At 36.3% G+C, this 226990-nt stretch overlaps 23 protein-coding genes and 2 long non-coding RNA genes across 57 annotated transcripts; 9 read left to right on the top strand and 16 right to left on the bottom strand.

Moving 5' to 3' along the window:
• Positions 1-4675: 4675 nt before the first annotated feature.
• On the bottom strand, positions 4676-5331 carry LOC143461792 (uncharacterized). The gene is made up of 2 exons (XR_013118081.1): positions 5248-5331; positions 4676-5158 (listed from the first exon to the last, which is right to left on the bottom strand). It is a non-coding gene; the product is annotated as an uncharacterized LOC143461792 (long non-coding RNA).
• Positions 5332-11030: 5699 nt separating this feature from the next.
• LOC143461640 (ubiquinone/menaquinone biosynthesis C-methyltransferase UbiE-like) lies at positions 11031-22113 on the top strand. 7 transcript variants are annotated; one of them, XM_076959428.1, is made up of 5 exons: positions 11031-11558; positions 11707-11918; positions 11986-12103; positions 12267-12387; positions 21900-22113. In XM_076959428.1, the coding sequence occupies exons 1-5, from the start codon at positions 11524-11526 to the stop codon at positions 22107-22109; spliced, it is 696 nt and encodes a 231-aa protein (XP_076815543.1). In that variant the 5' UTR covers positions 11031-11523; the 3' UTR covers positions 22110-22113. The 7 variants fall into 7 exon arrangements, with proteins under 7 accessions (XP_076815543.1, XP_076815542.1, XP_076815548.1 ...); XM_076959427.1 differs by lacking the exon at positions 21900-22113 and adding an exon at positions 12464-12748; XM_076959433.1 differs by lacking the exons at positions 11031-11558; positions 11707-11918; positions 11986-12103; positions 12267-12387 and adding exons at positions 20806-21064; positions 21142-21352; positions 21423-21540; positions 21703-21823.
• On the bottom strand, positions 18497-33198 carry LOC143461641 (uncharacterized). 8 transcript variants are annotated; one of them, XR_013118064.1, is made up of 6 exons: positions 31453-32212; positions 30031-30244; positions 29846-29963; positions 29561-29681; positions 28223-29484; positions 25839-25907 (listed from the first exon to the last, which is right to left on the bottom strand). XR_013118064.1 is itself a non-coding variant. In XM_076959436.1 (5 exons), exons 2-5 carry the CDS (start codon positions 30224-30226, stop codon positions 29275-29277), a joined length of 645 nt encoding a protein of 214 aa, XP_076815551.1. In that variant the 5' UTR covers positions 30227-30241; positions 31453-32218; the 3' UTR covers positions 27981-29274. The 8 variants fall into 8 exon arrangements, 7 of the variants coding, with proteins under 7 accessions (XP_076815553.1, XP_076815554.1, XP_076815556.1 ...); XM_076959436.1 differs by lacking the exon at positions 25839-25907 and having other exon boundaries at positions 27981-29484; positions 30031-30241; positions 31453-32218; XM_076959435.1 differs by lacking the exon at positions 25839-25907 and having other exon boundaries at positions 27981-29484.
• Positions 33199-40657: 7459 nt separating this feature from the next.
• On the bottom strand, positions 40658-43062 carry LOC143463453 (uncharacterized). 4 transcript variants are annotated; one of them, XR_013118313.1, is made up of 6 exons: positions 42951-43062; positions 42665-42844; positions 42226-42405; positions 42045-42137; positions 41531-41759; positions 40658-41286 (listed from the first exon to the last, which is right to left on the bottom strand). It is a non-coding gene; the product is annotated as an uncharacterized LOC143463453 (long non-coding RNA). The 4 variants fall into 4 exon arrangements; XR_013118312.1 differs by having other exon boundaries at positions 40659-41286; positions 41531-41718; XR_013118311.1 differs by lacking the exon at positions 42045-42137 and having other exon boundaries at positions 40660-41286.
• A 560-nt stretch (positions 43063-43622) lies between these two features.
• LOC143462052 (echinoderm microtubule-associated protein-like 1) lies at positions 43623-55412 on the bottom strand. 6 transcript variants are annotated; one of them, XM_076960064.1, is made up of 20 exons: positions 55086-55412; positions 52867-53025; positions 52457-52601; positions 51190-51252; positions 50920-51081; positions 50544-50693; positions 50412-50481; positions 50213-50239; positions 49120-49224; positions 48869-48964; positions 48365-48499; positions 47426-47560; positions 47051-47170; positions 46779-46904; positions 46496-46618; positions 46173-46341; positions 45736-45921; positions 45397-45492; positions 45037-45167; positions 43623-44293 (listed from the first exon to the last, which is right to left on the bottom strand). In XM_076960064.1, the coding sequence occupies exons 1-20, from the start codon at positions 55117-55119 to the stop codon at positions 44168-44170; spliced, it is 2358 nt and encodes a 785-aa protein (XP_076816179.1). In that variant the 5' UTR covers positions 55120-55412; the 3' UTR covers positions 43623-44167. The 6 variants fall into 6 exon arrangements, with proteins under 6 accessions (XP_076816179.1, XP_076816177.1, XP_076816178.1 ...); XM_076960062.1 differs by lacking the exon at positions 55086-55412 and adding an exon at positions 53242-53393; XM_076960063.1 differs by lacking the exon at positions 55086-55412 and adding an exon at positions 53242-53393 and having other exon boundaries at positions 50920-51078.
• A 3831-nt stretch (positions 55413-59243) lies between these two features.
• LOC143463391 (cytochrome P450 10-like) lies at positions 59244-66270 on the top strand. The gene is made up of 13 exons (XM_076961859.1): positions 59244-59378; positions 61015-61232; positions 61356-61517; positions 62848-63017; positions 63235-63360; positions 63434-63509; positions 63640-63769; positions 63894-64015; positions 64274-64277; positions 64394-64556; positions 64648-64774; positions 65031-65145; positions 65245-66270. The coding sequence occupies exons 2-13, from the start codon at positions 61139-61141 to the stop codon at positions 65447-65449; spliced, it is 1494 nt and encodes a 497-aa protein (XP_076817974.1). The 5' UTR covers positions 59244-59378; positions 61015-61138; the 3' UTR covers positions 65450-66270.
• A 291-nt stretch (positions 66271-66561) lies between these two features.
• LOC143461639 (lysophosphatidylcholine acyltransferase 2-like) lies at positions 66562-69573 on the bottom strand. The gene has a single exon (XM_076959426.1). The coding sequence runs from the start codon at positions 69567-69569 to the stop codon at positions 68064-68066; it is 1506 nt and encodes a 501-aa protein (XP_076815541.1). The 5' UTR covers positions 69570-69573; the 3' UTR covers positions 66562-68063.
• Positions 69574-69627: 54 nt separating this feature from the next.
• Positions 69628-73026, bottom strand: LOC143461638 (lysophosphatidylcholine acyltransferase 2-like). Its single transcript, XM_076959425.1, has one exon. It carries the CDS (start codon positions 73022-73024, stop codon positions 71423-71425), a length of 1602 nt encoding a protein of 533 aa, XP_076815540.1. The 5' UTR covers positions 73025-73026; the 3' UTR covers positions 69628-71422.
• Positions 73027-73090: 64 nt separating this feature from the next.
• On the bottom strand, positions 73091-75858 carry LOC143461637 (nucleolar protein 56-like). The gene has a single exon (XM_076959424.1). The coding sequence runs from the start codon at positions 75794-75796 to the stop codon at positions 73685-73687; it is 2112 nt and encodes a 703-aa protein (XP_076815539.1). The 5' UTR covers positions 75797-75858; the 3' UTR covers positions 73091-73684.
• A 3804-nt stretch (positions 75859-79662) lies between these two features.
• On the top strand, positions 79663-81116 carry LOC143462930 (uncharacterized). Its single transcript, XM_076961245.1, has 4 exons — positions 79663-80220; positions 80377-80554; positions 80675-80799; positions 80934-81116. Exons 1-4 carry the CDS (start codon positions 79691-79693, stop codon positions 81013-81015), a joined length of 915 nt encoding a protein of 304 aa, XP_076817360.1. The 5' UTR covers positions 79663-79690; the 3' UTR covers positions 81016-81116.
• Positions 81117-84233: 3117 nt separating this feature from the next.
• LOC143462189 (heterogeneous nuclear ribonucleoprotein L-like) lies at positions 84234-96103 on the top strand. The gene is made up of 15 exons (XM_076960250.1): positions 84234-84401; positions 91704-91738; positions 91912-91981; positions 92172-92259; positions 92397-92491; positions 92581-92641; positions 94039-94134; positions 94211-94320; positions 94540-94686; positions 94765-94886; positions 94954-95052; positions 95226-95331; positions 95405-95462; positions 95533-95628; positions 95712-96103. The coding sequence occupies exons 1-15, from the start codon at positions 84330-84332 to the stop codon at positions 95774-95776; spliced, it is 1320 nt and encodes a 439-aa protein (XP_076816365.1). The 5' UTR covers positions 84234-84329; the 3' UTR covers positions 95777-96103.
• On the bottom strand, positions 87284-90679 carry LOC143462192 (uncharacterized). 2 transcript variants are annotated; one of them, XR_013118142.1, is made up of 3 exons: positions 89678-90661; positions 88747-88988; positions 87284-87422 (listed from the first exon to the last, which is right to left on the bottom strand). XR_013118142.1 is itself a non-coding variant. In XM_076960253.1 (2 exons), exons 1-2 carry the CDS (start codon positions 90508-90510, stop codon positions 88982-88984), a joined length of 840 nt encoding a protein of 279 aa, XP_076816368.1. In that variant the 5' UTR covers positions 90511-90679; the 3' UTR covers positions 88277-88981. The 2 variants fall into 2 exon arrangements, 1 of the variants encoding a protein (XP_076816368.1); XM_076960253.1 differs by lacking the exon at positions 87284-87422 and having other exon boundaries at positions 88277-88988; positions 89678-90679.
• Positions 96039-103208, bottom strand: LOC143462193 (uncharacterized). Of its 2 annotated transcripts, XM_076960254.1 has the most exons (8): positions 102708-103208; positions 97838-97946; positions 97318-97427; positions 97107-97193; positions 96868-97022; positions 96643-96781; positions 96431-96576; positions 96039-96255 (listed from the first exon to the last, which is right to left on the bottom strand). In XM_076960254.1, exons 2-7 carry the CDS (start codon positions 97915-97917, stop codon positions 96437-96439), a joined length of 711 nt encoding a protein of 236 aa, XP_076816369.1. In that variant the 5' UTR covers positions 97918-97946; positions 102708-103208; the 3' UTR covers positions 96039-96255; positions 96431-96436. The 2 variants fall into 2 exon arrangements, with proteins under 2 accessions (XP_076816369.1, XP_076816370.1); XM_076960255.1 differs by lacking the exon at positions 96431-96576 and having other exon boundaries at positions 102708-103184.
• LOC143462194 (ras-related protein Rab-5C-like) lies at positions 97941-101681 on the top strand. The gene is made up of 5 exons (XM_076960257.1): positions 97941-98635; positions 98857-99008; positions 99161-99283; positions 100661-100754; positions 100926-101681. Exons 1-5 carry the CDS (start codon positions 98497-98499, stop codon positions 101021-101023), a joined length of 606 nt encoding a protein of 201 aa, XP_076816372.1. The 5' UTR covers positions 97941-98496; the 3' UTR covers positions 101024-101681.
• Positions 103209-103732: 524 nt separating the features above from the next.
• On the bottom strand, positions 103733-107989 carry LOC143462190 (histone-lysine N-methyltransferase SMYD3-like). Of its 2 annotated transcripts, none has more exons than XM_076960252.1 (12): positions 107672-107989; positions 107375-107438; positions 106857-106964; positions 106654-106711; positions 106433-106566; positions 106277-106347; positions 105503-105605; positions 105146-105256; positions 104707-104889; positions 104523-104611; positions 104244-104352; positions 103733-104130 (listed from the first exon to the last, which is right to left on the bottom strand). In XM_076960252.1, the coding sequence occupies exons 1-12, from the start codon at positions 107821-107823 to the stop codon at positions 104017-104019; spliced, it is 1296 nt and encodes a 431-aa protein (XP_076816367.1). In that variant the 5' UTR covers positions 107824-107989; the 3' UTR covers positions 103733-104016. The 2 variants fall into 2 exon arrangements, with proteins under 2 accessions (XP_076816367.1, XP_076816366.1); XM_076960251.1 differs by having other exon boundaries at positions 106654-106714; positions 107672-107987.
• Positions 107990-108306: 317 nt separating this feature from the next.
• On the top strand, positions 108307-111978 carry LOC143462188 (spermatogenesis-defective protein 39 homolog). The gene is made up of 12 exons (XM_076960249.1): positions 108307-108708; positions 108833-108981; positions 109230-109447; positions 109523-109665; positions 109737-109872; positions 109978-110191; positions 110287-110512; positions 110582-110679; positions 110751-110874; positions 110951-111040; positions 111273-111380; positions 111458-111978. The coding sequence occupies exons 1-12, from the start codon at positions 108688-108690 to the stop codon at positions 111476-111478; spliced, it is 1548 nt and encodes a 515-aa protein (XP_076816364.1). The 5' UTR covers positions 108307-108687; the 3' UTR covers positions 111479-111978.
• Positions 111781-115859, bottom strand: LOC143462186 (uncharacterized). The gene is made up of 8 exons (XM_076960240.1): positions 115608-115859; positions 115341-115384; positions 113942-114253; positions 113639-113804; positions 113315-113465; positions 113015-113137; positions 112724-112934; positions 111781-112612 (listed from the first exon to the last, which is right to left on the bottom strand). The coding sequence occupies exons 1-8, from the start codon at positions 115730-115732 to the stop codon at positions 112119-112121; spliced, it is 1626 nt and encodes a 541-aa protein (XP_076816355.1). The 5' UTR covers positions 115733-115859; the 3' UTR covers positions 111781-112118.
• A 135-nt stretch (positions 115860-115994) lies between these two features.
• On the bottom strand, positions 115995-120381 carry LOC143462187 (pseudouridylate synthase RPUSD2-like). Of its 7 annotated transcripts, XM_076960242.1 has the most exons (9): positions 119615-120381; positions 119326-119373; positions 119102-119169; positions 118660-118941; positions 118434-118593; positions 118049-118199; positions 117754-117876; positions 117262-117471; positions 115995-117145 (listed from the first exon to the last, which is right to left on the bottom strand). In XM_076960242.1, exons 2-9 carry the CDS (start codon positions 119370-119372, stop codon positions 116582-116584), a joined length of 1605 nt encoding a protein of 534 aa, XP_076816357.1. In that variant the 5' UTR covers position 119373; positions 119615-120381; the 3' UTR covers positions 115995-116581. The 7 variants fall into 7 exon arrangements, with proteins under 7 accessions (XP_076816357.1, XP_076816361.1, XP_076816356.1 ...); XM_076960246.1 differs by having other exon boundaries at positions 118660-119206; XM_076960241.1 differs by lacking the exon at positions 119615-120381 and having other exon boundaries at positions 119326-119596.
• A 2243-nt stretch (positions 120382-122624) lies between these two features.
• On the bottom strand, positions 122625-123796 carry LOC143462594 (uncharacterized). Its single transcript, XM_076960820.1, has 4 exons — positions 123636-123796; positions 123255-123377; positions 122952-123095; positions 122625-122793 (listed from the first exon to the last, which is right to left on the bottom strand). The coding sequence occupies exons 1-4, from the start codon at positions 123721-123723 to the stop codon at positions 122750-122752; spliced, it is 399 nt and encodes a 132-aa protein (XP_076816935.1). The 5' UTR covers positions 123724-123796; the 3' UTR covers positions 122625-122749.
• Positions 123797-126157: 2361 nt separating this feature from the next.
• On the top strand, positions 126158-134794 carry LOC143461819 (uncharacterized). 3 transcript variants are annotated; one of them, XM_076959709.1, is made up of 7 exons: positions 126158-129554; positions 129884-130035; positions 130273-130341; positions 130729-130772; positions 130846-130962; positions 131875-131916; positions 133025-134794. In XM_076959709.1, the coding sequence occupies exons 1-7, from the start codon at positions 126181-126183 to the stop codon at positions 133085-133087; spliced, it is 3861 nt and encodes a 1286-aa protein (XP_076815824.1). In that variant the 5' UTR covers positions 126158-126180; the 3' UTR covers positions 133088-134794. The 3 variants fall into 3 exon arrangements, with proteins under 3 accessions (XP_076815824.1, XP_076815823.1, XP_076815822.1); XM_076959708.1 differs by having other exon boundaries at positions 129884-130077; positions 130276-130341; XM_076959707.1 differs by having other exon boundaries at positions 129884-130077.
• Positions 134795-136073: 1279 nt separating this feature from the next.
• Positions 136074-170492, top strand: LOC143463555 (uncharacterized). The gene is made up of 37 exons (XM_076962076.1): positions 136074-136214; positions 140799-140966; positions 141183-141259; positions 141551-141661; positions 155388-155624; positions 155809-155853; positions 156967-157068; positions 157444-157611; positions 157740-157920; positions 159407-159611; positions 159825-160074; positions 160234-160362; positions 160476-160595; positions 160772-160847; positions 161414-161516; positions 161600-161738; positions 161824-164077; positions 164179-164247; positions 164345-164505; positions 164654-164831; positions 164987-165066; positions 165156-165401; positions 165571-165789; positions 165932-166078; positions 166153-166251; positions 166395-166502; positions 166639-166725; positions 166817-166942; positions 167086-167283; positions 167416-167595; positions 167744-167843; positions 168551-168632; positions 168736-168835; positions 168968-169102; positions 169311-169440; positions 169554-169670; positions 169827-170492. The coding sequence occupies exons 2-37, from the start codon at positions 140843-140845 to the stop codon at positions 169964-169966; spliced, it is 7023 nt and encodes a 2340-aa protein (XP_076818191.1). The 5' UTR covers positions 136074-136214; positions 140799-140842; the 3' UTR covers positions 169967-170492.
• Positions 170493-172480: 1988 nt separating this feature from the next.
• Positions 172481-177422, bottom strand: LOC143462997 (pumilio homolog 3-like). The gene is made up of 13 exons (XM_076961340.1): positions 176704-177422; positions 176428-176575; positions 176156-176303; positions 175874-176043; positions 175547-175721; positions 175194-175376; positions 174971-175078; positions 174715-174840; positions 174382-174524; positions 173929-174157; positions 173253-173343; positions 172988-173081; positions 172481-172792 (listed from the first exon to the last, which is right to left on the bottom strand). The coding sequence occupies exons 1-13, from the start codon at positions 176765-176767 to the stop codon at positions 172666-172668; spliced, it is 1806 nt and encodes a 601-aa protein (XP_076817455.1). The 5' UTR covers positions 176768-177422; the 3' UTR covers positions 172481-172665.
• Positions 177423-182074: 4652 nt separating this feature from the next.
• On the bottom strand, positions 182075-194362 carry LOC143462504 (molybdenum cofactor biosynthesis protein 1-like). The gene is made up of 10 exons (XM_076960699.1): positions 194197-194362; positions 193859-194018; positions 193405-193572; positions 192942-193195; positions 191214-191325; positions 190783-190895; positions 188376-188486; positions 183979-184099; positions 183752-183799; positions 182075-183517 (listed from the first exon to the last, which is right to left on the bottom strand). Exons 1-10 carry the CDS (start codon positions 194293-194295, stop codon positions 182589-182591), a joined length of 2115 nt encoding a protein of 704 aa, XP_076816814.1. The 5' UTR covers positions 194296-194362; the 3' UTR covers positions 182075-182588.
• Positions 194363-199863: 5501 nt separating this feature from the next.
• LOC143462446 (integrator complex subunit 1-like) lies at positions 199864-216029 on the bottom strand. The gene is made up of 40 exons (XM_076960620.1): positions 215841-216029; positions 215531-215748; positions 214820-215003; positions 214628-214714; positions 214348-214513; positions 213904-214159; positions 213638-213766; positions 213331-213478; positions 212931-213107; positions 212448-212545; positions 212186-212353; positions 210603-210802; positions 210276-210526; positions 210009-210115; positions 209073-209314; positions 208850-208976; positions 208673-208759; positions 208449-208582; positions 208088-208315; positions 207692-207899; positions 206891-207097; positions 206568-206762; positions 206259-206429; positions 205860-206004; positions 205567-205692; positions 205309-205430; positions 204894-205142; positions 204535-204646; positions 204336-204448; positions 204052-204188; positions 203766-203835; positions 203282-203496; positions 202916-203100; positions 202596-202738; positions 202060-202161; positions 201674-201853; positions 201386-201526; positions 201043-201267; positions 200525-200737; positions 199864-200370 (listed from the first exon to the last, which is right to left on the bottom strand). Exons 1-40 carry the CDS (start codon positions 215977-215979, stop codon positions 200020-200022), a joined length of 6756 nt encoding a protein of 2251 aa, XP_076816735.1. The 5' UTR covers positions 215980-216029; the 3' UTR covers positions 199864-200019.
• Positions 216030-218713: 2684 nt separating this feature from the next.
• Positions 218714-219526, top strand: LOC143463389 (uncharacterized). Its single transcript, XM_076961858.1, has one exon. It carries the CDS (start codon positions 218714-218716, stop codon positions 219524-219526), a length of 813 nt encoding a protein of 270 aa, XP_076817973.1.
• Positions 219527-226990: the final 7464 nt, after the last annotated feature.

Below are 226990 nucleotides of genomic sequence, written 5' to 3'. Positions count from 1 at the left end.
AAATTCATTACAGAGCAGTATGAGTAGGGTGTAGCAAATTTTGAAAAACTTTAGATGTTTTTGGTTCACAAAAAAACATATTTTTCCTTTTTGTTTCACTTGTCTTGAAGTATGAACTGACTTTACTTTCGTCTTATTTGTGAAAGAATTCGACTCGAGTCAGTTCTTCAAAAAAATTTGATTTGAATCTTATAAGGATCTAATCATAACAGATATAATCTTGCAACTTGAGCTTGACGACTTTTTAGGAGTCTGTTTGAACTTGGGAACATTGGAAATATAGCAGGTAAAAAAGGGGGCAAGAATTTTGTTAAAAAGTATTGGGTCCAACAACATTTTACTGTCTTAACTTAAGCTGGCATAATGCATCTTATTCGAAAAACAAACATTGTAAATAGAAAGATTTGGGTTCGAGATCAAATAAAAACTAGATACACAGTATTACACTAAATTCAATTTGTTTTGAACCGGATACTTTCCAAAGTAAGTTCTTACCTTCTTTTGCCACCTGATATCTGGTAGGCTATGTTATACCTGATACCTGGTAGGTTTTGTCCTCTCAAGGACAGAATCGAAATTTGTTTTGTGATATTTATACCGAATTTAGAACTGTCCACCACATCCTCTGAACAGGAGCAAGTGTCGTTAATGCCATGCCAAAGTGTATTACAACGGTAGTGCCACTGGGTATCAAACACGAGCCGCATTATAGCAAGGCCAGCCCTCGAACAACTCGGCTACCAAGCCGACCAATTATTATATTGATGTTGGCCTTTACTATTTTGACGATGAGCATAAATATTCGGTGGATGAAGTTTGCCAATTTCACTTTGGCATAGAAGTTACAGCATTTTGACCACAGACAGAACATGTCCAAACACCTTTTAGCCTAAATCCAATATTATCAGACTTACTAGGTGAACTAACTGTTTTCGGGGAGGAATTTGTTGCGCCAGTTTCAAAGACAAAAAATTGACAATGATGCACTTTTTCGAAAAAAATAACTTTGTTTTTTTACCATTTCTTGAACTAAGTGATTGTATTACCGATGCCCATTTATCAAAGTTAAGAAATCATAATATGGTAACCAGCAGATTTCAAGGTTGGCAAGCAAGGTTGTCCGTCAGGTAGTGGTAGGTGATGAGGCTAGTATGCAGGTTTGCAACCTGCCATCAGTGTTTAACTTTTTTGTATAAATTAACTTTCGAGATAATGTATTCATGAGAGGCGAGAGTTTTGGTTTAAGTGGATTAGCTTTAGATTAATTTAGAGCAGTGTTTCTCAACCTTTTTAGCCCACGGACTATTTTCCTATTAGCATAAGTATTCGCGGAGTCAGGTAATAGGAACAAAAAATTAGTTAATTCAACACTAATACAGTAAGATAAAAAAGCAGAAGCGGTTTGTTTGTTGGGCACATATGCACTATAAATCTTGTTCTTGAAGTTGTTTCACAAGTTTGTCGAAATCAGGAATTATGGTCGTCAATGCACATCTGATATCATCTTTCGGTTGAACTTGGTTCCGGTACTTGGTTTTAACCATAGCCAATGTTGAAAATCCAGTTTCACACAAGTATGTAGTCGGAAAGGGCAAAAAAGCTACTGTTGCTTGTTTGCAAAGGTCAGAAAGATTAAGTTCCTCCGACAGAACATTCGCCCAAAATTGAGTCAGAGAAACAATTTTGAACTTGTCTCTCCACATCTGTCGACTTTGCAGTTCAATCAACTGTTCAGCAATGCAGTCTATTTCTGAATGAACCTCTAACGCTAACACCTTAACAGGAATTCGTACCCAGTTGTCTTGTTATAATTGTGGGAAGGAATATATCGATCCAGCTCAGAAACAAATGTATTGAGGTGCTCAAGAAAGATTTGACGAATACCGCGCAAATAAATTTTTTCTCCTTAACAAATAAGTTCAACGCTGGAAAAGCAGCCATCTTCCCACTTTCCACTTACCTTTGAACGCATCAATGCTTTCTGTTACATCTAAAATATTTTTGTCTTTTCCCTGCATATAGCCATTCAATTGGTTCACATGGCTGAAAAATTGAGCTAAGAAAAGCAATTTGGCAACCCATTTGTCATCGCTAAAGCGATCAACAAATTCATGCTTCTGTTCTTTCAAAAAGGTGCTGATTTCATCACGTAAGTTAGCCATACTTTCCAGTACCTTTCCTCGCAATAACCAACGAACATTTGAAAGGAACAGAAGCCCATTGTGTTCTGCCCTCATTTCATCAAATAACATACGAAATAAACGTGTGTGCAAGGGACGAGATTTAATAAAATTGACCACAGAAACAACTTCTTTGAAAACTATGGCAAGGTCTTCTTGTTTCTCTTTTGCTGCCAGATTTTCTCGGTGGAGAAAATAATGAACAACTGAAATGTTTTTGTTTTCCTTTTTCACGAAACTCATAAAACCCGTTTTACTTCCCATCATGGACGGAGGAGCGCCATCAGCGCAAACAGACACACAGTCAGACCACTCAAGCTGATGTTCTTTAAAGAACGAATCCACTTTCTTAAATATTTGCTCCCCAGTGGTATTTTTGACAAGTGCACGGCAAAACAAAAACTGATCCTCATAGTCATTTGTGTCAACATATCGCACAAACACCATGAGCTGTCCATCATTCCCGATATCTGGAAAGAAAAAAAAAAGCGCTGACTCCTTTTAAAAAAGAGAAAAAAGAAGCTGACTCGAGCGACAGGAGTTGGAAGGAGAAGAGAACAAAAGAATTAAGGATTTGGATTGCCACCAGCGTAACAAGAGAAATAAGCAAGGCTCTCAGATTATTCTAAATTATCCAACACACCAAGGTATCTCTTGCGACCCCTACTTTTTGAGGCGAAAAGCCGTCGCGAAAATTATGACCTATGCCTAATTACATACGGTAATTAATGGGCTTTCGGACTCACAAAAACCTTATGCGGACTCAAATGAGTCCGCGGACTCGGGGTTGAGAAACACTGATTTAGAGCTAGCAAAAATACTGCTCTAAAATGGACTCTGCCAATAGTCCTGTAATTTAGTCATGGGATGAAACGTGAGTTTAGGTCAAAAGGGAAGCCTCTCATATAGCCTAGATGCTGTCTTTCTTTAATAGTAAGGTAAAACTTTTTTCGAATACCGATAACTTCCTGTTTGAAAAGTTATGGCCTAAAAATGTTTCTGCCATTTGGCTCTATAAGCCTAGCGATACAATCATTGTGGGCTCAAGATGGGGTTTCTTTTACGGTGGGTTGTTTCCCATCCTCTGATGTACAGCATTGAAGCAATTTTATTCATCAGTTGCTTTAACACACTACCTGCTCGTCTGCTTAATTCTTGCTTTTTCAACTTATGCTTTATGGATTTAACTAATTATAGGTTTAGTGGCCGTGCTAGTTGTTACAAGCAAATATCAAGATTATTTCATTTGACCACGTTTCAAGCCTTTTCGGCTTTGTCAATTTTTCCTGTTTATTGGCGCGTGTTAGTAAGAACTGGCTTGATTTTTCGTCCCCACCACGCTTTTGGCAAAAAATAAAATGAGTGATTGATATCACGCTGTAATGATTATAAATTTTTTTTTGTTATCTTACATATAATGACAAAAAATAAACAATACAATAGCGAACAATACCGACAGACCGTTTTGCCCGTTAATCCGTTAGGCCTAGGTTATAGCCTATAGCCCAGTGGAAAATGTGGCACCTGCACGCAGGAGAGTTTGTTAACTTCCGTTAAATTTATAATAAATAAACATAGAACTGTGGCTTCAGTGCACGCCATCACTTGCCACGCACGATTTTTTGACGAAAACTGCTGTAGCCTAAATCCAGTGTATAGGATACAACCTATAGTGTTCTAGAGCCTAGACTGACATCTACAAATCGAACGATAAAAGCTAGGCTAGTGTGAAGCTAACCAACAACACACGTTTAAAATTCCTTTTTACTCATTGATATTAGATTACCTCAGTCATAAGCTAAGTAACTGCGTCTAGGTCCTACCGTACAGTCCTATGACAACAGAATCACTGAAACCTCAGATGCTTTGCGAAACAGCTGTCCCTGTCATAGATATCTCATAAACAAGATGTAGTCAAAGACATCCAAAATATAAACACTAGATGCCTAACGAGATTGGGTTGCTAAAAGAAAAATTGAACAAAGCATGTGATTGACAAAAAAGCCCAATAAGGCGCGAAAATGCATGGGCGTAAAAGGGCGTAAAAGGGCGTAAGGAAAGATTGCTATACCCCACGAAAATCGCTCTACAGCAAACAATCCCATGCTTCACGCTCATTTACTCACAGGAACATAATTCGACATGCAGTTACTGAAATATGGGGAACTTCCCATAAAAGACGAATCGTATGTTTTGTAAACTATGACATCATCAACGTCTGTATATGACTGAGTGAGGTCATTTAACCTTTGTCCTACTGCATGGGTACAATTGTAACCTTTCCAATTTTAAATTAAGGTAGTCTTTTTTCTAGAAACCTGAGGGACCTGAGATTTCCTGACATCTCTACATCTTTGTGTTAGATTATGCAGAGTAAATTTCGGCAAAAAATCTTTACACGTTACCGAGATAGAGGATCGAGTTGTTTTTACACCCTTAAGAGGCGGCATGGGTACGATTGTACCCTTACACATTTTGTATCGAAATGACGCCGGATTACATAACACAAAGACAATTTTTCGAATGTTGAGTGAAACAGATTACAGAAATGATTTATTTGGTACAGAAATATGAAAGAAAACTTAATCGAGGTGGTTTTAGTCCGTTTCACAAGTAATGCACTTTGTTTTTGTTACTGAGTGTTCGTCGCAAACAGGCTGAACGCAAACCACGCAGCTTTTCCTGGTTTTTCGTCGTTTTCGTTTCCGGTGTCTGCCACATAGCAATTTCCAACAATCGGTGTAGCTCCATTACTTCCATGGGGTTCTTTGGAGTTAGTTGCTGGAGTTAGTTCGCCTTCTGGCGGTGTCGCAGTGTGCCGTTCTAAAACCATTTCCACTGCAGCTCGAAGGAAACGGTTTCTCATCACCATCCGGTTGGCAGAGCGAGCTTCCCGTGAAGGCATACATAGCTGTTTCGCAAGATCTTTCAGAAACTCTCTCCGTTGGTCCTTTTTCTAGAACTCTTGGTTGTGCTCCCTGTAGATGATAAACGACGCTAAGCCAGTGAAGTCGATCATAAAAACGCCAATGGCCAACGCAATGTCCGTCGTTTACACTTCACTCACCCAGCATTTTGTCCATCGTGTCCAACCCACCTTTGGTTTTGACATAAAACTTGATTATCTCTGGTTTGCTTAATTGCGTCCCTTCGACTTCTCCAGTCATGTGCATGGATGATAGAAGAGCACGACCGATTTTTTTTCTTTGGCACATATGAACAGACTCTTGCATCTTGATGGTAGACGAAATTGGTCGAGTAAACAGCCCTTTCCTTAGCAGGCTGCATATTGCTAGGCAAAAACCTTTTGTTTTTTCTGACTGTTCCTACTAAAGTCATGTCCCATGTGATCATTACATAGCTAGCTGTGCCTGTAAAGAAAGTATCGGTGGTGACATTTCTTCCAGAGCCTTTATACAAACAAGCCAGGTTCGGAACTGCTCGCTCACCAATATTTACTTGTCTGGGACCATCTACTGGTTTACCAGTATAAATCTGACCATGTAGCGGGTGGGAGTTTGATGCATCATGAGACCAGAAATCCTTGATGCCATATTTAGCCGGTTTTGATGGTATATAATTATATACTGTGTAAATTTAGTATGTCATCGATATGGAAACAATTGTTCATCTATGGTGATGCATTCATGTGGTTTGTAGGCTCTCTCCAAATTTTTATTCAGCATGAGCCAAATATCTCGTATTGGTGCAGCTTTATCTTTTTACACACGCTCTGCACAGGTATTTTCGTTGTCAAATCTAATAAATCTGAGCATCATCTTGAAGAGATCTCTAAACATAGCTGCACGTACAAAAGGCAAAGCATCTATTTTCCACATATCTTCCAGATTATCTTTGTTATTTCTGCGTACACCAGCAACAATAAGGATGCCAATAAATGCTAAAGAATCTATGCTAAATTTCGAATCGGTGAAATGCCATGCAATATCAGCGGAAATTTATGGGAGTTGAAGACAGGGGCATAATGAGCTGTTTTTCTGAGTATAATCGAGGTCACAAAGATAACATATCATATAACGTTGTTCAATGTCTACGTGGCCTAACAACACGTGTGATACTTCTGTAGAGCACAGTATTTAAACATTCGGACCATTAAATACGGCACACCGTAGAAAAAGTATAACTAATTTGGGAATTTCAATTTAAAATGTATGTGGGTACAATTGTACCCATACCGCCTTTTAGTGGTGTAAAATTATGCAGTAGGACAAAGGTTAAAAACAAAAAGCGCGCGGCAAATCAAAGGTTATCGAATTAAAAAAGTGGAAAATGAGTTAATCATGAGAATTATTGTTTCTTAACGGATACATTGATGACGAGGACGTGAAAACACTATTCTTCTGTTGCGGCCTGGGTGGTATTTTTAATACCATTATATCATTTCTTGGAAAAGTGTTTTCTAGTAACTGATTGAAGTTTATGAACTTGTTTTTTTGATAACACTTCAACTGTCGTTTGATATTTGGAAACTTGCTCTAAATAACTTCATGTGAAAACTCCTTTAGTATGTTCCCAGGTTGTTTCCAGCACCTGTGCTGATAAGAAATCTTTATTGCAAATGCCCGCTTCTTAAACTTTATACTGATAATTTATGTACGTTTCAGCTTGAACTACATGTAACTCCCATTGCCAACACATTGTTTTCCTCGCTGCACATGTTCTGAAATGCTGCGTTTTTCTTGTCGAATATTTTCACTCCCATCGCTTCACGTTTTATAAGCTCGCACTTTTACCGGCGAGCAGACACAGACGGAGAGACACAGAGAGAGGCAGATGAGCTTTCTGCGCTAGTCATTTTGATTGCAACTCTATAGACATCTTATAAGCAGTGGTATTACTATGTTTTTGATTATGCGTAATATTGAGAAAGTGTACAGCACCTACAATAAAAACCCTTTCTTGTAAACTATTTCTGTTGTAATATTAAAAGCTTTCGGCTGACAAGAGGTTAGAGCATTCTAACCGCACGCAACAATAGAGTCAGATAATTAATGCAACAGGTAAATTAAGTTAACATAACATAAGTTAAGACAGATAAGCTCTGCATCTGCATTAATAACCTCTGCACTTCTATAAGACAAGTAGTTTTGCTCTACAACAGTATGAAATTTCAGTATCGATTCGGCACTGAGATATAGGAGGGTAGGTACCAAAACAGGGTAAATCGAATAGGGTTAAATGGTGCACACAAAAATTCCGTATAAGTACCTTGATACCTCTTAGCCCCAGACCTATCACGGTTTTAATCCGGCTCTACTAATGCCTTATAAACCAACTACAAAACAGATTTGAGCTTGAAAAGTTCCCGCGGTTCCAGCATCAAACCTACCGCCGCTTGATTTTTCAAACCCGGATGTACCCCGCATGTTGTTTCAATCATAGGAACATAATTCGACGCGCAGTCAGTGAAAGTGAGGAGCTTCGGAAACGGTGCAATATTATATGACTGTTACAATTACTTTATCAGAAGAATACAATATATGCTATTACGGCTTAACTACTATTGGTTGGTGTACAAACATTAGTGTCTGAGAAACGCTGTCGTCATAGGGCAATTGAATTGAATTGCCTTATGACGACAGCGCTGAGTCTACGCTGAAAATTGCGCTTGGTAAGATTTAATTATTAACCAAGATAAATAATTCTTGGCTGCACTAATACAAAAATTTTTTTTTATATTTTGATGTTTTTTATTTTCTAATTTTTCTTTGACTTGGCTTTGTTGTCAAATTTTTTTTGGTTCTACCATTTCGCAGATATTGCTATTGTTGGATTACACATTGCTATGAGTAAATAACGAAGGATGAATATATCTACTAGTGTTGTAATGACTCGAGTCACGTTTTTAAATTACTTCATTTGACTCTAGTCATTGCTTGAAATGACTTGACTTGACACGAGTCGCGGGAAAATAACTTGAAGCAAGTCAATAAATCTTAGTTGTTAATTTATTGACCAACTGAATTACAAACATTTGATTTCTTTGCGAACGATCGATTAAACGTATATTCACCGATACTTCTATATGTGGTGCCATCTCATTAAGGGTGTTTGTTGTTTATGTTTTATTTTTTTTGCAAACAAACTATGCGGTAATGACGCACATCCTACATTCGTGTGTGGTTGCAATGCTGGAGCTTGTAAAAGATGAGATGGCAATGTTGCAGTCATTTTATCAGTAGTACGGTGTGGATGGTCTATGACACGTTGGATATACTTTCATTCATTCATTCATTCATTCATAGATATAGGGGGTTAGGTTAGTATAGGTGAGGGAAGCGGACCTGCTAAAAGTTGATTTTAGTCATTTAGGGTTTAATTAAACTGACTTTTAGATTACAAGGTATAGATTTAGGTTTTTGTATTATAACGTTTACGTTAGGTTAAGAAGAAACTGTGAAATTAACTGTGAACTGTTGTTGAAATAGGCTTAAATCAGTTGTTTTACAAAAATAGGGTTTTAGGATAAGCTTAATGGATAAGGATTAGATTTAGGATGGGTTTGTGTGGTATGTGCATATTTACGTCTGTCGTCCTCTGCATTATGTCACTACTCACTAGTTTCATTAATGGAATAAAGAGTTGTTTAATGATGCGCTTGACGCTTGATTTAGGATGGGTTTGTGTGGTATGTGCATATTTACGTCTGTCGTCCTCTGCATTATGTCACTACTCACTAGTTTCATTAATGGAATAAAGAGTTGTTTAATGATGCGCTTGACGCTTGACGCTTGACGCTTGACGCTTGACGCTTGACGCTTGATGTGTTTTTAATCGTAATCTAGTTTGATGTAGTTTCAACGAGTAAACATGGGTTTTGTCACTGTTGAGTAAAGTTTCAGAAGCATATCTGAAGTTGAGTGGAGTCTTTGCTGTTAGATCTTGTTATAGTGGATGTTGTAGGATATTTTAAATTATGTAATTATATCGTGAAATATGCATGACAGACGGTAATCTTGCCTTCTCTTCTGTACGACTTCAATTGACTTGCATTATATTTTAGCATGACTTGACTTGAGCAAATTAATAATTTATCTCGACTTGACTTAAGTCAACTTCCCAAACGACTTGACTCGACTCGAGTCTTAAAAAATGACCTAGTTAGCCTACAGCACTGATATCTACTAACTTATACCTAGCTCAGTCTACATACACCAATTTTCCGGGCCTATGTTCTCCACTGTGACCTTTTCTGCCCTGGTAGCTGCGCTACTTATTCGACAACCGTCCCTTTCCCTTAGCGGGAAGTTGGCGCAGGTCAGCAGAAATCCCCGAAAACAGTTCGCAGCGTTTTCGAAGAAATCACAGATGATTGCAAACGACCAGAAATTGCAGAGCACGTAACAAGCCGTATCCGAGGATGGCCGACCTTTCCAATTTCGACAAACTACCAGTTGCGTTAAACGTAAAAACTCCCCGAAAGCCCGATACCCCATCCAAGGCTGCTTTTAACACCATAATACGCTTTGAGAGAAATGCAAAAGGTATTTGCGAAACCTCATGTCGCAGTCTTTTGCAGCATTTCCTCAGTTTGCTTCCCTTTCTCGATCAACAGTGGCAGGACGACGCACCCTGGCTAAAAACTGAGATTTTATTACTTTTTCTGAAATTTTATACAAGCCATCCGACTTTGCGTTTTCTATTTTGTGAAATATTAGCATATTTATATCAAAATGCTGCTTATTACCTTCTATGTTGACCTAGTTTTAATTATTCGCTTATTAGTATTTCGATAAGGCTGTTAAGGTTATGATTGCCGCTAGCTTTCGCGAGAGAGAAGATGGACTTTTTCTATTCATCGCAGTTCACACAAAAGGCCATTTTCTCTCTCCTGCTGAGTAGTTGTGTGCTGCCCCATTGCGTTGGTCTAATTTCTGGCTTTTCCATCCCAGATTATATGCCGCGCGTAATGTACATGACATGCAAAACAGCCAGAGCGCGGCAAGTCAAAAAAGTTTTGTAACTTTTTAGACGTTAATAAATAGTTAGGGTTTAATTGAAGTTAAATTTAGTTTAAAATGAATATTTTTAGATTAGGCTTAGGTTGATAACATTTAAGATATGGATTAACAAGAAACTGTGAAAATATCTTTGAACGTATACGATTTTTTCGGTGCAATAATTACAGCAGCCTATAGATTAACTATAATCCTAAGGCTATGCGATTGACGATTCTTTAATCTTGCACCCCAGTTAGCTGGTTGGCAACGTTGACTTTTAGACTGAACTGAAACAGTGATTATTAACCTTTTTTGTACAGCGCTCCTTTTTAGATCTCTAAAATTAATGCCGCCTCCTATTACTGTGCGTAGGGGACTAGGTGATGGAACTTGTAATGTCATTGTCAGCACATTGCAGCCGACATCTGGCAGTGCAAGGGGTTGTACCAATACTTGGCAATCGTTTACTTGTTGAAACTAACCATGCTTAAATTGGGATAGCTTAGTGGTTCCAACTTTTATAACAAATTACGCACGGAAAAGCAAAAGTTGTCTGGTGCTCTTAATTATGATGTAAGGCATTTATCAGCTTAGCGGAAAGAAATCTTTAGTTTTCACAGTGACTTATATTTGTGACCGACGATTAGAATTATGACATAATCGAAATGCGCAATCTCAAGCAAACACAAGTTCAAGATGTTCGTTAGAAAATGGTATCTAACGACTAAGTTTATTCGTTGTGACGGCCGGATACGTTACGGTATAATGACATGAACAACGTTTTCATAAACTCGGACCGGATTCTTAAAAACGTTTTCTGAGAGACCATCTTTTGATGTGTGTAGTTCTTTGTAGGTGTCTTTTTGTCGTTGGACTAGGCTTTTACCGAGGCTTGGATTATTCGGTATAGGCTATTACGTCTTTTCGTTTTTTAGACTTTCAAAACTCGCTTAAGAATTGCTGCAGCCGGTGCTTTTGATTTTGTTGTTCTTCTCTCTCATAACTGTATAATGTATGCATATGTAGGACGTTTGCTATGTTCAACAACGTTCGCTATTTCACGCCATCGAGGTTAATATAAGAATAGAGCATGGCCCTGTGCAAACATGCATGCATATGGCCGAGGTAAACTTAGACTCTTGACCATAGCAGCAGCAATAAACGCAATTTCGTGCTGTTTTAAAAAGCATGTTGAAAGTCGCGAAAATTCGTTTTGCTGACTTGTTGTTGTTTAAGGGTAATCATCGCATAATATATACTGGTGGTGATTGGTTCTCAGATTGTGAAGACTGAATTTTACCGTGAGAGTTTTGTTTATCTTTATAGTATTTTTGCAAGAGGTATTTTTCAGTCATTTTGTGTTGTTTTTATTTTGTGAAACCATGATAGGTGTTTCCTGGAACCCGGCACGTATCGGGTAATTCTTTGAATCTATATTTGCCCATTCATTTGTTTCCTGCATACTACGTAAATTGATAAATAGCTCAGTATAGCACTAAATTAAATGTAAACAAATGCGAACAGCACATATTATTCATAGCGTTTAAAACCTCCTCGTTGTTTAGCAAAAAAGCGCATAAAATGGAAACGTGTTTCGATAAAGCAAAGAAAGCGATATTTTGCCGATCTCCGGAAGAATCGCAGAAAAATTATTCAGAGTGGAGTTCAACTTATGACAATAGTTTAAGTGGGACCTATGTCTTTGGCGTATTGAAATCCTATGAAAACTGTGGCAAATATGCCAAGGAAGTATCCTCAATTTTGGATGTGGGAGCAGGTCAGACAAATTTATGACTCGTTTTTATTTTATATCAAGTTCGTTGAACTCAAAGAACTTTTTATAGGTACGGGAAGGCTTGGTGGGCATTTGCGAAACCATCATGGATATGAAGGCACTCTTGACATCCTGGACGCAAACATGGATCTGCTAATGCAAGCAGAAAAGAAGGGCCTCAACATTAGGTGAACGGCTAACTATTGAAAAATGAAATATATATGGTAGCATTTATTTACGATAAAGATAATATAGGACAACGAAAAATGAAGTTAACTTATTCTGTAAAAGTTTAGTTGAAAAACCTAAAAAAGCGTTTATAAATTATTCTTCAAGCTGTTTCACTCACAGAAACATAATTCGACATGCAGTTACTGAAAGTGGGGAGCTTCCCGTACAAGACGAATCGTATGATATGATCACGTGTATTGGTGCATTTCTACCAAATCACATTCCGGCGACTGCATTACCAGTAAGAATTTGCACAAGCAAGTAAAAGTCTTCCCTTGTTATATGCATCAAACAAAAACTATCATTGTTTTGCACAGGGCATAATCAAAGCGGTCAAACGTGGAGGGCTGATAGTTGTTGAAATGAGGAAGACGACGATCGACGAATACCGCGCAATCTTTGATGCCAATCTTCAGATGTTGCTTGACCAAAGTGAACTGAGAATAATTTATGAAGAAGATTATTTCCCGTATAAAAATTTCGACACATCGCCAATTTTTACTGCGTTTGTATTTAAACGTTTGTAAACGATTTCATCTTATAAAATCATTCTATTATAATTCAGTCAATAATTTTAAATTTTTTAACTCACCCTCTTGGAATTTTCTTATGTTTTATTAAGTGAGAGCCATAGGTGTTTAATGAAGATTGGTTTTCATTCCATCGAAATCCATCAATTAGCTTTCGAGATATCGCTGCTTATATTTTAGCTACTAAGGGCGCTGTTTTTGTAAAATGTATTAGAAAAATTGCATAAAACCTTAATTTTTGAGAGTATAGAAATTAACAAAATATATATTCTTATAGTTTTTTGGGAAAAAATAGAGGAAAACACTGAAATTTATAATTATAAATTTTTACGTTAAGTATTTTAAGCAACTAATATCTCAGAAGGGCAAGAAAAATTTTCATGATATACATGCTAAAATGTTAAAAAAGGTGTATTGTTATACTTCTGAAATTTTGACAGATATGTTATGCTCTAAACTTCTATAATTGAAATCCAAACATTACCATGAATTGCACACGAAACACAAATTTCGCTTCAGCAAGTTTGAGACAAAATTGGTACGTAGAAATTTTTTTGGATTTGAAATGTATGCTCTGCAAAGAGTCAGATTTTAAAATCTTCTAGCTAGCTGATAGAAAGCAAGGAACTGAAATTATTTTGAATAGTGAAAAGTTAACACACTCATGATAAGATGATTCGAAGTAAAGTTTGAACAAATATATATTGTTACACTTTGCATTAATTTTTTTACAAGTCAAACTTTGACAAAAATCAATAACAACTTAACTACGGCTAACTGTCGTGCAATTCCTTTTAAATAGTTACTCTGTTGCACAAGCAAAGCACAAAATTTTCTTTGACAAGACATTCATTCTACTATAGGTCTCAGTTTAATTACCTATTACACATATTACAAAAATGTTTTGCAATAGCAACTGAGATACAAGCGAAGCTGCAACAAACATATTGTAAACAACAAATAATTTTCCCTATCAAAATACAAAAAAGCTTGAGATAATGATGTAAACTCTTTGTCGGTAATTTGGTTGACCAGACCTGCTGATGTTTGGTGGCGAAATTTTCATTGTGACATTTGTTTTCGGAACAGATATAACGTCATCTTGTTTTGGCAGTGGAAAGTCTGTCGTGGACTGTGGGGATGCTTAAATTTGATTACAAGCTCATCTTCAGGCATTACATCTTCCAGGATTGTTCCGATCCACCACCATCACCACCAATGTTCCCTCTAAGCTGCGCGCGTGCGCAAATGCGCACTGCCTACACGGTCTCCGCGCACGGAAAATCTGTGCTGCGCACAAGAAAAAAATCCAACCTGAATTAAAAATAGAATAAACGCATAATAATGGCCACAGTGCGCACGTGGCACGTCTGATGTTGCTCACAGTGGTCCAAGGGACCGCTCAGGGAGTTAGTGTGTTTGCTCAGACTCGTGAAAAATTAGAGGGAACGTTGATCACCACCATATTTAGCTACAATGTAATCCCCTACATTGAAGTTTTTTCCGTGGGCCAGATAGTCAAAAAATTTGTAACATCCTGCATATCTTTAATCCTGAGTTGTTATTTCAAATTTGACTTTTCCAACACACTTGGGAGTAAAATCGTGGTAGCTTTTAGTGCTTGGTATTGTATGGCCATTTATATATAGGCTATTTAAAGTTTGGCGAACATCCATCAAATTACCTTTGGAAAGAAAATGTAGCGTGGGCATGGTTGTTTTACAACAATTATATGCATCTTCGGCAGTTAATATTTGGTTTTTGATTGGTTTTGCCAAGCTTTGGTGTACAATTTTCTGTTTCATAGCACTACCAAGCCCATTGCATGAGGATTTACTATGGCTTGCTGCAAAAAAATTGCAGGTTGTTGATAGGTTAAAATTGTGTTGGTGGTAAGTTAGATTAAGGAAATTTTCGAAGTTTTTGTATTGTCCAGCATTACCATCTGAAAAGTATGCAATTTTTTGATGAGTAGATAATTTTCTTTCAGATACGTTGTCAATTCTTGCTGCATTGTGAAACAAAAAACTTGTTTCGTGATTAAGATCTTCAAAAAAAGTCGTGCTTTGTTGGAAATGAGGTGTAGACTGAATCTGGCTTGATAAATATAACACTAATGGATGTAAGGTACACTGGGGTTTGTGAAAATGAAAACTTTGAATCTCATCTTGCACTGTCATGGTATATTTCTGTGGAAAATCAGCTAGCGCTATGCAAAAAATTTCCTTCTGACCGAGATTAATTTTAAGCTGTTTTAGATACCTTGCTTGACATTTGCTAATCTAAGAATTAACTTGTCAATACTTGGCAAGAAATTAAAAAAATCAAAAGCTTCCATTTCAATATGTTCCAACTCACTTCTGTCAGTGGACCTCCATTGTTGAAAGACAATTTAATCATTATTTCCCAAATGCGGAAAGCTATTTTTAAGATAATGTAAAAGTGCGTCCTTACCAGGACTGAATTCACATTTATGTACCATGCATATTCTGTTTTCAGTATCGCATACTACCCTGTCCAATAAATGTTTGTAATCAAGTTCAAGAGCCAAAACTGCACTTTGGTGTTTTTTGGCACACACATACATTACAGCTTCCTGGTGATCCAATAATTTTACACCATTTAGGTAAAATTAAACAGAACTTTGGGAAATAACTTTTCACAGCTGGATGATCTTTTTTAAATACATTGTATAGTTCTGAAAGATTTCCAAAAAGAAGTCGTTTCTGCAATTGTTGTTTTTTCCATTAATATTTACAGTAACAAATTCTTTCCTGCCTGGTAAAGGTCTTGCAAATTCATCATCATCAAATTGGTAACACACTGCAAGTCTTCAGTACTGATCCCCTTCCTTATGGAACTCATAAGCAATGACAAATTTCCTTCTTCTTTTTTAAAAGATATTGCTTTTTGCACAGAGTGTTTGGTTGTGTTCAAAAATTTTTCTGGTTTTTCAATTGTCCAAGACTTTGACTTCATCGTGAGAATTTGAATTTTTTGTTGACGATTGGATGTTTGAAATTTAGATTTCAGTTCATGCATTAAAGTGTTGAGATCCGAATCATCACAGCTTTTGGGGTCGTCTATTCCTGATTGAGAAATTATTTTAAAAGGTGATAAGTCTATGCCAGCTGTAGAAAAAGAAGCTTGCAAGTTTTGTGCTACTTTGGTTACTTTTTGTTTAGCAAGCTTGACTTTGATGAGGTGGTTGACTGTGGAGCTTTGCTGGTGATAGATTATGCGAGAGGAGACTGGTATTGATGTCTTTAATTGTATGTTTATTATCATCTATTGAAAATTCTGATGCATCAGATTCAGAACCAGAAGTACAGGATGGAGGCTGTCCCTTGTTTTCTCTGCTTACAATTTAGAAACGACTCTGTTTTTGCCTGCTTCTAGCAAGTGGCACATAATTTTAATCCTGGTATAACTGCATTGTATTTCTTAAATAATACTCTAACCTTGTGCAAAGTGATATACTGACGTGCTTTAGGTAATTTAATTCCCAAATGTAGCTGAAAAATATTCCAGCATCCACTTAGTCTTTTTTCAAATCGTTTGATGTATGCAAGATAATGATGAAAACATAACTTTGCATTTGAGTCATATTTGCTTTTGCTTAATTTTACTCCGGATCACCACTCTACTAGCTCTAGTTCGTGTTTCTTTAAGTTTCTGACTGTCAGCAACTTTTGTTGTTTCGTATACTGTGACATCCATCATCTTCTTTCGATCTTCAAATCAAGCACTTTCCCGGTCCCATTTAAGATCTTATTTCTGAAATGCTATAGTGCTAAATAAACCAAACTTTACTAGGTGTATATATTTCCTAGTATAGTTATAACATCAACTTTATTATTTAGACAATAGAATTACAATAGATGAATTTCTTGCAGATCCTTTTTCTAAATCTAACTATAGACTGCGTGACCAACTTACTATGAAATAAACTAAAATTATATTTCTGTCTTTCATCTGAACTATAATAAGAAAAACACTACTCTATCTTTAGGCACTATATTCATTGATGTAATCCACTGGATTTGAGCTGCTGCAAATGAATGCCTCTTAAGTAACCACATTCAAAATATCCATGATATTCTACTTGTTAGTTTAAATGGTTTATGAGGTCATAATATTCAAATACTGTATAATAACAATTATAATTGATTTTTTATGAAATGGTTGAGAAAGGTTTTGACATTTGACTCTTTGCAGAGCATACATTTCAAATACAGAAAAACTTTGTTACGTACCAGCTCTGGCTAAAACTTAATAAGTTAACCCGTATAAATCTTGAATTGAATCTGTGATTGGTGTGCAAATTATGGAAATAGTTGAATTTCAATAATAGGAGTTTAGAACAAATTAAATCTTTTAAAATTTCACAAGTAGCCTATAACCATACACCTATTTTAAAATTTTACCATCTATCTCATGAAAAACATTTTTTTGCCCTTCTGAGATATCAGTTTTTGAAAACTCGTATTCCACAAACTTCTAATTGTAAATTTCAGTGGTTTCCACTACTTTTTCCAAAAAAGAACAGGATTTTTGAAATCCTTGCCAAATAATCAAGCTACATCTGAAGATTGGCATCATAGTCTGGCTTTTGACAGCTTAAGCCTTGCACGAATATACCCCATCAAATTCGGAGATAGTTACTGTATCTTAGTTTAGCTCCAGGAAAGCTTCAAGTAGTACAGTATTTGTAACAATCCCGGAAAAAAGTCAGTCGAAAAAGTCATGGGAAGTAAGTCACAGGAAACAAAGTCAAAGCACAAACGTGAACATAAAAAGCCACAAAACGAAGCATAAAAAGTTGTACTGAAATATTTGCCAAAGCCAGCAGTTTTTATCTGTACCAGTTTTGATTACTTTTTATCAATCCCAACAGAAAATTCAACTAATATTTAAACGTTTAGCCTACGTCATAAGATGATTTTATAAGATGAAATTGGAAGACGCTGTTTCCATTGTCTGCCAAGTTGTGACATTATAATTATATTTCTGCTATTTACCGCGCTATTATTACATAACGTCAAACTTGCCGTAAGTTCATTTTCAGTTCACGACATAATTGTTAACCTATCGAAGAATAGTTGATTGACAATCTGTTCCATAAACATGTTATCTACCTTGCACTTTTGAACTCATTGTACTAAGAGAACCCCACAATTGTCATTTTACTTTGCAAACATGTTATCTACATTGCATTATGAACTCGCCGAATTCGAAATAACTCCTGTGTGATTGACAGCTTTATTAGTAAACATGTTTATCTGCACGATTGACATCGTAATAACCGCATTGTCATTCTAAAAAAAAGTCAATGTTGATTGACATTTATTTTTTCATTGAAAATTCTCTTGTTACAACTAACACCTAACTTGTAAACCTTCGTGTCTAAATGTCCAAATCATTTCCTGTTATTGATAAGCGCATTGCGCCTCAAGTCGGAATTCTGTTTCTTTGATTCTTCCCTTTTAGTGTATATGTACCGTTGCATGCTATGATTTCAGTAGGCCTATTAAGTTTTTCCCGTATCCAGTTTAGAGTTTCGAGAGGTAGATAGTTCGTAATAACTCTGTGAACAATTTCCTTAACTGATCGTGAAATGTAGAGTGATGCGCTTACATTGCTAATGGGTTCCTAAAATCCTTTTTTTGTGAACAGTAAAATTGTTGTAACTTTTCGGGTTGGTTTAAAAGTAATAACGACGAGCATCAAAAGTGAAATTAATCAGATTCTCAAAATTTAATATTATAATTTATTCAACTGAAGTTTAGGAATTTCTAGACAGAATTTGCAACCTTCTAATTGTTCTTAAGAGGCAGATAGCAATTTATTAAAATAATTGTGGTATACACCGAAATTAAAACCAAAATCGTTTACAAACGTTTAAATACAAACGCAGTAAATATTGGCGATGAGTCGAAATTTTTATACGGGGTATAATCTTCTTCATAAATTTTTCTCAGTTCGCCTTGGTCAAGCAACATCTGAAAATTGGCATCAAAGATTGCGCGATATGCGTCTATCGTCGTCTTCCTTATTCCAACAACAATCAGCCCTCCACGTTTGACTGCTTTGATTATGCCCTGTGCAAAACAATGATAGTTTTTGTTTGATGCATATAACAAGGGAAGACTTTTACTTGCTTGTGCAAATGCTGACTGGTAATGCAGTCGCCGGAATGTTATTTGGAACAAATGCACCAACACACGTGATCATATCATACGATTCGTCTTGTACGGGAAGCTCACTATTTTCAGTAACTGCAAGTCGAATTATGTTTCTGTGAGTGAAAAATCGTGAAGAATAGTTAATTCATAAACGCTTATTTAGGTTTTTCAACTAAGTTGAAAAAGGAATAACTTCATTTTTCGTTATCTTACATCACCTTTGTTGTACATATGCTACCATATATATTTCATTTTACAATAGTTAGCCGTTCACCTAATGTTGAGGCCTTTCTTTTCTGCTTGCATCAGCAGATCCATGTTTGCACCCAGGATGTCAAGAGTGCCTTCATAACCATGATGGTTTCGCAAATGCCCACCAAGCCTTCCCGTACCTACGAAAACTGTCTTGACTATAGGCTACGAAATTGATTTAAAACAACAGAGTGTCTGACCTGCTCCTACATCCAAAATTGAGGATACTTCCTTGGCATATTTGCCACAGGTTTCAAAGGATTCCATTACGCTAACTATTTTGATCCCACTAAAACTATTTTCATAACTTGAACTCCATTCTGAATAATGTTTCTGCGAGTCTTCAGGAGATCGGCAAAATATCGTTTTGTTTGATTTATCAAAACAAGTTTCCAATTTTTTCACTTCGTTATCTGCTAAAACGATGTTTGAAAAGATAAGTTTGATTTTACAGTACGAGACGACTAAAACTGGCAGGAAAATGCCCTTACCGATGTAAAACTGCTATATATAAAGATCAAACTAACTGAATGATCTCTTTTTACTTCAGTCTTTGCCACATGAAAGTTAATCACACCAGTATTTAACAGGTGTTTATTGCCGCTGCATTAGTTAAGAAGCCTATGCCTGCTTTCCTCATAAGCGTTGGCACAAGACCATGCACTGTTCTTATCTTAAGTAATGCACCGCGGCCCCGCAACAAACGCATCAGAACTCTTGCCTCTGGTCTTGCAATAACGCAAACCGGTTTTGATAATTAGCAGGTGCCTACTACTGCTGCAATGCCCATGGGCAAGGCACGAACGACATTTACTTCTGCTTAATTGTGGTTTTGGTGAAGAGTTCCAAGTTCGTACATCGCGGTCGAAAACTACAAACAAAAAATCTTTTCATCTTTTAGAACTTTCGTAGGACTTGATAAAATTATTGCTGAGTTTGAGTAGTGCAAAGACTCAGTTCGAAGATGAAACAGACATAAACATCTAACTCATAACCGTATAAAAAAAAAACAAGAAAAGTTAAAATCGGTGAAGTCACTTTGATGAAGTGGCGGAGTTAAGTTGGATTTAATTGTCGTTGTACTGCGACATAGTGCCCAGTAGCGGATTAAGTCGGGGCTGATAGGGCTGCAGCCCCAGGCCCACCGTAAAATTTACGCCTCTATACAATCAAAATTAGCATGTTTACCATAAAAGTCTTTAGCTACGTGGTTTGTTTGTCAAATCTTTATAGAATATAATATAATCAAGAAAAGAATTTACAAAAACCGAGTAATACGTTTGAGCCGTACGTTTTCCGGTGGGGCTGGGGCTGCAGCCCTATTAGCCCCCAACTTAATCCGCTACTTGTAAATATCTCGCAGTACATCGAAAATTAAAAACAATTCAATCCCGGCACTTCATCAAAGTGACTTCATTGATTTTAACTTTTTTGTTTTTTTTATGCGGTTACAAGTTGGATGTTTATGTCTGTTTCATCGTCGAACTGAGTCTTTGCACTACTCAAACTCAGCAATAATTTTATCAAGTCCTACGAAAGTTCTAAAAGATGAAAAGATTTTTTGTTTGTAGTTTTCGACCGCGATGTACGAACTTGGAACTCTTCACCAAAACCACAATTAAGCAGAAGTAAATGTCGTTCGTGCCTTGCCCATGGGCATTGCAGCAGTAGTAGGCACCTGCTAATTATCAAAACCGGTTTGCGTTATTGCAAGGCCAGAGGCAAGAGTTCTGATGCGTTTGTTGCGGGGCCGCGGTGCATTACTTAAGATAAGAACAGCGCATGGTCTTGTGCCAACGCTTATGAGGAAAGCAGGCCTAGGCTCTTTAATTAATGTAGCGGAAATAAACACCTGTTAAATACTGGTGTGATTAACTCTCATGTTGCAAAGACTGAAGTAAAAAGAGATCATTTAGGTAGTTTGATCTTTATATATAGCAGTTTTACATCGGTAAGGGCATTTTCCTGCCAGTTTTAGTCGTCACGTACTGTAAAACCAAACATCTCTTTCCAAACATGTTTTAGCAGAACGAATTGAAGAAAATGGAAACTTGTTCTAAGAAAGCAAACAAAGCCATATTTTGCCGATCTCTTGAGGAATCGCAGAAACATTATTCAGAGTGGAGTTCAAGTTATGACAATAGTTATAGTGGCATCAATATCGTTAGCGTAATGAAATCCTTTGAAACCTGTGGCAAATATGCCAAGGAAGTATCCTCAATTTTGGATGTAGGAGCAGGTCAGACAAACTACGACTCTTTGTTATTTTACATCAAATTCGTAGCCTATAGTCAAGAAAGTTTTCGTAGGTACGGGAAGGCTTGGTGGGCATTTGCGAAACCATCATGGTTATGAAGGCACTCTTGACATCCTGGACGCAAATATGGATCTGCTGATGCAAGCAGAAAAGAAAGGCCTCAACATTAGGTGAACGGCTAAATATTGTAAAATGAAATATATATGGTAGCATTTATGTACGATAAAGGTGATAAAGGATAACAAAAAATGAAGTAACTTATTCTGTAAAAGTTTAGTTGAAAAACCTAAAAAGGTGTTTGTAAATTAGTCTTCACACTGTTTCACTTACAGAAACATAATTCGACATGCAGTAACTGAAAGTGGTGAGCTTCCCGTACAAGACGAATCGTATGATATGATCACGTGTGTTGGTGCATTTGTTCCAAATCACATTCCGGCGACTGCATTACCAGTAGGTATTTGTACAAGCAAGTAAAAGTCTTCGCTTGCTATATGCATCAAACAAAAACTATCAATGTTTTGCACAGGGCATAATCAAAGCAGTCAAACGTGGAGGGCTGATAGTTGTTGGAATAAGAAAGACGACGATAGACGAATATCGCGCAATCTTTGATGCCAATCTTCAGATGTTGCTTGACCAAGGAGAACTGAGAAAAATTTATGAAGAAGATTATACCCCGTATAAAAATTTCGATTCATCGCCAATATTTACTGCGTTTGTATTTAAACGTCTGTAAACGATTTTGGTTTACAATTTCGGTGTATAGTGCAGTGTTTCTCAACCCCGAGTCCACGGACTCATTTGAGTCCGCGTAAGATTTTTGTGAGTCCGCAAGCCCAGTAATTTACCGTATATAATTAAATTAGGCATAGGTCATAATTTTCGCGATGGCTTTTCGCCTCAAAAAGTAGGGGTCGCAAGAGATACTTTTTTCTCTTTTTCAAAAGAGTTCGCAAGTGTCAGCGCCTTTTTTGTTTCTTTCCTTCTCCCGCAATGCGATTTCACTTGCGCACGTCACACCAGGTTATGCTCGCAAATGTCTGTGCATAGTAGGCCAGATTAGGTATTGTTGGTGGCGAAAAGTTGAAATATTTTAAAACTTAATGTAACATCTAGTCATGGCAAAACGAAAGCAGGTGTTTGCATATAATGATGATTAATTGACGCTTGGATTTACTTCGGTCGAGGTAAATGGTGAAGTTAGGCCACAGTGTGTGTTGTGCTTAAAAGTCTTAGCACACAGCTGAAGCAAAACTTCGTCGACACCTAGAAGCAAACCATGAAAAATTCGTCAACAAACCTCTTGATATATTTAAAGAAAAATAATATCAGGTAAAGAGAAGTCGCATTGATCACCCAACCGCTTGGGGAAGATTAGTTTACTCTCACAACAAAGCAGTGCGCACTTCTTTCTCTGCTGCTTGGATAATTAATTGCTCGAGAAGTCGACAAGCGCTTCTGTGCGAAGGCAGACAAGACTGCATGCAAATGCAAATCAAGCGTAAAACAACGTAACATAATCTTGTGTGAAGCTGGATTTTCAACATTGGCTATGGTTAAAACCAAGTACCGGAATGAACTTTAACCAGCAGACGATATCAGATGTGCGTTGACGACCATAATTCCTGATTCCGACAAACTTGTGAAACAAGTTCAAGGACAAGGTTCTCACTGAGACAGGTTGAGCAAAGGTCGTAATTTTCAAGGTTCTCATTGAGATTTACATTGTAAATGTGCCCAATAAAAAAACTGTTTCTGCTTTTTTGTGTTGTGTTACTGTTTAAGTGTTGAACTAACTTATTTTTTTTCCTATTACCTGAGTCCGCGAATACTTATGCTAATGGAAAATAGTCCGTGGGCTAAAAAGGTTGAGAAACACTGATAGTGTATACCACAATTAATTTAATAAATTGCTATCTGACTCTTAAGAACAATTAGAAGGTTGCCAATTCTGTCTAGAAATTCCTAAACTTCAGTTGAATAAATTATAATACTAAATACTGAGAATCTGATTAATTTCATTTTAATGCTCTACAATATTACTTTTCAACAAACACGAAAAGTTACAACAATTTTACTGTTCACAAAAAAAGGATTTTAGGAACCCATTAGCAATGTAAGCGCATCACTCTACATTTCACGATCAGTTAAGGAAATTGTTCACAGAGTTATTACGATCTATCTACCTCTCGAAACTCTAAACTGGATACGGGAAAAACTTAATACTGAAATCATAGCATGCAACGGTACATATACACTAAAAGGAAAAAATCAAAGAAACAGAATTCCAACTTGAGGCGCAATGCGCTTATCAATAACAGGAAATTATTTGGACATTTAGACTCGAAGGTTTACACTTTACAAGTTAGGTGTTTGTTGTAGCAAGAGAATTTTCATTAAAGAAATAAATGGCAATCAACATTGTCTATTTTTAGAATGACAATGCGGTCAATTACGATGTCAATCATGCAGATAAACATGTTTAACAATTAAATTGTCAATCACACAGGGGTTATTTCGAATTCGGAGAGTTCATAATGCAATGTAGATAACATGTTTACAAAATAGGATGACAATTATGGGGTTCTCTTAGTACAAAGACTTCAAAAGTGCAAGGTATAGGCCTATAACATGTTTATGGAACAGATTGTCATCAATCAACTATTCTTCGATAGGTTTTTAATGGAATGGTTGGTTTATGGTTGTTGAACTCGACTGGTTCAGCCACTCCAATGCAATGTTTGATTGTCTAATTGTTTATTGCGTTCGATGATGTATGAGTTTCATAATGTCGTTGTCTGCTTTATCAACCTTAGACTTAATTGTTCAGCTAAAAGCTAATTGTCTTGTGAAGCTGACAACAAAGTTGTCTAACTTGACATTGTGCTTCTTTTAAATTGAACTCATCAGTAGTTTGCACAAGAATGATAATTAATTGTTTAAACTGATTATATTGATTCTTCTTTGAACGATTACATATGAACAGAACATTGGCACATCAACAGCATAAAGACTTTTTGCTTATTATTGGCAACTGCATAACATTACTGGTACAGTACTGGTTACTGGTTAGCGCTACTGAGAACGAAACACATGCAAGAAAGGCAAACGCGCCGCTACGTCACAACTGTAAAACAATACTCGGGAAGTTTCATGACGCAGGGAAGTTTTGTGCTTTGTTTTGTGGCTTTTTATGTTCAAGTTTGTGCAGTGACTTTGTTTCCTGTTACTTACTTCACATGATTTTTTCGACTGACTTTTTTCCGGGATTTTTACAAATACTGTACTTGAAGCTTTCCTAGAGCTAAACTAAGATACAGTAACTACTTTCGAATTTGATGCGGTATATTCGTGCAAGGCTTAAGCTATCAAACGCCAACCTATGATGCCAATCTTCAGATGTTGCTTGATTATTGGGCAAGGATTTCAAAAATCCAGTTCTTTTTTAGAAAAAGTAGTGGAAACCACTGAAATTTACAATTAGAAATTTGTGGAGTACGACTCTTCAACGACTAATATCTCAAAAGGGCAAAAAAAAGTTTTCATGAGATAGATGGTAAAATGTTAAAAACAGGTGTATTGTTATACTTGTGAAATTTTAAAAGATTTATTTTGTGCTGAACTCCTATTAATTATTGAAATCCAATTATTTCCATGATTTGCACACCAAACACAGATTCAGTTCAAGATTTATATGGGTTAACTTATTCAGTTTTAGACAGAGCTGGTACGTAACAAAGTTTTTCTGTATTTGAAATGTATGCTCTGCAAAAAGTGAAATGTCAAAAGCTTTACCAACCATTTCATAAAACAATGAATTAAATTATAATTGTTATTATACAGTATTTGAATATTATTATGACCTAAGAGAGTATAGACCATTTAAACTAACAAGTAGAATATCAGGGATATTTTAAATGTGGTTAATTAAGAGGCATTCATTTGCAGCAACTCAAATCCAGTGGATTACATCTGTGATAATATAATAGTTAATGTAACATGTGGCGTTAAATAACATTTAGAAATTTAGCATTTTCGTCTTTAAATATCGAATCAGCGAAGCATAACACTACGTGACGTAATCGATTACTTCCTGGTTATTGTATGTGCATTTTGAGTTATTTAGTTTTTCTTGCTATTACGTTCAACGCCGCAATATGCAAGTCTTTATGCCGTTGCTGTACCAATGTTTTATCTAGATGTATTCGTTCAAAGAAGCTTCAATATAATCAGAATATACAGTTGTCAAGGTGAATAATTAATTCTAAGATTAAGAAAAGCATACAACAACCTTCGAAGACTCATATAACATCGAGAGCAATAAACAATTCTATTAACAAACATTGTAGTGAAGTGGTCAACCTTACAGGCTAAGGTACGATAAACAACCATTTCATTACATATCAATGAATATAGTGCCTAAGATAGAATAACGTTTTTCTTATTATAGTTCAGATGAAAGACAGAAACATAAATTTAGTTTATTTCATAGTAAGTTGGTCACGCAGTCCATAGTTAGATTTGGAAAAAGGATCTGCAAGAAAAATTCAGAGTTAAGTTGATGTTACAATTATGTTAGGAAATATATACCCCTAGTAAGGTTTGTTCAGATTAATAACTGACAACGTTTTGGTTTATTTAGCACTTTAGCATTTAAGAAATAAGATCTTAAATGGGACCGGGAAAGGGCTTGATTGGAGATCGAAAGAAGATGATGGATGTCACAGTATACAAAGCAGCAAAAGTTACTGGCAGTCAAAAACTTACAGAAACACGAACTAGAGCTAGTAGAGTGGTGATCCGGAGTAAAATTAAGCAAAAGCAAATATGAGTCAAATGCAAAGTTATGTCTTCATCATTATATTGCATACAGCAACCGATTTGAAAAAAGACAAAGTGGATGCTGGAATATTTTTCAGTTACATTTGGGAATTAAATTACCTAAAGCACGTCAGTATATCACTTTGCACAAGGTTAGAGTATTATTTAAGAAATACAATGCAGTTATACCAGGATTAAAATTATGTGCCACTTGCTAGAAGCAAGAAAAAACAGTCGTTTCTAAATTGTAAGCAGAGAAAACAAGGGACAGCCTCCTCCATGTACTTCTGGTTCTAAATCTGATGCATCAGAATTTTCAATAGATGATTATAAACATACAATTAAAGACATCAATACCAGTCTCCTCTCGCATAATCTATCACCAACAAAGCTCCACAGTCAACCACCTCATCAAAGTCAAGCTTGCTAAACAAAAAGTAACCAAAGTAGCACAAAACTTGCAAGCTTCTTTTTCTGCAGCTGGCATAGACTTGTCACCTATTAAAATCATTTCTCAATCAGGAATAGACGACCCCAAAAGCTGTGATGATTCGGATCTTAACACTTTAATGCATGAACTGAAATCTAAATTTCAAACTTCCAATCGTCAACAAAAAATTCAAATTCTAACGATGAAGCCAAAGTCTTGCACAATTGAAAAACTTGCAAAGTTTTTGAATACAACCAAACACTCTGTGCAAAAAGCAATATCTTTTAAAAAAGAAGAAGAAATTTGTCATTGCCTATGAGGTCCAAAAGGAAGGGGATCAGTACTGAAGACTTGCAGTGTGTTACCAATTTTTTTCATGATGATGAATTTTCAAGACTTTTACCAGGCAGGAAAGATTTTGTTACAGAAAATATTAATGGAAAAAACAACAATTGCAGAAACGACTTCATTTTGGAAATATTTCAGAACTATACAATGCATGTAAAAAAGATCATCCAGCTGTGAAAATTTGTTTCGCAAAGTTCTGTTTAATTTCACCTAAATGGTGTAAAATTATTGGATCACCAGGAAGCCGTAATGTATGTGTGTGCCAAAAAAACACCAAATGCAGTTTTAGCTTTTCATCTTGATTACAAAAATTTATTGAATAGGGCAGTATGTGATACTGAAAACAGAATTTGCATGGTACATAAATGTGAATTCAGTCGTGGTAAGGATGCACTTTTATATTATCTTAAAAATAGCTTTTCGCATTTGGGGAATGATGATAAAATTGTCTTTCAACAATGGAGGTCCACTGACAGAAGTGAGTTGGAACATATTGCAATGGAACATTTTGATTTTTTGAATTTCTTGCCAACAGTATTGGCAAGTTAACTGTTCATTCTTACATTAGCAAATGCCAAGCAAGGTATCTAAAACAGCTTAAACTTAATCTCGGTCAGAAGGAATTTTTTTGCATTGTGCTAGCAGATTTTCCCCAGAAATATACCATGACAGTGCAAGATGAGATTCAAAGTTTTCATTTTCACAAACCCCACTGTACCTTACATCCATTAGTGCAGGGGTCCTTAACCTTTTTATAGTTGTGGCCCACTTTTGTTTTGAAAATATTCCGTGGCCCACTTCTTAAAGTTCTGCTTAAATTGGTTATAATCAACTGTCTTACAAAACCAAGAAATGTGTAACAAAATGTGAATTAAAAAGAATAACATTTTAATAATAACCCACACATAGCGCTTACCTAACTTAATCTTAATTTAATAAGCGCTTAATCTAACTTACCACCAACACTATTTTAACCTATCAGCAACCTGCAATTTTTTTGCAACAAGCCATAGTAAATCCTCATGTAATGGGCTTAGTGGTGCTATCAAACAGAAAATTGTACACCAAAGCTTGGCAAAACCAATCAAAAACCAAATATTAACTGCCAAAGATGCATATAATTCCTGTAAAACAACCATGCCCACGATACATTTTCTTTCCAAAGGTAATTTGATGGATGTTCGCCAAACGTTATATAATTGATATATAAATGGGCAAATGGCCATACAATACCAAGCACTAGAAGCTACCACGATTTTACTCCCAAGTGTGTTGGAACAATCCTGGAAGATGTAATGCCTGAAGATGAGCTTGTAATCAAATTCATGCATCCCCACAGTCCACTGCAGACTTTCCACAGCCAAAACAAGATGACGTTATATACGTTCTGAAAACAGATGTCACAATGATCTTTGTAATATCTGTAAAAGGTATTTAAACTGAGACCTATAGTAGAATATCTTTTAAAAGAAAACTGCTTTGCTTGTGCAACAAATTAACTGTTTAGAGGGAATTGCATGGCAGTTAGCTGTAATTAAGTTGTTATTGATTTTTGTCAAAGTTTGACTTGAAAAAAATTAATGTAAAATGTAACAATATATATTTGTTCAAACTTTACTTCGAATCATCTTATCATGAGTGTGTTAACTTTTCACTATTCAAAATAATTTCAGTTCCTTGCTTTCTATCAGCTAGCTAGAAGATTTTAAAATTTGACTCTTTGCAGAGCATACATTTCAAATGCAAAAAAAAAATTTCTATGTACCAATTTTGTCTCAAACTTGCTGAAGCGAAATTTGTGTTTCGTGTGCAATTCATGGCAATATTATTATAGAAGTTTAGAGCATAACATAACTGTCAAAATTTCACAAATATAACAATACACCTTTTTTAACATTTTAGCATCTATATCATGAAAAACGGTTTTGCTCTTTTCAGATATTAGTTGTTGAAAATACATAACGTAAAAGTTTCTAATCATAAATTTCAGTGGTTTCCTCTATTTTTTCCAAAAAAATTATAGGAATACATATTTTGTTAATTTCTATACTCTCAAAAATTAAGGTTTTATGCATTTTTTCTAATACATTTTACAAAATCAATGCCCTTAGTAGCTAAAATATAAGCAGCGATATCTCGAAAGCTAATTGATGGATTTCGATGGAATGAAAGCCAACCATCATTAAACACCTATGGTTCTCACATAATAAAACATAAAAAAATTATAAGTGGGTGAGTTAAAAGATTTAAAATTAAGCTATTGACAAAATTATAATAAAATGATTGTATAAGATGAAATCGTTTACAAACGTTTAAATACAAACGCAGTAAAAACTGGCGATGTGTCGAAATTTTTATACGGGAAATAATCTTCTTCATAAATTTTTCTCAGTTCACTTTGGTCAAGCAACATCTGAAGATTGGCATCAAAGATTGCGCGATATGCGTCTATCGTCGTCTTCCTTATTTCAACAACTATCAGCCCTCCATGTTTGACCGCTTTGATTATGCCCTGTGCAAAACAATCGTAGTTTTTGTTTGATGCATATAGCAAGGGAAGACTTTTACTTGCTTGTGCAAATTCTTACTGGTAATGCAGTCGCTGGAATGTGATTTGGAACAAATGCACCAACACACGTGATCATATCATACGATTCGTCTTGTACGGGAAGCTCCCCACTTTCAGTAACTGCATGTCGAATTATGTTTCTGTGAGTGAAACAGTGTGGAAGACTAATTTAAAAACACCTTTTTAGGTTTTTGAACTAAACTTTTACGGAATAAGTTAACTTCATTTTTCGTTATCCTACATCACCTTTGTTGTACATATATGCTATCATATATACTTGATTTTACAATAGTTAGCCGTTCACCTAATGTTGAGGCCCTTCTTTTCTGCTTGCATCAGCAGATCCATGTTTGCATCCAGGATGTCAAGAGTGCCTTCATATCCATGATGGTTTCGCAAATGCCCACCAAGCCTTGCCGTACCTATAAAAAATTCTTTGACTACGACAAACTTGATATAACATAACAAAGAGTCATAAGTTCGTCTGACCTGCTCCTACATCCAAAATTGAGGATACTTCCTTGGCATATTTGCCACAGGTTTCGAAGGATTTCAATACGCCAAAGACATAGATCCCACTAAAACTATTGTCATAAGTTGAACTCCACTCTGAATAATTTTTCTGCGATTCTTCAGGAGATTGGCAAAATATTACATTGTTTGCTTTATTAGAACAAGCTTCCATTTTCTTCACTTCGTTCTGCTAAAACGATATTTGAAAAGAGATGTTTGATTTTACAATACGAGACGACCAAAACTGGCAGGAAAATGCCCTTACCGATGTAGAACTGCTATATATTAAGATTAAACTATCTGAATGAGCTCTTACGGTAAAATTCAGTCTTTGCAACATGAGAGTTAATCACACCAGTATTTAACAGGTGTTTATTGCCGCTGCTTTAGTTAGAAAGCTTTGGCCTGCTTTGCCCATAAGCATTGGCACAAGACCATGCGCTGTTCTTGTCTTAAGTAATGCACCGCGGCTTCGCAACGAATGCATGAGAACTCTGACCTCTGGCCTTGCAATAATGCGAACCGGTTTTGATAATTAGCAGGTGCCTACTACTGCTGCAATGCCCATGGGCAAGGCACGAACGACATTTGCTTCTGCTTAATTGTGGTTTTGGTGAAGAGTTCCTAGTTCTTACATCGTGGTCGAAAACTACAAACAAAAAATCTTTGCATCTTTTAGAACTTGCGCACAACTCTAAATAAATCATCGCTGAGTTTAAGTAGTGCAAAGACTCAGTCCGAAGATGAAACAGACATAAACATCCAACTTGTAACCGTATAAAAAAACAAGAAAAAGCTAAAATCAATGAAGTAGCGAGATAAGGTTGATTTTAATTGCCGTTGTACTGCGAGATATTGACAAGTGGCGGGTTAAGTCGGGGGCTGATGGGGCTGCAGCCACTGTTCCACTGATAAAAAATAGCCCCAACGGAAAACGTACGCCTCTATAAAAAAAAAGTAAGCATGTTTACTACAAAAGTCTGTAGGTACGGGGTTTTTGTGAAATCTTTACTTGATTGATATACTGTCAGGCAAATACTGTATGGCGAAATGCAAATAAAACATGAAATTTACAGTGGAAATATTCAGTAGTATAGGATAAAAGTATAGAAGTAGGATAACAGATAGCACCTTAAAGGTTAACTTTAATTTATTTTTATCAACTTCTGCAAGCTTGATTTTGCTTCTTCATCATATTTTTGTCTTACTCGAAGTTATTGTTTTTCACAATAATTGACATTATTGTACATTCCATGCTTTGTCAATTGATTTTTATTCGCACCTTAACAGGAAACTGTTCCGCAACCCTGAGAATACAACTAATAGCACAACAACAACTTTTCAAAATGAATATTGCAAATAAATGTCAAAGCGGTGTCTTCATATACCTAAACTTACTTTTCAAAAGCTTTTTCCCCCAAGCAAAAATGGACATTTGTTTGCTGAATCTTTTAATTCCTCGTATGCTGTGGCTTCCATTGACTGAACTCACTTGTTCTATTACAGGCCTAGGCCTGCAACGGTTACGTTAACCTAGTTGTCAAACGATTGCTCACGACTGAAGAAACCACAATTTTTAACGCTTTAGAGTAGCGACATTAATTTCGTAACAAAATTGAAGATCGCCGCACTTAAAACTTTTTAAACTTTACAGTGGTAAATTTTGTACTGATATTGGGATGTCTATGATTTATTTATTCCTGCCTGCATACCTTTGTCATGAATGTATATGTAGGCACAATAAAAAAATGCTAAGCCTATAAGAACGCGTATCAAAAACACAGTTTAAAGAAGTTAAACGATTTTTTTGCAATTTTGGCTGAGTTGTTACTCCATTGTTTGGCAACTAACATTTCCTAACTAATTCCAGACGTAGATGCTAATTAGCATCAAAAACAAAACTAAAAAACAAGAAAGGCAACCATTTGATGACGAAAAGCTCTGTGTATGATAAACCTATAATTATTTAATAATTTTAAAGTGTATCAGCTTGGATTTTGACAGCTTAAGCCTTGCACGGATACCGCATCAATGTCGAAAGTAGTTACTGTATCTCAGTTTAGCTCCAAGAAAGCTTCAAGTACAGTATTTGTAAGAATCTCGAAAGAAAGCCAGTGGAAAAGGTCATGGGAAGTAAGTAACAGGAAACAAAGCCATTGCAAAATCGTGAACATAGAAAGCCACAAAACAAAGCATAAAAAGTTGCAGTAAAATACTTGCCTATACAGCCAAAGCCAGCAGTTTTTTATCTGTACCAGTTTTCATTACTATTTCTCAATGCCAACAGAAAATACAACTAATATTTAGACAGAACGTTTACGTCAGCATAAGATGATTTTATAAGATGAAATCGTTTACAAACGTTTGAATACAAACGCATTAAAAATTGGCGATGAGTCGAAACTTTTATACGGGGTATAAGTTACTCTTCTTCATAAAGTTTTTTTAGTTCGCCTTGGTCAAGCAACATCTGAAGATTGGCATCAAAGATTGCGCGATATGCGTCTATCGTCGTCTTCCTTATTCCAACAACAATCAGCCCTCCATGTTTGACCGCTTTGATTATGCCCTGTGCAAAACAAAGATGGTTTTTGCTTGACGCATATAGCAAGGGAAGACTTTTACTTGCTTGTGCAAATGCTTACTGGTAATGAAGTCGCCGGCATGTTATTTGGTAGAAATGCACAAACACACGTGATCAGATCATACGATTCTTCTTTTACAGATGTAAAATAACAACGAGTCGTAGTTTGTCTGACCTGCTCCTACATCCAAAATTGAGGATACTTCCTTGGCATATTTGCCACAGGTTTCAAAGGATTTCATTACGCTAACGATATTGATCCCACTGTAACTATTGTCATAACTTGAACTCCACTCTGAATAATATTTTTGCGATTCTTCCGGAGATCGGCAAAATATCGTTTTGTTTGCTTCATCAAAACAAGCTTCCATTTTCTTCACTTTTTTGCAAAATAACGAGGACGTTTTAAACGTTATGAATAATATGTGTTGTTCACATTTGTATACATTCAATTAAGTGGTATACTGTGCTAATTATCATAATACGTGATATGCAGGAAACAAATGAATGGGAAAATATAGATTCAAAGAATTACCCGATACTTACCTGGTTCGAGGAAACACCTATCATGGTTTCACAAAATAAAGACAACACAAAATGACAGAAAAATGCCTCTTGCAAAAATACTATAAAGATAAAAAAAACTCTCACGGTAAAATTCAGTCTTCACAATCTGAGAACCAATCACCACCAGTATATATTATGCGATGATTACCCTTAAACAACAACAAGTCAGCAAAACGACTTTCCGCGACTTTCAACATAGCCTACTTTATAAAATAGCACCAAATTGCGTTTATTGCTGCTGCTATGGTCAAAAGTCAAAGTTTACCTCGGACATATGCATACATGTTTGCACAGGGTCATGCTCTATTCTTATATTAACCTCGATGGCGTGAAATAGCGAACGTTGATAAACATAGCAATCGTCCTACATACGTATACGTTATACGGTTAGAGTCAAATGCTATGATACAAAATAATAATAATTACTGCTATGAGAGGGAAGAACAACAAAATCAAAAGCACCGGTTGCAACAATTCTCAAACGAGTTTCAATAGTCTTAAAAACGAAAAGACGGAACACCGAATAATCTGTAATGGAAAGTGGGTTTATGGTACCTGAACTTGAGATGTTGACCCACTTCACTACAATAAGTACTTGTTGAAATGTTTATTGCGGGTGATAACATATGAGTCTCATGAGGTCGTTGACTGTTTTTCTCACCCACAGATTTAATTGTTCACTTTGACGGCTTATTGTCTGATGACTATCTTCAATTAGCAGTATTATAATGACTGATCAATATTGTAATGACTTGTTTTCCACTGCTATTTTATAGGACCAAAATCCTTGTTACCTTGTGAAGATGACAATAAAGTTGTCTATCTTAACACTGAACTTATCCAAATAAAATTCAACAATGGTTGCATACGAATGACAACTGTATATACTGATTATATTGGGGTTTCTTTGAACAATTTCATTTAGACAAAACATCAGCACAGCAACAGCATAAAGACGTCCATGTTATAGGGTTCATCTTAGTAGAATGAATGCATTGAACAGCTGTGCATAACTCACGCAAGATAGGCAGGCGCGATATTTAAGTCACGACTTTAACCCTATCCATACCGGGCTCGCGACTTTACTATTTTAACTAGGTGTAGCCGACACTGCACACACATTTTCAATCGTTAGTTACTCGAAAACTATACGTCGTAAACTGATCGGATTTTTACAGGTTAGTTAGTAACATTTTGTAGGAAAAGTCACCAAATTTCAAGTTTCTACAGCAAACAATGCAACTGTACGCCACTTTTTGCTGTGACTGTGTGCAGGAGAGGCCACACCTAATGAAAATAGAGTTAAACGGAAAACAGAAAGTTATCGGTACGCAATGTTATCTATCATTGACGTCATGTTTCGTAAAGCAGACGTCTGAAAATAAGAATTCTATATTCTATTCGATTTGTATATTATAATATCTCTTTATTATCACAAATCCAAGCCTCGGTACAGAGTTCAACGACAAAAAGACACCTACAAAGAACTAGACACAACATCAAAAGAGGGTCTCTCAGAAAACGTTTTTAAGAATCCGGTCCGAGTTTATGAAAACGTTTTTCATGTCATTATACCGTAACGTATCCGGCCGTCGCAACGAATAAACTTAGTCGTTAGATACCCTTTTCTAACGAACATCTTGAACTTGTGTTTGCTTGAGATTGCGCATTTCGATTATGTCATAATTCTAATCGCCTGTTACAAATATAAGTCACTGTGAAAACTAGAGATTTCTTTCCACTAAGCTGATAAATACCTTACATCATAATTAAGAGCACCAGACAACTTTTGCTTTTCTATGCGTAGTTTATTATAAAATTTGGAACCACTAAGCTATCCCAATTTAAGCATGGTTAGTTTCAACAAGTAAACGATTGCAAGGTGTTGGTACAACCCTTGCACTGCCAGAAGTCGGCTGCAATGTGCTGACAATGACATTACAACTTGCTTTACCTACTCCCCGATCCACAGTAAAAAGGGGTGGCATTATTTTTAGAGATCTAAAAAGGAGCGCTGTACAAAAAAGATTAATAACTACTGTTTCAGTTCAGCCTAAAACTCAACGCTGCCAACCAGCTAACTGAGGTGTAAGATTAAAGAATCGCCGACCGCGCATAGCCCTAAGGTTATAGTTAATGTATAGGCTGCTGTCATTATTGCACCGAAAAAATCGTATACGTTCAAAGATATTTTTCTCAGTTTCTTATTAATCAATATCTTAAATGTTATCAACTTAAGCCTAATCTAAAAATATTCATTTTAATCTAAATTTAACTTCTATTAAACCCTAATTATTTATTAACGTCTAAAAGGTTACAAAACTTTTTCCAAAAGTTCTTTTCTAACTTTATGTTTTTGGCTAAAGACTAAGAAACGATTCAGTTGCTTTAAAAAAAATTTAGCCAATACCCGACTTTGAGCCGGATGAATTTTCCAGCCTAAAACGGAAACCTTAAAAAACCCTTTTGGAAAGAAAAGAGAAATTTTTGATCAACTTTTGCTCTTTCTTCACCCGGCGTTGCTTGACTCAGTCACGCATTGTGTAAATCGGCCAACATTATTTCTACCATGTCCACCGTGTCGATCATAGGCACAAGTGTGTTGCAGATAGGGATGTGACGCGATCTTCCTCGAGGAAGATAATTCGGTTTCTTGCGAATATCATGAAGGTGGACACGAACGAATCCCGAATCTATTCGTATTAGAACCAAACAATAAAATTTCATCGAAAAGTTGTCAAGTCTTGCTTGTAAAATCATGTAATCGATATCCCAAGTTGCTGCTACACCACTGGTTGTAAGGTAACTGTACCGAATAAGGCCCGGTCCCTAATGAGGCCCATTGCTCATATTTCGCAAACCCGTGCAAATAAATGAAAGATTTTGTCCCTACATAAAAACTAATATAAATTCATGATGGTTTACCAGATTTCATCCTTGTCACGTGATCAACCGATTCGCTAGAGCACAACAAAAATTTGATATTTGCAGTTAAGGTGGTTTCGTTAATTTAGAAAAAAAGGAAGTGAGAATTTGGCCGGTTAAATGAACTGTTGTCAGCCGGCTGAAGTTTTCATGTAACAACCAACTTAGTATTGAAAAGGATAATGCACTTTTTTTTGCTAAAATTTTTCTGATGATAAAAATGTGACATTTGTTTCGTGGATGCCACATGCACCTAATAAATCCCATACAAGATGCTTGGCTAATTGATGTCTAGACTTCAAGAGTGGTTCCAGTCATCAGTTGGCAAATTGTTGCAGTTACTTTGATGCGCCTAGTGGAATCTTTTTAAATGTTTGTACAACTTAAAATGTGAAATTTCTAATAATGTTATATGTTGTCTATTACTATGTTTTGAATCAAAATACTCACAAAATTGATGGGCCTTCATAGGAGCCTATGCTCTTAATAAGGCCCATTTTTTGGAATTTTTAATTTCTTTATAAACATTTTTTGGGGGGTTGTCAGGTATTGTGGTTTTAATATGTTGTAGTCATATACCCTCACTAATAGAATACGATTTTTCAGTCTATTCTCATTTATGGTTCTTGAGTTACTTTCAAAAAAGTGTTAGGTGGGCCTTATTCGGTACAGGTACCTTAGTGCATGTTACTTGAAAACTACACGTCGTAGAACAACCAGGTTTTCACGAGTTAAAAGAAAAACTCTTTGGATTCTGGTCCGTTGCATGATACTAACGTTGTGGAAAGCCTGCTTGGTGCAAAACACCAAACTTTATATAGTGTCCAATATTTCACACTTTGAAATTTATTACAGTATCGATTTGTATGGTCGCAATTAGTTAGTGATTTCAATGGCATGGTTGTTATTCGTAGGTTTGTTTTCTTCCTTAATTTTGAGGTTTGTTGATGTGATAGTAATATTGAATAGTAATTATGAGAAGAATATCATGTTTATTGTTATATGTGTCAGTGGTCTGATAATAAGGTTTTTTAAATTTCCCTTCCTCCTTGTCTCTGTATGACGTTAATTTGTTACCGTTACGTTAATAAGAGTTGCAGTTCACAATACAAGATTTCAGAGTATTCGAATCCTTGACTTGAGCCTACACCTGAACACTTATGTGCGTTGCAAGTTTACACTTTATACCCAGCTCAGTTTTTCCTTTATTCCTTTGACTTGCTGCGCTACCGCTGTTTTACATTTCATGTACATTACGCGCGGCATTAAATCTGGGAAAGAGAAGCGAGAAATTAGACCAACGCGATGGGGCGGTACACAACTGCCCAGCAGGAGAGAGAAAATGGCCTTTTGTGTGAACTGCGATGAATAGAAAAAAGCCATGTCCTCTCTCGCGAAAGCTAGCGGCAATCATAAGTTTTGACAGCCTTATCCAAATATTAATAAGCGAATAATTAAAACTAGGTCAACAAAGAAGGTAGTAAGCAGCATTTTCATATAAATGTGCTAATATCTCATAAACACAAAACGCAAAGTCGGATGTAAAATTTCAGAAAAAGTAATAAAATCTCAGCTTTTTTAGCCAGGATGCGTCGTCCTGGCACTGTTGGTCGAGAAGGGGAAGCAAACTGAGGCGATGCTGTAAAAGACTGCGACATGAGGTTTCGCAAATACTGTTGCATTTCTCTTAAAAGCATACTATGGTGTTAAAAGCTGCCTTGAATGAGGTATCGGGCTTTCGGGGAGTTTTTCTACTTTTGCCCAATTTTATTCCATGAATCGTTTACAAACGTTTGACACCAATGCAACAGGTAGCTTGTCGAAAATGGAAAGGTCGGCCATCCTCGGATACGGCTCGTTACACGCTCTACAATTTTTGGTCGTTTGCAATCATCTGTGATTTCTTCGAAAACGCTGCGAACTGTTTTCCAGGGATTTCTGCTGATCTGCGCCAACTTCCCGCTAAGGGAAAGGGACGGTTGTCGAATAAGTAGCGCAGCTACCAGGGTTGAAAAGGTCACAGTGGAGGACATTGGCCCAGAAACCTGGTATATTTAGACTGAGCTGCTAGATATAAGTTAGTAGATATATTCATCATTTGTTATTTTCTCATAGCAATGTGTAATCCAACAATAGCAAAATCTGCCAAGTGGTGGAATCAAAAAAGAAATTGACAACAAAGCGAAGTCAAAGAAAAATTAGAAAATATAAAAACATAAAAAATACTTTTTTATTATTGCAACCAACAATTATTTATCCCGAACAATATTCTTACCAAGCGCAATTTTGAGCGTAGACTGAGCGTTGTCGTCATAGTTTACATAAAGTTGTCGCTTTTCTTTACAGCGCTGGAGTGTGGCGAGCGCAGACTAATTTTTTTTGAATTTCAGTGTACTTTATTCGTAAATTATTATGATTTGTCTTTGGAAAATACACGAAAGCACAATTAGAAAGTTTATTTATTAATTATCAGAAACAGCTGATAGGAATAAAAATTTCTCTGTTGAAAGATTTGGAGCTTCACAAACTTTTTTCCCATATTTACATAAAGCTGCCGCTTTTCCCCACAGCGCGAGAGTGCTGACTCATTGTTTACGAAATGCTGCCTCAACTGCATTGTGGCAACACCATGTGGCCAACTTTATACAGTGCAATGTGTTGTGTCATTACAGTGGGATTATTAACCGATCATCATAGCGGATAAAATTTAGAGAATAAGGCTAATAATATTACGTAATAATCTATTGGGTATAAGTTAGTAGGTTTGATATTGCAGTATTCGTTCTATTAGATTGCCGTTGGATCATGTCCAATCTATACGCTGAAGTACTAATTCGGTGTTTCAATCATTCAATTAATCTTCAATCGTTTGAGTTCAAGTCGAGTTGTGTGCGTGATAATATAAGGTATATTATATTTGTTTTATGTTGAATAGCCTATATTATGTTACACGGAGGTTATTGTAGTGATGTGTTATTACTTATTAGCGACTAGCTATGGCCTAAATATATGAGGGCAATTTTCAGACACCAATGTTTGTACAGCAACCAATAGTAGTTAATCCTTAGTAGCATATATTGTATTCTTCTGATAAAGTAATTGTAACAGTCAAATAATATTGCACCGTTGCAAGTATCACATATATCATATATCCCTTCATAGTACATATCCATAATATATTGCAGGATTAAATTTTACCTTCCAAGGCTAACTTTTAAGCATGTCAAAAAAAACGAATTGCAAAATGCAATGTCTGTCAAACAGGTAAGAACATATCTAAAGACAAAGAGATCTTCTGGAAACCGCTTATTAAATTTGACACTATCCCTCGCAAATGGTCGGAGTTTGAGCTAATTTTGGACGCCATGTACTCCAACCCTGACCATTTTCGTCAACGCAACTGTGTTTGCAATATGGAGTGAAACGGTTTGAAGGCACTGTGGGGAATTACACTTATCACACGGACCTATGTTGATCAAAATACGAAAGTTATCGAAAGTATTGAAATCTTGAAGAATGAAAACTTTGCTTAAGAAAACATACGGCATTTGTCTTGCACTATAAATTTCAACCTCAAAGTTTGGATTTGGACGTAAAAAGATTTTTTTAACATTAAGAATGGTATGAGTTTCGCTCAGTATGGCCATATATAATGTAGAGTAGGCCTGCATCTTGATTTTTACCAAAGACATCTAATTTAATCGATATCGTGTTAAATTTTTGTTGGATTGTTTAAGTAAACTATTTTGCTTGTGGCAATTTTTGAACAACTTCACTTTATTGTTTGTTTGAGTATAATATAGTCTAATAAACAGATGTGATTCAAATTTGATTTTATTCCAGAACGCCAGCAAACTAAAATATTATTTGTAAAGTACCATTTTTGGAATTTTGCCCCCTTAGCCAGTTCTCCTCAATTTTTCAACAGCGAACTTGGTGGACGCACATTTTTCAGACATAGACAAGTAGCTTACCCCGATAAACTAAGCACGTAGTGTACCAAACTGGTGCTTCCCAAGAGTGATATTTAGGAAGCGTCAAACATCAAAAAATGCCATTAAATCCTTGTTTGTTTTATTATACAGTGAATTTACTAAAAGACTGATTACTCGAAAAATAATCCATGGGGCTCTCTGAAATTTTGCATGACAATTTAGTATGCTTTGGACTACCATTCCACAAAATGCCATCAAAAAACCATGAATCAAACTTTTTTAACAGAGGCGCAAAATCGACACAAGCATTTTTGGCCTAAAAAACCTAACTATAGCTATTTTCAGCCTAATTCTGCACGTGACCTGGGACATTGAAGTACGCCAACTGCTAACGTAATTCCAGGCTAGAAAACAACACCAACCATGAGGCCTTCTGATTGATATAAATAGGATTTTTAAAGCCCTACGTAAGAATCCAAAAAAATCAGAGATCTTAGTTTTAAGTGTTTGATGCCTCCTTTATATGCTAACGGCTGATGAAAGCTAAATAAATACTGCATCTGCCTAAATACAGTCGACTATAGAGTTTGAAATTTGATCTTATTTTTATGGGCACTAATAGCGAATAACCTGCAACTATGATTTTGCTTACGCACAAATAAATTGCTCGTAGGCCTATGATTAAATTATAAAATTTTTCCAAAATATACGCAACTAACTACATCTTACGTCTTTGCGATGGGTCTAACTACGGATTTTGCCCTAGTGAAAGAACCAGTTTGTGAACTTATTTAACTTTGTTTCAAGGTCAAAATATAAAAACGAGGCTCCAAACCAAGATATATACAGCATAAGCAAACTGAAAAATATTTACACTAAATTTTAACATGTAACTTTTGTTACATGTTTCAAAGCAAAGTGGGAAAGGGCTAGGTATATAAGTTTAGGGCACGGAAAATGGAAAGAACACGCCAGGTATTTAGTCAGGTCAGGGTTTGTACAATAGCTTAGTGATGAAGGGCACAATGGTCAGTCAAACTTTACAAACTGCCATGAACCTCTGGAATTATGGGGGTTATGCAGGTGATAGAATTTTCATTACATCTTGCATGGACTTCTTCCATACTCGTGAATAACTTTGCTTTAAGGTGGCACTAAACATTATCATTTGCTTTTCATGAGAAATTCACCAAAATATGTCTTCAACATCTTGACACGTAACTACAAAACAAAAAGTTGATAAGCTATTAACATTTTTTACTGTTGTATTGTACGATTTTCTTTATACACTGACATTATCCTAGTGTAGAAAACGTAGTGACCATGCGGATAGATGTATGCACATGATGGATAAGTTTCCTCTATTTCTCTTTGAGGCATTAAGCACACAGCAGCTACAAACGCAGTCTCCATGTGACTCTAGCCTCAGTAAGTACAGCATGCAGTAAATAAAATATATAATTACCACGTTGTCCTAACATTTTATGACATTCATCTAAAAAAAAGTGTTTGCTGTTCTTCAGATTCAGTAATTTTAATCTGATTAATTAAAGTAATTGATCAGGAGTTCCAACAACATTATGAGGGCAATTAATTATTCTTCACTGCACTTTAATCTTTCGGAATTTACAAGCCACCAACAAATACAGCAATCTGCAAATAATGTCAAACAAGCCACCAACAAATACAGCAATCTGCAAATAATGTCAAACGTTAAAATATGAAAAATAAATACTTTGATCAACTTTAGTCAAAGGATGTAATGTTGTTTAAGCAAGCATCATTGTCACACAGCGGGACTTTCTTTTATGATGTAAAGAATAAGATCAACTTTCATTTATGTCTCTTTTTGCAATAATTTTTTAACTATTAAACTAGTTTTCAAATTCTTTTATAGTTTATCCAATGAGTAATGTTATTTGATACAAGTTCACCCTGTTTTTGAAGCCAGTTCAGAAAAGTAATCATTTGAAATTTACCGTAGTCAATGGCATGTACTTTGAAAATCTTTTATACACTTTGGTGATTTAAACAACTTTTCTAGTGTGGTACCGGAAGTCCAAAACAGAAACCTGTTTGTAAAGTTAAGCAATACCACATGCAAAAATTGATATTGGGAATTGTTAAATGTGTTTTTTTAAAAATACATTATTAAATTACCTGCCCGTCCACTAGTTTAAATTGCTGTAATGCTGCAAGAACAAAATTGGCAGTTTTACCAATGCCAGATTTGCTTGGCGTAAAACATCCATTCCAAGTACAAGAATCAATCATCAACTATTATCACTTTCTGTTTATGAGGAGTAGGCAGAAATATGTCTTGGATGTTTCAACGCATATCTAGATGATAAATCAAAATGTGAATAGCATTAAGCGAAGAAAAACGTTACCATTCCGTTCTCTTGTAGGATTTTCTTTATACACTGACATTATCCTAGTGTAGAAAACGTAGTGACCATGCGGATAGATGTATGCACATGATGGATAAGTTTCCTCTATTTCTCTTTGAGGCATTAAGCACACAGCAGCTACAAACGCAGTCTCCATGTGACTCTAGCCTCAGTAAGTACAGCATGCAGTAAATAAAATATATAATTACCACGTTGTCCCAACATTTTATCACATTCATCTGAAAGTGTTTGCTGTTCTTCAGATTCAGCGATTTTAATCTGATTAATTAAAGTAATTGATCATGAGTTCCAACAACATTATGAGGGCAGCTTTTATTCAGTGCACTTTGATCTTTGGGAATTTACAAACCACCAACAAATATAGCAATCTGCAAATAATGTTAAACGTTAGAATATGAAAAACAAATATTCCTACTTTGATCAACTTTAGTCACATCTGAAAACCTTTTATTCAACTTTAGTCATTGCATTTACCTGCGCATTTATCCGTCGCACCAAAACTTTCCAGTAGTGCTAATTTACGACTGACTACTGAATACTGATTCACTTTTCATTGTTAATACGAACCCACGCCACATGGTATTTGGGACACTCATAGATACTATATAAACACATGTTTATATAATGTCTATGGGGACAGCCCACATCATAAAAACATAAAAATTCCAAATAGGCTATATAAAAACTTGGCATGAATGATGATGCAGTGCTTTTTGATTATCCAGTCTAGTTGAGAAAATTATTTTTGTAAGTTGAGCAGATAAGCCGGATAATTGAAAACTTGTTTTGTGTTTATATTTAACCTTTGTAGACGATTCATGAAATAATAGAATTTTCGGCTTCGTCACTTTTTCCTGTTCATTGGCGCGAGTTAGTAACAACCGGCTTGATTTTTCGTCACCACCGCGCTTTTGACGAAAAATAAAGTGATTGATTGCAGTTAAAACTAGAACTACTTTCATTACAACCCAAGTGAATATTAGCTAACCTAATCAGCCATGTAAAGGGCAACAGACATTCTGCAATGTCAGTTATTAATCGTGCTGCGAAATTAATCAACCGCACGATTACGCGTCTCAGCGCATGCCGAATGCGGCTGCATCTCTGCTCCAAGAATAGCTGTTATAAAAAGACAGCCAACAACTCTTTAACAGTGTTCTTTTATTATTTCTTTTTATTATGGTTCTACAATTTAAACTCACCCAAATTTTCAAACAAAAAATAGGTAAGTGGGAACTTTTCGACACTGAATTTTTTTGAAACAAAACAATTGTGAAAACTATTTCTACTAGTTCTGAATAGTGATGAACTTTAACATTATGACATTGTTTTCTAGATTATGTTTAGCAGCTAGGGCGTTCTACAAACACGTGTACTAGTTCATACAACTTGGTTGACCTGGATTTGCATGTTTTATCGCAGCTATGAAAATAACTCACAGTTTTCAGATAGGCAAAACACAAATTAGCATACATTGTTATCAGTTATCACATATATACTTACTACGCTATCGACATGCAATGGCCACTGCAGATTTTGAAGGTAAGTTAGTTAATTTCTTAATTGGCTATTTTTACAAATGATCATAATGTATACCAAGTGCAAATTATAAGCCAGCAGCATTGCACTACTGAAACGTTGCTATGCTGTCGTCTCAGTGGAGTGACATAATAATTTTATTTGTGACGACATTAGACAACTGCCCACTGCATGGCGCTGCAGTCTTGACCACCAACAGACAAAAGCTTCTTGTCGTCGTTAAGGAACTGAACGGAAGTGACGTGACTGCTATGACCAGAGTAGGAATGGCTGGCACCCTGCAAGTACAAACAAATAGAGTTTTCTCAATCGAAGAACGTACAAAATGGATTGTTGTAAGAATGGCTTGAACGCCAATAACAGGCTGAATGCACGAGAGTATGAGTCGGGTCGTGCAAGGGCAAAATTCCTTTAAGTGTAAAATGACACCTGCCAATGAACTTTTTACTGAGGCCCCGAGATCAGTTTACGTCACACAATTTGAAATAAGTAGCCTACGAAAGGGTGTATAGTCCAGTCAGCGAACACGTTTTTTGTATAATTATTATTTCTCTATACCGGACAGAAATATTGTGTAGTGGACGAACTTTTTTTGGTAACCGAAGCCTTTAAAAAAATTTTCAAGTCTGTGGATCTCCTCTAAAATGATTCCAAAAACTTATTTTGCCGCGTTTTTACTAGTCCTAGAACAGAATCATTTGTAAAGTACAACAAATCTTTCCCTATATCGTAATAGACTTAAGCACGATGACCAGCCTGCGCCCAAAAATAAGACAGTTTTTTATCTTAATGGCATTGTGTCAGATATCATTTACAGTGAGCGCCATCCTTCTACATGCCCCCCCTCCCCCCGGGAGAATTTGGGTTTACAACGTGATGTCATAATACATATGACGTTACCATCATCGTTCTCGTTAACTTCTTAAAGTTGTCATGATATCCACGAACCCCAGAACAACCACTGCCATAATATCTATTTTTACTGACAGCAAATGTAAGAATCAGTGCTATGATTTATCACCTGCAACTGCGCAGCAGGGTATCTGAACAAGTTGACTTTCCCAAAGTCGTCACCAGACGCGAGTAGCTTGTTGTCATTTGACCTTCCCACGCTGTTGATATCTGTTCCATCTGCACCCTCAGGCCAGATACCTGGAAAATCACTTAGTGAATTGTAGCATAGCAACAACTGCAACATGTTTGTCAATGGTCGTATTTAGTTTAAATTGTTTGACAAAATTGTTAAAATTAAATGATTTTCAAAGGATACCAATGTAATAAACAAACTGACTTTTCTCCTAAAAGTAATTAAAAAATTGGCAGCATAGCAAAGCAGAAATTTGTCACCAACAAGAAGTTACGCAGAATTAGTTGGTTTTACCAAGAACGGAGAAGCCGAGCGTACAAGACTGTGTGTGCCATTCTACATCTCGTAGAGATGCTGCTGCTGTAATCTGTTTGCTTGTTTCCACGTCCCCTGCGATATAAAATTATTCAAATTTGCTCTAAATCCTCCTCACCAAAAGTTTAACAGAACAAGAATAAAAATGCTGTAGAGAATGTATGGAAACACAGACAACACCATCTACAAGCCATAAAATTTTCAGTGTGAAATTAAAGTAATGTCAGATCAATGTTCAGGCAGTACAACTAACACTTTAGACTCGACATTTTCTTGCAAAGAGCCAACTCTAGCCTAAATCAATTCAGCTTTACTCACAGTAAAGCAGCTCATAGTCGCCTGAGTTGGATTGCAAATACTTTGAATCTTTTGACCAGTCAAAGTGTGTGATGAAACTGCTATGACCGGAACATCTTCCGTGTTTTGAATATTTTCTTCCATCTTCACTCACGTTGTAGATGTAAATGAAATTGTCGTGAGAGCCAATGGCTAGGTAATTTCCATCTGCAATGGTGTGGCAAATGTTAGCAGTTAGATGCTGTTGCATCGTTTGTAATCAAACTGCAGTGTAGTTTTATGCCATATTATTTATTTATGCTATGCAGTTGACCACTTGTCATAAAAATTACAGATAGTTTTACTGCGGCATTAAAAATCCTACAAGACCCTGCTAACATTAACACAAACGTCGAAATAAAACACTAGACACTCAACAATCTAGTTTCATGACAAACATTATAAACTAATTTTTTTACCAGGGGAGAACCTTATGACGTCATGTTGTTCACTCCCGTCTGTGTGGACTGTAACTAATTCAAGACTATCAGAATCGATAACAACCCAGCGACCAGTCGCCATGCCAACAGCTATGATTTGGGCGTTAGTTGGATGGAAATCAGCTGACTGGACAGCGTCATTGAAATTCTGGTACAACCATAATGATCATAAAAATAAACCTATCGGTAGATACATGTAACGTTTATGCAAAATAACAAACTTTATACAAAACTTAATTATCAAAATTCTTACCCGAGCCAAGTATAAAAGTCTAATTCATAACATAGCAAAAAATCAATACCTTGATCCAAAGAGGTGCATGGGTGGCAGTATCCCACAATATTAGCTGCTTGTCATAAGCCCCGGTAAGAAATTGGGCTTCTACAGGGTGGATCGCCAGACCCCATAACTCTTCAGTATGACCCTACAAAAATATACGCTTGTGAGACTTTTTAAACAGAAAAAGTTAAACTCATTAAACGCTAAAAACAACAATGTACGCTAATGTATCATTTAATGCTCGGTTACAATTCTATGAATTAGCAAACAGCAAGATGGTTGATCAGTATCATCATATTACATACGTGGACCAATGTATCAAAATCTTGGTCAAAGCTTCCATATAAAATCCGATTTCCTTTGGTTCCGACCAACATATTGCCCTGGTCATTGTAGCTGATGGTTCGAACACTCCCAGCATTTTCTGGTATCTATGGCAACAACGGTAACCGCGAATAAGCAACAAAAATGAAGACATTTCATATAAAGTACTGCAAATACACCATTCTCGAACCGAAGCCTGAACTAAAAAAGCGATGTAAGAATGTGTTAGTTGGGATTGCGAATGCAAGCTTACTGAAGTTTGTTGGGCAAGCTTAAATGATTCATTCCATCTTTTAAGTTGACCATCTTTTCCACCAGATATAAAGGAATCTCTCGTGGCACAAATTGAAAAGATCGGTCCCTCATGTGCACCCTGAAAGAAAAGACAAGTAATATGAAATAAATTCTTTATTCAAACTAAAATGACTCAGTCAAAACAGCTGCAAACATTTTAATTTAAAGTTGGCAATGAACAGTTCCTAAAATCATTTTCACAGGCTGAAACTGAATTTCAGAGTTTGCACATGAAGCAACACAACACAAGCTCACAGTAACTGGGTACAACATGAAAGTATTTGGCAAATTGATATGTTTGCAAAGAAGAGAAGCTAATTTAATAAACTCTTACAGCAATAAAATGAGAAATTTTTCTTGTGGCAACCCCTTTGCTCCAAACTTCAATGTTGCCGTTGGAATCTCCAGATAAAGTTTCACCAGTGTTTGTGAAAGCCAGGCACAAGATATATTTTGGTTTATCATGTCTCTGTGAAAACATTGGGCTAAAATTCCAGACATTTGTGAAATATAAAGTGAAACAGAGCTGAAACAGTAGGTTATGACTCATGCCCTAATTTTGTAGGATCTAAAAACACTCATAAACTACTCAATATTCAGTTGGACTTGATTGTACTACATTGGTATTTGTTTATCGAGTTATTTGGGAAAATTGCAAATTGATATTTCTCAAATATCCAAGTTTATCGAGCATGAAGCTTGAAACATGAGCAATTCAGTATATTTATAACCAATTCTCTATTCACAATTTTTTATTGACCCCATGATTTTTCATATAATCTTTGGGTTTAAATCTATATAGTTCACACATAGCACCCTATATATTATAATAGCGTTTTTAGTACAATGTATAAGAATGTAAGGTTATACAAGATATGAATGTGACATTCTCTGATACACTACTTCTGTAGTTACTATTCTGTAACAATGATAAATCAAAGTACTCGAGTGCCGATGTCGAGTACTTAGTACTTGCCGCCAGGTCTAGCCATGTAGGCCTACTCAAACTTGTACTTGAATATTTCGAGAAACTAAGTACGTGCTTGTATACAGGCCTTAAATAAAAGCTCGCCAACTTAAAGCTGAAAAAAATGATTAACTATGAGTAATCCAAATTTTGATTTCTCCGACGTCAGTATTATTGATTTTACTGTAAAGTCATTTTGCCGCAACCAATTAGATTACTTTTCAGTTATCAGAAACCTACAGTTGGTTGAGTGAACAAAGTTCCAATGTGTATATTAAGCAGGGATAGAGTTCCATGCAATCTTACTTCAAATAAACCTTGTTTCTTCACAAGTTGACCAGACTCAAGTGACCAAAAGTTAATGTGGCTTTTCCCACAGCTCACAATACTGCCGTCTATGTGAGAGTTGAATTCGCAGACAAGCACCTGGTCTTTCGATGACTGTCAAAAGAGGTTTGATTAATGGCACATCTCACGCTTGAATTTAAAACGCCTCGAATAGGGTATTGTATGGCAACGCTTAAGTGCTTTTAAGTGTAAACAAAAAGGGAGAGCTCTGCTTTAGAACTAAATACTAGAACTAGAATAGAACTAAACCACATAAATTTTTGTGTCAAATGCAATCAAGAAGACTTAGATATGTCACGAGTGATGTTTGTCCAGTAACAATGTAAATCTTTGTTCTTCACACTGCGTTTGAAATCATAATTTGGCACAATCTGACATGTCTGTTTGTGTAATTAACTAACGAGCATGAAAACATACTCCTTAAAATAGCAGCCAACACAGCATAAATAATTGAACACTTACTTTTGCTTCAGCTATTTTTGTCTGTTTCTGCCAGTTCCAAACAGTTAAAACATGATCATTTGACTCATCTATGGCACAAAGCAATGCACCACCATCCTAATGAAAAATACACCGTAATTATTTGTCAAACATAAAAATCTGAAACATCGGCAGCAGTCTTATTATATTTTTGTGCCCAATGTAATGGGAAATTCTTGTAGAAAACAACAACCACAGGCACTGTCACAAATTTATTACAAAAAAAATCTTACTGCTTTCGAAAAACTGATTGAAGCCACTGCTCGCTCGAAAGACTCGATCACGTGAAGCGTTGTGAGGCTAACAGCATCCCAAATACGGACACAAGGAACCCGAAGCTAAAGAGAACAAATTAATTAAAATCTAAGGGATGTGTTTTGTTAACAATAAAAAAATGCAATAGGCCTGTAAGTGATATGTGACAGTAATAGATTTCGATTTTTAAAAGGTATAATTTGCTTCTGCAGAAAATACACAAAAAGATTAGTTAAGTGATTTTCAACAATGCTGCACAAATAATATATGCACCAGCTGAGTATAACTGAAATCATTATCACGCTTTGTGTATTACTGAAGCGAACATGTAAAATCAGCACAGCACATTGCTGGAATGTAGTTTTTGACCAAGCACCAGGAATAAACAGCACATTGCTGGAATGTAGTTTTTTACTACAAAAATTTATTACAAGCTTTTTACAAAAACCATAACGCACATGCAAACAGTTTACAGAAAAGGTGAATACAGTACACTGTTCCCTTCAAAATGCAGCAATTTATTTTTCAATAATTGATGACTAACAAAGAGCAGATGGTGTCTTAATTATGATCACATAATGGCATTAGAAAAAACACATAATACTTAATTAAGTGCTTCCCGCTGTTTTTCTAAAGACTGTAAACCATTATGGTACCACAAGTACATAATGGACATTAAACAGTGTAAAAACAGCCAACAGTTTGACTGACAGCGCAGTGTTCAATACATTGGTACCCAACAACAGTACCTAACAGTTAAAATATATTTCTTTATAATTTTGAATAAACCAAAATTGTAGTATTCACTGACACAGTCTAAATCTGAAAACATCGATATAATATAAAAGTTTAGAAGCTTAAGTAGCACATGGAAGTATTCACGGAATTTAGTGTTAATTCATCGTTATTCACACAAAATACATAGTGTGTCAACTGCATAGTCTTGCATGCAGATGATGTTACACTTAACCCATGACCATGACAGCACCACATCAAAATACCAGTTGTTAGTAAAAATCATTACCATGTAAAGACACATAATAGCTATTACATGCTTGAATAAAAAAGTACCTTTTTGCTTGAAGGGCCTTTGGGTACCTTTGATGGTTAGAATTGGTTGGCATTACTGGGGTTTGGTAACAACTTATAATAATTTAAATTAAAGGTACATGTTGGTTCAGTGCCCTCGATGGTTATTATGTATTGTAGAAGCAAACTTTTGATATGAAACAACTTATATTGTGACAAAATTATAAAGCAAAACTCTTACCGTTCCATCTAAATCATGGCCAGCAACTTGTCCGGTAGCTATTTTTAGCTTGTCTGGGTGCATTGCAAGGCTAAAGTAAAATAGTTTTAACATGAATAAAAAAAATATGAGATAGCTTAGAGATGGACTTACCACTTCACGTCATCGTTGTGTCCAAGATAATGTCGCTGGTAGCCATCCTTAGGATCGTAGAGCACTACTACAGCAGCCACAAAGTATACGATTTCACCAGTTGGAAGGAAGTAGACATTTGAGCGACAATCTTTTCCACGGTAACCGTATCTATTTCAAAATATAAAAAATACAAACTAGTATACTGTCTATGTAAGTTATTTTTATATTATTACACCACTTGAAACAACTGAACATTTCCAATTTCAAAGCTAAAACAAATTTATGTAAGATCTGTAAGTGTAAGCTTTGCGAAATTGAGAAGTCGAAAAAAAAATTACCCAAAAAGTGAACTTCAAACATTAGGTTATATGGAACTTCGCTAGTTGAAACTTACACCCATTCAAGCTTCAGGCTATTTTCTGGGAGTTGAGAAGGAGCTTTGATGTTGTAAGCAGATTCAAGTTCTGTTGGCCGATACAGGATTAAAGGGCGGCCACGAAGGTGCATTTTCACCACACCATCTTGTTCATTATAGGTGGCTGGCTTTTGAGAGCTACTGCACAAGTAAACAACAAACTAAGCCATGGAGATCATGAAAACAATGAAACAAGATGTGGTATTAATCAGAAATATTCTATAAAATTTCTGCTCCTATATAGAAAACCTCAGTCTTCTTGTTCTTGTACTAGATCGTTTTGCATCACGTTGAAAGTTCTCTGTGGAAGCCCTGATAAAAATTAATACAAGGAACTAGGTTTACTCACCGAGTGTATCTTTTAGGTGGCATAGCAATTAGCCTTACAGAAGCAGTTTAATACAGAAGCAGTTTAATACAGAAACTAGAACTAATAACAAATAATTTGTTGAGATATTTGCTGATAAATTACTCAGTGTAGTTCACACTAAAAACTTATTCATCACCCTTCAGAAGGAAAAAGTATAAAGTACAAGACGATAATAATTAACAGCGACTCTTAATCGTTAACTAAAGTCATGACTGCTGGCTGGTATCTTGCTTCACTCTCCACGTTTACTGTCAGTTATGCCTTTATATGTAGATGCTATATCTTAAAAATAAATGATACACTTTACTAAAGTGCTGGGAAAAATAAAGCGCTTCTAAGTACCATAATTTTACACCATAATATATAAGCCTGTGTTAGCTTGATGGCAGTTTTAGTTTCATGGGCTTGAACGTTTGAACCTTATTTTATGTGCAATGGCAAAAATCACAATCAAGCAAATACTAGTAAGCTAAAGAAACAAAACCAAATTGCTGCACTAAAAACTGGTCTAAGCCAAAAACACAAAATGGCTTCACAACATATCAATCCTGAGTGAAGTATTCTATACACACAGGAAGCTGTCTGCAATAAAATATTCATATGTTTAAATGCAGCGCATTGGGCAGACATGAATAATGCAATCTTCTCTTTTTCTGTATCTGTCTTTCTGACTTCTGCCAGCTAATTGCTGTGGCATATTATGGGAGCTGCCGCTAATTAAAACTGCCAATTTACCTGCATGTCAACTGAATACTTAAGTCAAATGGGGTCAGATAGAAAGAATGCTCTAAGAACAGCAGCAAACCACTTATAATTTACAAGGTAATAGAAGGCAGAGAGAAAGGATCAGCGTAACCAATACAAATTTGATAATAACAAGTAACGAAAAGTGAACAATGATATTTATGATATAAAACAGCCAGTTAAAGTTTCTGATTCTGTTGTTATGTATACTATTACTAGTATTGATTATTATGAACATAGTGTTTATAGAAAATGAGAAAAGGTGTCAGTACTGTCAGTCATTACTTGAGGCAGGATAAGCGAAGTATCATATAAAAGCTTTTCAAACTTATCTTTTGCTTTCTTTTCGCTTATTTATTTCATCAAGTATAAATATTAATACGATACAAAATGTGAAAATACCTGACATCACCCCTTCCATTCAATCGGGAAGTGTCTTTGGCTGACGTTATTCTATTTTTAAGACTCGGAGATGGAGGACGAACTCGCATCTTCGACGAACCTCCATGATCCATGACAGGTCTTGAGGGCAGAGGTTGAAAGGCGTCTAAATGAACAATAATATAAGTGATCTGACATTTATTTAATTTTCATTTTATTTCTTTTGATCCATTAAATACTAGTCTTACTATTACATAAGTATTTGTTACTTAAAATAATTATAAACCAAGCAAGATTTCCATGGCCTGTGGTATAAAAATTTATATATATACATATGCACCGTATCATCTAAGATCAGTTCTGTAATTTAACAATATCATAAATGGTACCAAGAAGATAGAAGATATTTTTAACGTCAATGCACAGCGTACTTTTAATGGGAGAAGGTTTCCTCACAATATGAGGAGGATTTCCTTCTACTTCCTTCAGTCTCCTGAGAACATCAGCCAATGAGGACTTGAGCACCGCTATCTCTTCCTCCTGCAGTTCAACTCGTTGTTCGAGTGCTCGAACGCGGCCATCTGTTATACCTAAAATAAATTGTATCATGGAATTACAAGATGTTAATGGAATGCGAAAGAATTTCTGAAGGTCCAAAACCCAAGTTTCTGAGTAAACTTGAATAAGTATACCTTGCCATCAGTTTAAATGAAATTTCCAAAATGAAAATGCCTTTTATATTTGCATTGTAATTATGATGGGAAAGTGAAGCTTGCTGCTAAATTAAACCTGTTTACCTAACTTACCCTCTAACTGCCCAGCGTTGATATTTTCACATTGGTCATCCATAATTTAAAAGAATATCTATCTACCAGTTGTGCTTACAGACAACAAAATGTGCAGTTAGTTAACTACTTGAATAACGTACCAAACTGTTTGCTTTACCAAAAGATGTGAAGTCTTTTTGTGACAAAGTTATACAAATATCATTGTACAAGAACATTCAGAAGAGCTATAAAAACAAGGCCATGCAAAATTCCTTTACTGTCACTTGTTCTTACTGTCAACTAGCAATGTAAGCAAGTTATAGTTTATTTAACTATGTAAGCCTGACACAATGGACTTAAATCTTATTTAACTGTTGAGAGTAAATATTGCCTCATTTTTACTTTTGTACTAATTTCTCCTTTCCTATGTTATGACTGTGTTTTGAGTTTTTTGTGCATAAAATTATTTATAAATTGCTTGAAAAAATTTTATAGTTTAACATCAAAAAACTTCAAACAATTGAATTTGGTAGAGAAGTAGAAGTAACAGGATCATAATGATATTTGAAAAAAACTTTGCAAACAAACATCACACAATAATAGCCTTTAACTGCACATTGAAATACTGCAGTAAACTAATAAGTAATGTAGCAGCTCATACTAGCAGCCATTGTGCTGCAACTAAAGAACACTTGAGGGAAGATATTCAATCCGTCCTTATACACACAAAGTAGTTTACATATCACAAACCAAATAAGCCCACATGTTGAATTGAAAGAGAGAACGGGGTACTTTGTTTGCAGTGGGGTTGAGCAAACCTTGGCAGCTTTTCACTAAAGCTGTCACAATTTGTGTTTGGCAAGCCAGCTTTTTAAATGTTAGTTTTGACTCCGATAAACTTAGTTCGACTAAAATACTTAAGCCAAAGAGACACTATTTAATTACATTGAAATGAAAGTAATTTTAGGAGTATCCAGCACTGGCACTTTCTTTTTAGGGTGTAATCTAGTGATCCATAGAAGCTATAAACACCTGTTTAAGTTGTGGTAACCAATTATTAAATCTATGTTTATAGCGCTTTCTTTACAATTGATAAAAAAAATTAAAATTTATAATAGCCTACCATAATTTATGCCAAACAGAAAACACATTATAACGTACTGAGAAATATTATTTTTCTTTATATTATGTACATAATATGTAGTCTACTATATAAGAATAATCACTATTTTAAGATAATGGGAAACACCAATCAACCCTTCACTATGTAAAGTCAGAAAAATTCACAGCTAGAAAATCGTCTTACCATTTCTATAGCTATGGTAAGCTATCTTACATTGCACTGCATAGAGATATTGCAGTTGATACACTACTCAGGAAGTAATTCAACGCAAACGAAGAAAATTTTGAACACCAGACCATGTCGACATACTATGCCGGGGAGAAAAACAACGTAACAAATTGTTCATTGAACTCTTATGCTTGGTCCTTCCTGCAGCTTAATCAAATCTAATGCTAAATAAGACATCCATCTGTCTATACAGATAAGTTATACCCTAGAGATTCAATACAATAGGCAAATATTGCCAATGCGTTCCTCCAGTTATGAGGATTGAACTTAACCATACACGAAAGGAAATCCTTTGAAAACAAAGCTAATGGTCTTGCTATTTTTGGTCATGTTAAGATGTACAACAAACAGCTAAGTTTATGACATTGGAATGCCTTTCCTCTAATAATGTAATGTCACAAGGTCGTGTTTATCTTACTTTGAAGTTAGCACAGTAGAATAACAAAATATCATACCTAAGTTAAAATATATTTAACAAAGACTATGTATCAAAGCGACGTGCCACCACACTGCATAGTACACTATATATTACCTTCAAACAGATCAAAATGGTTACTTCCATTCATTGCAGAGACGACGAAAAGCAAGGATGCTCAGAAAAGCTTCATGAATGGCCAACAACTATTGCCTGTTTCCTTATGCTTCGCTATTAATTGTGCTCACAATATTTTCTAAACGTTAGGTAAAGGCGAACAAATTACAAATCACTAGCGGCCAACAATCAACACCAAACGCGTAACAATCGTGGTTGTCTGGGGCATTGCCTTCAGCGCCCTGCGTTATTAAGTAAATATGAGTAGATGTAAATCACACTTTCGTGGTTATCTGGTACCAATAGCGATACTAATATCGCGAAACAAAACGGCCATCATGACAACAAATGATATAATTATCTCTGTCTCGCACTTTAAATTAAATCAGTATTTTTCAATCTTTTTTTGGTTACAGACTCACAGTCTCCTAAAAAAATTCCAAAGTCTGTGGAATCCAAAAAGAAGATTTCTGAAACTTATGTACAGTAATTAATAATTTTTTGCCTATCGTATGATAGGCTGTTGTATACAGTTCTTACAGTAGTTTCTTTTGGCTGCTACAGCAAATTTTCTGCCAAAATCATAATAGACTTTTTTATCTTTCACGATGGTGCTTTATTTTTGCAAGACGATATCACTAACTTCTTTCACATTTACTTACATACTCCATTCCGCAACGCAATAATAGGTTTTGTTAACATGTATTATGATGTCATAATCAAAACCAGGTGATGGCTTAGAAATCAATTTAAAAATCTTGCCGTTTTTAACCACTAGGCCTCTGTAATTGTACAAAAAATCAAATCAAGAAAAAACAAAATAAATGAGCTTCTTTAGTTATGACTATAGGACAAGTCTTTCAATAGAGTCAATTTTTCGGAAGTAAAAGAAAATGGCGAGAAAACCGTAAATACAAAGCTTCATGGCAGTAGCACCAGCTTCAACGAAGTCACTAAAATGTGATTTTTATTATATTAGTAATTTTTGCTATATTAAACACGATTAGTCTTAATCCTGGTAAGAAAGATTTGTTTCGTATCGCAATCTTTGCCGAGTACAGATTGCTAACTCGTGTCAGTGATCATTAAAAACGATTGTAGTGCAGTTAATTATATGACATGTCGTAAATAATAATCAAACAAAGTTAGACAAAATTAGGTACGAGTAGGACGGTCCTGCAATGGAATAATATTGACTAATAGCATATACTATATCAATGAATCGTACCATTCCGCAAAAAATGTGAAGGGGGGGAGGACTTTAATTATCGTTTCAACTGTATGCAGTTTTTTTATTATTTACTAAATCATGTATAACTTATATGTTATGTAGACTGTCCCTTTCTTGATTTATTTGTTATAATGTTATAGTGTCTGTTTTAATGAAAATACGCAAGAAACATTAAATTATTTTGTCAAGTTTTTGTTAGGTCCTCATAGCAATTTTTTGGAAGTTTAAAGTCAATTTTTTTAAATATCCAAATCAATAAAAACTTGCCCTACTAATGACATAGGCCTACTTTCTGAAGTTCATTATGACAATCGTGGACCCCCTAAAAGCTATCTACAAACTTCAGGGTACGAACCACTGCGAGTTAATTTAATTCATTTGACGCCACGCGTTAGTTTCACTGGTTTAATCGATTTGTTTGTTTTTTCTTATATTTTTTGGCGCGGTTTTTTAATCTGGCTCATTCACTACCCTTGGACGAGCAGAACACAGCTTTTTGGTTATTTCTCTACAGTTTTACTTTACTGGTTTATCAATTTTAGTTTTTATATCTTCGGTTATGATCCTGTTGTTATGTTATTTAATTTATTCCGGAAGTCTGCTAGTGCTTGTGCAGGTATAGAGGCCAGGTGAAATAGACTTCTGTTTCAACCGTAGAAAAGATTCGATTGAAACACTTCAACTACGGTATGGTACGGCATTGTAAACTTTGCCCTCATACTAAGAAAAGCTTGTCCAGGAACATTACAACGGTAACGTCACTGAGTATCGAACACGGCCCGCAATCTTGCGAGCAGTGTTCCCTCTAACAAAATTTTACGCTGAGCAAATATTTGATTTAGTGAGCATGAGCATTTTAATGCTGAGTTAAAATGAATTACCAACTTTGTGAACCGAGTTTGGGAACCACTGGTCTAAAAGAAGTTTAATAAAAAGCGAACAAATTACACATTTACTTCAAATAGTTTCTTCGTGGTTTTGCCTTTTGTTTTGCGATTTGCCTTTTCCAAAATCACTATTAGGTGCCACTCCATGACAAATTTTGCGGATTATCATGTTGGTTGACGGAGAATAGTCACAGATTTTGGACAGTTTAGCGGTTTGCTGTTTAGCGTATGATTTCCGGTATCATCATTGTAATTTAGTGTCACACACTCTACTGCTGTATTTAAGAAAATGTAATTACTGTAAATAGTAAAACTAGTCTTCAGAGTCGAAACTTGAAAATAGGTTATCTTTTGCACGCTAAGGAATAAAGTTAGTTGCATCCACGAGTGTGGAGTGTTTGTGAAGCAAAGACAAAGGATTGTGATGTAACAAAAGGGTAGTGTATGCTCATGTGCATCAGCACACGGTATAAATGCGATAAGCGTACTGTCCAAAAATAATGTTGACGATTATTTTACTTTTAAATTTGGAAATTGCAAGTGCGCAAGAATGAGATTTTACTGCGCAAATAGTCTGGTGGTACTGCGCATTTGCTCAGTTGCGCACCTTAGTTGCGAGCCCAGCGTTTTAACCTCTCGGTTACCGAGGCGAAAAATGTTTGACGAATACAGTAAACCTTGCATGTAAAACATAAAGTAAATCAAAAACATAGTTTGCCACCAAGCCAAATTAATTGCCTTAGTTAACATACGTGAGTATTTTTCAACTATATTTCATTAAAAGTACCGAACTATATTTTTCAAAATTTTTTTAAAATTTTAACAAACATGTTTTCAAAAATATATGTTAATTAATCCTTAATACTAATTTTACGATTTGTTGATCTTTTTTAATCAGGAAATGTCAAGTAAAATTGCAAGCGATTAACGTCACATATGTTTTGAACTGGAGTAATCTTTACTGGGGACATAATTGTGGTAAACATTGCATTTGAAACAGCATCTTTTGCATAAAAAGTACCGGTACCGAGTACCGAACTACTTTTTTGAAATAGTGCCAAATACGGGAACCGTCGGTACATTTTTTGCCAAGTACCGGTACCGTTACTGACGGTACTTTCAAAGTACCAAAGTTTAGCTAATCCTAAACCAAGGAACCAAGAAAAAACATGAACCATTGTTTAAAGTTAAGTCTTAAGTGAGTTTCTCGTTAGAACACAAATGTGGTTATTTTTTCTCTGACTGCTTTGTTAGAGATGCAAGAAAAGCGATGCAATTAGTTAATTTTTATCAAAAGTGTTAGGCTGTTAATTGACGAGTAACAACCAACAAAATATTTTTTAAAACTGACTACTGTATACAATTTGTATTAATAAAATCAACGCACGTTAGTCGCTTCCATCTGAGGATTGAGGAGGATTCTATTCTCGAGTTAGGCTTTTGCTGTTACTTGTAGCGACAGCAACACCAAGCGCCAATAAGAAGCAACAAAAAATCACGAAAAAAGTCATTTTGGAGCCAATCTTGCCTTTCGCGCCTGCAACATCGTGCTGTAATCATTGCTAGCGGCCAGCAAACAAACGACTGCAGAGGGAGTGCCGTGCTAGCGTCTGGCTAATGTTTAACTTTAACTTTGTGCTATATTGGTATCTCTTATCTTTACCCGTCTGTTTAGCGTTTACCTTTCTTTCTTTTATATAGGCCCCGGAGATTCACAAACTGGGGTCCGTGATGACTGCAGAGGGTGTCATGACTTGCCGTAGAGTCTGACTACGAGTTTGCTTGTCACAAATTGCTCCTAGAATTGATCAATTGTGTAGTAAAAAGCATCTTCATCCATCACATTGATGTTGTCAGTGTTGTTAATAAACATGATTTAGTGTTAATTATTGTTGGGTTTGTATTTAATTATCATTCCTCGTTGATTAAGCAGAAAAATTGATGCGACGTAAGATTGGAGTCTGAGAAAAAAAAGACTTACAACTGGGCTCCGTAGCCCAAAAAGTTTGGGAAACCCTGACATAGACTATCACTTCTATAGTAAGCTGGCTTAGGTGAGTTTATTGATTACGATCATTTTTTCCCAGAAAAGCTCTTGCGGAAGTAAACTGTTTTCGGGTCAAGGTTGTACAGAAGTGTACAACCAAATGACGTCACGATTTCAGTAGCCGGGGCCTAACATAGGGTTACCATATTTTCGTGGCCTAAAATCCGGACACTCTTTAGTGCCCACTAGCGGTTTTTAAAATGAACACATTGTCTGTCAATATGACGTCACAATAGCAATGCTTTGCCTATCCATTGTATAACCGAGTGGATTTTTGAACATAGTGTCGTGAATTCACTAGGCTTTTGGGCCATCTCTGATTTGACCTCTGGTCAGGCATACTATATTTTTGTGCTTAAAAAACGGGAAGCTTCAGAGCAACGAGCCTTATCAGACAAATGTGGTTCATATTTTACTAGGAGTGTGAAACTATTTTGGATTCCTATCGTCAGGGACAACTAAAGTAGTAAGACACCAAGAAAAACTAAAATAATGAATTATAAAACTTATTTTTATTTATTAAACAAAACTTTTCAGAACAGCATCAATAGAATATTGCGCAAGTACGCTAGTAACAACTTTTTCTGTTTTTGTGCGGCCACTACTAAACTTCTTCGCTATATTAGAATCAGGGAAAATATTTTTAAGTAAAACAGATGTACAGTCCATGGACAAAAAGCTATGATGATGCTTAACAGCGTGAAATACAAGAGTGCCTTCTGCGGCAGTGATTTCATCTTCGCATTTGCTTCCTGCTGTAACAAAATAATTTGTCATTTTCGTTGATGCAACAGCCCCTCTTACTGCTTTGCGATGTTTTTCCGATTCCAGATGTGTGTTTAAATCACCATTACCTTTGTGCACGACAGATATATAGGTTCCTGACGTGCAAACCAAGCATTCTGCCTCATAATCATTCCTGCCTTTTCTAAAACATGGATGTTTTTTTTGCATTTCGTTAGTGAATGCGCACTTTCGTTTAGAATTAGCCATTTGAAATAATATCTTTTTTTATTAACAATAAATACAACCCAACTAAAAATGCATAATCTAAAAAACAAAGTAGGCTAATTAGCCACCAGAATAACTGAACCAAATGGTTCCTGACATTTTAAGTAAATCACTAGGCTTCCTCCTCTTTGACATTTTAAGTAAATCTCTGATTATATGTGCGAAATCGCCTGCTTTTATAGACTGTTGGAATGTTCTAGTAATTTTCGCAGCATGTGATCTATATCTAACCAATTCTGATTCAGCACAACGGTCAATAAGTTCAAGAAAGTTCCAAAGCTCCAGAAAGTTCTAAGTGATAAACATCATTGATAAGGAAAACTCTCTGTTACATCATAATTCCGTACAACCTCGTAGTAAAAAAAATGCACACGGTACGAAATAACAATGTTCTGGATTGGCAGTGTGCACAGTACGATTGCAGATGCAGTAAAATGATACCAGCAAAGATAACGTCCAAGGCATTAATATCAAAGTAGTAAGTGAGATAATAGCCCATGGAACACCAAAAGACATGTACAATGTTTAAAGTTAAACATAATTTACAGCAGGTGTGTCCAACTCAGACACGTCGCGTGCCACGTGTTGGACACCCCTGATTTCAGGATTATTCCCGCAATTCTAATTCCCCCAAAACGCCCATCATAAAATTCCGGACATTTGAGCATTTTTTTAAATTCCTCCCGGACGCAAAATTTAACCCTACATTCCGGACATGTCCGGAATTTTCCGGACGGTATGGCAACCCTACGCCTAACATACAAATGCAACTAGTGGTTTGTGCACTTATTTACTAGACCTCTGTTTTCTTATAATCTGTGGTGAACTTGACGTTTAGAATTTACCGTTTTGGAAGAACTTAGCCAGGCTTTTAGTGATGCATAGAATTGTAAATCAGTTAGGCAAGGGCTCGTATAACGGAATAAATCGATTACCCGTGAGACGTGGGCAAACGGCGACTCATATCCAAGGTTAGTCTGAGTTTCATATTTATTTCTAATAACCTGATATCCTAGTATGGACCACTGGCGAAATCATATTTTAGTCTTACCTTAACAAAGTAACAGGTTGTTCAAATTGTACATTAAATGCAGATTTGGAACCAAAACCGTTTTCAGCCATTCCTGAGCCAAGGAAACTTCCTTTATTAGGAACAGCCTTTGATTATCGTAAATTTGAACCGAAGCAGTTTCACAAACGTGTTTTGAAGAGGCACCAAGAGCTAGGCCCCATCTACAAGGAAACTGTACTCCCTGGTAATTGAAGGTTTTTTCCACACCTTTCAAGTTATTGCAACAGTATTGTTGCAATGTATATTTTGTCTTTATATCCCAGTGAAATGTAACGCTTTGAATTCCCTCGAGATAGTTCGATATGGAGGAAAATGGCTTGGTTACAACCCTGGTACAATGTGATGTGATGCAGTGTGTCAAGAGCTTGTGATAATATTATAAAGTAATATACAGATTGTGTATGATTTACAATTCTCATCTTTGAATATCGAATCAGCGAAGCGTAACACTGCGTCATGATAACTTCCCGTTATAACTTGTGCTATCAAATTTCGTGTTGCCTTTTTCTTATGTATGCGTTAAGCTTGCATTAGAAACCTTTCAGTAGCTCTTATCAGTGATCAGTAACCAGTACCAGTAATATCATACAGTTGAAAATAGCAAAAGTCTACAAAGCTCAATGCTGTAAAATGAACTGTTGAATAGAATGCTGTTGATGTGCCAATGTTCTGTTCAAGTGTAATCGCTCAAAGAAGAATCAATATAATCAGTTTATACAATTATCATTCTTGTGCAAACTACTGTTGAATTCAATTATAAGAAGCACAGTGTCAAGTTAGACAACTTTGTTGTCAGCTTCACAAGACAATTAGCTTTTAGCTGAACAATTAAGTCTAAGGTTGATAAAGCCGACAACGACCTTATGAGACTCATATATCATAGAGCGCAATAAACAATTCAACAACCGAATATTGTAGTGAATTGGGTAAACCTTACAGGTTAGGGTACCATATACACCCATTCCATTACAAGCGTGAACCCCAATCTTCTGATTACGTTTGTAATGGAATGGGTGTATATGGTAAGCTTAACGCATACAAAAGAAAAAGGCAACACGAAATTTGATAGCGCAAGTTATAATGGGAAGTTATCATGACGCAGTGTTACGCTTTGCTGATTCGATATTCAAAGATGGGAATTGCAAATCTTACACAATCTGTATATTACTCTATAATATTATCACAAGCTTGTATATAATTTTTGTGTTTATTTATTACACATCGGTGTGTTCAGGGAAAGCAAATGACTACTTATTGGCCGTTAATAGTTGTGTTGAATTTTCACAAGTAAGTTTGCAGCTCAATAACAAACATGTGCATGTGCCGTTATGAATTCTCCTATAAGTGTATTATTTCAGTCTTGTTTGCATGCGTCATAAAATTCTTGGTCTCAAGCTACAATTTTATCATAACAGACTTTAGCAGGCCCTGTACTGTTACCAGGCACAGCGCTGTTAGCAACTCATTTTAATTTGGCCATTGTTAAAAATATGATAAAGTGTAATTGTTAATAGGTATGACACCAACAATCGTATTCACCAGTTCTTCAGATGATTTGCAAAAAATGTTAAAAATCCATGCTTCAATGCCTCAACGTGGTGAAATGAAATTTTTGAAGAAAGCTCGTGAAAGTTTTGGTTTCCATGGCGGGGTTGCTTCTGTTAATGGTGAAGAATGGTACAAGGTATCAGGAGATTTCTGGTTTTGATGTATACTGCCGATAAACTGAAAATTTATACCTACAGTGAATTTGTTGTAATAAAGCTTTCTTTGGGAGCAGCCAAATTTGGATTTTATCAATTGCAGACTGACAGCTGTTTATAACAATATACCATGGAAAAACTTTTGATTTTATATTCATTCGGTAAAAATTAATCAACACTTTTTTGCCTTAAACCTAGATGAGGAAACAGATTAATGAACATTTCCTCAACACCGAATCTGTCTGGACATATGCAAAGGAACACTATGAAGTCAGCAAAGACTTTGCAGATTTCATTCAAAACAACTTGAATGAGGAAAATGAGGTTTCATGCGGCTTATTGTTGGACACTTCAGCTTAATGTATTGTTTCTTGTACCGTTAATTTTTTTCGTGCAGGTTCCTGACTTTAGGTTGGCAATGCAACGATGGGCATTTGAAGCTGCCTGTGTTTTTGTTTTGGAGACTCGATGTGGTCAGTAATATTTAAGTAAACTTTGAATCCTATTATAGTGAGAATGTGAGTTTTGCTAGTCATTGACTGATGCTTAATATATACGTGACTTTTTAGGCTAAGCATTAAACAATTTCTGAATTATAATTAGGTACATTGTCTGGTGAAGTTACTGAAAACGTAAAAGTAATTATTGATTCAACATCTGATATTCTTGTTGGATTTGTACCTTTGTTTTTTGGTTTACCACTTTGGAAGTATTTTCCACCAAAGATTTTAAGGTACGATGGTTTATAACATGTGTATTATTCATTTACATTACATGAATGCAAAATAACACGAACATTACTTCAGATAGATATGGCAATCGTTGTAATGAGCCTTAACTGTCATCTTATTTTCAAGGCTTTCCAAAAGGCAATATCTTATCAAATGCTTGCTCTTCGAAGACATCGAGAAAACTTGCTCAATGAAAAGAACGCCAGTGATCTACCAAGGCTGGCGAAAGCTTTGCATGAAAGTCCCCTAACAGCAGAGTAAATGCTATCTAATAACAACAATAAATTTGTGTTGGGTTGATTAATCAGCATGAAAAATCGAAAGCATTGTTAATTTTGGCATTAGCATTGTTAAGATATCTTTCAAGATCTAAATACATGTTTATTCCGTTATTACACCAAGCCCTTTATAATTTGTTGGTATGAGTAGAATGTAAAAGGCTAGTATTTGTTTATAACAGAATTTGTAAACAAAGTCTTATAGTTTTATTAATCATAATTTTTTAGTGTTGTCGGCAACAGATTTTGTAGAAACTTTTAAATCGTCTTAACACTAACATAAATACTGTATTACCATACTACATAACATTAAGGCAAAGTCATCTGTTTTCAAATTTTCATTTGCAGACAGCAAGAATCAATTCTTGCAGATTTTTTGGGTGGTGGCATTGTGACAACACAGCATGCTGCTGCTTTTGCACTGTATTGTCTCGCTAACAATCCAGAAAAGCAAGAAGTTCTCCGAAAAGAAATTAAGGAATTTAAAAAAAAAGACAATATTAGTGGGAAGGTAGTTTTAATTCTAAGGTTGTCAGCCAATTTCTTATTTTTTCAATGCTTATAATCTGTGACAAGGTTATTTATTGTCAACTTTTTAATAGACACTGCAAGGACTCAAATATCTTCATGCTTGCGTTCGGGAAACACAAAGGTTATTTCCTTTAACCTTAGGCTTCAGTAGAATTATTCCTAAGGATCTTATATTATCTGGATACCTTGTGCCAAAAGGTTAGACTTTTATGTAAGAACAACTTCTAAATTTAACACCATCGATATTTAAAAAAGTTTCTCTAAATTACAATATATAATCACAAGTTAAATTAACATATTTTAACACCTGTATCACAGTCGTAACAACACAAACGAAATTAACACACTGTAATTGTTAACTGTAACTTATAAAAAGATTTGAACGCAATTAAATCTTCCAAGTATTGAATATGCTTACACAAGCTGCTTAATTGCGTTAGTTCATAAATTGCAGATACTTTGGTACTTAATGTTGGAAATATCATGAACAATCGTGATGAGCGATTTTTCAAAGATCCGGATGAATTTCTCCCAGAGAGGTGGTTAACTTCACGAGAGCCGAGTTCCAGGTAAATATTAAATTGAGTCAAGTTGCAATTTCCCAAAAATTCCTTTCAAAACTCAAATTATTGAGTTCAAAGATTTTCAAATCTACTGCATTTGATCAGATTTGCAATGAGTGGGTCATTTGGGCAGGGTCCCAGAATGTGTCCTGGGCGTCGTTTTGCAATGCAAGAGCTCAACTGTCTTTTGGTCGCGTTGCTTGACAAATTTCACATTGAATATCATCATAAACCATTCGAACTGGAATTTCAAGCATTGTTTGCGCCATCTGAAGACCCACAGTTCACTTTTATTCCATTGGAGAAGTGATTTTTCAAAGCTTGCATGTATGTAGGCTACATTAGAAATGTAAGTTATGTGAATTTACTTAATTATCTAAATTTTTTGTTTACTTTTAACAATCTTCAAACGGTTTTAATGTAAGATTTTTCCTTTTTCAAGTTTTACTACGCTGACAGTATTACGCAATAATTATTTTTTCCAACGATGCAAACATTTTTGGCACGTATAATAATAATCTCGGCAATCTACAAATGTTGTTGTTCTAGTTTTGCAAGTTGGCAGTGTACATTTCATTTAGCACTTGTTAGTTTTCCTAGTTTTTCAAGCACTTTTATTCCAATGGAGAAGTGAGTTTTCAAAGCTTGCGTGTATGAAGGCTTCATCAGAAATGTAAATGTGTAAAGTAAAATATTTACAAATTTTCTTGGTTTACTTTTAATGTACGAATTTTCTTTTTTCAAGTTTTACTATGCTGACAGAATTATGCAAGGTGTTTAGTTTTGTTAATTATTCCAAAGATGCAAACTTTTTTGTCATTTACTTATAATAATCTCAGTAATATAAAAATATTGTTGTGCTAGTTTTGCAAGTTGTACTTGTTTGCAAATATAAATTGTTGTTATGCATTAGGGTGACTATACTTTGGCACTTGTTTTAAATGTTTTTACTTTTTTTGATAGAATATGCTACTTTCTGTAAACTGATTTGAATTGCTTGATCTTTGCATTTTGTCGCATCAAAAATGGGTAATGAACGTAATCAGTTTGCAAGTCGGGAATTAGAAACAAAACAAAGGGATCCATTTAATTACATAGTGATGATACTTGTAAATACAATATGGATGACAACTTCAGTGTTTCTTTTTGCACGGTCGGTCAACGACTACGGACATAAAACGCAGTGGCTTTAATGTTTTTAACAATTAAGAGCTGCCTTTAGCAATTGCTTGTAAAAAAGTGTCTGCAATCTTGTTGGTATTCTTTGCCGAAATCTGTGTACATGCACCACTTGGGCAGCTCAGAATCGATTTCTAACATAACAAGCTAAAACTGTTTACTAAGAATGTGCAGGATAAAATAGTTTGTTATCATACTGGGAGTCTTGTCATTTCCTGTGACGTCATTATACTATACATAACACTTCATAATGTTCTCAGTGTATTAGTCTATGGTTATCATTTCGTGATGAATACCATCCATCAGGTAAAAAAACAATGACAAAATACGACAAAGAATAAGGTATCATAAGGTAACAAATAAAAAATGCATAATATTACTATTGCAAGAAACATCACAAAAGCTGGACACAGCAACGTGGTATAGCCAACACATAAAGACATACAGTGCGCTAAAAAATGCTTGATAAACATTAATAAATTAATAAGTAACTGTATGTGATTAATAATGAGACAAATTGTACAATGAGGTTATTTGTATAATGCATAACTGAAACTAATAATCAAAAAAATTTGCTTAAACTGTTGTTACCAAGAAAAATTGAGTTATCTTACACGTGTTATAATAACATGATACTAAATTTTCCTGTGCAGTAATATGTCAACCTATACACAAAAATTTAAAAATTTTTTTAACAAGTCATAATAGCTTTATTATGTCATTGATAGAAGTAAAACTTCTTTAGGCCCCTTGAAAAGTAAATAAAATCTATAGTATATCAAAAAACAAAGCACTGTATGAAGGCAAATAAAACTTTACGATTGAAACATATATTTAAAATACAATAAAATCATTGAAATATAGAATTGTTAAATGACTACCATTTCAAAATCAACTCAAAAATCAGTATGCAAGATAATCATAAGATAAAAGTGTATGCTTCTTAACTGTAAAGAGTTAAAGAACGAATAATTCCCACCTTACCAAGTAGCAAAAATGTATGTAGGCGTTTACCTTACAGCAAAATATTTTGAATCCTTGATTACTTTAATCTCTCTAGCAAGAATTAGACAATGCAAAAAGTGTAACTGGATACGCTATTTTTGAAGAAAGATAATAATAAAACATCAGTAACCAAAAAAAAAAATTAGAAAAGCACAAAACACTGATGGAAATCAACGCATAAACTGATAATACAGTAGAAGCCAGTTAGCGAACTCACGGATAATAAAACTCGCTGTCTATTACACCGGTACCATGGGATGAAATTTTTATACGAAATTATGCCGGTTGTTAAATCTTAATTCCACTTTAAAATCTACTTGTATTCTAACATGAAGAAACAATTGCATTTTTAACATACAATGACAGCAGCATATACCAATCTCATGTTTTGTTTATATTTCACTTAGATCAAACTTGTCTATAAACATGCCATAAATAATTTTTACAAAGCCATGTCACTATGCTGTTTCTTTATTATAAATCATAAAGTTGATAATGATAGAAATTGCAATTCTACCCATTTTTTGTTTTGTATTTTCTGTGTGTTTGCTTATTAAAGTTAAAATCAACTTGGATTAATTAGGCGAAATCTACTGTATCAAAAAGCTATATTTGCATAACTTTGAAAGAAACTATACAAAAAAGAAAAAAATGTTTCAAAAATAAATTTTCAAAATAAGCTTGTTCTATAACTAAGCATACCAGCATGTATGTAGTGTGTCGATATGTACCTTAAACACTTATTGTAAGCTAAGCTGCAAGTTATTACCAGCAACTAGCTTTTTTCTCTGATAAAGCAGGAAGAGAAATAGATACATCGGGTTTTCTTGCAAAAATTGAAAAAAGGTTTCTTTTGGAACTGCTACATCATCCATATTAAGCTGTTGACAAACTTTCTGTGACAAAATTAGAAGCTCTTCACCAAAATCATGCTTGTCACCACCGTGGTCAGTTGAAGTGACCAGTAATTTGTTGAGCAAAGTGTGGCAAGATTCCAAATTTTGGTTGCTAGCTAGTTTCTCACGAATAGAAGCACTGCCAATGACAAATTCACGAAAACTCAGTATTCCTTTTTGATTTACATCAAGTTCACTAAAAAGAGCATTCACGATTTGTTCATTACAACTAAAATACTTGTTGAAGTCATCTGCGTCAGCAAATCCATCTTGACGAGGCAGAGAAATCTGCGAAAACTCTTCTAATCTCTTCATGGCTTCGTCAAGGTTCAGTTTGTATTTAGTTTTAACATAATGAAATTGTACGATGGCCGCTTCCATGGGAAAATGAAGTTTCTTTGCTTTTCTCATTAGCAATCTGTCTTCATATGTATGGTCGGAACAGGGCACTCTAAGCTTTTTGGCCAGTTGATCTCGTACATTGTTGGCATAAAGCTTCGGGTCTTTGATTTCTTCAGCTGTTGGCTTATAAACAGGAAGATATTCAACCTCCATATGGCTTTGGAATTGGCATAACGTTAACCAGATTAAGTAAAATGCAGTTGGGCCACACTCAGTCCATGTAAAGCTGTCAAGGCTGCTTTTGTATCGAATAATCATCGGCTGTACAGGTGTCCCGGCTAAAAAAGCGCCCAGCTTAAAGCGTATCATATGTTTCTTGTTTGAGCAGGTGCCTTCCGGAAAGACAGTAAGCTGAGGCCATTTCTTGCCCTCCTTGGCACGTTTGAGAATAATGTCGACTGTTTGTTGAGTTGACATAGCTTCATTTCTATGAACTAGAACTGGCTGAATCGCCCTCAACAACGTACGAAATATTGGTATTTTGAAATTTTCATATTTAGACAAAGCGCTGGGAAAAGGAGACGTGGCAAACAGAACAAGTATGTCCCAAAGTGATGAATGTGGTGTTGCTATGAGCACAGGGGCTTCTTCAACGCTGGCTCGTTTACCTTTCACAGTAAAACTAAAACCAATCAAAAATATAATCAATTTTCCACAATATTGCAGAAACTGGTATAAAGCACGTCGAACTGGGCCAGCAGGTGATGAAGTATTCGGTGATGTACCGACTGTGAAAAGTAACGCCAAAAACCAACTGAAAAAGAAGACTGATAAACCCAGAACCAACCGAACGGGAAAAATGGTTAATGTCATAAAAAAAATCTGACATTTCTGTGCTTTAGTAAGTTGAAGTCTGTGAACAAAGGGATTGCATTCCTTAACAGATTCATTTACAGACTTCTTGCCATTGTTTTGATTAACAGATGATCCATTTAAATGTGTTGACATGTCACACAAAAAGTCTTTACAGTGATCAAGGAACTTATTAAATTCTTAACTAATTCAACTAAATTTTATTTGGCAAACAAAAATTGTTAAACTGCCGTCATTGCCAGCAAATGTAAATATATACTTAATTAACAAATAATCATGAATACACAAAACATATCCCTGACCCCTATGAATGTAGATACACCTTTTGTATTCACTACATACGCTAGCTGCTGGAGTGTCAGCTCACTAGTATCTGATGAAACCACATTTTTGAATTTCAAATAAACATGTTTCCATAAAATAGAATCATAAAATATGCCACTAGTTAGCACACAAAATAAGGAGTTACTTGACAATATACAATTATACATGTTGTCATTATCTAATGCTTTCATAGACTGATTAAAGTTTCTAGCAAGTGCTCATGTTCTCAAGTATTAGACATTACCTACATTATAAAACAATTTCAAAAGTGCATGCGAAACCTAATACAAACACATTCAGGCAAAAATATTTGAAAAGAACGTCAGATAAAATTCTTCCTGCAGGCACCCTAGACATTTAATAACTACCCATATTTTTTCCTTGGAAAATTACCTCAAGGCAGATATTGATTCGACAGAAACAATTTATATAAAACACAGCCAAGAAATTCTATTCTAATTTTACCTAAATTATTTTACACTGTTATTTTTAGGTTGTATGTACATCACTTTCAAAGCAAATCACTAAATCATGGATAAAACAACTTCATTGGCCTAATACAGAGTTTATTTTTCTTAACCTACACAATGTAGTTTATAAACTCAGCACAGTATACTGCAACTGCAAAAGCTTAATTGCAGTTTTGCTGAATATAAACAGAAATCAGCATACCCAGCACTTAAACCTTCTTGTCAGCAGAATGTTGGCGCTTATTCAAGTGCATCACACATGCTGGCACCAGAGAAATGTATGCAAAGAACACGTTGCAACAGTTCAATTTACGATAACTGATCCAGTTACAGTGGCGTTAACCAAACATGTTACATAGGAGAGTTATATAACCCACTATACAAACACGTGGCCAAGGCAAGTGAGTGTTACACAACATGACACATGGCATGTTTACACCGAATGGAATACATGGCAATAAAACTTTTAGGTACAGTATATACGAAACATGAAGAACCCTCAAACAACATTTAAACAATTACTACAAATAACAATAATCACACCAATATAGCAATAACACGTAAGGTTAAAATTACAGATAATTTCATACTGCAAACATATCTAAATATATTTAAATACATGAAACTATAAGATTTTACTATTGCCGCCTATTTTTGTGTGACATGGTGCTGTTTATTTACTGAGCAAATGGCATTATTACAAGATAAGCATGAGGTTTCAATAACTGTACCAACGCAGAAATTTAAGGTGGGAACAATCTGTGAAGCCAGACAGGCAGAAAACAAGATGCTACGTCTTGTGCAGAATCAGAACTTGTGCAAGAAAAAATCTGTGCATATTGAGTGTCAATTTTGAATTTATCAATGAATAAATTGTTCAAATTTTCATTCTAACTTTTGTCATTTATAAAAATCATATCATGGTTAAAACTTGTGTAAAGTATGAAAAACTTTAGAAACGTTAAGAACTTAGGCAATATGATAAAATATACAGCAAGATGAATACTTGAATGAAATCAAAACTACAATCAAATAACAAAAAAAGTCAATAAAATTCTTTGTCCTTAGTATATTAATGAATAAAATTAAAACGCAAAATATTCTTATAAACAAAATTTTCTAAGACTCAAGTAAAAATATTTAGATTTTATGTACCCTGAGCCAGATAAAAGCAAAACCCAGAGTTGACGTATTTTAATCAACCAAACTATCATCAACTTTATTTGACTTCTGAAGACGATTTCGTGGTGAATTCACATGTTGATTAGTTGTAGAAGATAACATGTTGTCGGAAATTTCATTCTCTATCTTATCTTCGCCCATATCTTTGTACCAGACAAACAACTTTGCATACTCAGGCCTTGCTTTAACAAAAGCATAAAACTCTTCATAAGCAACCCTGTCAGGGCATGACTTTTTGATATCGTTGAATATGTCTTTACCATTTATTTCATCTCCGAAAGTAGAGAACAGAACGTGGTTAAATTCTTCCTTAGAGATGGTGCCGTTTTGATCACTATCGAAGACCTTAAACGCCAATCGGACTGTGTCTTCAGTAACAGCAGGTTGTGACACCAATGACAGACCAATTACATATTCACGAAAGTCAATGACACCTGACTGGTTACGGTCATACAAGTCAAACATTTCCTGCAATGCTGGAGTGATAGGTACGTTGAGAAACCTGGCAAAATCATCAATAGATATCCTACCATCTGAACGCTCACAAGCAATTTGTGCAAATTCGGCGAGCCTGTTCTGAACACTGTCAATGTCCATCCCAAGTTTCCTGCTTAGTTTACTAAACTCCACCAAACCAGATTCCATCGGTAGATTTAAGTGGGCTGCATGTCGCATTAGTCTGCAATCTTCAAACGTATGATCAGTGCAAGGTACATTAAGTACTTCGGCCATCACTCTTTTGACATTGTTGGCGTAAAGCTTGGGATTCTCTTTCTCTGTCCGGTTGGGAACGTAAACTGGCAAATAAGTGACCCGGACCTTTAGCTGAAACTGACACAGTGTCAACCAGAGAAGAGTGAAACCTCCAGGACCAGACATCGTCCACGTCACTGTGTCAATATCATTCAAGTACTCAATAGCAACTGGTTGCACAGGAACAGCCGGTATAAAAGACCCTGCTTTAAATGTGATCAGCGATTTTCTGTTAGTACAAGTGCCTTCAGGAAAAACTAAAACTTGCGGCCATTTTCCCTTGACGCTTGATCGGCGTTTCAATTCGTCGATGGCTTTCCTCCTTGAATCAGGGTCTTTTCTTGAAACATAGACAGGTTGCATTGTTTGGATTAGCCTTCCAAACAAGGGCGTTTCATAGTTTTCAATCCGTGACACAGAAGATGGCAGCGGTTCGGTAACAAAAGCAATGAAAACATCAAAAAATGTAGAATGAGGAGCAACGACCATAATAGGTGCCTCCTCTGCCATTGCCCTTTTACCCCTTACTTCTATGTTATGCAATCCGACAAAAAACAGCCCTATTCTCCCCATAAGTCGAAGACTATTGCACAAGGCGGCACGAACTTGTCCAACTGGCTCTGATACATGGACTTTCATTCCAATTGTAATTATTCGTGCAAATATCCACATGATAAATAGGGAGAAAAAAAACATAAAAATTCGAATCGGTGCAATTGTAACAGACATTATAGCAACTTGTATTTTTTGTGCTGTTGTTAGTTTTATTTTGTGTATGAATGGATTGACATCGGGTTCCATAAACGACTTCTGCCTTGGAAAGTCTTTCATTCTTACTTGCTGCTCAGATTCATCAGACATAGTCAAGGGCTTGGTGGAGCTTATGCTTAACCAAGTAAAGTTTAGTTTTATTACAACCCTATGCCCCTGTATCGAATATGACACAAGAAGCGATTAGCATGTTTAAAAATTCACCATAAAATAGCACCAGTGTATGAAATACTTCACACAAAATATTCAGCTGCAACCTTTTTAAGACATACATACCGGTAATTTACAGGTCAAAAGAATCATATACCAATCAAAAATTATTCAGGAAACAAATATGACATGATGGCAGTATGAACACTTCATATATTGTCATTAAATTTAACAGAAATCCTACACACTAGATTGGAAAACTTGTGTTGGCAAAAGAGTACAGAAAGTAACAACACGCTTGTTAAATGGCGCAGTGTAAGTAAAAATTTTCATACATACTTGATCTACAATTTACTTATCAACTTGAAATTTAAAACACTTTTTAAGGGTCCAATCCAATCTAAGGTTATACAAACTAAGCAGCTACGCATCACTCATAAAATTATGAAACATTCAAGTAAATAAGCAGCCTTATTATCAGAATTGCAGTCGAAATCATCACTATGTTCAGTATTTGCAAAGTACATTGGCAGTGTAGTTTTCTTAAGTTTCAATAATCCAATGCTATCTTAATGTCAAATGGTTTTGATAAATTTAAGTTTAGGCAACAATCTTTTTTTTCTTCTTTGTTTTTACAGCATTCACATTTTCTTCCGCTCCTTTTTCGGACACTGCAGATTCATTCAAGGACTTCCTCTTCTTCTTCTTTTTGGCTTTGGTCTCAACATCACCATTTTCATTAATAACCGATGTATTGATGTCTTCTTCCTTTGGTTTCTTCTCCTCATTATTCACATCATCATTCCCAGCGGCCTGCGAGGCATCATTTTTCTTCTTTTTCTTCTTCTTTGTAGCACTTGCTTCCACTTCAAGCTGTTCAGCATTTTCACTCAGGATGGATTTATCTTTTTTCTTCTTCTTTTTTGGTGTTTCCGTAGTTACAGGAGTACTTTCTGGTTCAGCAACAGACTCATTTATTTCCTCTGATTGCTGATCTTTCTTTTTTTTCTTCTTTTTCTTTTCAGATTTCGGCTCTTCACTTTGAATGATTGATGATTGTTTTTCTCCAGAAATAACCATCTTTTCTTCTTCCAGCTCAGCTTCAGCACTACCATCTCCTACCGCATCACTGACTATAGACTTCTTTTTTTTCTTCTTCTTTTCGGATTTTGGCGCATCATCTTCCATTACAACTTCAGACTGATTCAGAGAAACTTCTCTTTTTTTCTTCTTCTTTTTATCACTCTTTGGAGTCTTGGTTTCCACTGGTGCCGCTTCCTCGTCCGCTTTTGTTTTTTTCACTTCTGGTTCGTCATTCAACACTTCTGGTTCTGTCTTACGTTTCTTCTTCTTTTTCTTTTTCATCGATTCGTCTAAATTTATAGCATCGTGCTCTTCCTTCTGAGCTTCAACAAATGCACTCGCTTCCAGGACTGCCTCCTTCATGACATCAGCATTTTTCCTGGGAGCTTCTCCACTTTCGTAAAACTTCAGTCGTTCTTCAACTTGATCTCGAAGTTTTTGTCCAAACACCGTATTCGGATGTTCAGTGAAGCAGTCAATGCGAGATGCAATTGAACATTTGTTGGCCAGATATCTAGATATTCTACCTTTGTTTTTGGATCCTGCTCTGCCGATAAACGTAGAGTGAAATATCAGCCCATATTTTGGAGTATTGCCACGAGACTTAAGAGCTCTAAACAAAGCTTTTTCAGCACCGAGAATCTGAACTGTGGAAGCAGGATATTTGGCTAAGCTTGTAAGACTTCCAGCATGAGAAATCAGTCTTGCTCCCACCACATCGCCAATGAGGGTAGAAAGATTTGGTGCAACTGATTGCATTCTTTTGTGAAGATACTCTACCAAACTCTTTCTGTAATCGGTCAATGAAATCACGCGACTGCAGAAAGATTCAATATTGATCAGATCAATGGGAGAGACATCCATACCCATGGACATTTTAGAAGCAGACAAAATAGCTTGAGCCTTTGATGAATCCATTATTACTTCTTCCAGTTTTGCCTCAATATCTTCCGGCAAACTTTTGCGATTACCCAAAAGCTTTGCCAGCTTACAGTACATGTAGTTGTCACTGCATACTTTGGAAAGCTCTGGAAAGTGGTAGGAATACCATTCCTTCACTCTCATGGAAAATGTGTTGATGTCTTTGTCAAGCTGATCCAAAAGAGCAATGCTTTGGATAATCATGTTATCAGCTCTGTTGACGTTAAACTTCACCTTTGCACGTGAATAGCTGTGACTTAAACCCAATTGTGCTTTTGCTTCAGCCTGCATTGTCAAACCTTTTACCATGTTTGGAAAATGAACACGAAGCCCTCTCAAGATTTCAGCAACTACTTCAATATTTGAGCATTTTATACCCGTTTCTTCTTGGATGGTCGCCGAAATGCGTGTGTCTCCGATTCCAAGCTGCACATTACCTTTCTTGTTTTTGGGCACATTTGTTTGCAAAAATAATTTCAAATCATCATGCAAAATTCCCTCAGACACAGCGTTGATGTTATCCAATGCATTTGTGGATGACTTGAATGGTGAAAATGCAACCAATTTCACTGTACTGGCAAACAATGAGAAATCAGTTATTGCCTTTTCAACAGTAGGCAAGAGAGCTCCAATATCTTCAACTTCTTGAACGTGAAAAAGTGCATATCCAGAAGCATGTTCATAAAGAACATACAGTTGAGATGTCATACTAAACTATGGTCTTAATCACCCTCAAAACTCTGCAAAAAATTAAACATAAAGCATAGGCCATTATAATAAAACAAAAAACAACAGCAGTTGGCAAATGAACAAAAATGGTGGGTCTCTTATCTTTCTGCGCTGAAGGCCCAAATAGGAAGGCACTATAAGGTAATAGGAATTATATACGTATAAGACTTGTCAATGTGCATACAGAATTTCATACGCAAGCTAAATTACACTGATGAAACAAGGTTAATTTAGCTGCTTGTGTCATAGGAATATTTTCACGGACCTGTTTCGGAACCAACACATTTTAATTTTGCGTCACCAAATTTTTACATCACTTGTTTACGGTGTGAGTTGTTACTTGTTCTAGATAGACTGCATTTTAATTACCCAATTACACACTGTTTGTTCACACCGCTTTTGTAGGTTAATTTAGTCCAATGTGTGTGTCAACTTCTGTTTTTATTCGCGCTGTGCATTGTCTTATTCGTAAGTATGCTCGTCAGGTTTTCTTATGTTTGCTCACGTACTGCCGCATTTCATTACCTATTTACATGTGCATATATTCTTAGTCTATTTCTTATGACGTCTTACATCGCTACCCCTAGGGCCTAATTGGTAATTAGCGTCCCACCATTATTTTTTCATTGCGTGGCAAAGATGGAATCTGTGTTTTTTGTGTTGCGTTTGGTTGGGAAGTGCTAAGCTGAGTTGATTCATTCTAGGTTGTGATTTAATGGAAGACGGTTATATTTATCGAAGAGATGCGAATAACTTTGTTTTCTTTTGGCTCACGCAGAAGTCAAGAAAAGGAATGCTCATAAAAGTTAGAAGAGATAAGTTGGCTAAGTGACTAGCCGTCAAAAGCAGGAAGTTTCCTGGCTAAAGAAAATCTTGGTTACATTTGAACCATTATTTTTTTAACACAAATAAAAAACCAAGCTTAAATTATTGTTTCTGAACAATTTCTTCCTGAAATATACCTTGATTTCTATTCTGGCTGATACATTGCCTAGTTTGATAGGTAAGTATATTATGCAGCAGAACAACCGATTAAAAATTGGCTGTTTGTTTGGGAGAAGTCACCCACGCAATTAGATGAAGATTAGTTCTACATGCACAAAATTCATTTGTTTAAAGAAAAAAGGTATTCACAAAATTTCACGGGTAATATTTTTTCTAATCGTTGTAATAAGTAAGATTACAAATGTTGCCAGATTTATTTCGAAACTATAGTACCAGTATGCTGTATGCACATAAATGGTCTACGTTTGGAAACCAGGTTGCTAGTTTGAGTCCCTGTATGGAAAGTTTGTATATGATGCACTGAAGATCTCCGATGTGGCAGAGGATCAAATATCGTTACGCCGCTGGCGTAAATACCAGCTTTGAGCCTTGCTGGTATGGTGTCAAAAAATCACACAAGAAACAAGCATACAAAGATTAAAAGTGCAAGCCAACAGCTTTCGAATCGGCTCCATTCATTGAACTAATCATTAAACTAAGCCTAATTGCAGCTCAAACTAATTAAAGTATTACCGTTGGCGTGGCATAAAACATAAACCATTAAATTTTCTTGGCATTGACCTCCTTATGCTAAAATGCAAGCTTTCCATACAGGACATTAAAACCAGACTGGCCTAACTGGAAATTACAACAACTTTTAACAAGAAATCATGCATGCAGAGATGGAAATTTAAGCGTAATGGCGAACACTGAAGCCTTAATTCATTGTTTATTTATTATAAATTGGCGTTTCAATACCCAGCTTTTGTTTGTTTGTTATAAATCGGTGTGAAGATAAAAAAATTTAACATACACTTTGATGAATCTTGTGTGTGCAGCTACCACGCTTCCCACTATGGTCAGCCTGCCTGCCTACTGCAGTACTGGAAGATTTTAATGATGCACTGTATAAAGTTGACTTCTGCTTTAGTTTTCTGGCGCATAAATGCCATTTTTCCCAATATTTGCGAGGCATGGCGCATATTTCGGCATTACATTTATTGGCGCACTGAAAACAAACTTTCCAATAGGGAGACCTGAAACTGGATGACTGGGCTTGCCTAACCCATTTTGGGGCATGTTTCTTCACTCGCACCTCTTGTGTTAATAATAACCATCGTACGGCCATTAATAAAACGCTTACCTTGGCTTATTTTATTGCAGTGAAAACAAACAACGTTCCAAACTTCAGATCGAGCAGTCTTCAACAACCCGACCCAACACGTGCCCGATAAATTCTGCCGAAAATAATAAATGTCCAAGTACAGGGATTTTTTAAATGGCGGCTGCGTGCCATTGCGGATAAACTCAAATTTCAATACAGTAAATTATTTTGCTTTCAAAACAATACTGGAACGCCCATTTCAAAAGGGTACTTGTTATGTTTAATAATGTGAACAATAGTTGTAAAACTCAAAGTGTACTAGATTAATGAAAATAATTGTTTTTCTGTTAATTTGCGTAAAACTTTGTCAATGAGTGGTGAATCAGGAAGTGCCTCCATGTGTGACCGAAAATGAATGAAAGAAAGAAAAAGAATGTTTCAAAAACGCCTAAAACTTACTCGCTTGCCGCTACAACATAAAACTTCAACATGCATCACAAGTTATTGCAGTGATAATTTTTTATCGTAATCTGTAACTTATCATACGAACTAAAATGGAAGAAAGTTTAGCAAAGTTTTGTTATCGGATCAACCTGAAAGTTGTTGTTTTAGAAACATATATTTTACACTACAAGGCATCTTCAGTTTTTATAAAAGATAAACAGTAAAATGTTATTACCGCTATACTATTTTAATTTTAAAATGTAATGAAGTACTTTTTCAGGATTTCCATGTAGTCAAACTGGAATTGGTGATTCATATACTAGTATTCTCTAAAAAATTAGCAAAATTTTCAAATCAATCATAAATAATGTTCTTTTATATTTTTTTTTCTGATTTTTGTGACAATGTTAACCTGCTATCTTATAGCGCAGTTGTATAATCAACATCTCGCATCTTTTATGTTAAGCTATAAGGTTGTGTAACTTTTACTTATATATAGGATGTCTATGCTAACCTAATATTTTTTATTCCACGCAACTAATGGTGAAAAATAATCGATGCGATATGTTAGCGAATGAGTGACTACAAAAGCGAGTAACACACAGAGATTTCACTCGAGCAAATTTAATGGTTGTTTGATTTAATAAAAGTTCGTTTAGAGACCCCCTTCATTTTGTTGAACAAATGTAAACCCGCTTCACCTACTCTTTGTATGTTATAGCCTATTCAGCCTAACTTAAAAATGGCTGATCAACATAAAAAGCGTAATCTATCAATTGCAGCTTAGCCTTAAAATAACCTTTGCTCTGGAATTTAGGCTAACGTTTTAATAGATTTAAATTGTTTTCAAAATCTGGTAGGAAGCACCACAATAAAATAGTTATGAAATATCCTTGTACCAGTAAGTTATAGTTTCATTACAAGCTGCGTAAAGGGCTTGGTAATAGTTGAAATTAAGCAGAACGTTAAGGAATGTTTGTGATTTATTGATTTTTAAACCACTTCTGATTTAGTTTAAATTCTAAGTAGAAAATAAATAAATGCATTTACCAAATTGTATTAGAAACTTTAATTTCAAGCCTTAAGTAACGCTTTTTCGGGCATTTTAAGAAGATTTTAATGGTTTTCATTTAATTAAAATTAAGTGACTTAAAGCAGTTAAATTTGTTTCAAAACAAATTTGTTTTGAGACGAAGTCAAACGCTTTCTAAATAGGCCTAATCTATTTCAAACGTCTCTTGTATCCCAGTTTATAAGAATATATTCTTTGACAATATCAAGCGGGAGAGCTTACGTTCAGGTGGCAGTGACAAAAACCTAAAGACGCGTACAACAGGCAAATGAAATCGACTGCGATCATGAAACCTACTTTGGTCAAAGACAACCAACCTTACCACGCAGCAGTAGGAAGTGAAGTAGACGGTAGAAGGTTTCAGAATTACTTTTGTGAGGTCACATCTGAGAGTGAATTCAAAGAAAGCGCCTCTCGTAAAAAAGTGCACTTTACTCCGCCGTCATCCCCTGTACTTTTCGAGGAAAGAGTTGTGACAAATAAGAACCAATCTATGTTAAATCAAGAACACACTCGTTGCCTGGGCGTCATATTTTCAATATTTTCTGTCTCCGTTGCCATAGCTGCTGTCACTGGCTGTGTTTTCCTATACTACAATATGAAGGAAAACCAATCGCAAATCTCAGCATTAAGAAAAGAACTTCTTGGGTCCTCAAAATTTCATTCCAAAAGAGAGGGGTTTTCTGGCTGGATTAATTACATTCAAGAGAAAACTTTTCAAATGAATAGTGAAATAGAGAAAATGAAAGCTTGGGCAAACGTGTCAACTTGTTTGAAAGGCCACGATTTTACAAAAGGGTAAGTTTTCTGAATATTACGGTTATCACGATCTTCAGTTAAATGTACGGCGAAAAATATTAGCCTTAAGAAAAAAGATATAGGCTATATTGGCCTGAATAGACCTACATTTCTCCAGTTAGAGTGGTCTGTAATTAAGTTTTTTGTCATGAACAGAAACTTCTGTTACCGGCTGCTTCGCTTCAAAGTTAGTTTTAACCAAGCAGAAGCTTTTTGTCACCGGAGAGGTGGCCATCTTGCATTCGCAGAAAACAACAAAATATGGAATGCCACACTTTTCTTCTTATGGGATAGTGGACTTTCAAATCAGGAATTGTGGACAGGAGTTCGAAAAGTTGCTTTTTGCTCGTTTTATCTATGTTTTAGCTTGTTTCTTTATAGAAATGTTTCAGCTCGACTGGACTAAATACAACAAACTGAGGCAAAAGAGCCTTGCTATATGTTTCTTTGTTAGGATCAATGGGGAATTTGGCGTTATACGACCGGAAAAAGAGCTTCATTTACCAAATGGCATCTGGGAAACATATTTGATGATGGCGACAACTGCGCAATTATTAGAGCTAATGCGGATTACTCAAAGTACAAATAAGTAGGCCATAATATTAATCTCAATCATAATAGAGCAAATTTTTGTCAAGCATTATTGGATGAGTTCGGAGTTTGATCCCATGCCAAGTCTTTTCAGTTTAAATTGATTTGATATTTTTTCACAGAGCTGCAATGTACGACAGGAATTGTGAGGTTAATTCAGCAACAACTCCGAAGCCATTTTTGTGCAGATTCCGCATTAGATGAACTTATCTCAGATTTTTATCTTTTCACAATTAGGCTTATTGTCTTTTATTGTAACATCTGCAGTCAGTCTGAACTTATTTTAATAGCTTGATTTATTACTATCTTGTTCATTAAATAGTTTTGCATCTTGAGACAAGATGCGTTCGTCTATAGATTATGTTACCAGAAAATACATAAATGGGTCGTAAATGTTGCAAATACACTTGACATATTAAAGAGCTTGTTGGTCATTGCCACAGTTTTGAATTTGCTTTCACATACAGATTTTCGAAGTTTGATGCTTATACGCTTATACGCTTATACGCTTAATGTAAAGACGTACGATTGATGTAATGGAGTGTGTAGTCTAGGTTGATCAAATGATCACTTAAAGTTCGATTGATATAGTCGTAAGTTAGTACACATACCCTATACGTTATGCACCCTGGGGCTACTGTTAGAGATAGGGATGTGCCGCGAGGAAGAATATCATGAAGGTCGACACGAACGAATTCCGAATCTATTCGTATTAGAACCAAACAATAAAATTTCATCCAAAATTTGTCAAGTCTTGCTTGTAACATGATGTAATTGATAAACAAATCGCTTTATTTCGAAAAATAGTGTTTAAAAAACGATTGAAAAAGCAAAATCGTTAGGCAAACGACCTTCATTATAAGTACTGCTGACTCTAGTTTAGCTTTGTCGGGAAACTAGATCATCATTTTTAACAAAAGGCAGTAAATTTATAAGTAATATTGTATTCGGGTTCGCCATTGTTGGTATTCGTGTTCGCCCGAATAAAGGCGATATTCGGTGAATCTATTCGGGTTTGGGTTCGTATCGGCCCATCCCTAGTTATAGACATAAGCTTAAGATAATTTGAAAACTAGCAGCCGTTTTCTCTCCAAATTGCTACTACTTGGAAGATTCAAGATAAAGTTCAACTTATAACTTTCACTTACCCCTAAAGATATTTATCTTAGGAAAATTTGTGTAGGCTAACCTAAAACGCCCAATTCGGAAGACAGGGTTACAAGTCAGTTAGTTTCGTTCGGAAGGCGCCATGCTGTATAGGGTCTGTCGGCTTAATTGCAGTCAAACTCTGTCGGTCGTCTGACTTTGCAACAAAATTCTACAAAAACCAAAAAATTACAAAAAAAGATTTATACTTCGTCAAAACGTCGTTTCTAGCTAAAGTAGAACTGGACTTATAACGCAACAAACACAGGCATGTCGAGGGCTGACCTCAGGCAGACCGTCAATTCCAAAATCCATTTTTTGTCTAATAATAATTGAAATACTGTCAAAACTCAACAAAAACTTGCTTTTTTCACTGAAATTTCTCCTGCGTTTTTCTCATTCTTTTTCCTTTAAGTCCTTATAGTTTCAGCGACTTATTTTCACTATTTTTCAAGATATTTTTAATTTATTTCAACCTCCTCAGGGTTTGAGCAAAGCCTCGGTATGCAGACATAGGCCTACACTACAGTATTTCCATGTAAAACTGAGGCACTCACTGCAAGTTGCATAAAATGTAGTCTAGGCCTACGTTTGCTTTTATTTCAAGTTACATAAAAAAATTTTTTAAAGAATTTAGTGCATACGCAAAGCATGACATGAGTCAGACCTAATTTTTATTTTTTTGCAATATTTATTTTACTTAAAAAAATTTATGGGGACGATTCCTTAATAAAATAATGAATGTAAAAAACTATTCTGCAAAATTAACTAGGAACTTTTATAAGATTTTCCGTATGCAAAAAATATTTAATACTCTCCTGTCGTTTAGCGACAACAACATGTAAAGGCGACAAGCGACTTAAAGAAAAGGATTGCGATGTATCGCCATATGATAGTCTATTTCCTATAATTTTTTTACTCTGCCGCATTATTTACGTCCTTTTTTGTTATTTAGCGCTGATTACTTTATTTTCTAATTCCGTAATCGCCCTTACAGTTTCACGTTCATTCAGCAGTTCATTTTTTCATTCAGACGAAATACAAGGCGAGTCCATGTCGGATCCGTCGGACCGCGATGATACAGACGACGGACGTCTATATCTGAATCTACATGATGTTGAAGACTGTGTGAACATTCCGGCATTGCACTTGCTCGGAATAGCGGCCAAGAGATCAAACGAAAGAATTTAAATTAAACAAGAAGATGAAATTTTAAAGTAAAATAGCCCGGCCGCCACAGAAGCAACAAGCACTTTTATCAAAAATTAATTCTGTACCTTATTGATGGTCTTATTTTGTTCTTATTCGGTGCGAAAAGGTCTAATTTCAATATTTAAAACTTTGCCTTTTATAAAAATTATAAATCAATATAATACAAAAATATATTATGTCTATATTTTTATATTATTTTTTTATTTTATTTTGATATATTATTTAACTCTTAATATTACTATTATTTATTATTATTCTACTACCATACATCTCTTCCCTCCATTCTTTATATTGTATCTATGGATTTACTTGATCGCTGGAACAAAAATCATGACCGCGAATTGCTGCCATTGCTGGAGATGCTGGATTGCTGGCCGCATAGGAGTTTTAGCCAGACCGGAAAAGAGCCGAGCTACCACAAAAAAAATAGAAGGTTGCACATATCTACAATGTACGTGAATAATTTTTGTTAAAATAAAGAAAAATATACCTGCATAATGTAGAATAAATTTGCAATAAATCAGTGAAAACATTTTTCATTTTGACCCATTCACACGATTTTCATTCACATTTGAAAACGAAAGTGTAGAAAATGACCGTAAACCGGCTGACTATACCCCCATGTACAAAGTTAGAACCGTATTGCCAAATGGTTTGTACTTAGGCCAGCAATTCCTACTACTACGAAATCCGGACACATTCTGGATCCAGCTTCCATGCAGGATAGGTTATAGGCCTAGCTTGGACACATCTCTCGAGAGTGATGGCGCCATCAGCCCTGAGCTACACTAGGCTGGCAGACTAGGTTTAGCCTGTAGCATTAGGCTAGAAGCTAAGCCTGTAAGCTTGGTGCCCGATTTTCAGATTTCAGGCTCTGCTCTGGCTATGTAGGCTAAATATGGAATCTCACTAAAAGCCTGAAAGGCTGACACAAAGAAAGTACTAGACCTATGGCCTAGTTGGAAAACACCGTTTTCTATTTCAGCCTTTTCTGACTTTTAGTGTCTTTAAATATGTTTGTACTGATGAGTGATGACAATATGTTCGAGTTATAACTACTAACAAATCTTGTTGAATCCAGAAATTACAGTACTTGCCTTGTAATCTCTAACTGTAGCCTTACTCTTTGTGAAAGCTGTGTTGAATAAAATCGTGTAAAGATGTCATATGAAGGACTTCCGACAAAACGGCCCAGATTAAGTGAAAATGGTGGTGGTGTTTCGGGAATAAAGGTATTTATTCAACTTAGCTTAAACCAGTATGGAATGTAAGCTTTTTGGGTACCGGACAGTGTAAACTTGAAAGCATGTTGTGCACCAGTAGGCAACAAAAAGTGTGCATTATTGCATGTGAGTGTGCACCAGTTGGTAACAAAAAGTGTGCATTAGTATATGTGAGTGTGCACCAGTTGGTAACAAAAAGTGTGCATTAGTATATGTGAGTGTGCACCAGTTGGTAACAAAAAGTGTGCATTAGTACATGTGAGTGTGCACCAGCTGGTAACAAAAAATGTGCACCAGATGTCGATGGTTTTGGAATTACTTGCTATGATGTGTGTACTAAAGTAGCTTTTTTGACCTATTTTGTACACCAGACCTATTTTATGCGACCTATCTGGAAAGTACGGCAGTTTTCGATTAGGAATCATGCCTATAAAGAAGCAAAATTTGGTGTGATGGCGTACACTGAAGCCTCATTTTTTTCCTTGTTTATTATAAATTGGCGATCAAACAACCGGTTTTTCTTTGTTCATTTATTGTAAATCGACGTGAAAATAACGAACTTTGGCGTGACTGTTGATGATTCTCGTACATGCAAGTACCACACTTTCCACTATAGCAGACAAATTTCTTTCCATCTGGAAGCAAAACTCACATAATGGTTAAGTAGCCCGATCATCCCGAATTGAAAGTATGACACTTTTGAACAAGAAATCGTGTGTGCAAAGATGCAAATTTTGGCGTGATGGCATGTACTGAAGCTTCAATTCTTCGTTTATTTATTAAAAATCGGAGTGAAGATAAAAAAAGTTTGGTATGCACGTTGATGAATCTCATGCATGCAGCTACCATCCTTTCCACAATGACCGATTGTAACCTTGTGTTACGTTTTTACTGTCCTCAGTCTTAGATACACAGTAGGCACATCTTTTATTAAAAGCAGCTCAGTTAAATTGTCATTCACAGCAGCTCATTCCAGGAGCTTAAATCAGGACTGACTCTACGAATCTTGGCTGGAATACGTCCATGAAAAGACACGTGTGCTTAATCAAACACGGAAAACGCAGTAGGCCTCAAGAGAGAACGCGGCAGGGCAGACACAACGCAAAACAAATGCAACACTCTCCCCCCACCCACAAAATTGCAAACACTAAACAAATGCTTGCCCAGAAATACAACGCATGTCCTACAAAAACAAACGAAGTGAAAACCAGGAAGTGAACAATACAAAAATGACGTGCAAAAAAACGATCACCCAAACAACTAATACATAAATCGCCTGTAAAATCGTAGTATAAACAAAATAATATAACAATATAAAAATATATAATCTCAATATAAAACACGTATAAAAGCACGAAAACAAAACACAAAAATTTACTATTCATAACTCTATGTAAACGTGCGTGAGTGATGAGAAAAGATGCGTCGATTATCGTATTCTACCTTCGACATCTGGGTAAAAACAAGGTCTCCGTTTAATGCGTTGTGGACGGGTTGAAGAATGTAAAACATCATCGGTTACTAAACTGTTATTCTGAACTGCATTCTGAATATTTTCCGGCACTATGTACACCCCTGGTCGCAGCTGGTTATAATTAGTAGACGTTATTTCTGGTTCCGGGCTGCAGCATGCACGAAAGTGATGGCTGTTGTTTGTCGGATATGTTGAGCGAGAATTTTGCCCTTCACTCTCGCTCACACCTTCTGAAACAGGATTGTCCACCGATCTGTAAAAATTGCCAAAACTTCTTTTCAGTCGATTAAAATGTACCGTACAGGTTTTACCTTCGCGATTTTCTATCATATAGTTTACAGGAGGAATAACTTTTTTAACCACGTAAGGGCCTTTATAAGGAAAGTGAAACTTTCTTGTTTCATGTTTTTGAAGAGCCTCGTCTCGCAACAGGACCGCATCACCCTCTTCATACCGATCGTCAGACGCCTTTTCGTCGTATCGTTTCTTCATTTGCAACCTACGTTTTCCCAACCTTGATTGAACTGTTTGGTGAACCAATTTCATTCTGTCTTGCAGATGAAGGATGTCTTCACACTTTGGGGTAAAAATTGGTGCTTTACTAATAAGATCTGCAGGCAACCTCAGATTCCTTCCGGTGAGTAAGTAATGAGGAGAAACTCCAGTTTCCTCGTGAACACTTGCATTGTAAGTAGCGCTAACCGATGAGAGCGCATCATCCCAAGAAGTTGGGTCAACCTGAACATAATTTTTTTAAATCGCAATTATGGTCTGATTGTTTCTTTCCACACCACCGTTTCCCATTGCGTGATACGGGCTGGTTCTTGTCTTGTTGCAGCCCATTAAGCGTGAGAGCTCTTGAAAAAGAATACTTTCGAAATTCCGGCCCTGGTCGGAGTGAATTGTTTCTGGGACGCCATGTATCGTCACCCAACGGTGGTAAAGCAAATAAGCAGTATCTTTGGCATTTTGAAATTTCATTGGCCAACACTGCATGTATTTCGTGTAGGTGTCACAAACGACAAGAATATAACGGTTGCCGTTTCGTGTTTCGGGTAGACCGCTTAATACGTCGATTTCAACTTTCTGCATAGGTGTATTCTCTTCTGACGGAACTAATGGGGCACGAACAATTCGCCTTGGTACTTTTCTTAAATCGCACAAGCAACACTCTTTGCAGTATGTTTCGACATCTTTGTGGCAAAATGGCCAGAAAAAACGCTCCTTTAACCTGGCAAACGTCCTTTTGACGCCCATGTGTCCACCTCCGTGAATCAAATCGTGAACAGACTTCAACACATCATTCTTCATTGTTGAGGGCACCAGCAACTGAGCATAAATTTCTTCCACAGAATTCTCGATTCTTCGATATAGCATACCATTATGTAGAAAAATCTCACCAAATATATTCCAATAGTGACGCAGGGCTTTGCTGTCATTTTTCACTTTTTTGAATGATGGTCGGCTTTCCTGGCTCATCCACTGAAACAGTCTTTTCAACACTGGATCTTTTTGCTGCGCCTTAATAGTGTTTTCGGTTGACCATCCAGATGCTTCTGAAAAATCCATCAAACACACTTGGTATTCTTTGGCGGAAATTGAACTTTCATAGCTGCTGTCAGTTTGAAACGGAAACAAGGGGTCTAATTGCTCTGCCCTTATAGTATCATCTGAACAAGGACGACGGCTAAGCGAGTCGGCATTCGTGTGTTTTCTTCCTGCGCGGTGAATTAATTTAAAGTTAAAATTGCACAAGAAATCGAACCAGCGAGCGCATTGTCCATATGTGTCTCGTGATTCCCACAGCCAACGAAGAGATGCGTGATCTGTTCTAAGCAGGAACTCTTCGGTTAAATAGCATCGAAAAACCTTTAACGCGTGAATGACCGCTAGCAGCTCTTTCCTGGTTGTTGAGTAATTTCGCTCGGTTTTGGTGAGCGATCTACTACTGTACGAGACGGGATGTTCTTCGCCATTCACTAGTTGCGAAAGAACGCAACCAACAGCTGTGTTACATGCGTCTGTGTCAACAATAAAAGGTTTGGATAGGTCGGGGTATCGGAGAACTGGGGATTTTGTCAGCAATTCTTTAAGCAGCCCGAACGCCTTTTTACATTCTTCTGTCCACAAAAAAACCTTTTTAGTTGAGTGCGCTAAATTGTTCAGTGGTGATGCAATCTGAGAATAACTTGGAATAAACTTCCGATAATAGGATGACAAGCCCAAAAATTGGCGAACTTCTTTCAATGTTTTCGGTGTTGGCCAATTAGAAACGTCTTCTACTTTTTGTGGGTCGCACGATATCCCTTCATGTGATACAACGTGGCCAAGAAATTTTACTTTTTCTTTAAGTAAATTACATTTGGAAGGTCCGAGCTTCAGGCCAGCTTGTCGAAGTCGAGAGAAAACGTTTTCCAAACGTTCCATATGTTCGGTGAATGTGCGACCGTACACGATAATATCGTCTAAATAAGCAATCGCACCATTCCACTCAACGCCGTTTAACACCACTCTCATCAAGTGCTGGAAGGTTGACGGCGCATTACAAAGTCCAAAAGGCATAACATTAAATTCGTAGAGTCCTTTATAACACGTAAAAGCAGTTTTTGGTTTATCGGAGGGTTTCATTTTAATTTGCCAGTAGCCCGAACGAAGGTCTAAAGTTGAAAAGTAACGACATCCAGACAATTGGTCTAAGCTCTCATCAATTCGAGGTAATGGATAACTAGACTTTTTTGTACAGTCATTCAGCTTACGGTAATCGATGCAAAACCGCACATCACCGTCTTTTTTGCGAACTAATACAATTGGACTAGCCCAAGGTGATTGAGAAGGTTGAATAATTTCTTTGTCACACATATCCTCAATTAGTTCATTTACCTTTTGCTTTTGGGGTTCAGACAAGCGTCTTGGGTGCTGTCGTATAGGGAGCGAGTCTCCAGTTTCGATTGAGTGTTCGACCAGTTCTGTTTGTCCAATATCGTACGGGTGCAGCGAAAATACATCACGATAGGAAGAGATTACGGAAAACAGCTTTTGACGTTCAACTTCTGACAGTTCCAATTTGTCCAAACATAACTCATCGTGCAGTGCAGGCAACTCAACGTCGGCAAACTTATTCTCTGTAATAGGAAGAATTGAGTAAGCGTTTGTATATTGAACATTGCCTTCACCTGCAATTGGAACAACTCTTGCCACGGAAGATCCGCTTGGAATTACTATTTCGACGTCTGATGGATTTGCCAAGCGTAACTGGACTAAATTGGCTTGAGTAGAGGTAACATACTCTGCGACTGCAACATTCCATTTCTCTTGAACGTTGTTAAGGCGTTCGATCAAAACTTCCACATCTGGCATGTCTGGTTGGCCGTCAAATGTCCCAGGGAGTAACAGTTCGGTGAAAGGAGGAATACGTGCAAAATCTAACAACTTAACAACATGACTATTTGCTAGGCCTGGGAATTTTAATATGGGAATGGTGCCACCTCCCGCTTTTAAAAACATTTTTTCATAATTCACAACACACCGGTTATGTTGTAAATAATCAATTCCCAAGATACAATGATCAGCGATAGAGTCGCAGACATAAACATTGCAAAATTCTATACAACCGGCGACTGAGATTTTAACCTTACATCTGCCCAACATATTTATAGGCTTCCCTCCAGCACCCACAAAACCAATTCCGGTAGGGCATTTTGTTAATGTTGTCAGTAGCGTATCATACAAACTCTTACTTATAACTGTAACGGTAGCCCCAGTGTCAATCAAAGCAAACACTGAACTCTCATTAATGTTTATGTTGGCATACCTATGCAAGTCCTGATCCATAGTTTGAACCTGGTAGATTTCCCGTGGTGGATTGCTGTTAGTTCCATGTACATCAAAAACACGTCGAAGGTTTCTTGCACGCTGCCTATGACAGCGTCGAGCAATGTGACCATATTCTCCACAGTTAAAACACTGAAGTCTTCTTCTCTCTTCCCGAGGTTCTCTTGTTGTCTTCATTTCGTTTCGCAGTTGGGAAATTTCGTCCCGAAGTTTTTCGACAGTTAGTTTTAATTGGGATACGTCCTGGTGATCTCTTGCCACCGCTGCTACTTCTGACGTCATTATACGTGGTTCATGATGCGTCCGTTCTGCGTTTTCAATAATGCTCTTTGCTGTGGCATAAAAATCCGGTTGTGCATTTTTAGAGTTGTCGCGTAAGATTTGAGAGGCTTGTTGACGGTCTCTCAGTCCTTGAACGAGTAGGTTGTACAGCACACTGCTGCGCATTTCATGCTGTTCGTCGTTTGGATAAGCCATTTTTCCTAATTGGGCTATAGCTTCAAGAAAGCTTCTTACGGATTCGTCAAAACCTTGAGTGCGCTGAAAGAGTTGTTGCATGGCGTGCTTTTGTGAAGATAGACCTGAAGCCGTGTCTTTTGCTTGTTGAATGAGTTCGTCATAACTGAGATCGTAGAGTTCTTTACGACCATCGGTCATGGAGAATTTCATATCTTCCGGCAAGCTTTGTAGAAATGCATGTTTCTTTGCCGCATCCGATGCTTTGACGCTGTCGCAGAAGGATTCAAATTCTTGTAGGAAAGATAAAAAACTATTGCCACGTTGGTAACGAGGCGGAGAATAAAAAAAATTCATGCTTCTTCAGTAAAACTTCATAAAATCTTCTGTGTATCTAAGAGGTCCTGCCGTGTTCGCCAGTGTTACGTTTTTACTGTCCTCAGTCTTAGATACACAGTAGGCACATCTTTTATTAAAAGCAGCTCAGTTAAATTGTCATTCACAGCAGCTCATTCCAGGAGCTTAAATCAGGACTGACTCTACGAATCTTGGCTGGAATACGTCCATGAAAAGACACGTGTGCTTAATCAAACACGGAAAACGCAGTAGGCCTCAAGAGAGAACGCGGCAGGGCAGACACAACGCAAAACAAATGCAACACTTGTAACCGATTCTTCCTAGATTTTTAGTTATTATTTTTGCTAGCATAGACAGCTAGTTATACGTTTGTAAAATAGCAAAAATTATTTTCCTGAAACATTTTTATTGATATATAAGATGTGTATAATTATTGTACCAACAGATACCATTTTATCATCATTCACTGCTGTGCATCTAGCTAGGATTCAACATTTCTTCAAGATGTCTATAGTTTATATTTATAATGTATCTATAAATAAAGATGTTATACAGTTTGTGGTTTACTGCAGAAGTGCGCAACCGAAATGGTATCACAGTTTGGGCAGTAATCATAGTGGAATCGATGGACGCAGTTGTACGAGGAATTATGCCAATTGCTAAACTAGTTTACACCAACATCAATATTACATATCAATAGTTTATTTCATAAAACCAAACTTAAAAAATACATTATGCACGTCAAAAATTTACATATATGCCAAAATCTGCCAGGTTAAAAGTTACATTTGAAAAAGCCTTAGATTCCAGTCTAGCAACATAGAAAAGGTCCAGCATACAAATATGTCTTTTTTATACAGGAAAGCAACAAAATAGCTCAAAGGCCGCACTTTTTCTGACGAAAAACGTGCCTACCGACTTTGCATTTTCTCTAAACCTCAGAATTGCACCCAGTTTCTATCGTCCTCGCACCCTGATTTTTGCCAGGTTTTCAAGCCTGTTGCACTGTACCCCCATTTGGTAGCGCGTAAAATTAATTTGTTCTGAGCCTCTGGCACCAGTTTGGGAGTTGGAGCATTGAACTATGCTCTGATGCAACTTATTGCCTATGTGTTGATGCTTAGATATAATAATTATAACTATAATTCCGCCTCCTTTTGTAGTAGTTTGTTTTCATTGTTGTTTATTTGCAGGAGGAGTATAGAGAGCGTGATCACAAATTTTCTAGGTATGACAAACTCTTTTTTGGTTATATGTGGTTTTGAATAAAAAAAAAAACAGTTAAACTAGGTTTTTTTGCTGATATCTTGTGTAAAATGTAGGTATGTATAATTTTAAATAAAAAAGAACATAGTGCTACATTTATTATACTTCAATACTTTAATTCCTTTTCTTAAACAGGGATGCACCAGATCAACCAAACAAAGTACTTCTTTTCACAATAATGAACGCTGTGTATCCCATCACTACGGTAATTGTCAATAATTTCGTCTTTAATTTTTTAAAGCAGATATTATATAAATTTTTTATTCTGAAAACTTCAAATTCTTTTCTATTTCGCCGCGGCACTCCAAGCAACTGTATATTTTGTTAATTTTCAAGGTATTTATGTAGTTTGATTAAACGTCAAATAAACTTCTTTCTCTTTTTGTTCAATTCAGGAAGTTTTGCACACAATATGTGAGCCGTGTGGAGAAGTCCAACGAATCGTCATTTTTCGAAAACGTGGCGTGCAAGCCATGGTTGAATATCCTTTTAGTTAACAACATTGCAACAGTTTTTTCTAATATTCTAGGCTGCATTTTGCATTAGTTTGCTATTTATCGAAATTATTTTCTTTAGAAATAAATAAAAACAAAGTTTATAACCTTAACTCTATCGTACATTTAATTCAATTCAGTCTGCACAGAGGGCGAAAGCTTCATTAAACGGAGCAGACATTTACTCTGGATGTTGCACTCTTAAAATCGAATGGGCCAAGGTGCGTAGTCATGTTTTCATCGTAAATAGTGGCGCCTGACATTATCCAGACGTTATTGTTTTTCAAAAATTTATCCATTACGATTACAGCCTGCAAGATTAAACGTTTACAAAAATGATGATGAAACATGGGACTACACTGGAGCTTTAGGTATACTTACTTGCTAATAATTCGCATTTTCTTATGATTGATATAAATAATATTTTCCTGTATGTGTGATGCGTGTTTCATAATCACAACGCTGCTACCGATCGATACAGTAAAATACTTGTTGATAAACTGACTTTCATAACAATTGCATATACCAATTTATTGAATGTTATTGGAATTTGCTTTTATGTTTATTCACACTAAATTCACATTATAAAACCAACATACCGTTCTTGTTTTCACTGAAGCTAAACTGCTTTGTTTTCCATTACAGTTCCACTAAAAACTTTGTATTTTCAGAAATATATTTTGCCGAAACATACACTTATGTCAGAGCGTATTATTTCGAATACTGTATACGTCATTCACAAAGCAAAGTCAAAAGCTAAAGGTTTTTTATTTCCAAAAATTACGCTCACTTCAGCGATGGAAGCCAACTGTCATGAATGGCAGCTAAGACAATTGACATTTGTTAACCTGTTATGTTTATAAGCTGTTGCATTTGCAAGGAGGTACACTACAAGTGGAAACAATTTTCAGCTTGAATACTTCAATGTACATAATCATGGCATGATTGCAATTGCATACCCTTCACAACATCAATGACTTGAGAAAACTTATTATTTGCGTCATGTTGTGAAACTGGTACATGTGACATCGTGCATACATAATAAGAATAATTTCCATCTGTATTTGGTGTTCATGAGATATCAGAGACATCCAAAACGACACTCCATTTCCACGACAATAACTTCCCTGAGCCTCATTTGATACGATGCAGTTGTAACATCAACAATGGAGTATTGTCACCTAAAACTTGGCATACAGGACCACCTGCCGAAGCATATTAAAAGACAAGGAGACAACAGCAATGACAGGCAACATATTTACAACAAGCGTCATTACTTTTTTTCTAACTTGCACATACGGAACAAAACAATTCAGTGTGAAGACCATTATGGCGGACACTTGCATCGCTACATAACACTCTACAGCCACTGTGTCATCTTATCAAAATCAATAGGATTTTTTATAACTTTTTTATGTTTTCAACAAAGGACGTCGTTGTACGGAAAAAGATTTTGCAACATGTTGCCTGACCCAGGGTATGGTAGAGCTGCTTCTACAGGACTGTGATGCTCAAGTATGGTAAAGTGTAACAGAATGACAGACTACAACAGAATGTTATTGTATTTTACTTCTCTACCCTGCATCATATTTTTGACATTTTTCTTGATTTTTTTGCTCTGTACTATAACCGTGTTATGCTTATCACAGTGTTTTACAAATTGCTTTATTGTTGTATCAGTAAATGTGCACAATGTTACGGTCACTTTTTCTCAACTATAACTATAACTCCTATAACTTATAATATCAAAATACCAATTTGGTTTCAGATGCTCAAAGCAGTGCAGCTGCTACAATTCAACCTGCTCTGTTAGGTGACGCTCCACTAGGATATAATAGTGGGTCTGGTTACAGCAGAGCACCAGGTAGCGAATAAATAGTGAATATCAGACAACTGGGTTTAAGTGCTAAATATTCAGTCCGAATGCATTTGTTTTCCAGCAATGCCCCCTAGGGGAATGGGTCCAAGACCTCGTGGTGGTGGAAGAGGTCGGGGTATGATGGCCCCCAGGGGTCCTCGACCGAATATGATGGGGATGGCGCCTCAACAGGTAAAGTCACGATTAAACCTTAACCTGACGTAGGTTTTTAAAGCTGACATATGTCATCAATCATCATACTTCAAACAGACTTCATGGAAAGTATTGGTCCCATATTGTTGTAATTATGCGTATAACTTACGTCTACTCTGTAGTATCAATGTAGTCGATAATAATGCCGGATACCATCTTACGGTGAAGTTATTAAAATGTATTTCTCTACAATAACAGGGCCCACCAGACTATGGCATGGGTGATTATGGCATGGAGGACACATACAGTCAAAGTCCAGTGTTGATGGTGTATGGGTTAAATCCAGAAAAAATGAATTGCGACAGACTTTTCAATATTCTCTGCTTATACGGGAATGTTATGAAGGTAATAATATGCTGATGTCAGCTTACATTATGGCTCTGCTAATCTGGTGCTTTACGATTTTCCGCTGCTTGTTTAAAGGTGAAATTTCTGAAAAGCAAAGCGGGATCGGCCATGGTACAAATGGGCGATCCAGCAGCTGTTGATCGAGCTATCAGCAATTTATCAGGGATGAAGTTTTATGAAGACAAACTGGTGCTTGCGTAAGTTGTTATTAAATATTAAACCAACATATGTATTACTTTTAATTTTAATATTTTCGATCTGTAGGCCTTCGAAGCAAATGTATCTGGCTGATACTGGAATGGTTGGTGAATTAAACGATGGTACACCGACTCAAGTTGATTATACAAGTTCTAGAAACAACAGGTGCATATTCATATCTCTTTTATTTATAAACCTATTTGCAAGTCCAGCAGAATAGATTTGTGCTTAATTAATTCATGTGTGTAGGTAGCATGTTTATAACAGAATGTGTCTCAGACTGTCACGTATAAGTTAAATCGATCTGTGACTATGAATTAATTATTTTTATGTCCCAGGTTTACAACGACTGAACAAGCTGCCAAGAACAGAATCCAAAATCCATCGAAAGTGCTTCATTATTACAATGCTCCGCTAGACTTTGATTTGGAAAAAATTACAGAGGTGATTTTTGCTTTGAGTTGTGCCTGTTTTCGTCAGTAAGGGAAACCATCATAAAATATTTCATTGCCTTCAGATCTGTAAAGAGTTTCACCTTGAAGCTCCTGTGCAGTTTACTCCCTTCAAATCGAAAAGTAAGTGTGTTTGGGTTGGTGATATACCTGTATAAGAAATAGTGTTGTATGACGATTGATCTCACTTCAGGTGAAAGAAGCTCTTCTGGGCTCATGGAATTCGAAACAAAGACACATGCAATGGAAGTACTAACTATGGTCAATCATTACAAAATTGATAACCCAAGTAAGTCCTATATGATTACAATATGTAGGATAACCAGTTACACTTGATTCCCGCTGTATTTTAACCATCTTAAACTTTTTCAGATGCTCGTTTCCCATATGTGGTAAAACTTTGCTTCTCAACGGCTTCAACTGCCACCAGAGAGTGATAACTGCATGGGCACCAAAATGCTGTTGTTGAATTCTTTGCCGCCGCTTTGAACTGTTTTATGATGATAGCCCGTAATAATTTAGAAACAGCATAGTGCTTAAAGGAAACTGTACTGATGTTACTTTTTACATGTTTCATTGTTTCTACTTGAACTGAATATATCTGCTGCCAGATGTGAATATGAAACAAAATAGGGCCTTGTTGTTGGTATCATGAAAAAAGAATTTGATATTTACATATCGTATTTTTTACAAGCAATATGAACTCATAATTATATTATCTGTCATGTTGTCTTGCACCATTGTAAATAAACGTTTTCAGCCTGTTTGACTTTAAGCACATTAAGTTACGGTACAAAGACAATAGTTCCTCAGATTTATGATATGCGTAGTTTGGAAAAAGGATCTTCTGCAAAAAACTTGTCAAATGTTTGGTTTACTGTTGATCTGTCAGTAAATCCACCAGAGTATGCTTTATCTGCAAAAATGAAACAATTTTAATTTGAATAATAACTTAACGCACAAAAAAACATGTTTCCAAGTATTAAATAGCGATTGCTCAAATGTTATGAGTGAAAATTTTGTCAGAATTTCAATTTTAAATTTATCAGCAGAAATCATTAGTGGGATTAGTCATTAGCATGTAAATGTACATTGATTTAGATGCAGTAGATGTGAAGATCACGATGCATTCTCGACTTGAATCGAGTTAACCTTTCACCAAGTCGATTTTGCCGTGCTTGCAACTTAAATACTTCATCTTGCAAACAATTTAGATCATTGGATATCCGAGCGTTAGCTGCATGATTAAAATATTACCACGATAGAACGCTGAAATTAAGTTTCAATATCTGTAAATGCTTACTGCCGCTGAACGATGAAGTGCCAAATGGGAAGTCCTGTTTTATGTTCATCATATCATTTATACGCCTCATCATTCTGTCCACTCCAGGAAAATCTGCCTCATGTAAGTTGGGTGCCGTTTGCCTCCATCTTTCACGATCCTAAGAAAAGTAATAGGAACAAAACAACTTCATTGACATTCTAGAATGGAAAACAATAATTAAGAGGTAAAGGCTTCATGTGGTACCATAAAGAAGTCATTGAAAGATTTTTCCGGGTCACTGAAGGAGAATGCCGCGTCGTTGTAAGAGAAGTTTTCATTTTGTCTTGCTCTCTGTGCTCTTCTTCTCCTTTCATCTTGTCGCTTAGTATAATCTTCCTGCTCTTTTGCCATTCTCTGCACTGCCGTGGTGAAAAGATGTTTTATGAGAAGGAAAAATGGGTTCACTTATGGTTGTAGATCATTGGATGCTATTGTCGCCTCACCTCTTTCATTTTTCCGTAGAATTTCGTCCATTTCTCTGTCTCTTTCATAATAATCTCGATTTTTATCATAATCAATCCTCTTCACACCTTTTCATGCAAAAATTATAAAGTAAACTTGACCTTGTAAAGTTTTGTTAATGAAACCGGCTTCTGTTTGCACATTTTTACTAAATAAAATGAAACTAGTTAGAATTACCGTTGCACGACCTACCATCTGATAAAACCTGGTAAGCTTCAGAAATTTCTTTGAATTTTTTCTCAGCATGGTCTTTTTGCTTTGGGTTTTTATCAGGGTGCCATTGCTTTGCCAACTTCTTGTAACTGCAGAAATACACAATTACTCAGCAACACAACCTATTGCAAACATCTCAAAAATTCTACTTGTATCTGCACAGTCATTTACAACACTGCAAGTAGACACAAAGAAACTTATTTGCACAAAATAACAAGCCACGTATAAGATTTTGAACTCATTTCACTGAAGTCTATATTGACACATCAGAAATGATTTCATCAATTTTTTATCATATGTCCTCTTCTTAATTTAAGCGGATGTGGTGTTTTTCACAAATACAAATTGCTACAATACTGCGGCAGTCTGACATGGCAAATTTACACGAGTATATAATTGATTCAAGCAGCTGATTTCCTCTCAGATGAAAGCGTCTATATATAGAATGAGGAAACGGTTTCACACTTCTCACCATCGTTGATCATGCAGCAATACTTACGCCTTTTTAATCTCTTCTTCTGTGGCAGCTTTAGTGACACCAAGTACCTTGTAATAGTCTGTGTTAGATTTACGATGCATTGTGTACCGTCTTTGTGTAGCAAAAGGGTCTAAAAAAGAATGAAGACTTTACATTTAAGACTATGAAGATGTAAAAGCGACGACAACATGTAAATGTTACACGTTCTTGTGAAATATTTAACTGAACTGTGATGACAGTCAAATAAAAAGTTGTGAAACCCGATACTCATCACTTTCAAAGTATTACGGCATGCGATACTATAGTCAAAAAAGAAAGACATTACGGGAATGCATTGTAAATGAAGCCAGCCATGAAGTCACAAAGGAAGCAGAATTTCATGTGGGCTTGCTCTAACGTGATGATGCAATGCATCACCACACAACAGCTATTTTGCTGAGTGCGCTGACCTTAAAGTTAAGGCTTAAGAAGGAAGATGTTAATAATTTGATTTAGAACTCCACTAGTATGTATTAGCTACGGATGTTATAATATATCAGGCACAATTGTACAAAATGTTTATAAAATAATACAGTTATCTTAAATAGAATAGTTTAGTAATGTTCTAATTAGATATGTAAAATATATTACTAATAATAATTCATGGTGAGAATCTTAACGGGATCATAAGTTCTTAAAAGATGAATACAATTCCCACCAGACAAAACACGTACAAGTGCAAGGTGGTGTTGCTAGGTGAGCAATCAGTGGGAAAGAGCAGTTTGGTTTTGCGATTTGTCAAGAGGACATTTATGGAACATCATGCACCAACCATTGGAGGTGAATTCATAGTTAGTAAATTATTACCAAAATATTGATTGTTTACTGCTCACTAGAAAACTCTAAAATATCACGGCAATGTTTAAGTCACTATTTAAAACAGTAGATAAAGTATATACTGTATACCTTTTAAGTGAACAGCTCTTTGTTAATAAATAAAGTTGTTGTAAGACTCAACAGATTTCTGGTGTGATTTTTTGGATTAATCAATTATTTTCCAGCTGCATTCTTGACAAAACATATCAGCTTGGACAACTACAGGATTAAATTTGAAATTTGGGATACAGCTGGTCAGGAAAGATTCCACAGCCTGGCACCAATGTATTACAGAGGAGCACAGGCTGCTATTGTTGTGTATGACATCACAAAACCAGTAAGACACTAGTTATTCTGATATGCTATGAACACAGTTTTATGAAAATGTTCAATCATGTGGTAATAATTATGGAAGACGATGTTTAAATCAAACAATTTTATAAGGTTTTTAACAACATTGCATAATTTTATGTTGTGCACGGATTACAGGATTCCTTCAGCAGAGCTATAGCATGGGTTAAGGAGCTCTATTTACAAGCAAGTTCAGAGATAGTTATTTTGTTAGCCGGGAACAAGGTAGACCTGGCTGATGGAAGGATGGTTCCCTTCAAAGTAAGGAGCTCTGCTTTTAGCATTCAACTAGTATATATATATAACAACAATGTAATGAATATGTGCTATCGTACATGAATGTAATGTGAAACTCCAACTATATACAGAGCCTTTAGTTCGCAAGCACTCCAATAACAAGACTGCATCAGTTACATAACCGCTTTTTCATAAACGTTATAATCGTCATAACCATAACCATCATAACGTTACATAACCGTCCTAAACTTTTCCTATCTGTTTACCAGACGTGAAGAGCTGCTACTGAAAAAGTAAAAGGTATGAAAAAGTGGCACTACCGCCACTACTAAATCAAAAAGCAACAACACAACTGTAATTGCTACTTAAAATAATTTGCCGCTGCAATTAATTCTACTTTTTCTCAATCGGTGTATCGAAAGGCATATTGCACCATAGCGGTTAGCGCAGGGGTGTCAAACTCAATCGCACCAGGGGCCAAAACTCAAAACTTATTTAACGCCGCGGGCCGTAAGGATAAAACTTGATTGAACGTTTCGTGACACGAGTATATGAATTGGAACAGTCAGCGAAACAGCACCAAATTTTTGTTTTTTTTTGACGGTTTTGGCTGGGAATAAATCGATTTATTCTATCGTATGATGAGGCAACTGTTGTGCTGCTGTATTGTGCGATTTGTTATAATCTTGTTTCTTGCTTGAAAAAAGTAAGTTATACTGCACAATGATCTCGCGGGCCGGAAATAGTTCAATGTATAAAATAGCATTGCGGGCCAAGTTTTATTGTAAAGCGGGCCGGATGTGGCCCGCAGGCCGGGAGTTTGACACCTATGGGTTAGCGCATACCCTATTTATAATTTAAAGTCTATTTGAAGTTTTCTTTTTAAACCTACTCATATGAAGCAAAAAGTTTCGCACAAAGTAAGAAAACCGAGGCAAAATGTTTAAGTTTTCAACTGTTTGCCTGAAGATACAAATATGATGTTAAAATTTGTAATTTGGTACAAGAAAAAAAATGCTAAATTTAATTACAAATTTAATTTTCCTTATTCCTCAACAAAGTGACAAGCTTAAGCATCATTCCTTAGTTCATCGGATACTTTAAGAATAGTGGGTAAATTAGCTAACTGAGTTTCACAGAAATGTCAATATGAAATATTCCCCTTATTAGAAGCGAAAATCATTTTTGATTTATGTTTGGTTTGATTTGGTAATGTGAGTTTGCCAACATGGCATACAGGACGGTCAACAAGTGAATTGTACTTGAAGTTAGCCAAACCACTTTAAACTACATCTCAATAATAATAAAGGGACCAGACTGGTCATGATACAGAGGTTCCACTGCAGTACACAAAACACACTGTAAACTAACATAATTGTTATAACATGCCCATACACGCAGGACGCTTCAGCATTTGCAAAGGACAGGAACTTATTGTTTATGGAAACTTCTGCAAAAACTGAAAAAAATGTTGAAGAAATGTTTTATGAAATTGGTAAGTGTTAACAAGCATTGTTATCAATTTATCTTTTGCCTGAATGTCATATATTTTTTTCCAATGAAACATGACGTATGAATTTTAATTATCACATTATTAACTATTTAATTATCACTTGGCATGTTACTTATTGTCATCAATTTTTTTTTTAAATCCTCGATTTTGTAGCAAAACGATGTCCAAGACAAATAGAATCTCAGAAAGTAAACATCCAAGACAAGAATGAACCCAGAAACGAAAAAGAAAAATGTTGTAATACATCGTAATATGGAATGATGTGTTAGAAAATATTCGTGGACCAGTGAAGATTAACCTGTGAATCAATCAAGAAGAAACAATGTTTATTTTTTTTTCGCAATATGTCATTTTTTATGAACACACATTACAACAGTATTAAAAACTCAAGTTATGTTGGTTCATATAAACTTTGTCTGCAAAATTGATGTTTTATTGTTCTCTTTCTTTTTATTAAACTAAGTTTGTGAGTATTGCATTTATGTTCCAACACACTGTTATTGTTATTTGGATATCTACAATCACTGTAATTGTGTCACCTACCACTTTCTTCACAAAGATTGAACTGATGAGAACCGAACTATTTCAGCATACATATTCCAGCAGTATACATACTTAATATTAGACCCTGAACTTAATAAATGCTTAATGGCGTGCCGCTGTGTTTTATGAGAGCAAAATGAAACCAACTATTTATGGTTGACTGCTTGTTAACGTATTATACTTGTTAGCTATTAGATATTTGTTACTGTTTGTATGTACAGAATGTTTGAATGTCTAACTAAACATAATTATATTGTCAACAGAAATATTTCCACTTCACTTTCTAAATCCATTTTGTTGATTTATGCTTTAACATTGTTAGAAGTACAAACAACTGTACCTATGTTTGATAAAATTTGGAAAATATTCAGTCTGTTCTCAGTTTACCAGGGTAGGAAAAACAGACCAGTTGGTTATACAAAACAGAAATAATGACCAGTAAGGTTTATTTTTGAGTTCCTTAATTAACTATCATTACCAACAATGCCATAGACAACATTCGAAGGCAATGTGTAGTGTGTACTGCTTTTGTCTTCCAAATGTGTCTATAATAAGTATAATTATTAAGTAATTACTAGGGCTGTACAAAACAAAATACTTTTAAAAAAATTCCAGAATAACTTCACATCCAGATTTCAAATCGATTTCCAGTAGAATTTCAAATTCTATTCTTGATTAGTGTGAGAATTACAAAAATTCAAACTTTCAATCAATATTTTTCCTTTGCCTTAACAAAGTTTTTCATGTTTTAAGCAAAATGACAGATGTCAAAACATTGGAATAACTGATTGATTTTGGGAAATAGATTTAGTTTTATTTTTCTTAGCTCGGAGAACACATTTCCAACTGGCCGGACTGCAGAGTATGGCCATTTTCAGCAAGATGTTGGGTGCGCCTAACAACCAAAAATGACAAATGCGGCGCCCAAAAATGCTCAGACACAATGCATATGGGCACTTCGGTGCACAATTACACACGAATGTACACAGTTTGAATTATTCAGTCTTTAAACCAATTGAAAATTGAATGCATAGAATTTCTATCCAAGATATTAAGTGCGGCACTGAAGCTTATGAAAAGCAGTATTGAGTGTGCCTACGCCAAACTTTGCAGTCTGACCAGCTGGATCTTAGCAGGCTTGCCTGTCAAACTTCACAGTCCGGGTTACATTGTGGTGAAATTAAGATTTGAGCAAAAAAAAATCTAAATGTACAAATTTTGCCAGGGAAATAAATGCTCCCAGTTTCTGCGGAGAAATAGTGAAAACTAGCCTAAAATAAAAATATGCTCCAAACAAAATAACGAACAAGAAAAGCCTCTAGCCCAAAAAGTGAGGTGGGCCATAAAGTAAAACTTCAAACATAAAACTTTAATGCATATTATCCATCTTACCAACTTCAACTTTGCTTGAACTGATGTGTGCTCACACGATGTGATATTTTGCAATGCCAAGTTGTTTTCGTTCGTTTGCAGCAATTTCTACTCCCAGACTTGCTCACAAAGCGTTGTCAACCGCGTATCTGCAAAAACACTTATGATCGAAATTTCACAGAGTACAGTGCGTCCTTGTGTATTTACTCAGGAAGCAATTGCCTGATGTAAACCATTTAACAAAAGAGGTTCAGCTTTCAAGTTCTTTAGAAACGAAAACCGATAACACAACTTCCACTCTGTTTACGTCACGCTGGCCACCACGTGACCTAAGCATAACAATGAACTAATCTTGCTAACAAAGAATTTTAGGTAAGCTGTCTTCATAAAATTCTAGCACCTTTATAACGAAACTAGTATATGCCATGTGAAATAATAGAAGACACTTAGTAAAACTGCGCTCAATATACTGACAAACACAAAAGAATACTGGGGGATAAAGGTTAGCAGCGGAAATTTAGCAAAATAGCGTCTACACGGTTTTTATCAATAACCAATCATATCAAAATATTTTATAACAAGCTTGGAGCAAGTATTTACCGTATCAATTGCTACTTGTTGAAATCGGGAAACCGAAGAGCTGAAGACAATTAAACCATTGACTCAGCGATGTCTGACATGTCATCAAATTTCCGCGTATCATAACCAGTTCGAGGCAATTCAGACTGCGGGTCACGACCGTTCACTGGATTTTCGTTTATTGGTCTGCGTCGTGAATAGCTTGCTGCTTGAATATATTTCATGCAAATCGCAGAGATCGTTGGAGTTAACACTGGCAAAGGCAATAATTTTTAAAATGGAAATGAAGCTTTACCAACACACAGATCCATCCTTGTAAGAATACATTTCCAGGAAATACTAGTTACGTGTTTGTCATCATGCTCCAAGAGTCAGTACATAGCAATTTTAAAAATAAATATAATCAAGTAAAATTTGCACACACATCTCCTAAGCTTCACATTTTCATTCGGTAATTTCACATGACGTTGTTTGTAACGTAGAGTGTTTATTCATTGTTTACCATTAGGACGTGTTTAAAACACAATTCAGAGTTAAGACGAACTTTAATAAAGAAATTTTCACAACATTCTACAAAGAATGCATAATAATTTAACCAAAGCCAACAAATGCTTGACGCAAATAAGAACATTTTTCATAAAAAGGAAGACAAAAAGTAATAAGACTAGCAGCACTTTCATGAGCAAGAGGGCATTTTTTTGCAATATTGGCAGCCATCTAAAATTGCGGACCGAAGCTAAATTTTGGTCTGTTATTCTCCAAGATTTTTGTGACGTAATTCCACTTGGCATTGAGCAACAAGTTTCGTTAAACTTTGCATAATAATCCCGGTTTTACTGTAGGTGATCTGAAGGATTTTTAACGCCTGTGAAAGAAAAGTGATTTCACACCAAAAATTAATGGTACAGTTTTAGTGGTGTAAGCATGGTGTCGAAATATACTGACATATCTAAAAATTTTATTCATCGAGTATCATACCTCCAAAAGCATTTGCAGAGCGTCTTCATTTTTTTCTTGATATAGTAATATTTTTCCCAATTTCATTATCTGCAAACCTGTCAGTGGATGGCTCTCATCTAAATACTTCCTGGAAAAAGCAACAGCAATGAAAAATTCCGAATAAAAATCAACTAAAACAATTGACTGATGTTTGAGCCACACTCAAATGTATCAAATCCATGCCAATCAAAAAAACTTTTAATTCCGCGGCGTTTTAACTATACAAACCTGGTAGAAAATAATACATGACAGCCATACCTGTAAGCATGGAGAGCAGCCGCACCATGTTGAAATGCCCTGCCAAACATTTTTAATTCAATAGCGGCGTCCATTGCAAAATCAAGAATCTGTTCAACACATAATAAATCAATAACTTAGCAAAGAAGTAATTATGCAGTTTGTCATTTTTTTTTCATAAACACAGAGAACCTTTTGCTGTCACCTTTGTCATGTAAATGTTTTCTACTGGTAAGTATTCGCGCTCAACATATCCACTGGTTATGTTATAAATCTGTTGGAAATTTCTTGCATCACATAAGTTATGTAACTCATGCAGTAAGTCTTTCACGGAATTCTGTTTTGAAATGGTCATAGAACTTTTAAAATCTTGAAGCATGCTCCTGTCCTGTGAAAGGTAAAAAAGTGCTTTAACAGCAAACTAAATAAAAGCGCAAATATACTGTACGAATTCATAGTTTCATTTTTTATCAAAATTGGTAGACCTGCATACAGCGTATTACGATGAATTACGATGTATTACGATGTATTACGCGTATTATTAAAGATGAAAATCTTCATGATTCATAGAATGTATTATGAGCATAATTTAATATCTTGTTTTATCCTGACTGTATCACACTAAACACATAATATTATTTTACATGCTTCTTTGTCCGGCACAGATTGCAACGACAAGAAAATTTATAGATGTCCATGAGATCTTTTTGACGGTCTTCAGAGGGTGCGAAGACATCAACATACGAAATCAACAACTAAAAATAGAAATATTTGTCAAAACATTTGTATAAGTTATTGTATTCAGGATAAGCCAAAGAAATAATAGCAACAGGCAACAATCAAGACATTTAAACCACAAAGCAGAGAAATTAGAAGACTTAAAAACGTGCTGCATGCTACAAATGTTTGCAAAAATGTTTTAGTGAGCGCCTAGACTCTAGAACTTATAATCGTGATGCCAGTAATCACTAAACAAAAGCAGAATGAATGTAAAGGAGTACCTCTTCACCTTTTGAGATGTCTTTTATAGCTCTGATATTAATGTTCATTTCATCAAACTCAGCAACACAATTAGGGTCACAGCTGTGATTAAGTAAGCTGCAACTGCAAATTTTAATTACTTAGCGTTGAGAACACGTGGTCTGCTAAATGAGGCATGGGCAGGCAAACTACAGATCCAGAACCAAATTTAGCCCGCCAAGCCATTTTCTTTGGTCGGCGGACCATAAATTCATTACTGCAATTAGACAGTCTGTTGTTACCTGACAAGCAAAGCAGCATAGTTTTAGAAGAATAGCTTATTGAAATTGATTTATGAGTGTCATGTGAACTTCAACATTATATTTGTGTTCACCATTTAGCTTCAGTTACTACTTCAAGTGAGATAAAAAGAGTAAAAAAATATGTGACAAAAAGTTTACATTAACATGATAAACTAAGCATAGCCGGTGATACTTGGCTTAAACACCTATTCATATAGAAAAGTTGGACATTGTCCATGCTTCTACTGCGTTTAGATTAATCAAATTTCTTTTATTTATCAAAAAGCAGCTACACGAAAAATGTGGGTTTAATTGCTAAAAATTTTTTTATTAACTTCTACTCCCAGTTACATTTTCATGGCTATTTGCAATCAATTTTACCAGCTTTGGATGGTTTAAAACTTTGGGTAACTCAATCGGTCACTTTAACTTCAAATTAACGTGCTTTTACTGTATATTTTAAATTTTATACATTTTAACATTTAGACAATCAAAATATACACTTAAACAAACCTTAAATATACTCCAGTTCCAATATCAGCTTGCATTTCTTCATCCGAAATTGCAAAACTGTTATTTTTTATCTAAACAGATTGAAAATGCAATGCATGACAATCTCTATCAGCAACTATTCAATGTGATATTAATTTCTTAAAACATCAGCTCTACCTTGGAACATAATTCCAACACTGCTTTGATATCAGGAACTTGCACAGGTAAAGCTCCTTGCCCCCAGTAGGAATGCATCACAATGACAAACTGACCAAGGGCTTCTTTTTGGTCATCGCTTAACAAGGTGTAATCTAAAGGACATAAAATTCATGATTTACAGATTCATACACAAATTTTTCCACAATTTTGCGATAGATCCTTTATAGTTCATGACTTACTTGATTCCAAATCAACTACTGAAACCAAATTTTCTGACCAGTTGTCATCTGTAGATTTCTGCTAAAAGAAGCATTACAGTAATTAAGACACATACATTTCGAACATGATCACGAAAAAAGGGGTTATTACCAAATGAATATTTGCAATCCTTGATATCTATGTATAGATTCCAATGGAAAAAGTTTATTAGAATACAACTTACTAATTTCCACAAAATTCTGCTTAACAGGATCACAAAATCTGGAGGTATCTTTGGTTCTACTCTCTTCAGAGCTGTGCACTCTGATTTGTGTGAAGACCATGCACCTTTCTAAAAGAAAAATAAACCTTGTATCTACTCAAAAATAGGTTTTTGAAATTAACCGCAAACATGGTATACACCGTTGCAGAATACTCAATTTGCACAAATAAAAAAATAACTTTAATTATATGTATCAATAAGCTTAATTTTAGCTATGCTTGTAGTGATGCAGTTTCTTTTTGATACTTAGATAACCATGCTAATGATGCTTGCTGCCAGTGAATAATTTCCAAATTTGAACAAGATTGCATAAAAATTAAAAGTAAAAAATGCATCCATCGGAAAATGCACACTGACAAGCTCAGTATCGTGAGTATAAGCAATAAGGAATTATCGCTGAGTTTAAGTCAAGTAAAGATTGCCAGAGTCCAAGGATGAAAACTTCGATACTATATATGCCACATCAATTACACACTAACCTGGCACTCACGGTTGCAGTATTTCATGTACTTGCACCCGGAACATCTTAGCAATGTTGTTTGTCTAATTAACAATATTAAATTAAAACATTAGAGCTTCAGTATATAAAAGGTTCACAAAAATACAAGTCATCGTAATGTGAAACCAAAAGTAATATGAAAATATCAGGTCTGGTGCACAACCAAATGATGCCACAGTTTGAGTAACTGGGGTCCAGTACACAAATGTATCCTGAAGTTGTGCACCAAAAACATCACACCAAAGACGATTTAACAAATAAGCATATTAGCATTTACTTGTTTAAGCAGTGATCGCATCTGATGCCTTTTTGCTTTTTAGACAGAACGTATGCAAATGGTGCAGAAGTTAAAACAAGTGTGCCTTTCCGCAGATCAGTCGTAGCTCTCAGACCTCTTCCTCTATCTTCTGAACGAAACACTTCTATCATCACGTTTTGATAATTTTGATGAGCACTTCAAAAATTGCAATTTTGCTACAAAACCTTTTTTAAATAGTTAACTTTGCAACGTTACAGTAAAGCGTATATTTGCATATTGAGCAGCTTGGCTTGCAACTACCGTAATGCTTAGCCTTCAACTGGAAGTCGGGCAATCGTATCTTTTATTTACGGGCATCTTATCTTTCCCTTTTCGACATTATCTGTGTTCTACGTTCTACGCTGCATCAATGTGTGCACTGTGCAGTAGCATTACGAATTACAGTATAACGTGCAAGCGTACTGGCTGATTGAAGTTTACACATGAAGTTTAGACCTAATTAAAATTTTTGCATAAAAATTCAAAAAAAGAATGCTCTTTGCAGGCAATACGTAATCATTACATATTACAGTACTATGAATGTTTGGCCTTGAATGGTTTCACGTTAGGGGATTTCATGGCAAGGCCTAAGTTAAATGCTGATTTTTCTCTCAAACAGTGAACAGATTTGGTACACATATGTTACGAAGTGAAATCTTTTTACAAAATTTTTAACAAGGTTTGGTTTTTGTATTAATTAGCAAGTTAATTGACATAGTTTTTGTCCGGTTTGTACTGTCTCATCATTCTTGTAGTCATTTGGTTTTCATCAGGCTGTGAGGTATTGTTCTTGTGTTCGGTATTGTTTGCACAGCAGACATTGAAATGAACTAGCGTCTGAAAACGCATGGTAGCTTATTAGATTTGAGCAGTAAGCAGGTATATTGGGTTAAACAGTGCATTGCTTTAATCTTTGGCGTCAAAGATAAAACTAGCCAGTCATACTGTAATTGGGTAAACTGTATACATGGAACGTTTGTAAGGCCGTTACAAATATGTCATCTGTTCGATTTAGGGTGAGTAAGCTGATTTATTATATTTTAAGTTTATTTAGAATGGTAACGGTTGTCGCACAGTTAAGCAAATTTTTTGTCAATTAAAACCAAGCTCTTAAACAAAAAACAATTGCTTTTTTTCCAGCCTTCTGGGGCACAACCTAAAGAAGGTGATGATGATTACTGGAACAGCTCTGGTTTTAAGCCGTTTAATTTCAACGATGATGACGATGAGGAAGACAGCATTGATGTTATCAGATGGGATGGATCAACTGCTGCTCCGATTCGACCCAAGTAATAGATAAAATTTTTCTTTCATACATGGTGATGACAGAAACAAGCGAACTCTGAGCCTTGTAAAGTTTTGCCAAAGTGTAATATCCTAATGCTTTTACACATATGGTGGAGTATTTACAAACCCTAAATTTTTTTAAATACAACGTACATAATACATTTTAAATGATGCTTGTGTTTTAAAAAAAGTATCTTTTACCATTTGTAATTATCCAGCTAACAGCTACCCCACATGTTACTATATTTAGATCTCAAACCTCCCTTTCCAAACATCGACCCCCAGTCACACAAGCGATGTCATCTCCAGCATGTGGTATAACTTCGGCACGTGCTTATGGCTCTGCAAGGAAGCAGCACTTTCCATCATCACCTGCAACATTGCCACAACACAGTGAACCGATGACTGCAAAACCAAACGGGGCAGCCAGACCAACATCTGGCACAGACCAAAGAACTTTAACTGAAGGTAACTTTATTTTGTTGGCGACTCAGGACTTTTTTGTTACCGGTAAGAATATTTTTAATTGTATTTTGCTTCAAGTTGTTACAGCACATTCAGCTCCAACTGCCACCGATTTCGCCAAGCTGGAAACAGCTAATTATTCACTTCGCCGTCAGCTTGCTCAAGCGAAACGTGACCAAGCTGCAGCTCCGTCAAAATCCGAAACACTTTGTCGTTTAATAGTATGTTTATGTTTGACTTAAAACTTTTCTTAGTTAAGCTGAATACTTATGCATTAATTTTCTGTTTTTAGACCGGAGGAACTTACATCCTTGAGTTGTACAAATCAAAAGAAGACAAGGCTGCACTTCTTGATGGTGCTATTCAACGTCACGATGGTAATGCTATTTTAGCCGCAACTCTTTTCATGAGAGATACCTTAAAGAGAGGTAAGGATTAATTCTATTTTTGAAAATTAATTTGGTTATCTTCCTGATAAGTCAACTCAAATTGGTAGATGCTTAATTTTGAAAGAATGACTTCATTTTTCTTAGATCTGTTTAGTAAAGAACTAATGAAGCGAGCTGTAGCAGTTGACCATTATTGCGCATACCTGCGTGCTGCTGGTGAAATTGATGAACTCCATGAAACACTTAGTGCTCTTGGCAGAACAGAGGAAGCAGCCATGTTAAAATATCGCCAGTGTTTGGCCACCACATCGGCATCTAACCCTGAAATACGCTCATCTGCACTTAAAGACTGTATAAAGTATGAACTCTTGGTTATTGTTGCTGTGGTTAATTTTTTCTCTTTTGATATTGATCGAAATTGCTGTAATACTAGACTTCTACATGTTAACGCAGGTACTATTTTGACTGCGATTTGCGTTTGTCAAATGAAACAAGCGCCATTCAAGAGCAGATTATGCTCATGGAACGTCAGTCAGCTGTCGAAGATTCAGATAGTGCTGCTGAAAAAAGTGGAACTGTGCAAGTTTTTAAATCTCACCCTAGGAGGGACTCAATCGTTTATAAATCAGTTATCACCACCCTCTATTACTGTTGCTATTACCATTGGGGAGAAGCCGAGGTGAGATTAAGTGTTTGCAATTATCATTAATCATATGTGGGCGTGCTAATTTTCAAAAAAATTTTTTAGGGTCTCCTTAGTAGTCCAACATCCATAAAAAATCAGCACAAAATTGGGGAAAAACAGTTTCTATACACAGCGCTAGCAGCTCTTTGTCGCATGAGAAGGTGATGGCATACATTCAATTTCAAGCAAACTTTACACAAGATCTTTGATGTCACTTTATTTGTCATTTTAGATGGAGGGATATTGAAGCATTATTAACAGTTCCAAAATCTTTGTTTCGTAGCGCGAGGCTTCATGCTACTATTGGCTTTGATAAAGTAGTTGATGTTTTGAGCAAAAACTTAGCCCCACCTGACGTAAGTTGTTTCCATGTCATTGTATTTTGCAAATTACTTGTCAGTTAATTTGATAATTTCTCTCTTTTAACTATAGGCGCTTGGAAAGTATTGTGCTGAAATTGAAGGAAACGAAAAAAGGCTCGAGATGGCCATAAAGTTAAAGAGTTTTAAAGTGGCCATTGACGTGAGTCATTTTTTACTGAGACAAAACTTCCTACCTTAAATTTTCTTGCTTATCGAGGCTGGATCCAGACAGTCGACACAGAGTCTTTACGCTTAACTTATCCGAACAGGCGAGCTGGCTAAGTTGCGCAAACATGCTCGTGAGAAATATGTGTGGACCCAGCCTAAGAGCTTACTGCTTGCATATTAAAAACACATTTCCTTCTTTCATTGCAAGTTATTTTCATACTCAGACACTTGTTTATACGAAAGATCGACAGAAGCTGATGGCATATTTAGATGAAATACCGCAAGCTAACCAACATATGAGGCAATATGCATCCACCCAGTTAAGATCACAAGTATGTTGCTTTGCATCAACTTGGCTCTACAGTATCATAGCGTGGCCACAAAACTAATGTTGTTGCTTCTATTTAAGGATATCAAATGGAGAAACTGACATTCATTGCGCAATGAACATAACCCGACAGCTGAGAGCACAGCTTGCAGCAGTAACGCGTTAATCCGTGTTTGACAGCTTTTCTTATATGGAAACCTGAAAGGCTCGTTCTCTCAATGATTTTGTAGCAGATATTAAAGTCATTCTTGCCATTTAAATAGCAACTGTTAAGCAGGTGGTAGAAAAGCAAGCCCACAATGGCTTAAATGTGCAACAACAATTTGTATTTTCTTGTTCAAAGTTGTCAAAATGTGGCGCTTATTGAATAATTTAAAGTTCTAAAGACGGCACTTTCACAATCCTAATGTGCAATGCATGTTTCAATTATAAATGGACATATACCACGAATCCAAGGTTCAATGTAATCAGTGTAGGAATATGACTAAATGCAGTGAGAAGGAATGACACTAACTAAATCAATAGTCGAAACCCAGGCTATGTTTTCTTTTTTTTATATGTTTGCTTAAAAATAAACTGCTAAAACAGTTCCTTTATTAAAAGCATGTTTGCAATTACTGTACAAACTTTAACCTTACTCTTTAGTAAACTTTCAGAATAATGAACTAGCTTGGCTTTGTAGCAAGAAAAACATTTGAACATTATTTTTCGACTAGTCAAAATAGTAAAAGCGCAGTCTAAATTAGCAAAATTGTTGATATTCAGCGCCAGTCAGTTCAATAGTTTCAACACCAGCCCATTTTGGCACAGATGTCTTAAACTCCCAATTAGGGCCTTTGTAGTGATATGCATGCAGGTACATTTCCATCCACTCTTTCTTTGGTTCTGGCAATGGATTTTTACATTCCTTACAACTGGGACAAAAGTATGAAACTTTTTCAGGCTTTTCATTGCTCTCCTTGGAGTCACAATTCCTTGAGAAATTTGTGTCATCATTTCTTTCCACTGCTTTCTCCTCGATGTTAGCCCCAGTAGGATGCGTTTGAGTTGAGTCACTATTCACAGGCCAAGTTTGCTCATGAGTTCGAGAAATTTCTCCTACTATTTCATTGATGTTCTTTGTACATGGCCCGTGTTTAAAACGTTCTGGACCCCAAGCAGGGTGATTGTAAAGCGGGTCATTTACTATCGGGTAACCAAGGTATTGCAGATGAACACGAATTTGATGGGTCCGACCTAAAAATAAGAACATTTTGTATTCAAACTTCATACTGTTTCTCTTTGTCATACTGCACGTAATTATTACAACACTTCTACCCAAAAATCAAAATACATTGTATAAGATACCTGTTCTGGGTTTGCATAGTAGCACACTGGTTTTACCATCAGTGTGTAGCCTATAAAACTGTGTGTATGCATCTTTTGGCGTTGAGCCTTCCACTGGCCATGCTGCAGAAATCCCTAACTTCTGATTGAAGAGAGTAACTGGCTGATCGCACGTAACTCCTTTCGAAGATGGAAATTCACCCTGAACTTTGCAGATGTATTCTTTTTCAACCTTAAAATGGTGTAACACTTACAATTATGCTGTATATTACCGCATGAGAAGCAGCAATTGTTTGCTTTATAGTTACTTACATTTCTTTCCTTTATATGTTGTATCACTTCATTAGCAAAGTACTTCGTTTTGGCAAAGATAACAATTCCTGATGATAGCCGATCAATGCGATGGCACCCATGTAAATGCAAGAAGCCGAACTCCTAGAAAACGCAAGATATGCAGAGAATTGTTCATCAACAAAAAGTAAACTTTGCTTTTCAAAAACGTTTTCAACCACGTTATCAACGTTTAATGACAATCAACCATAACATAGATTTGAAACCACAATGTTCGCTTAAACCTGTTAACTACTAAGCCTTTTAAGCTGGCAAATTCACCTTTTGCAAAATGTAGACAAGTGAGTTATTCCGATATCTGCCAGCAGGATGTATTGGAATGCTTGATGGTTTATTTACAACAAGATGTTTATTGTTGTCAACTAATATTGAGATTTCCGTGTCTAAAACGTCTCCTTCATGCCTGTGTATTCTGGAATAAAATTAGCAAAAAACGTTGCATTCGTCAACCACAGTAACAACAATTTTTACCTTAACTAAACTAAAAGCAGAATATTACAAATGGCTGGTATCGCATTTGTGTACTCAATCAAGTCAAAAACCCAATGCAAATTTTAAGTTAAAACTTCATCCAAAGAAACATACTTTGAAGACAACATGTCATTCGGTTTCAGTACGGCATCAAGAGACTTGATTGGTTTTTTATTGCACAAGAAATTGCCATTTTTCCTCGCTTCTTCATAATGGTCAATGGGATAAAATTGAAACTCAGTTGAATAAACTTCACGGATTGTTTTACCAATCCATCTCCCTACAAAATAAGCAATCCAAAAAACAGTTTTTCATAAAGATTACTTATGATAAATTACACTTGCAATAACAATCAAAATTATTGCTCATGCATTCTCATTATCGATTATATTATAAAAGAACAAAAATTAAAATTACCCTTGCAGAATGTGTTATAGGTGAAGGTGTAAGGTCGAACCTTCCGAAAACCATTTTCAAAGTAATATTCAGTTTCATCAGGATTAAAACTACGGGCGGCATTTTTTCTTGACAGAACAACATGAAGTGGAGTTGGCTTTCTCGGCCTATCTTTCTTCCTGACATTTACGCAAGGATTTTGCCGGACTTTGTCAGTTTCTGGCGATGATAATTCAGTTGTTTTGTCATTAGCTTCAGCAGAACTTTCATCTTTGACTTTTTTGACGGAAGTTGTATCATTACTTTCTGTGCTGTTAATTTTCCTTTTCATTCCTAATAAAAGTTTAAACCAGATTTCTAAGTCTCATAACCAACAGTACAACACTAATCCGGTGTTTCTTAATCTTTATAGCCTTAATTATTTTAAAAAAAACACATACCTCTTACTAAGCAAATGCGAATAGTAAAGGTTGTGTGATATCAAACAATTTTGAAACATTGGATATTTGTTGAAAAGCGTGTTTTGCATTTATGCTGTGTAGTTTTGATGTCAAAAAATTCTGCTTTTGGCATATTGGTAGGCTATGAGTAATTTAAACGATCACTTTGTAAACTACATTGTATTGTTGACAACGTGATAATATACATATCTTATATTTGGCAAGGATTGCTTTATTTTTTTGTCAACAACCTGTTTTTGTTTATTACAATTGCTACATGTGAAGTTATGCTCCCTTAGAAAGCAATAAGCATGTAACACCTTCATATGATGCTTCAAGCTTAATTGTATTGTTTATTTTTCGCCATCAATTGTGCCAAGCAAAAGTTATGATGTTAACCGTTATAGTTATAGCAAAATATAATACCGTAAAACCTCTATTTCACCGCCATGGCGCTCTGTTTTTCAACTCTTGTTTAAAAGTGGCGTTCTATTAGAGGTGACGTTCAATTAGAGGTTGGCGCTCTATTTTACTGCTGCTTATTGTAACGTGATACTGCATTGTTACTACCGGTATGTTGGTTGGTATCTTTTAAATGGCTGCTTTAACTGCTAGATTGTGAAAACTTAATCAATTGTATAATTATCAGTAGAGACCTGCTAATACAATTCCGCCGCTAAAAGTGGTGTTCTATTAGAGGTGGCGTTCAATTAGAGGGAGGCGCTCTATTTTTCTACCCTTCTTTAAAAATGGCGTTCTATTAGAGGTGGCGGTGAAATAGAGGTTTTACGGTAATTTACTTAAGATTAACTCATGAAATATGATTTGTATATCTTATGGAGCAAGTCCTAAACAACTAGAAAATCTGCCCAATAGTTTTACAAGACATTTTACTGGTGGCTGAAACACAAAAAAATATTTGCAAACTAAACTTATGAACTTTCTCAGCGGTTACTCGCCAAAAGTTAACAATGTCTTACCACAAGAACTTTGCAATTCCTCACTCATCTTCAACGCAAATAACCTGGAAAAATAAACTTTAACACTTTATCTCAAAAACATACATTACAGACTAGTTACAGCAGACTGAGCTTGGCAACGTAGCTCTGCCTGATGCAGAGCTTGCAGGTTGAGACAGATATGACAGTACAAAGCTAAGGACAAAAAGCCATGGCACATAAGCGCCTATTAGTCTATCTGATAGCAAAAATTAATTTTACCAGGTCTGCTTTTGTTTCATTAATTACCTAACTTCAGGTTTTGTCTTCGAAATCTCCAAAAAAATTGAGACAGCAGCTGGTACCACAAATCCTTCACAACATAAATTCCCTTTGCAGCATGTGAGTCTAGCAAAGCTTCTTAAGATAAACATAACACAAGATATCGTAATAATAAGCCCAGTCTGCCGTTTAACCTACGCTCGCGTGCGACATTATTGGGAAAATGTTAAAGGTTATTCTGATTGGGCTTTGAAAGTTTAACCATTTAACCTTGAATTAAGTTCATTTGTCTTAAAATATATTCTGTTTTGCAAAACCCACGCATCACTTCGAAATAAAAGTCCCTAATGCGAAAACCACTGTAACGTTTCTTTATTTTTGGATTCCGATAAAACAGATATATGAGCTTGGACAAATGCAGGTAAGTGCAGCTGCGTACTGATATATGCAGAAGATTGTGCATATATCACTTGTTGTTTCATTTAAAGACTCTTTTTATTTTAAGTATGCGCATACATGTTTTCGTAAACTTTACGTTTCTAAATAAACCCAACCTGATTTTTTGTGAAACTGTAAGCACAAGCTAAACAGCCAATCATGTTTGTTCATAAGCGCATTACTTAGTAGGTAGCTTTATTTATCCTGCAAAAAATATTAGCTGTGTTGGCGAAACATGTCACTACCTACTCACCTGTACACGCTTGTAAATTGCAATCGTGTTGACAATTTAGGAACGGGTGTTTTTGTCAACACGTTGGCAACTTAGGTACACGCCAAATAAAGCGAATTCTCCCACATATGGCTCAACAAATTGCACACGTTAGTTTCTAAACATAACTTAAGCCTTAAAATAGCAGACTGTTAAGCTTAACCCTGACTCTACTTTCAAACTTCATAAGCTTATAAAAAAAAGTATAGTTGCATACTTAACGTGATTGTAGGAATACGCAAAGTAATCAATCGACAAAAATGCAATGTGATTTACAAAATTGTTTTCCTAATCACAAAGCTTCGTCGCATGTCACGTCTACTGCACTAGCCCACTTGGGCAAAGGTGCTTTAAACTGTTTTAAACTTGGAATTTTGTAACGATAAGCATGCAAATACATAGTCATGAGGTGTTTGTCCAGGTCGGGTTTCGGATTATTGCAACGATCACAATCTTCATCATAATAAGAATCGTTTTCTTTTTCTAAGTTAAATCGTTTGGTCTTGTCTTCGCAATTGTAAAGCCTGTCGATATTCCTTTCCGTGTTATCGGTACTTGAGCCATGGAAATTGCGACTTTGTCGTTCTTTTACGGAAGATAAACTGCCACGAAGTTTTTCCTTTCCGATTGGGTCGTGATATTGTGTGCTACTCTCTGTGAGAAACCCACCACCTTTATCGTTACTATGCAGGTGATATATAGCAGATAAATGTCCCGCAACTTTATCCAAGTCTATGTCGAATGGACCGTGTTTAAATCGCCCGGGCCCCCAAAGTGGACTGTTGTAAACCGGGTCGTTGACAATAGGATGACCAAGATACATCAGATGGGCACGAATTTGATGCATTCGACCTGTAAATAGGAAACACAAATATTAAAATGTTATGTCCACTGTTCCTTTTCCTACACTCCAAGCTGACACTGAAATACCATCATATAATACCCAAAACGATATTGTATTAACTTAACTGTTTTTGGTTTGCATAAAACTAGACTTGTTGTTTCATTCGTACTTATAAGACTGAACTCAGTGAAAGCCTCTTTCTCTTTTGCTTTAACACTTTTCAGTCGCCAAGGCACACAGTAACTTTTATTCACATAAGTTAATGGTTGACTGCACGATATGGTCTTTGGAAAAGACGGAAATATCCCAACCACCTTACAAATGTATTCTTTCTCCACCTAAAATGATTTTATAAGGTAATAATGTAGCAACAGGAAACTGTTTCATACTGTGCACTTACAAAGCGGTAAACTAACAAAAAAAAACAAGCATATGCTTCTAATGATCCAACTTGCCAATGGTTGGGATCATAATAAAAAAGATTACTTAATTATTATTTAATGCAGAAAAAGTTAAACTTGTGCACTTAAAGTTTAATGTCAGTGTTTTTCACAATCTGCCTTGAAACGTAGTACGAATGTACACAACTTTCAATATACTTAATCAAATATGATACATACTTTTCGGCGCATAAATGAATTTGCGATTTTTTGTAAACTTTTCTTTGTCTTTGCAAAAATAACAACACCAGAAGTAAGTCGATCAATTCTGTGGCAAACATAAAGCCTACTACGTTTACGGTCCTGAAAAAAAAGAAAAGTAAATATATGCCATAACATGCAAACCGGGAGTGTTATTTTTAGGCGTGACTTGGTTCATGGAAACAGAACATTTTTGTTTAGCTCTTTCATAAAACTATGAAAATCTAGTCACAAGTGTTGAATAGGCACTAAACTAGTCTAAAGCAATACATACAGCTTTTAATATAGACAAGAGGGAATTGTGGCAATAGCCTCCAGTCGGGTGGATTGGTATACTCGATGGTTTATTGACCACCAATAAATCTTTATTCTCATACAGGACATCGATGTTATCATTCAGCACTGGGTATTCATGAAAATGAATTCTGCAGAACACAAAATCAGATAAGAGATGAAGTGATCCGATTTTTTATGAAAAAATTAGTATATCGTTGCAAATAATACAACGAGTGCAGATACATTTATGGTTTATTACAATAAACTGACTTGTTTCAGACATTTGCAATTGTACCTCATCGGATTATAAGTCTATAAAAGTCTAGAATTTCCATAAAAATTTTAGAAAAAGCACAATTGTATAGCATCGATCTATTAATTACCGTGTTGATAATAAGTCACTCTGCCTTAGAACTGCATGTTCTGACTCCACAGGCTGCAAATTGATAGAAATATTTCCTTTCTGAATTTCCTTTTTAAGAGGAAAGTTTGGAAATTCTTCCTCTTGCATGAACAAGAGTGATTTTCCTATCCACCTTTCTACTTCATAAAAGTAGCGTTTAAGAATATAAAAAACCTAACTTAGATTTTGGTTATAAAAAATCTCACCTTTGCAAAATGCATATCGGTTTGTATGGTATGGTCGCACTTTCCTAAAACCATTTTCAAAGTAGTAATGTCCAGCTCCTTCAGAATGACTCATTGACTTCCGAAACATAACATTTTTAGCAGCAGTTAATGTCTCCAAAGATAGTTTTCTTTGCTTTGTTGTTGATATTTTTGAAATTAATTCCAAAATTTCTGATTCTTTTTCTGATTTTGTACTGGCTGGTAGTGTGTGGGTACCATCAAAATCTTTAACATCAGCTAAGGTAGACTGTACTTTCTGTACTGTAAAAACATTAAAAGAGTTATTCTATAAAAACGTATTCAAGAAGCAATAATTACAGGTAAAAACTATTGTTCTTTTAACTTCATTCTATTTATCCTATATTACACAATTATACATATCTTATCTGCTTTTATACTATGCAATATCCAAGTTCCATACCTTGCAGTTCTTTTGATTCTGAGTTAAGGTTAAAATTTTGAATATCAGACGTAATGCTACTGCTCCATCTGTCCAGAAATGTAAACCAATTTTGTTTACGAGCCTCTATTTTTATTAGTACTTCAGTTAATGCTGTTTGTTTTGTTAAATTAGCTTTGACAACTACATTACTTGGCATGTTTAAAAAAAATTAAATGAGATATCATATTTTTATGGGGCATCACCTGCTTATGTTGCCTAGATACTTGATTTTGATCCTCAAATGATGCATTCTTTACATGAACAACAAGAAATGTTCCATTTATTACAAATACTTTTATTTAATCGGCTCTTAGGTCAAATTGCAACAAAACGTAATATTGTAAATATAATAAAGGCCTATTACTAGATACTAGGTATTTCTATTTCCGTAATGACCAGGCCGGGAGTTTGACACGTATGCTTTAGAGCAGTGGTCGTCAAACTGTGGGCCTTCAAGCAAAATATAATGGGCGGCATACTGTATCTTGTAACCTGTAAATGTGGGCTGAATGATAAGTTTCAGAGCTTTTTTCTATTAGCCTGGTTAATTTGGAGCGCTAGCAATCCACTTCTTGATGTTTTCTTCCATCTTAACTAAAGATTAACTACAGCCATAACGGCAAACACCTGGAAAACACAACCAGTAACTCCCCACTCACATAGGGTTAGTTGTTACGTCATATTGAGAATGCAAGCCAATTTTTATTTGTAACGTTAATCCTTCAATACCTCAAGAACTGACTGCTATATTCAGCTAGCGGAACTTCAACCTACGCTCTCACAAACCAACGCACGTTTTAGTTTCTAGGCCACAATACAACTAAACTTTAGTGATGCGAGTGTATTTTCATTTGCTAACTGTCTGTTAATTGCAGGTTACCGTATATTGGAAAAACCTGTGAAAAGCAAGTAACTAAATTAAAATTTAACTGAACTTATCCTAATAGCTTCAAAAAGTAATGTCTACTGCGAAAAAGAGAAAAGAACATTAAAGTTATTAGTGAACTATTTACTGCATTAAGTATATTTCACATGTAATGTTGGGCCTTCATTTACGAATGAAGTGAAAATTTGAGCCATCCTAATAAAAGTTTGCCGACCATTGCTTTAGAGCAGTGGTTCTCAACCGGTGGTCCGCGGACCCCCAGGGGTCCGCGAAACGTTTTCAGGGGGTCCTTGAGAACTTCAAAATTTGCAACATAAAGTACGAGTTTTTAAACGTTTTTTGCTGTTTATGATTGCTTTTTAAAATAGGCTGGAACATTTGCTTAATTGCCTATTGTGATGGGACAATACGAAAGCTTATTGAGATTTATCACCCGCAGGGAAGGCCTATTGTGATGCACTAGATTGCGGATTATACGAGAAGACAGCTGGATACAGTGATTTTAAGTTGCTGGAGATTGCACATAATCGCTTTCTCAGTTTTAGCTTGTAACTAGCAGCTTGTTGTGAGCAAGGTATAGATAACGCTTTGAAATAAATAAAAATATCCGCATAGTTTGATGTTGTTTTGAATGAATAGCGCAGTTGTGCACCAAGACTATTAAGTAAAACTAAGCAAAGAAACATTTAAGTGCAGTCTGAGAACCCTTAGTTTGCTTAAACTTCAGGGGTCCGCCAACTGCTTTGACAGCACCAAAAGGGGTCCGCCAAGATCAGAAGGTTGAGAACCACTGCTTTAGAGTCTAGATTATGGGCCTGCAACACAACTAATTGGAAAAAAACAGCTTTTCAAAAAGTGGGAAGCATGAACGGGCTGCAGATAGCAGTAGCAGACTCAACAAATAAATGAAATCCAAATCAATATAAACATAAGCAAACAATAGGCAAGCTTAATTAATGTCTCTGAAGACTGAAGTCCGCTATCAACCAGCATTTTGCCTTGTGATGAAAAAGAGTTGTGAAAATGGGACTTCACCTAATTTGATAATATTTGGTGTATCTGTACAAAAAATTGATCGAATTTATATTTGCAATGATTTATAATATTGTATTGAATATGAAGCTTGTTTTGTATTACAATTTTTTAGCTGTTGATCTTCCGGAATAAGATTCAGTTACAAAAATATAAAATATTCTACTTTGCCATAAACCATACAGCACTATGATTAGGAGAATATACCTTCATAATATACTAAAAGATAGTATGTTTTAATATAGGCCTACTATGGTATTACTATTACACTATAGCCTACTTTAGAAAAGACCAGTAGTTCCTAACTGCTGTTCCGCCGTGAGAAATCATCCAGTGGTGCCGTGCAACTAGAAGATTATATCCGATTTCACTTGATTGTTATTTAACTTTAAACTGGCCTATATACATGCCATATGATAGTTATGAGCTACTTGTCAAAATTAATCCTTATTCCTACGGAGTTCTTGTACAAATCCTATAACATTTTAATACTATTACATTTTTGATGTATTTCGTTTGTGTAGTATCAAACGCTGTGCTACATATCTTTGGTCTAAGTTTAATACGTGTCCTTTTTCCATTACTACCGCATGACGTAAGTTTATTACTACAACGCACAATGCGTTCTCTATATCTATCAAACTCTAGTTTAGCAGTGATATTAAAAGCATCTCTTTGTATGTGTTCCGACAGCAGTAGCCAATTCGTTTCGATATATGTTATATGAATCACTACAACGATTCGTGAGCTTGGTTAACGAAATGTGATATTCAACTAGTTTAAGTGGTTTATCCAATGCGTAGGCCTACTACCTACAACAAACTTTCTGCTAAACACTTCGACCGCACCACAGGTTGGCAAAGTTAGGCTACTTAGGCTACATACCGATAGTTTGGCACAGTGCAAAAAGAAATACTTTCAGAAAAAGTTTAAATATGAATTTATGACATTGCATGGCGTTTTTAATAAGTTATTCTGGATTTAATTCTCTTATAGGCCTCCATGGTTTCTTATGGGAAAAGAGTCGGTTCTTAAGGATTCTTTATTCTAATCTAGATGTGCATCCCTATGCCTCCATACCCGTTATATGCGAGGTCTAATTGTAGTGTTTTTTGTTTTTTTGGTCTAATGATAGTTTTTTTGTTGCACCGTATCGTCATATTGAAAACTGTTTAATTACCAACTGAGTTAGGCGATTCAAAGGCCGGCTCTACATAGACCAATGCGAACCATACAATTGTGTTGGGCCCGGCACTGCTTAGCACCAAAACAAAAATACCAATTTATACAGCTTTGATTTAGCGCAAGTCACAGTGTTATCTCTCAGTAAAGTAATTGCAGTTAATTACAGTAATTTCTCTCGAAAGAGAATGTTTTGATGAAAATATATCAAAAAATAAAACTTTTATGGCATCTGATATGCAAAAAATTGTTATCTAGCTTACGTTGTTAGGCCTATTGTTATTATTATTTACATTAAGTTATTTGAAATTGGCAAGGGGCCCAGCCATCAGATCTTGCATTCAGCCCCGCGCTTGATGAAGCTAGCCCTGGTGATCTTATCAGAAGTGCACATGAAGAATATTCCTTGCCTGATGGTTTATTTTGAATAAGTTTGTATAGCACAAACTTAAAATAGCCTAATATAAACAAATGGTTTGTAGCATCTTGTAGAGTGTAGACGAAAACCGGTGATATTTTCTAGTTTTTCAGTGCGAGTGGATTTTCGCATGCAGTGTTTCACAGCTTGAATCTGAAACACAAAACGGATGTAACTTATAGCCTACAAACACCTGTTGGTCTTCGACAAGGATTTTTTAATCGTTTTGTTGGTTATTTTTTTAACTTTAAACAGGTAAACTCTTTTGTAGTGATAACCTAACTGTTTCCCGAAAAATTAAAATTCATTACTTGGTTTGCAGTTTCGATCGTGGAAGTAGCACTCCAAGCAACTGCTGAACTTCGCCTTTAGACAAGCTTTCTTTAGTTGGCTTTGGCGACATGGACTAACGGAGCTACAAGCTCGTTCACAATCTGTATAGCGGCTTTTTGTACCTAATGTCAAAGTTATTGACGTTCAGCAACGAAAGAAGCTGAATTATAATAGCATACATGTAGCGTAGCAAACCACACCACAGCAGCAAGGTACGCCAGTTTAATGCTAAAATTTAGGTCAAGTACAGCCGTTTACCATGCTGTTAAAACTTAGCATACCTGATTTCAAGCAATTGTTTCGTTTTAGGCATTTTGCAAGCTTCAAAACGGAGGCACATTCGTCAGAGCATGAACCTTGGCAAGCTGGACTTTCATTGGTGAAAATCAAGCAATCCACAACATCTGCAAACACGTTTAAGGAATTTTACAAAATATATTGACAAATAACGCAGCAGTAACATTTTTGTCTGTGATAATGCAATCATGAATTGATAAACTAAGATCGACCATTAGATCATTCTTACAACAGGTTGTGATAAAACTTTTATTCACAATATTACAAAAGTTAAAAACAGTATTTTATATTTATCATTACTTTTTATTTCAATACGTTAACATAAGACTTATATAAGCTACACCGGCAAATGAAGTGAAACTTACCATTAAAACCTTCTTTTTGTTGAGGGTGGCCTTGGATCGCTTGCAAACATGCCAGTAAAAGTAAGGCTGCAAACACTTCACGGAACATCTTGGCAGAATTACACAGCAACTTTGCACACAAGTATTAGTGCTAAGAAACTTACGTGAACTATTTATGTGCTTGTCTTTATCATCAAATGAAAAAGGCAAAACAAGTCCTCGAAACCTAGACCAATAAAGATTCTTAAAATCTAGCACAAGCAATAGGGGTCGTACGAGTTTTGTATTTCAAAACAAACAAGAAAAAACGTATGAGACCTAATTGTTAACTTAATGAGGCTGCTGGCAATATCGAAATTATAATTTGGCATCGTGTAAAATTGTAAGGAAATGAAATGCTGTAAATACAAAAAAAGCCAAGCCGTTCATAATTTGCAAATTGTACAATTATAATTTGATCTAACATAAGTTAAACTTCCAACTTTCACAAAATTTTGGATTTTATAGCATAACAGAGGTTTAAGTAGGCCTACGACTAATGAGTAATGACATGGTTTGCGCTATTTACAAACAATAGCCCAAACGCTCTAAGCAGGGTTGCCATCGGTCTCAACTAAAAAATAAGCACGACTAGGAAACGAAAGACGAATACCACCTCAAACAGTGCACAACAGGAAAAAGCAACCAATGTTCCTAAAAAAAACGAGACACTATCTGCATGTTCTTAATTTTGGTATTTCTTTGGTACAAAATGCTATACTAAAGGTGTCAAAATGCCCAAAATACGAACCTCTGCCCTAAAAATAAAACGAAAATAAGGACATTTCTTAGAAAAAAAGACAAAAATATTTTTTAAGACACGGACCTTTAAAATAAGGACAAATCTTAGAAATAAGGACGGTATGGCAACCCTGGCTATAGGCAATGACAGCTGGTCTCTCTTATTTTTGTAACATCATATTGTGCGTGACCTGCAAGTTCCATAGCAACTTTATTTCTCCTATTTTTTGACTCAAGTAAAATATAAAGAATTCTAGTAAGGCAAGCCATGTTGGTATTTTGATTTTGTATTGTATTGTTTACTTTTCGATATTAACTGTGCGGAGCGAAAATTAGGATGGTATCCGTTGTAGTTTTAGTTACTTGTTACTTACAAGACAGCAACAAACACTACACTACACCAAAATAATATTCTTTCTTAGTCATGTTAACTGTTCACCCGGGAGTGAATAATTAGAACGTTTTTACGTAAGACGTCGAAAGTAGGCTGTGCGCGAGTCATTGCACATATTTTTCGTGATGTTTGCTATTTCATATTGTTTTGTAAATGGCGGTGCTATGTAAGTTTACTTTAAGATTTAACGTTAATTTCTGTAAGTTAGCTGATCGGTAAGGACTGACAATATAAATAAGTGTTTGACCATTAACGTTAATATGGCGTCAAAAATAATATCATTGGTTTGACTACATTTTACTTCTAAAGCGATGTATGGATTATGACAGCCTACAAAAATAAGAGTTAAAAAAAACGATTACACTGTTTGATTATTACGGTCCACGACGCAAAATTTTTTCCCGTTGCTTATGATATTTGGGATAAGGTAAATTAGACTGTTAGAAAAATCACAAAAAACGTGATTACAAAGAAAAAAGGGTCGCATGGAAACGTCATGTGAATGGACGATTTAAAACACTTTAATCAGTTTAATATATTTTATACATTTAAATAACTTTTAAAGTTTAATGTGAAATTTATTTGTCTTTTTACTTTACATAACGGTTAGGCCTCGAATTCTAAATGTAAATTGCAAACGTAGCTGGCAAACGTCAAGTCGCAAGATGGTTATTGGGGCTACGCTCGGCATTGCACGTCACCTTTCAATTACCATTTAAATACTATATACTGCGTATAGCCTAAATAACAAATGTTGGCCAATAAAAGGTAACAAAAATTATTTGGGTCTTTCGTGTTTGGATGTGGTTCATGTTGTTTAAAAAAGTAGAGCTTATATGTACCGGTAGAAAAGCAGAGTTTTATGCAAAATTACAGATCGTTGCTCTTTTCTCTGTTTCTGGGCCTATGCCTATAAACTACCAGTACGTTGTTACTGCGGTACTCGCCTTGCAGTCTCGCCACTCGGTAATATTGTACAGTAGGAACCAGGCACCACAGTCTCCACAGGTAGATAGCTTACTGGTCAGTGTTATAATGACTCGAGTCACATTTTTTATGGCTTGTCTTGATTCCAGCCAAACGTACTAAATGACTTGATTTGAGTCTGAGCCTAAAATGACTAGAATCACGTTAATACAGTCTCTGGTTAAAAACACAATGTATATATAATCTTTACAAGGTTGAAAGTTGGTTTGTAACTGATTGACAGTGTAAAGAACTGTGTTTCTTAACAATCAGAAATTCACCCAAGAAATCCTGAAATCTTTGATGGTTGTGTTTTTTATCGAGCAAAGGCTAAGTCAGCAGGATATAAATGCTACCATACACTAACTTGTTATATAAACTTCATATTTTCATTTACAGGCTGTTGGTGTTAAGAAAATTTGAAATATGTCGCAAAGTGTTTTGTATTGCATTGTCTTCGCTTTTTTGCTGGCTTGGCAAGGTGGTGTTTGGTCAAAACCATTGGAAAGTGCTCAGTTATCACATTCTGTCGAAGAAAAAATAGATAATTCTCATCCTTCTGATAATTTGGATGTTATTGGAAGCAACCCTAATAAAGAAGCATTAGAAACACCTCCAGGTGATACTGATGATTCAAATACCATTCAGGTTGACACCGCAAAAGTGAAAGATGATAACATAGGAACTGTTTCAGAGCAAGATATAAATAACTCCCAAATTATAGCCAAAGATGATAAGAATCCAGAGTCGGGATTGGACCACAATGATAATTTCTTCTCAAATGAACAAGATGTACCACTTGAAACCGATGCCAAGCTTAAAAATGAAAACCCAATGCTGAGTGACACTCAAATGAGTGACTCTGTTAGCCCAGATGATTCCAACATCCCGCCAAATAATGCTCCTGAGAATGATATGCAAGAATCAATAACAAGCTCTATGGAGAATGATACGCCTGAAAGAAATATTGTCCAAGTACAACCTGGAATTAAGAAAAATGAAGCGAGTAAGGATCAACCTACAGCCTCTCAGTCTGGACCAAATCAAAATGAGGCATCTGATGAAAGTAATAATTCCAACAATCAACCAGGAAGCACTGTATTGGAGAATAGCGTGCAACCAGAATCGGACTTAAATGATCATTTTGATACACCCCCTGGTTCTGATGCTCCAACTGAAGTTGATGACAATGACAAAAAAGGAGAACCAACAGCAACCAAGGACGAAATTGACATATCCCCTGAAAATAATAATCCCAATGAAACTGATGATCATAATGCTCCAACTGAAGTTGATGGCAATGACAAAAAAGGAGGACCAACAGCAACCAAGGAAGAAATTGACATATCCCCTGAAAATAATAATCCCAATGAAATTGATGATCTTAAAGCTCCAACTGAAGTTGATGGTAATGACAAAAAAGGAGAACCAACAGCAACCAAGGACGAAATTGACATATCCCCTGAAAATAATAATCCCGATGAAACTGATGATCCTAATGCTCCAACTGAAGTTGATGGTAATGACAAAAAAGGAGGACCAACAGCAACCAAGGACGAAATTGACATATCCCCTGAAAATAATAATCCCAATGAAACTGATGATCCTAATACTCCAACTGAAGTTGATGGTAATGACAAAAAAGGAGAACCAACAGCAACCAAGGACGAAATTGACATATCCCCTGAAAATAATAATCCCAATGAAACTGATGATCCTAATGCTCCAACTGAAGTTGATGGTAATGACAAAAAAGGAGAACCAACAGCAACCAAGGAAGAAATTGACATATCCCCTGAAAATAATAATCCCAATGAAATGGATGATCTTAAAGCTCCAACTGAAGTTGATGGTAATGACAAAAAAGGAGAACCAACAGCAACCAAGGACGAAATTGACATATCCCCTGAAAATAATAATCCCAATGAAATTGATGATCTTAAAGCTCCAACTGAAGTTGATGGCAATGACAAAAAAGGAGGACCAACAGCAACCAAGGAAGAAATTGACGCATCCCCTGAAAATAATAATCCCAATGAAACTGATGATCATAATGCTCCAACTGAAGTTGATGGTAATGATAAAAAAGGAGGACCAACAGCAACCAAGGAAGAAATTGACATATCCCCTGAAAATAATAATCCCAATGAAATTGATGATCCTAATACTCCAACTGAAGTTGATGGTAATGATAAAAAAGGAGGACCAACAGCAACCAAGGAAGAAATTGACATATCCCCTAAAAATAATATCCCCAATGAAACTGATGATCCTAATGCTCCAACTGAAGTTGATGGTAATGACAAAAAAGGAGAACCAACAGCAACCAAGGACGAAATTGACATATCCCCTGAAAATAATAATCCCAATGAAACTGATGATCCTAATGCTCCAACTGAAGTTGATGGTAATGACAAAAAAGGAAGACCAACAGCAACCAAGGAAGAAATTGACATATCCCCTGAAAATAATAATCCCAATGAAACTGATGATCCTAATGCTCCAACTGAAGTTGATGGTAATGACAAAAAAGGAAGACCAACAGCAACCAAGGAAGAAATTGACACATCCCCTGAAAATAATATCCCCAATGAAATTGATGATCCTAATGCTCCAACTGAAGCTGATGGTAATGATAAAAAAGGAGGACCAACAGCAACCAAGGAAGAAATTGACACATCCCCTGAAAATAATATCCCCAATGAAATTGATGATCCTAATGCTCCAACTGAAGCTGATGGTAATGATAAAAAAGGTGAACCAACAGCAACCAAGGAAGATATTGACACATCCCCTGAAAATAATATCCCCAATGAAACTGACGATCCTAATGCTCCAACTGAAGTTGATGGTAATGACAAAAAAGGAGGACCAACAGCAACCAAGGAAGAAATTGACATATCCCCTGAAAATAATAATCCCAATGAAATTGATGATCCTAATGCTCCAACTGAAGCTGATGGTAATGATAAAAAAGGAGGACCAACAGCAACCAAGGAAAATTATGCATCCCCTGAAAATAATGTGCCCAATGAAATGGATGATCCTAATGCTCCAACTGAAGTTGATGATGATGTTAAAGATAATGATAAAACTGACTTGGAAAGCAATAGTAATGATGATGATGACAACAAGTCTTTTCAGGATCCCAACAACTACACTGATGACATTTTGTTCCCTTCTAATGAAAGTAACAGCAATGTTGATATGGTAATTCCAACATCTGCAGAGTATGAAACAAAGAAGTCTAAAGAAAAGAACAGCGATAACGTCAAAGATGATTCAAATCCAGCTCCAACAGATTCAACCAACAGCGAGAGCCCTGACTCACAAGAACTCGAAGACAATTCAAATAATCTGGACGACTTGACACATAATAATGTCAACGAAACTCTAAACCAAGCTCTTCCTGGCAGTGATGTTGAATCTTCATCTCCTTCAAATGATTTGCAAAATACAAAACTTCAGGAAAAAGATCAAGGCACTGTGGTTCAAATGACACCCTCTTCTTCCCCTAGTAGCAATGATAGAGAAACCCTGACAACGTCTACTTTGGTCCCAACTGATGTGGAAATCGATAAAATGCAACCAGATGGTAGTACTCCGGAGAAGAAAGATGAGTCATATTCCAGCACTGACAAAACGGAGGATAATCCTCCTGAACAAAGTGAAGATAATAGCAAAGGCGTTTCAACCCAAAAAAATGCTGAAGATGATGGTGATACAAATAAAATGGTACCCGAGGTTGATCCTGGGAATGATGAGGTGCCAGAGACAACAAATGCGAGACCACGTCACAGGTGAATTGCATTAAACTTATACATATACATAAAACTAGCTGTGCCATAAAGAACAGTTTGTGCTTATAAATACGATCAGCAATGGCATGTATTATGCATTCAGAATTCTGTCAAATTATTAAAATTAAAAATTTTTCATTTACTGGTAGCTTGTATACAGAACATATAATCACCCACTACCATTTGTATTAGTGCCTCGAAGAAGTTTTTGTCTATACACTATATATATCATCATTTTCTTGAACAATAATTATAATTATTTTTCTTATTGTAGGCAAGGGTTATGATCTTTAGTGTTTCATGGTAGTGTTAAATTTTATTTATCATAGAGGTCGTAAGCCGCCTGGATCCGCTGATCCAAAAGAAATACAAGAAGGGAAGAAAGAGACATCAGAAGAAGAGAACAATGAGAAGCAAGATGTAGAAAGTGAAACAACTAGCACAACTTCAACAACTACAACTATCCTTCCAAAAACAACAAGTACAACAAAACTCACAGCAAATCCTAAACCAGATGAATCTGGTAACAACCTTTTCGCTTAAGTTCTTATGTTTCCTTGATCAATTCATTTCGAAAACAAATCAATCAATTATTATATCAAAAATTTATCAGTCATATAAAATACAAAGTAAGTAAAAATTTAGCAATGCGGTTTAGTTAGGTTTGAATTTGTTGGTCTTTTTTGGCAGTGCACTGAATGTAATTATATGATTTTAGAAGGTAAGGATAATGTGAATCGTCCCACATCAACCACAATTACTACGTCAACTCTGTCAACAACTGCAAGTAAGTTTTGTGATGGATTTATTTATTTTTTCAAATTAGTAATTTGTGAAAAAGATTTGTGCCTAGTTATTATTCAACCTAAGCTTGTGTTTAGCTTGGAAAATAGAGTGTTTTGAGAAAGGATTCTGTCAATGGCATTTGCGTGCACTGTACAATAAAATTTAGGACGGTCTTAGCGGTAACTGACGTTAAATGCATGTACTGCTTAAAATTGACTTACCCAAGTTCCAAGTACTGTGTATATATCAGAAAATATTTCTTCAATCTGAAAAACTAATTATTGACCCTTGAAGAATTTAAGTATTGCAATGTCAAAGAAATTTTGAAGCCCTTTTGTTCCATACTGCGTTTCATCCTTTACATGTTGTGTTTTGTTTTCTATTGTAGAAAGCATTGTCAATCAAGCCACAAATTTTGCCAAGAATATTGTGGTAGGTTTTGTCACATAAAAATTTTCGTATTAACCCTTGGTTATGATATGTTAATTTTTCAACTGAATTTCAGAAAAAGTATGGCCCTGCACAGGTAGCTGCAGTAGCTTTTGTAATTCTTTTGGTGATTGTCTTGTTCTCATTTGTTCTGTGTCGTTGCCGGAAAAGGTCTAGACATGCACGACTGAAAGTAAGCCTATAAAATTTATACAAGTGTTCTACATAGGAAAGTGTATTTTATACAAAGGTGTAATTAAGATGTGTACCACCTGTCTTGTAACATATAACATTTACGGAAAACATCAGTCCAAAGCTAAAGATTTAGATGACATATCAGTACTGTGTAAAGCATTGAACGTACTAATTTAGTTCCATTGTAAAATTTGTATTCAAAAGAAAACATACTTCACACCATTTAAATATGACATTTCCTGTGCAATGTATAATTTCTTTAAATGGGTTGGGTTCACAAGTTTATCATTTCTTTTAGGCTTTTTGTTAGTTTTTCCATGTGATTTGTTTGGAATCTGGTAAATGTGTTAAGCATTGTCTCCATGCTATCAAATATCGCTTGTTACAACAGTAGTTATACCAGGATCAATTTGGCTGTAAGATCTACATTATTCAGCATTTCAATGCCCGATGATCATACTTTGGTGTTTAACTGCCAACAGAGCTTCACAATTCATTAATATTTAATTATTTATCAGCTACCCGTTCAAATTCCATCTGTTTCTACATCAGTGAGTAATGCATGTATGTTGCATAACTCTGTTTTAGTCTCTGTGGCGCCTTGCTCCCTGTACATGTGTTTCCTATATGTCATTGTTTTCTCAATGTGTTTGCAATGTTTTTGATCTTGTGACACGCTAAGCTGTAATACCATTTGTGCAGTATCAGTATTTGTAGAAAACCGTTTGAATGGTTTAGTGATGTTAGATACCTTGCATTGCCTTATTATAACCGGTTTTGTGGTTGTGTAAGTATTCATAATTGTTGTTTGTCATCGTACATACCACTTACTGTGATCGTTACATAATTTGAACTCCAAATCGAAAATATTATTTCTTTTTACCAAATGTAACGATGATTGTTTTTACAGGAATATGGACATGAAAAGGAATTCCTCTTGACGAAGAAAGGAGTGAGTTGTTTCATTTTTGCTATTGAACAAACTTTTTTTGTAAAACATACTGCAATACCCCTTGAAAGTGAACCTTTTCCGTAGTATCACTTCTGTCATTGATACAAAGTCATGTTGTGGTTTACTATATCGTACGTAGAGTATTATAAGCTGTATGGGCTGATACAGTATTTAATTTTTGAATATTTTATGAATTGAATACTGTACTAGCTCACAAAGGAATAAAGGTAATTGCCATGCCCTTTGGATAAAAGTTATATTTATCAAACCTATGCAAGCAAAGCCCACAGTTTAATTGTCCTCCTAGCATAATAAAATGTAAACCAGGTCAAAGATTTGTAGGCCAGTCGAGCATTTGGCTTCAAAGTGCAAATGGGTTTATAACGCACATGTAGCAAATATCTTTGGACTTTAGACGTCTTAACTTCTAAAGGTTTCTCTACGAGGTTTGATTCACTTAAAATTAAGCAGGGTTGTTAAGGTTTGTTTAAATAAGAAGCCAAAACTAATACAAAAATATCCGCTCACCGCTTTTACGTGAAAGCAATTACACCCGCACGTTGCCTTTATCCAACTGTATTGGTAGGTATTGTAAGTTAACAATTGATGGAAAGCATATGTTTGGTTACACCCAGTTTTCTGTTTTATCCTTACACGCGTGAAAGACAAGCATGCTTTATAACCGAGGTGTCTGGCACTTTACTGCTATTACTTCACGGCATCGTAGTTGGCTCTTTGGTTCCTGCTGTTAATAGTTTATAGTTTTAGGTGTCTTTCGAATTTTTGTGTTTTGTATTTCCCTTTCTATGGTGATTTATAAAATGGTTTTCTACTAAACTACAAACATTCGCAAAGTGCTTACCACCTACCCTTAATGAAATAAAGGGAAATATATTTTTAGCGAATTCATCGATTTTCGTTGTTAGAGATAGTCGCTACTTAAATGCTTGAGTGAAACTAAAGCGCATTGAGGTCTGGAAGTGTGCGATGTATTGTTGATTTTATACACTTACGATACGCACAATACCGGGCCGAAACCTACACTAAATACGTTCATTCAATGAATTTATCGGCTATTCCCATTTCCTAACGTTGTATCCTTTAACAGAGCGGAAAATACCAGAGCGACCGTTTGACTTTGCTGGACGAAAGCTCTGAAGACGAGTTATGATAAATTTGAAGCAAAGGTTTTTACCATTCGTCCACTTTTCTATGCATTTTATGCAGGGGTTGGTCAAAGCATGACAACGCTTAAATTTCTTCATGTCTTAATGACGAACCGTTGATAAGGTATGTGTTTGAATGAGGTCATTTTGCGGTATTTCAGTGTTTCCGCAATTTACACTTTTTTCCAGTAAAGCTTGTATTGTTTACACATGAGTTCTATGATCCTCAATAATGCAACCCAAGTCGTGTTTTTATATTTCTGTTCAATCTTTCTACCCGTTATAACAGATCGACCTTTAAAAAGTACATTATTTTTTAACACTTTCTTCTGTAGAGGTAGTGGCTTAGTGTTACAGACTTACTTTGAACTACTTTAGGCCTCTTTCCGAATCATTGCGTTTTTCTTAATCTCGTGCATGTATCCAATGTATCCATCAGCAATCGTTTATTTTTAAAGCTACGTTTCAAGTGTATCTTTCTGGCTTTTGTTTCAACCATGCACTTGTTTTTTATTTTTCTCCTTTGAATATGCGAAATCCTGTAGCATTTCAGCAAGTGTTTTTCAATCAAAGTTTCGTAAGGAGGGGAATGTGTCATTAGTCTTTTGTCAAAAATCAATACACTGTTTATTTAGGGTTACGCGATCTCTTTCGAAATGTTCAAATTTTGGTCGTAGTCACTAGTCAATCGAGTAATATCAATTCAAAGTTAACTCCCGTTTAAGCTTTCCCGTGTAAACATCACCCAATAAAAAACAACAAGTGTGCGAACATGGACGATACGTCGTTTACCCCTATACATGTTTAACCCTAACGTGTTCCTGGAATTCAACTCGCTGTGGAAAACTACATCCGGTTCGTGCACTTTTGTCTGTTCTTCAGCGCAAGTGTCGTGCATCGAAGCTACTTCACTGTTATCGCTCCCATTTTGCGAAAGTCAATTTATCGTGTGTATTCTATAATCATGGTACTGCGAATGTTTATGGTTTACATTATTTCTTGTTCTACTACTGTACATATAAATAGTATTATTCTTGATAGTTATTCAAACTAGATAGTTGTAGCATTGCTTGCAAGTTGGCAGTGGGAAATGCAATTACTCATATCCGTTCATCTTGCATTAATTTAGTATTATAGAAGCATTTTGAATCAATCTCGATTTAATAATTTTGCAATTTGCAAAATTACACCATTTTGCGGTTTCAAGTGCCACATCTTTGACTGTGAAAGGTAAGCGCGCCATGTTGCATTGATTATACGACCAACAAATTTTGTAGTGGCCTGTAATGAAAAAGCAATTTTTTGTTTTTGAAGTTACAGTGTGGTTAGTTTGTACATGGCAGTTAAAGCGCTTTTTAGATCTTTTGTTTACAAGACAGTTTTTGACTTATTTAGCGACAAATTAAAATGTTTAATTTGGTACCGTAACTTGCTCCTTTGACTTTTTGAATTGTAACTTTACGTCTTACGTGATTTGCTAGAGTTTTAACGCCATAATGGTCAAGTTTCATTGGCATGGACATAGCATTTTTCGCCCTACCGCTGTATTAGTACACAATAATGTGTTTGTATATCACGATGTTTTGTATATCTTCTTCATATTCTGTACTTCAACTGCGCTGTAGTACGTCGACTTTACCAAGTTTGTTGCATTATGATTCTTTATCCGCGTGCGTTTTCCTGACACGTGCAATTGAATACCACTGCAGTAATTTGTGTCATGTTTTTGTTCCTAGGACTTTATAGACAAATAGTAGAATGCGATTGGCAAGCTTTAGTATACACTTGATGTATTTCTGGAATATTTTCCAAACTTTATCAAGATTCAGATTTAGACTCGTTAAAGCAGTGGGCCGCTTGAAACCCTGAGGACCGTTTTATTCACTCGAAATTTTTACAGTAATTTTGGAAACTCGCATGCGTTTCAAGTATAGTTGCCAACAACGTGAGTATTGTAGATGAACTGTGAATACGCAGATTATCACAAAAGTCAACCCAGATCTTCAGATTTTTTAAGACGGAGCTTGTTTTGCTTACGTCGTTGTGATACGATATCGATGTCAGAGGTTGATCGATCGAATCCACTCCACACAGTTGTCAACAGGCACGACCCCGAAAATTTGTTGGAAGCCCGAAAGTTAAATTTACTAAATGAATCAGAGTTGCGCTTTGTTCTCTTGGGGCCAGGGGAAGTGTTTTAATACTCTATACGCATGCACATTCATGTAAACTGTAAAGTGAAATTACGATAAAAATGTGGCAAAGTGTGAGTACGAATTCAGGCCCGAGTTGTTTTCAAACTTAAGCCCGAACCCGACCCGAAAACCGTCTACGGACTATGTGAGGTATTTCAATTGTTTTCGAGGTTATTTTGATACATTAACAATATGCATTGTTAGCCATATTATCTTACATAACTTAATACAATTGAAGCCTCTATTTGAAGTTATTTACAACATTTGCTCTTGTTTAGTGGTCCTGGTGTCAACTTTGGGCTAAGTAAAAATTCTGGAGTAAAGGAAAAAGAAATAAGTTATACTATAACTACAACTGTCGAAAATTGCACATTTGCTCTTGTTTCTTGGACCATTTTAAATTCCGGCAATACTACATAAAAAATGGGTGACAATTGAAACTTGCACAAAGGTTATCTTGGTAACCGGGGCTTGAGTGATGAGGTACCATCGCCGGATTTAAGTCGTGCGAAGACTTTCCTCAGTCCGAGGATAAATATTATTATACCATACCGGCGTACTATATAACATACTGTACCACTATACTATCACTACAATTACTGTCTCCACTTTTTATTATAAAAAGCAGCTAAGTTTAGTTCACAAGATTTCTTGTTTAATAAATATTTTGTATCAAATATCATCGGAATCTGGTGTCAGTATCACCATTAGTTTTGTTTACTTGAAAACCTGCTGGCACAAGGGCTCTGGAGTACTGTATATATGTATTATATTTCTATAGAAGTCAAAATATGTTGGATAAGATTTCTCTGTTTTAATGACAACTTGACAACAAGACCTCGAACTCGGAAGAGTAAAGAGTTGGAGTTGGATGTTGGTCGGTTGGACTTGTTTGGGTTGAAGTCTTTGAAGAGAAAGAAGAGCAGCTATAGATTGGGTGAGCAATTATTGTGCAGTACGTCCTATTGGTGACTAGGCTAGTCAGGTAAATTAACTAGGCTAGTCAGGTAAATTAACTAGGCTGCAATAAACGTAATTGTTAGAGCTTTAGGGTTAGGCTAATTAGGATTGTTTAATTCTGTACGATATTTTCAGTTAAATCTGGTCTCTGCACTCTCTGATAAAAATCCTGGTTATTGACTAATAAATCCAGAGTCTGCTACGTTTACAGATTTATTGGTGCATTGAAAGCAAAATTTCCAGTACAGGAACGAAGATAGATTTATTTAGCAGTGTCTACTGTAGCCTATATAGCCCAGCCAAATATATTTAAGTTTTGGGACTAGGCTAGTATACAAGTGCCCAACCACAGGATGCCTTTGTATACTAGGCCTCAGTTACTCAAATTGTGATATCATCTGGTAGTGCACTTGTATACTAGTCCCTAAATTTTTATAACTAGCCTAAGATCTCATTTAATTTTTAAAACATATTTTTGCTTATTGAGAATTTTTTGTCCTTTTCCATTGAAGAATATTTCAGAAGTTTTTTTGCAATGATTCAATTGAATTCGGTTCAGTAGACAAGTAGTTCAAGCACTGACCTTGCAATAAATGTAGCTCAGGTTCTGTGTTCGATACCCAGTGCCCAGTGGCACCATACCGTTGTAAGGTTACCAGTGACATTGGTACGCTTTTTCAATTGTGGTTTCGGTACAAAATTTTTTCTCTTTTTTTCTCCACCTTCCTTTGCTCTCGTTTTTGTTACTTTCTTTATCCTTACGGTGTACCTTTGGACATAAATGCTGTGAAGTGTAAAACAATGGACATACAACAAAGATATTTTCAATGTGCTATTATGGTTAGAAAACTAAACATTGAAAAGAACAACGATACAATAATTTGCTGATGGTACAATATTCTTCGTTTTTTTACATTACATTCTTATGCCTAATTGTCAAGGTACCAAACGTCTGGTATAAATAACATAGGTTGATCTTGGTATAAGTTCGTTGTTGTACTTTAGTATTTTTGTCCAAAGGGACTGCTCAGCATTAAAACGAAACATTTACCATTGTTAAAAACAAAGAAATACCCACCATGTGATAAGAAAGAAGCAAGAGCAAGAGAAGGATGGAGGGGAGAAAAATAGAAAAAATTTAGTACCGAAACCACTATTAAAAAACTGCACCGATTTCACTTTGTAGCGATATCACTGGTAATCTCATTGTAATGTCCTTGAATAAAGAATTGACAGCACTTGCTCATGTTCAGTGGACCTGGTGGACAATTCTACATTTGGGCCATACTATAAAAAAAGCTATACAACCAAAATAAAAAATGTGTTAGAACTTGCACAAAGGCAGGCTAGTCACACCTTTTAGCAATTTGTAAATAATTACCATGGTTTATTTAGCCCTGCACTGTATTTGTGGTAGTTTTTTTTGTCATAAACTGATCTGCGTGGGTTATGCGAATTCTTTGGTGGTAACCACGTGATGTATGCCAAGACAAAAATGTTAAAAAGCACTGATGTATAACTGTGGTTGCCAGCATTTTCATCGTACTGTTACCCTATTTTTTGCATTTTAGTAGTAGCTGTTCACACATTTATATTAACTATACACACAGTTTTGAACAAATTCACCTTAGCTACTCGGTTTTCAACACTTTTCTCCTGTACTGTTTGTTATTATTTATAGGCACATTTTTTTGTTCAGGTTTTTATACAAACCTAAAACTATTTCTCAATCTGTTTGCACTTAAATATTTTTCTAAAATTGCGGTGTTTTGTACCATTTAAGAATCATGTTAGACTAGTGTTGTATTAGACTAGCTTAACTCCTTTTGTCATAGGTAGGTTTCAGCTTTGTTTAATAAATGTTCTCAAAAAACTTTTTCGCTTTATAAAAGTTGTTTAGAACACTTGCCGTACTTTGCACATTGAGCAGCAGTGCTTGGGAGTTGGAAATTTTCCAACCATATTAATAGCCACAATCTGTGAAATGCACCTGAAATATATTTCGAGCACTCCACAAAATTGTCTGGATTGTGGTTGACAGGCAATTTAAGACCTGTTTATAAAGGTGTTTTTAACAGGTGAAATAGAGCTTTTTACACGACAAAATATTGCTTAGTTTAGTTTATGAAGCATTATATTTTTTAACTTTGATGGTGCTCTTCATTAATCTTAATTTGGGACACGAACGAATTACACCAACAATTGACTTTATTTTGACATCATCATTAGTACTCATAATGGTTAAAGTGTGTTGTAAAATTTAAAATAAAAAAAATTTTGTTTTTGTGCAAAGGAAATTGTTTGAATTTTTGGTCGCTTGCACTTAAACATATTAGCTGCTGCAATGGTCAAAGGGCTGTTTGTCCTTGGAACATCAAGGTTTGAACAACAAAAATGACAGAAATACTTTGCACTTATGTTTTGCAAACCAAAACTTTGTCAAGTTTCATACTGGCTGTGACGCTAGAGGAAGCTTTTTAGCCATGAGTGTGAAGAATGCCATACGGATAGGATCAGGGCTCGGGAAGCCACTTCAACTCTTTCGTCAAACTAATTCTCATCTGGAAAAGAAATTTGTTACAGATTTCTGAGCATTATAGGTACAACATACTGCTAAGTGCAGAGATACATCAATATTGGTTTATGGATGCAACGTGTTGTGTCTTATGCCAAAGTTTCAAGTTCTCTCTCTTGAAAAACCCTTTTAAAACATTTGATAGAAGATTTATACCCATAAACTTAAAAATGTGTCGGACAAGTTATTTTCTCAATGCCCTTGTAAAAAGCATGTTTTGCAAAGATCTATTGCGTATGGAAATGAACCAGATCAAAGATCACAGCCGGTAACAATCATAGTGCTACGATGCACTGCATTCTTCACCAGACATTTCAATAACCCTGTTTTTTGAAAGGACTCTTGAAAGGTCTGATGACAGCATGTATGCATACACTCAAACACAGTTCACTTGCAGTCACAGTAGAGTGTATTAGTCTTTTGATTCAGTTCATTTCGTTTAAAAGATTTTCGCCTTGAGTTAGTGGGTTTATTGGGAGATGAATGGGCAATTTTAGAGTCGAGTTCCATGCCATGGTAGGTTGTTGTGGAGATAATGTGGCATGCATGCCCATTGTGGTGCACCCCAGGTTATTCGTCTTCACGAGCTCACCTAAGGAAAAAGAGGACTAAAGTTCGCATGAAGAAACCTACAAAGGAATTAATCTAGTGTGCAAACGAAGCATATCGCACTTGAACACGAAATAGTTTTGTTCGAATTTGTCAATTAAGCACCTCTTGCTGTTATGAACAGACATGCTATGCAGATGACGATCAAAGCTGATGAATGTAGTGTTATACTAGTATCATAGTGCAAATGAAACATTCAAAGTTGTTAAGGAAATGTCACAATACACATTGTTCACTAGAAATTGGTTGAGTTTTTGAAAGCAAGGAAGTAGAATTTGAGAAATATTTAGTTTGACACCACGTTTAAGTTGGAGACAGTTGAGTTATGGCGTCCTAATCGCAATCATGCATTCCAGATATGGTGTTCAGTGGCGTTACATATTTGCCGTAATGTTTATTGGTAAGGCGTTCTGGGCGTTTACTCCTGTTCAGTTGTTTTGGATGAACAATTCAAAATACAGGGAAGACCATACAGAAATTGTGTTTATCTTCTATAGAAAAGTGCTCACAGGCTAGGTAGCAGGGTTTTGAATGGTCGTAAGAAGATATCTTTGAGTTTTCATTATGCAAAGGCTTCCTCTCTGTAGATCAGTGGTTCTCAACCTTCTGATCTTGGCGGACCCCTTTTGCTGCTGTCAAAGCAGTGGCGGAGTTTGAAGTTTAAGCAAACTAAGGGTTCTGAGACTGCACTTAAATGTTTCTTTGCTTAGTTTTACTTAATAGTCTTGGTGCACAACTGCGCCATTCATTCAAAATAACATCAAACTATGCGGATATTTTTACTTAAAATCACTGTATCCAGCTGTCTTCTCGTATAATCCGCAATCTAGTGCATCACAATAGGCCTTCCCTGCGGGTGATAAATCTCAATAAGCTTTTGTATTGTCCCATCACAATAGGCAATTAAGCAAATGTTCAAGCCTATTTCAAAAAGCAATGATAAACAGCAAAAAAAATTTAAAAACTCGTACTTAATGTTGCAAATTTCGAAGTTTTCACAGACCAACTGAAAACGTTTCGCGGACCACCGGTTGAGAACCACTGCTGTAGATCAATGTTCTGATACCCTGTCTCAGCATTCATTGTCTAATTACTGACTTTTAAGTATTTTTAAACTGTACTTAAAAACTAAGCTGCTTAAATTGTCCCTACAGAATGTTGGTGAAATCTAAAAACGTTTTGCCATATTTATCTGCATTTTATCCTTTCCACCCGTAAAGTTGCCTGAGTTCATTCTTTTCATTGTCGTGAAATACTTTACATACCTGTAAATTTTACACACGTTAGCATTATGGAAAACTTAATGTTTAATATAGTGTGTATGATGTTTAGATTCTGTTAAGAATTGCCATAGCCAATTCATGAAAACTTTTTTAGGAAATAACTCCTTAAAAGTTAAAACTCATACATAATCAAAAGCAATGTCATGGATTGGGGGATTAAATGATAGTTTTAATCAACTTTCTTCACTAACTGGTCAGCTTGGGGGACAGCTTACAACTTTTACAAAGGAAGTTCTGGCAGAAGAATCATCAGAGATCATCGGTGAGAATGCACTTACATAGGTTATCGTTGTGTTTATGATACTACAATGGATATAAAGTACTGGTAGTGGTCATGCCGGTTTGAACGAAATTATTGCAGTAAAAGTTTTGCTTTTGCAGTTACATATCCAACAAGTTATATATATATACAGTACTTGTTTTGATGTTCAGTATTGATAAAGTTATACTTTAAGTGATGTCATACTTTTAATCCCAGATCATGAAGCAGAAGTAAAGAGACTTAAAATAAAATTAATTGAAGCTGAAGCAGCCATTAATGAATATGAAGTACAGGTAAGTTATATTGTCACCGGGATGCAGATTTTAGTTTTTGTAGACTGAGTTTTTCCATTTTAGTGCTCGGTTGTAAATATATATATATATATATATATATATATATATATATATATATTCATTCTGAAATTATCACCTCCGTATGGTTCTACGCGAGACTTAAGGGTTCATTACCGGTATGTCAATGTCATACACTTGTGGGAGTGAAGCATGACATCTGTTTGGTGTACATTTATTTATTGATATTCCATATTATGTAGCCCACCATAACAAAATGAACAAAATTTGTAGGTTGCAAAGCAGAAGCAAAGTTTTTCAGCATTAGAGGAACAATACAGAAGCAGTGCATTGCAAGCTCACTCTCGCAAGCTTGAATATGAAGCTACATTTGAGAAGCAGAATGTAAGTGTTTTTAACAACATGTGTATCATATGCTGCTAATTGTTAGCTTGTGCAGATATTTTGCTAAGGATCCATTAGCCAACTGAAAGTGGGTTTTTGCTTTTGCTGCCGTATTATAATTTAGTTGGAGTGGACCTTGATCAGGTTTCATTAAAGTTCTGAAAGCCACTTATTTGTGTTGCAAGTGTGTTCATAAATTGTTTAACAAGTTACGTGAAATCTAAATCTTGTTCTCCATGGAAGTTTACTTACCACTTGTGCTACCTTAGGTATATCCCATATTTATAGCTTACATGCATGCTATAAAAAACTAGCCTTGATATCAAAGTCCAAGCATTGATATATGACATTAAGCTCTGTTCACCACATTTATTCTGGATAAATATTTCATGCATTGCGTCACCGATTATTATGTCAGAATAGGCTTGTCTTTCACATATAGTATTATTGCTCATATGTTGTGTATGTCATATTTGGTTAGAATCTAGCTGTGTTGTCAGTGCCATGTGGTGCTTTGATTGCATAACAGAGACTCATGGTGTAGGTGAAGCATTGAAGCTGATGATGGTTAATAATTTCTTAACGATCTTTCTATTCTGACCTTTCTTATCAAAATACATTCACTGGTACAGCACTGTGTGCATGGTACTGAAATGAATCGTTCACCTAGTTAATGTGTAACCCCTTGTGCAAAGAGAAGCCACACTGACCAATGGTTACTTTGTCCTGCTTCTTAAATGAGAGAGACATTTTTATTTGCAGTGCTGACTGATTTCATTAGTGCGGCATACGTTAATGCTACATCAAGTTTTGTTTGTAAAACAAGAGAATGGATCCCGGTTATTTACTCAATGGAAGTCTACGTGTAACAAGTATTGCTTTAGATTAAGGTTCAGTCAGGCCACTTGTAGCTTGTGGTGTGTTGAGTTAGGTCCACTGATGAGTTGTCTTATGGCTTGGGCAAATGAGGTGTGAAATTTCAAATAGTTGGCAATAATACTTTGCTTGGTTATCTATCATAATGCAGTTATAAATGTTAATCTGTTTTTAATTACATGAGCACTCAGTTAAAGGAAGTTGTTTTTTATCATGTTTGTGTGCAAACTTTATTGTAAAAATGCAGTTTTATATTGTAAATGCATAATGCATATACAAACTTTCTTCTAATTTTTTTTTATTTCCAAAGAGCTAGTATGTGTCCATTATACTTTTTATTTTTATCTAAAACAAGTTGCAGGGCTAAAGAATAGACCAATTGTGTTTGTCTTGTCAATGACTTGGTAAGTCCTTAGATGGACTTTTTGCTCTGATTTAGTTAATTGCGGATTTGCGTTGCTTCCTTGGTAGGTGCTTGTTTTGTACAATTTCTCGCTTTGCTTTACAGGAAGATTGTATGATTTTTTGCGGAGTGACATAGAAAGCGCGGAGAAGTTGTTTTTACCTTCGCTAAGACTGTTTAATGTTTTCATTGCCGTTGGTTTGTCTGCTAGCAACATTACTCAAAAACCTGATTTTGTCAAATAATGTAGAATACATCATATACTGCACAAGAAGAGCTAATTAATTTTTTGAGTTGATAAACCCACTGGGATTGAGCTTAAACGAAAAACTTTCTTCTCACTTAGCTTGTTGAGGGAAAATGATTAAAACGCACACAATTACAGCAAAACTAAACCAGTGTAAAGTTGCTCAACTTTTTATATTTGCTAAAGATAGATATCTTCAATCCTATTTTGCCATTCCTATTTTGACATGTAAAACTTTTGCAATAACTGTAGGCTCTGTAGCAATAAATCAAAAATTCAAACTTTTATAAGGCTAATTATGAGGAAATAATTGCCACTACTAGTCCTGGTCTTTAGGTTGACAACAAAGTTTTTGCAAACGTGTTGGTTTTATCACATACTTTATAGGCTTAAACGCGCCTATAAGTTACTACTGTATTGTTTATAAAGAATTGGAGGTTGAGTAATGGCTGCATAAGAGAGAGGAGATACAGCAAATAATATATATGTGTATCAAACTTTCCGTGAGCTGGTTACAGTTTTTCAATAAAGGTAGAAAATATTATCTTGCTCTGGTTGTAGTCACCACTATTCACTACCAATTGAACTAGAATTTGTAGAAATGACAGTTGGTCACAAAGTTAACACCTGGTGTAAAATTATTATAAACCATGACAGTCGTTAGGTGGCGCTAGTGTACAACCGCATTCACAACGTCCTTTATTGTTGTCAGACGCTACGGTGTGCCGTAGCGTTAGCTACGTATGGTGCTGTCATTATCCAATTCCTTGTAAAATAATTTTTGATTAAAGGCCATTACATCATACGTTAAAGTTACAGCATTGATCAAGTGTTTAACTGCTACACCAATCGAGAGCCGCTTTAAACTTATTTTAGTCTGAGCGGATCGCAACCAGTTTTATTGCGTGTGGAGTAGTAGAAGAAACATCCACGACCAAGACGATTTTAGTTTTCATTTGGCCCTGTGCTTATCGTTTAACCCAAACTGGGGCGTATAAATTCGCAAACTGTCTTTATCTTCTCAGCTCAGAACGCAAGTATACGTTGTGGTCGCAGAGTAGACCTCGTCCTGGAATCTGTAATATACCGTGACCTAAATCTCGTGATGTTCTACTGAAAATTTCGTTCGATCGTGACTAGTGAGCCGCGCATGCTCAATACAAGTAAGTTAATGTAGAGTGTAGATAAGACACATTTTTTCGACTTCAATCTTTCTATTTTTTTTTCTTTTATTGTGTTATCGCGTTAAAACTCACAATCATCCAATCTCGGTATTAATTCCACATTTTTCCAACACTTCTTTGCTGTATTACGGTATTTGCAGATCATTTAAAAGCGAACAACTTGAAAGCGGTTTTGGTGTTTAAATTTGAAGCGTTTTAGCTGACAAATGATGCCGCAAACTTGTCGCTTTGCCAATTATCTGCTGAAATCCACACCAGTGAATGCCAAGAAATGATCAAACGAAAACCCAGTAAGTCCTCATGGAACCCATATTTAGCCGCTTTGTCATTTTGGTTTTATGTAAGCAATCTACTTCGCCAGCGGAAGCCCAGCTCAGCACTTAACAAACCGCGGGTTGACATTGAAACTGTAGTGATAGCACCAAGCTGACTGTAATAACAATCCTTTGGGACTTGGCTCAATGTCATGTGCAACTTTATCGGTCTGTCGTACTTCTAGATTAGTGGTTAGTTAGAATTTCAGCTTAACTTTTAAAAGACGACCTTCAGATCTTGACTTCAAGAATTAATTTGCTTCAAAGAGTTTGGAGTCAGTTGTGGTTTCCGAATTCCATGTTTTCCAGTGGATTTGGAAAGAACCACAAGAATAAATTAGGTCAGATGTTAGAGCAGGTGCCTAATATTTGAAAATACCAAAATAGGTGAATACACTAATTTAAGCCTTGATACAACTAATACTGCTGTGGCCTGGTTTGTTCTAACCTACTTCGTGTAACCCACTACTTTTTTTATGCTGAACGTTGCTGTCATGTAATAAATGGCAAAATGGGTCATTATGCACTGTAGGAATGGAGTAGCAATTCGCCGCCTAAAGGGCTAATCGTTAACTAACATTATACTGTAAAATGTAAATGCTTTCGGTTTCACTATTCTAGTGATTAAGAAAGTTGGAATTAACGGTATATTTCTTCTTGCATTCGTTGTGACATTATAGTATCGTCCTGGCCAATTATGCTGCACCATTGTCAGTTTGTCACCCACAAAACCGGTTTTGTGACCCTTAATACCCACTGCAAAAGATCGTGATGCACTGTATGACTTGTAACATGGACCTTCTTTCAGTTTACTTAACTCTTTCATCTCTTATTACCATTTATAGTGATGACATTCTTTGGGTTTAGTTTCCTAAGGATCTGGCAATCGCGAGTTTTCTACAATCAAGCTACACGGGTATCAGTAAAATGATCAATGCAAAGCAAAAGAGTGTTACGTTGCATACGTTTTTTTCATTGGATAATTTAGTGTTGTACTCAGATTCACGTTATCCAAGGTTCCATTTTACCAGAACGTTTAACGCTGACGTAATAGGTACCGACACAGTTAAGTAGCAACGGCTCGACCAATCTCAGCGCTAGGTAAAAGTTTAAATTATGGCGCGACAATCTCAAAACACTTGAAAAGAAGTAGGAACAAGAACAATTAGCCGGGCAAGGAGGTTCCCAATTGAAGAGCACTGCCCGCGAAAACGTACATCCGCGTCGGAATAGATACTTATACCGGCATGTGTAACAGGCCGCGTTTTACAGCGTTTGTGGAATGCGTTCCCCGTCGCTTCAGTGACCGGTCTCTTTGCGACAGACAAAGGTCTCCGGTTACATTGCGTCTCTTTAGCATCCCAAACGCTTTTGACGCGAAAGTGTCTTCTTTTGTGACTTTTTCTTTTCATCCCTGCCTTATTCTTTGTGACGATATAGCTCCGAGACGCTGTAATCAGAGGAGGATATCTTTTGTGACGACATGTCTTCTCATGGCTCTAATTACTTGTAACAAGCCAAGCTTTACTTTTGTTCAATTTCACTTTGTCTACATAAGATAGGGTCTTAGCAACAAACATTAGATAAAGTACCGTTAAGCAGTATAGTTATCAGGCCGTTTCAATGCCCTGGGTGTGTATGCAGTGTTGTGCGTTTCTGGTAGTTCTTTCTTCTTCATTTTTTTTGAGCCCGACACTATGTTGCTAAAAATAGATAAAATCTTGCATTATCTGTTTATGTATCAGTTACCTTGTAAGCTCCCAACCGATCTATTGCGCCGCCCATTATCCCTATCCGCCCTTTCATACACTTCGCAAACCACATCCATATCCACCAATGGGAATTGAAGGAGTTGAAGCGATAAGATATACTATTTAACAGTGACTCATTTTCACTATTTCTTTGAAACGTTAAGTCACATTCATTTGTTTGTTTGTTTACATCTGTTAACATTATTAATATCTTGTACGTCGAATCGATCAATATAAAGATTACAAGAAACGCTCTAAGTTTAGCGATTACTCGAAACATCCTTCGTAAAGATTGCTGATACGCACTGTGTATCTCCTAAAATGTCAACCGAACTTAGAAGGCGTGAATCATCTCAAAATTAGTGGAAATCGTAATGAGACTTCGTTTGAATATAAGTGAAGTTCTGTCGAGACCAGCGCAGTACCGTTTTGACATGGACATATCACATTGTTTATCCAATCTTATCTTTATGGCGTCTCGATTTACAGTACTTCCGTTTCCATAGTTTATTAAATTTGATTAGGTTGGAATTCTAGTGCGGTGGTGTAATAATGCTTTTAAAATGACGTTTATTTTCGCCTACTGATTACCGTCGCTGATAACTGTGAATGTCAATGTGGCTGCAAGTGAATTAATTATCTGAAAACCATGCTCGGTATAAGCGATCACGGCTTTGTTGTAGGTTTAAAACTCGTTTCTGACATATCTTTGGGCTTCAGCATTTCAGCAGCCATATCCATCGGTTGCATTCACGTCCAACATGTAATTTTCACATGCTGTTTTATTTGTTATGTTTGTAGAGGTGGATTAAAGCGAAATCGCTATCAATTTTGACAAGAAAATTTCCCAAATTTGCTCATCTGATTGTACATCGTCCCTTTATTTGTACTAAGGCAACAAGAATGTGCACAGCAATGCCAAAAAGTTAATGTAGAAAAGAGCCTGGCATTCTAAATAAGTTGTGTGTAAAGCCAGTGATGTGATTGTGTTGGAAGCACCAGCAGGATTGAATAAAGTGGTGGTATATCGAGATATTATCCGGTTGTCTGATGTGAACACTTAGCAGCACCAATCCACTTTTGACTACTTGAAATGGCGTGTGTTGTGCTGTCAGCTTTCAAACTTGATATGGCTACGTCACTAGGTAGAAGGTGACGTGGCATACATGCCACATCGAGAAAATCACAACACAGTTTTCAGATATCCAAAGTTTAAGGGCTTCTTCGTCCTACAGCAGTTACTTTCTGGCTGAAATTTTGTCAGCCGCTGTTTTCAGTTAAGCAATATCGCGACATGTCACCCGACTGTGAACCCTTAAACCGACCCTTAAAATCATCTTACATTTCATTCTAAAAAGGTCGTCCTTTTCTTGAACTTTATTCTTCAAGTTATAACTCGAAGCTGTTTTTCATACATATTAAGTCAAATCTTTTGTATTGGCGAACACCAACCCTTTTAGCACGGTCGGTATTTTGTATCTTACAAGAACAAAAATCGGCATGTACACACAGTGAACCTTTCACTTCACAAAAAGCGCTACCAATATTTACCACATGTACTATGCAGCTGGTGAAAGTGCAAAAGACTTGCTCGATAAAGTGCGCGACTTAAGTTTCCCAGAGCATTCTACCATACACGTCAGCGTTGAAACGTCATCAGTTGTTGGAGTAATAACTCTTTCAATGACAAGTGTCGCGTTCAGCTTCCAATTTTGCGACAGTAATATAGTCAAGTATATCGAAGCTCCATCGCCTACCGCCCTACCCGGATCCTCGCTTGCGTCAGACCCCGTTGTCATGGCCACAATCGATCCGCGTATCGCCGAATCCGGTTGTGACGTGGAAACCTCAGATTCGTCAAAGATTAGGGTGTTGTAATAACTTAGTCACCCATAAATAAAGTTAAAGCATTACAACGCATACCGTGGCAAATTTTAACCATAGAATTCTTTTAATATTCTATACCTATTTATGCACGAGCTACTTGTGGCTGTCCCGCAAGAATGTGAACCATAAAGATGCTACTTACGTTTTGTTAAGTGCGTGCCAACACAAAGGAGACGCAATAGGCTACCTGGGTGTTATTTTAAGCCAAGTGCGCGTATTCCACCGGCATCTTTTCGAGATTGTTGTATGTAGATTGTAGGTTTAGTAAGTCGTGCTACTGCTACTACTATAGTATACCAGCAATTTTGCTGGATTTTTCAGACCGTATGATACTTCACTTTATTTTAGCATAAAAGTTTTTGAAGTCAAATAAATGATAGAACGTACGGACGAAGATAAATAATAGTTCGGAGTATTGTTGTTGGTTTTTATTTCTTTACGAGAGCACATTAACCTAGCACTCGAGTTTTGCTCTGTATACGTTGAATGAATATTCACGGGAAGTCAGCTTGGCAATCTTAACTTCTTGGTTTCCTACATTATTCACGTATTGCGAAACATCATTAACATTGAGTATTTAATGTTCGTAACATTAATTATTATCAAAACTAATAGCTTTTTAACTTGTAGATGTAATTGTAATTATTTGTTTGATGTTTCGTATTAAAACATTCACTCATTCCATATTGCAACGTGTTTGCTATTTATCAATGCATGGCGGGTATTCAAAGAGTGTGGAATCCTGCACAGTTTATAGGACAATTATATGCTACGAAAGTGTTTGATGGAAATTAGAAGTTTTGCTTTTGTTTGAGAAAGTTTGTCAAGATGACATCATTACTAAGTAACTAGCAGCTAACAATTCCGTAATAAAACGCTTTTGTGAAGTAAATCTCGTTTTGCATTACTGGTTATTGACGTCATATATTGGTGAGGCATATTTTTCCGCATGTGATATTGAAATAAGATATTTCAGTACAAAATCATGACAACTAGTCAACCTCGCCTCTCAGTGTTACCCATATCAAGCCAAATTGAAGCAAAGCTTTCTCACCGTAGATAACGGGTAAGAAAAAATAAACTTAAACCTGTTCGTTTCCAATCAATTAATCGATTTCAAGTGTTCTTAAGGTTTTGCCGCAATCGAGTTTATTTTCTTATTTCCACTCAATCTTGGCAGATATGTGAATTTGATATCCAGTTTTGAAAGCACGGTCTCATCTTGCATTCGTGATTTTTCTCCAAGGTTTGCAGGAAAGGCATTTTCAGACGATAAGGTTGTGTTACAAGTAAGCATTGCTTGTGTTGTATAGTTGATTGCAGAAACTAAAACCAGGTTAAAAAGATCGAGTCATTCCAAGCAAAATCACCAGAGCCAAAGTAGATGCCAACATTTCAATTGCAGAAGTTTGGAGTAATAACTGCACTCATTCTCAATGCGAGGTAGAACTCAAAATGTCTGCACTTAAGTTTTTTGCATCACATAGAACTCTAGAAACCAAGTGTTTTTTAAATCTCTTTAAGTTTGTTGTCCTATTTAAGTTTTATTATTTCGCAGAAGCTTAAGTTTTTTTGCTGTGCGCAGTTGATCGATGGTAATACGAGATCCTAATATTAATGATATTTTACAGTAAGGAGATTTTATTCCCCAAGTTCAAGCATTGTAGCATCGGAATTACACTTCAATCGAATTTATTGCAAACTTGGATGTTCAATTTTACCAATTCGAACACGATTTCAATTTGCTTTCTGAAAGCGATAAGCGTTATCGACAGTTTGACTTATTTACCAGTTGCTCTTATGCAAGTTTCATATTGCAATCCGTCATCATGATAGCTCATAATTTGTCACATAAAGTAAGGTACTAAAACCATGACGTTTATCATACCACGATTAGACCTACAGGTGGTAGAATGTTAAATTATTGCCATAAAATAGCTAAGGCCAATTTGATTTTGGTGCAATGTCAAACTATGGTTATATTTGTAGATAGAAGCTGCGTAAATTCGCTAATTGATTGCTTTCAGCTACGCATTTGTATACGTCATAAATTGGCTTAATGTTACGACGACTTGTAAAACGCTTAGCTGTTATGAGAATAGCTAAGCTCAGCGGGTTTAGAAATATTATAATTTTAGCGGCTAGCTTTCGTTTTTCCGTACGACTCCACTTTTAAACGCCCTTATTTGATCTTTGCATGTCCTTTTTGCAAAAGTCAGATTCAACGTCATTAACATCTTCCTGCCGCCACTGACGAAGTTGATTTTTAGAGCTAAAGGCTGCATACTACTACCTGCCATCGCCTCCTGTTTTATCGCGTAATTCACCAGCTGTTGGCATTCAACTGGTTACGAATCTTGGTAAACAGATTTCTTTCTGCTCTACATATTTTAATAACCGCTAAAATCTAACCTGGTTAACCCGACCTTTAATAAATATCCAGCTCTGTTAAGCATATAACATCTTAAATATCAGGCCTGTTCATTCCAGCTTTCTACATTGCGCCATCAAAGAGCTTTTATTCGACTGTCGCTTGTCTGATGTGGTCCTGTGTTTTATTCCGTTCCAGTGTTGGGACCCTAATTGACTGGGTCTCGGCTGCACTTACCAAATGTCAAATTTATGCACGGCTGTTATCAATAGGTGGTAAACACATATGAGTTTTTTGGTATAAAAGTACAGCGACAGTTTGCGCTGGAGTCTAGTCCTGCAACTCACGGTCTCAGTCGCGGGTAGTTTCTTTTGTAAAATTTAGTCAACAATAATGGAATAGGTTGCAGCTTTGGACGTAAAAAGTCAGGTGCACTCCATCCTATTTTTAGCCATGCGATTAGAAGAAGGTGTCCCACGGTTATGACAGAATGGTACACTCACTTTTTATCGGGAACTGTGCTGTCTTATCTTTTGAGAAAGCTAAGAGAGTTCAGTATGTGGCCAACTCAAAGTTTAGGAACTTTTGTCTTTTGTTACTCGGACAATTGGTTGTTTATTGTGCTGGTTTAGGATGCAGTATGCGTGAAATTGCACGACTATCTCCCAAAACTTAGCAGTAAATCTCAAATCGTTTTTCTTTTCTTTACTGAAAACGTTGAACTCGGCCTTTGGTCAGTTAACTTTGGTTAAACAAATTCATGTATTGATAAATTGATAAATTCTGTTTAGAAATTGCCACTATGAAATTTGTACCCAAACTTAAGTTACTGAAAACCAAGATACTAGGAGCTTCAACCTTAACTTTCTTATGAAAAATGAGTTTATTTTTGTTATCATGTACAGGCCGTCAAATATCTTGCTTAACGAATAGCAACGAGCATTGCGAGATCGACTCTGATTAACCTTGTCCCCACATCGTATTAACTCATTATTTGGTTCAACTTGAAATCGTTCATCTGAAAATGCATTCGTTACTTGGTAATAATCGTGTGAACGTTTTAAGAGAAACCTTGAAAGCGCCATTTTATAAAGTACCGAAAACACTGAGGTTACTCTAATAACAGAGCAACATCATCATCATAACTATGTCAATATGGGGGAGTTTAAGGTATCAAGATTTGAAAGCCAGGCTGCGGTATAAGAACTATCGCCAGACTAATTGGAATATCGCTCGTAAGACGTGCAAGTTCCATGCAGTGAGCACGTGCACTTGCCATGCTCTTATTTTGCCATAACGTGGGCGCCAGCTTTTTGCTTATTTCTTTATTTAGCCTCAGTATCATTGTATCCATTTTGCTTGTTATGCGTGAAAAGGTAAACGCCATTTCTGTATCGCTGCTAACTTTGCTGCGTTCTCGATACTCCTAAATATAACGCTGTCAACATTACGATGGTTTTGATGATATTTATCGAGTAAACTATGATGTTTTCATTACGTTGGGAGTGTTTGTGGATGGAAAACTAAACGAAAAAGTTCAATAAATTTCTATATAATGCCTTCGTCGACTGTCGTGACTACGTGTAGCGTTTTAACAGCATCTGCTACGATTTGTTTCCACGCTTTCAAATCCACATTATTTCATTGAGATTCGTTAAAACGTTATGAAAATAAACGTATGTTTACCGCGGTGTGTCATAAACACTGAGTGGCATTTTTATGCCGATGTGGGAACACTGTTTTGGGCAAAACAGTATTAAGCGGATTTAAAATTTGTAAGGGAATTCCCAACCAGTCGATCATCGCAATATTTTAACTTTCTAGAATTTTGGTAAATTAAAAGTACACGAATTGTTGAAAAATGGGAGAATGGTAAATAACCGATTTTGATTTGGAATTTTGAAAGTGTGTGGTTCACTTAAAAAGTCTGTAGTAAACACGATCAAAATTTAAATTCCGCCATCAGTTCTATTCTAAGCTACTCAGCAGTTTAACTTGAACTCTGCTGAGTTCATTTAACTTCTCCAATGTGCTACATTTCATCTGTACGTTTTCCCCGAAATTCGTAATTTCAGAGGTTTATCAAAATAACTTCTGCTCACAAAAATTCGGGTGACGTGAATATGTATATTGCTACATTACGTCATATTCCGAGAACATGGTCACAATAGTACAAAACGTAGTTACTTCTTACACAATGTAGTCACGGAATGTAGCAAATACCTACACTGGCAAGGTCTGAAATCCACACGTTTATACGAACACGTGGTAACGGAGTAACACGTTGGTGTGATCATCAGCGGCTGGCAGTAACATTTTTTTCAACTGGAGAATTGAAGTGATTCACGAGTACCATGACTCACAGTTGGTTGATTTGAGTACGGAAACCGTGGGGTAAAACCGTCAGTGTTTTTTTTACACAATTCTCTTTCCATAAGGGTCCCCGGGTATAATAACAGAAATCGGGTCAGCTTGGACCTTATAACATTTCTGGTACGTACAGAGTTATTTCTTAACGTGGTTAATGAAATCAGTTGTTATTGCTTTGTGATTAGTCATTTGAAAATTGTTTAATTAGTCATAGCCGTCATTTCGCAAATAGTATTTGTTACCACTCAAATTTATTCAGTTTTTATTAGTGGATAAGCGTAAACGATATAGAAACAAGCAGAAATCGTCAAACCAAGGTCAACAATGTGTTATTAATTTGCTTAAAAACAACGATTTTCTTCGGTTTATCGAAGGTCAACAAAGCCCGGCGGTAAATTATTAGTTTGTCCGCCGTGGTCAGTATATGAAATTTAATTGTGTAACCGCCAGTTTGGACACCAACTGCCTTGGTTTACCGAGCTCTAATTTATATGTGCTTGTCTCCTATCTACAGGTATTACACGGTTATCAACCCGTAAAATTTCTACATGTTATACGTTATGCCTTTTTGCGTAATGAAAGACCAATCTTTGTAGATTGTAATCGGTAATGATTCTAATTGGGCATAACCATTTAACCTAAGTTCTATGTAAAACGCTGAAAGTTATAAAGCAGATCAATTAACACCTTTGGCAAACGGGCTAAGGGTTACTGGGGAACTTTTAAAACTAGTAAGTCCGTTTAGCCTTTGTTCGCGTAAGATAGGCAATGCTGTTGAAAAAATACTCAGGTTTCATTTTTTGGGAGCTTTCAGCGTCGCCGTTTTATCATCCAGTCAGACTCGATTGCTTTTCTATTCCTGCTTTTTACAGCGCGCTGCCGTTTCATTTTTCACGGTTGCGAAATCGGTGAAACCAGAGTGCACTTAAAAAAGAAGGGCCCTTCACTTCTTTTGTCGATTCTTTTCCGTGCTCGTTGTTCAAACAGTTTTTCAAACGCCAGCTCACCGTATCGTGCTCTCAGTGCGCTCTTTTCGTTAGAGCACCACGTGCAGTTTGTTGGTTACAGTGGCACAGCACTACTCACGAAGCTTTGCCTTGATTACTAGCGAGAAATATTTGGCTACCCTTCATTATCAAAATCAAGTTCCAACAGATTTGGATAGGCGGTTTGTAGCTTTTTACGTGCAGCAGGTTGTAGCATGTTACATCAATAAAAAGTTAAAAATTTGCCAGTATAAAGTTAGCAGAACATGGTAGTGCGATTTCGTCCAAAGGTTTAATGTCACTGTATCCTGCAGCCGCATTAGACTACACTGAAACACCAGCTGTTATTGAGAATGTTCCATTAAACTTTTCACTATTGGTTTAGGAAGTTCGTGTGAGTGCAGACCTGATACTTTGTTTATACCAGGCTGACCTTTGCACCTAATAAAACGGTGTATGGCATCCCAAGATGATTTTTTAAAGACAAGCTTATCAGTTGGTGTTGTTGTTATTCACTTTCACAAACCAAATTTTTCGCGTAACTAACCAAAAAAATCTCATTTTTTCACTCACGTGACCTTCGCTTGATGCCAAAACACCTGATGTTTAAAGTGAGTTTACCGCGTTCGCGCAAGTCGCGGTAAACTTGGTGAGCTTGTGTCAGCGCACACTATGTATCAACTACTGTTTTGAAAATTATCACCTTTAACACGTAAAAAGATGCCCATTATTTCAGAGGTTTCTAGTCGTCGTCAGGCGCATACAGCTCAGGAGGGGAACAATGAAGCCTAAATATTTTGTAATCTTTTAAAGCTAAAATTACGATTTCCGTTGCGAAAAAAACGCCATAACACTATGAACTATGATTAAAAGGTCCGCCGTAGCGACTGTAAGCTCCAGTGGTGTTTGTTTCCCATAGGAACCGATAACAGTGTCATGTAAGTATTCTTTGCAAGCGTTCCCTGTATGGGTGGCACTTTGATATTTGCAGAGTTTACTTGGCTGATGCGGTTTGAACGCTTTGTGCAGTAATTGTCGCGATAATTCAGGATCTAATTTGTCGTGAAGGATTTCCGTTTGGTTGCTTAATGAAATTAGCTCTTATTCAAAAACTATTAATAGCTGATTGGCAGTTTTTTGGTAAGCTATGACAGGTTTAATTATTGTAAAGAATAATGTAACGTTTTAGAGTGAACATAGTTGTTTTAAAAGCTAAATTAAATTGAAAATATTCTTCTAGTCACAGACCATGACTTCAGTTCAATAAGTTTAATCTTTTTTATCGTCGAATTTTATTAAAGAATTTCAGAAGCATTTACAGTGTTTATATTTTACAGAAATTGATAAATAAGTTGAAGCAACTTGAACGTAGTGAGAGTGATAGTGGTTTCCAGCTGGTTGATGAAGATGAGCTCCAGCACAGAGCGAAGAGGACCTTTTCAGGAGGATCCCACGATGCTGCAGAGTATGCGGATGTCATCAGTTCTCAAAGAGAGATCAACAGTTTGGCAGAGGAACTGGAAAGATCAAAGAAAGAGTGCCAAAGATGGAAAACTCTTGCTCAGTCCTCACAGGTTTGTCTCAAACAAATGAAAAATCCATTTATAAATGTGGGTTTTTTTTGAAAATTTAACATTGTGATTATCTGTCCTATCTGTACAAAATGTCATACAATTTGCACACACGTATATGTTACAATGCTTGTTCAACATGACAGTATTATGATTTAGCATGTTAATGGTTTATTGTATTTTGCAGGAAACTGGGTCAAGTGGAGAGGATGCTTTAAGGGCAAAAATAAAAGTAAGTTTATGGCAACAACTTGTTGTTATTAAACTTTTTATGATGATACAACTAAGCAGTACAAGTTTAAAAGCAACATATGCTTCAGAAAATTACCAAACACAAGCTTATGCATATTGTGGTGGTAACTGGTATCTAGGGAATCTGTTTGCTTTGCTAAGTCTGGTTTCTATCAGGCTTGTCAAACACTGATAAAGATATTCTTAATGAAAAACAGCAAATAGGGTGTGGTATGTTTCAATACTTCTGTATGTCAGTCATAGTACTAGAATATAGCTTGGTCAGCTTGTTTAAAATTTCAACGCTTTGGTGTAATGACTCTTTGTTCCGAATGAATTGTACTGGCCGGTGTATCTACACAATGTTTTATATGAAGTACCTCAAGTGTCATCCTAAATTGTTGTCAGGTTGTGTTATTTGCTATTTCCCTCCATACAGGACATATTGTTCAACATCATTGTGTCTTGTTTCTGTTGCTTTTTTCCACCGATTATTATTAGCACACCTGTTTGTATGTTGCTCATTTTGGTTGTTTTAAGCCACTTATAGAACTGGCACCAGTTTTGAAGTGTCGTTATGTACACAGACAGTTATTCATAACTTCAATTGAAATCAATCAATAACTGGTTGAAATACCAGACATCTTTTAACTGTGCCTTTGTTCCTGATTTTCAACAAGCAGCTGTGCAATTCAAATAGGACATCTTCTTTCCTATCATCAGACAAGCTCCTGAAATACAGGATCTGTTTCTATTTGAAAACTCTTTCTAAGTAGGTTACTGTGCCTACGTTTAATCATTACTTCCTCAATATTGGTTTTGCTACCCTGGGCCCTGGTCAATAGTTTTCCTGACTTTGTCAGAAACGTATTTGAATTACCGTGTGTCTTGGAGCAATTTAAATGCGTATTATTTTACATTCAATTGATATAAATAAAAGCTTTCCACTGCGTTTCACTTCCATACACTGATGGCAGAATTGAGGATAATTGTAACCACTGATCCTATATTATTGAGCTTGGAAATTCTGTTCAATTGTTGTTTGAGTTCTATTATATTTTTATTTATTTAATTATCTTAAGTTTTTTATTAAATATTTTTTTTGTTCCTGCAGGAGTTTGAAGTGAGACTCCATGAGGAGGTTGATCGTCATCAGCAGGAGTACATCTCACTGCAGCAGGCAAACGCCGCCACTCTACGACGTTATCAAGATGAGGTGAATGACATGTGATATTAATGTTTTATGACATGCTCTAACCACATTTAAAACATCACCTCCACTACATATATCCACATACCGTAATAACTGTATATAATGAAGTAATTCACTGGAGCATAAAGATATTAAGTTGTAGTATCAAAGCTCATTCTCAACTATGTGGTAATAACACTGTATATGAGCATTATGTATTAACTAAAATAAGTGTCAGTACTGTAGTAGCTTTTACTGATTTTCTAAACATTTCATGACTTGAGGAACACAGTGTTTCGCATTAAAGTGATGAATTAGCAAATTTCGACGTTTCCACTTGCAATCAAGCTCCTTAACCAGCTGCATTATATATTAGTGTTTTTTTTTAATTCTTCTTAGAATCGAATTTTGCTGGAGCGGCTTGCCCAAGATCCAAATACGAGCAGCTCAGATGATTCGCTTCATAGCAAAGTGGATGGTCAATCTCACCAGGTGGCGATAGAGCATCTAACATCTGAGATAGAGGAACTCAAGGAGCGTCTAAGAACAAGAAACCGTCAGTTACAGGTAATGAAAGTAAAAATTTTTGCATTGACATATGTACAGTGTGTGCCTATAATGCAAATATTAATGCGTAATATAAATTTGTATGCTTTTATTGAATAAACTGAAATACACAAATTTTGTCCATGCAGGCACAGAAGAAGAGTTTGAGTGAGATTCGGAAAGATTTTGAGGAAGAGAGGAAGAAGACTAGTGATTTGGAGTCGGAGATTAAGAGGAAGGATGCAGAGATGATCGTAATCTCACAGGAGAAGGAATCCGCAGAAAGTGAAGTTGATAAAAGATATGAACAACTTCAACATCTAGTTCACGGTAAATCATACAAATTAATTGATTGAAGAAAATCCAGTTTTAGTTAACATTTTATCTTTGGTGTATATAATTAATTATCAACAAAACTAGCAATGAGGTGTGGATTTGATGATTACTAGTTTTAAGTGATTGGTATTACCTAATTGCCGGTTATATGAAAAGTTTTTCGTCAATTACCTACCATTTAGGGCCTTAACATTTTTAACACTAGTGTTCCCCGAATTTTGTGTTACATGTATTCTTCCAAATTCCTTCTGTTATTATAAGCACATTTCTCTTTATTAAAGAACTTCGGTATTTCCTTGATCAAAAATACAAAGCTATATCATAACACGCTCCGATAAGCGCAAACCCAGCATACCGTATTATAAGCTACTTTTGAACGGAAGCGAACTGCATTCAACCTCCTATTTTAACATTGGGAGATGATACGCCATGCACTGTGAATAATTGTCATTAGTCGTAACTCCCCATCTTTATGACAAAGCGTGTAAGTTAGTTTATTAATCGTTTATAACTCGCTTATGGTGACTTTCATGCGTGGGTTTAGAATTTGTCAGTTTTTTGTTGTTATCGCTTTAAAAATTATTAGAAAGAAAGCTTCATTGTTATAAATCGTGTCGCTCTAGTAACCGCAGCCATAGCGTATTCATACACTTCCTATAGGAGCGTCGGTCTTGTTTTCATATCCAACTTTACACGCAACTACATAAAAACATCACTGTAGAGCATTGAGTTACTAACCGCGCTGTTTTTTTTCAACATCGGGGGATATAAAAGAGAATTTAAGATCACCAAATCTTGTTTTGTTTTCGTGTTGAAAGCCACGCTATTGTTCTATACAGTCCCATGCTTTTCTGGAATGTTCGAGTGAAAGTTGTTGAGCGCATTCGCTTTGTCCGTTGCCTCTCAAGTATCAGTTATATGTTCAGATCGAGCTCGACGCTCGTTCTGCTACGAGGGAGTATAGACGCTATAGGCTAATGAGAACCACCGAGTTTTTTAGGTATGAAGAAATATTTGCGGTTGATACTGTAGTTAGAATTACCATGTTGCCTTGGATGTTTGGTTTTCAGCAGTGCAGGCGCAGAAATAGCTTTAATGACGTTTTAAAATTGAAAATATTCTATGCTACTAGAAACAGATGTATAAACATGCACGAATAAAAAATATTGCTCAGGTTCGTAACGTCTGTTAACACGTTATATCTAAATCATCGCCACCCTATCAGTGAAAATAAACGTTGATAATTTCAGGCTTACTGTTGTCGTACATTATCGCTTCATATTTCATGAAGTGGGTAATGGGCGGATGAGTCATTCGCGTCTTATCATTGCCGAAATTATTAGAGAAAAGTCTGGTCAGATATTAAGTAAAAGCATTTTCTCTTACCTCAAGTTCAAGATATGTGGGCTTGATAGTCTGTTTACAAAAACTTGACCTGGTTGCAAAAAAACTTAATGATTTATCGCTGGTTTTTGTGTAGGAGTTACTGCTGTTTTGCCCAAGTCTGATGAAATTAGTGATGACCCGTCAAACAACACAATTATATCTTGCGTAAGACAGCTTCGTGAATCACATGACCAATATCAAGACGAGCTATTGCAAGCGAAAGAAAATCTTGCCGCTCAAAGCCGCAGATCTGCAAATCAAGATGATCTTGCAGAGTCAGACCAATGGCATATTGAAGGGTAAGAATTCATTTGTTTTGAGAATTAAAAGCATTTAGCGGGATTTAGGCATGTGTGCGGTCAAGTTATAATTTACCACGTTTAAATTTCTTTTAAAAAGTACCTTTCACATCATGTTTCATTGAAGAAACATTATTTAAAACTAAGTTGTCAATTCTACAAACGATTCGTAGTTACTGTAAATAAACATCAGTGTTTTCATCCCATTTACAGGTCAGACACAGAGGAAGAACGAGATGAACGAACAAAGGACGAACAGGTTGGGGCTTCCTCGTCTCGGGAGCTTATGAGGAATATTCCTCCTCACATGATGCAGCCGCTCTTTCAAAGCTCCCCTCAACCTTCCCGCAGAAGAAGCCGAGATCATGATGACAACTTCCTCATCGTTTCAGAGAACAATGTCGAAAACGTCCAACACGAAGTTGGAGACTTAACTCTCACGTTACAAGCATTACAAAAACAGGTAGGCTTTGACTTGTTATGTCTAATGATATGGAGATTAATACCCAATAGTGATTACCATTTGACCGCATGGTCTGTGCTTGTCCATTCAGGTAAAACGAAGTTCTGTTAAAATCTCTAACCCATCCAAGATACAATGCTTTTGTTCTGGTGTCTGTAGGTTGACGACTATGAGTTGGAGATTGCTCAGTACGAGATGGTGAAGAAGGAATGGCAGGGGGAGAAGGAATCCTTGCAGACAATGCTAGAGAGATACGAGAAAGAGATCGGTCGTGCTAATAACAATGAAGTAAATAACCGTCTTTCCTTATTGTTTTTGGAAATTTGTTTTTTACTCGTCCACTTAATCAAACTGTAAATTTACCTTTTCATGTCTTTTTAAGTGTTTTATTACTTAAATAGGACACAGAACCAGCCGATGATAGATCAACGATGCTTGCAAGCCTCAAACACGAGCTTCATGATTTACAAGAAATCCGGTTGACGATGGAAAAAGACAAATTAAGGCTTCTTGAAGAAAAGGTAATTTGCACTCAAACAAAAAAACTAAATGAAAATACTGCATGAATGGATAGAATATGTTTGATGAATAAATCTGTTTCAATACTTGTTTCATAGTCAATGTAGCTATGGTAACAGAATACCTGCTTGTTAGTTGTTGCCTACAACAATTATTTACAAAATATTTGTGATAACAGGAACAGCTACAAACAGCTGCACAAAACCTTCATGATGAGCTCAATATGTCAATCAGAGAAACACAAACTGAAAGAGGTGAATATTAATAATATGGCGTTTTTTGCATTAATAAGATCCTACTGCGATTTGCTTCATGGATGGACGAAGCTTCACAAATCCAGCTTGTAGCAGTCGGGAATAATTTCAGTAAGATTATCCGGCTCAGAGTTGCCCCAGTGCTGCTGCATTTTACTACAAACAAAGCTTCTGTCGTTCTGGTTACTCTTTGGTTTCATTATTATGACGTGTTTATGTTGTTTTGATTGTGGAGTACTTGAAACCAGTTTAGAGTTAGGTTAGTTATGATAAGGCGGTACAACATAGTTACACAATGGAACATTATTATTTCTTCACCTATTATATCCTGCTGTGTTAGTTGTAAGGCTGTACTGTCGCTGCTGTGCTTTTTGGGGGGCTCCGTGTAGTTAATTCTTCAGGTATTTTGCAACCAGCAGTTTTTCTAGTATTTTTCAAGTTATAGGTAAAAGAATAGCAAGTTATTTTTACAGTGCTGACTGCTGATACACGCTTTTAAACTTGAGGGCAAGCTATAATTCGGCATGGCCTGAACAGAAGATCATTTTGTATGTTTGTTTTCTCAGATAATCTTGTTGGACTTCAGAGTGATCTTGAAAAGGCTCTCAATGAAAAGAAGAAACTGGAGGAAATTTTGAAGAATGTTTCCGATGAACTTAATTCAAGCAGGTTTGTACTTCACAAGATCACTAATGTCCTACTCGAGATAACAGTGACAAAGGATGCGTTCTCAAACAAATTGTCATCTTCAGGATGGAGAAGATGGAGTTAGACGAAGCAATTGAGACTCTCGATACTCAGCATCAGGATGAAATGACGCAGATACTTGAAATCCGGAATGAGTTAGGCGTGAAGCTGAAAGCAAGTGAAAGCAGACTGAAGGAAGCACAGGTGAGATTAAATGCGAGAATTTATTTGTGATAATGTTGCTGTTTATGGTAAATGGGTTTGATGACGATGTCATCTTTTGTTTCAGGAGGAAAATGCTCTTTTGAAGCAGGAAATGGTGTCCATAAAAAACGATTCAGAATTGAATAATGTTCGTGAAGATCTCGCTGCTCTAGTTGATGAAAAGTCTTCCCTGGAAGAACAACTTCACGCATCTCAAGAGGAAGTTTCAGTGCTGCAAGCTAAAGTCCAAGAAGCTGACCAAATGATGTTGAACTCTGAGATGATCACAAATGATTTCAAAGTGAAGCTTGAGGCTGCTGAAGAGGAGAACAAGCAATCAGGAGAAAAATTCAAGCATCTGGAGGAAGAAAATGAAGAATTTATTGCCGATCTGCAGAAACAACTTAAAGAGTACACGGAGGCTCTCGAAAGATCTGCATCCAGGGTGGATGTTGTTGAGGAACAAAGAAGAAAACTGGAAGAGGAGCAGAAAGCGACCTTGTCAAAGATGGATGATCTGAAAGCAGAGCATGAGAAAGTCATCCAAGAAGTTGATTCTTTCCAAGAAGAAAAGCGGAAGTCCGATGAAGGATTTAAATCTCTGATCAAATCGAAGGAAGATGAAGTAGTTTTGCTGAGAAGTGAGTTGGAGCTGTTGCTGACGGAAGAGAAGAAACGCATCGAGGAACTGACTCAACATCACGAACACGAGGCGGCGACATCCCAGGAGGTTTCTGCTCTTAAGAATGAAGTTGTGAGGATCCAGGAAAGGCTGGAATCATCCATCCAAGAAAATGAAGAACTAAAATCTAGGAACCAGAGTAATGGTGCAGAGGTACGTCTGCTCCAGGTTCAGTTAGATGGTGAGCATTCCAAAGTGAAGTCTTTGGAAGAAGAACTCTCTCATAAAAGATTTGCAATATCTAATCTGGAGGAACAGCTCCGGTCTTTACAGGAGAAACTCTCCTCCACTGTTGAAGAGACAATGCAGCAGTGTGAAGTAAACATCCAAGATCTGAAAACTGCTCATGATGAAGAAGTTGCCAAGATGCTTGATGAACATAAGAAGATTTTACAGAAATTGAGCATGGAGCACAATGCTCAGCTGGAGAATATGAATGCTGATTCTAGGAGAGATCTAGAAGTCATCATGGAAGAAAGAGATCGTTTAAAGGAGGAACAAGCATCTGCATCTTCCAGGATCAAGATGCTGGAAGCCGTTAAACAATCGGATTCCAGAATGATTGAGGAGAAACTTCAACAGTCAGATCAGCTCCATCTTCAAGAGATGTTGGAGCTGACAGAATCAAACAAACGTTTCGTCATCGAGCTTGATCAAGAACGACACCATGTGGAGAAGTTGGAAAGCGACATTAAAACACAAAATCAGACCCATCAGCATGTCCTCCAAGATCATCAAAAAGTTTTGGAGGAAATCCGTTCCATTCATTACAGTGAAAAATCCGCTCTTGAGTGCAAGCACATGGAAGAAAAACATCAGTTCGAGCAACTTTTGAGAAGAGAGGTGGAGAATCTGAAATCTAAGCACAAGGCATCCGTAGATGATCTTCAAGCACATCATGAGGAGGAAATTCAGATCAAGGTGGCCGAGTTGAACTCTAGACATCAGACAGAAATCTCACAGATTCATGAGCTTCTTGCTCAAGCCAAGGATGAAGTCGTGAAGATGGAAGCTGTGTTAAAACAAGCTCAGGACGATTTGGCAAAACTTTCAGAGCTTCGTGAGCTGGAGAAGATAAAGTTTGAGGAAGATGCAGCAACCACAGTTGAAAAACTCAATGCATCTCATCAGGAGGAACTGGTGAGGTTGAAGTTAGAGCTGGAGGACTCAAATAAAAGAAATCAGGAGGAATCCTCCACTTTCAAGAAGGAAGAAAACATCACCAATGAACTATTTTTATCCTTAGAACAGAAGAACAGGGATCTTCTTGACGAAATTAAAACTCTAGAAGCCTTTCAACATCAACAGCAAGCATCCGGTCAGCTCCAGTTAAAGGAGAAGATAACTGAGATTACTGATCTCAAGAATCAATTGTCTGAGGCCAAATTAGCAAGCCAGCAGCTCAAGTCATCTCAAGATTCCAGTGATGTGGAAGTCAATAAATTAACTTCCAGGTATGAAGATGAGATCAAGGCACTGCAGACCGAGCTAAAGAATCTCAAACTGGCATCCTTGAAGTCGGAAAACTTACCAGCTCCTCACAATACAGCGGACATCCATGAGATGTTGAAGGAAATTAGGGCAAGAGACCTAACTGGACTGGAGAAAGCTGATCTTTCAAAAGATGATATCGGATCACTACTCGCCCTCATCAAAGGTTGGTATAACTCTGTGGGATAACTACGACAGTCAACGTATAATGTTCTGTTACAATGTTTTTGGTTTGCAAATATTTTACTCTGCATTTTTATCTTATAGAGAGAGATGACTTCATCAATATTCTGTACGAGAAGAATAATAACCTGTTGCAACAGAATGAGAGTAAAGGTAATTTTAATTCCAAAACCTGTTTTGTCTTTCTGTAAGACTGTACATATTTAACCATTACACATTAAAAAACAATGATTTTATTCTATAAATTCAGCAATAGATCCTGAACTCGAGAATCAGCGCTCACAGCTACTGGAAGAAAAGGAACAAATGTTAAATGTTCTCTCAGAGAAATCTCGTGAGAATCGACAGTTGAAAGAGGAAGTCCAGAAGATGATGGATGTGATGGCTGCTGGAAAAAATGCTCTTTCAAAGGTTAGCTTTTTTAAGCTGCGTGCTTTTCGTTTATCTGAAATTTACATTTTCAGAATTTTGATGTTTTCCGGTGTGTTTGTTGTAGGTTTCAATATTACTTTATCATATTTATGTTAATTTTATTCAATAAAATTATTATTACATTTAGCTCCAAGAAGAAAATCAAGCGCTTGTAACAAAATACGAAGGTTATGATCATGAAATGACAAAAGAGACTGTCACCCGATTGTCGAAACTTATTTCTGAGAAAGATCTTGAAATTGAGTCGTTAAAACAAAAATGCCAAACTTTGTTGGACGTCCTACAACAGCAGGAGAGCAGAGAAAGTAAGTAATTAAGGAATAAGAGGTTACATCTCTTGAAAATATTTCAAATAGTAATTCTGAATTAGCGTAAGCATTATAACATCCTTTACGTTAAGTTTTTCAGTATCTTTTTAAAACTACAAAATTTTAATTAATTTCTTTTTTATTATCTTTAGCATCAGGCAATGTGCCCAGTAAAGAAAATGCTCAACAAATTCAAGGACTTCTGAGAGACAGAGAGACATTGTCGCAACAGGTTTTTAGTTGGACTTGTGTTTACAAGCACATAACTCTTATCCTCCTTTGTCAAAAGACTTGATTGTTTTTTATTACTCAAAAATTTAGATTCGTCAATTACTAACGGAACGAGACCATCTTGTAGCACTAGTAAACAGCAAACACCAGGAGGCGCTCTTGTTTCAAGATGAAGCCCAGAAGGCCGTAAATGCACTGGATCGTGATGCAGCTGAAAATTCGCAGCTGCAGATAACGTACAGTAAACTTGTTCAAGATTATGAACAGCTTGAAGCAAAACTCTATTCGGTCCAAAAAGAACTCGTGAGGTTCAAGGAATCCCTTAAGCATTTAGAGGTTGGTAGTGATCTCTATACAATAAGCAAATAACTTTGACAAATTACCAAAAACTAAACTAAACGAAATTCTAAAAATGCTCTACAGTAAATTTGAAGGAAGTGCTTTTGTTAATTTTATTATTTATTTTTCATTACGCAAACTTTATGTTCACATTACGCATCTTCAGGAGACAAAGGAAATTCTTCTTTCAAAGTTGGATGTTGGATCGTCATCATCGCAAGCTCTTGAAGTGATGGAGAATTTGAGATCAGATTCTACAAGATCTTCTGGAGCAAAATCAAAAGAAGATCTCGTAAGCATTTTGGAAAAAAAGACAGAGGCTCTTCTTCAGAAAGACATCCTCCTCCAAAACGCTCTTGAAGAATCGAGTCAATTGGAAAGACAGGTTACACTATGATCTACATCTTCATTGTTACATGAATCACAACGCAACCAGTTATTTGCAATAGTGATGTTTCAAAATAATTTTGCAAATGTAATCTCATATTTGACAAAAAGTTAAAATTTTAATTTGTTTCATATTTTAGATGAACCAGTTCCAGTCTGACATCCGTGAAAAGGACATCATCATACATAAGAAGATGGAGGAAAGCACCCACCTCTCAAAGGATCTTCAACAGAAGACCAACGAGGTTTCAATTTTGAGGAAGTCAGTGGAGAACCTCAGGGAGCAGGTAACAATCAATTGTCAATACAAAAAATTTCTTTCTCACTTCTGCATCCCACTCACTACTATATTCATCTTCAGGTGTCAGGCTTATCAAAAGAGAACGAATCTCTGAGAGAGAAAGTATCCTACATGGAGCATTCATCCGAAGATAAAGAATCAGAATCCCAAGCATTCCAGGTTGCCATCTCTTAATCGCACTCTGTCATCGTCAGTGTCTGGCCAACGCACAAAGAACATTTACATCATCATACAATACCATCTTCGACTATTAACATCTTTTTAAGATCATCAAAAATAAAATCATTTTATTATCACCGCAGGAGACAAATGCTCAACTTTCCGTGATGCTCAAAGAGCGAGATTACGAGCTGGAATCATTGCGTGAGAAAACGGCAACTTTAAACGAGATTCTTTTGCGACATGAACAGGTATAGATTACATTACCTCTGTAGATTTTGTTGGTTAGAAGTTCCATTCGTTATTTGTTTTTAGAATATTAACTTGATCTCCAAAGTCTTGGTGATATAATTTTCAAAAAGTTAACGCGATTACTGTTTGCTACAGGGAAAGGAATCCCAGTCACAGAAGTACTTAAAGGAATTGGATCTGGCAAAGGAACAAGCAGCAAGCGCCAAGCATGAGAGGGACCAGGTAGCGAATATATTGCAGAACCTCGTTGTTATTTGTTACTTGTCTGTAACGCAGCATGAAGAAAGTATCAAAGCTCAACTTTTTGTTTCAGATCATGTTGACTTTGAAACAAAAACAAATCGAGTATCAACGAGCTAACGATGAGCTTCGGCAGCTTCGGGATAAAGAGGTAAAACTACAGTCAGAGTTGTCCCGTCTCAGAAGTCATCTAGTCCAGGTGCGTGCTTGCTATTTAAAACCCAAAAAGCAGATTTTATATTTCTTTGCCTTTTTAGACTAATAGTTAAAAGCTAAAATTTTACAAGCTTCCCTTTGAAATTGTCGTTCATAAAATTGTGAAAGTCATAAATTCTCTCTAAGGTCGAAGAGACGTACACCCAAGAAGCGGTGTTGTCACGTGAACGGGAAGACACCCTGCGCAGTAGACTTGGACAAATCGAAAACAAGAACGCAACAGCATTGGAAGCGAACGAGCACTCCAAGCAACAAGTTGAGAGCCTGCAGGAGCAGATAAGATCGACAGTGCAGCAAAGGGATCAGGCTATACACAATTACCAGGTTTAAAATACGTTTAAAGCACTGGCATTTAATCGTGTATAGTGTATACGTTGCTTATATTATCATAACAGTAATTAGTATTACACACCTATTTCACTTGGCTGTGGCGTAAAATGTCGATTTAAATCATAGTTGGCAAAAGAACAAAGCTCACAATATGCGACTGCCTTGCAACAACTCCAGATGGCAGCAGAGCGCATGCAGAGAGACGAGGCTGCCACGTACAATGCCAGGGTTGATAAGATCAATCAACAATATTCCAGCAAAATCCAGCAAGCAGACGCTTTAGCGGAACATGTCACAGAACTCAAGGTATTTGGGGAGCATCTACAGTTTTTACCTATTAAGTTTTACGCATCGACAATGCACTATTGTTGCGTAGTTTTTGTATTTATCACAAATATTTCTTCAACTTGAAAATATTTACGTTGAAAAAAAATTGAAAAGTATTTCTGTCCAGGCAAAATTGGACGAAGCAAATGTTGCTTTGGTGTCGGCGTCACGCCTCAACGAACAGCTTGAAACAAAGGAAAGAAACATTGATCAGTTGGAAGAATTAGGTAAGACGATGCCAACTTTATGGTAAAATTTCTTTTGTTTCAGTTCCGTTTGACGCATTGTGGTAACTTGATTTTCGTTGAAGCTTGTTGCTCGATTCCACTTAAGTTTTCACTTGTTTGCTGTGGACATTTCGTTTTTGCCGCGTCTTGTTTAATCTCTGCAGGCAACTGTGATTTTCTATGACGTCACATTGGCTTGCAAAGATTCTACATGACGTCGGCAGTTTCTTACTAACAGAATGATTTGTGCCTGAGAGATTTGAAGCTGGAATTGAAAGTTTTTTGTTTGCATTTTAGCCTGATTTTTTATGAGAATAACACGTCGTTAATGACGTCGTAACTGCGTCATAATCTCAGCTGGCAATCTGTGATTTTGACGTCATCGCAGTGTCAGATGGGATTATGGCGAAGTTACGCAAGACATCGAAAGAAACTTCCAAAAAGAAGAACGCATGAAAGTTGGTGATGTGCACCTGATATTACTGCATTAGGAACTGATTGGCTGTTCAATGTTTCAATCAGTTTCGAGTGCAATCGTATCATCTGCTACTTTGTCGTCATTTGCGCTTATACCCAGGAATCTACTTGCTGTGCTTGAGATTGGTTTGTTTGCGATTTAATGGTTTCTTTTAGTTTTACTATGTATTGAATTTAAGGTAATTGATTTGTTAATAACTTGATTATTAATTCTCTTATTTCCTTTTTAGTGTCAGAGAAGCAACTCCAGTTGGAAGAGCTCCAAGATAATCTTCACAAAATCAACGCCAAATCTGAGAATATGGTCGACAAGTAAGTATTCACGCTACCCCCTTTACATTGTACCTCAAGTGATAATGCCGTTATTTTGCTATAATATGTACGGAAACGTTTTTGAAACGTTTTTACGTTTCAGGCAACTAGTCAAAAACCTTCTTATCGGCTACTTCCAGTCCCCGGCCAACAAGAAAGATGACGTCATACATCTTATATCTTCGATGATCGGATTCTCGAAGGTGACGTTTGTTACGTAGCTGCATAATGACAATGCAAGTTGGATCATCTCAACAACCATTACCAGTGTTTTTGAGATAAATTAAAAGTTAAAACTAGTTTAAATTTCGCAATTTTAACTTGAAAATTTCCAGGACGAAGAAGTAAAACTTCATGAACCGAAAAAAGGTTGGATTGGAGGGTGGATCCCCTGGGGTAAAGGAGGTCAAGGGTCATTTCCAGTTCAAGCAAGTCACTCGCACAGTTCTCATCACGAAGATTTAAATGAGGTACACCAACTCTTTGTACTCCTGATAATAAATTGAAATAAAAAAATCAATGAATTGCCATTATTCGTCACTATGGTAGTTAATTTTGTATAAACTCCAGTAATATTAATGAAAGTATTTATTATTGTGGTTTATAATTACTTGAAGAAACTAAATCATCAAATTGTGTCGGACACAGAAATTAGCTTAATTTTCAAAATATTTTTAGTCTTTCTCGCAAATGTTTGTGAAATTCTTGGAGAGTGAATCAGCATCGAAGCAACACGCCAAGCTCCCCGCATCCGAGATGGTGAACGAGGCACAGCAGCGCATGACGCAGAGAAAGACTGCAGCGGAAGGTGAAATCCCTAAATTGTTACGTCCAGTTAAGAGTTAAGATCTTCTCATTCAGGGATGACTTAAAATCCTCAGACATTGCTTTTGGATTCTTCATTTTTCTTCCTCATTTCAGGAATCCCGACACCGGCGTTTAATCCTCCACGCTCTGAACCGTCTCATCAACTTCCTGAGAAGTTCACTGTGGCAGGCAGGTTCAATCCCTTCCTCGTGTCAAGTGCACCGGGGACTGGTAAGTGCTACTTTTATATCAACCATCTTTGAACATAAGCTAGTCTCAATCGTATATTTATTATTTATATCCTGATTGGAGTATTCATTTTCTTGCCAAGTCATACATTAAAAGTTTTCTATCATATCTCAATTGATCATAAATCGTTTTACCCAGGTACGTCATCAAGCAGCACGTCATCGCACCCGTTGATGCAACCCCTTTCACCCATCTTACCCGCGTTTGCCCCCGTTTCAAACACCAAACCGCGTGATATTTTGAAGGGTATTTTGCAAGGAGAAGGGTCTTCCAGTTAAACACACAAAAACGTTGTTTTTTACATATTTATTAGTATTTATTGCATACAAGATATTGCTCCTAAACTATCGTTCAAAAGCCAACTCCGCCACTGGGCTTTTTAATGAAAGCAAACTACAGAAAGTGAAGCGGCCATTTTTCTATACTGCAATTTTTACACTGATCTTTGCTTATGAATATCTTAAACTATCTTGACGATAGCTTACCTGATTTCGTCGTGGTTGTGCTATTTCCTACGTGGAATGTTCCTTGAATGCTTTATTTATTTCCGCTGCTTGCCTCATGGTATAGAATATAGACTGAATGAATATTTAAGAATGTTGGGGAATTCGTACAAAAGGTGTTTTGCTGCTAGTATTTTTTGGCAGTAGGCTTTATTGTGGTGTCTTGAGCAATAGCAGAGGAATGTTACCGTAATAAGTTCTTTCTTTTTACACTTGAAAGCTGTCAGCGTCGTTATTGTAGTTTTGCTCTCATGGTGCAATTTATCTTTAGTTGGAATTGGAAATAAATTCATGCCATATATTCGATTTTGTAATAATTTGGTTCTGCGAGATTAGAACAATGTGTGTGAAAGGGAATTGTTTGCGTTGGGTGCTTGAAGTTTGCCTTACAAGGACAAACAAAAATAAATCTTACGATTTTTGAGAATCAGTAAACCGCCTGCAATCAAAAAAACCTAACGCCTCTACCCATAGCGCGGCTTCCACAATGCTGTAAAACCTGGTTAGAAACTGCAAAGTCTGCGTTTGCGAATCAACGAAAAATTCTTAAGCTATCGATGATTTTTAAAACTGTCAGGAACAAGTAGCTTTGGTCTGTTGGGTTTAATTAAGGCTTCGACTCGTCGTTTGAGTTCAATACGATTGCGAGTTCAGTTCCCGCCGTGGCTACCATCACGATGGCAACGTCAGAGGACACACGTTTTGTATGTCAGTTCATGAAGAATAACAAACCTAACCTTTTTGCCTACGCTTTTTGTTACGTAATTGGTCACGTGACCCTGGGAAGGGAAATCACCTAATTTTCAAGCAACCCGTCAGGATCATTAAAATCAGGGAAACTCCCTTGGGGAATCCCAATTGATCAGGTGACCAATCACGTGAAGTGAAATGCCCATGGGAAATAACCTACAACAAGCACTTGACAACAATATTTAGACACGTGATAAGATATTCAAATCATTGCCAATAGCATAATCCTTTTCGGGGAGCCAAGAATGTCATAAAAGCTTCGATCTGGTAAAAGCGGGATTCGATCTCGGAACCTGTCGCATGTAGTTTAAAGGCGCTGCCATTGCACCGCACAATGATCGTAAAGTCGAAAGCATTGTGAGAAGAATAATACTTAGGACATTGAGCAATGAGCAGCAACAGCATGAACTTTTTGTTTCGTCGTTAGGACAGGGGGGAATTAATATCTTTTGACCATGGTACCAGGAAAATCGAAGTGTGCAGAATTTAGCCTGAAGCCCAGTATTTCGTGTCAATCGCTCTTTTATTATTTATTTCAAATCCCTGGGATGGATTTTGTTTTGGTACAGAAGAGTTCAAGCCGTGCAAGGATGAACGTTCCTATACCATGCCATATCTTACTACTTGAGCGCGCTCAATTACTGGTGGACTCAACTTTTATTTGTTTTCGTGTAATCTTGTCCGGATTTCTTACTGTTTACCGGGTTCACTACGAGCATTATGCGTTGTTAATTCCTTGACCATTGCTCAAAGAGATTACTGACAACACCTGTTTAACGCCGCCAAGTATCGCAATTTTTCGCCTATATGCACTCTGCCGCAACAACTTACGGAACCGACGGCAAAACTGTAATTGAATATTGCTGTGGTTAAACTTGTCAATAAAGCACCGAATTCGGCTCATAACTATATAGACTGAAAAACAAAGAAAAAAACGTCGTCAAAGAAATACAATTATAAAATGGGGCATTGATGCTTCCTACAAACAACTTAGATATGCTCGATTGCTCCAATCGCAATGCTGCTGAACGTGAACTGTTATGACGTCATCAAATTCGACAACAGGAATAACATAATTGACGCGTCACCAGGAATTCCGACAACACCGATGATCAGCCGCTTTCTTCATTCGTATATTTGCCGGAAACAAACAATTTTGCTAACCAGATCTTCAGGAGCTATTTAAAATCTTGGTGCTATTTTGTTAAGTCCTGCAATCTGCAGGCTCCAGAAATGGGACGATGTAAAAAATGCGTACCACTGCAATCCATAAACCTTTAAACATGCTATCGAAAATATTTTCTAACTAAATACAAACTCAATACTGCGTTCCTGTCTTTCGTAATTCCGTCTTCTGACCTTAATATCAGTAATAAACCACGCTTTCATGCACTTTTCAACGTTTTTCTAAAACACTCTAAGTAGTTTGTTCATCTCTGACCTAATGTTACAATAACAACAGGTGAACAAGTTATTAGAAATATTTTTCCAGTAAATAACTAACCTTGTATGCGACTGTTCATGTTTTTGCAAAAATAGTAACCAGATAGGTTATTTATTGATGGTAAAACTACTTCAGGTGAATTATAATAACCAGCAAGCAGTAGAACGGACATTGCTATTTTCCCTGCATGTTTGCCAAAGAAATTTTACAGAGCAACTGCCCACCGGTATTTAACTGGATATGAATCAGTATCGTCCATAAACAAATTACACAGAAACGGTTAAGTTAGTTTTTGCAATAAAATCTTGGTTGATTTTACATCAGTGTTTCCCGTTATAATATCCAAATGTTCTTGAAAAACTTTCTTAGCCTTTTTGGACACCGCATCACTTGTACTTTCCACCAACCTAAAAAAACAACAGTACAAATTTGATCACAACAAAGACACACCCATAACCTAAACATATTTGTTTTCTCTTTTTGTTTGAAGATATTTTAACAATTAGGCAAAAGGTAAAATATTACTTATTAAAATTTGGTGTGGACAAGTAACCTTAAAATTTAGGTCAACGGAAATGTTACATATTTTGAATAATACTTACGCAAGCAAGATTTGTGTGCCTCGATTGCAAGCCGTCCAACTTGCAAGAATTTTCCCATCCATTTCGTTTAGAAGAGTATTTGAGAAAGTCATATCTGCAAGATATGAATGAATTTGAATATGAGTTGAAATTGTGAATTTTTCTGAACTAAGCTTGAGAAAAATAGAATGCTAATAGAGAAATAACAATGTTGCATGCGATCATATCATTTACTTAAGATCAAATACAGAGCACAAATAGGGTTTTATCTCGGTTATTCACGAACTTCTGTCAGGTTGCGTTTTGTGCTCCTTTGATTCGGTAATAATCAGCCTTTTTACCACCATGTGTCCGCAAGGGTCTTCCACGATATGGAGCTACAAAAACAAGATGAAAATCAATCAGCCGTGTCGTAAGAAGAAAAAGTGCTTGTTTGTGTTACAACAAAGCAGCATCAATCATTTTCAACATAAAGGAAATCAATCACACGCTCTTTCCAACTAATAAACACTTGATTTTACAAAAAACAACTGAAGATAGTAAACATTTGCAAGTACATTGCATTTTTAGAATGTTGTGTTTTATGAATATTACGCGTACACTACAGATAGTGAAGGCATCGTATGCTAGCAAAAAACAGTCGCCTAGTAATATTTTGCAATCCTTGGATTGCACAACAAATCTTGTGCGCCCAAAACCAAAAATAAGATGAAAATATTTTTGTTTTTACTGTGTCTTTCAAATAACAACACCTTTTCTGTGTTATCTACCCTACACGTAATGTAGAAATGTTTGGCAGCCATATACTGCATTGAAGCCAAATTACAGTACAAAACTGCTCTGTAAACATGAATTATAAACGATAAAGAAATAGGATTGACTGGTCAAAACAAAACTCATTTGTAAGCTGAGGGAATGCCTGTGCCGACTGTAACGCATGAAATTTATGCCTTTTTACTCACGTGCCCGTCTTCATCTTTAGTGTTTGGAAGAAAAGCAACTTGAAGCAATTTCATGACTGCGTCTATTAATGGTCTTGTGTCACCGGTACAATTAACAACAGCTGTCTCTATCAGCACGAAAAGGGAATGATCAAATATTATTGTCTTCAAGTTCTGTATGATGTATTCCATGACGCCTGGTAAAGCGGCCTCTGACAATTCCTGATGTCTTTGTTCCATGGGCTTCTTGCTGTGATATAATTTAAGACATTAATGTAATTTATGCACCTGTAAGATGAACTAGTTTCTTTCTGTTTAGCTTTTAACCGTCATGAAGTTTTAGCCGTTTTCTTTAAAATTTTAGAGTTGTATGAGCATTTGTACACTCTGAAAGTAGCTGTCGTATTTGCTTATTACCAAAATGAACCACTTGGACCCAATATTTTATCAAGTTAAACAAATTAAAGCAGACACCTTGTTTTGTTTCCATCTCCCATGCTTAGCAGTTTAACAGTCTCTGGGAGAAAATAGGATGAATTTCGAGGCGACAAGAGATACAGGATCACTTTTCTGCCATATTTATTGTGTACCAGTTCATCCATTCCTTTCACTATATGCTGGACAGCAATAATTGACAAAAAAATGAGTGAAAACATACCAACACATAGCTAAACTAACACAAGGAAAAACTTGATAACATACAGATAGGCTGACTAGCTTCAGGAAAAACTAACAAAAAGTCTAAGCTATGGATGTTTTCCGCTTGAAGTTGATAAGAGGCGATTCAGGGATATTCATTTCACGTACCTGAACAAGAGCCTTTTTCAAAAACACAGTATCATCGACACAATCAAATGCGGCAAGTATTGGAAGATGTCCGTATTCTTCGCAACAAAGTTTCAGAACAAATTCTTTTATGGTTTTAATAATAACCTGAAATCGAGACAAATGCAAATCTTTGATTTAGTGACACTATTCATAACTACAATGCAACATTCGATATAGCGAAGTAATACTTAATGTATGTTAGCTTTTATAATTTTTTACAGTAACAGATACTTACTTTCCTGTCTTTGCTGGAACCATGCCAAAGGCAATTCATCGCTACATGAGCACCATCATGTGTATGCATCATGTGAATAAGGGATTCACGAAGCACTTCTATTAATTCCTTTACAAAAAAGAGAGCGCTGCAATAAGTTTCAATCAAATACCTTATGCAACGTTAAATATATCGAAGTAATAGTACTTGTTCCATTAACAAAAACTTTCAAATGAACACTAACAGTTCTTATTGCTGGGATGTCACAATGATCGAAAAATTCGTAGAAAGCTTTATGAACCAAGGTATGTGCAATAACAGTCTTCTCTGCCAATGGTGTAAGACCATCTTTGAAACTTTTCAATAAAGATTCTTTTTTATCAGGCTGTTCGGTTAAAATTTCTGACAAATTGGCCTTATTAGAATCCTGTAGAAAATAATAGTCACCATTTAAAAAATATAGCAGAGTTGTGCTTCATAGCAAAAATAATGGAAGTAGGTAAGTATCGTAGCAGCTACAATACTGGGTCTTATATTGTCAGTTTTCTAATATTCTAAACAGCTTAAAAAATTTATCACAACCAACCACAAACTCACGTCACAAAGAAGATAAACTTTTCCGTACAATTGTCGAACAATAAAATTCCTTTGTTCAGCAGTTGCATAATTATTATATGCATATTCAACCACACTGGCCGATTTTGGTTTCCTAATCATGCGATAAACAAGCCCATTAAAGCTTGACATTACCAAATTTCTTTCCTGAGGTGTGCTGCAATAAGCAAAAAAAAAGTCAGACAAGATTCATTTATTGATGAATATAATAACAAAATCATAAAAGTTATACAACTAGTCAAGCAGAAGAGGCAATTTTACTTTGTATTTAAATATCATGACACAATGCAAAGCCTGTGAAATACCTACCCATACTTCAGCATTTTCCAAACAATATTTTTTGCGTATCCATTCTTGCACATGTCTACAATATGCTCTTTTAACTCATTAAAAATCTCTTCCCTCTGATTACGTAAGCCTTGCTTCAAACATGTTTGAATCACACGACTCGTGTCATGAGCATAGCACAAGTTGACCAACTGTTTAAAAAAGATATGACACCAGTGAAACTGCAACTGTGCATATAATATCATGGTAGATAATAACAAACAAATTAAAAAGACGTTCATCTGCAAGAAATAAATTTCAGACCTTTTTCTCTTGTTGTTTTACAAGTGCCATTAATTCTTCAACGAGTTTGGCCTTTTCATCTTTGGAAAGTTGACTTTTCTGAATCCTCAGTTTTTCCCAGATTTTTTTGGCATTATAAGTAAGCTCATAATTGGGATTTTGCTTCTTTCTTTAAAGGTAAAAGGCTTTTGAATAATTAATTTGCAGTTTAAAATTCTTTTAAAATGATGTAGCACAACACATACTGTATGTACATTAACATACATGAATTATATAATCGACAAAATCTTAACCTGTAAAGTTTTCTTTCCCTACGAGACTTTGCCGTTTCTTTCGGCAATGGTTGCTTCTTTACAGAAGTTTTCCCTTTTGAACCAGGCTTGAACTTTTTTTCTGTTTCCACCATTTTCAGTTTTTTTGAAGGACTGGCGTGTTCTTTTTCTAGAATGATATATGTTTTCGGTACATCAAAATCACTCAAAATAAATACCAGTTAGCATCGAAATATATTACTGTAACTGAGTGAAAAAAGTTTTCCACACTGTTTCTGCAAAGCAAACTGGCCGAACCTTCTGAAACATTTGTGTTTCTTTTTCTTCCTTTTCCACCGACAGATTTTCTGTCTACCATCATCCTTAAGCCTTGGCCCAAACCAATTCCTTTACAAAAAGTTAAATTGTCCTTTTGATAAGAATTATTTCTATATTATATAGCTAATGGAAAAGAGAAAATGTTAAAAAACCAAGCAGTCAAATATTATCACAATAGACATTATTGGAGTGTTTCAAAATTCTTCAAGTGTTTTAGGAGGCAGATTAATGAAAAATGATACTAGACAGACAATAAACAACTATAATGTATATTTTACACAAAATTTCTATTACACAGTAATTTTACAATACTGTGCTAGAATTTTAAACCTCAATTTATTACATTCCATCATTAAAAAAGCGATAATAACTAAAAAAATACAACATGTGTTGCAATTTTTGAAACGCAACATAAAACTCAATCTGAATAGTTTACAATGTGCCAATTAGTTGGTCATTGGTTTTTTTTCTGTAACAACAATATCCCAACATTTCGGGCAAAATGTATAGTGCAAGCATAGCACACGCTCTCACAGGACCACACGAATCTAGCCTATATCATTCTTTACAATAGGTTAGTGGCCTACTTCCCGCACATATGATGACTGGTATCTGTGCAATAAAAAAAGCTCTTGCCGCTCATTTTCCAAAAACAAAATGAAGCAATATGACCATGAATTGACCTAATTGAAGACGGTAGGTAAATGTTACGTTTCATCAACTGACATTTCTAAAGCCAAACTAGTGTCATTGTTGTCAGTAATGTTTGTCTCGTTAGATTCTTCTTTAAAATATTTTTGTAAAAATGAAGCCTTAGCCACTTCTTTTCTATTGTGCTTGATGATGAACTTTTGCACACTGCGTATTGTTCCACTGCAATATAGCGTATTCATAATACATTCAACAGATTGAACGGAAGTTCCATATTTTCCTGACGGAACAGAACATCGCAGGGATTTCACCATCGGGATCGCGGACCACAAAAGTCTATGAAATTTGCGCCGAACTCTAACAAGCGCTAAATGTGTTAAAACATTAAGGTATTTGATGTTTAAGCTCGTGCTTATACAAGCAAGTCCATAATCTCCGTAAAGGTTTTCAACTGAGCTTTTCAGAGCATCGTTTAAGTCGTGCGAATTAATGCATTTTCCGAATCTCTCATCGGGTATAACGATCTTCACCAAAAGGTATCGGTGCTTCAGACGCACCATTTCTACAAATTGTTCAGAAATAATTATGTAGTTAGACTACTAGGAAGTCCAACCATGAAACAAAATTTCTATTAAATATGACGAAAACACGCTTTTCTGATGAAGATTTGCCTAAACCAGTTCCAAATTTCTAGTCTTCAAGTCCATTTGGTGAGTAGCCTATCAAATTTGTAGATGTTTAGCTTTGCAACATAACCCACGTGAAAATTTTGTTAGATTGATCACATCGTCGATTTGGAAAGAGAAAATGTTATAAATTAATAAAAATGCTTCACATCAAGTAGCTTGCTGAATGTTCAAAGAAATTTATAAAACACATTGTAAAACGCATATGCAGCAAATTTTTTGAATCAATTTAATAAATAATATTTTAAGGTTAATATCAATGTTATGATTTATTGTTAAGTACAAAAAAACTTTGAGGGAAATTCCCAAATTTGATCACTATTTGCAAGCAAAGATATCAGAACGATGTGATCGATGTGATATAGGTATTGTAAGGTTAAAAATCTTCATCGTCGATGTGAATAAAATCTTTGCACGATTTAAACTCGACGATGATTTCTCATCGCTCAAGCCCCGTTTACCGAGCTAGCCTGTGTGCAAGTTTCGATTGATACACGCATTTTTATTTGTTCTTTTTGGATAATTTTTAATATATACTGCCCGAATTTAGAACTTTTCATCATGAGTCACGCGTTACTGTACAGGAGCAAGCATGGAAGCAAAATGAGTCGATAAGCTTTTTAAACTTCAACGTTTAATATATACCTGCATAGGGAGTGATCGAGTGGTCAAGTGGTTAAGGCGATCTCGAGGCTCTTTTTGATCCTGGTTCGAATTTCACGCCATACAGATTTCACGTAGACGAAAGCTATCTTACCCCACTCAGAGTGATAGCCTAAATAACGCGGTAAGGCATAAATGTATGGTCGTCTGCAGTGTATACGTGATGAATGATGATGGATGAGGTAACATATCTGACTTCACATATAATGTTGATGTTATCTCCGCAAAGCGCTATACTTGCAGAGCGGCCAACAGGCAGAAACAGATAAAATTTTATTTACAGAACTAAAATCGATAAACGAAACGACGCATATAATCATGATATCTAAAAGTTCAAAACACAGGCGTTTATAAAGGACGGTAATCAGCAAATAATGTAAGTTAGGCGAAAAAAATATAAGAAAAGGGAAATTGTCCAATGGCGTGGCCTGGGTGCCATAATTGCAAAGAGGCCGAGAGAAATGAACCGGCCACCCTAATCAAGTATGGTGCTCACTTCACATTGTTGTGCGATTCACTTGAAAAAAAATTATTGTATGGCGTTAATTACGGATTTGCTGTTCACTTCGAGAAGCCATTACTGACAGAAGAGCAAGACCGAAATACCTTCGTAATCCTGGTAGCTCTGAAAATTGTTTTTTCTGTATTTCTAATCCATCGCTTTTTAATTTTTTTGGCGTAACAACTAACAACTACAACAGGTTTTTTAACTTGTTATGAGATTAGTACATAAGAAAACATTTTAGGAGAGCTTGTCGTTAAGTTTATTTTCGGTATCACCGCCTCAAAATTGTACAGTTTTAAACGCTCAACATCCGGCAAAACGTTACAAGGTTCAGCTTTCACTATGTAAAGCAATTTTAAAGGGGTACTGAAGTTACTTTCAACTTTCTTTTAAAAAAAGGATAAACAATACGCTGATTTAGAAAATACAATCAAAGTTTTGTTATTTTTATCGCTTGTCAAGTTATTGGCAAAAGGCCAGCAGCCACGGACTTTGGAGTGAAAAAAAATTAACAACGTCATCAAATGATTTTGGTTTAGGCTATTTTTCATTGAATTAACACGTTCATTGTATTAGTATGACTATACACTATACTATACTATACTATACTATACTATACTATACTATACTATACTATACTATACTATACTATACTATACTATACTATACTATACTATACTATACTATACTATACTATACTATACTATACTATACTATACTATACTATACTATACTATACTATACTATACTATACTATACTATACTATACTATACTATACTATACTATACTATACTATACTATACTATACTATACTATACGAACAAATGTATTTGTGGATTAATTGAATTCTTGTTGAATGAATACGTTACTTTCACTACAATAATCTACAAGGTTTTATTTGTCAATGTTGACTTGCGCATAAAGTAGTTATTTCAGTTTTGTCAAATTTAGAATTCTCACTGCGGGAAAGAAAAATCATGACGTCAAACTATTGGACATGCATTTAATTCAAAACTAAAATTTGATGCAAAACAAAACAAATTCAAGTTGAAACAAGTTCTGATTAGTATAAACGGAAATGGATACGGTTTAATTTTATCTTGCATAAATCTTAGATCAAGATTAATTATTAAGGTTACAACGATTCAGTCAACAAATCCAGCACTTTGGTTAATCTTCTGTTGATAAAATAACGCCTCGTATCGATGACCCGCTAAAAGTCAACATTTTTAAGAAATCGCGAAGTATTTCCAAAAATCTTTTTATAGACTTCAAGCTAAGGCGTATTTCTGCGCAGGTAGTTGTTTAGATACCACTTGCGCACGTTATTTGTGATGATTTTTAATGCAACAAGTATGTGACTACCACGCCCAGTTTCAAAAAGAGTTAAATTGTATACGTAGAAAAACCAGCACGATAGTATAGTCTACACATTTGTCATTTAAACTGACAAATACTTACACTGCGATTAAACACAACTACAAATTTGGAAATGAAATTTTGTTTCTTTTTTCAGACCACACCATTTCATGGAAAACCGACGTGAAATGCAAAGAGTTCAGCTAAATTTGGCTTCATATTTCATTCACGTGACATTCTGCAATCATAGCATCGCGTGTTTCACCTCCCTGGTTGTAATTGAGGCGACCTGCGGCTGGAACGCCTAACAGTAACACCTTGACAAACACTGAACTAATTTATTATTAGTGGCATTGACACCGGATTTAGAAACGTGAAGCTTCGTCTCTCCAGATAACCGTCTTGTGGTCAACAGCGGACAGATTTTGCACAGTCATTCAACGATCACATAAATCAATTAACTTCATTTCTCGAAAACATTTCGGAAGGTCTTTACTGCTTGGAAGCCGCTTTCGTAGAACACGCAACTGTACTTGACCTTCGGTGTAAAAGTACAAACCTTACGTAAGGTCATTTGGCATAATTATTGGTGTGTAAGTCCAACCTAATTGTTCTGACTTACTCACTACCTGGGTTTTTGTCTCAGGCTAAAAAAAAACGTCTTAACTTCTATATGTAATCAAGAGCAAGTTTGTTAATGCATGTATTACCTAACTATTAGCCTGATCGTGAAGATTAGTACTAAGCCTTGCCTGAACGAGACATAAATTTTGCCAATTTTTTTAAGTTTTTTTTTTTTTTTTGTATTATTACGATTACGGCAAAATCACCAAAAAGTTTTTTCAGAACAATAATTAAGCGCCCTTTCATGTACATAAGTCTCTTTGAACAGTAAAACAGCAATCGGAATGAGAAAGCGCTGCCATTAGTAAGTTAGTACAATTATTATCATGTCGCTGTGATCGTTGGTTGGAAGGAAATTCAGCAAAGCTTAGTTAACGGATCAATCAGAAACGTGATCGCTGATGGTAAGTTGTTAATGCTTTTATAGAAAGCGATTCGAAACTCAAGCATTAGGCTCGATTTGTGGGATGGAAATTTTGCTGTATAAGCAACATTAATGGTAACACAACATCAAAATATTATACTTCATTTAAACGATTGTAAAACATGCAAAGTCGCGATGAAAGTACAGGTTAAACCCCAGTACCCGAACGAAAATCATAAAATATATCTTTAATACTAAAAAACAAAGCATCTGAAAGCGTATTATCAGAAGTCGTTCACAGCGAACTGTTTGCTGGTTGGTTGGTGACAAATCAAAGAATGAAAATAAACAGGGACAAAACTAAGAAATAAGCACAAAATATCTCAACCTCACCGCCCTAATAATAATAATCAATTCAATACGGGCTCTTGAAAACGCGTTAAATTGCGAGCTTGGCAAAAACCACGCTGGGTTGACCCATAAAGTTACGGTTAATAAATCTAATCAGGGTTTCGATGCAGAAAATCACTAAAAACCAAACGCGAGGACGAAAGTCGAAATTATAGGTTTAACCAAAATATAAAAAACCTCTTGCACCGATTTCCTGGAAGCGGTTTAATTAAATCGTTATAATGAACACGTCTCTGTAGAGTCGACCTTTAACGGATAATCTAGCGAATAAAATATCAACGCATTTCGGAGAAACTCGACTCGTGGGTATTGCAATTATTGCCGGTTTTAGACCGATTACGTGTGCGTTGGAAATGGACGTAAAAATAATTCTTTGAGAATTACAGTAAATAAGACACACTGGTGCATAATACGTGTGTGCAGTAAAAGCCGTAATTGAATTACAATAACCGTGCAGAAATGTGACGAAAATAAACGATGCGATATACAACAAGCACGGGCCTTTGATTACACAATAACAGATGCTCTACTATGGTGTAAAATCATTGAACTATGACGTCAGAAAAAGGAATTAAGCAGATTTTGGTTTCTATCATTGATTTAAGCCTCATAGACACCACTCACACCTCCCGACTTACTCTTCAACCGCACGTATTCGATCACCGTGTCCCTACCCACCGCTTTACACATGTCATACACTGTCGATGCCGCAATCTGCACGCCAAGTATCGCTTCCATTTCAACACCAGTGCGGTCGGTGGTCATGGCCAGCGCCTCGATTTCGACACAGCGCTGTCGGCGGTTCAAGTGGAACTTGACGTCTATCTTGGTCAACGCAACATCGTGGCAAAGCGGGATCAACCGGGAACATTGCTTCGCAGCCATGATGCCCGCCACTTTAGCCACCGTTAAAACATCGCCTTTCTTTAACGAGTTCTGTTCGACCGCTTCGAAGGCCTTTTCGCTCAGACGAACCCGCCCGACAGCAACCGCTTCACGTAAAGTGACTGGTTTCAAAGAAACGTCGACCATATTCGCTTTCCCGTGCTCGTCAACGTGAGTCAATTTCTGGCTCGGCTTTATAGAAATTCGTTGGCCTTCGTCGCCTTGCACCGAACTCACGCCCCGCACTGCCAGGCCTTGGTCTTTGCTTCTCGGAAAACTTCCAAATACGGGCGACGAACGTGCAGCCAAAGTCCCAAACGTGCGTTTCTGCACTGATACGAAATCAAGAATAAATTTGGTGAGAAAAGAGCGTCCATTTTTGCGATTTTCAACGCGTTTTTGCAAGACTTCGGCATTGCTGAGTCGACCAGCGCGCGCTGTGAGGTTCTTCAGTCGAGTTTCAACCAGCGTCCCATGTACAACGCTCTTTATACAGTGATAGAACGAAGTTATGAGATCTCTAATGCAGCGATGTAAGTGGAAGACAGTTTGCGCAAGTTGCGAAAGCACGTGAGCACAGACAAGCGTAAAAATATTACAAGTTGTTACAAGCGGGAAGCGGGAAACTGTTAAACGGCGATCCACTGAAAAAAAACAACACAATTGTTACTATTTTAATAAAATATCTGGTTAAGTTTTTAGTTTAAATATATCTTGCATTACAAATCTCTAAGAAATGTGTCTGTGATATATTTCCATTTTAAAACAAAAAGAAAAATACAGCTCGCAAATAATATTTTCACATTTCTTACATCACAATGACAGTATTTTTAAAAGCTAATTGGTACTAACTAGGTTATGATGACGTCATCACCCACCGATCAGAATCATTGGACGGTTTTTCGTCTTGGCGATATTTAGCATGCCTTCGTGAAAAGAAACATAATAATGCGTAAGACGGAAGCCAGATTATGAAGCAATTTTATTGATTAATTATCTCACAGATTGAAATAAATAGGATACTGCTTCTAACTCCTTAAGTTAAAATTTGAATGAAAACCTATCAAAGAATGTTAAAAAAAAACAAGCAACAGATTCTGTTCACCTGCATGCTTTTGTTTTTTCCTCTGTACGGCTGATCCAATCACCTCCAGAAGTTCGTCATCGGATTTTCCGGATCGAATCTCATCTCGAAGCGACACCTCGCTGTTACCGAACAAGCAAACCTTGGAGAAGATAACTTGCTTTATTTTTACATCAATAATTTTTTTTAAGTTGGACAATGAAACTTTAGAATTCATAAATACTTTTTCTAAAATTTGAAAGACGAGAGCTGTAGAAATTTGTTTGTTGAATGCAGTAAGCTTCTGCCTCAAGAACAATATTTTTCCTGAACATCGATCACAGAGCCTCCATTTTTTCAATTTTTGAAGATCTACTTTTGTATAAGAAATTAACAAGAAATGCACAGCAGCGCAAAAATGCCTTGTCAATGTGACAAGTTTATTTGGAGACAAAGAAAAGCCATGCGTCGTCGCCAGTCAAGGTTTCAAAATATTTACATTCGATTTCACGCGGCATCCATTTTTATTATTCTTAGACAATCCGACAAAGCCGCTACTGTACGTTTGTCAGACACGAAATTTCTGGTTGTCTGCATTCCTTACAAGGTTTTCTAAATTTAGTGGACGACAGTTGGCGACGGCTGTTAGTTCATACTCACCACAATTACACCCATAAAACTTAAAGGTTTGCTTGAGTTTTACAACCAATTTGAGAAAAATGTAATATTTTCAGAAGTTTACAAATATTACTAGTTTAACTACATGTAATGTACAGTTAAATCATTTCACGACGAATTATTATTTAATTTTAATAAAAAAATTATTTTAACGAGCGGTGAAGTGGCCTTAAAGTTTCTAAGTCGGTAGAACTGGCCTAGGCTGTATACAACCTAAGACAGACCTGGCCAACCCGCGGCTCTTTGCTCAGTATTATGCGGCTCTTTCGTTCGTATTGTATTTGTGTTTTTTAGCTTGTACAGTGTAACTCGTATGAATATGCTCAAGTCAACTTTACATACAGTGAAGGGGTGTTCGTTAAAAAATGCCTTTGAGACGTTGTTGAAATCTCGTGAAAACAACAAACTAAAAAGAATGATATCAGACGTCCAAATGTCATTAAAAGACAGTACCCGTGGCATAGATGTGAAAGAAACAATGATGACGGCATTTGCAAAAGCAAATCTGCCCATACCCAAACTAACTTCAATAGCCTCAGATGGAGCCCCAGCCATGATCGGATCTGTAAACGGACTTGTGGGGCTTTGCAAAGCTGACCAAACGTTTCCAGAGTTGCGGTATTTCCACTGCATCACCCACAGAGAGCAACTTGTGTCTAAATCACTTAATTTGGACAACGTCATGAAGCCTGTGATGGAAATCGTGAACTACATCCGAACACATGCGCTTAACCATCGACAATTTAAGAACCTCATTAATGAGCTGGAGGGGCTTCCCGGTGACCTGCCGCTACACTGTTCTGAAAGATGGTTATCAAAAAGCCAGGTACTCTGTCGTTTCTTTCCGCTTTTAGATGTCGTGAAACTGTTTATGGAAGAGAAGAACAAGAATTATCCCGAGCTCTCGGACCTCGAGTGGATTCTGGATCTGGCCTTTTTGGTTGACATGCTTTATCACTTGGACAAATTGAACCTGAATTTGCAGGGTACGTTAATAATGCTACCTGACCTAGTGAAAGCGTGTTTGCGTCTGTCAACAAACTTAAGTTGTTCAAGGCACATATTAAAAAGGGAGATTTAACACATTTTCCCACTCTTCTAAAAGCCAGCAAGAAAGTCACTAGCATCACCCTGAATAAGCAAACCGTTAAATATGCGACACTGATTGAAACTCTTCAAGAAAACTTTGAGGCCCGGTTTCGCGATCTTCCGACTGAAAAGGCCACAAATTATGTTCCTCGTCAACCCATTTAATTCTGAAACGAACTGTTTAAAAGTCCCGCTGGTATCAGATGAGGCTGCGGCTGAGTTGGAGATGATTGATCTTTGCGAGGAGGAGCAACTGAAATCTGTTTTAAGGGGAAGGGACCATTGAGTTATAAAAAAATGTGCCAATAGAAAAATATCCCAATGTCAAACGGCTGCACTCTGTCAATGTTTGGGTCAACATACGTCTGTGAGTCTGTGTTTTCTACCCTAAAACACGTGGAATCAAAGCATCGATCTGTTCTGACTGACACCCATGTCAACGAATTGCTTCGATTGGCAACAGAATACAAGCCAGGTTTGAAGAGGATTGTTCAAGACAAGGATTGCCAAAAATTCCCATTAAGTACTGTAACACGCAAAGCAATAAATGACTCGAAAATTTCTGTCATTTTCATGTTGGTGTGTAACATTCACAATAAACGTAGTTGAGAAAAGGTGTGTATGTGAGTGAGGAAGAGACGGGGTGATATTCATGTGTGCCAATGTGTATGATGTGGCTCTTTGCGGTTAACACAGTAAGAAGTGAGGCTCTTAGTCTCTGACTGGTTGGCCGCCCCTGACCTAAGAGTTACTCCTACGATACTCTTGCGGTGATACATGCTGGATTTTACCACTGGACTACTTGTACATATTTAACTAATACTATACAACGATGTATTCATAAATATGAATGTTCCACGTGTTGCAAAAAAACTTGTGAAATGTCGTGATATGATGTGCGCATCGGAGAACTTATAATGCAATAAACCGCAAGCAATGTAAATTGTAAGGGATAATGGTTATCAAACCAGAAGTAACCGCACGTAACATGTAACTGGCGTTAAAATCGAGGATAGATTGCCGTAAACTTTCGATAAAAAAGTTTTAAAATTTTAATTCAAATTTTCTTTTAGAAATTAAACAACGTTAATGGACGACGTCACTCTAAGTAAATTTGTTTAAAATGGCAACCGGGCAAATACAACGTGCGTGCTCAATGTATGGTAAACTCGATGCTGTGAGCGTGGCATTATGGTTTGCTGTGTGCCAGCCGTATGTCAACAAATAATACGGAATATTAACACAGTTCTCAGGTAGCGGATTAAGATAGGGATTGACACATAAATTGAACTGGGCAGAATTATTTTGATGTCAACGGTTGCGCAGACCCGCTGTGGAATTAAATTTGTATTCTGCTTGCAAATTCAGCATAAGTTCAACAACAAATCAAACGATGTAATTTTAACATTTTCCTTCTTACTTGATCGGCAGTTTTGGTCGCATTCAAGTAGCAATGAATGCAGGGTTAATTCCGGAAAAAAAGCATCGCATGTTGCTGTCAGGATGTCAGTCAGTTAGTGGCAATTTTAAGCCATAATTAGAGCAAAAATCACGTCTAGAAACCACTGTATCATAACTTCTCTAAAAACTCACCGCGACGCATCTTATGCTTTTGAAGCAGTGGAATCAATATTTGTGACTTTCATGTCAAGCAACTGAAAATATCCGGACAAAAGCAATCATTATTTTTTTGCCAGGAATACAGTCTAGCTTTTATTTTTAATCGTCTGCCGGTCTGCAAAGGTTTCAAGTGTTTGTCGTTGATGGAAGTGTCCATATAAAGATATTTTTAGATCAACTCATCACGTGCAAAAACGGTGTTGAAGGCTTTTTATGTGCACACGTTTAATTCAATTTTTTGCACTTTTACATTTTCTCCAACCGTGTAATTCAATCCCACAAAAATCAAAGCCTCAACAATTAAAAATGACTCGACCAAAAACCGGTGGATCGAGTTTAATTTAGAGTTTAGATGATTATCACCAGACGAAGAAGAAGAGTCCTACTGCGCTACTGTGCAGCGTTAAGGTTCGTTTTTTGTTTTATTTTCATAGAAACAAAATTTTGGAAAGACTATACCTACTAGGGCCTTAGGCGGCCAAAAAACTCACGTTGCTGTTTTGACGTAACGCTTACGATCGTATCGTAGGATTAGCTTCTGTTGATATGCGCAACCTATTGAGAGCTTGGGTTTATACTGAGAAGATAAAGCATTGTCTATTGAACGGCATGCAACTGACTTTGATAAACTGCTATAGCTTCAAATAAGACATGGTATTCTGACTGAGGACCGCGGAGACGCGTTGGTTAAAAATGCACAAGGTGCACTATTTGTATACTGCTGGCTTTTGCAATCAACTGTATTGCAAAAAAAAAGGAAAAACAAACCTGTTTCGTACGTGCATAGCCATACATAAACGGTTTCTGAAAATGTTACTATTTCAAGATTACGCAATTACTAAGCAATTACGCAAAACGGAAACCCTAAAACGACGATCTTCAAGCGCAAGGTTCTTCGATACTGTAGCATCGGACAACTGCAAATTGCTTATAGTAAAGAGACGCGACATCCGTAAATAAACGCGAACAAGCTCCTTCCAAGAAATTTGTATCAGGAAAAGTCATAGCTTTACGTTGCAGTTACCGTTGTATACTGTAGTGTAAAAAGCTACCTTCAAGTTCCCATCGGCGGTGATGCGAAGGCGATTACAAGTGCCACAGAAATGATCCGACATTGAAGTAATAAAACCGAACTGGCCGTTGAATCCTGAAATTTTGTAGGCCTGGATAAGAAAAAAAATTGGGTTTTTTCCATAAAAAACGTTTATTGATGCAAAATATTCAGCAAAAATATTAAAACAAAATTAGAAAAATACCAGTGTGAAAGTATTTTTATAAAAAGGAAAAGAATGCTACAGCCGTTTGTTCACGGAATGAACCAAACTTTTAAGCCAATTATTTCGTCAAATCTAACGTTACCCAGGTGTAATCGCAAGTGCAAACTTCGATTGATATTGTCGAAGTATAACTATGCCCCGTATGACTATAATAACATGATATACCACAATGTACAGCATATTGACAATCTGCGTCGACCTTGCCTCAAAAAGGAAGCGATAAAACCTGTGGTAACGACTTCCGGAAAAAATTCGTTTAAAAATAATAATCATTCGCATAGGATTGAATAAATAACCTTTTACGGTATCCACCGCACGTTTAGGACTTGGAGGCGCATTTGTGCTAGAAGCTGTGATTTGTCAAAATATTTTTCATGTTTTCGTGTCTTACTTTTTGGTATGCTGTACGCATCATAATTAGTGTAAGTTTAAATAACAACACCGGCAAATTTTTTACGCTTTTGCTTTTTTGTGATTTTGTAGCAGAGCCTGTACTTGTAAACGGGGTTTACACAAACGGATAAATGAAAGCAAACGCAAAACATATACTAAAAAGCTTACGAGATCTTTGGAATAGCGTAAACCAGATCGAAACGATTTGCGTTAAACTGCTAGCTTTTGGTTGCAAACAGCGTCCGCAGTGGTGCCATATGGTGCCAGGCGACAAAGCTAACAACACTACGAGTATGTTGACCGTAAAATTCTGGGTTACGGGGTAAAATCGTGACCTAAACCAAACAGAAGCTGGTAAAGACAGTCGGCGACACACACCAGACAGCCAATTATGTTTGATTTGCGCTCTTATAAATTTCCGGGGAATAAAGCGATGTCTCATGCTAAAGCTGGCTTTGAAATCGCACTGTTACTGAAAGCTTAGTTTGATCGCTTTCATCACGGGGACAACAACCTTCCAGGTGCCCGGATAAGGGCATGCTCCAAGCTAGAATGAAGGTCGTGCGTAACTCGGAGAACATAAACTGTTCGCCCGGCGATCAATTAATAAGCATGCATCACTGTCAATGGAGCTATTGCTGCAACGCTGGCTAACATGCAGCAATGATTGTATGGTAACAATTGGCGATAATACGTTAAATAAACGGCAAATTGTAATCGGATATGGGTGGGAATTTTTTGAAACTGGTTACATAGATTTTGCACCAATCCAACTTGTTTGAGACTTAACCTTTGCAGATGTTATTTTACATTCGGGACTTCTGGCAAACAATGACTGGATTTAGTTCTCTAAAGAAACGCTTAACCACCAATTTCTTGCCTATGCGTGAAAACTTTCATGCATTCAAAATTTTTTGTGTGTTAGAATTACAAATGTTTAAAATACAGACAAAAAGCAAGAAAAAACTTTTTCTGACATCTAGTTATGTGAGCATTCCTAATTTTTAACAACAAACACTTGAATTAAAATGTTACACATGTTGTTCAGAAATCAAAACGTAACCAGAGTGTCGTTAAAATGGAGATCTGTTGTCTTAAATTTAATCTGTGACCAAAATGGAAAAACCCAGATCAAAAGCTAAGTTATTTTGCTATGTTAGGTCGCTGAATCAACATTACAACCGCTTGTCAGAAAAGTTTTGAAAAATATGGTAGTCAATAAAAGATCAGGCACTGTTGGCTGTTTTGTTTAGATAATAACCACCCAAGACTACAAATTAACTTCTAAAAGAATTAAACACTATAGGCTGTGAATGCTACTTGAAATATGTTGAGTCAAACATACTTACTTCATAGAAATGTAACCGCAAATTGGTTGCAAAAAATATTTTACAACATTAAATTGACAGCATGGTATTTTTTTGGTATCGAAAGCGTCATAGCATTGGTTTTGTTGAAGCTCATGTAGTGATTAAGCTCAATATTTAAAATGGCATACCAATCTTTGCAAAAAAAGCAATGTATGAATTCAGATCTTCAAACCGTGAACAATGCTACTGTGACAAAACTGAGTTTGCCTGAAATAATAAACAGTGCGTTGCTGGTAACAATTATTTTCATTTCGAAACTGGCAGTAATTTGCACCCTAAAAATGTTAATGGATTACTTAAAAGCTCACTGGTCTGCTGCTCGCATAGTTTCATGATTTTTAGAAAGAAAAACTGATGAACAAAGTCAACTTTACACTTTTTTAAAAAGCTAAAATTTGATACAACAAGTATATAAATACCTTGGATGTGTCATTTTCAGAGTCGGTAAGCTTGAGTATGTTTGAAAAATTGCCGTTAATTGTCTTCAACATGTTTTTGTAGGATACCAGTTTGTCCTTATTCCACTTGTTACCTTTCAATTTGTATATCTGATGTTAAGTAGCTAGCAGCAGACTTTGCAGAAAGGCATAGTAATAAGACCACACCAGTTAGAGAGAACAAATTTGTAAATACGGAAGCACTAAAATTCGGCTGTTGTAAACAAAACAAAATGAAACACAATCGGATTTGAAGTAAAAAATGTGAAATGCTTTGATGTTTGGAAGGTTTTTCATTTTCAATACAAACAAAATGAAAATTATTTCTAAAAAAAACTGATTTATCCAAACACACAGCTCGTTAAATACCTACACTAACTACAAATATTTACAAGTGATGTTAAGAAGCTTACCATCGAATGGCATGTATTCAATGAAGCGAACGTCAACGGCAAGTTTCTCGGTCAGTTTTACGAAGTCACATATTTCATCCTCATTCATCCCATTCATTACAACACAGTTTATCTGCAAAAAAATTGGTGATCTTGAACCAAGCTGGCATTTTTACATTTCAAAAATACTTTAGAAAGCTTAATTGCTATACCATGTAAAGTTATCGTAAAAAATCTTTTCGGCACTTCCGAGATCAGTAAAATGTAAGAAACTTGCCGTTTTATTTAAAAAAATTTCCAGTTTTAAAAAACTTTACACATGGGGAACAATAATTTTTGAAATATAGATAATAATCACCAACCACTTTCTTAGGTGATTAAGTGCAATGTATACCCCGCATCAAGAAATATCTAAAGGCAAAAGTGATAGCCAAAGGCATAAATCGTTAGGATGCGATGTTATTGAATTAATTATTCATCTAAATGTATATGTATTTTACCATAAACTTCTCAACTATTGTTAAGTTCAGAAAACAAGTTTCGCTACAGAATTTTCCATAAAATTTTAAAAATCACAGTATTCTACCCATGAGCATAAATTGTTGTGAAGTTGCTCTTTTATAACCGGTTTAATAAATTAATCTTATTAAGGTAAATATGATTTATTAAAATAATTACTCAAAATAAAAGTTTATTTAGCGGGTATGTATGAAAAATTTACATGGATGAAATTTCATGTAAGTGCAACTCTTAAGTAAAACCCTGATTTTCAAAATGAGATTGCATTGAAATGGTTCACAAAAACAACAAAAGTGAAATCCATATACAGGATTAGTAAATTGTTACACATGCATTTTTGCATAAGTGCAAAAAAAATATAAGCGTTTCACAAAAACAAAACTGGCTGTGCTTTGACGGTGCTTTTCTCAAAGCTTTCCGTTATGTGATAAAGATGACGTAGAAGCAGTGAAAATTTCCTTGAAATTGATCTCACAAAGTATTGTTGTAAACAAATAATTATGCTCTAAGGAAGTGGATTCTGTTGTGAGCACAAATGGTCAATGTTTGCAAACGATTGGTCTAAATTAATTTCCAAAAATCATTCAACATTTAGTGTTTCCAAGGAAAATGTGTTAACGGTTATTGTTGTTGTATTGTTTGGGAGAAATGTTTAAAACTTCAGATGATCAACACACAACTAACTGCAGATTATACTAATAGTAAAGAGATTTTTGTGAGCCCTTAAGCAATGCGGTTGATCTCATCATCACGTTACCGATCATATCATATTTTAAAAGTTGGAAAATATATGTTGCGTGACATGACTCTGAGGCCTTTAATCCGATTAAAATCTGACTTAAGTTTAGTTCAATATCACTCTTGACAAAATATTTCACATTTTGAAAACAAAATCATGGTTTTAACATCTACGCACGCTTGACAAATATTTGGTGAAAAGCGTCGACTTGAAAAAATTAGTATGGACTTTATTGACCTACAATATGGAGAGAAGGCACTTCGCCTGGGCTGTTGTGTTAACAATATGATGACAGTTCATTGCCACACTTTTTCCTGTCATGTTCTCACAACACAAGATTCTAAAGTGATGGGCGTGTTTGTTCCATGAAACTTTAAGAATGTAGTTAGTAACAACACTTCCTATCATGTTTATTTAAAAATGGTAAGTACCTGGTGTTAATATGCAACTATGTGCATCGTTTGGATAAAGCAAAATCAAGAAATACAAACCTTGACCGGAAAAAAGCCCATCTCCAAAGCCTGTTCAATACCACGCATGACCCTATCCCAACCTTTTCTTCTGGTTATAAGTTCAAAACGAAGTGGGTTAAGTGTGTCCAGGCTGACATTAATTGAATCCAACCCTGCTTCTTTAAGAGCAGGCAGTTTTTTAGCAAGCACAATGGCATTGGTAGTTATACCAATAGTTTTCAAAGTGTTTGCATTGCCTGAAGCGTCAACCTGTTTCAGTTTGCTCAACTCAGCTGCAATGAAAATTCTCGTTAGACTATTGTTGTGTTAAAGTGCTACTGAAACCTACACATGATACAAGAGAAACAATTTTAAAGCGAGACTACGAAAACGTAAAAATGAAAACTGTAAATTCGTAATTGAAGTATGTTTATTTGAAATTTGACCCAAGTAAATGGTGAAACATTATACCAAGAAAATAAAACCCAAACAAATATCCTACCAATAATATCTGGAAGGTCAGGACGTATTAATGGTTCACCTCCGGTCAACCTTATCTTATTTACGCCCTGATGAACAAAAATACGAGCAACTTTCACTATTTCCTCTGTTGAGAGCAGTCTCTCTTTAGGTGATAAGGAGACACCATCTTCGGGCATACAATAGTGACCTACAAGAAATACATGTACCGTAACTGCAATCTAATCATATTGGAAAAAGTAGAACTAGGTATTAAAATGTAGCCAGCGAATAATGCTTTATATTTAATTTTGATTAAAGCAATTTTCTTAAAGTTTAGTCCCTTCTTAAAATGTATGATGATTATATATATATAATTTGCAATATTTTACTCACAATGCTTAAAAAATCTTTATTATGGTAGAGCCTGGATATTGACTCAAGTTAACTTAATATGGAAACGAAACAGATTGCAAACAAGATAAATAAATACTTACATCTCAAATTACACCTCTCAGTCAGTGATATGCGAAGATACGTGTGTTTTCTGTTAAACTTATCCATGAGGAAATGAGAGAATGGAAGAGGTTCATTTTTTAACTTGGTTCTTAAATGTTCAATTCTTGCTGGTTTATCATTTCTTTCTTCATGTTCCAGCTGTTTAACAACAAAAAATGGTCCTCATAACAGAATCAATAGCTAAATGTGAATAACTATTAATGGAACATCCAGTAAGTTAAAATAAAATATTCTACATGAGCAAAATTTGGTATATACCGTAAGTAACGAACAAGTGCTAGACATATGTATGTAACATATGATCATAATTACTCACCAGATCTTCAAATATTTTCACTTGTGTTCCACAGTTTAATCTTCTTAAACAATCTGATCTCATCAAGGAGTTAAATGGATTTATCCTCAAACCAATCATTTTGAAGACTGGTAAGTAATTAGCACATAAACAATCAAAAATAAAACATAGGCCTATACCAAAAACCTAGAAAATATCAATAGCATTCTTTTACGATTTGCTATACTTGGTTGAGTTGGGTGATTGAGTATTTAACCCATTGTGCTACGTCGTTGTGCAATGCAGACAACTACAGACCAACTCTGAAACCTGTAACCAAGCTAAGTAGTTTTAAAAGCAAAACAAAATTAACAAACCAAAAAAAAATTTAAACAACTTTGAAAGTTGCAAAGTAGGGATATTAAAAGTAAATCAAAAAAGGGAAGTGAGTTTGATGGCCCTGGTAAAAACTTAACGCTACCACTGGTTGTAGCACTTTTAAATGAGAACTTTTTAAATGCTTAAATGAAAATAACCAAAACATCTTTAAAAAACTGTAATATATAATTACAAATGACTATCTGATAAGAAAAATTTTCCGAGCAGATTGTGTATACATTAAATAAATTGTGTAAAACTATGTACATTTACAAAATTCTACAGCATTACACAACTCTTATAAACATAGCTTAAATATTTCAGTTTTCATATTACAGAAATAGGCTAAGGTTGATATATATATATATACTGTACATATAAATAAAAACATACATAAACGGAAACCTTGATATAAAAATTATTATATTATGCAAGTTGGATATAAATGGACTAACATTGGCAAGGCTAACACTTTTATGTTTTCATGTGCATATACAGAAAATTAGACGGCTCCCCATCCAGAGGATGGCACTTCACATTGTTTGATTCCTTTTAATTGTTTTTGTTTACCCAGCCCTTAACACCACCAATGGTATATCGTTGCGTAGTTGTAGTTGCCTACACATCAGATATTAAGTGTATTGTACAATGTACAACCACCTTGTTGTCCTAGGTTATACATCGTATATTGAGTCAGAAAGAAGTCACGGAAATTGTGCCATCACAAGAGCATGTGATTTGAAATTTACAATGTGGCAATAATGCTTCCTCGCTTTGCTGGCCAGAGTAAAGCTCGATTTCCTTGCTTGTTGCCACAGTTAAATTAAACAAACAAAGAAAAGAAGAAACGATTACACAGTTGGAAAGAGGCATGTCTTTCCGTGTTAGAAAAGTTTTAATTGTCAAAATCAATTTAAGTTAAGATCGATTAATCGTGAAAAGTTTAACGAATTTCAGGCTGTTATTCAGGCCGGGACTGCTTTATCCCCCCTGGGTTTGACTGAGTAAATCCCACATATATATATATATATAGATAGATTAAATATACATTTACTAGAGATGAGCATTTTACAACAGTGACATCTTTTATAAATCAGCAAATATTGTTAATGCAGTGAGCGTTTAAAACTTTTCTTGCTGAGACCGGTCTAAAAGCCTGATGAAGTCAAATGCACCAAAACTAAACATGTACTTAGTCTAATTTACACTTAAAAACTCAAGATAAATGATGGTAAAAATACAATTACAGTTTAAACAATCACCCAAAATTTTGTTATTTTGCAATAAACAATTTGCAAAATTTCTCAGACAAGGCAAGGTGTATTGGGTCTAGTGCAGAAGTATACAGCCACGTGATGCATTCATATACTAGAGCCCTGCTACCCTAATTACTTGGTTTTGCACTTGTGCACTAGACCCGTGTATTGTATGTATGCATGCCTAACGTGTCCGGTGCACAACGTAGCTAGGCCTATCCTGTGAACAATGTAGCTATCGTAGCAAGTAATCGCGCGCATACTGGTGCACACTTTTTGTTGCTTATTGGTGCACACCAGTGTTTGAAAATTATGCTGTCCGGTGCATAAAAAACTTTCATTCCATACTGGCCTAGGCCTATTATGCTTAGTTGTGTACGGAATTACACAAATTACTAATTACAGCTTTAGCTGAAAATAGTCCATTCGAAGTCTATTTAAGCTAAGCCTTACTATTTCATCGACCTGCCTGAGTGCCTGGCTTAATAAATCCGCAAAAAATACTTTCTGCATAAACAGACAAATACACACCACCTTCGGTCTAGCGGAGTCTGCTCTGCAAAGTTATAGCAGCACAGCATACCAATTAGCAGGTAGGGTTAATAGGGGCAAAATTAAGTTGCGGAATGTCGAAAGTCTTATTTCAATCCTTGATATAAGCCTATAGCTTAAATTACCACAAGCATGAAATTTAGTTTAAGCATCTTAAAATAAACAGAATGACCTAAAAGTTTGCTATAATATCGATGTAAAACCGGTGTAGTGCCAAAACCTGTGCCCCGTCCGAAACCTGTCCCCCATGGTAACGTAATAAATTTCTTTTTAATTGTGGTTCTCAATCAGTAGAAAATGAGTGCTAGCGCAGTTGGAATATTGAATATTAAACACTGGAATATTAAATATTGAGAATAAAATTTGCAAATTTGGATAACGTCTTCATAATAATTGCGTAAGCAGTCAAGTTTACACTCAGCAATGAAACAGACAGCTTTAAAAAAACAAACAAACAACTCCAGTTCTTGTACTTAGTAGTCAACTGTCGTTATATAGGCCTACCCATCACAACTCTTCTCTTGTTAGAAAGAACTGTCGAGAACTCACTCCTCAGAAGAAATCAAAGACGAATGCTTCGTTATCCCAACTCAGCCAACTGCACTAGCCGCCAGTCACTTTATTGCTCTTTTTCTGCTGAGTGAAAACCATAATTAGATTCAAATTTATGACATCACACTCGGGGACAGGTTTTGGACCGGAGCCAGGTTTTGGCACTACACATGTATCAAAACTAGAGATGTCTTCTAACGCAAGGCTCAATCCACCAAGAAATTTCCCGCAAACGGATTTTACAATTGTTCAGTGCTTCTAGACACAACAACAAACATTTTTTTAAGAACAATGAAAAATGTCTTTGCAGAATTACAGTTTACCTTAACTTAAAATTCCTTAAAACTTCTCTAAATTCATTACGAGCAGTAGGCTTCAGTTTCCGGGTAAAAACAACCTTATTTGTTAGGAACGTTATTCCAGAAAGAAAACTGCGGTGACAGTAGGCTATGCATCCCAGACCAGAAATTTCTTTTAAAGACTAATAAATAGCACAAAAACTCTACTCTTTGAAAATAGTGAAAAAAAGTGAATACAACAATTGAAGAGAAAAAACTGTAAGCTATTCCAATGCCGATATTAATAAACTTCGCAGTTTCATTTCTTAATATTTCATTCATTAGGTTGAGACTTAAATAAATTGGTTATTTCCTTAAATTAAGTTTTTACTTGTTTTAAAGTTCTTAAATTTCTATGCCTATATGTTTTGTCAAGGAGGTGAACATTAGCTTAAAATAAGAAAGTTTCTTTGAAAATCGGCCGTCTCGCTGACACGTCCATTACGTAAACTTGTTGGTTTCCGCTCACTACGACGTCAACCACGAGTATGCTGTCATCTTCAAGACTCCGCAAGATATCTGACTCTTTTCGTTGAGGTTGCGTGTTTGTAAACGAAGGTCTCTGACGGACTACAGCACTTAAGATCATCTAAACGCTATCCTATAATTCCCTAAGTTCATCTACCGTCTCTCTACAGCTCTATAAACGAATTCAAAATCGTGAAATTTTGATTCGGTATCAAGCTATCATCTTAAATCTTCTGGCTTCAGAAAGCGACTATCTCAGTAATCGCTTTGAAGATTACACAGCAAAATCACTCAAACAAAGCTCACGAGTAAACGAAGAGTTAAATATGATAACGGTAATAAGAATAAGAAATACGAGAAAAAGGACATATGTCTAGTTTCTACCAATTTCAAAACACAATTCCTTTTTTTTCGCGCACAAAAATACAAAAAACAAAGTAATTAACATTACGTCGAAATACATGCACAAAAATATCGTAACCTCTCCAAACGGCACACAAGAAGTATGACATCATTGATATAATTAAAGGTAACCCAAATTGCAACCTGTTATACAGCGAAGTTTCTCAAAACACTTCATCGAGATAGGTCAAATGAGATAACGGTCTCCGAAAAGGTTTCCCGCTACTAGTATGACTGACAAGAGATATTAAAGTATAATAAAACACAGCAAACAACGTCCTTCCCACAGAATTGCTACAGCTACTGCTGCTTCACCCAACGATCAATAAAACACAAAGCATGCTTGTAGAGCACAACGTTAAAAAAACGCAAGAAGTACCATGAGCTTGCTAAATGCAATAAAACATCAGGTAAATTTCAGAAACAGTTAAAGTCTACTGACAGTTTCTATTAATTAAATTGTATTATTGAAATAATACAATTGCATTATTGTTGTGTTGCATGTTTTAAGCCCTTGGGCTCTTCCAATCTTTCCTGCTCGTTAACTGTTGGTGAGCAAGTGTTTTATTGTGCTATGACTATGACTATAACGGTTAGCACTTAGCATCGTAACTTTCGCTCCGCACAGTGAATGGCGAAAAATAAACAATACAATACTGTACAATACAATGCCTTAGCTGCAATGTAAATGTTCGTGATTCTTACAAAGCTAAGCTCAAAGCTTCAAACTTCAAAGCCTCCGACAAGAAATCGCTACGTAGATCCAGATAAATGCATTCTTTGATGTATTTGCAATCATCTTAAATACATTAATTCAAACTTAACATCGCCGTTTATTAAAAAAAAAACAAAACATAAACATTCCAGTGACATCGTTTACATATTTGGGACGCATTAGGTCTGTGCACTAATGTTTCGAACTTACGACGGGCACAGCAAGTTTAGAATCTTTTTCTGGTAGCAAATAATTGAATAATTAATACTTTTTAGTTTGGTCGAAAAGACAATTTCGTTCACCGTTTTAACAAAATTGTCCATCTAAATTTGCATATTTGGATTCTCTTTAATGCGTAAAATCAGTCAGCTGTGCCATCGCTACACAGCTTTGTCTGGAGTTTTGCATGTGACGCTAAACGTCCGCAACTGCGAAATCATTTTTTATTTCAGGTTTGACTAAGAGAGTAAAATTTAATCATATTACCAGCGCAGGTTCAAGTCTAAATTCAAACAATGCCGGTAACGAATTTAGTGGCATTTCTTCAGCATTTGACCTAACTTCTACATTTATTTAGCCTACTCCTCATACAAGCAATCCCAAATAATATACTGGTAATTGGCAACCAAAACGAACTACAGTTTGTCATGGACGAATCTGTCGTCTATTTATATTACATCTACTTTAGGTTTTAGCGTGATCTTTTTTGATATATGTTTACCAAGCTTTGACATGACAACGGTAGAGTACCGCCAAAAAGTATCAAACTTATTAATTATTTACACCTAAACTGATAACGGCAACGTTTTCGCTTACAGTCTACATACATACATACAATACCTACAGAATATTGCACTCATTTTCCATTGTGTAGTATAGGGATTGAGTCAGGTGCCCTGGTTTTGTGTTGCACTTAAACCATACAAAAATGTTCACTAACTTAAAACCGCTTCCTAAGTAGTTTTTAACGTTTCTTAGTGCAACAACAACATAGAAGTACAGATCACAACACCAAAAACAATCAGCACTGGTCATATCACGAAGAGAGGATTTTGTGGTTTTACATTTTAATGACGCAGCACCGTCGTGGCTGCATTGCATAAAAACAAAATGCGCCAAAAACGTTTCAAGACATACATAGAAAATTTTAAATCTAAGAGCAGAAATCAGATTTATGAAAAATTGGTTATTTGGTGAGAAAAATTTAACTAGCTGCGACCGGCTTCATATCACTTTCAGCGTATCCCGCTAACAACCAGATAGACTTGGCCAGCAAATCCGTGACATCGGAATTTTCATTGCCGTGATCTCCGCCGATTGTTTTCGCGCGACAAATCGCCCCTCCGTTTCTTGCTCCTACATCAAACGCGGCTCCTAATAACATATTTGCCCTTTCTCTGCAAAGAATTGTCATGTCAGGTAAAAATTGCAGTGCTTCTCTTGCGATCAATTTTGAGTCTTTTGAAAGGGAAAGCGATGACCAGTCGTCGGTAGCAGTCGCCGTAAATTGTGTCGAAAGACTGGTAAATTTGGACTTTGACTCTTCTTCGCGAACCTATCCAAATAAAACAAAACCTCAACTCCAACAATTACTGCCCTAACCCTAACAACGCAACTTAACCATAGATACTCAACGCTCCATCTATACTTAACCACGACAGATAAATTAACTACAAACCGGAACAGACAAAAGTTACCATAATACTAACCCTGGAGTGTTCCCTAAGGCAGCTAATGTATTCAGGGAATAAGTCTTTTTCCGTGTAAGTTGGCGACTGGCGAGCGAAACGAATCGCAGCAGCCAGAGCAGATTTCCTTGCTGCAGGATCGAGGCTCCTTGAAAATATTTTCCGCAATTCGGGAACGAATTGAACGATGTTGTCAATCCTTCGTTTGGACGATTCGTCAAAATCGGCAAGCACCTAAACAGAATCACGGTCGTAAACCAGTCAAAGAAGAACGGACAGGCTGTTGATTACGTGATTGTAAAATGCGAAGGCTATATTATAGATCACGACGCCAATACGCACGCTGTAACTTGAAATCGGCAAGGATTTGTAATTATTTCATAATTACTGCATAGCAAATGTCTAACTACAGTTGTGAATGTTGTGGGAAAAACAACAAACCACAATTTCGTATTTGCTGCTCTTTTGCAAGATTTGATCAGCGTGAGTCAGTTGTAGCAAACGGTCTTGACACCATCACAAATTTATAACACACATGCCTGCTTGACATTTTCCAAGTCTTGACTGTGAATTAAGAGTTCCATATAAAGGGGGTTTGGCTGTTCCAAAACTGACGTTACGGGGACAGTCTGCGGTACCACTGACGTCATCGCCACACTTGTCATAACGTCGCCAGATGACGAGACGTGAGTTGATATTGCGGACTGCAGCGCGCCCACTAACGGAACGATGTTTTCTTGATCGTGGTAGGTTTTCAGAAGCATCTGTGTTCCGAAGCATGATGTAGTCAATATTCATAAAGGTCTAATATTGACACTAATAACAGCATGAGCGTGTACGTTACTAAACCTGTGGAATAATTTTATTTCAATTTAAACATACTTGAAAAGTTGCGTGATGTTTTGTTAGTATCTTCGTAGCGTCAAGAGGAACTCGGCTTAAGTATTCGTGAGTGAAATTGAGTGTCTTGAGCAAGACAGGCAACATTTGACGACGGGCCCGATGACAGTAATTACGAAGCATCTGCAAAATGCGGCAAAATGTAAAAAACCGAAATTTGAAGTTTAACCAGTGAAATCACGATCCGGCCATAACGACGAAATAACACAATTTCAGTGTAATATGTGACCTAGTAGCAAGGAATAAAAACAAAATACTTCTCAAAACTACCTGCCAAAAAAGCTCCACTATTTCATACACATGTGCGGCATGCATCGGACGAAATATATACGGGATAAGATGTCGCAATATGGTGACGGAGTTGAACATCAGTGGTAGGTGATGCTGTACCTTGAATTCGAAAAACTCGTGACGAGTGCGACCTCGTAACATGGATGACAACAGTGGTAGCTAAACAAACAAACAAAATTGCTTAATAATTATCAATATCCTCACCTATCTTAACCGATAAGTAAAACGGGTGTAAGCAGACACTCGTGATAAGTTTCGACAATTATATGCTACGTTGGAGAGTTAAGTTAGTGAGATTATAATCTATTACTGGTTGATTAATGGTAATTATAAAGAAAGAAAGAAAGTTGATGGTTAGTACTTACCTGTCTTAGTATGAGAAAAGGCTTTGAACTTGCCAATTTCGTTAAAGCGAGATTGGCATCGTAAGCTGAATCGAGATTAGACATTACTATGCTGGAACCCATCTGAAATATACCGCTGTTATTATTAACTGTAAAGTCACTATTTCACCTGCAAATCGCTTTTTCAAAAGTAAGCTGGGGCTAAGTGATACGAAAGGGTACTTGGTTGGTAACTTTCGTTTGATAACGGTTGGAATCCCGTCTGAGCTAAGTCACCGTGCAACGGAGGAACTACACTATCTATTTTAATGAAGTGGCGACGTTTAATGTTGCGACATGGACTTGCAACTTTAAACAGGTTGGATCCGGCTTCTTTCCCGAAATGCATAACCCGGTATGACAAAAAACCTTATAACTTCGAAGTATAAGAATTCAGGAGACTTTTGAGACAAAATGTTCCCGGCCTATACCGTAGTCACGGGAGGAATGATAAATTATGATGAAAGATGATTTTCGGGAAGGCTTGAACAGCAGAAAAAGTAAAGCACTTCACATACCCGGTTGTCAAAAGTTGACTTGGAGCGAACGTAACCAAGACGATTCAGCAAGGAGCATATCAATGCATCGGTTCGACAATTCGATGCTACTTTTATTGTTGAGACTATGTCGGAAAATTTCTGCATGTCTTCAGAGGAAAAACCTGTCATTTTACAATGTGATGTTTCAATTAGAAACCAGAATGACTTCTTTTAACTTCGGTTAGTTTATATTATTACGGACCATTTCCCACTACTATTATTCTTTTTACTCTGTTGCTAAGTAATGTTCTTTCTATAACTCAATTGATTTTTCAAACTGCCAAAAAGCTACGACATACCAAAATCTTCAGTCTCCAAAGAATTCCAGACGGGGATATTTGGTTGTATTACGTAGAGCTGAGCAAGCAGCTTCCACCACACAGGGCAACAAGGAGAACTCTTCGAAGTGGACTGAATCCTTCCAACAAGAAATTTTGCGATTTCACAAACTTTTGTTTTGCCACAACGCGACTGACCGAATTTGCTACATGAAAGAAACAAAAAAAATCACTGAGACCGAAATTATGGTAACTAAGCGACTGACAACTACCAATACATGACAAGTGATTAACAATAACATTACAGTAGTCAGGTTAGAAAAAAGTTCACCACAAAGTACCAACACTAACCAGCGTAGTTCTATTTTATAGAGTTGAATTACTCACCTGAAGTATATGCCGAATAGGTCAACGTAAGAAGTTCTTGTGGGGCCACCCTTACCCGGTGCAGCAGAGTTTTCTAGTTGTGGGGTCAGGTCGTTGACCTCTTGACCGACAGTTGCAGCGACGACGTACGATAGTAACCGATAAAATTGCGACGAGGTTAGCTGCAAAACGGGTTCACTGACGCTCGTGCTTTTATTTTCTCGACCCTGCCATATCTAAAATTCGAAAATAAGTTTTTGATTAAACTTACTAAAGAGTTCCAAGGGGGGGGGGGGGGGGGGGGATTCTTAAAAATCCGTTTCAAGAATACGAAATTAATTATTGCTTAAAATACCTACGGCCCTTTTTTGCCATGCAGGTAACGCCAGAAAATGTTTTGACAAGATTTACATAATGAAACGTTCAAAAGGTCTAGACGGCAGACCAACAGCTGATGAATATTGGTGGCCGTGTTACTTTCAGTTAAGTGCTAGCCTACAAGTACCTTAGGGGCTTGGATGATCACCCACAGAAAATCAAGAGCTGCTTTGGCGTCAACAACGATGTCTGATTTTCTACAATATATAAAAAGCAAAGGTTTTATAGAAAAACAATCTCAACAAAATATGGCCTTTTGCTAAAAAAGGCATTGATTTTATAAAATAGGAAAAAAATTCCACGAAAAAACGCAGAAATATCTATTATGCATTTACAATTAATCATTACCACGATTAGGTTATTTACATGACAACTTCTTTATAGTTAAGATATCAGAATACACTTCACCCTACCCTGCTCCTAACTCCACTGTAAGATCAGGCGTTGCGTCAGACAGCAACCACTGCAGTGAATTATGAATATTTTCCCAGTTGCAGTGCTCAGCAAGAAGCGAAAGAAGATACGCTTGATCGAACACGGGCACTTTTACCTAAATAGATGGAAATACTTGACTTATAACTCAAAAGCAACATAATACACGACTTCAAATGTTACATTTCTTTATTACTACAACAATATACTCCTGATGATTGAAGCAAAGAATGACTCATGGTCTTCTATCAAATAAACGACTCACATCCAAAGTATTCAGACTGTTTCTTCCACCTTCAAAGAGCAGTTTCCTCTGCAGATGTGGAGTATGAACCAACAATTCTGGATCCAGAAGCTGCAACCAATCCACCAACAAACCTAGAACATGAACGGAAAATCACGAATAGAATAAAGTTTCTTTCTGTAAAGAATTTTTATGATTTGTTTGAATCATTCAAACTAACCTGTTGTTCCGATACTCGTGAAGTAGTCGTCATTATGGGTGAGTTGTCCGCGGGACATGAGTACCCTTCGATGGCTGATATCCTCCAAAAGGATTTGAGCAACCAAGCTGACCTGGAAGAATATAACACCATTAAGTGATATAATGTCAGACGATTCCATGCCGATTTAACCAACATCGATTCAACCAAGCAACGAACGACCCAAGCAACGTCTGTGGGTTGAATTGTCCTTGACTTGAATTGACCGACCAGCAGTCAGTCCACTAACAAACAGACTAACTCTTAAACTACCATAATTCAATGATAATGATGAAAACATTAGATGACGGCGATGTGGTAATAACTTCATCTTCCTTCACCTTGGCTTTGATTTCTTCATCTTTATCCAAAAACGCGAGTTGATCCCGAAGAAACTCTTCGAGCCTCGACCAATCCGACTGGCGAAGATTACTGCTTTGTTCGGAAGTGGATGACATCCTGCGCGGATGCCCTCCCTTAGAAGGATCCCTATGGAGTTGCCACGACGAAGTTAGAGTCAAAAGTGCTTGGGATCTGGATCCAATCTTTTCAGAAAAATTTATCCCTCTGACGTGAATCTGCTCCACAACCTGAATGAAAACAATTAAAATTGAACAGTGGACGAAACAGCAGCGGCAAGGCAATGGTAGGTTACTACAACAGGCGCATGTTGATTTTTAATCATCAAGACTGGAAGTGATATTTCAGTTGCGAATACAATAATTTTTCTAATAACATCTCGCTGAAGATTCATACTTTTTGAAATTTGTTGATGATCTTTTGTTTCGTTAGTCTTCTTGGGGAACATACTGCACGGCTGAGCGCACGCAACAAACAACAGGCACGTGAAGGACAATCATATAAACATGAAATGAAATCTGAAAGCAAAGAAGTAACATATTTATGTAATTTTTCAATCTTGTAACTTGCAGACAATTATAAGCATTGCCAGTTGGCTTTGTAACCAGGTGTCCCATCAGCACTGGAATAGAAAATGAAAGTAGTGACACTCACCTAGGCCTGTATCAGAAAGCACAAGATCATGCAGTGATGTTATACAGAGTATTGCAGTTAAATTGTTTGGCCCTTTGACCTGATTGACAGATTGCAAAAGTATACTCCACCCTTCACTATGGCCACCTAAAATGTGAAATAAAACACGGGAATTAATTTCTGATTTATCAAAATCACTTGTTTTATATTATCATATAATAATCAATTTCACGCGCTTCAACAATCAAATTTTTTCGGAAAAAAGGTCAACTTCTCTATTAATATTTTAAAATAAATCATTAATAGAGAATTACCTCCTGGAGAAAAAAACTGTTTCAACGTAGTTTTCATATCAGTTGTGTTTTGAGGTGGCTTTAGTTGACTGGGCAGCACAGTTTCCACGTCCATTGCAGAGTCAGAACTATCATCAATGAGATCAATGACACATGATGGTTCAGCCTGGATAAAGAACGTGATGATTTTGAATTTTTGACAACACTAATTACTGAACGTATGAGGGTTAAAAGACATTGAAGTGACAATAAAACCTATTAACCTTTTATCTGTTTTTATCTTGTTTGCATGTTGTAACTGTATTTGTTGTTTTTAGCTAGATTGTAAATCGCCTTTAAGTGCTTTTTTATTGAATAGGGCGATATATAAATGCTGCGTATGATTAATTATTAATATTATGAAATAAAAAGTACTTAAACCTTTGATTGTGTGCTGCCATCAGAGACAGATTTCAGCAGTTGGGCAAACTTCGAGCCGGCCTTACAACCCCGCATTTCCTGCACATCGATGAGCCGTGACATGTAACTGGTGTTGGTACGAGTCGCGTTAAGTATCACATTTGCATTCGATTCACACTGAGAGTCTAAAATCTGTGTGAAATGTTCATTTTACTAAAAACTGAAAATATTTTGAGTTGGTTAATCTTCAAATCGAAAAATTTTCTGCTCTGCAATGGAGCAGAAATTCATCTTTCAGTTTAAGTGTGTGTATTTAATATACAAACATGCCTCCAGTAATAAGTTCATGGATTCCACTGGAATACCGAAAGATTGCACAAAAAGTATCAACTGTTCCACTTCCAAATCACGAACTGCTGCAAATGCAAGTCGTCGCGTTGATGGCATGGCCTCTGACCTTAGCATACGAAGTCTTAACCAATCAGGTGTTAGCAAAGCTTCTTCTTGTGTATCCATCAAATATGCCTGAATTTGATTTAACAGATGGTCAACAAATTGTTAAATTTTACACTTCCATTGACCGATTTTTTCAAAGTGATTTATATTAACTGTAATTATACAAGTTATTTTGTAAATAAATACCTCAACATTACCTGGGGTATAATGTAACCTTCCTCGCTGAACCATAGCCCCATTAACTCATCATATAGAGTGTCGTGTTCTATGATGGTGATCTGGGAATCTTGGTTCTTTGCTGATATCCATGTAGGTGCTCCAAATCCAAGCAATATTATACTAGCTTGTGGGACAAGAATGTTCAATGTGGCAGCTCCAAAGTTATTAGGCCATTTCACGTATATCTGAAAGAAAATATAAGCATATTTGACAGTTTAGTGAAATTGATTGGTTGATATACACAATAAGTGGAAAACTGGTTTATTTCTTCAATAAAGTTACTCCACAACATGTCCATTTGTAAGGAAAACAGAAGACATTAAGAATTGCCATTTATTTCTGGTTGACATTGCAACAACAATATTTCAGACATAATTGTCACCAGAGCTACAATTTCCCCTTGTGCTACAGGAGGCCCTTGTTGTGCTGGCTGCATATTTATCTTTCTAATATAACGTTAAGTGTACCATTAAGAAGGGAAACCGATCACGATCAACAGGAACACTACCGTTAGTAGTTTATAGCTGCTGAGAAGCAAACCTGATTCAAAAAAGGAACAAAATTCCACAATGTGCTGCAGATACAGAAACATTGCAAAGGTTGCAATAAAACATCACAATATGCTTTGTCATATTACACAGAGCCCCGGTTTGAAAGACAACTGTGTAGAAATGCACAGATCTTAACACTGTAATGTGTTGTGTCTTGTCGACAAATTCATCTCAAAAATCTTTAGAAATTATCAAATTTTTCCAAACATTGAGGCCAAAAATAATCACCTCGTCTTGTGAGTCACTCCATGGCATACGGTCTTCGTTGCCGTCTTCAGACGCGAGTCGCCGACGAAGATCCTGTTCTTGTGCCTGGCGCAAGTGTATCAGGTAGATCTGCAGCAGCGACACTAAAAACATCTCAGCAGCACATGTTTGATCGTCTGGTAATAATTTCTCGTCTGTCAGAGAAATAGCTGCTTCCACGATTATTCGCCTGAATAGAGGAATTTACAGTCAGTTACCACAAGCGGTTATAAAGATTCTGGTTTGTGATCAAGTTAATGATCAATAGCCGACTGAACAAAGCCGGATGATTTGTGGCCAAATACATGTTTGGTGTTCCGTTTTTCTTAACAATAATTTACTACAATAAATATGAAAACAAAAGTTATTAATGTGAACCTGTCAATAAGAAGGCTGGAAGTCATGTTGGTGTAACTTGTCGAGATGCCGTGAGATTCTTCATTTAACAATGGGAATTGACAGAGATCGTTAGCGAGAAATTTAACGTAAGCCACGACACAGATTGGATCTGATTCAATCAACGCAGCAGCTTGGATTGCTTCAACGGCATGAGGTCGAATCACAGATGCATAATGTGGAAGCTGGGGAAGATGAAGCAAAAGCCATCTGAAAAATATAAAGATCGTACTTTCATCACCGGCATCATATAATTTTGGGGGCACCAGTTAAAACTTTAACCAAGCTGGAATTTCCTTCCTACTTCCTTTCTAGTATTAAACATTATGATCTGCAAATTTACCTGAATCTGTCGATAGTATTTTCTACCTCCATAACTTCACTGTCGTTGTTCAAGACGAGTGCCAGTGCATTCCTGGCTCTTTCTCTCATGACTTTCTGAGGTGAATATAAACGCTTCAGGAAATACTGCTTCACCTGTGAAGGTTTGAACGACATTTTATAATTTAACACTTATTTAGGGATGACTTCTTGTTAAAGTGATTGATGATTGAAAACAAAAGTTGCCTGCAGGGAATCTTCTAAATTGTCACTCAACAGCAACTTGCGCAATTGGGATATTAACTCGCTGATGTGGATTCCCCCACTTGATAACTGCAAATGTAAACGCGTCGGAAAGAGTTAGAAATCGCTTCAAGAAATTCAACAGCTGTGAGGGATGAAAAACAACGGAGTCAAACTGACCTTCTCTGACTCGCTGTCGTGCACCAACAAGAATTCACACAAGCATTGGACAGGAAGGAGACCTACATCGCCCTTCGAAGATGCAACTAAATCCGGGAGCCAGCTCATCGACTGATTCTCACCGTGTCTGGATTTCGGAGGAAAAAAATTTGAGATAACATAGCAAAAGAAATGCAATATACTTGAAGGATTACTGGGATTTCCTTTCATAATATCACTTTACCTGTTTATAATCTCTAGTAAGAAATCTGGCTGGCGGGAACGGCAGAGCCAAATCCCAAGTTGAAGATGAGATGAGAGCTGACCCATTTGTTCGAGTATTCGATCAGGAGGACGGCGGGAATGTCCTTGCGAATCCATCGCAATTAGTTGCGAGAGCAAGAGACTCGACTCCTCCGTTACGACAAGATGAGTTGTCGCTGCAGCAAGATGAGATTCAAATTCAAGGATTTCGGATTTTTCCACCTAGTTCGTCACAAAAATTCGCCATTTTTCAACTTTCTACTACAGATGATATCAACACAAATCTTCTCATGTTAAATAAGATCTAAATTTTCTAATATTCTCAAATTTATTTCTTTAATTTAAAGTTACTCAAGTTGGAATATCGGTAACTATAAAAATAATCATCTGGTGTAAACAAGCAATTTATTTTACACTGCGGTTACAGTAAGACAATAATCTAGCAGATTAAATTTATCGGGGCCAGCTCAGTGCTCAGTTCAGCGGTATTGTTTTCTTAACTAACACGCTGACTGCTACGTGAAATGCTGGCATGTCACAGAGAATTTTGAATCGGGGGTTACCATCAAAATTTACTTGTAACAATTATTTTACAAAAATATCATATGACGTCAAATCACTAAGAAGGTTACATCTGAAACAATGTTATTTTGTGAAAATTGCAGTTAAATTGTGTAACATTCCGGGCTGGCCATGTGGCATCTCAGTAATGTTGGGCCGTGTGACAAGCCGGCAGTCATGACATTTTCAGTGAAAAATGATGTAGTATTATGTCAAGGATATTGTTATAAACATATTCCAATCGATATGATTAAAGATAACTGCCCCAGTGCAAATAGCACTATCTTGATGGCCACAAAAACTGTAAAATTGCACGTTGGCAGTCAGCGTGTAAAAAATTTAAAAGATAGCATACAAGCGCCATCTGGTGTTCTTTGCTGATCATCTTGTTTTTAACATCCTCATCAACGACAGTTACGGGTGGATAAGAAAACCGATTTACCAACGTCATCTCCATAAACACTAGAACAATATACAGGTTCTTCTAAATTCTTACAAAAAAGAACTTGTCATGTAATGTACCAGAAGCAGAATTGATGATAGAGTACTGCATAAAAACAGCCAAATTAATGGCAGCATAGTACGCTTTGTAATGTCCTTCATTCATGTATAAGCAACATACCTTTTAGCATTGGATAATTGGTCCAAGCTTGATGACCAACTGTTGTTGAATTTAATGAAGCAATTACAAGAAGACTCTGTAAAGCTCCCCAGTACAGCTGAGAAATTGCAAGTGACGGAGGAACGTACTCTGTCGGAAGACGAATGTTTCCAGGATGATGGTATTGGCACAAAGCTAAGATGGTGTCAATCAAATCGACCCTTTCGGCTACGAGTGGGTTAAAACCTGGTCGAGAAAGACTAGCAGCACGCCTATAAAAATTTGAGATAAAGCTATAAAAATTGCATAAAACTTGTAAGGTTACAAAATATTAACAATCCAATTAACCGAATGAGCTGATTTATAAGTTCCAGAGCATCAGGTGGCGCTAGAGGGTGATCTTGTGAGAGGCCAATTGCCGCAATTCGCAACAAACTGCCTTCTAAAACAGGTGAATCGTGGCATGATTTTATCATGAATGCACGTTCACTATCAGGAGGCCAGTTGTCTCTTGTGTGGTAACTGTCTGGTGCCTTCATAAACAGCACCTGCCACAATAAAACATTATTGTTTCATAACAATTGAGGTTTTCGTCAACAGTCAATTTGAATATGATGTAAACTGTAACAAATACTAAAACTTTTTGCCTACATTAAATAACACATATCCTACCACATATAATTTAGAAATACCCTGGGCTAGAGTCAAAAGATTCAGCAAGATATTACACATTTGTAGGATCTGACTTGCCCCAAGTTTTGAAAAATAATTCAGCAAAATCCAGCAGCGCTTTTTGAACTTTGCACAAATTTATGGCGATTATGCAACAAAAAGGCTCTTGCCTCATATAAAACCTTACATATTGTTAAGTAACTTCCTGTAGGAGGGCTGTCATACACATCAATTTTAGAAGGCGTACCATCTTACGTATACTATATCATAAACCAGAACAACTGCAATTTGACCTGGATGAGTTTCAAATCACTGAAATTTTGAGCAAACAATGGCTAACACAAACTGTTTACTAACAAAGCAGCATGTTTGCAGCGTGTACTGACATAATTAGAATTGTTTTGGTTGTCATGCAACTTAAGTAATTTCATGTTACACAGGTTTGCAGTAACTAGTTGCTAAGTTAGTCTAAAGGGTGAAATTGAAATGTCAATTTAGTTGACCCCCAACTTAGTTGTTAATCTATATTGTATAATATCATTTTCAGCATTGTTTTGTTTAGAAATTATGTACACTTAAACTGAATTGTCTTTTTTGATCTACAACTTCCCTTGCGAAAAATTAAGGTGCAAAACTATCGAACACTTATTGATACATCTACAAAGTCTTGACTTCTTTTAAGTAGGATCACTTCTTTATAGACAATGCCTCAGCAAAGGCTGTGGTTAAACTTTTCTCATAGAAAACGCTTGTTTGTTTTCAGCAATAAAAACTAAGCACGATCTAGATCAACTAATTTATGAATAACTATTATGTACGAATACACAAATAAATAATTTTTTGAGTGAAAAGGCTTGCAACCCTGCCAAATTATCACAGCATTTAAGTAAAACTACAACAGGTGTAATATAACATAAGTCGAAGTCCTTCTTTTTGTCACACGGTTATCTTGCAATCATTTTCATTATGATGCCATGTGTGCACTATTGCAATCTGCAGACAGTGTCCTTAAAACAATACTCCCAAATGAGCACATGAGTACAATGTAATGAGGTGATAGTAGATAACAAGTTTCATTTTAAAAGCACTGCTGCTGCACTTCACAGATGTAACAAATTTCGTGAAAAAGATCCAGAAGCGGCTAGACAGTACTTTTTCCCAACTGGCTCAACCCTAATATCAATCATCCAAAATGCCAATATAAAATTCCAATAGTTTTTTTAACAATGTGAGCTTCAACAACAAATAAATTATCATACCTTATGTATAAGCTGTATGTATTCTGAGTGGACCATTCTCTTAGTTAGGCTAGGTTGTACGATAACATGGACCCACCAGAGTGAATCGTGCTGTATTTCAGCTAGCGTCTGTTTAAACTGTGCGTAAGTCGCTTCCACGTCCGATACAAAACTATCACCTGTCTTTTTCTGCAATACAGTAACAAAGAACATTACAGCCATTCTAAGGCAGTGACTTTTTACGCGAGAAAGACAGGTGCAGCAAGCTTAGGACAGGCGATACCTTGCCACTTAAAACATGCATAGCTTCTTTGGCTTGTGGTGTGACACTGAGCAACATCGTTAAACAAATAAGGTCAGACGTTGACGAGATGTATCGATCTGAAAGCATATAAGTATACATAAGTGGACATATTACGCATGCTAATATAGGATCTAGCATTGAGAGATAATAACAACTGGCCTCATTGGAGGTTTCATACTGGCATGCAGAAGAGAAGTAGATCCAATATTGGTAATAGTTAGAATTCTTAAAAAAGGATGCATGACACAAGAAGAAAAGAATTTTCTTTATTTAAAAAATTTATATAATTATAAAATTTAATTATTCTTTATAAAATTAACAACACCCCAAGAAACTCTTTACAGCTTCGAAGTGGGAAACGTCTTTCCAATTGGCAAAGAGTGATCTTCATACAGTGGAATCATTGTGCACACATAAGCAGTATTGTATCAGAATTACGCAGGATTTAAGAAACTTAACTACCTTTTCGATTTTGATCTAGCTGCTGATATTTTTCCATGTCTGGTTCCTGCATTAATCCCAGAGCAAGAGCATTGAAACGAATGCTGTGCTTGGACGACTTCACAATTTCCCGCAAAAGAGCACGCACAGCTCTCAGATAATCTTCTTGTTGCAGGAGCAGATCTTGACACACAGATGCTAAACACCAAACTTGACATTAAGAATGTGTTTTCAAAAATATACAACAATAATGTTCTATAAACATAACATGGCAGCATAAATACGCAGTTTCAAAGTATGTAACTTTTTTGTGATATTTTCAAACTTTTTTCTTATGATTAAAATTTCTTTCTAAAATATGTTCTTATTATTACTGTAGATCATATTATAAATTTCTGTTAGCAAATTTCCTAATCTCAACCTAAAGTTTTAGCAGCCGCTTCCGGATAATTTTGCAATGCTGATGTGATCACAGCCATGTTGCTTTGGTTGCGAGCGTTGGACAATTCATTGTACAGAACATAACTGAACAAGGTCTTTAAGTTATCTGGGTGAGCCTCAATTAGTTCCTGTAGATATAGAATTTTGTTCATCACTGAAGTTCAAGTTTTGTAGCAAAACCAAATGCCTCAATAGTTTGCATAATATTTTGTGTAAATATCATCACTAGATTTTATTGAAGTTTTTCATCATTTCTGTAGGAAAGATTTTTTAACACATTTCCTTACCTTAATGCACAGATTGTAGTGATTAATAATCATTTTTGATTTCAGTCTGATTTTTGTCATTTGACCAATCACATCAACGTCTTCCTGCAGGTGGGTGTTACAATTGACACATATTGCATAAAGTAAATCCTAAACAGAACCAGTAATGTGAGTTGTAATCAACAAAGCTAATTTTCGAAGCAAGTTCATTTCTGATGGTCAATTACAAAGGAAACAGTTAAGAAAAGCGTTCACTAAAACAGTTGCAATTGAAGTAAAAATATTACCTGTGCTGGTTTTAAAAGCTTTGGGTTTTGAAGCCAAACTTCTAATTTTTGAATCGCCATTGTACGAACTTCCTGCATTCCGCAAGCTGAGACCAGTGTCTTGATCAGATGTTTCCCCATCAAACCCACGCTTGATTGTGTTCCTGGGCCAGCTACAACCCCAACAGAAACGGAATTGTCGGCTTGCCTTCTGGATAGTCGTTCTTTTACGATGTCAACGGTTAAGTTTTGAATTGAGTCTAGGATATCATCAAATCTGGAAGTACATTGGTACTATTATAAACATACATTGTAAAATTATTGACCTCACATTGTAAAACGTTAAAAGTATTATAATGGTTTGCAAAAAGTCAATGCGGGTGAATTCCAGAAAATTATAATGGGTAAAAACATTGTAGAAGTTGCGTGAATAATGAAGCAGAATTATATTATCCCAACAACAACCTTGGTTTTATATCATATGCTTCAGCATCAGGCGTCGAGATTTTATCTTCCTTCTCTTCTCTTGATATAATCTTTGTTCCAAAAGCAGTTTGAATGTTTTTAACGAATTGCAAACACTCAAGATGATCAACCCAAATCCGTTCGCCGACGGAGTCATCCAAAAACACTGAACAGTAACATGAATATATCAAACTTTGACTTAGTTATCAGTCGTGAATGTATTTTTATGTTCAGTGTCCCTGGTTAGACAATTAAAATATCGTTTGTTGTGAAGGCAAACCTCTGACAATAAGCGCTGGCCAGCTTTCGTCTTTCTCCAACACACTCATCAGAATATTGCAGGCGACAATCGCTACAATATTATTTGCTAAAAACAAAATGATTTTACAACTTACAAAACAAAGAACACAAGAAATGCAAAAAACACACACGTGGGGATAGAATTTTAAAAGTACATAACTCTCACACTTACTTTTACTCTTGATGTAGTCATGGCCAACATCTTTCTTTAACAGGCCACAGAGACTTTCGATAATATTTTCGTTGTTAAATATTTCCGGATGAATTTTGGCCAAATAAAGCAGGGACAAGACTATTGTCGAATCAGGCTTTAAACGATTCAAACGCAAATGGTGAATAGCTCCACATAACAAGCCCTGCACGATAAATGTAGAGTCTTGAAATACAAGTGAACTACTTTCAATACAATTAGCATAGCAACAACTAAGATGCGCCGAATACAAATCTGTAAACAAAATATTAACCCTGAATACATATCTCTCAGGCAGATTCAAGTCAAAACCTATACTTGGCATGAACCAGGGAAACAAAACACTCAAATTTTCAGTTGTATGGTTGACAATAAACACAAGGAAATTTTTGTAGGATGGTTTCAAACTGCGTGTTAGCAAAAATCAGTTTAATTAGGATTACTCATCAGGGTAATGAATTTAGACAAAATTCTCTTGCTTGTATGGTATTTACAGAACTGTGATTAAATACAATAAGCAATGAAAGCAAATTTGGATTCGCACAACCATCAAAGTTTAGTATTCCAATCTTACAAAGAGTTTCCAATTTGGCACATCCCTAGCTAAAATGGTTAAATCAATGTTAGAATTCTTTAATCACAGTGCACTGCATGATATCAAAGATTTTGGAAAGAAAATTTGTCAAAACCAACCTCAACCTGATCACCATTTGTGTCGATGTATTTTAAAACTTTATAGACCAGGTCAGGCGGTGAGCAGTCAATACATGGAACAGTGGAGTCTGGTATAGTGGGTGACATTCGACTGCCAACAGATTCAGCTGCAGCTGCAAGACGACTTAGAGCTGACATTGGCTGATGATGCTGGGTAGCTGGGCCTGAAGGTTTTGGCTTTTTGATCGGCAGTGCTCCTGTAAAATTGATAATTTCGCTGCCGGTTTAATAGTATTGACATTGAGTTAGCTACGCTTTACTAAAGCATAAACGAATTATTACTGCTTACTGTAAGGGGCGGCATTATCATTTCCATGGCCTCTATGGTCTTTTGGCTTTGCACCAAGAGCAATGAAATCAGTTGGGGGCTGGCTAGGGCGGGCAGGTCTCTTGGCTGCTCCAGAAACATTCTTTTTAACAGTTGCCATGCTATGTCATTACACTTCAATTGAAAGTCCTTTAATACAGAAAAGACTAAACTTTGTCTTTGAGAAATAATTGATGACCTGATAAACTCATGTTTGCGTTTAACATTTGAAATACCCTGGTTATTATTAGTCAATATTAGTTAGGCTAATTATACTGCTGCGCACAGCCTCATTAAACTGTTTCTGATGATGTAATTGGCAACCAAGCCAACTCTACTAAACCTGTGTCTGAATGTAACTTTTTTGTCCACCTTTGGCTTGTAACTACCAAATACACTCTTTGAGTACCTTAATAGGTATGAATCAGTACAAATGCTGAGTAAAACAATCAGAAAATTTTTTTGGAAAGTGTCATATCATGAATTAAGTCGGTTATTTACATTTACACAACTTAACTTAAGCTAGGTAAGTCATTAAAAATTTAAGTGCCTTATGTAAATGGGATATTTTTCAAAACCAATTCTTAATCAGGCACATCTTGATATGATAGTGGCAGCTGATTTATGAATTTGATGTCGTGCATAATGTCATGTCAACAAACCTAATAAACTAAGGCGTTGAGCTCATGATTTTTCTTGATAGTATTTTGAGGTGACTTGGTGCAGCTACTTGACTCCAGTCAGCATGAGTAAAAATAATTTGAATGTATTCATAACTCTAGTTTGACCAAAGTGACAAACCGAAAAGCATATTGTCTTGGTAGTTTTTGACATTTTCTTAACTACAGTACATCACGAAGAACAGGCCTACACAATTATGATGCAGGAAAGACAGCACAACTTGTTTAAGTACGGCGAAAGACCTTGCGGTCATCGAAGTCCGCCACCCCAACTTTTATGACAGATCAAACGAAAAGAGGTTTCCTATGAAATGAAGCAAAAATAAATACAGATGGGCTGCAACTCCCAAAACGTAGGTCAATAAACCTTTACGGTCATTGAAAATCTTTTTTAAAGTTATAAAAGGAAATGTAGTTGCATTAGCATTAGCTCAAACCTAACCGAACTCAACCAGTTCACGATTGATGAACACGACTAATGGTGAACAGGACATTCTGTCGCGTCTATATAGGTAGTTCCCCTCATGCAACACTTTAGTTTTTAAAAAATAATCGAGACATATTTTGAGATACGTATTCTGCTAGCCCAGTTACACGTGATCAGAGCTGGGCAGATCAGAGCCGTGATCAAACCAGCTTGTGGAAAGGATATAGCGCAACGAAAGACATTACGTCATATTTATGTTGCTGGATTATTCCTGATCCACCGCTACGGCTAACTTTGTATTATTTTATTTGTGGATAACTTGGGCCGAAGAACAGGCATAACTTGTCGCGGAGATACTGTGACAACCAAACCACAACCACGTGATTATATGTTACGTCATAAGTCTACGTGTGGAAAACATCTGCATTGGAAATGATCATGTGAAGACTGCGTGATCAGAAGCGAAGAAAAAGATCTTACCTCGATTGAACTGGTGCAACGATTGGTAAATACACACGTGGGAATTGAGAGGCCAAAATTAGCCAAGATGGTGGAAATTTCGAAGTCAACAACAATGAACAGAAGAAGGATTTATGCATCACAAACAATTTACGTCATCATATAAATAAGCGATGAATTTCATTTTTTAGGAAGATAGAGAGAGAGAGACAGATAGAGGAGAAATGAAAAGTTATTTTTTATACTGTAAAACGAATGTATTAAAAGCAAACGTCATTACTACGATCGGGCGACTGGAAGTTATAAATAAAAAGTGTATTCTGTTTGCTGCTGTTGTGTTTATTTCCTTGCAGGCGATTAGATCAATGAGTAAGTGTGCGCTAAATTGCATTTATTTATTGATATAAGCGGAACCACCAAACTTCACGGTTATAAGAGAAAGAGACTCATCAGTCGACAAACCAAGGATAGCTAAATCCACGACAGCTATCTATTGTGACGTTTAATGGACTTTGCTTAAGTCGTAACGAGTGACGGTAACGTCATAAGTACGTCAAATAAGACTAGGCAACAAATACCAAGCGTCATAAGTGGTGCCCCGATAACTCGGACCCAAGACCTTCACCGTGAGAGTTTATATGCAATAACTTAACAACGTGGGACTTCAGCGGACTTTCGTCATACATTTATCAAGATTTCTACAGCTGTTAATTTTTTTCGGAACTTCACCCTTGCTACTTCTAACTGGTACTGTGTTTTTTATTGTATATTATCATTGATGATTAATGGCTCTATGATAAACTTTTCTTATGTTTTCAAAATTGAATTTTCTTAACACATTAGAACACGTTATTGATAGTCATTTTTCCCCTGAAACATTACCGCAATCGAGCGTTATGTCCACAAGTGCTCCAATAACCATGAGCGATATTGCCACTGATAATAACCTAGTAACCTCAGTAACTTTAACCCCTTCCTCGAGCACATCGCCAGTCTCGGAAAGTGTTAAAACTGACTCTTTTATGAATGGCATTGGACCGTCTCGAACGTCTCGAGTAAAATTTGGCACTGATTACCCTACTAGCAGTCGAAATCCTGATTTCAATTTCTTCCAATCGACTCTAGATTATTATCCTCCTCGCGTTGGAATTAAAGTTTCTTTACCGCCATTTTGGTCAGACGCCCCGCGCGTATGGTTTCAATCAGCAGATGGAGTATTTAGACAGAACGGAATACTTTCTGAGTATGAAAAATATGATCTTGTGCTCTGTGCGCTAAATTCAAGACATATGACTCGTGTTGAACATATTATTTGTCATAAACCACAAGATAAGCCATATACTGCGTTGAAGGAAGCGTTATTAAAGGAATTCGAACTTGATGAATCTCAGAGGTTAAATCAGTTATTGTATAATGTCCAATTGGGTGACTTAAAACCTACCGAACTTTTATTTCAAATGAAAAAGTTACTTGGAAACTTTTCTGATGACAATCCAGTTGTTACGTCTTTGTTGAAAAAGTTATTTCTTGACAAATTGCCATTACATTGCCGTCAAATTCTTGCTGGCTCTTTAGAGGCTGATTTAGATGTCCTTGCTTGGCGCGCGGACGAAATTATGTCGCATTCTGATAAAACTCACCCAGCAGAGGTCAGAGTCCCAAATGTCAATTCAAATCTTTCTTCCATGAATGCAGTTCTTACCAAACGTGTGGACATGTTAGAAACCGAACTCGCAAGGCTGCGAATGCAACGTCATGTTAGCAATAATAGGCCTGATACAAACCAACGCTCGTTCGCCCGACCCAGCCGGTCGAGTCGATCACCCCAGCGTGACCGCTTTTACAGCAATCAATTTCGGCCGAACTTTTCTCCTAGCAGCCGAGGTGCTGAATATTCAGGCAGAACTTTTAACGATGAAAGACCACGCTTCTTTCCTGGCTCTATAGATTCGGCTCAAAGACCTAGGCGCAATTTTAATCCGCCTAACCGCAAATTAAATGCTCCCAATTTGTGCTTTTATCATAGCAGGTATGGCCGAAATGCTTTAAAATGTCAATCACCTTGTGGTTGGAGGCGTGATTCATTGGCAAAAAACGCCTAGCGCCGCCGACAGGTCCTTTCGAAGTTATCGGCGGCGTAAAATCAAATTCTTTGATGTACATATATGATAATAACACTAAGCTTGATTTCATGATTGATACCGGATCGCCTAAATCTTTTGTGTGTGCAAGACATTGCTCTGATTTTACAAAAGGAAGTTATTACAATTTTCAAGCAATAAATGGCTCTACTATTAGAGTTGTTGGAAAGAAATCCTTAACTATTTCTTTGGGTTTAAAGGATGATTTCACTTGGGAATTTTTAGTAGCCGAAAACATTACGTCCAATCTAATTGGCTGTGATTTCTTGGCGTCCAATCGTTTGCTTGTGGATGTATGTCTTAAGCGTTTGATGAAGGCCTCAAACACGGCTTATTCTACACCAGACTGCTCTTTTTCACAAACCCCGCATTTTTATGCAGATGCTGAACAGAGCCAACCGAGTACCGAGTTTGACTTTGTTTACCAGAAATATTCTAAAGTATTTGACGTCACTAAATTTTCTCAACGTGCAATACCGGGCGTAACTCACCATATTGTTACCGATCCTCAAGCAGCACCAATCAAGCAGAAAATGTTTCGTTTCTCGCCAGAAAAAGAAGCCATTATTCGTAAGGAATTGGACCGGATGTTAGAATTGGGTGTAATAATTCCCAGCTCAAGCCCATTTCGTTCAAATATTGTGTTAGTACAGAAGTCAACCCCAGGGGAATTCCGACTTTGTATTGATTATCGTTTTTTGAACGCTATCACATCACCGGATACTTACTCTACCCCGTTTTTGTCTGATTTTGTTAACCACATGGCTGGGAGTTGTATTTATTCCCGCCTTGATTTGAAAAGTGCTTATTGGCTAATTAAAGTAGCTCCAGAAGATATCCCCAAAACTGCTTTTAGTTTTAAAGGAGCTACTTATTGCTTCCAACGAATGCCATTTGGACTTCGAAATTCTATGGCCACTTTCCAACGAGCAATAGACCATGTGTTACAAGGTTTATCTAACTGTTTTGTATATTGTGATGACATCATTATTTTTTCCAGTTCAGCCAAAGATCACAAAGCCCATCTCACAGCAGTTTTTGATAGGCTTTTGCAGTTTGATATGATCGTGAATAAAGATAAGTGCGTATTGGGTGCTGATTCTTTAACATTTCTTGGTCACAGACTTTCTAAACATGGAGTTCAGCCTCTGGAATCGAAGGTCAGGGCTATTATTAATTTTCCAAAACCAACCAATATGAGAGATCTTCGCCGATTCTTGGGAATGGTTAATTTTTATCGCAAGTTTATTCCTAAGTGCTCAACTCTTTTAGCACCACTAAACAAGATGATCAAACCCAGTCAAAGAGGAAAAAAGCCCATCGATTGGACAACGGAAGCCAATGAAGCCTTTGACCAAGCTAAAAACGTGCTTGCAAATACGGTGACCTTAGATTTTCCTGTCAGGAATGCAACAACACGCCTGTACACTGACGCCTCACTTCATGCAGCAGGTGGTTTACTGACACAGATCGTTGACGACACTGAACGGCCACTTGCATTTTTCTCTAAGAATTTTAACCAATGCCAATCGAAATACAGCACTATTGAGAGAGAAGCTTTGGCAGCTTCGATGGCTGTACGTCATTTCCGATATTATTTAGAGGGAAGAGACTTTGCTCTTTTCACTGACCACAAGCCCTTAGTGGCTATGGTTAAACGTGACTTGTCCTCAATATCCCCACGTTTGTATAGATACTTATCATTTGTTTTAGAATTCACAGCGGACTTCCAATACATACCTGGAGATCAGAACCTCACTGCAGATCTCTTGTCACGTTCGCCCGTGACTGATCCAGCTCAAGATGACTCTCCTGTTTCAGACGACAAACAGAATGAACAATCGGAAGAACACTACCAAACTATTGCTGGGATTGTCGAAGATTCTCCGACGATTGATTTTCAGCGAATGGCGGCTGAACAATTCACAGACCCCACACTACAGGATTTGATTTCAGGTGATACGTCATTACAACTTTGTCAGATACCAATGACTAATCAGAATATTTCAATCATATGTGATGTCAGTACAGGTCAGCCTAGGCCCCTTCTGCCGCAGTCGTTTCGTCGACAGGTATTTGATAAAATCCACGGACTTTCTCATGGTGGTATAAAAGCAACGCAAAAATTGATGTCCAAACGATACGTGTGGCCTCAACTTCTTCTTGATTGTAGAGATTGGGTTCGAAGATGTATACCTTGTCAACAATCTAAAATACATAGACATGCCGTAACTCCTTTGCAGAAATTCAAGAAGCCAGATGGAAGGTTTTCCCATATTCACGTTGATATACTTGGCCCTTTACCGCCCAGTAACGGTTACTCTTATATTCTGATGATCACTGATAGATTTACCAGGTTTATGGTTGCAGCTCCATTACGAGATATCACTGCTAAAGAGGTTGCCAATGCATTGATTTTAAATTGGGTCTCGTACTTTGGTGTTCCTATGAAATTAACAACTGATCGCGGTTCCCAATTTACCTCCGTACTTTTTCGCGATCTAGCGGCTTTCATGGGCACTCATCTGATTCACACTACAGCTTATCATGCGAGTAGTGACGGCGCTGTTGAAAGAAAAATACAAACACTGAAGAGAGCTCTTAGAGCTCACACACAAGATTCTGATTGGATAAACAACCTTGGTTGGGTTGTACTCGGCTTACATGCAACGATGAAAGCTGATATACAAACTTCTCCTGCCGAATTAACTTTTGGAACCACTATTCGTCTCCCAGGAGAATTCTTTGAACCACCAGCTGAAGATTACCTTCCCCTGTCTAGGTATGTCACTACCCTCAGTAAAGACATGGAAAAACTTAGATACATTCCTCCGCGTGAGCCCTACCCCATTAAAACGTACGTTCACAAAGACCTTTGGACTTGTTCTCACGTTTTTGTGAGACACGATGCGCATAGGAAGCCCCTTTCACGCTTTTATGATGGTCCATTCCTTGTATTAGATCGATCAGACAAATATTTCACTCTATTAATTAAGAACAAACCTGCAAATGTTTCTTTGGATCGTTTAAAGCAAGCTTATTTACCAGGCCTAGATTTCGCTGATCATAATACTGAACAAGAGGAGCAAATGCCTTCCTCTCTCAATGACAACTTACAATCCAATCTTCCATTTCAGCTCACTGACTTTGTCGATATCTCAGAGTCAGACACAGAAGAGGATATTCCCAGTAGTGATATTCCTCAAGACATTGATGAATTACCGGCCGATACCTATACTACTAGACGAGGCAGAATAATCCGCAAACCACACCGATATCGTTAGTCATGCATTTTATTTCATATGTGCTTTTCTTGACATTACCAGGACCAATGTTATCCTTTTCTTCAAACCTCTGTCACCACAATGTTATTATCAATGAGTATTTTATGAAGAAACCTTCCCACACCCCATACTGTACACATCCCGATATACAAATGTTACCTTGTCAGCAGCACGGTTAAGACTGTCTTTTACTTTTTTGGAGCGAAAACCCACCATGCGCAAACGCGTATAGATCCTGCGCCCAGTCCCGCTGCATGTGCAGAATGGGCAAGACCAAAACACGCACCTGGCTACGGACCACTAGCGACGACCGATGGCATTACTTGGACGACTTCTACCAGAAACGTTATAACTTACAAATGGCCTACCGAATCTTCTAATACTGTATACAACGTCATTCTTATTAAATCCTTAGCTGTATATGATCATGCGAGAGGTAAAATGAGCAGTCCAATCGGATCGATGTCCTCTTGCAAAATCACTCAAGGCTCCTGTGTTTCGGGCACAAGTTGCTACATATGGGACTACATAAGTAGCAACATAAATTGCCGATACAAACGCATAGGGCACGACAATGAGACACTTTTATTGCATTTCAATAAGCACAATGAACTTTTTTCGTCTTGAAATTAAGTCACTAGGTGTGTCAATCCACAAACGGGTGACATGTCCTATACCGGTAAGGACTTGCCTCCATGACACAGCAAAATGCACACCTGGTGGTCTTACACTTGTCCCTTTTCAATTGCAATCGCATCAACACATTGCAAGTTGCTCGGGATTCTTCAAAAACTGCAATTCCTTTACATTGTTTTTCTATGTACGCTGCAGAAGCTTATTTGTTGAATGAAGCAACAGATCTCACTAAAGAAACAATTCATCACCTGACGAGTGATATCCATTACTTAGAATGCCAAATCTAATCATTTCTGGCTGACATTTTCTATGTCGTAGGCCCTTTGTTCCCTAGTGAAGTCCTCAGCCATCTACTTGGACGTCCAGCATGCGCAATTTGAATTTGTACACAAAGATGTGCGTTTTGTTGAAAATTATATTCCTGGAAAAACAGTTTCTTTTGTTATTGATGGAAATTTCTATGTATACGACAGCTACACCCTGACCAGACGTCACAATGACCCTCACTCCATTACTCCATCCTTGGTGAATACCGGAGTTCCAATGCCCACCCATGATTTCTCTTCGCTCATTACCTTGTTTCCTGGCAACATTGATGGACATGATGATCTCAGTGGCATCCTGGAAGCAGTCAGTTAACCTCGCCTCATACGGGATAAGCTTTACACTTTTCTTGGCGGCACACCCCAAGCTAATTCCCAAGCCGATTTATGCTATATTCAGAATACTGTCTCTAATACCTTTAAAAACACCTTTCTACAAATGATCTCTAGTATTACATCCCCAGTCATCAGTGGTATTTTGTCAATCTTGCTTATTTTATCACTTGTTTGGACCTTTATTTGGACTGTCTGGCTTTTCACAATTGCCATTCCATTTTTGGTGAAATTGACATATACTGTACTAAGTTTTCTCGTTTTCAACGAACTCCCCAATCTAGCTATAATATTGTTTCTGAAGAGGAGCAAAGCTCTCTACATCAAGAGAATATTGATATTGATCGTACTGAAAATACAAACCAGAACTTGTCCAACAATTTAATGTAATGAACAAACTTTTGCTTATGCTTGTATATTGCTGTGATCTCAGCTCACGTTACTCGACAAATATGTATCATGTCGTGTCTTATTACTTTAAACATATTCCACTTATGTATTATACCTATAATTATCTGCTTGTGCTTGTGATATTATTAATCGATATGCTTTTGAGTTTCAGACATTGTATCCTAAATGTTCGCCTACATCGTGAAGGAATCCTGATTCCAGAGCGATGTTTCTTCTCTTGTGCCATTCATTGTTTCTTTCGACCTTTTGCTTCGGTCGCCCGCTCCCTCTGCAAAAACGTTCCTACGTCACGTTCCGGTCTCGGGTGGAGAGTTATGTGACAACCAAACCACAACCACGTGATTATATGTTACGTCATAAGTCTACGTGTGGAAAACATCTGCATTGGAAATGATCATGTGAAGACTGCGTGATCAGAAGCGAAGAAAAAGATCTTACCTCGATTGAACTGGTGCAACGATTGGTAAATACACACGTGGGAATTGAGAGGCCAAAATTAGCCAAGATGGTGGAAATTTCGAAGTCAACAACAATGAACAGAAGAAGGATTTATGCATCACAAACAATTTACGTCATCATATAAATAAGCGATGAATTTCATTTTTTAGGAAGATAGAGAGAGAGAGACAGATAGAGGAGAAATGAAAAGTTATTTTTTATACTGTAAAACGAATGTATTAAAAGCAAACGTCATTACTACGATCGGGCGACTGGAAGTTATAAATAAAAAGTGTATTCTGTTTGCTGCTGTTGTGTTTATTTCCTTGCAGGCGATTAGATCAATGAGTAAGTGTGCGCTAAATTGCATTTATTTATTGATATAAGCGGAACCACCAAACTTCACGGTTATAAGAGAAAGAGACTCATCAGTCGACAAACCAAGGATAGCTAAATCCACGACAGCTATCTATTGTGACGTTTAATGGACTTTGCTTAAGTCGTAACGAGTGACGGTAACGTCATAAGTACGTCAAATAAGACTAGGCAACAAATACCAAGCGTCATAATACGTCTAAAAAGAGCGTCTGTGCGCCACTTTGTCTTAAAGGCGACTGACTCGAATAGCGAGTTATGATTCCATGAACAAAGGAAAAAGCACAACGACTTTTTCAGTAAATAAAGATGGTGTCCTGCCGTTACCTAGCGGGCAGGGTGCCAAACGCTGCAAATAAACGCATCAGAAAAGCATCAATCGCAATAAATTGTATTTTCTTGATGATTCATTTGTGATAGACATTTTAGGCAAATTAAGTTTTGCTGGAACTAGATGGTACACAGCGTACAAAAAACTCTTAAGTGGTAAGTGATCCGCAAAGCGGAAAGACATTGCGTGTATTTGCCGAAAAATTCATTGTGTTTTCTTTTCTTTATTCACCGTTCGCTTTTCGAGTCAGTCGTTTTTAAGACAAGGAGGCACACAAACGCTCTTTTGAGACGTCTCTCCACGTCAAGTTATGCCTGTGCTTCAGCACATGTTATTTGCTACTAAAATTATACCAAGTTAGCCGCAGTTGTGGATCAAGAACACCACAACAACATAGGTTATATATAGGGTGATGATGTTCGTTGCCCTATAGGACTACTCTCTAAGGCTACCATGTGTCTTCTTTTAGGCGGATTTGTCCTCTTTTTTAAATAAAAATGAATTGTCCTCCGAGGACACTGAAAAATGCCCAAATGTCCTCCTTTTCTGCATTTTGCGCTTTCTTGCTTATATTTTCAACAGAATTATATGTTTATTTGTCTTTTCGGCATGAGGCCTAAGTCAAGTCAAAAGACTTTTCAGCGACAGCATGAGGCCTAATCATTGTTTTAATTTAGACAAACATAAATCCTAAATATAGCTAAGCAAAAATGCCAAAGAGGAACACCATGTTTTCTGATGAATTGCGGCAGAAGTATCCTTGTTTTAGAAAAGGACATAATAATTTTGAAACTGAATGCATTACTTGTGCATATGCATAGTTATCCAAAAACATAATGTGATAAATTCTTTAAACGTAAAACTTTATTTGCATTGTACTTGCTGGAGAAATGGTCCTCTTTTTTGGTGAAAATATGGTAGGCCTACTACTCTCCCATAATTTAGGCCGGTTGCTATGTTACTTTCAGGTTGCTTTTACTTTGACTGCTGCCTCAGTTAAGCTTTAGTTACCACGCCTTTCCTTGTGAAGGCGTTTGTCATGAAACATTTTAATTTGTTAACTCGCCTGTGAACAGCCCCTTCTGAGGAGCCAGATGGCAACAAAGTTCTACTCAACATAGCGTATCACAACGTTAGATTCGCCACAGATTCATGCTCAGACTAATCTGTGCAACCTAAGCAGGTTTTTCCATCTTCCTGAAGAACTTGGTTCACATAACTTCGCGATGTGAAGAACCAACATGTCGCCAACAAACTTTATTATTTTATCCATTGAAGCTCATTTTAAACACAA

Source organism: Clavelina lepadiformis, chromosome 6, assembly GCF_947623445.1.
Source record: "Clavelina lepadiformis chromosome 6, kaClaLepa1.1, whole genome shotgun sequence".
NCBI lineage: Eukaryota > Metazoa > Chordata > Ascidiacea > Aplousobranchia > Clavelinidae > Clavelina > Clavelina lepadiformis.
This window is presented reverse-complemented; position numbering and strand designations above follow the sequence as displayed.

Excerpts from the sequence above, each read along its gene's own strand:
- LOC143461638 (XM_076959425.1), bottom strand. The coding sequence starts at position 73,024 with ATGTCTGATGAATCTGAGCAGCAAGTAAGAATGAAAGACTTTCCAAGG.
- LOC143463389 (XM_076961858.1), top strand. The coding sequence starts at position 218,714 with ATGACTCGTGTTGAACATATTATTTGTCATAAACCACAAGATAAGCCA.
- LOC143462189 (XM_076960250.1), top strand. The coding sequence starts at position 84,330 with ATGTCATATGAAGGACTTCCGACAAAACGGCCCAGATTAAGTGAAAAT. Across the intron at positions 92,642-94,038 it reads GGACTACACTGGAGCTTTAG|ATGCTCAAAGCAGTGCAGCT; the intron begins GTATACTTACTT and ends ATTTGGTTTCAG. Across the intron at positions 94,135-94,210 it reads TGGTTACAGCAGAGCACCAG|CAATGCCCCCTAGGGGAATG; the intron begins GTAGCGAATAAA and ends TTTGTTTTCCAG.
- LOC143461639 (XM_076959426.1), bottom strand. The coding sequence starts at position 69,569 with ATGTCAACACATTTAAATGGATCATCTGTTAATCAAAACAATGGCAAG.
- LOC143462052 (XM_076960062.1), bottom strand. The coding sequence starts at position 53,284 with ATGGATGACCAATGTGAAAATATCAACGCTGGGCAGTTAGAGG. Across the intron at positions 51,082-51,189 it reads ACAAGAACAAGAAGACTGAG|TAGCTCTCAAAAGCCAGCCA; the intron begins GTTTTCTATATA and ends TTACTTGTGCAG. Across the intron at positions 49,225-50,212 it reads AAGGCCCTTCAAGCAAAAAG|CTTCGGGTTCCTTGTGTCCG; the intron begins GTACTTTTTTAT and ends TGTTCTCTTTAG.
- LOC143462446 (XM_076960620.1), bottom strand. The coding sequence starts at position 215,979 with ATGGCAACTGTTAAAAAGAATGTTTCTGGAGCAGCCAAGAGACCTGCC. Across the intron at positions 206,430-206,567 it reads CCATGAACTTATTACTGGAG|ATTTTAGACTCTCAGTGTGA; the intron begins GCATGTTTGTAT and ends CATTTCACACAG. Across the intron at positions 201,527-201,673 it reads TAGTGGAGCTTTTTTGGCAG|ATGCTTCGTAATTACTGTCA; the intron begins GTAGTTTTGAGA and ends CGCATTTTGCAG.
- LOC143463391 (XM_076961859.1), top strand. The coding sequence starts at position 61,139 with ATGCATAGAATTGTAAATCAGTTAGGCAAGGGCTCGTATAACGGAATA. Across the intron at positions 61,233-61,355 it reads AACGGCGACTCATATCCAAG|ATTTGGAACCAAAACCGTTT; the intron begins GTTAGTCTGAGT and ends CATTAAATGCAG. Across the intron at positions 63,770-63,893 it reads TTTCCACCAAAGATTTTAAG|GCTTTCCAAAAGGCAATATC; the intron begins GTACGATGGTTT and ends CTTATTTTCAAG.
- LOC143461640 (XM_076959428.1), top strand. The coding sequence starts at position 11,524 with ATGATAGGTGTTTCCTGGAACCCGGCACGTATCGG. Across the intron at positions 11,919-11,985 it reads AATTTTGGATGTGGGAGCAG|GTACGGGAAGGCTTGGTGGG; the intron begins GTCAGACAAATT and ends AACTTTTTATAG. Across the intron at positions 12,104-12,266 it reads AAGAAGGGCCTCAACATTAG|AAACATAATTCGACATGCAG; the intron begins GTGAACGGCTAA and ends TTTCACTCACAG.
- LOC143462192 (XM_076960253.1), bottom strand. The coding sequence starts at position 90,510 with ATGAATTTTTTTTATTCTCCGCCTCGTTACCAACGTGGCAATAGTTTT.
- LOC143462194 (XM_076960257.1), top strand. The coding sequence starts at position 98,497 with ATGAATACAATTCCCACCAGACAAAACACGTACAAGTGCAAGGTGGTG. Across the intron at positions 98,636-98,856 it reads TCATGCACCAACCATTGGAG|CTGCATTCTTGACAAAACAT; the intron begins GTGAATTCATAG and ends ATTATTTTCCAG. Across the intron at positions 99,284-100,660 it reads GAAGGATGGTTCCCTTCAAA|GACGCTTCAGCATTTGCAAA; the intron begins GTAAGGAGCTCT and ends CCATACACGCAG.
- LOC143462190 (XM_076960251.1), bottom strand. The coding sequence starts at position 107,823 with ATGATAGAAGTGTTTCGTTCAGAAGATAGAGGAAGAGGTCTGAGAGCT. Across the intron at positions 107,439-107,671 it reads TGCGATCACTGCTTAAACAA|ACAAACAACATTGCTAAGAT; the intron begins GTAAATGCTAAT and ends ATTGTTAATTAG. Across the intron at positions 105,257-105,502 it reads ACATCTCAAAAGGTGAAGAG|TTGTTGATTTCGTATGTTGA; the intron begins GTACTCCTTTAC and ends TTCTATTTTTAG.
- LOC143461819 (XM_076959707.1), top strand. The coding sequence starts at position 126,181 with ATGTCGCAAAGTGTTTTGTATTGCATTGTCTTCGCTTTTTTGCTGGCT. Across the intron at positions 130,342-130,728 it reads AACTCTGTCAACAACTGCAA|AAAGCATTGTCAATCAAGCC; the intron begins GTAAGTTTTGTG and ends TTTCTATTGTAG. Across the intron at positions 130,963-131,874 it reads CTAGACATGCACGACTGAAA|GAATATGGACATGAAAAGGA; the intron begins GTAAGCCTATAA and ends TTGTTTTTACAG.
- LOC143462187 (XM_076960242.1), bottom strand. The coding sequence starts at position 119,372 with ATGCATCATTTGAGGATCAAAATCAAGTATCTAGGCAACATAAGCAG. Across the intron at positions 118,942-119,101 it reads AGAATCAAAAGAACTGCAAG|TACAGAAAGTACAGTCTACC; the intron begins GTATGGAACTTG and ends ATGTTTTTACAG. Across the intron at positions 117,472-117,753 it reads ATTCATTTATGCGCCGAAAA|GTGGAGAAAGAATACATTTG; the intron begins GTATGTATCATA and ends AAATCATTTTAG.
- LOC143462504 (XM_076960699.1), bottom strand. The coding sequence starts at position 194,295 with ATGATTGGTTTGAGGATAAATCCATTTAACTCCTTGATGAGATCAGAT. Across the intron at positions 190,896-191,213 it reads TGAATACATGCCATTCGATG|GTAACAAGTGGAATAAGGAC; the intron begins GTAAGCTTCTTA and ends ACAAATTGAAAG. Across the intron at positions 183,800-183,978 it reads GAAAAAACAAAAGCATGCAG|GCATGCTAAATATCGCCAAG; the intron begins GTGAACAGAATC and ends CTTTTCACGAAG.
- LOC143462193 (XM_076960254.1), bottom strand. The coding sequence starts at position 97,917 with ATGCATCGTAAATCTAACACAGACTATTACAAGGTACTTGGTGTCACT. Across the intron at positions 97,194-97,317 it reads TTACCAGGTTTTATCAGATG|GTGTGAAGAGGATTGATTAT; the intron begins GTAGGTCGTGCA and ends TTGCATGAAAAG. Across the intron at positions 97,023-97,106 it reads TCTACGGAAAAATGAAAGAG|TGCAGAGAATGGCAAAAGAG; the intron begins GTGAGGCGACAA and ends TCACCACGGCAG.
- LOC143461637 (XM_076959424.1), bottom strand. The coding sequence starts at position 75,796 with ATGACATCTCAACTGTATGTTCTTTATGAACATGCTTCTGGATATGCA.
- LOC143462594 (XM_076960820.1), bottom strand. The coding sequence starts at position 123,723 with ATGTTCCGTGAAGTGTTTGCAGCCTTACTTTTACTGGCATGTTTGCAA. Across the intron at positions 123,096-123,254 it reads AAACAATTGCTTGAAATCAG|GTACAAAAAGCCGCTATACA; the intron begins GTATGCTAAGTT and ends CTTTGACATTAG. Across the intron at positions 122,794-122,951 it reads CGATCGAAACTGCAAACCAA|ATTCAAGCTGTGAAACACTG; the intron begins GTAATGAATTTT and ends TTTGTGTTTCAG.
- LOC143462997 (XM_076961340.1), bottom strand. The coding sequence starts at position 176,767 with ATGATGGTAGACAGAAAATCTGTCGGTGGAAAAGGAAGAAAAAGAAAC. Across the intron at positions 176,304-176,427 it reads AGGGAAAGAAAACTTTACAG|AAAGAAGCAAAATCCCAATT; the intron begins GTTAAGATTTTG and ends TTACCTTTAAAG. Across the intron at positions 172,793-172,987 it reads GGCACACAAATCTTGCTTGC|GTTGGTGGAAAGTACAAGTG; the intron begins GTAAGTATTATT and ends TTGTTTTTTTAG.
- LOC143462930 (XM_076961245.1), top strand. The coding sequence starts at position 79,691 with ATGAAATCGACTGCGATCATGAAACCTACTTTGGTCAAAGACAACCAA. Across the intron at positions 80,221-80,376 it reads GGCCACGATTTTACAAAAGG|AAACTTCTGTTACCGGCTGC; the intron begins GTAAGTTTTCTG and ends TGTCATGAACAG. Across the intron at positions 80,800-80,933 it reads GCTAATGCGGATTACTCAAA|AGCTGCAATGTACGACAGGA; the intron begins GTACAAATAAGT and ends ATTTTTTCACAG.
- LOC143463555 (XM_076962076.1), top strand. The coding sequence starts at position 140,843 with ATGTCATGGATTGGGGGATTAAATGATAGTTTTAATCAACTTTCTTCA. Across the intron at positions 165,402-165,570 it reads AATCCCTTAAGCATTTAGAG|GAGACAAAGGAAATTCTTCT; the intron begins GTTGGTAGTGAT and ends ACGCATCTTCAG. Across the intron at positions 166,503-166,638 it reads TTCTTTTGCGACATGAACAG|GGAAAGGAATCCCAGTCACA; the intron begins GTATAGATTACA and ends TGTTTGCTACAG.
- LOC143461641 (XM_076959438.1), bottom strand. The coding sequence starts at position 33,009 with ATGGAAGCTTGTTTTGATGAAGCAAACAAAACGATATTTTGCCGATCT. Across the intron at positions 19,254-32,813 it reads AATTTTGGATGTAGGAGCAG|GTACGGGAAGGCTTGGTGGG; the intron begins GTCAGACAAACT and ends CAGTTTTCGTAG. Across the intron at positions 18,778-18,853 it reads TTCCGGCGACTGCATTACCA|GGCATAATCAAAGCAGTCAA; the intron begins GTCAGCATTTGC and ends TGTTTTGCACAG.
- LOC143462188 (XM_076960249.1), top strand. The coding sequence starts at position 108,688 with ATGTCATCTGTTCGATTTAGG. Across the intron at positions 110,680-110,750 it reads GCTCTTTGTCGCATGAGAAG|ATGGAGGGATATTGAAGCAT; the intron begins GTGATGGCATAC and ends TTGTCATTTTAG. Across the intron at positions 111,041-111,272 it reads GTTTTAAAGTGGCCATTGAC|ACACTTGTTTATACGAAAGA; the intron begins GTGAGTCATTTT and ends TTTCATACTCAG.
- LOC143462186 (XM_076960240.1), bottom strand. The coding sequence starts at position 115,732 with ATGTTTATCTTAAGAAGCTTTGCTAGACTCACATGCTGCAAAGGGAAT. Across the intron at positions 114,254-115,340 it reads GGAATTGCAAAGTTCTTGTG|GAATGAAAAGGAAAATTAAC; the intron begins GTAAGACATTGT and ends AACTTTTATTAG. Across the intron at positions 113,138-113,314 it reads TTGTCTACATTTTGCAAAAG|GAGTTCGGCTTCTTGCATTT; the intron begins GTGAATTTGCCA and ends TGCGTTTTCTAG.